The following is a 283,810-nucleotide window of genomic DNA, read 5'->3' as shown; positions in this document are numbered from 1 at the left end:
TAGTATGGTGGCCATATTTTGAAATCTATTTCTATGAAATTCCAATTACTTTTCTGGCTGTATTTTCTGTATTTCTCCAGTTCCTTACATATCAGCCCCACCAGTATCACTATCTGCAAACAGCATTGCATGTGAGGACATTCGAAAGTAAAAACCTTTTTTACAGTAACTTTAAAGAGACGCACTCAAAGTAGACATTGAGAGTCGTCCATTGATCCTGTGAATGACAGAAGCCTTTGTAAGGTGGGGATAACACAACTCAGTGGCCAATGTCAATGTGTGTGTGGGCTACTTCAATAACTCTCTGCAAACCTGCACTGCTATGGAGAAATAGGCTAGATTTTAAAGCCCCCCCCCCCCCTTTCCCAAGCTAGCAGGGGAAAAAAAGCATAATTCCCCGCCATAATTCTCTGCAGGCGCGGTGAGCATTCGGCTGGCGGGCGGAGGCGGTAACTGCTCGGGGAGGGTGGAGGTGTACCGCGGCGGGGCGTGGGGGACGGTGTGCGACGACGGCTGGGACCTCAGGGAGGCCGGGGTGGCGTGTCGGGAGCTGGGCTGCGGCCCGGCCCTCAGCGCCCCCGGGAGGGCCCGGTTTGGGCCGGGCGCGGGGATGCCCATCCTGCTGGACAACGTGCGGTGCTGCGGGACGGAGCGGTCCTTAGCGGACTGCGCCTCCCTGCCCGTGGGACGCCACAACTGCGGGCACCAGGAGGACGCGGGCGTGGTCTGCGGAGGTGAGCCCAGGCTGCCCCTGTTTCAAAAGGAGGCTTATGTAATATTCACTGAATGGATAATCATTTATTGTTACAGAAGCTGTTTCGACAGTCATAAAACGCGAGCTAACTCAGTTTTCTCTTTCTCGTGCTCCATTTCCTGTCCTCACAGAACCTGCAGCTTCAGCATCCTGTGAGTTATGTTGGAAAACACACACCATCACTAACCCGGTTTATCAATGACACATTAGCACTGACTATTAGTGATCCACATTATCAGTGGCACACATCATCGCAAACATACACCATTATTAACACACATTATCACTGACACACACTATTACTAACGCACACTATCACTGACACACACTATTACTAACACACATTATCACTGACATACACTATTACTAACACAAATTATCACTGACACACACTATTACTAGCACACATTATCACTGACACACACTATTACTAACACACATTATCACTGACACACACTATTACTAACACACATTATCACTGACATACACTATTACTAACACACATTATCACTGACACACACTATTACTAACACACATTATTATTGACCTACATTAATACATTTTTTAAATAATAAATATAAATAATAATAATAATAATAATAATAACAACTTAATTAATATAGCACCTTTCAGAACATGGTGCTCAAAATTCTTTCCAAAGCAATAAAAAAGGATAAAATAAACCAAAATAGCACATTAAGGTAAAATTACACCAAACAATAAAACAACAAAACACACCATTGAAAAGGACAAGACAATATTGAAATACACAATAAAGTAAGATTGGAAAGAACAAACATGAAAATATAATTAAACAAAATGCTAATCTAAAAAAAGAGCCTTAAACTGACGACTGTCTCTGCCTTTATAATGTTAACAGGGTGTGGATTCCCAGAGCTTGGTAGCCCTAAAAGCTCAGAAACATAGGCAGGGTTCAGGCCATGCAAAGATTTAAAAGTAATTAATAAAATGTTTTAATCAATTCTAAAAATGAAAGGAAGCCAGTGTGGCAGAGATCGGTGTGATATGTGTTTACTGCTCTTAAATATAACTGTTGCTGCTGAATTATGAACAACCAAGAGAGTGAAAGACTGCTGAGGTCGGCATATAGATAGTTGCAGTAATCAACTTGAGATAAAAGCGTGAATTACTCTCTCAGTGTTGAAAAAAGATAAACATGGCCTACTCTTACCTATACGCTTCTGAACCGATGGTAGCACGATGGCACTACCTTTTTAACGTGACGCTCAAAATTTAGGTGAGAATCAAAAATAACCCTTAGGTTCTGCGAGGCATTCTTCACATTCAGTCTGAGAGATTTTAGATTATGGGATATAAATTCTGACTCAAGCTTGGAACCAATAATTAAAACCACCATCTCTGCGGAAAACATTGGGCATCCAGCAAGTGACGTTGTAAAAACAGTCAAGAAGAGCAAGCCACGTCATTTGGCTTAACAGAGAGGTAAAGCTGTGTGTTATCAGCATACAAATGAAAAGATATAATATGTTTATAGCTAATAAAGCCAAGTGGGAGCATATAAAAGAAAAGAAAACTGGCCTCGGAATAGACCCCTGCGGGACGCCACATGTAATGGATACAAACTCACCAATGGAGACCGAGAACTGTCTTTGATGACAGTCATGTAATTGGATGACGATGTCTTTTAACATTGTCACTGACACACACACTAAATCTCTGACCCACAGTATAACCGGTACACATCGTCACTGACACACACTAAATCTCTGACCCACAGTATAACCGGTACACATCGTCACTGACACACACACTAAATCTCTGACCCACAGTATAGCCGGTACACATCGTCACCGGCCCACATGCTAACTATCTTTGGGCTGAGGGAGTGAACAGCGCCTGTGGGTTTACGCAGCACGTGCTGTGTTTCTGTAGCTGGCCCCAGTCTCCGTTTGGTCGGCGGGCCCAATGAGTGCTCTGGGCGGGTGGAGGTGAACTACGCAGGGCAGTGGGGCACGGTGTGTGACGACAGGTGGGACCTGGCCGACGCCCAGGTGGTCTGCAGGGAGCTGGGCTGTGGGGATGCATTGAGTGCTCCTGGGGAAGCCTGGTTCGGCCAGGGTGCCGGTCCAATTACCCTGGACGACGTGGACTGCAGCGGCCAGGAGGGGGCGCTACAGGAGTGCCATTGGAGAGGGCCAGGAGAACACAACTGCGCACACTTTGAGGACGCGGGTGTGGTCTGTGCTGGTGAGAGGGGTGAGGGGAGTGAGGGGGGGGGGGGTAGTGGTGGGTAGAGGCAGAAAGGTGGGAGGGAAAGCTGGAGCCAAAACCGGTCACTCAAGAAAGAGAAAACCAGTTCAGACAAAAGGTGTTCTGAATTACATCACAGAGATTTAAAGTGTTGTCTTATTGCTTCCTAAGGGCGTTCTATTTAATCTTTCTTTGTCTTCATTCATAGGCACCACTTCCAGGAACCAGAATACGTTGTCTGGAGTTTCCAACAGTGAGTAAATGCAGTGCTCATTATGGGGAATTATGGGATAGCTTATTTTTCATTTAAGTTTGTATTTAAGTAATTATTAAACACTATCCAGACCAGAATTAATTGTTATTCAACAGAATAGGTTCTCTCCTAAAGCAGCAGGTGTTCTGAAACCTGCTCTTATCACTGATGTTTAATTTTGAGCCCAGTTGTATTTGTGAGCCAGTGCCATTAATATTAGTCAAGTAGAGAAGGCATTTCACTATACCCCGCCCATTTGGAGCTAGAAAAGCCTATAGTGTCAATGGACCTAGCCCAAGGATGTGTCTAAGGAGGTTTAGGGTTCACAAACTTGCATCGACTAGAACACTGCCCTGTAGCTGCTCCAAATGGGAGGGGCCTAGCTCCAAAGGGATGTGTCTAAAGAGGAGGGTTAGGGTTTCACTAAACTCTGCCCATTTGGTGCTAGAGCACTGGCCTGGAGCCTCAAGGGGTCTAAGGGTTGTTTCCAAATTGCCATTGAAGCTAGAACACTGCCCTGGAGCTGCTCCAAAGGGGTGTGTCTAAAGAGGAGGGTTAGGGTTTCACTAAACTCCGCCCATTTGGTGCTAGAGCACTGGCCTGGAGCAGCTCCAAAGGGGTGTGTCTAAAGAGGAGGGTTAGGGTTTCACTAAACTCCGCCCATTTGAAGCTAGAACACTGCCCTGGAGCTGCTCCAAAGGGGTGTGTCTAAAGAGGAGGGTTAGGGTTTCATTAAACCATTTGGTGCTAGAGCACTGGCCTGGAGCAGCTCCAGGGGCCAGAGATACCCTTCTTGAAAATATCATAGTACATTAAGGTGTTCATAAAGGATGATGAAACTCATATATTTGGGCTGTGGTAATTGAAGGTGCAGTGAATGTTTTGCTATGTGCAGTAGTATGAAAGCTGTTGTATGGTCTCTTTTCATGGTGTTCGCTCTCTAATGTGTGTCCACTGCAGACAGCTCCTTCTCACTGCGCTTGGTTGATGGGCCTGACCGCTGCTCTGGAAGGGTGGAGGTGTACTACGCAGGACAGTGGGGGACAGTGTGTGATGACGAGTGGGATCTAAATGATGCCCGCGTGGTCTGCAGACAGCTAGATTGTGGGACGCCAGTAAACTTTTTTGGATGGGCCTGGTTTGGAGAAGGTAGTGGCCCGATCACTCTGGATGACCTCAGGTGCGCTGGTTCTGAAGGGTCTCTGGACCAGTGTAGCCACAGTGGGTTTGGGATCCACAACTGCGGACACCATGAAGATGCCGGGGTCACCTGCTCTGGTAGGGATCTCCGCACACATATGTTACAAGCAGGGCTGTCATTTTAATGTTTATTCATTTCCATGAATGTATTCACATTCAGCTGAAAATATTATTGCATTATTTACCATTTCCTGCATTTTTAGTTCATTAATTTTCCTTTCCTGCAGCGTTGTTTTCGTTTATGTAAGTGTAATTCTACTTTCCGATGGAAAGGGAACCAATCTACCCAAAACTTATATGTTATCAGAAACAGCTATACCGGTTTCACCTGGTTTTAAATAGGTTGTGACATTTTATCTTATGACCAAATGCATACTGACTGAAAGAGATTCTCCCAGTTGTAAACTAAGACAACAAATTGAAGGGATTTCATGAGCCCAGACAATCTTCAGGACAGAAAAAGGTTCCTATCTGTGCAATTTCAATGGGGGGGGGAAACATTTTCATATCACTTTCATTGAGTGCCCTTAGACCTCTCAGCCACTTCTGAAACTCTTAATCCATGAATTCGGGCTCGAATGAATAATGGTGACCAATGTAGCTGAAGCGCTCTTCTGTTGGACATAATCATATCTTAAATTAAAAGCTTTAAAGTAGGCTCCCTACTATTAGGCATACAAGAGCATACAAGAAAGTATACCTCTCTGGTTCTTAATCTTGGGAGATCCGAGTTTGTGCAGTGCATGTTTAAACTCTACATTTAACTAAGTAAAGTGAGCTCTTGCCTATGGAGCCCCCAAAGGAACATGAGTAGGAAAACAGAAATACCTTCGCAAGATCTCGCAAAATCTTTGTGTTCTCTCACAAAACTTTTAAGAGATCTCACAACACATTTGCATCCTCTCTTGCGTGGTCTCGCAAAACATTTGCATTCTCCCCAAAAATAAACATGTACAAATTACACCACAGTAGTTCTGGGTCATTGTCACGACAGCAAACATGGAGCAGCTGCATATTTTAGTGATCTATCTCATCAGCTAGCGAGAGAGAGAGATATAAATTGGGCTACCTGTTGCTATTGCTAACTAGTGTAGCGTCCATAAATTCTCCAGTTGTAATCTGAAAACACGGAAGTGACGATTGCAGCTGCATCTAACACAGAAAACAACAATGGTACGGTAAAGTAGCATGAACTTCACTCCAGGCGGTTCTTTGACTTGAACAGATGGAAGGAAGCCACTTTAGTTTATTTAGTGCTGCAAAATAAGAAAAGGCTTGTTGCAGCATTTGGTTTAAACAGTGGCACGTGGTGCGTATGCCTGCACAGATGTAGCCACTCCACCAATACTGTTTTATTAAATAAAAAGTAAAAGTTAAAAAAATAATAAAAATGCATCAGCGGAGTCTTAACATTGACATTATTAAATTAATATAACCACAATCTATTCACATAATGCTCAATACCATCAGATATAGCCAATTCTCCTCTGCTGAAGGCGAGTAATAAAATAATTTTTATTTATATCGCAAAATTGTGCACATTTTATCAACATTATTTTAAAATTGTGGATACATGTACTCTTTGTTCTCTGCACTGACACTTGGAGAATATTCAACAAACGATAAAAGAATTTTGCCTCAACAGGTGTTTGTATAGTACTGCCTAAACTTACAGTTGACTGCACAAATGCAATGCTGAAGCAACTATTCATGCTGTTACGTGGGGATCTCAGTCATCTTTATAAATTACCAATGAGACTTGCCATACACTGTTGAAAAGCTTATACTGTCCTCTACTGGATAAAACAGCATTCAATCAAACCATTGAAAACTGAAAAGAGTTACAATGGCATAAAAGGCAAGTGGGGTTTTGCGCATGGCTGTGGTAAATACCTACCCCAACTTTCTATTTGTTTGTTTATTTCTCAAATGGCTTGTGCAAGACAACAAATGTGTACTGAATCTTGAAAGGGACATATTTACATGTAAAACCAATGGTAAGATTGTATATTTATTCCATATTTAGTCATAGATATTTATAGTACAATGACGTGGTATAATTACACAAGCATTCCTCTTGTTTACGTCACTATTCAGTGAATAGTTTATGTAGTTTGGGACGCTCTTGATGACATGGCCATTTACTTCTATACCTGGTATAAACATTAACTAGTACACAAGTATTCAATCTGAGACACAGCCATTGACCCACTAATTCATTACAAACTACCTGTGAACTTCTTCCATCCAGAACCGGACCATCCATTGTCCGGTCAGTAGCGCGAACCGGACCTGTACAAATAATTTGAAAAAACTTGCCATTCCAGTCAAAAACCATACATCTGGCTACCCTATTAGCATACGAAGTGGCTATGTCAGAATCGCAAGCTGAATAATTAATGAAAATTTAATAATATGTTTCAGTGCTGGATCCAAAAATGATGCTTTCATTTGCGAGTGGCTAGTTAAAACTAGCTTTCTAGCTTCTGTCAGTGCTCCAGGAGACAGCCATGAAGACGGTTCATCCACTCGAAGTGCAGGAGGGATGGCTAGCAGTTTGAGGGAACGAATGTTGTCATGACCAATCAGTGCAAATCTAGCCATTACGGGCAAATTTATTAAGTTATTAAGTTATATCAAGTTATTAAGTGCCATTCTGAAAGCTTACAGCTGTTTATTCCTTGAAAGAATGCAAAAATTTTGCAAGATGTTCTCACCCATGTCCCCTTAGGGGCATCATAGTTGCCGGTTAAATCAATGCATGAATTTATTTTTCCTGATTGCATCCATGTGGAATTCAACTGAATATGTTCTCAGCTGAAATTGAAGATGCATGCTCCATTCGTTCACACATAGGAAAAAGTTAGGTAAATCAGTTTTTTGAGCCAATATATTTTAAAAAGGAAGTGCATGAATATAGGGCATGTGTTACGGCTGCATATTAGCCACCTTAAACATGTGAAGCCGGTGCCATGTTTGAGGAAAAGAAAAAGGGTTTTATAACGGGAACTAGGGCGCATACAAACAAGCTGCAGCCCAACGGGTGAGCGCAAAACAAACAGAGAAAGTAGAGAGGAGAGGGAGCCCAGGAACTTCTCCTGAGGAAGTCTTTACCAGGGCCTCCAACAGGTGTGCAGGAATCTGTAATTAGTAATATGACACCCCTGCAGGCCAGTGCCACCCTCCTCCCCCCACTGAGTGCAGAGGGCTGTAACAGCATTTAATGATTAATAGCAGTTAATTTCAGTGATTGAAATGCAGTATAAAATGTGCTTAATATTCATCCTGTTTCATACATCTTTGGTCTGAACTGATAAAAAATGTTTAAAGGAATTTTAAATTTTTTAAATTTGGGTTGTGGTAATTGTAGGTGCAGTGAATGTTTTGCTATGTGCAGTAGTATGAAAGCTGTTGTATGGTCTCTTTTCATGGTGTTTGCTCTCTAATGTGTGTCCACTGCAGACAGCTCCTTCTCACTGCGCTTGGTTGATGGGCCTGACCGCTGCTCTGGAAGGGTGGAGGTGTACTACGCAGGACAGTGGGGGACAGTGTGTGATGACGGGTGGGATCTAAGTGATGCCCACGTGGTCTGCAGACAGCTAGATTGTGGGGAGGCAGTAGATGCTCCTGGAACAGCCCATTTTGGAGAAGGTAGCGGCCAAATCACGCTGGATGACCTGGGATGTTCTGGTACTGAAGTGTCTCTGGACCTGTGTAGCCACAGTGGGTTGGGGATCCACAACTGCAGACACCATGAAGATGCTGGGGTCACCTGCTCTGGTAGGAATCTGCACAATTACCTTACAAAGATATCTGCCATTTTGTTGATTTCTATAAATTTATTTACATTCTACGGAAAACATCATTGCATCATTTTCCATTCTCTGCATACATTTATAACGATATTAAAAAATTGCTGTTATACATTGGAGAGCTGAGCAATAAAAATATACGTGCCTTCAGCCTGCAACTGCCATGCTCAAGGATAGCAATGACACAGCTTCTGGTGTGAATAGTACTAAACGCTAGAGAAGGATCTCTAAGCAGAAGCCAATCTACAAGGATAGACAGAGGTTTATTTTTGGGCAAGTCCTACTTGTAGGGAAAATGATGATAAGAACATCTTCATAATAGTTTTACGAACCACCCTCAGACAGTCCAGATCTAATGAAAGTGTGGGTAGTCATCCACAAGAGATGTCAGCATGTCTGTTTACCTTCCATCTTTGACCTCTCAGCCTCTGCTGCAACTCTTAATCCATAAATTCTAGCTCGAAAGAATAATGGCGGCCAAGCTTAAACTCTATTTTGATTCAAAGTTGGACCTAATCATAGCTTCAGTTTGTATTTTTAAGTAGCCTCTCTACTGTTAGGCATACAAGACCAGGCAGCATGGTTCCTACCCCTTGGCCAGTCCAGCTACATCTGAAGTATAAACTCTCTAGTCCATAATTTTGGGAGAGAACAGTTTGTTCCGCTTATGAAATATGAAGGAACGTAGGACTGATATGAAATTAAAATGTATTTCTATGCTCAAAATGGTAATTTAGGGCTATAATATGTCCATGTTTAAAGCCTCTGGAAGCATAATGTCAGTATAGAAGCTGCCTGGAGGTATTTGAAGTGTATTTTATTGCTTACAGCCATGAATCTGTTGATGCCCCTGAACATGGTATAGCTAGAACCATGGTAAAGCTAGAAGGTCTACGGAAACTTCTATAAGTGTCTAGAATATACTTCATTGCACACAAATCTGACTGTCAATCAAAAACAGTAAAGAAAAATGGAATGGTGATCTCTGTCTCTTTCCTTCACAGGCAGCTCTACCACATCCAACAGTGAGTCAATGCTTCATTACAGGGTTTGGGGGGGGTGCATTTTAAACTGTAATTTTATCTGAAATTAAAGTGAGATTTAAAGATCTTGCCAGTTCAAATCAATCCTTGAACGTATTCATCCTAGAATGAAACTGTTTTTCTGACGGTGTGTTGTCTTAACCCTTTTGGTCTGAACTGATAACAATATTTAAAGGAGTTCATAAAGGATGTTGAATCTCATATATTTGGTTTGTGGTCATTGAAGATGCAGTGAATGTTTTGCTATGTGCAGTAGTATGAAAGCTGTTGTATGGTCTCTTTTGATGGTGTTTGCTCTCTAATGTGTGTCCACTGCAGACAGTTCCTTCTCACTGCGCTTGGTTGATGGCCCTGACGGCTGCTCTGGAAGGGTGGAGGTGTACTACGCAGGACAGTGGGGGACAGTGTGTGATGATGGGTGGGATCTAAATGATGCCCACGTGGTCTGCAGACAGCTAGATTGTGGGGAGGCAGTAGGTGCTCCTGGAATAGCCCATTTTGGGCAAGGTACCGGCCAAATCACGCTGGATGACCTGGGATGTTCTGGTACAGAAGGGTCTCTGCACCAGTGTAGCCACCGTGGATTTGGGATGCACAACTGCGGACACCATGAAGATGCCGGAGTCACCTGCTCTGGTAGGGATCTGATATGTTACAAAGATATCTGCAGTTTTAATATTTGTTGATTTCCACGAATTCATTCACATTATACTGAAAACATTGCATCATTGTTCATTTTCTGCATACCTTTAGAACGATGGAATTAAACTATTAAAACTTGGTGAAGCAAGCCTGTTTCATAAGTTAGCACTGTGTCTCCTCATTTTAAGTCTCTGGACATCATCAAAATGTTGCATTTTGAGGTCTCATTAAAATGTAAGAAAATCTACAGCGATGAAAGTAGTAGTGAAACCTATGTCTCAAAATGACCGTCAGAATGAGTGGTGTTGTCGGGATTCATTGGATTTAAATTGAGTTATGTTTAAGCAAAAGAAAATTAAGTACATTTTTTATTCTAGGTTTTAAGGGGTATCCACAACGTAGTAATGGTGTAACTTAGCTATACACTAAGTTACACCCTTACGATGTTGGTGTAACTTAGCAAGTCCATAACGATTGTAGTCCACCTGTGAAATGGAATTGCGATATCGGTGGAGATATCGAGGTTCAAAAAATGCTGATTTACAGTGGAGAGCTGTCCAATAAAAATTTACATGCATTCAGCCTGCAATTGCCACGCTCAAGGATAGCAATGACAAAGCTTCTGGTGTGAATAGTACTACACACTAGAGAAGGATCTCAAAGCAGAAGCCAAGCTACAAGAATAGACAGAGGTTTCTTTTTGGTAAAGTCCTACTTGTAGGGAAAATGATGATAAAAACATCTTCATAATAGTTTCAGGAACTACCCTCAGACAGTCCAGATCTAATGATAGTGTGGGTAGTCATCTCTAAATGAGATGTCAGCATCTAGACAAGGATCTCAAAGCAGAAGCCAATCTACAAGGACAGACAGAGGTTTCTTTTTGGGCAAGTCCTACTTGTAGGGAAAATGATGATAAGAAAATCTTCATAATAGTTTCAGGAACTACCCTCAGACAGTCCAGATCTAATGAAAGTGTGGGTAGTCATCCACAAAAGAGATGTCAGCATGTCTGTTTACCTTCCATCTTTGACCTCTCAGCCACTGCTGCAACTCTCAATCCATAAATTCTAGCTCGAATGAATAATGGCGGCCAAGCTTAAACTCTATTCTGATTCAAAGTTGGACCTAATCGTAGCTTCAGTTTGTATTTTTAAGTAGCCTCTCTACTGTTAGGCATACAAGACCAGGCAGCATGGTTCGTACCCCTTGGCCAGTCTAGCTACATCTGAAGTATAAACTCTCTGGTCCATAATTTTGGGAGAGAACAGTTTGTTCCGCTCATGAAATATGAAGGAACGTAGGACTGATATGAAATTAAAATCTATTTCTATGCTCAAAATGGTAATTTAGGGCTATAATATGTCCATGTTTAAAGCCTCTGGGAGCATAATGTCAGTATAGAAGCTGCCTGGAGGTATTTGAAGTGTATTTTATTGCTTACAGCCATGAATCTGTTGATGCCCCTGAACATGGTATAGCTAGAACCATGGCAAAGCTAGAAGGTCTACGGAAACTTCTATAAGTGTCTAGAATATACTTAATTGCACACAAATCTGACTGTCAATCAAAAACAGTAAAGAAAAATGGAATGATGATCTCTCTCTCTTTCCTTCACAGGCAGCTCTACCACATCCAACAGTGAGTCAATGCTTCATTACAGGGTTTGGGGGGGAGTGCATATTAAACTGTAATTTTATCTCAAATTAAAGTGAGATTTAAAGATCTTGCCAGTTCAAATCAATCCTTGAACGTATTCATCCTAGAATGAAACTGTTTGTCTGACAGTGTGTTGTCTTAATCCTTTTGGTCTGAACTGATGAAAAGTATTTAAAGGAGTTCATGAAGTATGATGAAACTCATATATTTGGGCTGTGACAATTGAAGTTGCAGTGAATGTTTTGCTATGTGCAGTAGTATGAAAGCTGTTGTATGGTCTCTTTTTATGGTGTTCGCTCTCTAATGTGTGTCCACTGCAGACAGCTCCTTCTCACTGCGCTTGGTTGATGGCCCTGACCGCTGCTCTGGAAGGGTGGAGGTGTACTACGCAGGACAGTGGGGGACAGTGTGTGATGACGGGTGGGATCTAAGTGATGCCCACGTGGTCTGCAGACAGCTGGATTGTGGGGAGGCAGTAGATGCTCCTGGAATAGCCCATTTTGGGCAAGGTGGTGGCCAAATCACGCTGGATGACCTGGGATGTTCTGGTACTGAAGAGTCTCTGCACCAGTGTAGCCACAGTGGGTTGGGGATCCACAACTGCGGACACCATGAAGATGCCGGAGTCACCTGCTCTGGTAGGGATCTGCACAATTATGTTACAAAGAGATCTGCAGTTTTAATATTTGTTGATTTCCATGAATTTATTCACATTCTACTGAAAACATTGCATCATTGTTCATTCTCTGCATACCTTTAGAACGATGGAATTAAACTATTAAAACTTGGTGAAGCAAGCCTGTTTCATAAGTTAGCACTGTGTCTCCTCATTTTAAGTCTCTGGACATCATCAAAATGTTGCATTTTGAGGTCTCATTAAAATGTAAGAAAATCTACAGCGATGAAAGTAGTAGTGAAACCTATGTCTCAAAATGACCGTCAGAATGAGTGGTGTTGTCGGGATTCATTGGATTTAAATTGAGTTATGTTTAAGCAAAAGAAAATTAAGTACATTTTTTATTCTAGGTTTTAAGGGGTATCCACAACGTAGTAATGGTGTAACTTAGCTATACACTAAGTTACACCCTTACGATGTTGGTGTAACTTAGCAAGTCCATAACGATTGTAGTTCACCTGTGAAATGGAATTGCGATATCGGTGGAGATATCGAGGTTCAAAAAATGCTGATTTACAGTGGAGAGCTGTCCAATAAAAATTTACATGCATTCAGCCTGCAATTGCCACGCTCAAGGATAGCAATGACAAAGCTTCTGGTGTGAATAGTACTACACACTAGAGAAGGATCTCAAAGCAGAAGCCAAGCTACAAGAATAGACAGAGGTTTCTTTTTGGTCAAGTCCTACTTGTAGGGAAAATGATGATAAAAACATCTTCATAATAGTTTCAGGAACTACCCTCAGACAGTCCAGATCTAATGATAGTGTGGGTAGTCATCTCTAAATGAGATGTCAGCATCTAGACAAGGATCTCAAAGCAGAAGCCAATCTACAAGGACAGACAGTGGTTTCTTTTTGGGCAAGTCCTACTTGTAGGGAAAATGATGATAAGAAAATTTTCTTAATAGTTTCGGGAACTACCCTCAGACAGTCCAGATCTAATGAAAGTGTGGGTAGTCATCCACAAAAGAGATGTCAAGCATGTCTGTTCACCTTCCATCTTTGACCTCTCAGCCTCTGCTGCAACTCTTAATCCATAAATTCTAGCTCGAAAGAATAATGGCGGCCAAGAATACACTCTATTCTGATTCAAAGTTGGACCTAATCGTAGCTTCAGTTTGTATTTTTAAGTAGCCTCTCTACTGTTAGGCATACAAGACCAGGCAGCATGGTCCCTACCCCTTGGCCAGTCCAGCTACATCTGAAGTATAAACTCTCTGGTCCATAATTTTTGGAGAGAAGAGTTTGTTCTGCTCATGAAATATGAAGGAACGTAGGACTGATATGAAATTTAAATGTATTTCTCTGCTCAAAATGATAATTTAGGGCTATAATATGTCCATGTTTAAAGCCGCTGGAAGCATAATGTCACTGTAGAAGCTGCCTGGAGGTATTTGAAGTGTATTTTATTGCTTACAGCCATGAATCTGTTGATGCCCCTGGACATGGTATAGCTAGAACCATGGTAAAGCTAGAAGGTCTACAGAAGCTTCTACGAGTGTCTAGAATATGCTTCATTGCACACAAATCTGACTGTCAATCAAAAACAGTAAAGAAAAATGGAATGATGATCTCTCTCTCTTTCCTTCACAGGCAGCTCTACCACATCCAACAGTGAGTCAATGCTTCATTACAGGGTTTGGGGGGGAGTGCATATTAAACTGTAATTTTATCTCAAATTAAAGTGAGATTTAAAGATCTTGCCAGTTCAAATCAATCCTTGAACGTATTCATCCTAGAATGAAACTGTTTGTCTGACAGTGTGTTGTCTTAATCCTTTTGGTCTGAACTGATGAAAAGTATTTAAAGGAGTTCATGAAGTATGTTGAATCTCATATATTTGGTTTGTGGTCATTGAAGTTGCAGTGAATGTTTTGCTATGTGCAGTAGTATGAAAGCTGTTGTATGGTCTCTTTTTATGGTGTTCGCTCTCTAATGTGTGTCCACTGCAGACAGCTCCTTCTCACTGCGCTTGGTTGATGGCCCTGACCGCTGCTCTGGAAGGGTGGAGGTGTACTACGCAGGACAGTGGGGGACAGTGTGTGATGACGGGTGGGATCTAAGTGATGCCCACGTGGTCTGCAGACAGCTGGATTGTGGGGAGGCAGTAGATGCTCCTGGAACAGCCCATTTTGGGCAAGGTGGTGGCCAAATCACGCTGGATGACCTGGGATGTTCTGGTACTGAAGAGTCTCTGCACCAGTGTAGCCACAGTGGGTTGGGGATCCACAACTGCGGACACCATGAAGATGCCGGAGTCACCTGCTCTGGTAGGGATCTGCACAATTATGTTACAAAGTGATCTGCAGTTTTAATATTTGTTGATTTCCATGAATTTATTCACATTCTACTGAAAACATTGCATCATTGTTCATTCTCTGCATACCTTTAGAACGATGGAATTAAACTATTAAAACTTGGTGAAGCAAGCCTGTTTTATAAGTTAGCACTGTGTCTCCTCATGTTAAATCTCTGGACATCATCAAAATGTTGCATTTTGAGGACTCATTAAAATGTTAGACAATCTGCAGCGATGGAAAAAAAAAAAAAATGCACCTGTCTCAAAAGGATAGTCAGAATGAGTGGGGTTGTTGGGGTCCGTTGGATTTAAATTGAGATATGTTTACGCAAAAGAAAATTAAGCACATTTTTAATTCTAGGTTTTAAGGGGTATATCCACAACGTAGTAATGGTGTAACTTAGTTACCCTAAGTTACACCATTACTACGTTGGTGTAACTTAGCAAGCCCATAGCGATTGTAGTCCACCTATGAAATGGCATTGAGATATCGGTGGAGATATCGAGGTTCAAAAATTGCTGATATACATTGGAGAGCTGTCCAATAAAAATTTACATGCCTTCAGCCTGCAATTGCCACGCTCAAGGATAGCAATGACACAGCTTCTGGTGTGAATAGTACTAAACGCTAGAGAAGGATCTCTAAGCAGAAGCCAAACTACAAGAATAGACAGAGGTTTCTTTTTGGTAAAGTCCTACTTGTAGGGAAAATGATGATAAAAACATCTTCATAATAGTTTCAGGAACTACCCTCAGATAGTCCAGATCTAATGATAGTGTGGGTAGTCATCTCTAAATGAGATGTCAGCATCTAGACAAGGATCTCAAAGCAGAAGCCAATCTACAAGGACAGACAGAGGTTTCTTTTTGGGCAAGTCCTACTTGTAGGGAAAATGATGATAAGAAAATCTTCATAATAGTTTCGGGAACTACCCTCAGACAGTCCAGATCTAATGAAAGTGTGGGTAGTCATCCACAAAAGAGATGTCAAGCATGTCTGTTCACCTTCCATCTTTGACCTCTCAGCCTCTGCTGCAACACTTAATCCATAAATTCTAGCTCGATTGAATAATGGCGGCCAAGCTTAAACTCTATTCTGATTCAAAGTTGGACCTAATCGTAGCTTCAGTTTGTATTTTGAAGTCGCATCTCTACTGTTAGGCATACAAGACCAGGCAGCGTGGTCCCTACCCCTTGGCCAGTCCAGCTACATCTGAAGTATAAACACTCTGGTTCATAATTTTGGGAGAGAACAGTTTGTTCCACACATGAACTATGAAGGAACGTAGGACTGATATGAAATGAAAATGTATTTCTATGCTCAAAATGGTAATTTAGGGCTATAATATGTCCATGTTTAAAGCCTCTGGAAGCATAATGTCACTGTAGAAGCTGCCTGGAGGTATTTGAAGTGTATTTTATTGCTTACAGCCATGAATCTGTTGATGCCCCTGGACATGGTATAGCTAGAACCATGGTAAAGCTAGAAGGTCTACGGAAGCTTCTACGAGTGTCTAGAATATGCTTCATTGCACACAAATCTGACTGCGTCAATCAAAAACAGTGAGGAAAAATGAAATGATGATCTCTGTCTCTTCCCTTCACAGGCAGCTCTACCTCATCTAACAGTGAGTCAATGCTTCATTACAGGGTTTGGGGGGGAGTGCATATTAAACTGTAATTTTATCTCAAATTAAAGTGAGATTTAAAGGTCTTGCCAGTTCAAATCAATCCTTGAACGTATTCATCCTAGAATGAAACTGTTTGTCTGACAGTGTGTTGTCTTAATCCTTTTGGTCTGAACTGATGAAAAGTATTTAAAGGAGTTCATGAAGTATGATGAAACTCATATATTTGGCTTGTGGTAATTGACGGTGCAGTGAATGTTTTGGTATGTGCAGTAGTATGAAAGCTGTTTTATGGTCTCTTTTCATGGTGTTTGCTCTCTAATGTGTGTCCACTGCAGACGGCTCCTTCTCACTGCGCTTGGTTGATGGCCCTGACCGCTGCTCTGGAAGGGTGGAGGTGTACTACGCAGGACAGTGGGGGACAGTGTGTGATGACGGGTGGGATCTAAGTGATGCCCGCGTGGTCTGCAGACAGCTAGATTGTGGGGAGGCAGTAGATGCTCCTGGAATAGCCCATTTTGGGCAAGGTAGCGGCCAAATCACACTGGATGACCTGGGATGTTCTGGTACAGAAGGGTCTCTGCACCAGTGTAGCCACAGTGGGTTGGGGATCCACAACTGCGGACACCATGAAGATGCTGGGGTCACCTGCTCTGGTAGGAATCTGCACAATTACGTTACAAAGATGTCTGCAGTTTTAATGTTCATTGATTTCCATGAATTTATTCACATTCAATTGAAAATGTCATTGTATCATTCACCATACTCTGCATTGATGAGTTCATGTTTGTCTTACTGCAAGATCCCTTTAATTTCATGAAAAATCTTTATTTCCTGCCATTTAGTTTGAATAAATTAGAGAATAATGGGAAAATGGGATCTTTTTTGTATCTGAAATTGTCTCCACCAGGGGGCACTCTAATGAACTCTGTCTGATCCTTCACAGACAGCTCAGCCAACAATCAATCTACAGCATCTTCCTCCTCTAACAGTGAGTCAATGCAGTCTTCACGACTGGGCTGGGAGGGGATAGTGCTTTCTTAAACTCTACATTTAATTATAAAAGTGAGGTATAAAGCTCTTCTAAGGCCGAATCGATATGTGAATGTCTTTTTCCCAATTCCATCCATGTGCAGTCAAACAATATTTTCTCATCTCAAGTTGACCATGCATGTTCAATTCATAGACAGACAGTTGAAAGTCAGGTGAATCAGTTATGATGTTCACGAACAACTTTTAAAAGATAAATGCATGAATATTCTTCACAACAATTAAATTCCATGATTGAGATTCAGAATAAAATGTCTTTTATATTCCTCCAGTTTCAGGTTACAATTGATCCTAGAATGAAACTGGGAAGAGTTTTTGTTTTAGAGAGTTTGTGGTTGGAACCATCTTTGCCAGAACTGATAAAATATATTTAAGGTACAGTGAATGTTTTGTTATGTGCAGTAATATGAAAGCTGTTGTATGGTCTCTTTTCATGGTGTTCGCTCTCTAATGTGTGTCCACTGCAGACAGCTCCTTCTCACTGCGCTTGGTTGATGGCCCTGACCGCTGCTCTGGAAGGGTGGAGGTGTACTACGCAGGACAGTGGGGGACAGTGTGTGATGACGGGTGGGATCTAAGTGATGCCCACGTGGTCTGCAGACAGCTAGATTGTGGGGAGGCAGTAGATGCTCCTGGAACAGCCCATTTTGGGGCAGGTAGCGGCCAAATCACACTGGATGACCTGGGATGTTCTGGTACTGAAGAGTCTCTGGACCTGTGTAGCCACAGTGGGTTGGGGATCCACAACTGCGGACACCATGAAGATGCCGGAGTCACCTGCTCTGGTATGAATCTCTGCACAATTACATTACAAAGACATCTTCAGTTTTAATGTTCATTCATTTCCATGAATGTGTTAGCATTCAGCTGAAAATATAATTGCAGCATTCACCATATTCTGCATTAAGAGTTCATGTTTGTCTTACTCCAATATCCCTTTATTTTCATAACTTGAATAAATTAGAGAATAATGGGAAAATTGGATCTTTTTTGTATCTGAAATTGTCTCCACCAGGGAACACTCTAATAAACTTTGTCTGATCCTTCACAGACAGTTCAGTCAACAATCAATCTACAGCATCTTCCTCATCTAACAGTGAGTCAATGCAGTCTTCACGACAGGGCTGGGAGAGGATAGTGCATTCTTAAACTCTGCATTTAATTATAAAAGTGAAGTGAGGTATAAAGCTCTTCTCAGGCCAAATCGATATGTGAATGTCTTGTTCCCCATTCCATCCATGTCTAGTCAAACAATATTTTCTCATCTCAAGTTGACCATGCACGTTCAATTCATGCAGAGATAGTAGAAAGTCCGGTGAATCAGTTCTGAAATTGACAAACAACTTTTAAAAGATAAATTCATGAATATTCTTCTCAACAGTTTAATTCTATGACTGAGATTTTGAATTGAAATTTGTTTAATATTCCTCTAATTTTACACTTTGGGGGTACCATTGATCCTAGAATGAAACAGCGAAGAGTTTTTGTTTTAGAAAGTTTGTTGTTGGAACTATCTTAGCTTGAACTGATGAAAAATATTTAAAGGAGTTCATAAAGGATGATGAAACTCATATATTTGGCTTGTGGTAATTGAAGGTGCAGTGAATGTTTTGCTATGTGCAGTAGTATGAAAACTGTTTTATGGTCTCTTTTCATGGTGTTCGCTCTCTAATGTGTGTCCACTGCAGACAGCTCCTTCTCACTGCGCTTGGTTGATGGGCCTGACCGCTGCTCTGGAAGGGTGGAGGTGTACTACGCAGGACAGTGGGGGACAGTGTGTGATGACGGGTGGGATCTAAGTGATGCCAACGTGGTCTGCAGACAGCTAGATTGTGGGGAGGCAGTAGATGCTCCTGGAACAGCCCATTTTGGGCCAGGTAGCGGCCAAATCACACTGGATGACCTGGGATGTTCTGGTACTGAAGTGTCTCTGGACCAGTGTAGCCACAGTGGGTTGGGGATCCACAACTGCGGACACCATGAAGATGCTGGAGTCACCTGCTCTGGTAGGAATCTCCACACAATTATGTTACAAAGACATTTGCAGTTATAATGTTCGTTGATTTCCATGAATGTATTAGCATTCAATGGACAATGTCATTGTATCATTTGCCATACTCTGCATTAATGAGTTCATGTTTGTCTTACTCCAAGATCCCTTTAATTTCATGAAAAATCTTTATTTCCTGCCATTTAACTTGAATAAATTAGAGAATAATGGGAAAATTGGATCTTTTTTGTATCTGAAATTGTCTCCACCAGGGAACACTCTAATAAACTTTGTCTGATCCTTCACAGACAGTTCAGTCAACAATCAATCTACAGCATCTTCCTCATCTAACAGTGAGTCAATGCAGTCTTCACGACAGGGCTGGGAGAGGATAGTGCATTCTTAAACTCTACATTTAATTATAAAAGTGAAGTGAGGTATAAAGCTCTACTCAGGCCAAATTGATATGTGAATGTCTTGCTCCCGATCCCATCCATGTGCAGTGAAACAATGTTTTCTCATCTCAAGTTGACCATGTGTGTTCAATTCTCGCACAGACGTTATAAAGTCAGGTGAATCGGTTCTGAAGTTGACGAACAACTTTTAACAGATAAATTCATGAATATTCTTCTCAACAGTTTAATTCTTTGACTGAGATTCGTAATTGAAATTTGTTTAATATTCCTCCAATTTTACACTTTAAGGTTACCATTGATCCTAGAATGAAACTGGGAAGAGTTTTGTGTTTAGAGTTTGTTGTTGGAACTATCTTAGCTTGAACTGATGAAAAATATTTAAAGGAGTTCATAAAGGATGATGAAACTCATATATTTGGGTTGTGGTAATTGAAGGTGCAGTGAATGTTTTGCTATGTGCAGTAGTATGAAAGCTGTTGTTTGGACTCTTTATATGGTGTTTGCTCTCTAATTTGTATCCACTGCAGACAGCTCCTTCTCACTGCGCTTGGTTGATGGGCCTGACCGCTGCTCTGGAAGGGTGGAGGTGTACTACGCAGGACAGTGGGGGACAGTGTGTGATGACGGGTGGGATCTAAGTGATGCCAACGTGGTCTGCAGACAGCTAGATTGTGGGGAGGCAGTAGATGCTCCTGGAACAGCTCATTTTGGGCCAGGTAGCGGCCAAATCACACTGGATGACCTGGGATGTTCTGGTACTGAAGAGTCTCTGGACCAGTGTAGCCACAGTGGGTTGGGGATCCACAACTGCGGACACCATGAAGATGCTGGAGTCACCTGCTCTGGTAGGAATCTCCACACAATTATGTTACAAAGACATTTTCAGTTTTAATGTTCGTTGATTTCCATGAATGTATTAGCATTCAATGGACAATGTCATTGTATCATTCACCATACTCTGCATTAATGAGTTCATGTTTGTCTTACTCCAAGATCCCTTTAATTTCATGAAAAATCTTTATTTCCTGCCATTTAACTTGAATAAATTAGAGAATAATGGGAAAATTGGATCTTTTTTGTATCTGAAATTGTCTCCACCAGGGGGCACTCTAATAACTTTGTTTGATCCTAAACAGAGCGTTCAGTCAACTATCAATCTACAGCGTCTCCCTCATCCAACAGTGAGTCAATGCAGTCTTCACGACAGGGCTGGGAGGGGATAGTGCATTCTTAAACTCTACATTTAATTATAAAAGTGAAGTGAGGTATAAAGCTCTTCTCAGGCCAAATTGATATGTGAATGTCTTGTTCCCGATTCCATCCATGTGTAGTGAAACAATGTTTTCTCATCTCAAGTTGACCATGCATGTTCAATTCATGCAGAGACAGTAGAAAGTCAGGTGAATCAGTTCTGATATTGACAAACAACTTTTAAAAGATAAATTCATGAATATTCTTCTCAACAGTTTAATTCTATGACTGAGATTTTGAATTGAAATTTGTTTAATATTCCTCAAATTTTACACTTTGAGGGTACCATTGATCCTAGAATGAAACAGCGAAGAGTTTTTGTTTTAGAAAGTTTGTTGTTGGAACTATCTTAGCTTGAACTGATAAAAAATATTGAAAGGAATTGATAAAGGATGATGAAACTCACATATTTGGGTTGTGGTAATTGAAGGTGCAGTGAATGTTTTGCTATGTGCAGTAATATGAAAGCTGTTGTTTGGTCTCTTTTCATGGTGTTTGCTCTCTAATGTGTGTCCACTGCAGACAGCTCCTTCTCACTGCGCTTGGTTGATGGCCCTGACCGCTGCTCTGGAAGGGTGGAGGTGTACTACGCAGGACAGTGGGGGACAGTGTGTGATGACTGGTGGGAACTAAATGATGCCCACGTGGTCTGCAGACAGCTAGATTGTGGGGAGGCAGTAGATGCTCCTGGAACAGCTCATTTTGGGCCAGGTAGCGGCCAAATCACACTGGATGACCTGGGATGTTCTGGTACTGAAGAGTCTCTGGACCAGTGTAGCCACAGTGGGTTGGGGATCCACAACTGCGGACACCATGAAGATGCTGGAGTCACCTGCTCTGGTAGGAATCTCAGGAATATGTACAAGACAATCTGCAGTTCGTTAATGTTTTAATGTTTGGATTTCATGAATGTATTAGCATTCAATGGACAATGTCATTGTACATTCACCATACTCTGCATTAATGAGTTTCATGTGTTGTCTTACTGCCAAGATCCCTTTAATTTCATGAAAATCTTTATTTCTGCCATAACTTGAATGAATTAGAGAATAATGGGAAAATTGGATCTTTTTTGTATCTGAAATTGTCTCCACCAGGGGGCACTCTAATGAACTTTGTCTGATCCTTCACAGACAGTTCAGTCAACAATCAATCTACAGCATCTTCCTCATCTAACAGTGAGTCAATGCAGTCTTCACGACAGGGCTGGGAGAGGATAGTGCATTCTTAAACTCTACATTTAATTATAAAAGTGAAGTGAGGTATAAAGCTCTACTCAGGCCAAATTGATATGTGAATGTCTTGCTCCCGATTCCATCCATGTGCAGTGAAACAATGTTTTCTCATCTCAAGTTGACCATGTGTGTTCAATTCTTGCACAGACGGTATAAAGTCAGGTGAATCGGTTCTGAAGTCGACGAACAACCCTTTTAAAGATGAATGCATGAATATTTTTCTCAACAATTCAATTCCGTGGTTGAGATTCAAAATAAAATGTCGTTCATATTCCTCCAGTTTCAGGTTACAATTGATCCCAGAATGAAACTGGGAAGAGTTTTTGTTTTAGGGAGTTTGTTGTTGGAACTATCTTTGCCAGAACTGATAAAAAATATTTAAAGGAATTCATAAAGGATGATGAAACTCATATATTTGGGTTGTGGTAATTGAAGGTGCAGTGAATGTTTTGCTATGTTCAGTAGTATGAAAGCTGTTGTTTGGACTCTTTATATGGTGTTTGCTCTCTAATGTGTGTCCACTGCAGACAGCTCCTTCTCACTGCGCTTGGTTGATGGCCCTGACCGCTGCTCTGGAAGGGTGGAGGTGTACTACGCAGGACAGTGGGGGACAGTGTGTGATGACGGGTGGGATCTAAGTGATGCCCACGTGGTCTGCAGACAGCTAGATTGTGGGGAGGCAGTAGATGCTCCTGGAATAGCCCATTTTGGGCAAGGTAGCGGCCAAATCACGCTGGATGACCTGGGATGTTCTGGTACTGAAGAGTCTCTGGACCAGTGTAGCCACAGTGGGTTGGGGATCCACAACTGCGCTCATTCTGAAGATGCTGGAGTCACCTGCTCTGGTAGGAATCTCCACAGAATTATGTTACAAAGACATCTGCAGTTTTAATGTTTGTTGATTTCCATGAATGTATTAGCATTCAATGGACAATGTCATTGTATCATTTGCCATACTCTGCATTAATGAGTTCATGTTTGTCTTACTCCAAGATCCCTTTAATTTCATGAAAAATCTTATTTCCTGCCATTTCACTTGAATAAATTAGAGAATAATGGGAAAATTGGTTCTTTTTTTATCTGAAATTGTCTCCACCAGGGGGCACTCTAATGAACTTTGTCTGATCCTTCACAGACAGTTCAGCCAACTATCAATCTACAGCATCTCCCTCATCCAACAGTGAGTCAATGCAGTCTTCACGACAGGGCTGGGAGGGGATAGTGCATTCTTAAACTCTACATTTAATTATAAAAGTGAAGTAAGGTATAAAGCTCTACTCAGGCCAAATTGATATGTGAATGTCTTGCTCCCGATCCCATCCATGTGCAGTGAAACAATGTTTTCTCATCTCAAGTTGACCATGTGTGTTCAATTTATGCAGAAACAGTAGAAAGTCAGGTGAATCAGTTCTGAAGTGACAAAAACTTTTAAAGATAATGCATGAATATTTTCTCAACATTTCAATTCCTGCTGAGATTCGAAATAAATGTGTTTATATTCCTCCAATTTCCAAGGTTAAATTGATCCTAGAATGAAACTGGGAAGAGTTGGTGTTTCAGAGAATTTGTTGCTGGAACTATGATAGCCTCAACGGATAAAAAATTTTCAACAAATTCATAAAGGATGATGAATCTCATATATTTGCTTTGTGGTCATTGAAGGTGTAGTTAACCTTTTGGTATGTGCAGTAATATGAAAGCTGTTGTATGGTCTCTTTTCATGGTGTTCGCTCTCTAATATGTGTCCACTGCAGACAGCTCCTTCTCACTGCGCTTGGTTGATGGCCCTGACCGCTGCTCTGGAAGGGTGGAGGTGTACTACGCAGGACAGTGGGGGACAGTGTGTGATGACGGGTGGGATCTAAGTGATGCCCACGTGGTCTGCAGACAGCTAGATTGTGGGGAGGCAGTAGATGCTCCTGGAACAGCCCATTTTGGAGAAGGTAGCGGCCAAATCACGCTGGATGACCTGGGATGTTCTGGTACTGAAGAGTCTCTGGACCAGTGTAGCCACAGTGGGTTGGGGATCCACAACTGCGCTCATTCTGAAGATGCTGGAGTCACCTGCTCTGGTAGGAATCTCCACAGAATTATGTTACAAAGACATCTGCAGTTTTAATGTTTGTTGATTTTCATGAATGTATTAGCATTCAATGGACAATGTCATTGTATCATTCACCATACTCTGCATTAATGAGTTCATGTTTGTCTTACTCCAAGATCCCTTTAATTTCATGAAAAATCTTTATTTCCTGCCATTTAACTTGAATAAATTAGAGAATAATGGGAAAATTGGATCTTTTTTGTATCTGAAATTGTCTCCACCTGGGGGCACTCTAATAACTTTGTCTGATCCTTCACAGACAGTTCAGTCAACTATCAATCTACAGCATCTCCCTCATCCAACAGTGAGTCAATGCAGTCTTCAGACAGGGCTGGGAGGGGATAGTGCATTCTTAAACTCTACATTTAATTATAAAAGTGAAGTGAGGTATAAAGCTCTTCTCAGGCCAAATTGATATGTGAATGTCTTGTTCCCGATTCCATCCATGTGTAGTGAAACAATGTTTTCTCATCTCAAGTTGACCATGTGTGTTCAATTTATGCAGAAACAGTAGAAAGTCAGGTGAATCAGTTCTGTAACTGACAAACAACTTTTAACAGATAAATTCATGAATATTCTTCTCAACAGTTTAATTCTTTGACTGAGATTCGTAATTGAAATTTGTTTAATATTCCTCCAATTTTACACTTTAAGGTTACCATTGATCCTAGAATGAAACTGGGAAGAGTTGTGTTTTATGGAGTTTGTTGTTGGAACTTCTTAGCTGAACTGATGAAAAATTTTAAAGAGTTCATAAAGGATGATGAAATCTCATATATTTGCTTTGTGGAATTGAAGGTGTAGTGAATTTTGGCTATGTGCAGTAGTATGAAAGCTGTTGTATGGTCTCTTTTCATGGTGTTTGCTCTCTAATGTGTGTCCACTGCAGACAGCTCCTTCTCACTGCGCATGGTTGATGGGCCTGACCGCTGCTCTGGAAGGGTGGAGGTGTACTACGCAGGACAGTGGGGGACAGTGTGTGATGACGGGTGGGATCTAAGTGATGCCCACGTGGTCTGCAGACAGATAGATTGTGGGGAGGCAGTAGAGGCTCCTGGATCCGCCCATTTTGGGGAAGGTACCGGCCAAATCACGCTGGATGACCTGGGATGTTCTGGTACTGAAGAGTCTCTGGACCAGTGTAGCCACAGTGGGTTGGGGATCCACAACTGCGGACACCATGAAGATGCTGGAGTCACCTGCTCTGGTAGGAATCTCCACACAATTATGTTACAAAGACATCTGCAGTTTTAATGTTCGTATCTCACAGAATATTGTGGTATCTCTCAGAGTCCTTACGATATTCAGGGAGATATCAGCACAATGCCATCAGCTGGAAAGCTTAAAAATTCCTTTGTGTTAATAGTTGTCACGCTAAATTCATTTGTGCATTTTTTACACTGCTTTTTGAAGTAAAACACGTCGAGTTTCAGGCATAATTTTGACCCTTTAGGCTATCCATACATTGCCACCAGTCTCTCATGCAAGTCCCTTGATGGCTACGTGCGTATAGGCTGGGCTTTATTCTTAGTCAGGGAATCTAGACCTGGTACTTTTCACCCACCATACCTTTTTTGAGAATGCATCACGTCTGAGAAAGACAGCCATGTTTTTGTGGCTGCCAACGGTCTTGCATGGGGGTCATTCCTATTTTCCCAGGGTCCTGTGTTCCCCAGCTCTAACAATCAAATAAAATGATAAGCATTGGTTTTTGTTGTGTTCATATAGCTGTTTTGAAGCCTTGTTCCAATAATAAAAAAAAAACGAAATAATATTTATGAAATATTTTTACTTGAAATGGGTCAAATTTGACCCGAACACAATAGGAGGGTTAATGTGTGTTGACAGAATATTGAACTGGGGAACATAGGACCCTGGGAACATAGATACGCTCCCCTCGCATGTGTTTGCTGTGCACCATGATAATGGCCTCGCATTGCTGGCTTGGCCTCACACGTCTCCCAGATGGCCCTTGACATCATATTCCGTAATGAATACTGGCTAAAGCACTGATAGAGGAATTTTCCCTCAGGTGTAAGATAAGCTTTACACTTTTTCTCTTCCTGTGCATTTCAAGTTCGTATTGTGAACAGGAATTTAAACGGAAAGTTCACTTTCTGGATTTTTTAAAATGTGCTTTCATTTTCTTGTGTTTTTTTTAATTGAACCAGAGCATTGTTGTGTGCAATGAAAGATATTTTAGAAGCCTTCAGGCTTTTCTCACTACCAGAGAGCTGCATAATGTCTGGTATCGTATTCTATATGCAAATGAATTAGTACAGCATAGCTGCACCTGGCTCATGAAGCTCGAATCGAACTGTCAGACTAGCCAAGGCAGCTCAGATATGAGTCAGGATTCAGCAATTACATGGCCTAATTCTTGCTTCAAATGTTTTCATAAACATATTTGTGGGCAGCAACAATTTTCTGGCTGGATATCTTGATTGATACCTATATGACATAGCAGTACCTCGAAAGAGGTACTCCGATATCACGATTGGGGGGAGGGGGGGGGGGCAGAGTGGAATGCAGAAATGATTGTTCAAACGTTAGAGGGCAGCAGCAAGTTCTTTTACAAGTTTTTTCTGTCGAATGTTATTATTTCAGAAATGTTTAAATAATGGCATGGATTAAAATGTTTCATTATGAAGTAGGCATACAAACACGTTTACAGCTCTGGTGAAGAGGTTGCACCGATTAAAAACTGAGAAGGAAAGAACTACCAACATGGAATAGAATTCAGTTTTTCCTTTATAACTGTGATGAAAGGCTATTAAATTGGCCTGTTCGTCTGTAAACCCTCTGGTAGTACAACATTGCTGTACAAGTTACTTGCAGCTTTTAAGTGCATTTTCACAATTACAAACATGAGCCCATCGGTGCTCTGGCAGGTTGTCTTAAAATTTTGTAAGTATCTAAAATATTCTTCATTGTACACAAAACTGTCAGACCCAATCAGAAACATTCACTAAAAATTAAATATTCTTAGAACTGGAGTAAGTGAGACATTCCAACTGATCTCCACCAGGGGGTGCTCTGTTGCTTTCCTTCATGGACAATTCAACAGAATATTTTTATGCCTCCGTGGCCAGAGGCATTATGTTTTCGGGTTGTCCGTCTGTCCGTCCGTCCGTCCGTCCTTCCGTTTGTCCCGATTCTCGTGAACGAGATATCTCAGGAACGCCTTGAGGGAATTTCTTCAAATTTGGCACAAATGTCCACTTGGACTTAAGGATGAACTGATTAGATTTTGGTGGTCAAAGGTCAAGGTCACTGTGACCTCACAAAACACGTTTTTGGCCATAACTCAAGAATTCATACACTAATTATGACAAAGTTTCACACAAATGTCTTATAGGATAAAATGAAGACGTGATGATATTTTATATCCAAACTGACTACTGGTTGGCGGAGGCATACAACCGCGACGCGAGTATTTCTAGTTTCACCTGAAGTTTAAGGTGCATGCTCCGTTCATTCACAGACATATTGGGCTGAACAGTGAATTTCATTAACTTCAATTCAGAAAAAAGTGCTCATGCTCCCCTTCAAGGTTAAAATTCATCCTAGAAAAAAACTGGAGAGTTTGTTTTTGAGTGTGTTCCACACGCTGAACCTGATTGGTTAGAATTTTTTAAAAATATTTTTAAAAATATATATTAATGAAGGTTGATGATAACGCATATCTGAACTGTGGTGTGAAATGAAGGTCCAGTGAATGTTCTGGGTTGTTCAGTAGCAGCAGGAAAACTGCTTAACGTTGTCTTAACGCTGACATTTTCCTTTCATAGCAACGACACGTGAGCATGGCCACAAGGCTGATATCTAGTGTTTAGGTCATCAGTGCGCTAGGTTCAATTTAGTCAGGAAATGTTGTTATGTTATGTCATAATACTTCCACAGCATGGCTGGGAAATAGTGTGGAGCATATTTTCACATACTGCCCCTCGCACACTAAAACATACACACTAAGCAGTAAGCAGCATGCTTAACAGAAAGTACATATTTTGAGGACAGCTGTTAGGAGGCAGATTCAGACACAGCACTTTGATAGGCTACAGCAACACGTACACACACACTTGCACGTGTGGACATGCACACGCAGGTACACGCAGCTACCAGTCCGTCGCAAATGAGCAGTGTTGGCTACATTTCTTTGCTAGCTGCTTGCTGGATTGGCCCAACGTTACCCGTTACTTTTTAGTGTGGACCTAATTAACAAATGTTAGCTGGTCAGCTATCTCGGTTTCTTGCGGTAGCAGCCACTTGAGAGGGACGGTGGACACAAAATGTTAAGACGAAGCTGAAATGGAACCCAAATTTAGGCATCCAAAAAAAGAATCTAAAAGTGAAGAAGGTACAGTAGTCAACTAGAAAATCACACTATTTAACCTACCGTTTAATCATCTAACATCGGTATGATTTCTGTTTTCAGGTTCCGTCTCGGGAGGTGCATAACAGGACTGCGATATCTGAGCACGCCTGTTCATCCTGCCCACCTGTGGAAACCTTGCACATTTTTAACCCACCCAAAGGATCAAATCTCCCTCCTTTTTCACTTTTTTGCCCGACCTCCTGTTCCAATGTCCTGCCTGCGTGTGCACTGGGGTCATCTGCGGTTCATTATTTGCTGGGTGTTAATCTGTCAGTGACAGGAGTGAAACATAGTGCCTCGTTTGAGTGTTAGGGGGTGGTGCTTTAGAGAGCTGGGAGGTGTCTGTGAAAATAAATAGATTTGCAAGCTTTAATTTGTGTGGAGCTTCCTCTTCTTCTCCGTGTGCAAATTTACCACAGAAAACAGACCAGAGCCACATCCCTCCAAACTGTGAAAATGGGAGGATTTCTGTCAAAATACCAAGCAGCCAGGTAAAAAAAAAAAAAAAAAAAAAAGACTTTGCAAACAAAATAATGATCACTGGTGTGCAGGCAGACAGACAGGCAGACAGACGTGTTGTAATCGTATTGAAGAGCGCTCTGATTTTAGATCGGAGGACTGCAACCCCCGATGGGGTTTTAACTGGAGCCAGAGATTATTTCACAATTGGGACTGTGGCCACTGTGTTGACCCGATCTGCTTTCAAAACACAGTTCCTGTCAGGTAATGCCAAAGAAGAGAACTCTGGCAGTTCCATTTGCTGCCACAAGAGGGATCAGTGTTGACTGCACTTGGTTCATTATGGTAATGCATGGCTTTAAAGCAGCGTTTCCCAACCGGTGTGCTGTCAGGTGTGCCATGTGAAAAATCCTTGTAATGTAATGTTCAAATGAATTAAAAAAAACTTAAATGAACAAATCCCATTCACAAAAGCCAAAATGAATGTCATTACATTGCATATCGCTTAATGAAAACCCCAAAAGAACATTTAGGCCTACTGTTGGCACGTCAAATCAACGTCAATACGTCGCTCGCGGTTTTTTTCTTTTGAGTGTGGTGTGCCATGAGATTCTGTAAATTTGGCAAGTGTGCTGCGGAAGGAAAAAGGTTGGGAAACGCTGCCTTAAAGGACTGCTCATTTTCTGGGGTTTTCTAATATTATTAGTAGTGCATGTTTACACTGACCCCGTTCCTGTTCAGATCAGAAGATTTTTGATTTTCTTGTCTTCAGCAGGTGAAACGCAAGTTCAGTTAGATTCAGATCTGGTGATTAACTTATACAGTAAAGACACTTATTAGCCCTGAGAGACTCCTTGGTTGCTTTAGCAGTGTGTTCGGGGGTCAGTGTCCTGCTGCAAGGTGAAGCACTGTCCAGTGAGATTTTTAGGCATTTGGTTGGATCTAGGCAGATCAGATGTTTCTGTTCACTTCAGTATTGATCCTGCAGCTGCCATCAGCAGCCACATCACCAAAGAAGATAAGTGAGCCAGTTCCAGTGGCAACCATACATGCCCAAGCCATAACACTACCACCTCCATGTTTCAGATCAGGTCGCATGCCTTGGATCATGGGCAGTTCCTTTCTTTCTGCACACTTTCCTCTTTCCATCACTTTGGCACAGGTTAATACTCATCTCATCTGTCCATGAGACTTCGTTGCAGAACTCTGAGTTTTTTTAATGCTCTTTTTAGCAAACACCGATCTCACCCTTCTGTTCTTGAGGCTTACCAGTGGTCTGTGTTTTGCAGAGAATGCTCTGAGCTTATGCTGGGGCATCTTTGGTCCTCATGTTGAGAGACAACAGAAACTGTTTATTCTCATTTTCAGTTGGGACTATTGGATGACACATTAACTAAATCTCCTGATCGGATGGGACATCAAGTTAGAGCCTTTGATTGGTTGGGGCATTGTATCACCTGTTTACTGGTTCCTGTAACCCCCAGGACCATGGATCTCCTGAATCAAGAGTGGACACAATGCTCTAGAGTGATTCCACACATTATATCAGGCATGGTAAGAGCCCTCGACTAGACATGGAAATCAATACTGTAATTCCTGTAACATTGGATGGTTTCCATTTATTTCAGACACCACTGCACATGCATCAATATTCTGTCTCTCCTCAATGTAGAACATTTAAGAGTCATGTTACTTTATTCACATGGGAACACGTGACATTCTTATGAATCACAAATTGTTCATATAGTTAGTATGTTGACTTCATGTAGTCGGAATCCCAGACTGTTTTCACAAAAACATATTTAGTCAAATGGCTACAGGATACGTGCCCACCCTGTTTTTGTCTGCTGGCTGAACAGGTCACAATAATCTAATAGCGTTTACTATTACTATGTAATGGTTATGATTGGGTTAAAAACTTGAAAGAAATATCAAGACAACAATCAATTGTTACTTTTGAAGAATATAACCACAATTTGAATCCAGTTTTCTGGTCCTTTAAGGATATGTATATACTTTGTTTCACCATGTTGAAATGACATTGGGCTTTTTATATATAGGCCCTCCATTTAGGGGCACCATAATGTTTGAGACATTATTGTTATGTAAATTAAAGTAGTCATGTTGAGTACTTTCTTGCATATCCTTTGCATGCATTGACTGCCTGAAGTCTATGACCCATTGCCATGACCAGGTGCTGATTATCTTTGATGATGCTCTGCTAGGCCTGTACCCAGGCCCATCTTCAGCCCCTGCTCGTTTTTGGGGCTAGTTGTGTTAAGTTTTCTCTTCAGCATATGAAATGTGTTCATGTTCAGTTTGACTCCGATCAAGTGAATGACTTGGTCAGTCAAGAATTTTCTAGTTTTTAGCTTTGAACAACTCCTTTGTTGCTTTAGCAATATGTTTGGAATCATTGTCTTACGGTAGGATGAAGCACTGTCCAATGAGTTTTGAGGAATTTAGTTGAACTTGAGCAGATAAGATACTTCAGTACACTTCAGAATCAATTCTGCTGCTGCTATCAGCAGTTACATCATCAACTCCAGACAAGTAGGCCAGCATCTGAGGCAGCCATACATCCCAACCATAACACCCCCCTCCCCCAGGTTTCACAGAAGAGGGGGGTCCTTCAGATCTTAGGCAGTATGTGTATGCATAGTTCATACAGTGAATATGCTGTACCAGTGCTTAGGGAAGTGCCCTTGCCTGCATATTGGACAAACACTCCAGCAGATAAAAAGCCTTTACTCTGCCATTGGACAGGTATCAGCATTCAATGGCTTTGATTCCATCCATATAGCACCAAAGGAACTAACCGCACTTTTGAGCTCCACACTTTGCTCTCGCCGTGTCTCTGCTTCAAGTGAATCTTGGTCTCATCTGGCCACAAGACCTTTTTCCAGAACGCTGTAGGCTCTTTTTGGCACTAAAACTGAAAGCTGGCTAACCTGCTTTTGTAGCTAACTAGCTTGCAGTGTAGCCTCTGTAGTTCTGTTCGTGATGTCTTCTGCAGACAGCAGTTACTGATGCATTCACACCTGCCTCCTGAAGAGTGTTCTTGTTCAGTCAGATCGGTTTTTGTTTCTTTATTATGGTGCGAATTCTTTGGCTATGATCTGTAGAGGACTTCATTGGCCTACCAGACCCTTTGCAATTACTGAGCCCAACTGTGCTCTTTCTTATTGATGTTCCAATGTCTCTGACTATTTTTTTCAACCTCATAATGGCTTCCTTGACTTTCATTAGCAGAACTTTCTCATGTTGACAAATGGCAACAACAGACTCTAAGCACAATGAAAAGCCGTGAATCAAGACACTAAATACTGAAAGCTCTTATACCTGAACTAAGGAAGAAGTTGAATACACCTGATTAGAAACACCTGTGAAGTCATTGGTCCAAAACATTATGGTGTCCTGAAATGGGAGGACGTGATGTGCACCCAGCTCAGAGAACATTACATTAGGTTTATTCGGCAGACGCTTTTATCCATAGTGGGGTACAATAACTGCATACCGAAGGTCATTGGACAACTACAAAACACAGGTCCAATAAGGTACAATACTACTTATGTAACAGTTATTCATAGTCATGAACACATTAAGTCCGAAAGTTACGGCAAGTGAAACTAGAAGGCATGACGATGAGCTACAACATCAAGATTATGATACAAGTGCAATGTAAGTGCTGGATGGAGATGGGTGTAACATGAATGTGCTACAGGAACAAAGTAGAAGGATACAAGTGATAATACTGATCCTAGATTGGGAGAGCCCCGCAGAGTGGTGATAGTTAGTCCAGGTACAGTCTGAAGAGATGCGTCTTCAGACCACAACAGGACACATGGCTCAGATGCAGAGACTATGGCTCAGATGCAGAGACTATGGTGCAGATGTAGAGGCTATGGCTCAGATGCAGAGATTATGGCTCAGATGCAGAGACTATGGTGCAGATGCAGAGGGTATGGCTCAGATGCAGAGACTATGGTGCAGATGTAGAGACTATGGCTCAGATGCAGAGATTATGGCTCAGATGCAGAGACTATGGTGCAGATGCAGAGGTATGGCCAGATGCAAGGCTAATTGCAGTCTGTGAGCTTAGGCTCAGATGCAGAGACTATGGTGCAGATGCAGAGCTATGACTCAGATTCAGAGACAGGCCTGCAGATGAAGAACTATGTGCAGATGCAGAGACTATGGCTCAGATGTAGAGACTATGGTGCAGATGCAGAGACTATGGTGCAGATGCAGAGACTATGGCTCAGATATAGAGACTATGGTGCAGATGCAGAGACTATGGTGCACATGCAGAGACTATGGAGTATGCAGGGCCATATCCTTTCAGTCTGCCCCTGCCCAACTTCCCAGTAATGCACACAGCCATGGCACGAGGTTTTATTAATGGGGCAGGAGCTGGCTGTCCTCACTCGCTTCATAATTAATGCCCACCAGCATTAGAGAACAGCCTAGCCGGAGAGAGGGAAGAACTGAAGAGCAGCACAGATAAAGTAATGGGAGAGAAGAGGAGAGTGAGAAAGAGAGAGACGAGAACGAGCTCTAGCCTTTCCGCCATCCTTGGTGAGATTGTGGACCACCAGGGTGGAGGAAGAATGTGATTTCAGGCCGGGTGGGCGTGAAACTGTGATCACGGACCAGGAGCTGGGGGGTGCGGGATATTGTGATTGCAGACCGGGGGGAAATTATCATTTTCCCTTCATTTGGTGCCCCCCCCCCCCAGACTGATTGCACCTCAGGTGACCGCCTATACTGCCTGGGCCTAGCACTGAACATGAGAGAGAGAAACAGTTTGTGAGAAAAAGAGGGAGGGGTAGAGACAGGAAGAACGGGATGTGAATGATGCCATGTATGTGTGTGTGTGTGTGTGTGTGTGTGTGAGAGAGAGAGAAAGAGAAAGAGAGTGAGTGTGTGTGTTTTTGTACTCAGGCCACATGACACTGAAGTCAAATCCCTGCTCTATGCAGATGACCTGGTCCTGTTGAACTATGCGGTTGTTCCCTGTACTGACGTACTTCAGGTTTCAGCAACGTTCTGGTTAGGTTATACACTTTGTTTACGTGTCTGATAGACGCTGCCAAATGCCTGTAATGTAATGTAATGTAATGTAATGTAATGTTGTCTCCCAGAGAAGGATTTCAGCAGAGTCAGCTCTGTTACAGTAGTACCCCTGCAGTATACATGACCACAATATTTGAGAGCAAAGTCTGACCCCCGATTATACTCACCTGGGTTTGACTATCGATTATACTCACCTGGATCTGACCCCCGATTATATTCACCTGGGTCTGACTATCGATTATACTCACCTGGGTCTGACTATCGATTATACTCACCTGGGTCTGACCCCCGATTATACTCACTTGGATCTGACCATCGATTATACTCACCTGGGTCTGACCATCGATTATACTCACCTGGGTCTGACTATCGATTATACTCACCTGGGTCTGACTATCGATTATACTCACTTGGATTTGACCATCGATTATACTCACCTGGATTTGACCATTGATTATACTCACCTGCGTCTGACCATCGATTATACTCACCTGGATCTGATCATCGATTATACTCGCCTGGATTTGACCATCAATTATACTCACCTGGGTCTGACCATCGATTATACTCACCTGGATCTGACCATCGATAATACTCACCTAGGACTGACTATTGATTATACTCACCTAGATTTGACCATCGATTATACTCACCTGGGTCTGACAATCGATTATACTCACCTGGGTCTGACCATCCGTGCCTCTAGGACATTTGACCTTACAGTAAAAGAAGGAGGGGTTTTCTCTGTACTTGTTAATATTCACCCAGACCTTGTCAATAGCCAACAGCCTTCCAATGTACAGCTATGATATATGGGGCGACATAGCTAAAAGACAATTTCTGCATCGATTGTTCATATGTCGAGCCTTAGCAAGAACCAACCTCAATGTCTGCAATGAGATCATGTATAGCGCATAAAGCTAATAATCACCATTCCACAAATGAAATATGGAAGAATTAAGTAATTCCAAAATTATATTCTTTAAAATATCTTAAGAATGCAATATCTTTAATCCAATACAAATGCTCGAGTAGGCATACAGAAATGAGCCTCGAGATACTGTGACCTCTTGTGACACTGACTTGTTCCAGCATAAAGCTCAGCTGTACCAAGAGCTGAAACCAGAAAAAGTTCACTGATCAAAGCAAATCCCCCATCAGGACAGCACTGCAACCACACTTCCAATTAGATTAAACCATTTTTACCAGCTCCTCAAAACCTCTATCCAGACCTGGGGGATGCAAAGATCTAAATATTTATTAAACATGCAGTTCTGTTGAGTTCTAATCAGAAAATACACTCTTGCCTGGTCATCATAAAACATATAAACTTGACAAACATACAGAATACGCCTGAAGCATAGAAATGTTCTGCCAGAGAGGGAACGGTCCATTGTTCAGACACATTGTATTTTATTGACTCGAACACTGTTTTTTATTTTGTTTTGCATCTGGCTGATGGTCTTTTGCTTTTCAATATCTGTTTTGAGCTCCAAAAACAGTTTACAGCGTCTTTACAGCCAGATTTCTTCTTTCTCTTGGTTTTTCTATCACACGGATCTCTTGACACCTTTCACCCCAGTTTAACATTATTGTTATGGCCTTAGAATGTTAATCATTTTTGTTGGTCAAGTTAAACAGAATTTTAATTGTGGATGGTCATTCAAATTATTAGGAATATAATCAATATTTATTTTGAACAGACAGTCTGGCCTCTCTGTATTTTTTACTTTATTCAGACAGGGGGAAAGCAAAGAGCTGTGGTGCTAGTGGTCACACTGCAAAGAGTGCCATGGAAAGAACCTTAATTACATGGAAAACACCTCGATTAAAACAACCAGACTCGAGATCCGTTTCAGCCTAAAAGCATCTACTTTCTGTTAAAACCAACATGATTTTCCAAGGCTACAGATTTGAACGGGCATTCAAATAATATCCATGCGGAACAGACCAAATGGAGACTAAATTGTGTTGCCTCTTTTAATTTGACCTTGAAATATGAAAATCGACAAGTCTCTTAGGGCCTAATGAGTATATTTTTTGTTAATACCACAGAAATACATTCGCAATTGTCCAAATGAGAAACCAGAAATCAGTGAACTACTTGGAGCCTCTGTGACCTTGCCCTTTGACCTTGAAACCAACCATTTTAATTGGAGATTCAGTGGACCCAAGAGGACAATGTCTTTGTCAAGTTTCATAAAAACCCCAGCATAACGATCCCAGTCAGAGACCACAAATCACTATCAAGCCGGAAGGACAGAAGGACACCCCAAAACACAATGTCCCCCGTTGTCCAGGAATCCATGCATTGAGACACAGAAATAAATAAACAATTGCAAACGATGGAAACAAATTATTCGAATTAGGAAATTCAGTGCACAGCCAGAACACTCCTACTGTCAAGTGTTTATTACAGAGGATGCAGTCTGCAGCCGATATATAACCAATTAGCTAAATGCTTTTTACCGGCAGAGACCCGAGTCTCCATGACAGCATAAATAACTAAAATGCTGTCTGTCAAGAGGTGTACAAGGACGCGCGCATCATTCCGCAGCCCTGTTTGAATTCTGTAATGTTTTCGGTCTTCCCTGTTTTCATTTTTCTGTTCACAAGAGGTCCGATGCATTATATTGTATTGTTCCTCAAACCGGTTATCTTCTGTCCCTGACTGCGTAGGGTATTTTAGACGAAGAGAGTTTATTCGATGCCGTCCTATAATGCCATTTTATAATGCCAAGTCTCTCTCGATTCCCCTCGTCTCCTTGGCCCGCGCTCCCTCTCCCGGGCTCGTTTTTTTCTGATCTGCGGTGTGTGCGGTGACGTGATTGTACAGTCACTGAAAGCGGAGGGTGGGGTTGCAGTGATATGGAGGTAGAGAAGGGGAGTGTCACGCGCGGAGGGTCCGTCCCCCTCTCTCCCCCCACCCCCCGGCACAAAGCTGCCGCTCGGATGCTGCGCTCCCCGTAAAACAGCGCACAGCGAGCGAGGGGTCTCCAACATGTAGATCCAAAATCTCGCATCAGCCAATGCTGTGGCACCTTCCACATATTTATTAACGGCAGCAACAATAAACAACCACAACAATAACAACAAATGCCGCTGGGTTTACACATTTATTTATTAATCGAAGCAGTCATTCTAATATGATCTCTCCATCGCTCAGTCTTTCCTCTGCATAAGCGGAACTCAGCGCGGGCGACTGCACTATTTTAGGGACCTGCATTTTTTATCAACTACCAACAAACGACAGATACCGTGCCGGGGACCCTTCATCGTTGGAACATCCAACTATTCAAATCCTGTTGTTTATTTTATTTTCATTTCAGATAAATAGGCTACTGGATTTTTTTTCTCGCCACCCCGATAACGTCCTTGGACCATGGCCTGGTAAGTCGACGGATGTCATCTTCGTACCTGATTGCACATTCATGTATCATAATGTTGATGGTTTTATTTTATTACTGCAAACATATTGTCCTGCCAGGCGCGTCTATGCGTGCGTTAGCATCCGAAAATACACGCGAGCATTTTTACTGTTTTAGAAGAAAATCTTCAAAAACCAATCATATACATTTTGAGCTTTTATCAGCACTAACTAATATATATCACAACTGTATTTGGGCAAAATACAGGCGCAAATAATTACAATCCAATTGTTGTACCTCGGTTTAATTTAGAAAATAGAAATCACTATAGACTACTTCGAATGGATATGCATTTTCCGTTGTGGCAGCATCGGCTCGTGCTGCTTCCATATTCATTAGTTTATTGATGTTATTTTAGTCGCTGCATGCAGAGGTTGCAGCGCCCGGGTTTCTGCGTCTAAATGAGCTATGTAGCCTACCAGTAAGCGCGTGAGAACAGGGCGATGAAGTGGGGGAAAGAGTGTGTACGCTGGAGCAGTACCGGCACATACACCGGTAACCTTGCGGAGGGCTTTGCGTGTACGCTGGCCGGGGTGCTGCACACTCGTACCATCTTACGTCTTCCACGGTTAAGCACTCGGCCGTGTCTATCCTCTGCTCAAGCGAACGCTGAGGTTTTTAAATATTAAACGCGCATGGTTTAAATGTTATTTTCTCTACGTATAATAAATGATAGAACACTATAAATTTAATAATAATAATAGTAATAATAATAATAATATACTGTTTTATCGCGCATGGGCGCTCGTGGGAGGGGTATGTAAAGATAACCTGGTTTTGCTGGGGCTAAGGTGAACAGTTAATCTGAAGGTGAAAAGTACAAGATGTTTTATCTTTTAAAACGCACACATCGAGCCGGGCGGTTACCACTAGCCGAGTATTTTATTGTTTTACTAATTCTCCCTAATCATCTTTTCCTCTGGCTCCGCATCTCGCACACGCGTACGTTCTCACATTGGTGCAATGCCATGTTTGGTTCGGCGACAGTGATGATTTTTTTTTCAGTCACCGCAGGGTAGGAGGGCTGTTGTGATCCCGTGCAGTCGAACTTGATAGCTGTGTGCGTCGCCGATTCTCGCGAGGGATTGGCCATTTTTACTTGATCGTGAAGCGAAGACCTTTATTGCTATTGGGATTTTACCTTTTTTTGTTGGTGAAGAGGGCGGTACAGAGGGGACAGCCTGGTTCAGGGGAGAGGGGTTTGATTGATCAGTGAAGGATGGTTTCTGAGAAATGCCTCAGAACAGGATGCTACCTTCTGGATGCCAGCCCAGTTACTATACTGTAGGCTACTCTCTACTGTTCGTGCTATTCCTCAGCAAAATTCCATTCATACCATCATTAGACAAATCCCCGATTAAATCACGAATGATCCTTTATACAAATGGGCTTATTTTTAAATACGTGGATTGACGTTCTTTCACTAGTCATTATATCCCGCTGACATTTGAGCGCAGATAAGCCTGATGAATTATCAGGTCATAGATATCTATTATAGTCGTGGTTTGGACCCAGCCTCCTCTTTTCCTCATACATGTTATTTTCAATGTCAAACAAACCAATTTCACCAGATATAATAACATATCATTTATATGTTATATGCACACACACACAGACGAGACAATACTGCAATGAAACCACAAAAAAATAATTTCAGACACTTATAATAATTTGTTGGTAAAACTTGTGTAGTTATTGGTCATGCTAATTGTGAATTTCAGTGAATTTGACAGCACACTGACTCATCTCGGCACAGAGTGAGAGTTTGACTTGTGTTTGCAGTCTAGAGCCCAAACAAAACTGTTTTCATCTTGAAGTTCAAGGTAAAACTATTTCCTGCTCGTGCTCCAAGGATGAAAGAATCCCCAGAATAGCACGCAGTCCAGCCACATCTGACTGATCAAACTAAAGCCTATTCTATTCCCGCAACATCGAATCCTATGACACAGCCCCATCTTCATGATACATAACACCTCATCATATGACGTCATGCTATGTGGCATCATACTACATGCTAGTATGGAATAAGGCATCACACCGAATGGTATAACGCTAAATGGGTGCACACTACAGGGCATCATGTGTAGTATAGCATTATATAGCATTACGCTGCAGAGTATCACAGTGCCCTTCATTATTAGAATCCCTCAATATGGTATTGTGCTACCTGACATCATGCGCTACAGTACCAAGCTACATATCACCATGCTACATAGCTATCAATATACCACATCAGGCTACATAGCAATCAGTATACTACAGCATGCTGCATAGTATCACTCAATACACCATAATGCTGCATAGCAACAATCTATACAGCATAATTCTACAGACATAGCATCACTCTATACAGCATAATTCTACAGACATAGCATCACTCTATACAGCACAATTCTACAGACATAGCATCACTCTGTACAGCATCATGCTACAGATATAGCACCACTCTATACAGCATCATGCTACAGACATAGCATCAGTGTATACAGCATCATGCTACAGACATAGCATCAGCCTATACAGCTTCATGCTACATAGCACCACTCTATACAGCTTCATACTACATAGCATCACTCTGTACAGCATCATGCTACAGATATAGCACCACTCTATACAGCATCATGATACATATATAGCACCACTCTATACAGCATCATGCTACAGACATAGCATCACTCTATACAGCATTATGCTACAGACATAGCACCACTCTATACAGCATTATGCTACAGACATAGCACCACTTTATACAGCATCATGCTACAGTCATAGCATCACTCTATACAGCATCATGCTACATATATAGCACCACTCTATACAGCATCATGCTACAGACATAGCATCACTCTATACAGCATTATGCTACAGACATAGCACCACTCTATATAGCATTATGCTACAGACATAGCACCACTTTATACAGCATCATGCTACAGTCATAGCATCACTCTATACAGCATCATGCTACAGACATAGCATCACTCTATACAGCATTATGCTACAGACATAGCATCACTCTGTACAGCATCATGCTACAGACATAGCATCACTCTGTACAGCATCATGCTACAGTCATAGCATCACTCTATACAGCATCATGCTACAGACATATTATCACTGTATACAGCATCATGCTACAGTCATAGCATCACTCTATACAGCATCATGCTACAGTCATAGCACCACTCTATACAGCTTCATTCTACATAGCATCACTCTATACAGCATCGTGCTACAGACATAGCACCACTCTATACAACATCATGCTACAGACATAGCATCACTCTATACAGCATCATGATACATAGCATCACTCTATACAGCTTCATGCTACATAGCATCACTCTATACAGCATCATACTACAAATATAGCATCACTCTATACAGCATCATGCTACATACATAGCATCACTCTATACAGCATCATGCTACATAGCATCACTCTATACAGCATCATGCTACATAGCATCACTCTATACAGCATCATGCTACAGACATATCATCACTCTATACAGCATCATGCTACATACATAGCATCACTCTATACAGCATCATGCTACATACATAGCATCACTCTATACAGCATCATGCTACATACATAGCATCACTCTGTACAGCATTATGCTACAGACATAGCATCACTCTATACAGCATCATGTTACATACATAGCACCACTCTATACAGCATCATGCTACATACATAGCATCACTCTATACAGCATCATGCTACATACATAGCATCACTCTATACAGCATCATGCTACAGATATAGCACCACTTTATACAGCATCGTGCTACAGACATAGCATCACTCTATACAGCATCATGCTACAGATATAGCACCACTCTATACAGCATCATGCTACATACATAGCATCACTCTATACAGCATTATGCTACAGACATAGCACCACTCTATACAGCATCATGCTACAGTCATAGCATCACTCTATACAGCATCATGCTACAGACGTAGCATCACTTTATACAGCATCATGCTACATAGCATCACTCTGTACAGCTTCATGCTACAGACATAGCACCACTCTATACAGCATCGTGCTACAGACATAGCACCACTTTATACAGCATCATGCTACAGATATAGCACCACTCTATACAGCATCATGATACATATATAGCACCACTCTATAGAGCATCATGCTACATACATAGCACCACTCTATACAGCATCATGCTACAGACATAGCATCACTCTGTACAGCATCATGCTACAGATATAGCATCACTCTATACAGCATCATGATACATATATAGCACCACTCTATAGAGCATCATGCTACAGACATAGCATCACTCTGTACAGCATTATGCTACAGACATAGCACCACTCTATACAGCATCATGCTACAGACGTAGCATCACTTTATACAGCATCATGCTACATAGCATCACTCTGTACAGCATCGTGCTACAGACATAGCACCACTTTATACAGCATCATGCTACAGATATAGCACCACTCTATACAGCATCATGATACATATATAGCATCACTTTATACAGCATCATGCTACAGACATAGCATCACTCTATACAGCATCATGCTACAGACATAGCATCACTCTATACAGCATCATGCTACAGACATAGCATCACTCTATACAGCATCGTGCTACAGACATAGCACCACTTTATACAGCATCATGCTACAGATATAGCATCTGTAGCATGATGCATGATGCCTGACTCTACTTACTGCACAACAGAATGCTGCCTGGCATCGGGGTTCTACCGTGCAGTGAAGAAATAGGAGGCTGAAAAAGCCATTTTCCCATTTAATATCTTCAGACTACGGTGGTACAGATTTTTATAACCTGCAGAATTTATGTTTTTTCTTGTTATTCTGAAAACTACAGTGATGTCTACACACTTATTTAATGAGTGCTCCTTGCTGGACACCAGGCTGGGATCAGATGCATCTCAGAAGTGGTGTTATTGAAATAAAGTGCCGTCTTTCAAATTTCAGCATGAAGGAAAGCCTGCGGTTACAGAGAGGGAAAGGGCGGGAAAAAAAGAGTTGAAAAGATAGAGGAGCAAAATGAAAGAATGTACAGAATGTATATCATTAAATAGCGGCAGCCATGTCTGTTTATCACTCTGGGCTGTGACACACAGATGACACTGCAGTCAGGAAGCTCATGCAATTAAACCTTTGTATTGATCTGAGGATTTCACTGCATAAATTTGTGTTAATTTCAGTCCCTTTAACTGTCAAGAGATTCACAAATATATTACTACATTGTACAAATACTTATCTATATTAAAGGGCTCATCTACTGGAATAAACATTAACTTGGTATGTAGTTTATTGGTTAATGGTAATTTAAGCGTATCTCTTACTTGCTTCCCAATTCAAAATTGTTCACGATTTTGTTATTTACATTTAAAAAAACGGAGGCCTTCTGAATGCTATTACATTAATGCAAACTGTGACTACCACACCCTTGGATACTAAGGACAGACAGCAACCCTTCAGAAAGGGAGATGGTGTCCATCAAAGGCCACGGTATTTAAAAGTGAATTAAAACATGTATTTGAATTCTGAACCAAATTAGAAATGCTCTCAATTTCTTATTGTTTGCATTTATAGTTGATTTTTTTCAGTTCTCTTTAAATAAACATATGACTTATACAAGCACATTACTGTATTTTGCAAATATGACTGGACTATACACACATCACTATGTTGCACAAATAGACACACACACACACATATGTATATATATGTATATACATATCAGACCTGGGTCAAATACGTATTTGTTTGGGATTCAAATACTTTTCTACACTTTACCAAGTTTGTCTGGTGTATTGGAACTTATGACATTCTCTCAAAAAGTGCAAACCCCACCTTTTGGTTGCATCAGGCGAGATCAACAGAGCACAGAAAAATATCTGAAATCAAAACAAATACGTATTTGACCCAGGTCTGATACATACTGTATATAGATTATAATAAATTTGCCAGTCGGCCCTACGTGTAGTTGAGAATTGTCATAGAAAAACTGCTACCCGTCTTGCACTCCCAAAAACAATGACTTAACAAGCTGTACAACATCAAAAATAAAGAATATACGCGTATCCATTTTAGAGAAACTTCTGGAAAGCACTAGGTAGACAGAAACACAGGCCAGCATCAGTGAGCGAACATTGATAGGGGCCGATGTTGTTCAGCTGTTCAGCTATAGGGGTGTACAAAATGACTGTAGATCATTATATAGGTTTGTGAGACCGTTCGTGTCGAACACATCCAATTTCCAAATTCTGTCTGCAAGACAGACAATCCACAAATTCTGTTTCAAACAATCCACAATAATTATTTCGTATCATTAGCAATTGCCTGATGTTCAATTTAAGCAGCCGCCAAGTTTTAATTTTATTTAATAGGCCCCATCTTCGTTTTTTCAAACTCAGTTTTCAAATACTGACAAAGACATAATCGCTGTAAGTCAAGGCAAGCCAAGTAAAGTTGAAGCACTGAATCATACCTTTTTGCACGCGTTGACTGAAGACAGCGGGTCATCGTTTGGTCCAGGTGAGTAATAATCCGAAGCATTGCAGGCAAGCAGCATTCAAGGCAAAAAGCAACGTTCCATGCAAAGATATCGAAGCAAATCGAAGAAGAAATCAAAAGGGCACTTTTGACTCCAGCACTTAAAGATTCAAGGCGTGAAGGTAGTACTTTAAAGAACGTTATACGTAGTGCAGTGGTTGAAAACTGTAGGCCGGTGGTGTCTTACAAACTTCCCACATTTTGAACATGGCGTGAGCACTGAGATGCCATCTTTAAAGTTCCCCAACAGTATTTCAAAGTAAAAGTAAGTAAGTAAATAAATAAATAAATGACAGTCTTTCACACATAAATGGACTGCCATTATCCGTTATTTCTGTATCAAGATATCCAATAATTGTGGGCTCAAGAAATTGGATATATATTTCTACAAAAAACTTAAAAGTGGTTCCTACACTTTATCACCGTGGTACAGAAATATATTACTGCATTATACAAGCATAATATTTTATTTTCTGAACTCATTTCTGCATGATGCGAACATGTTATTTGATAACACATATACATAGCAGTATTTCAGGAACATAGATATTACCATTACTGTGTATTACCAACCTGTTACTTTATTGTACAAGTGTTCCCAGTTTGTAATACCCACTCATATTTGTCGGTCTTTCACGTTGTAATAACACCGTACGTCATTTTGGATCACAGAAACGCAAGCGATCCCTTCATTGCCCTGGAGTACACTGTGCACGCATTTGTCGCAGGCAAAATGCAGGTGCAAAATTAAGCAGAGGGATCACCGTTGCACACTGCAATGAGGATAACCCTGCTGACTGCTCCCCTCCCTCTATGGCCTCGGTGCACCACCCAGCCCTGTGTGAGCTATTTCGGGATTCTGAGATGATTCCGTCACAGTCCGGACGACCCATGGCATTTTGGTGTGGTCCCGCCTGCCTGCACCCCCTGCCAACTACTGCCCGCCACAGGCATTTTAAATGTCCCAAATCAATACACTCAAAATCAATAATCCTTTTATAAATGAATGCAGTGTCTCTTATCTCCGCCCCCTGAACTTTAGTGGCTGGGTTTAGCTCCAGATTAGGACCGACAGTGTAGCACATTTGCTGAAGTCCTTTGCACATGTGAAATTTAGATCCGGACCACCGCTGCTCTGAAGCAGTGAATTTCTGCCAGTCAGCGATTGCGGACCAGGAGTGGGTGTGTGAAAGGTGGCGTTTGTGGCCCGGGGTGGGGGGGTCGGGGGGGTGGGTGGGGCGGTTTCCTCTGACTGAAGTGGACGCAACGTGTGGTTTTTAGTTTTTTTCCCCCGCAGACGGGTGCCACCCTAGGTAACCGCCTTTGTCACCCGTGCCAGAGATTCTTTTATTAATGAGGCAATATGTCAACAGCGCAGATACAATGGATAGACTGTGTAGCATCATTCAGTAGTGCTAGCTTAGCATTTTACCACACCTGCTGCGCTTTATGGCTCACGTCCTAACCTGATAAGTTGAGATGCTAAATGTTTTGGCCTTCTGTCTTCTGTAAAACTGTTTCAGTGCCAAAAGGGCAAATTCATCTCAAAAATGCTCTTTTAGCTGGATAAATATTAGTGGTCATGCCTCATGATTCACCATACAGACAAGGCAGACAAGTTTTTTTAAATCATGCATGAAGAATAAAAAATGGGAAGAAAACATTTATAATTATTGTTATCAGGGTTTAAGTAGTGAACTTAATGACATTACCAGTTGGCTTCCATTAATTTTTTTCAGCTGGTGACAGACTGAGCGCTCTTTTGTACTAAAACTACCCACAATCCATACCACAGCCGTTCATTATGAATGGGAGATTTGCTAATTGTTGCTACCATTCATTTCCACGAGCATTATGGTGAATGCTAGCACCTGACCAATCTCTGCTAAAACTGTCCCTGCCTATGCCTAGAACTGGCCCTGCCTATGCCTAGAACTGGCCTTGCGTATGCCTAGAACTGGCCCTGCCTATGCCTAGAACTGGCCTTGCGTATGCCTAGAACTGACCCTGTCTATGCCTAGAACTGGTCCTGTCCCTGCCTAGAACTGGCCCTGCCTCTGCCTAGAACTGGCCCTGCCTAGAACTGCCCTGTCTATGCCTAGAACTGTCCCTGCCTATGCCTCGAAATGGCCCTGACTGTGCCTAGAACTGGCCCTGCCTATGCCTAGAACTTTCCCTGCCTCTGCCTGGAACTGACCCTGAGCTGTAATATGCCATTTTAACACCATGGCTGATGAAAGCAGTTTGGAAGCAGCCAACTGCCACTTCTGTATGATGTGGTGAGAATACCCTCCTGACGGAACCCCTCCCGCTCCAGGTTATGCCATGGCCAGTTTCACAGTGCCACATGAGACGCCTTGCCACAGTTGGCATTGGTATGGTCAGTTTGAATCGAGACCACATGACACATAATTGTACAGAGAGTCAGCTAAATATTTTGTCCAATGGTCTTATATTGATATATTCATGATCCACCCAAATGATGCTGGATTTAACTTGTGGTTATTATTCTTATTTTTATTATCACTTATTATTATTATTATTACAGTAGAATTTTTTCTGTATGTTCATTTGAACTCTGCTTTGGAATGTATCGGGAGAGATAAACAGTTTAACATGCTATACATGTAGACAGGCTGTGTTTGCAGTGTATCACCAGAGCAAGAAAGAATGGTTGTTGTCCTTCTAATATTTTTCTCCTTCTCTCTCACTTTTCTTCTCCAGGTTCCAGGTGATCGTAACACACAACTGTTCGAAACCCTGACCCCTGACCCCTGACCTCTGACCTGTGACCTCTTTCTCCCTGACCTGCCCCCCATCCCTCCTTCCAGTACCCGGATGTCAGCCGTTCTCCTTTTCTCTGCTCCTCCCCCCTCCTCTGTCCAGCTATCGATGGATTGGGACCACCCCCACACCTTTGTTTGATGTGTGGGGGGGGGGACAAGGGAAAGAAAAGTTCGATGAACAGTGAAAAGAGAAGGAAAGAGAGAGAAAGAGAAAGGAAAACTGGAGGAAGAAACAAAACCTAAACCCCAAAGAAACAGCGATACGGTCTGACCGAAGCCGGAAGAGTGGAGGAAGAGGAGGAAACAGAGAAGTTCAAAAAGATTCTCCTCCTGCCCCATGTCCCCAAGAAATAATGTAAAAAAAAACTCAACGGGAAACAAAATAGTTGTTGACAGAAAATAAGCTAAGAAACCAGGAGAGATTTCCACCATGGGGGATTTAACCAACAGTGCTGTGGAGTTCTGCCCCAAAAGCCAGAGAGGGGGCGGGGCTTCTGGTGCGGGGGCGGAGCCGAACCATGGGGCGGCGTTCGGGGTCACCCTGGATGAGCTGCGGGCGCTGATGGAGCAGAGGGGCTCAGAGGCGCTGCAGAAGATCCAGGAGACTTATGGCGACACGGCAGGGCTGTGCAGACACCTCCGGACTTCTCCCAGCGAGGGTGAGAGAAAGCGCAAATCACTCTCTCTCTCTCTCTCCCTCTCTCTCTCTCTCGGTGAACAGTGTGTGTGTGTGTGTGTGTGCGCACGTACATGTGTGTGTGTGTACAAGCTGTGTGTGCGTGTGCGTGTGTGAGAGAGTTCATGTGTGTGTGTGAGAGAGAGAGCTTGTGTGTGTGTGTGTGTGTGTGTGTGTGATCTCTCAACCTCTGTGGTGAGAGATCACATACATCTCTGTGTTGAGAATATCTGTTTCCCTGTCTCTCTCTGTCTTTGTGTGTGAGCTAACTCTTAGTCCTTCTCTGTCTGTTTGTGAACTGTCCCTCCCTCTCTTTTTCCTCTCCTCTGTCTGGCCAGATCTCTCTCAGTTCAATTCAGTCAAATTAAATTCAAGTTCAAGTTAAATTCGATTCAGTACATGTTCACTTTAAATTCAAATAGAACTCTTTTGGTAAATGGAACTGTAGATAATAGACTTCTCAATAACAAATATGCAGCTGAAGCATAGAAATAAACAAAATGGTAAGTTTTGAAGAGGATTTTTTGAATTTGATTCACTGAATGGAGAATGTTTGCCTTGGTTTATCTCCTTCCTCATAGCGCTCTCTCTGTGACTGGGCCTTTTGTGTTCACCTGTGCTTGCGAGCACCTGCGTTGTGTGTGTGGGGCGCTCCTGCTTTACTGAAGATTTGAGTTTGTTGCCTGTGCTCTTCTTAGTCTATTTGTGCTGATGTCGGGTCTCTATGTAAAACACAGCTTGTGATCACATGGTCAGATTTGATTCTGTGCGCCCAGACAGTGTAAGCTCACCGCAGATTTTATTAAGTGAACTTACCTGCATGAGCAGACTGATCACCAGATCCCCACAGTGGCCTGTTTACCCAACTAAAACAGGTCAGGATTAAACAAAATCTTCCTCCCTCCCTCTCGCTCTCTCACACGTGCACGCACACACACAGGCGCACACGCACATGCACACACGCACGCACACACACACACACACACGTGTACACACACACACACACGTGCACACGCACATGCACAAACACACACACGTGTACACACACACACACACACACACACATATGCACATGCACGCACACACACATGCGCACACGCACATGCACACACACACACACACACACACACACGTGTACACACACACACACACACACACACATATGCACATGCACGCACACACACATGCGCACACGCACATGCACACACACTCACTCACACACACACTACGCTAAACTTGCTGCAGTATTGCTGCTCTCCTCCTACCTGCTCGCATACCCTTGTTCCCTCACATCAGCTCCCATAATGCATTGCTCATGCTTTGTCTGTCCCATTGTTGAAGCCGAAAACAATGAAGCTTATGAAACCGATCCCTTAACCTCACAGGTCTTATTGATCAGATAAGCTCAATTTACCAGGTGTGCCTTACACCCCTTTTTCCTGTGTCTCCCTCTGCAGCCACGCCCCTTTTGTCTGTGACTCCACGGGGTCAAAAATGACCTGGCCTCGCCACCACTTTTTTGATCAACCCTTTTTAAACCCAAAATCTATTTTGCATGTAGAAACAACCTGTCACTCATCAACAAATTGTTTAATAACTGTGTTCTCCTACTTCACAGTCCAGAGACCCTGTATTTATTCTGTCTACACTCATTTTTAGTGCAAAAAAAAAAAATCATAATTGATTTTTTTGCTGTAAGGGATGGGTGGCATTTAGCTTGGATTATAAATTCTAATTCATAACTGCAAGGACAAAAAAGGCCCATAAGAGAGTCGTGTTGCCCTGATGGTGTACCGCTTTTATAACGATATAAAATAGGAAATATTCAGCTTTTTCTAAAGGTAGGATCATTCCAGGAAAAGTCATCAAATGTCCTGCTGAAAAATGTTAAATTATGGAGATTTCACTGCTGTTTTTTTCTTTTTTTTCCTGGCAACACAAAGGTTAAAAATACATCCATTCTGGCTATTTAATACAACCATTCTCTCCTTTAAACGAAGCGTCTTTTTTTCTTTCCTTCAGTAACCACTCCACTTCTGTCTGTAACTCCCTTAATAAACACGTCCCTTCTCTCTGACTCCCTCAGTGAGCACTTCCCATAGCTCTGTGACTCTGTCAGTAAACAGCCCAAATCTGTGACTCTGTCAGTAAACAGCCCAATTCTGTGACTCAACCAGAGAACACACCCCCTTTGTGTGTCCGCACCAGAAACCATATGTCATGCCAACCTTAAGCCCAGCAGAGAAAGAGTTCAAGTATTTTTATTTTTTGACATAATACTTGATGTGAAAGTGAAAGTATTTTCAAAAATAGGATGTATTTTATCGGTATTGAATGTCTATTGTAGTGTGGGTTTCAGCATAGTAGAATATAGGGTTCCAGAGGCCTGAGACTCATGTCATCTATAGGGGGCAAAAATTTATTAATATAAGGATATGAGGCTTTATTCTTCAAAGAAAATAAGAGAAAGAAGTCAGTATTTCACCAGTACAGAAACCAAATACTGCTGACAAAGAGCAGGATGGGGAGAGAGAGAGAGAGAGAGAGAGGGAGGGAGAGAGAGAGAGAGAGAGAGAGAGAGAGAGAGGGAGAGAGAGATTGCCGCATTGTCAAGGACACACCAAGGGGAGAAGGAGAGAGAGAATGAGAGAACTCTAGAGATAGGAGAGAGAGAGCAAGAAATAACATTACAGAGGCAGAGCAATGGGGAGGGAAAGACAGAGAGAGAGAGAGAGAGAGGGGGGGGAGAGAGAGAGCTCTGAGGGAAGTGATCGAGCACAGTGTTGGGTCTTTCAGTCCTTTTTCCTACAGAGAGGCACCTGCCGATGGTAGGATTCCCCTCCCCCCCACCACCGCTCCTGTTTCCTGTTACACAAGCCCGAAAACTCTGCCGGGCGTGAGCGTTCGGGCTGCCTCCGCTGGAAAGATCACGTTGAGTCCTAGATTCGCCCGCGGACTCTGGGAGCGCGGCGCGTGACGCAGGCCCGGGCGTAGTAGCGGCGATGTCTCTGTTTCAGCATCTCGCCCTCCGTGTGCGTGCGACTCCTCTCCACTCCCCAGATCCCTCTCTGCGATTTCAGCAGCGTCCAATCGGCGCGACCAATCAGCGCGGGCCGCGTGGTACCGGTGACATATTTCAGCGAGTAAAAAAACGACAGGAAGTTGAGTTTAACACTCATTGTGCTTGACTCCTTCATCGCCATGGCAACTGCAAGCTTGCAAGCTGACACAATGAGGACCAGGCTGCTGTTCTTTTATTTTTTTTCTTTTTTCTTTTCTGTTCGGAAATATTTCTGCTTTCATCCTTCATTTCCTCCTCTTCCTCTTCCTCTTCTTTAAAACGCAGACTCTCCACCTTTTGACAGAAATCACTAGAAACCTATTTTTGGCTGTACATTGAAATGCTAATACAGTGCAGTATTAAAATTCATCAGCAGTAATGATTGCACAGAATGTGTCATAATGCTGAGGCATTCTATGATATGAAAGAGATGTGAAATGACGGATTGAGACGATGCATCGGAGGGGATGGAGCGATGTGGGCACTTATCTGGGCAAGCAGTAAAAGGAAGAAACAGAAACGAAAACAAAGAATGGACAACAAGAAATAAATGCCCAGCAGAGGACGGAGAGTGAGAAGGGTGGAGATGGATAGAGGGAGAAGGAAGAATGAAAGACAGAGAGAGAGAAAAAGCGAATGAGATGCAGAGAAAGTGTTGTCGGTGACAGCAGGTGAAGTTTGGCAGGAGGACGTGTGGAGTGTGTGACAGTCTGGTTGAGTTTCAGTGCCAGAGCTGTGGCCCCACAGAGAGATAGACACATACTGATGCAGCCATCTGCACACACACACACACACACACCCACACACACACACACACTCAGATACACACACACACATGCACAAACACACACTCACACACACAAGCGCACACACATGTACACACACATACAGACACAAACACACACACACACAGACACGCACAGACACACACACGCACACACACACACACTTACATACACACACACGTACACACACATACAGACACACACACACACACACACACTTACATACACACACACGTACACACACATACAGACATACACACACACAGACACGCACACACACACAGACACACACACACACACACACTCACACACACACATATGCACAAACACACACTCACACACACACGCACACACACACACATGCACAAACACACACTCACACACACACGCGCACACACATGTACACACATACAGACACACACAGACACGCACAGACACACACACGCACACACACTCACGTACACATACATACACACACAGTCACAAACACAAACACACACACACTCACATACACACACACATGCACACATGCATGCAGACACATGCACACATACATACACACACACACACAACACACATACACAAGCATGCACACATGCACACACACACACACACACACACACACACAAATTCATGCACGCCAGGGGCCTAAGCGTATCCAGGTGGATCACAGGCCTACCCAATCAAATGGCAATAATGAAATATGCCTTTTTGTTTGTTTTAATTTGCATCTTTTAAGATAATGAATTTGATTGGTTTTCGGTGCCTGTCATCATTGTATTGTGGGCAGTTAAAACTGTGGGATATTGAGAAAGTTCCTGCACATGGTTAGAATGAGGAGTGGCGTAGTTGTCTTCTGAGTAAATAAGAGCATTCCGAATTAGTTTGAGATATGTTACCTCCTCCGCAGCAAGACGTCAACGGTAGGCCAGAATTATGTAGCTGCAGTTTTCATGCCTGCTGAGGCAATCTTACTGTGACGTGGTCTCTGAAGGGGCTGTCTCATACGTTGGCAGGGCGTTTATGTTCCCCACTAGAGATGTTGTCAGTGAAAAATCTAGTATGTTTACAAAGATTGTCGGCCTTTAAAAGTTGCATGGCTGACGACTTTCTGGCTGTGGCAGGGCACGCTACGTTCGAGGGTTTTTAAGTTTGCTGGTCTTGTTTTCCCCGTTTACTTTGTCGTGTATGTCCCAGCCATTAGATTTTAATTTGGTTATTTCCTCTTAATCAGGGTTAATACGTTGTGCCTGTCGCAAGCGGACACAGCTTTTTTGGGGGGGGGGGGGGCGTCTATGTGAAGCCTGGGCTCTCCTTGTCGCAAACTTGGTCTTGCTGTAATATTGATTTTAAAACGAAAAACACATTTCCATAATCGTTTTTTGTACTACCATAAGGCAGTAGAGTTGGAATAGTTGGGACGATGACCACAATACCTTTAGGAATACATGTCACATGATAGCTCCAAAAAACGCTGTGGAAAGGTTATGCAAGCCTGCCCAAAATGTCTTTTTTTGCCTACGCCACTACGCACACATGTACACACACACAGATACACACCTCACACAAACACATATTCACGCACACACACATGCACACACATGCGCATACACGCACACACACACATGTACATGCACACACACACACATACACGTGCGCACATACACGTACACGCACAAGCACGCACACATGCACACACACACACACACCTCACACACACACACATACACACACACGTGCGCATACACGCACACACACACACACACACACACATTTCAGCATTGTTCCCATCACTCACACTGTGTCCATCCATACATCTGTCAGTCATGCTCAAATGTGCCGAATGTGCCAGTTGTTGGAGCAGTTGTTTGCAGTAGATGGTGCCTTATATTAGTATTTTTAATTAAATGAAATTATTATGACAACTACTTTAGCACACATTCCTATCCCTGAATCATACTGATTTTTTATCAATTTATGCAATTCAGACGAAGTAGCTCACTTAAGAGAACCACAGCTGTGGCACAGCTGGGATTTAAACCTCCAGCCTCTGTAGAAACCAACAGTGCACTGGCCTGAGATGTAGTTTGCTTCAAGAACACTGGTATGGGATGTAATGGTCGCTATGGGAGCCCTGGTGTGAGATGCAGTGGTCGCTATGGGAACCCTGGTGTGAGATGCAGTGGCTGCTATGGGAACCATGGTGTGAGATGCAGTGGTCACTATGGGAACCCTGGTGTGAGATGCAGTGGTCGCTATGGGAACCCTGGTGTGAGATGCAGTGGTCGCTATGGGAACCCTGGTGTGAGATGCAGTGATTGCTATGGGAACCCTGGTATGAGATGCAGTGGTCGCTATGGGAACCCTGGTGTGACATGCAGTGGTCACTATGGGAAACCCTGGTGTGGGATGTAGTGGTCACTATGAGAACCCTGGTGTGAGATGCAGTGGCCGCTATGGGAACCCTGGTGTGAGATGCAGTGGTCTCTATGGGAACCCTGGTGTGAGATGCAGTGGTCGCAATGGGAACCCTGGTGTGATATGCAGTGGTCGCTATGGGAACCCTGGTGTGAGATGCAGTGGTTGCAATCAGAACCCTAGTGGGGAATGCAGTGGTCGCTGTGGGAACCCTAGTGTGACATGCTGTGATCACTATGGGAACCCTGGTGTGGGATGTAGTGGTCGCTATGGGAACCCTGGTGTGAGATGCAGTGGCCGCTATGGGAACCCTGGTGTGGGATGTAGTGGTCGCTGTGGGAACCCTGGTGTGAGATGCAGTGATTGCTATGGGAACCCTGGTGTGAGATGCAGTGGTCGCTATGGGAACCCTGGTGTGACATGCAGTGGTCACTATGGGAACCCTGGTGTGGGATGTAGTGGTCGCTATGGGAACCCTGGTGTGAGATGCAGTGGCCGCTATGGGAACCCTGGTGTGACATGCAGTGGTCACTATGGGAAACCCTGGTGTGGGATGTAGTGGTCGCTATGGGAACCCTGGTGTGAGATGCAGTGGTCGCTATGGGAACGGTGATTCAGATGGGTCGCTCTCCCTCGGCAGGTCTGTCCGATAACCCAGCAGACCTGGAGAAGCGGGGGGAGGTGTTTGGGCAGAACTTCATCCCCCCGAAGCAGCCCAAGACCTTCCTGCAGCTGGTGTGGGAAGCCCTGCAGGACGTAACGCTCATCATCCTGGAGATCGCTGCCATCATCTCCCTCGGGCTGTCCTTCTACCAGCCCCCAGGGGAGGAGAGCGAAGGTGAGGAGAGAGGGAGGGAGGGAGGGAGGGAGGGAGGGAGGGATCGCGATTTGGGAGAGAGGGAAGAATAGAGACGTGGAGGGAGGGAAAGATTGGGAGGGAGAGACAGACAGTGTCAGCTTACTCTTTTTATGATCAAATGTTTTGTTACTATTTATCTCATATTTGATGTACTACAAAATATGTTGGGTAGTGTTTAGTGAATTTGCATGTGCATAATGTAACTGAACTGAGCTGCACAGAAAGGGAGAGAGAACGATAAGTTGAGTGGCCTGCCAGGTCGTGTAGTGGAAGGCCTCAACTCTGGGAATTTTAAAGACCAGGCTTGATACGGTACTGGATCCTATCTAGTTTGCAGGTAAACGGTGAGCACTAGGTACCCTTTAGTGGTAGGAAAATGGCAAGCATTGTTGGGCTGAATGGCCTGTTCTCCTTCTCATGTTATTTTATGTTATGTCAGGAAAATGAGAGAAATCAATCACCGCTGGAATATACATTCCTCTGCTGTGAAAACTCTCTCTGGACCTGCCACCCCAAAATTCTCCTTTCCTCTCTTTCTGGTCCCTGTTCAACCTGTCAACCTGTCAACCTGTCAACCTGTCGACCTTCCAAACCCGTTCTGAACCCGTCGCCCCCTGCCCACCCCCCCCCCCCCCCGCCCGACCCCCAGGCTGTGGGAAAGGAAGTGCAGGAGCCGAGGACGAGGGCGAGGCCGAGGCGGGGTGGATCGAGGGCGCGGCCATCCTGCTGTCCGTCATCTGCGTCGTCCTGGTGACGGCCTTCAACGACTGGAGCAAGGAGAAGCAGTTCCGCGGGCTGCAGAGCCGCATCGAGCAGGAGCAGCGCTTCACCGTGGTGCGCAACGGCAGCGTCATCCAGATCCCCGTGGCCGAGATCGTGGTGGGAGACGTGGCGCAGGTCAAATACGGTCAGCACCCCCCCCCACTGCCTTCCTTTACCGCACGGCACTAACCCTGACCCTAACCCTAACTCTCACCGCACCCGCGCCGGCCGGAACTCATCCTGCTCTCCTCCCCGACCAGGCGACCTCCTGCCAGCAGATGGCATACTGATCCAGGGAAACGACCTGAAGATCGACGAGAGCTCGCTGACCGGAGAGTCTGACCACGTGCGCAAGTCTGCCGACAAGGACCCCATGCTGCTGTCCGGTGAGCAGGGGCACCACCGGGGGGAGAGGGGAGGAGGTGGGCGGTTAAGATGATTTTAAGGGCCCTGACGGACAGGGGCCCTCAAAAAGATATGAGAATGTAGGATTTTCTGGGGTAGTGGGGCCCAATGTGAGATCTTTTTATGGGACCCAATCTCTGGTGTCACCAGTGTGCGTGTGTGTGTGTGAGCGCCTGTCTGCGTGTGTGTGTGTGTGTGTGTCGGTGAGCATGTCGGCGTGTGCGAGTGCATTATGGGAAAGTGAGGCTCTGTGTGTGTAACCTCTCTCTCTCTATTTGTCTCTCTGTCTCTCTCTCTCTGTCTCTCTCTTTCCAGGCACGCACGTGATGGAGGGGTCAGGGAAGATGCTGGTCACTGCTGTAGGAGTGAACTCTCAGACCGGAATCATCTTCACCCTGCTGGGAGCCGGAGAGGGAGAAGAGGAGAAGAAGGAAAAGAAAGGTAAGAGACAAGGCAGAGGAAGGCAGAAAGCCGGGGAGCAGAGGGAGAGAGGGAGATAGAGAGGGAGAAAGAGAGAGTAAGAGAAGGAGGGTGAGAGAAACACAAGAAGGACAGAGAAAAGCTTGGTCTTGTTCTAATGTTCAACACTGAGACATACAGAGAGACACTGTCCCCCAGACCACAGTACCTGCAGAGATGTTTACTTCAGTTCCATGCATGGACTGGTGGTGTGGTGTGGGGTGTGTCCTGTGTGGGGTGCATGTGTGTGCATGTGTGTGTGTGTGTGTGTGTGTGAGAGAGTTGTGCGTATGTGTATGTGGGTGAGTGTGTGTGTCCCTACGCGTGTGTGCATGTGTGTGTGTGTGTGAGAGTTGTGCGTATGTGTATGTGGGTGAGTGTGTGTGTACTACGCGTGTGTGCAGTGTGTGGTGTGTGTGGGTTGAGATGTGTGTGTGTTTATTGTTGTGTGTGTGTATGTGTGCTGCGTGCGGGAGCTATGTAACTGTAATAAGAGGGTTAAAGATTGAGTGTTCAGCACCTCGGATGCACCCGCTGACGAACTATGAAAGGAGGTCTGGTGACACACACACACCACGCACACTACACCACACACACACACATGCCACACAAGCCCACCACACACACTCACGCACTCACACACACACACACAAACATGCACGGACGCTTACACACACACACGCACGCGCACACGCACACACACACACACACACACACACACACGCACGCACAAGCACACACACACTCACGCACTCACACACACACAAACATGCACGGACGCTTACACACACACACGCACGCACGCACACACACACACACACACATGAACGCACAAGCACACACGCACTCACACACATACACACAAACATGCACGGACGCTTACACACACATGCACGCACGCACTCACGCACACGCTCACACACACACAGAGTTCACACACACACACGCATACAGTTCCCACACATGCACACACACACACACACACACACACACGCATACAGTTCACACATGTCCACACGCATCCACACACACACACACACACACAAATTCACATACACAACCACCCAAACACACACACGCAGCCACACACACATATAAATACACACACACAACCACCCAAACACACCCCAACACTCACACACCCACACACACACACACACACAACCTCCCAAAAACACACACGTATCCACACACACAAATTCATATACACAACCACCCAAACACACGCACGTATCCACACACGCATACACACACACACACAACCTCCCAAACACACAGACACACACACATACAAATACACACACACAACCACCTGACACACCCCAACACTCACACACCCACACACACACACACACACAACCTCCCAAACACACACACACACACACACACAGCCACCCAAACACACACACACACATCCCAATACTCACACACCCACACACACACACACACATCCCAACACTCACAGACCCACACACACACACACACACACATCCCAACACTCACAGACCCACACACACACACACACATACAAATACACAGGAGTTGTGTGAGAAAGCTTAGAGCAGGAGCCCTGCGTGAGTGCGGACCCCACACCATACTGGAGACGCAGGAGCGGAACACACAACCCCTCGCTCATGACTTATTCAGCTCTTTTTCTGTGCCTGGAAGAGCCGTCGCTGTGCAGTGTTTTAGCCCACAGGCGAGTCTGCAGAGAGACATTCATTATTAATGGGAGAGAGAGCTGGGGGCAGCGGGGAGGGCATCTGACGACTGTATGACAGTTACAGGAATATGCACGTGCCTGTGCTTGTGTGTGTGTGTGTGTGTGCGTGCGTGTGAGTGTGTGTGTGTATGTGTGTGTGTGTGTGCGTGTGCGTTTATGTGTGTGTGTGTATGTGTGTGCGTGCGTGTGTGTGTGAGAGTGTGTGTGAGTGTGTGTGTGTATGTGTGTGTGTGTGCGTTTATGTGTGTGTGTGTGTGTGCGTGTCTGTACGTCTGCGTGTGTGCATGCATGAGCGTGTGTGTGGGGATAGCCAGGAAGTGTAAGAGAGACAGAAACAGGCCGTCTTTCACACTCATTCCTGCTCAGGCCTCCCAATAGGTGTGTTAAACTTCCGCTCACTTAAACTGCAGGATCCTTTCCAGGGTATTTAAAACTCCCATTTAAAACTGGCCTTGCTGAAAATAAGCATCCCATATCTATGCTTACTGGAGAAGTGAATCTGTGGTGATAAATCTGACCACCGGATCGCTTGGTCTGCCCTTAAAAACTCAGCTTTGGTGCGCTTTTCGAAACCTCACTTTCATTCTTCGGTTTGATGTTTTTTCTTTGTTTGTTTCTGATATTCTTTCTGTTTCCTTTTTTTGTCTCACCCCCTTTTTTCTTAAATATCCATTATTGCCCCTGCTTCCAACCCCCAACCCCCATTTTCTCTGAAACATCCCTTATTGCCCCTGCCCCTGACCCCCAACCCTCCAATAGAGGGCAGTAGTATCACTTCTGCCCTTCCAGCTCCTGCAATTGAGACAAAACAGAGACACGTCACCAATGGTAGGTGCACCCCCTCTCCTCACACAGAGCCCCTACCTGCCTCCAGGGTGGTTGTCATGGCTCACTGACTGCTAACTGATGGTAACGAGACTGTCATCTCAGGCTGACTGACTGGCATTAACCTGAGATTGATTACACTCTGATGGACTGATAACCTGAGACTGGCATACTGAGACTGGCATTAACCTGGGACTGGCATTAATCTGAGACTGGCATTAACCTGAGACTAGCATTAAACTGAGACTGGCATTAGCCCGAGACTGGCATTAATATGAGACTGGCATTAATCTGACTTTAGCATTAACCTGAGATTGGCATGAATCTGAGACTGGCATTAGCCTGAGACTGGCATTAGCCTTAGACTGGCATTAATCTGAGACTGGCATTAACCTGAGACTGGAATTAACCTGAGTTTAGCATTAACCTGAGACTGGCATTGACCTGAGACTGGCATTAACCTGAGACTGGCATTAGCCTGAGACTGGCATGAACCTGAGACTGGAATTAATCTGAGACTGACATTAGCCTTAGACTGGCATTAATTTGAGACTGGCATTAATCTGAGACTAGCATTAACCTGAGACTGGCATTAACCTGAGACTGGCATTAACCTGAGACTGGCATTAACCTGAGACTGGCATTAACCTGAGACTGGCATTAACCTGAGACTGGCATTAACCTGAGACTGGCATTAACCTGAGACTGGCATTAATCTGAGACTGGCATTGACCTGAGGCTGGCAATAATCTGAGACTGGCATTAATCTGAGACTGGCATTGACCTGAGACTGGCATTAATCTGAGGCACCAGTTTTCCGGTGCCTTTCGGTTCCAGCCACGCAACACTGCTGAGGTACTGCTGGGAACGGAACCAAACCAGATCCAAAAGGACAGATATGGTGACACAAGGTCAATGGCAGTGATAGTTACTGTTATGATTGTTATGGTTTTAGTCACACAGTACGACGTGTGTGATCTGCGTTATATGGACACTGCGGCCTCTCGGGATTGTAACGGGCAGTTTGCGCATATTCATTTACTTTCACGCCATTAGTGCTGTGTCCTTGGGCTCTTTCACACATTCTTTATTTTTCTCTCTCTTTCTCTCTCTCCCTTTCTTTTTCTCTCTCCCTCTCTTTCACTCTCCCCCTCTTTTTCTCTCTCCCTCTCTCTCTCCCTCTCTTTTTCTCTCTCTCTCTCTCTCTCTCTCTCTCACTTTCTCTTGCTCTCCCTCTCTCTCCCTCACACACCCCCACAGGAAAGCAGCAGGATGGATCAGTGGAAAACAGCCAGAACAAAGGTAAGAGCTAAGAGAGGAGAGGTAGATGCGCTGTAATGACGTTAAATGATTAAATGATGGAGTGAGGGAAAGGAAGTGGACAGAAAGAGAGAGCTAGAGAGAGAGAGGAAGAAAGGAAATGTTGTTTGTGAGTTGAGCACTAGGAAGGGTGTGGGTCTCTGACTTGTACACACAACCACACGGATTTGTTCGTGCATATACATCATGCATACAGTGTGTGTGTACTTGAGATGTGCTGTCTGTTAAACGTTTCTCCTTATAGAAATTAAAGAAGAAAATGGCTGCATATTTTTTTGGAGGGCTGCATTTTTTACAGTCTGTACAACCATCATAGTGCCTCCAGTCTCTCATCGGCATACTGCTATTCAAAAACAAACGATGTGACAGTATTATTGACTATATGTATCCCCAAACTCTTTCCTGTCTTTCGTGGTTTTACCGTTCTGACTGACCTCCCCTCGGGGCCTACCCCCCAGCCAAGAAGCAGGACGGGGCGGTTGCCATGGAGATGCAGCCGCTGAAGAGTGCAGAAGGTGGAGAGGTGGAGGAGAGAGAGAAGAAGAAAACAAACGTGCCCAAAAAGGAGAAGTCTGTGCTGCAGGGCAAACTCACCAAACTGGCCGTTCAGATCGGGAAAGCAGGTTAGACTGTGAGTGTGTGAGTATGAGTGTGTGTCTGTGTGTGGAGTGTGCGCGAGTGTGTGTGTGTGTGTCTCTGTGCGTTGGTGTGTGTGTGTCTGTGTGTATGTGCGTGAGTGCATGCGTGAGTGTGTGTGTGTGAGTGAGTGTGTGTGTGGTATGCCTCTGTGAGTGAGTGTGTGTGTGTTTGAGTGAGTGTGTGTGTGTGTGTGCGTGTATATGTGTGTGTGTGTGTGTGTGTGTGTGTGTGTGCCTCTGTGAGTGCGTCTGTGTGTATGCCTCTGTGTGTGTGTTTGTGTGTGTGTGTGTGTTTTGGTGTTGTAGTGAGTGTGTGTGTATGCCTCTGTGTGTGTGTATGCCTGTGTGTGTGTGTTTGAGTGAGTGTGTGTGCCTCTGTGTGTGTGTGTGTGTGTGTGTGTGTGTGTGTGTGTGTGTGTGTGCCTCTGTGAGTGAGTGTGTGTGTATGCCTCTGTGTGTGTGTTTGTGTGTGTGTGTGCCTCTGTGTGTGTGAGTGTGTGTGTATGCCTCTGTGTGTGTGTTTGTGTGTGTGTGTGTGCCTCTGTGAGTGAGTGTGTGTGTATGCCTCTGTGTGTGTGTTTGTGTGTGTGTGTGTGCCTCTGTGTGTGTGAGTGTGTGTGACTATGTCCCTACTGTTCTGCAGGTCTGGTGATGTCGGCCATCACAGTGATTATCCTGGTGCTGTATTTCGTGATTGAGACCTTCGTGATTGAAGGGCGTGTTTGGCTGACAGAGTGCACACCTGTGTATGTGCAGTATTTCGTCAAGTTCTTCATCATCGGTGTCACCGTGCTGGTGGTGGCTGTCCCTGAAGGTCTTCCTCTGGCAGTTACCATCTCTCTGGCCTACTCTGTAAAGGTGAGCAGAGCTTTGAGAAAGAGAGCACAACTTCGCGAAGGTTGGTAGAGTTACAAAGGTGAGCAAACATTTCCGAAGGCCAGCCAAACTTTATAAAGGTGAGCAGAGCTCTATATATGTTAGAGCTTTATAAAGGTGAGCAGAGCTTTATACGTGTTAGAGCTTTATAAAGGTGAGCAGAGCTTTATACAGGTTAGAGCTTTATAAAGGTGAGCAGAGTTTTATACTGTACATGTTAGAGCTTTATAAAGGTGAGCAGAGTTTTATACTGTACATGTTAGAGCTTTATAAAGGTGAGCAGAGCTTTATACTGTACATGTTAGAGCTTTATAAAGGTGAGCAGAGCTTTATACTGTACATGTTAGAGCTTTATAAAGGTGAGCAGAGCTTTATACTGGTTAGAGCTTTATAAAGATGAGCAGAGCTTTATACAGGTTAAAGCTTTATAAAGGTGAGCAGAGCTTTATACTGTACATGTTAGAGCTTTATAAAGGTGAGCAGAGCTTTATACAGGTTAGAGCTTTATAAAGGTGAGCAGAGCTTTATACTGTATATGTTAGAGCTTTATAAAGGTGGGCAGAGCTTTATACTGTATATGTTAAAGCTTTATAAAGATGAGCAGAGCTTTATACAGGTTAGAGCTTTATAAAGGTGAGCAGAGCTTTATACAGGTTAGAGCTTTATAAAGGTGAGCAGAGCTTTATACTGGTTAGAGCTTTATAAAGATGAGCAGAGCTTTATACTGGTTAGAGCTTTATAAAGATGAGCAGAGCTTTATACTGGTTAGAGCTTTATAAAGATGAGCAGAGCTTTATACTGGTTAGAGCTTTATAAAGGTGAGCAGAGCTTTATACTGTACATGTTAGAGCTTTATAAAGGTGAGCAGAGTTTTATACTGTACATGTTAGAGCTTTATAAAGGTGAGCAGAGCTTTATACATGTTAGAGCTTTATAAAGGTGAGCAGAGTTTTATACTGTACATGTTAGAGCTTTATAAAGGTGAGCAGAGCTTTATACTGTACATGTTAGAGCTTTATAAAGGTGAGCAGAGTTTTATACTGTACATGTTAGAGCTTTATAAAGGTGAGCAGAGCTTTATACAGGTTAGAGCTTTATGAAGGTGAGCAGAGCTTTATACTGTACATGTTAGAGCTTTATAAAGGTGAGCAGAGTTTTATACAGGTTAGAGCTTTATAAAGGTGAGCAGAGCTTTATACAGGTTAGAGCTTTATAAAGGTGAGCAGAGTTTTATACATGTTAGAGCTTTATAAAGGTGAGCAGAGCTTTATACTGTACATGTTAGAGCTTTATAAAGGTGAGCAGAGCTTTATACTGTACATGTTAGAGCTTTATAAAGGTGAGCAGAGTTTTATACATGTTAGAGCTTTATAAAGGTGAGCAGAGCTTTATACTGTACATGTTAGAGCTTTATAGAGGTGAGCAGAGCTTTATACTGTACATGTTAGAGCTTTATAAAGATGAGCAGAGCTTTGTACAGGTTAGAGATGTATAAAGGTGAGCAGAGCTTTATACAGGTTAGAGCTTTATAAAGGTGAGCAGAGTTTTATACATGTTAGAGCTTTATAAAGGTGAGCAGAGCTTTATACTGTACATGTTAGAGCTTTATAAAGGTGAGCAGAGCTTTATACATGTTAGAGCTTTATAAAGGTGAGCAGAGCTTTATACATGTTAGAGCTTTATAAAGGTGAGCAGAGCTTTATACAAGTTAGAGCTTTATAAAGGTGAGCAGAGCTTTATACTGTACATGTTAAAGCTTTATAAAGGTGAGCAGAGCTTTATACTGTACATGTTAGAGCTTTATAAAGATGAGCAGAGCTTTGTACAGGTTAGAGATGTATAAAGGTGAGCAGAGCTTTATACAGGTTAGAGCTTTATGAAGGTGAGCAGAGCTTTATACGTTAGAGCTTTATAAGGGTGAGCAGAGTTTCATAAAGATGTTTTAGGTGAGGAACTCATCTCGTTCAGCTATCTGTTCATTCAGCGCTAAAGTTATCAGGTCTGACGAGCCATGGATATCATTAATGATCGCATTTGCGATCGTGATCGTAATCATAATCGTGTATAACAGCAATAACGACGGTAGTGCAGAGCCCCCAGATCACCCGCTCGTCGTCGCTCCTCTTCTTCAGAAAATGATGAAGGACAACAACCTGGTGAGGCACCTGGACGCCTGCGAGACCATGGGCAACGCCACGGCCATCTGCTCCGACAAGACGGGCACCCTCACCACCAACCGCATGACGGTGGTGCAGACGTACCTGGGCGACCAGCACTTCCGCGAGGTGCCCGACGCCGGCCAGGTCAACGCCAAGATCCTGGAGCTGCTCGTCAGCGCCATCGCCGTCAACAGCGCCTACACCTCCAAGATCATGGTGCGTTCCCCCGCGGCGCTCGGCAGTCCCCCTGCCCGTCCCCGCCCAGCCTCCTCCGGCTCTCTCCGCGGCGTTCTGCGGGGGCGTTAGCACGCGTCTGAAACGGGTCCCCGCCGTGGGGGTGGTGGTGGTGGTGCTTGTGGTTTTAGTTGAGGTTTCCCAAAAACTAAAAAAAATGTCAAAATCTGTGCCCTCTTACAACTTCAGGCCTACAGGTTTGAGGCAGGATGTAGAGTTATAAAACTATGTCTGATAGGGATGCACAGTGATATCAGGGCTGTATTGTATCAGCCAATTACAGCGTTAAGCGAACCCGTCGGCGTCGCCCCGATGCCATTATGGCGTAAAGCAAACCCGTCGGCGTCGCCCCGATGCCATTATGGCGTAAAGCGAACCCGTCGGCGACGCCCCGATGCCATTATGGCGTAAAGCAAACCCGTCGGCGTCGCCCCGATGCCATTATGGCGTAAAGCGAACCCGTCGGCGTCGCCCCGATGCCATTATGGCGTAAAGCGAACCCGTCGGCGTCGCCCCGATGCCATTATGGCGTAAAGCGAACCCGTCGGCGTCGCCCCGATGCCATTATGGCGTAAAGCGAACCCGTCGGCGTCGCCCCGATGCCATTATGGCGTAAAGCGAACCCGTCGGCGTCGCCCCGATGCCATTATGGCGTAAAGCGAACCCGTCGGCGTCGCCCCGATGCCATTATGGCGTAAAGCGAACCCGTCGGCGTCGCCCCGATGCCATTATGGCGTAAAGCGAACCCGTCGGCGTCGCCCGATGCCATTATGGCGTAAAGCGAACCCGTCGGCGTCGCCCGATGCCATTATGGCGTAAAGCAAACCCGTCGGCGTCGCCCCGATGCCATTATGGCGTAAAGCGAACCCGTCGGCGTCGCCCCGATGCCATTATGGCGTAAAGCGAACCCGTCGGCGTCGCCCCGATGCCATTACGGGGCGAAGCAGCGTGTGCCCCAGCGTCGGCCCGTTTCATGCGCCCAGCGATGCTGCAGATTCAGGGGAAATGTCACGCTCTAAAATTAGCCTAATCATAATCATCTGAGCATCTTTTATTTATTATTTATTTTTAATGCATCATTTTTACCGGTCAGACTCATGAGCTGAGCTATGCAGGGTCTGAGTAGCTCTCTGGGCTCTGCTTCATAATAAAGTCAGCATGTGGAAATGTTCTGTTTTTTTTAATAATAATAAATAAAAAAAATGTGTTAAATTTTTTCTTTATAAGTTGACATCTGTGCTGATCTGCCTCTCCCATGGATGTGGAAGCTTGGTTTCAATTTGCATTTGTGCTGTAAAACAGGGCAGCATCTGCATAGCTCAATATTGACAGACAAATGTTGGCACTGATGTTGGCCCAGAATGTCCAGATTGCGCATCCCTAATGTCTGAATTGAGTTGCTTTAAATGGGTTTGCTGAAAAACTTGGTGCTTTTTGATTTGCAGCATGAGCATAGTTCAGCAGAGTACACTGACCGCTGATATTGAGATGTCCCTCCCGTTGGCTAATTAGCAGGCTAACTTTGAAGTACTGAAGCTGTATAAGCCTGTATAGCAAAGGTTAGCTTATTTACTGTTCCTGAAACGGGGCGACATAGCTCAGGAGGTAAGAGTGGTTGTCTGGCAGTCGGAGGGTTGCCGGTTCGATCCGCGCCCTGGGCGTGTCGAAGTGTCCCTGAGCAAGACACCTAACCCCTAACTGCTCTGGTGAATGAGAGGCATCAATTGTAAAGCGCTTTGGATAAATGTGGTCCATTTGAAACAGACCCAGTATAAAAAAATAAATTGTGTGTCAGCTAATGTTAACATCACAGCCGGTGACCACTGTATTTTCAATAAGGGTTAGAAAGACTTCAAATCAGCTTTGTGGCTAAGTTAGCTACCAAGCTAGCAAATTTTATCTGATGGATTTATCTAGTCACATGATAAGACAGCTTGCTAGCCAACTATGGAAGAGATTAGCTACTTTGGTAGCTTGCTTTAAGCTGTGAAACAATAGGGAATGCTTAAAGGCTAGACATTAACATTACACAGCTAGAGTTCATCGTCCAGCAACAGGACAGAGCTCATGTTCCTGCATTCTGCAATATCTACAACAAAACATATATAAATATAACAAAGGGCTTCCTGTATGAGACCAGTACAGTACTGGCTGGTAGCTCCGTAGGGCAATGCACAGTTGGTGATTGCGTTACCCAGGGTATGGGAAGGTCTGCCGAATGTAAGGCACAAAAACAGTGGACTCAAAAAATCTTCTGAAATACTTTAGATGACCAAAAGTATCTGGACACCCCTTGGTCTGAGCCTGTTTTTCATAGTTTGGACTCGGCCCCTTAATTCCAGTGAAGGCAAATTCTAATGCACTGACATTCCAACTTTATGGCAATAGTTTGGGAAAGGCCCTTTCTTGTTTCAGCATGACAATGCATCCAGGCATACGGTGAGATCCACTTAGAAATGGTTTTGTTGAGATTGCACAGAGCCCTGACCTCAACCCCATCCAACACCTTTGGGATCAATTGGAAAGCCAACTGTGAGCCAAGCCTAATCTCCCAATCAGTTTCCTGACCTCACTAATGCCCTTCTGGCTGAATGGAAGCAAATCCCTGCAGCAATACCCCAACATCTAGTATAAAACCTTCCCAGGAGAGTGGAGGTTGTTATAGCAGCAAAGAGTGGATCAACTCCATATTAATGGCCATAGTTTTGGACGAGGTGTTGGATGTCTGGTGTCCACACACTTTTGGCCACGTAGTGAATCTGTATACACGATCTGCTGGTGCTGAAGGGAAATCAATAATGTTACCGAGTCCCAACAAAAAGTACAGAGTCTCTGAATTAGAAGGCCTGTAAAATGAGAACGGGAGGCGGCTTTGCAGCTTCGACAAACAGTTTGTTGTGGGAAAAACAGTCTCCAGACATCCCTTTGCGAACACTCACAGCGATAGCTAAACCTTGCTGAACTTTGACCTGCTGGGTTTTCATTAGAATTCCCTCCTCCTGTGGAAAAAAAGCAGGAGGATGCCTGTGTCTGCCTCTTTGTTGGAACGGAGCCTTATGAAGTGCGCTGTTCCGTAGGCAGTGAGCTGTTCGGCTGCACGTCCTGCAATGGGAGATAATGGGCTGCAGTGCTGCACAGTGGAGTCACCTTGGCTGAATCTGTCTTACAGGACGGATCAGAGCCGAACGCTTCTGCGGCGCTACTTCCATGTGCTGCTATGCACAAGCCATGCAGAGCATTCAGTCAACTTGTTTTCTGTAACTCCTCTTATTGATTGTTCATTTTTCTCTTTGCTTCCTCTGAAGGTGGACATGTACTCATCACTCCTTTCAAATGAACTTAGATAGAAAAAATAGAAGAAAAGAAACCCTCACAATTCTCATTGTCTTCCTCTCTCATCTCATTCCCCTTCTCCTCTTATTGTGGTTGGTTTTTGCCCGGTCCCGCCCCTCTTCCTGGCCTCCAGCCCCCGGAGAAAGAGGGCGGTTTGCCCAAGCAGGTGGGCAACAAGACGGAGTGTTCCCTGCTGGGCTTCGTGCTCGACCTGGGGAGGGACTACGCGACCGTCAGGGAGCAGATCCCCGAGGAGAAGCTGTACAAGGTCTACACCTTCAACTCCGTCCGCAAGTCCATGAGCACCGTGCTGCAGCTGCCCGACCGGTCCTTCCGCCTCTACAGCAAGGGCGCCTCTGAGATCCTGCTGAAGAAGTGAGCGTGTGTGTGTGTGTGTGTGTGTGTGTGAGTGTGTGTGTGTGTGTGTGTGCGTGTGTGTGTGTGCGTGTGTGTGTGTGCATGTGTGTGCATGTGTGTGTGTGCGCGTGTGTGCGCGTGTGTGTGTGTGTGTGTGAGCATGTGTGGTGTGTGTGGTGCGTGTGTGTGTGTGTGTGCATGTTGGGATGGAAGATCTGTTAAGCTTCCTTATTTGATTCTTCAAACACGGTGGTTGAAATCTGAGAGCAGCATCAGGGTGTGGGTGTATTACTGTGGTGATGAGTGTGCACGTTCCCGCCCCCCCCCCCTGCTCTCAGGTGCTCCTCCATCTTGGCATCCGGCGGCGAGCCTCGTGGCTTCCGGAACCGGGACCGAGAGGAGATGGTGAAGAAGGTGATCGAGCCCATGGCGTGCGACGGCCTGCGGACCATCTGCATCGCGTACCGCGACCTCCCCGCCTGCCCCGAGCCCGACTGGGAAAACGAGGCCGAGATCGTCAGCGACCTCATCTGCATCACCGTGGTCGGCATAGAGGACCCCGTTCGGCCAGAGGTGCGAGGGAGGAGCGCTCCCGGGGGCGGGGACGGGGTCTGGGACAGGGGTCTGGGGTTCAAATGCGCTTACACACGGTGGCCAGGGTGTGCTTTATGGAGTGCCAGCACAGCTGAAGAATGCGTTTATGAGCGAGCAGGATGTTGTGGGGGGGTGGGCGTGTACTGTGTACTGCGGGATGGGGTGTGCGGTATGTGAGGAGGACTCAGGACAGCCTGTATAGGCACGTGAACAGGCCGCTCTGCTGCCCCCTAGGTCCCGGAGGCCATTCGGAAATGCCAACGGGCAGGAATCACCGTGCGCATGGTCACAGGGGACAACATCAACACGGCACGCGCCATCGCCGCCAAGTGCGGCATCATACAGCCGGGAGACGACTTCCTGTGTCTGGAGGGGAAGGACTTCAACCGACGAATCAGGAACGAGAAGGGAGAGGTGTGTTTCAGATGCGATGTACCCGTGAAACGACAGTAGCTTTCTGTATTGCCCAACTGACACTTCTGTCACATTACGCTAATGCATAATCACATTTAAAAGCAGAACTATTTTCTTTGCTAGATTTTTGCCAGAAACAAACATTTTCAAAACTCCAAGCCAAAATCAATTGAAAGTTAATGTGCCCAATAGAATGCTGTATTTAATAGAATATTGTTTTTGATAGTATGTTGTGTTTACTAGAATGTTGTGTTTAATAGAATGCTGTGTTTAATAGAATGCTGTTTAATAGAAAATTGTTTTTGATAGTATGTTGTGTTTACTACATTACATTACATTACAGGCATTTAGCAGACACTCTTATCCAGAGCGACTTACACAACTTTTTACATAGCATTTTACATTGTATCCATTTATACAGCTGGATATATACTGAAGCAATTTCGGTTAAGTACCTTGCTCAAGGGTACAACGGCAGTGTCCTACCCGGGAATCGAACCTGCGACCTTTCGGTTACAAGTCTAGTTCCCTACCCACTGTGCTACACTCCGTCCTTACAGTCCGTACACTAGTACACTCCGTTTACTAGAATGTTGTGTTTAATAGAATGTTGTGTTTAATGGAATGTTGTGTTTAATAGAATGTTGTGTTTAATGGAATGTTGTGTTTAATATAATAGTGTGTTTAATAGAATGTTGTGTTTAATAGAATTCTGTTTAATAGAAAATTGTGTTTGGTAGAATGTTGTGTTTAATTGCTTGATAAAGTGTGTGACGGCAGTGTGATCTTCCCTGACAGATCGAGCAGGAGAGGATCGATAAGATCTGGCCCAAACTGCGAGTCCTGGCCCGATCCTCCCCCACAGACAAGCACACCCTGGTGAAAGGTGAGTCATGTGATGTGCTCACAGACAGGCACACCCTGGTGAATGGTGGCAGTGTGCTCAGGTAACGCTAGCTGTGCAGGTGGCAGTGTGCTCAGGTAACGCTGGCCATGCAGGTAGCAGTGTGCTCAGGTAACGCTGGCTGTGCAGGTGGCAGTGTGCTCAGGTAATGCTGGCTGTGCAGGTGGCAGTGTGCTCAGGTAATCGTGCTCAGTAACCTGGCTTGCAGGTGGCAGTGTGCTCAGGTAACGCTGGCTGTGCAGGTGGCAGTGTGCTCAGGTAAGCTGGCTGTGCAGGTGGCAGTGTGCTCAGGTAACGCTGGCTGTGCAGGTGGCAGCGTGCTCAGGTAACGCTGGCTGTGCAGGTGGCAGCGTGCTCAGGTAACGCTGGCTGTGCAGGTGGCAGTGTGCTCAGGTAACGCTGGCCGTGCAGGTGGCAGTGTGCTCAGGTAACGCTGGCCGTGCAGGTGGCAGTGTGCTCAGGTAACGCTGGCCGTGCAGGTGGCAGTGTGCTCAGGTAACGCTGGCCGTGCAGGTGGCAGTGTGCTCAGGTAACGCTGGCCGTGCAGGTGGCTAGGTACGTGCTCAGGTAACACTGGCCGTGCAGGTGGCAGTGTGCTCAGGTGACGCTGGCCGTGCAGGTGGCAGTGTGCTCAGGTAACGCTGGCTGTGCAGGTGGCAGTGTGCTCAGGTAATGCCCGCTGTGCCCTCCCTAGGCATCATCGACAGCACCATCGTGGAGCAGCGCCAGGTGGTGGCAGTGACGGGAGACGGGACCAACGACGGACCGGCGTTGAAGAAGGCCGATGTCGGCTTTGCCATGGTGAGCGTCGCCTTCCGCTTATTACTCCTGCAAATAAAACCAAGCCTGTGATTCATTCGTATTAATACTTCGGTTCATTCTCGCTCTGTAATTAATGGATGCCCTTAATGCTAATATTTCTATGCTAACAGTGCAATTGGCACTAACGCTGTAATTTAAAATGATTAATTATTTAATTAGTACGAATACCACTACGACAATGAGGATGAGATGATGATAAAGATGATGATGATGATGATGATTGCTTTGTTAGCATTGGTGGTAATTATTGTGGTGCCAACACACAATAAGTATCAATTGATAAACATTGCCCTGTAATTCTTATGAGCCTGATTAACCCTTTGAAGAACAGGCTTTTTGGAATGTTTTTTCAAAAGTTTTAAATCAGTGTTCTAGAACTCCATTGCTGTCAGTCACCAGTAATGATTGTTACATCAACACTAGAATATTCCATTCAACATTCTAACCACATATTTGTGATTTTACACCTTAAAGGGGTTAAATAGAAAATTAATGATTGACTGAGATTGTTGCCACAATTAATTGAATAATTGTTTCACTTTGAAATAGTAGCACCCCCAACTCTTTGGTGGTGGATGGGTGCGATATGTACGAGAGAGCAACCTGAGATTTTCTCCCTGTCTTTAAGAATGATTTTAATTGTGACAATTGTGCTGACGATGATGATGGTGATGGCAGTGATGATGGTAGGGAGGATGGCGGTGAGGATGAGCGTGAGGATGATGATGATCGCTTGTTTGTTCTTTTCAGGGCATTGCAGGCACAGATGTAGCGAAGGAGGCGTCTGACATCATCCTGACAGATGATAATTTCTCCAGCATCGTGAAGGCGGTGATGTGGGGGAGGAACGTGTACGACAGCATCTCCAAGTTCCTGCAGTTCCAGCTCACAGTCAACGTGGTGGCCGTGATCGTGGCCTTCACCGGAGCCTGCATCACGCAGGTCAGACTCTGAGCCAACCCTAACCCTAACCGCACACAGGTCAGACTCTGAGCTAACCCTAACCCTAACCTCACACAGGACTCTGAGCTAACCCTAACCGCACACAGGTCAGACTCTGAGCCAACCCTAACCCTAACTGCACACAGGTCAGACTCTGAGCCAACCCTAACCCTAACCGCACACAGGTCAGAATCTGAGCCAACCCTAACCCTAACCACATGCAGGTCAGACTCTGAGCTAACCCTAACCCTAACCGCACACAGGTCAGACTCTAAACAACCCTAACCCTAACCGCACACAGGTCAGACTCTGAGCCAACCCTAACCCTAACCACACACAGGTCAGACTCTGAGCCAACCCTAACCCTAACCACACGCAGGTCAGACTCTGAGCTAACCCTAACCTTAACCGCACACAGGTCAGGGAGGGGGATGGGCAGAGCACGCAGTAAAATGACAGTTGGCCGTACGTCACTTAGACTTTTGAAACAAAAGGCAATGAATGCAAAGTATAGTGTGTTGCTTACAGAAATGAACAGCTAACGCAGACTCACGGTGTTCCAAGCAAACTATGGGGAGGCGACTGCTTCATGCAGGAGCTGGCGTTCCTTCAATGGCAGTTTCTTGCCTGATAAACAAGGTTTATGATTGTGGTTATTTATTGGCTCTCACAAACTTTTAAAACATTCGATTTCTGTCAACTGGGCCAATAATTATTGAGAAAAGGACGAAAGCAACTCTGCTGTCTCTCTGTGTTCGGAAAACCATATTATCTTGCAGTGTTATCAACACCCCATACTTCGTTAAATACAAAAAAATCTTTTGGGGCAAGGGCAAATATATTTGGGCAGACCGCTCAAATAAAGTAAATGTATGGGAACGCTGTAATGTATATAGTGTGTATGATGTATATTATAATGTCTCTGTGCAGGACTCCCATCTGAAGTGTGTACAGTGTGTAATATAGTGTGTATGATGTATATTATAATGTCTCTGTGCAGGACTCCATCTGAAGTGTGTACAGTGTGTAATATAGTGTGTATGATGTATATTATAATGTCTCTGTGCAGGACTCCCATCTGAAGTGTGTACAGTGTGTAATATAGTGTGTATGATGTATATTATAATGTCTCTGTGCAGGACTCCCATCTGAAGTGTGTACAGTGTGTAATATAGTGTGTATGATGTATATTATAATGTCTCTCTGTGCAGGACTCCCCTCTGAAGGCGGTGCAGATGCTGTGGGTATATACAGAGTGTATAGTGTATAATATAGTTTGTATGATATATATTATAATGTCTCTGTACAGGACTCCCCTCTGAAGGCGGTGCAGATGCTATGGGTGAACCTGATCATGGACACCTTCGCCTCTCTGGCTCTGGCCACAGAGCCGCCCACAGAGTCTCTGCTGCTGAGGAAGCCCTACGGCCGCAACAACCCCCTCATCTCCCTCACCATGATGAAGAACATCCTGGGCCACGCCGTCTACCAGCTCATCATCATCTTCACCCTGCTGTTCGTGGGTACGCTGCAGGGTGGGGGGCCTGCGGGGCCTCACACATGGGTTCCCGGGGTGGGTGGAAGGGGCGGGGCATTCCCACAGGGCATTTGACTGACAGGATGTTTGTGCATCCCCCCCCCTCCGTCTGTCCGCCCTCCGTCGCAGGAGAGAAGATCTTCGACATCGACAGCGGACGCAACGCCCCTCTTCACTCCCCGCCCTCCGAGCACTACACCATCATCTTCAACACCTTCGTCCTCATGCAGCTCTTCAACGAGATCAACGCCCGCAAGATCCACGGCGAGCGCAACGTCTTCGACGGGATCTTCTCCAACCCCATATTCTGCTCCATAGTGCTGGGGACCCTGATTGTGCAGGTGAGCCCGGGTGGAAGCGGCGCTCCTGTCCTCCCACCATTGCGCTCCCTTTCACCTCGCTGTGCTGCTGTGTCAAAGAGAAAGGAGGAGGGCTCATTTAAAAAATTGTATATTCAGAACTCCTGCCGAAGGAAGTGTGACCAACTTTCAGTTTTCACTTCCCTGTAAAAATGATTCATCAGAAAATAATGTAATCACCTGCCACATTTAGTTATGATGTACACTTTTGCAATAAGGCTGCCTTAGCTAAGTGAGTGCTGTAGGCCGGTCCCTCTTCTTTTGGTCGGGCATTATAAATGTGTGCACAGACTAAAAGCTCTGAGAGCAGTTCTGTCTGCCAGCCTGATGCATTTCCTGTTGGCTGGTGCTGGAGTTGAGGGGGAGGGTGTGGATCAGGTTTATACTGTGTCTGTGTGATACGCCTGAGTCCTTGAAGCATTTTGTATCTTTATGTAGACTCTGACCCTCCATCTAGCAGGAACCTGCTGAAGCTAATGATCAGTTAGGATGCCAATAATACTTTATCTTTATGCTGTCTTTAGAGCCAGAGATACTGTTCCACACTGTTAGATTTAGAATTGCAACCTGTCATTGGCTTCTTCATCTCTCTCTTCCTCTCCCCTTCCCTCTGTCCTTTACTCTTCTTCATCTCTCTCTTCCTCTCCCCTTCCCTCTGTCCTTTACTCTTCATCTCTCTCTTCCTCTCCCCTTCCCTCTCTCCTATACTCTTCTTCTTCTCTCTCTCTTCCTCTCCCCTTCCCTCTGTCCTTTACTCTTCTTCATCTCTCTCTTTTCCTCTCCCCTTCCCTCTCTCTTTTACTCTTCTTCATCTCCCTCTCTTCCTCTCCTCATTCCTCTCTCCTTTACTCTTCCGCATCTCTCTTCCTCTCCCCTTCCCTCTCTCCTTTACACTTCTTCATCTCTCTCTCTTCCTCTCCCCTTCCCTCTCTCCTTTACTCTTCTTCATCTTTCTCTCTTCCTATCCCCTTCCCTCTCTCACTACTCTTCTTCGTCTCTCTCTCTTCCTCTTCCCTTCCCTCTCTCCTCCTGAGTAGATTGTGATTGTCCAGTTTGGAGGGAAGCCTTTCAGCTGTGCTCCTCTCAGTATGGCTCAGTGGCTCTGGTGTTTGTTTGTGGCCGTGGGAGAGCTGTTGTGGGGACAGGTAAGAAAAGCGCCATCCATCACTCCTGTAGCATAGCCCCTCCCCCAGAATGGGCATCATCACTCCTGTAGCATAGCCCCTCCTCCAGAATGGACATCATCACTCCTGTAGCCAAGCCCCTCCCCCAGAATGGGCATCATCACTCCTGTAGCCTAGCCTCTCCCCCAAAATGGGCATCATCACCCCTGTAGCATAGCCCCTCCCCCAGAATGGGCATCATCACTCCTGTAGCTTAGCCCCTCCCCCAGAATGGGCATCATCACTCCTGTAGTTTAGCCCCTCCCCCAGAATGGGCATCATCACTCCTGTAGCATAGCCCCTCTCCCAGAATGAGTGTCATTACTCCTGTAGCATAGCCCCTCCCTCAGAATGGGCATCATCACGTCTATAGCTTAGCCCCTCCCCAGAATAGGTATCATCACGTCTATGCTGAGCCCCTCCCCAGAATAGGCATCATCACGTCTATAGCTTAGCCCTCCCCCAGAATAGGCATCATCACATCTATAGCTTAGCCCCTCCCCCAGAATAGGGATCATCACGTCTATAGCTTAGCCCTCCCCCAGAATAGGCATCATCACGTCTGTAGCCTAGCCCCTCCTCCAGAATAGGCATCATCACTCCTGTAGCCTAGCCCCTCCTCCAGAATAGGCATCATCACTCCTGTAGCCTAGCCCCTCCTCCAGAATAGGCATCATCACTCCTATTGCTTAGCCCCTCCCTCAGAATGAGCATCTACTGTACATCTACTGCTCTAGAGTCAGCGCCATCACAGATTCTGCTCCTCAGGTGTGAATTTAATATAGATCATGATCTATTTCAGGACTTGGATCCACTGTAGGAATAATTTCTGTTGAATTTCTGCTGTCCTTACAATCTATTTATGATGTCCCTGCACACACACACACACACACACCACTCACATACACACTCACACGTACACACACGCACACACACACACCACTCACATACACACTCACACACACACCACTCACACGCACACACACACACACACCACTCACGCACACACACACACACACACACACACACACACACACACTGCTCTTCTCTTGGCCACAGGTGATCTCCACGGTGCCTACCAGCCACCTGAAATGCCTGAAGGAGGCGGGGCATGGGCCGGGCACGGACGTGATGACGGACGAGGAGATGGCTGAGGATGAGGAGGAAATCGACCACGCTGAGAGGGAGCTTCGCCGGGGCCAGATTCTCTGGTTCAGGGGCCTCAACCGCATCCAGACGCAGGTACGGTTTAGCGGGGCTGCTCCCCCCCCCCCCCACCCCTCACCCCAATCCTCACGCTCTAACCCTAATCCTACAGCTCTGCTCATCCAGGCAGTCACTGACCTCTGGCCTCCCTACAGCCACAGGTCACCAGAGAGATAGAGAAAACTACCCCCCCCCCCACCCCCAGGTCTGTTATGCGTCTGTCAGATCATTTCAAATCTAACATCCACTCTCAGATTATATACCCCACCCATAGGAGGTAATCAGCTTTGGGTTCTCTGCTCTGTACCCCTCACACTCTGCCTCTTTCTCTGTCCCCATCCCCCATACCTTTCGTTCTGTGACAGTCCCTCCTTCTGTTTCCCCCCTCTCCTTCTCCTTCTCTCTCTCTCTCTTTTTCTCTCTTTCTTTCGCTCTCTGTCTCTCTCTATGAGACATCACAGGAAGGAACTAAGCAGCCAATGGCTTTGACACTCTTCCGGGTTGCATTTTGCATTAAGTGAGGCTTTATAATGCCTCTATAAAGCTACATAGTACTGTCACCACTGTGCCCTTACTACTTTATAAAGCATCCACAAGCCAACCCGCCTGGAAATCACAATGCCTAGCACGGAACACCCACACCAAACTTCAGTGGCCGTCATAATTCACTTATGAATGCTTTATGAAGTAGAGAAATGTGTATATTTACGAAGACATTGTGAAGGGGCACTTGGAGCAAAGCATAACCCAGAGATATGATTGAGTGAATGAATGAATGAATGAATGAATGAGAGGGTCTGTATGACATCATCACGGTCCCCTAAGGCCCCCACCATCCTCCTCATTCTGCTCTGAACCGAGTCCTCAGAATCATTGGTTCTCACGGTTAACCTTTAACCTTTAACCTTTTGCTTACTGCAGACCGTGTTAAACCCCCTCTGTGTATACGGAGCAGTAGAGCCGCGACATGGCTACATGGCTCATACATGTGAATGGCGTGGGGGGGGGGGGGGGCTCTGGGCAAACACAGGGCCCAGCTACCGTCCCTGAGCTCAACTAACCAACCACTGTATGATTTCACCTGTGTTGTGTGCAGCTTTGGCCAGTTTCACAGAATGAAGTAGATTCTTTTTTTTTTTTTCTGGCAGCCATGCTGATAATGACTCCGTAGACAGTTTTTTTTTTTTTTTTTGGAATGTTTACTTGGTTGAAGTGCATTTGAAGCGCTTGGTCGAAGCGATTTACCCAGTTTACTTCCATGAGAAGGAAGGAGCACGACGGCTTGTTCGTGTTTGCCAGCCTTAAGTTGCTTTGAGGAGAATGTTGTATGGAATCACGCTCTTTCTCAGCTTTGATCGCAATAATTATAATCAAAGCACAAATATGGAAATCTGAAGACACTATTTGTGCTCTCTTTGGGGAAATAAATAATGCAAATTCAGAATATTAAATCTGAAAAGCATTGGGCATATATAATAATTATATTAATATGGATAGCCATCCATATCACGCATATCAGTTCACCCCAAAGTGCTGCAATAGCACTGATTTTAAAATAAGTTTAACATCAGGGCTGTTGTTGGTTTTATTTTTCTTTTTTTTTTTTGGAAAATACATTCTTTTAAAAATTCCTTTCCTTTTTTATCTCCAAATAATTGTTATTGAATTGTTAAGGGGTGAATTTATGATCATTGGGGAAGGTCAGTAGCTTATTCCCCATGTGTCAAAAATCCTAGCGTCGGTATTAATTCTTAGTTAAAGTTGGTGCGCTTAATTATTTCAGCCTACGGTACCGTTGAAAACGCACTGAAACATTAGTCTCTTAAATTTAGAGAGTTAGGGGGGTATTTAGTCATTAGTTTTATTTCTTCTCTTTGTTCGGCATTGCATTGTTTTATGTGTATTATAAGTAAGGCCTGGGATCAGGTAAACGCTCCTGTATGGAACTGGTTTGGGTCTTGACAGAAGCGGTCCTTCCTGAGCGCTGGTTAGCTGATCTGTGTTCAGGTGAAAGGTGAAAGGCAAGGTAAAAAAACTGCAGTTAACATCACTTTCTTTGCCAAAAAACTTTCTTCATGCGATAACCTTGCACAACATTCAGAGGGTTAATTCTGTCATAAACTGCGATACTGCTGATTGTGAAGGTTAAAGGAATACTATTATATCTATTTTCAATCTTGCTGTGACCCTGTGTTTATAATTTTAAAAATCCCCTTGGCACTTTTCATCCCCTTGGCAAACTTCAACTGATGCCACAGAGGAAAAGCAATTCCAAGGCTAACTCTAGTTCTTGAACGAGCTGTGTCGGCTTGTCTTTTTGCTTCACTGTATCTGGGCCGCGGCAGCAGCTAGCTAGCAACAACTAGCCTACTCCACTGAGCTCTGATCCCAAACCACAGGGTCTACAGCCACACCCACCCCTCCCCACACAGAAAAGAGCACCACCACCAGACACGTTTTAGAATAACAAATATGGGTGAAGGTGCGTAAAGACAGAGATTGCCGGTGCATCATAGATATGGCTCTGCACAGCTATTCTGTAATATTTTGGAGATATCATCCTGAATAGTATGCCTCTATGAACACAGGACTGCCATTGAGCGCGACCAGAAACCTGAATAGTGCAAACTGCAGAGTACAGAAGTATGACAGATTAGTATTACATATTAGTATTTAAGTTGTTGTTTTACTTGGCAGCTAGGCAGACATATCATGTCCATCCATTCCTGAACTATACATAGAGATTAGTTTACTATAAAGTTTAAATTCAGCGTAAAATATGCATTCCTCACAATTACTTACCCAGTGAAGTGTGCAGATCGAGTGAATTTGACCGGGTGAGATTGTAGCTGTGTGGACAAGCAGAACAGTACTCTACAGAATCAGGACCAGTAGCTGTATGAGTAAGGGGAACAGTACCCTGCAGAGTCAGGACCAGTATCTGTATGAGTAAGGGGAACAGCGCCCTGCAGTCAGGACCAGTAGCTGCATGAGTAAGGGAAACAGTACCCTGCAGAGTCAGGACCAGTATCTGTATGAATAAGGGGAACAGTACCCTGCAGAGTCAGGACCAGTAGCTGCATGAGTAAGGGGAACAGTACCCTGCAGAGTCAGGACCAGTAGCTGCATGAGTAAGGGGAACAGTACCCTGCAGAGTCAGGACCAGTAGCTGTATGAAGTAAGGGGAACAGTACTCTACAGAGTCAGGACCAGTAGCTGTATGAAGGGGAACAGCACCCTGTAGTCAGGACCAGTAGCTGCATGAGTAAGGGGAACAGTACTCTACAGAATCAGGACCAGTAGCTGTATGAAGGGGAACAGCACCCTGTAGTCAGGACCAGTAGCTGCATGAGTAAGGGGAACAGTACTCTACAGAGTCAGGACCAGTAGCTGCATGAGTAAGGGGAACAGTACTCTACAGAGTCAGGACCAGTAGCTGCATGAGTAAGGGGAACAGTACTCTACAGAGTCAGGACCAGTAGCTGCATGAGTAAGGGGAACAGTACCCTGCAGAGTCAGGACCAGTATCTGTATGAGTAAGGGGAACAGCGCCCTGCAGTCAGGACCAGTAGCTGCATGAGTACGGGGAACAGTACTCTACAGAGTCAGGACCAGTAGCTGCATGAAGTAAGGGGAACAGTACCCTGCTGTCAGGACCAGTAGCTGCATGAAGTAAGGGGAACAGTACCCTGCAGTCAGGACCAGTAGCTGCATGAGTAAGGGGAACAGTACTCTACAGAGTCAGGACCAGTAGCTGCATGAGTAAGGGGAACAGTACCCTGCAGAGTCAGGACCAGTAGCTGTATGAAGTAAGGGGAACAGAGTTGGGACTGACTTGTGCGTTTTGGTATGAGCATAGAACTGTGCTGTGGGTAAAAGTGTCTGTGTTCACCAGTAGGGCGAGAGGGGAATGGCTTTAATATGTGAGACATGATCTAGCCCTCTTAAGCGCGGACAGCAAGCGTAAGCAGAAAAAGGAAGGTGTAGACTGCATTACCTAATCAATACACTCCCGATGCCCATCCCTCTTTACCCTAAAAGGCTCACCAACGGGTAAAGAGCCTTAAGAGCTCCAGACCGACTTCGCTGCGCCACACTGCATTACCGACGGCGGATAATGGCGGAAAGAGCGAGCTGCACTTTACTGCGGAATGTTACGGAGGTGGCGGAAACGTGCGTCAGGCTCCTGACTGCATGTCGATAGAGGCCATTACCGAGAGCGGCCCCCCAGACCCCGGGCTCCCCCCCTGGAAAGTGAGCAGGAGAGGCCTCTAGACCACGCCCGTTTTCCTCCTGCTTCCTGTCGTGTCGTACGTGGTCCGCAGTGGCACACTCCGAGGCAGGGGTTCACTGGGGCGCAGAGAGTTACTTCATGTTGTCGTATTTCATACGTTATATACAGCACTTTATACTTACTTTAAAATATTAAACTGGTTTATAAAGAGTGGTTTACATGTGCTTAGTAATTGGACTTTTCATCTTTTGATGCATATTTATAGAAAGGTATTTTGTGGACCGGAGGGTGGCCATTTTAAGTGGTTGTCAGATTTTTTAAAAAGCTTGGGAACCCCCTGATATAGGAAACATGATGCGTTTGGACCAAAGGCCTGTGGCATTAGCCCCATGCTGACTCTTAGCTCTGCTTGAGAGCTCTGCTGTCCACGGACGGTCTGGTTTTGCCACTTAATGGGCCTGGCTTCTCTGCTGGTGATGCTGTGAATGGTTTTATTTGACAACCGTGCCAAACTGTTAACATCTTCATAGGATTCTGTTTATTAATCTTTTGAAAAGTATGTTCTGTTCTGTAGCCTTCCTTTGGCTAATTTTGGCTAATGGTAGAGCTTGCTAGATGGTTGTGCTAAGCAGAACTAAGCCCTCACATTAAATATCAAGACTGTGTTTTAGCAGGCTAGCTAGCTACCTAGCTGGCCAGTATCACTGTCATTAGCTAACATATAGCATAAATAGCTTGCTAATGCTTGTGGCTTGAGGCAGACTGAAGCTATGGAGCCATACTGTTTCGCCAAAGCAGCTAACGGTTTCTTGGCTGTGGTTAAGATTTATAACTGTAACTAACTTAGTTGAACATTGAAGCTGGTTTATACAGTTCATCCTCAAACTGGACACCGTAGATTACTGCTGTCAACACTCAAAAAAAATGATTGATGTTCACAAACACAGTTTAACAGTCTGAACTGTAGTATGCCTACATTTGCCTGCCAATGAAACACAATCTGTTCTTTTTATTTGTCTTAATAGCGTAAAGTAACCTTTTGGAAAACCGTTGAGTGGCTCACTTTAACGCTATGCTACAGTGTAATTTGTGGTATTAAAAGGATCGTTCGCTTCTTTTAGACCCAGGTCTGCTGAGCTACTCGCCTTGAATTATGTGATAAATTGGGGATGTATTGGGCTCAAGCCCTCCTTCCCCAGGTACGCGTTGCTCACTCTCTGTTAGCCCTTTAGCTTTGTTAGCCAAATTAGATTGATTTAATGGAGGCTGAGAATCTCTTACAACATGAGGAGCTAAATCATAGTGCATTCCCACCCAATAATATTGGGTCAGCTACGCCCAAGCTGCATTTACAGAATTCCTGATTACCATACTGAAATTGTTTTGAAATCCAGAATTCCTGCAATTCCAAACTGGATGCGTTTGCAACTGCTACCAAAGCCTGTGCTGTTGTAAGTGAAATGCTGTCGCGTGCAGATTAAAGTTTGTTGACAGTTTTTTTTTTGGAAGCCCTTTTTTTCCGTGCGTGCCACAGCCTGTGCGTCCTCAGTGCGCCTCGCAGCAGCGGCCGAAGCCTTTCAGCTCGCCGCTCTTCCCTGGCTGCCGCTGCCCGCTGCCGGCCGGTCAGCTCTGGCTTTAGTGAGAAAGTGCCTACCGTCTCTGTGCCTTGAAACGGTCTGTCCTGGGTCAGCTGGGGGAGGCCTGTCCCAGGTCAGCTGAAACGGTCTGTCCCGGGTAAACTGGGGGAGGCCTGTCCCGGGTCAGCTGGGGGAGGCCTGTCCCGGGTCTGCTGGGCCTGTCCCGGGTCAGCTCCGGGCCTGTCCCGGGTCAGCTCCAGGCCTGTCCCAGGTCAGCTGGGGGAGGCAGTAGTCCGGACTGAGCGCTCGCACTTTCATCCGCCGCAAGGAATGCTGGTCGCTGCCCTTTTCTTTCGCTGCTGCTACAAATTCTCCCGTCCCAAATTTGACCTTTTTCCCCCCCCCCCTCCCTCACCCCCCTTTTTAACTTGCCTCCTACTGCCCCTCCCCCTCTCTCCCTCCCCCCTTCTCCCCTCTCCCCCCTCTGGTCTGGCTAATGTAGTTTCTGTGTAATGTGCTTCTCTCTCTCTCCTGCAGATGGAGGTAGTGAGTACCTTCAAGAGAAGCGGTTCGTTTCAGGGTGCCGTGCGTCGCCGCTCCTCGCTTCTCAGCCAGATCCATGACGTAACCAATATTTCCACCCCCACTCACGTATCTCTCTCCACTACCAATGCGAGCTGCGCTCCCGGGAGTGAGTGTTCTGCTCTCCTCAAACTGCACAAACACCACCACACCGCGCGAGCAACACACACACGCGCGTGCTCGCGAGACCACGGCACGCACCTGCACACGCTCACGCGCGCTCACACACACACGCTCACACGCACGCTCACACGCTCACACACACGCTCACACGCACGCTCACACGCGCTTACACACGCTCACGCGTGCTTACACGCGCTTACACGCGCTCACACACACGCTCACACGCGCTCACACACACTCACACACGCCACGCGCTCCAGCCTGCATACGCATGCACTTATCACAGAGGTGTGTGGGGGAGGGGGGGGGGGGGGGGTGTGTGCGTGGGAGGGCGGGGCCCGCGAGGTGCCAGTCTCCTTTTTGTCTTTGGTTTGTGTTTTTGTTTTTTTCTTCTTCTTCTTCATTTTGGCCGTTGTTTGTGTTCTCTGATGCTCGTTGTTCTGTCGGCTCGTTGGGGTTGTTCTTCGTTTTTATGTTCGCCTCCTCCTGCCTCTCCGTCTCTCCGTCTGGTCTTACGCTTACTCCACCGGTGGGTCCCCCTCTTCTGTTCTTGTCTGAAAGTGTCTGGAGCGGACCACCCATACTCTCTCTGCGGCTCCCATTGGCTGTGACAGTCCCAGAATCTAACCTATAGGAAACCTCAGGTCTCAGGGCCCCTATTTTAAAAGCAGTCATCCAGACTGATCCTGACTGCTTTTAAAGAGGGGTTATTCATTGGCAGCGCTCCCCATCTTATTCTGTCACCGTCCTGTGGCTGTGATGGTTTGAGTGCGGCTACTTGTGTTCTGGGGTAGACGGGTTTATTTCTCATCGGTTTCTCAAAACCGTGTTCATATTTAGGCCGCAGCTGTGTTTCTCAGAAATGAACGCACACTTACAGTACGTTTGCATTTTGACACGGTCAGCAGAAACTCTGAAATCACACCTCTTACCACACGGCTACACCGAAGGTTTTTATTTACTGTTATTGATTTATTCGCTTGGCAGGCAAGCTTATTGTCACTGCCAGCGATTACACAGAGTGTTATTATTACATTTTACAGAAAGACAGACGTCTGCTACACGAGCCACAATGGCCGCTTCACCTTTCACATACAAATGATCTCCTGGTCTGGTGCCAGTGTACACCAGTCCTCCCCTTCTCCTCCAGCAAGTCTGAACAGGCACACCTGCAAGTCCTGGATCAGTGTGAGACAGTCACGCAGCATTTATCTGAAGTGACTCACTGTCGGTCACATTTTGAACTCATACTCCCGTCACGATGCACGATGTCGAATGGCTATTGGATTTGCCATTTTCTGTGAGGAAAAAAAAGACATTTAATGCCGTTTCTTCAGCGAAGCGGTCAACATGAAACAATGCTCTGTCTTTGCCTCGTGAAACAAAGCAATACAACCAAATTAAATATAGCAAGCTTTGTAGATCCTTCTCATTGCCAATCTTCCATTTTGTACCTAAAAACATCACTGTGGCTGTGGTCACTGATAGGCCGAAATAACACAAGTCTCCTAGGATACTGTCGTTAGGCAAGGGGGTGTGGCCTGAGCTCACCTGGAAACCACACCTGTGACAGGACTCTAAACCATCAAACAAACACCTCAGGTAGAAGAAAAACAGAACACACGCTGAACAAATCTCGAGAGAATATGGTGGTATTTTTTTTAAATTTTGTTTTGGGCTTTTATAATGCGTGGCTGCTGACAAAAACTCGAAAACAAACAAAACAAGAAGGACAGTAAAGCAGAAATTGGGGTGCGTTGGTGCGCTACTCCTTGCTGTGAAGGTTGAAAAAGTGCACGGGTGTAAACCTTTGAGTATAAGCCCCTGAAGGTCATGGACTGCATGTCACCAACAAGATTTTCTCTCTCCCTACAGATTGGCATGGAGATTTATTCTGTAATTCAGTTCAGGGATTGTTTGCATGTATTTTTCCCCCCACAGATCCCATGTGCTGTGTTCTTTCTCTCTCTCTCCCTCTCCCTCTCCCCCTCTCTCTCTCTCTCTCTCTTTCTCTCTCTCTCTCTCTGTAGGGACTAAGCTCAGAGACTTTAGGACTTTAGATACATCTGGATTGTCATATTTAATTAATGGGTGTATTTGTCTGTGTCTCTGATTGGACTTTCTTTCAACTGAGGAGAATGACTGTTTGCAACCTTGGGTTTTTTTCAAGTAAATATAGTAACATGCATTATTTTGCATTAAAATGCTCTTTCAGTTCAATAACAATGAATATATTTTAGCTGCAGTAATATGTTTGGCGTTCTTTACTGGGTATTTCGTTTTCAATATTCAATTTGAATTTAAAGTTTTTAATATAAAAGAATGGTGATCAGTTTATTTTTAATTCTACTGCCCGGTACATTGATAATTTGTTTTTTTCCACACCTGGAGCAGCGTATAGTGCTTATTTTGATACATGTGGTCTGTTGGTTCAGCCGTGTTTGTGAGGTAAGCTTCGACAGCGACCTCTCAGCTCAGGACTCGAACCCACAGTGGCCTCTTAGCCCGGGACTCGAACCCACAGCGCTGCTCTTTATCTCTCTCCTTCCATCCCTTTTTTTTCCCAGCGGTCTGTGCTGTGTGTAGACGGCGGGAATTCGGCAGGTTTTCTCCTCCTCTGCGATCTGGCGCACCAGTACTCTGTGGTCATCAGTTCTGTACATCCCCCCTCCCCCCCCCCCCACCCATTTCGTACCTTCTGTGGAGTTCCGTTTAATTTCCCCTGCATTCCCATCTCTGTTTCCCATAATGCACTCCCGTCCTTCTCTCAGTGCTGCTGTATCCAGCCTAAGTGCATAATATGCAGAATATTCAACTACTGACACACCAGCATGCCCTGTACATGTAGTATGATTACACCATATTTTGTATGCATAGATAAGATTGTAGATGTCTGCTGCAAATGTCTCATTGTAATACCTCGCTGTAATTAAAGGCATGTTTAATGAATTTGCTGATTTTACCATGCAGCAACACTAACTTTGAAAGGGTAGGGTGTTAGTCTTCCACGATACCAAGCAACATGTAAATGCAAATTTCAGGGGGTAGGAGGGGGTCGTGGATGGGAGAGGGGCCTTAAATGCTTCTCCTGTGTCCTTAGAATGTTTCTGTATGCAGTCAGCAGTACTGAGGGTGCGTGTGTGGTTTGGGGTGTGGATTATAGTCTGTGTGGAGTTTGTGTATGTGCTTTATAGTTTTGGGGTGTGTCTTATTGTCCTTGGTGTTTGGTGGTGTGGTTTATAGTTTATGTGGGGTTTGGGGGTATTGTTCATAGTTTTTTGGGGGGTGTGGTTTACAGTCTGTAGTGTTTGGGGTGTGGTTTATAGTTTATGTGGGGTTTGGTGGTGTGGTTTGTAGTTTATGTGGGGTTTGGTTGTGTGGCTTATAGTTTATGTTGTGTTTGGTGGTGTGGTTTGTAGTTTATGTGGGGTTTGGTGGTGTGGTTTGTAGTTTATATGGGGTTTGGTTGTGTGGTTTATAGTTTATGTTGTGTTTGGTGGTGTGGATTGTAGTTTATGGGGTTTGTGGGTGGTTTGTAGTTTATATGGGGTTTGGTTGTGTGGTTTATAGTTTATGTTGTGTTTGGTGGTGTGGTTTGTAGTTTATGTGGGGTTTGGTGGTGTGGTTTGTAGTTTATATGGGGTTTGGTTGTGTGGTTTATAGTTTATGTTGTGTTTGGTGATGTGGATTGTAGTTTATGTGGGGTTTGGTGGTGTGGGTTGTAGTTTATATGGGGTTTGGTTGTGTGATTTATAGTTTATGTTGTGTTTGGTGGTGTGGTTTGTAGTTTATGTGGGGTTTGGTGGTGTGGTTTGTAGTTTATATGGGGTTTAGTTGTGTGGTTTATAGTTTATGTTGGGTTTGGTGGTGTGGTTTACTAACTGTGTGTGTGGGGTTTGGGGGTGTGGTCTTAGTCTGGGGTTTTGGGTGATGGAATCATTAACATACATTTCCATTTCTAACCTCCCCTCCTGCATATCCTCCTCTCTGCTTAAATTATTCATTTAATATTAAGTTTTTTTTGCTAAGGTGGCAGTAAAGGTGGACGCAACTTTCTTTTCCAATGACAACCCATTTAATTATGTTTTTCCATCAAGCTTTTACAAAAAGTCAAATAGCAAAGAAGCAAAAACACGCCTAATTATTAATGTCCAGGGTATTTTTTTTTCAGTTCAGTTTGTTTTGCTGTAATGACAATGGTGGGCATTATACTCGAAAGTTTACAGTTTCCATGGAAACAATAAAAAAAATAACGAATCAAATGTGACTAATTTCAAATGATGCAACAAAAATCGGCTCTTTGGAAAAACAAAAAGCGCGCACAACCCAAACGCTCGGACTGTTTCTTCTCGTTTGTTTGTTTTCCTTTTTTGGGGTTCATTGTGCTTGTTTTGGGGGGAGACGGAGAGGCAGCTTTGTGCTCTTTCCGAGTCGGGGCGCTCGGGAGGGAATGTGGTCGTCGAATGTTTGTACCGAATGCGTCATTTCTCTTTCATTTGGCTCTCTAGCATGAGTGTTGCTGCCACGCTCGCTTTCTCAAGGTAAAGGAGTCGCTTTCAGTCCATCACCTCATTTGGCTTTGTTTCCTTTTTTTCCTCATCAGCAAAAACGGAAGCTAGTTTCACCATCAGCTCACAGACTGCTCTCTCCCATCCAAGTTCACACTGCTGCATGCCGATGGACATCCCCCCCACCCCCACCCCCACCCCCCACCCCCACACACTCCGCCAGGAATACCCCAGGCTCCCATCTCTTTATTTTTGTGGAGGGGGGGGTAAGATGTGTCTCTTTAGGTTTTTCTGACGGAGGACAGCCATTGGCTGTGTTGTCCCAATTGCAGTTGCTGTTTTATGAATGTGAAATAAGGGGAAACAGCACTATGACGTCATGCTTAATGAGTTCATTTTCAGATTATCTAGTCTGTAGTTTTAGTTCACTAGTAACATTTTCTTTCCTTTTCCAACTGTAGGGCTAGAACCAGGCTGGCTCATTATAGCCCTTTCCCACAGTAGAGCTGGAACCAGGCTGGCTCATTATATAATTTCCCACTATAAATGAACCAGTATTGTTCCATAATTACATTGGGAATGGGGTATAGCAGTGTCATTTTGTAGATGTTCTTTTAGTTATAACACCATTATTGTGCTTTCAGACATTTCTTAAAAAACAAGGACTTTAAAACCATAATTTAACTGAACAAGAGGAATAGACTAGTTAATAATAAACACTATAAAAATGTATTTACTACAATATGGACCATAATACACATACAAAGAGTAGGTATATTTAAGAAGGACCAACACATCTGTGCTTTCTGTGTTTTCTCTCTGCTGGCTGAACCATGCATGCTGATCTGCTATGTTCTGCTTCCTTTTTATATTAATAATTTACAAACACCAGCCAATCATCTGCAATGATTCCCAAGCCGCAACCAATCATTCACAATGATTCCCTAACACCAGCCAATCACCACTAATGATTGCCAAACGACAGCCAATCATTCCCAATGATTCCAGCCATATGCTTTTCCTGTCCTAGCCGTGGGAGTCCATCGCCTCGCTTGTTCTTACCAAATCACGCGTGTGTGTGATTTTTTTTTTTTTTTTTGTAGGAGATTCAAAGAAACATCTTTGATCAGTTTCTATATTCCGTCTGCATGTGAATGTTTATATCATTCTGTCTGCATCTGTATTCTTTCTTTTAATTTACACACATGTGCACACACACACAGACACACACACACACACAGAACACACACACGGTTTTTGATGCCGTCTACATTTATTATTCCACACAGCTGATGTGTGGAATATATGGTTTGTATGTCTGTATGGTTTTGGTGTGATGTGCATGGAGTATGTCTGTATGGTTTTGGTGTGATGTGCATCGAGTGTGTCTGTATGGTTTTGGTGTGATGTGCATCAAGTGTGTCTGTATGGTTTTGGTGTGATGCACATGGAGTGTGTCTGTATGGTTTTGGTGTGATGTGCATGGAGTGTGTCTGTATGGTTTTGGTGTGATGCACATGGAGTGTGCCTGTATGGTTTTGGTGTGATGTGCATGGAGTGTGCCTGTATGGTTTTGGTTTGACTGGCTGTACATTCATGTGTGTGTCTTCACTGTTCCACTGGTCTTTTTTCTGTTGAACTGATGACCGTTACATTTTGGTTTTTCAATTATTTTCTTTTCTTTTGCCTCCCTTTGATCCAGCATGTGGAGGCACCAAATGGTTTCTCATCCCTGTGGAGAAAGACAATTGGACTGGAAACAGATATTGGGACAGGGAATGCAGAGTTTCAGATGGAAACAGCGATTTGGACAGGAAACAGAGATAAGGACAGGGACCACAGCGATTTGGACAGGAAACAGATTAGGACAGGGACCAGAGATTTGGACAGGAAACACAGAGGTATAGACAGGAAACAGAGGTAAGGACAGGGACCACAGCGATTTGGTCAGGAAACAGATTAGGACAGGGACCAGAGATTTGGACAGGAAACAGAGATAAGGACAGGGACCACAGCGATTTGGACAGGAAACAGATTAGGACAGGGTCCAGAGATTTGGACAGGAAACAGAGAGATATGAACAGGAAACAGATTGGGAAAGGTAGCACATAGATTTGGACAAGGACCAAAGAGATTTGTACAAGAAACAGAGATTAGGACAGGGACCACAGTGATTTAGACAGAAAACATAAATGAGGGCAGGGACCACAGAGATTTTGACAGGAAACAGATATTAGGACAAGAGATTTGGACAGGAAACAGGGATTAGAAGAGGGACTACAGAGATATGGACAAGAAACAGGGATTAGAAGAGGGAACACAGAGATTTGGACTGGAAACATAAAGATTTGGGCAGGACACTTAGATATTAGGAAAGGTAGCACATAGATGTGGACAAGGAACACCGGGATTTGTACAGGAAACAGATATTAGGACAGGGACCGCAGATTTGGACAGGAAACACGGATTTGGACAGGAAACACAGAGATAAGGACAGGGTCCACAGAGATTTGGACAGGAAACTGAGATTAGGAGAGGGACCACAGAGATTTGGACAGGAAATACAGATATTAGTAAAGGGACCACAAAGATTTTTGGACCAGAAACAAAAAATTAGGACAAGAACCACAGAGACTTGGACATGAAACAAGAGTAAGACAGGGACCCCAGAGATTTGGATGGAAAAAGGGAAGAGGACAAGGACTACAGAGATTTGGACAGGAAACACAATGATTAGGAGAGGGACCACAGAGATTTGGACAGGAAACACAATGATTAGGAGAGGGACCACAGAGATTTGGACAGGAAACACAATGATTAGGAGAGGGACCACAGAGATTTGGATACATAACTGAAATTAGGAGAGGGACCACAGAGATTTGGACACGAAACACAGATTTTAACAGAGAACACAGAGATTTGGACACGAAACACAGAGATTAGGATGGGGACTACAGAGATTTGGACAGGAAACCAAAGCAGAACTGGGACCACAGAGATTTGGACAGGACACAGTGATTATGACAGGGTCCACAGTGATTTCGACAGGAAACAGAGATTAGGACAGGTACCACACAGATTTGGTCAGGAAACAGAACACAAGCCAAGTGTCACAGACATTTGGGGAGGTAGCACATAGATTAAGACAGAGACCACAGTTATTTGGACAGGAAACAGAGATTTGGATAGAAAAGACGGAGATTAAGATCGGGACCACAGAGATTAGGACAGGGATTTTGACAGGAAATAGAGATTAGGACAGAGAACACAGATTTGGGAGGGAATACAGATTTGGACAAGGACAAAAGGATTTGGACAGGAAACAAATTAGGACAGGGACCACAGATATTTGGACAGGAAACACAGAGATTTGGACAGGAAACACAGAGATTTGACAGGGAAATATGGCGATTAGGACAGGGACCACAGAGATTAGGACTGGAAACAGAGATTAGGACTGGAAACAGAGATTAGGACAGGGTCCACGGAGATTTGGACAGGAAATAGAGGGCTCATTCCAAATGCTTATTTTTTCCTTTACTTGTCTCCCCGGTTCTTGTGTGACTCAGAAATTGATCCACCGTCAGAAGTTCGCCATCTTCAAGGACATACTCACCCGTTAAATGCTAAATGCTAAGAGGGAGGAGCAAGGAGGCTCCCGAAGGATACTTGAGCAAGGAAGGACAAGTGCATCCTTTGCGGAAGTATTTTTTTCAGAACGCGCAACGTTTAATGATCAACCTTTGGATCTTCTTCTCCCAATCCGACACGTCTGTAATTGACGTGGCTTCAAACTGACGCTTGACTGAACGAGGACGTTCCGATTGCCTAATATGTTTCCTGGAATACTCCGCACCCTGTCCTTTCCTTGCTTCCTTTCCTTGCGCGTCTCATGGGAGGGGCTGAGGAGCAAGGAACGGACACGAGGGAAAAGGTGCGAGGAGGTAAAAATAAGTGATTGGAATGAGCCCAGAGATTAGGACAGAGACCACAGAGATTTGGCCAGGAAACAAATGCCAATCCGCCAGTACATCCCTGGCAGTAACTCATGGGAGATTTTCATCATTGTAGCCCCCTCTATTAGGAAAAGGGCAGTGTTTGATTAACTGAGTATTAGAATAATTTAGAAATATTGCTAATTCAGCGTAGTAGCAGTTTGGCAGTTTCCGACATGGCCCTCTGCCTCAAAGGGTGTAGACTAGGTAAATTATATTCATGTGATGGAATGATCTTCATTTTTATTTTTATTTCTGAACTAATGCGACGCAGGTGACTGCAACAGCTTGAGCAGTTCTGTGCTTTCACAGCGCGATACAGGAGCAGGCTGTTCCCCCACAGGCCATTAATCTCTTCTTCAACTCTCTCTCTCTCTCTCTCTCTCTCTCTCTCTCTCTCTCTCCGCCTGTTTGTCTCTCTCTGTCTGTCTCGCCCCACCTGTCTTCTCTCTCCTCCCGCCCTCTCTCTCTCTCTCTCTCTCTCTCCCGCCCTCTCTCTCTCTCTCTCTCTCTCTCACTCTCTGTCCGTTTCCTCCTCTATTCTCTCCCTTCCCCTGCCCCTTCATCTCTCCCCCACCTGTCTCTCTCTGTCTGTCTCTCTCTCTCTCTCTCTCTCCGCCTGTTTGTCTCTCTCTGTCTGTCTCGCCCCACCTGTCTCTCTCTCTCTTCCCCGCCTCTCTCTCTCTCTCTCTCTCTGTCGTTGCTCTGTTGCAGATGCGGGTGGTGAAAGCCTTCCGTAGCTCTCTGTACGACGGCATGGAGAAGCCCGAATCCAAGAACTCCATCCACGACTTCATGGCGTACCCCGAGTTTCTCATCAACGACATCATTCACAACATCCCCCTGATCGACGACACCGATGTGGACGAGGAATCGGAACTGTCCAAGCACAACCACATCCACCTCGCCCTCCGCCACCCCCCGCACCCCCAGCCCCAGCCCCCGCCACCACAGCCCCCGCAGCCCTCGCAGCGCACTCGAGCCCCGCCCCGCCCGTACCGCCAGTACAGCCTTCCCCTCACCCCCAACCGCAACAACAACGCCATCGACAGTGGCGTGTTCCTCACTCCTACAGACACCAGTAAGTCCCCTTCCTCCAGCCCCGGTACCCCAGTCCACAGCCTGGAGACCTCTCTATAACTGCGCTGACCTGCGCATGCGCAGCCTGGAGACCTCTCTATGACTGCCCATGCACAGCCTGCAGACCTCTCTATGACTGCCCATGCACAGCCTGCAGACCTCTCTATGACTGCCCATGCACAGCCTGGAGACCTCTCTGTGACTGTGCAGACCTGCGCATGCACAGCCTGGAAACCTCTCTGACTGCGCAGACCTGCGCATGCACAGCCTGAAGACCTCTCTGTGACTGCGCAGACCTGCGTACGCACAGCCTGGAGACCTCTCTGTTACTGCGCAGATCTGCACATGAACAGCCTGGAGACCTGTCTATGACTGCTCAGACCTGCATATGCGCAGCCTGGAGACCTCTCTGTGACTGCGCAGATCTGCGCATGCACAGCCTGGAGACCTCTCTGTGACTGTGCAGACCTGTGCATGCAGAGCCTGGAGACCTCTCTGTGAATGGGCAGACCTGTGCATGCAGAGCCTGGAGACCTCTCTGTGACTGCGGAGACCTGCGCATGCACAGCCTGGAGACCTCTATGACTGTGCATACCTGCGCATGCACAGCCTGGGGACCACTATGACTGCGCAGACCTGCGCATGCACAGCCTGGAGACCTCTATGACTGCGCAGACCTGTGCATGCACAGCCTGGAGATCTGTCTATGACTGCGCAGACCTGCGCATGCACAGCCTGCAGAGCTCTCTATGACTGTGCACACACAGATTATATAACTGCGCGTATGTAGAATAGAGAACTCTATGACTGCACATGCACAGAACAGGAACCCTTCTGTAATGGACGTTACACACCATGGACATCTTGAACTGCAATTGAACACCATTTTGAGGCACCAGTCTGTGTATGAGGGCACTTGGAGACCTCCCTGTAAGTGTAAACACCAGGCACATAGGGACCTCTCTATGACTGATTCCACCAAGCGGAGCTCTCTTTTCAGCTGCAATGCCACATGGCAGTGCCCTCTCGAACCGGTGCCACTCATTCCAGAGGCTTCTCTGTAACTTTGGGGTGGGGGTGGGGGGGGGTTGAAGTGTGGGTGGAGCACAAAGGACATGGATGTACCGGAGAATGACATGGAAGAGGAGAAAGAAAAGAAAGGGAGGGGGGAGAAAGAGCTGAAGATGAAGAAGAAGAAACAGCTCCAGTTGGTGACTTCGTCTGAAGCCTCAAACAATCTTCCCCCTTCCACCCCCTCGCCCATCAGCACCACTCTACTCCCCTCCCCGTTCTTCAGCCGCATGGCCATACAACCCCACCTTCAGCCCCCCCCCCCTCTACGAGAGACTGCTCTGGCCCTTGATGGGGGCTTAATCTGACATGGTGAACTTTTGGATGAGCAACACAGAGCAGCGTTTAAAGAAAAAGCAGGAATGGACTAGAATTGGACCGAATTTGGACTGGATTTGGACTTCTGACTTCAATAATGACAGACCTGGTAGATATATAATGGGGTCAATTCATTCTGCTATTTATTGATATTATTATTCATATTATTATTATTCTCGTTGTTGTTCAGATTATTATTACGGTTATTCCTGCTATATTTACTGCGACAACTATAACTATATTGCAGTTACCAATGCTTTAAGGATAAGCTTAATCTGTCCACTTTTTTCATTTCTGAATTTGTTTTTTCCGTTATTTCTGGTATTTCTCTGTTTCCACGTCCTTTCCTCTCTCTTTCTGTGTGTTCGTCTTTGTGTATGTCCTGAAAAACAGACAAAAAGAAACAAAAAAAACGTACAGTAAAAAAACGAACAAGGAAACAATAAAATTAAATATAATAGTAATAATATAGTGTGTCAGCTAAAACCAATTTTATTTAAAAAAGAAAAATAATTAAACAGACATCACCGTTCAGCTTACTGCTTTAATCCAGCTTTCCATCTCATTGACTCATTTGGTCATTTGTTTTTACCTCTTGTAAGTTTGGCCGGAAAAGCAGTAATCATTTAGGGTTACGTTGAAGCCAATGTCATTCAGAAATATTCATTGAAGTGCTGTTCCTACGTCTGAAAAATGTACTTGTATATATATAATTTTAATTAATTAATTAATTGGTTGATTAATTGATTGATTGATTAATTAATTAATTACAATTATTTATTTATTTATTTATTTATTTATTTATTTATTTATTTATAAGAATGGAAAAGGTTTAAACAATGTAAGCAACTCGTCCCTGTCGATCACTGTGTAGAACTCAGATGTATAAAAGCCAGTGCTTTGCACTTCTAACATGGATACAACCATCTCTCAGCAAGTTTACTGCAGCCTGCACAGAACCAAACATTTAAACGAAGGGAAGCCAATGGTTCACTACGAAATGCCAAGAGGCTGAGGCTGAGGTTGGAGGACGATGAGGTTTTGTTCTGTTTTTTTTTTTCAGATTGTGTAAGCTTATCTGTGTTTTTCTTCAGCATGTGCTCAGAATCCCAGACTCACATTCGAACCCGTGTTCCTACGTGTAAAAACAAGCTGCCGCCCAACATCAGGAGATAGCAAAAAACAGCAGTTTACAGATGTTTTTTTAGGAATGTTGGGAAAGGCTATTGGCTGCGACTGCAGCCAACAGCACGTTACACCTATCACTGCATTACAGGACTACTACCCACAAGGCCGTGCTACGATCTGCCATGTGAAATAGACTTTAAATGTACATATAACATACGCTCTCTCTTTGTCTGTTGTAAAATACTTCCCCTGGTTTTATGGTAAGTTCCTGTAAATCAAGACATTGAAGGAGAATAATTCAGGTCCTGGCTGGATTTATTATAATACTGCACTATTTAATGCTAAGCGAAGCATGCGTTTATTAACATTCAGCTCCATGATAGCATTGCTTGACATATCCTTGTCTACGGATAGTTCGGTGTCACTTTCTCTCTCTTAACATAAGCAGTAGAGATTTTTACCCTCCACATATTAGCACTGTGTATTGTATTGTTGTATGTCAATGTTTCTGTCACCATCATATCCACTTCCAGAGCTTGTATTATCCCCACTACCGCGTCTCCACCCCCCCCCCGGAGTCCTGCTGTAGCCCACCTCGCCACTCCCCCCGTAGAGCGCTCAGTCTGTGGCCGCAGAAGCACAGCGTCCTTCGCTTCCGGTTACCGGCTCGATCGGGCGCTTCGTTTCGCTATTCCCGCACGGCGGTTCGAGTTCGTTTCCGGCGACTGCTGAGCTCGTCAGAATGCGTAAGGATAAAAAACGAAATAAAATTAAAAAAAACAGTGACACCTGCTTAAGCTTGTTTACTGAAGTCGAGGACACTGCGCTCATGGTGGTTAGACTGAATGCCCCTCCCCCTCAGTTTGATATTTTCACTGGAAAATGTTTTGTGTGTTTCAAGACTATAATCCTCATATGCGTAAACGATGCAGACAATCCTGTTACTGATTGATTTGTGAAATGTTGCTTTCACACATATTTCACTGATTTCAGCAGACACATTTGAATAAAGGCTGATACTGAATCCAGACCGACTGCAGTGCTGCTTTATCACAGCCTCTAGGGGGCGCTCCTGTGTGCTCACTGCTCTCTGTGTCCACCTGCTAACCCACGACTCACAACCTACGATACAAAACAATCAGAGGTGGAAAATCGAGGTTCAGAAAGGAAAAGTCCTCCCCAGTATTTTTTTTTTTCTGATCACCTGAATTTGCTAATTAGCACAATTCTTCAGGAGGTAGAACTAATTAGTGAAATCGGCTGGCTGAGTTCATGGGTGGAGGAACCACATGGCAGGACGTTTACTTACTGACCCCTGAATTTACACCCCCAAAAAAAATTCAGCAGAAATTTTTGCTCTTGCTGGAACAAAATAATTATGTGAAATGGCACATTATATGTAGGCACGTGGTGCAGTGGGTAGCTCTGTAGCCTCCCTGCTAGAAGGTCTGTGGAGTTTGCTTGTTCTCCCCGTGTCTGCATGGGTTTCCTCCGGGTACTCCGGTTTCCTCCCACAGTCCATAGACACGCAGGTAGGCTAATTGGACACTCTAAATTGCCCATAGGTACGAATGTGCGAGTGCATGGTGTGTGTGTCCTGTGATAGATTGACAGCTTGTCCAGGGTGTATTCCTGCCTCTCGCCCAATGCACGCTGGGATAGGCTCCAGCACCCCCCGCAACCCTGCCCAGGATAAGTCGGTATAGATAATGGATGGATGGTACATTTTATATGCTTTTACCAAGGTACATGATGTGTAAGATTTCAGTTGGCAGTGTATTTGTGCCTAAATGTGCATTGTTATTTCAGATGTTTTCATTAAAGTTTTCAGCTAAGTCTTAAGATTGTGGAAAAATGCAACTGCAGTACTACTACTCCATTTTTTAAAATCATTACTGTTGATACTATGTAATATCAAATTACAGTTGTATACAGTTTTGCCTTTAGTCATCAAAGATGGCAACAGCATCAAGAGAAGAAGAGAAGGGACCTGAAAGCTGTCAGGTGCATGCAGTTTATCCACCTGTCACTTTAAGCACAGAAAACCACACACAATATGAGAGAGAGAATCTGGGCTCGGGGCTGGAGTAAGAAAGGAAGGACAATTGTGGGTTCTGTTGTCTGTGTCACAGCGTTTGTGCCACTGTTTAACCCAGAGAACCCATCCCCCCATCCCCCCCATCCCCCCCCCCCGTCCCCCAAAGGTCCTTGGAAGAGTCCCCAGAGGGCCTGAGCAACATAGTTTACAGGATTTTTGTTCATGTTTTAACCACATTTGGTGGCATGTTATGTTTTTACCTGGACCGCAACAGCGGGGCCAGCCCTACAAACGCGAATGTCTGTGACTGACTGACTGAGTGATGAAGTTACACCATTGGTCGGCCGAGTTATGAAGTTACACCATTGGTCGGCCGGATCACGTGTGTTACGTCCAGCCATATACTAGGTTTTAACCGGTCATGTTTTTTTATATGTTAGAGGAGAGCATACTGTCAGCTTTCCTGGCATGTTTTTGGGCTTTGTTCAGATGGAGAGAGAGCAGAGAGGGTAGCGGACAGAGAAGGGATCAGAGCTCAGAAGGCGTCATGGCGGATGATGAGCTCCACCATGGGGGGGGGGGGGGGGTGTGGTCGGGTGGGTGGGGGCCATGACTTGAGATGCTAGTACTCTCTGTGCCACACGCCTTACCGTTGCCTTGCTTTCAATCCTCATGGAAGTGCTCAGTCTGCCTGCTCCCCAACAACATGCTCTGGTATTAAACTAATGGCTGTGGTGCCGTGAATGTTAATAGTCTACGCATCAGTTTTGTAGCAATGTCCACGATTTTATATGTAGCATCTGTACAGCACTTTCATTTTTTAAAAAAATGTTTTAATCATAATGCTATTATGGACCATGGATTTCAGTTAATGATTTTATTTTTTATGGCAGTATATTCACATTTTTATTCACAGAGTTTAACACAATATTTTATTTAAGCTGGCATAAAAACAAATATGAATATCTTTCAGCACTGCAAAGGATAACAAAAGAGAGAGAGAGAAGGGCAGAAATTCAGGCTCTCCTAAATGGCACAGGGGCGCGTGGTTTTCAGTTGGGCCCAGGCGAAGGCACTTCCAAATCCGGCACAGGTTATTTACCTCAGCACAGTGGAGCACAACACTGTACACAGTAAAGTCAACACTACACGTCTGCGTGTAACGTACAAGCGTTCGCCGTTTTGTACTGCTGCCACTTCAGCTCTGATCCATTTTAGGTGAGTTGCAAGTAAAAAAATAAAAATAAAAATAAAATGAATTCAAATGAATTGCACAAAGTTTAAGACAAGGCTTCACAGCTGAGCCTGAATACAACCCCCTCTCCTCCACCACCACAGTTCACTCATAGAAAGGCAGGACTGGAGAGGGAAAGACAGCCTTGAAGGTGTATAGTCTTTGTGCAGGTCTGGTTCCAGAGTCGTACAGGGTTAGCTGCCCTTCACTGAAGTCCAGCAAGATGCCCACACGTTTAGGTTGGCTGCTGGGGGTGATGGGAAAAGGGGGGTGGAGCCAGGCACGGTATCCTTTGCCAGGGCTGCAGGAGAGGGACCATACCCCCATCTCAGGGAAGGAGTCCCTACTCAACACTGCCTCCTTCTTCTTCACTCCCACCCTCCACTCGCTGGGGTCCCTCAGGGGCACCTCCCAGTAGTGGTTTCCTGAGGAGAGCTCTGGCCCTACGGAGCCTGGTGTCAAGAGGAAGATTTCTGGGAAGAGGAACACAGAGATGGAACAAAATAGAGGTGAACAGGAACACAGAGATGGAAAATGAACAGAGAGGGAACAGGGACAGGGGTCAAACAGGAATACAGGGGGTGAAATTTGAACAGAAATGAAACAGGAACACAGATGGAAAATGAATAGAGGTGAACAGAAACACGGGTGGAACAGGAACAGAGATGTAAAATAAACAGATGGGGAACAGTAATGTAGAGATGGAAAAGGTAGAGGTGGAACAAGACCACAGGTGGAAAAGGAACAGGTGGAACAGGGACAGGAGTGGAACAGGAACACAGGTGGAAAAGGAAGAGGTGGAACAGGGACAGAAGTGGAACAGGAACACAGGTGGAAAAGGAACAGGTAGAACAGGGACAGGAGTGGAACAGGAACACAGGTGGAACAGGGACAGAAGTGGAACATGAACACAGGTGGAAAAGGAACAGGTAGAACAGGGACAGGAGTGGAACAGGAACACAGGTGGAACAGGGACAGGAGTGGAACAGGAACACAGGGTAAAATCTGAACAGAGGTGGAACAAGAACATAAGGGGTGGAAAAGGAACACAAAATGGAATAGGAACAGATATAGAACAGGATGGGAAGTCTGAGACACAAATAACTATGTAACTGTACCCACTGGTCAGTAATATGGATTTAAACATGTCGCTCTGTCTCTTATGAAATAAGAATAAGGAACTGAGAATGGAGATGAGTCACTCACTTTTTCTTTTGCTCAGAACTCTTTTCCATTCTATATTTCCAGGAGAGAAACCACAATGTTACACGCAGAATACCATTTTATCAATGAACGTTTCCATGTCTTTTGTTACTTCACTGCCATTGAGTGAATGGGCTTATGCAAAGCAAACGCAAGTGCAACAACTGATTTTAAATATAGTCATATTTTAGTCATATATAGACACAGTTCATGAAATGAGTCCAGCCAAAGCTATGTTAAAATAAAAATTAAATCCAAAAAAATCAGCAGATAGACTGTTTTATGAAATACTGTCTAATGTTTTGGGATGTTTTTGACAGGAAATACACCAGGAGGTGAAACCAGCACTTGTGAGACTTGTGGAATCATCACGAGAGGGCAGGTTAGTATATGACCCCGTGTCGGAGGCCTGCTTCCTGTATGGTTGTCATCTTCATACAATTAAACTATCTCTCCGTCTCTCTCTGTGGTTGATCAGCAAGTGTCTTACATTTAAATTCAAAACACAATAATGCAAAACCTTACGGGGAAAAGCTGCCGTCGCAGAAACTTAATTGCCGCGAGCTTTTAGCGCAGAAGGCGGAGCGGACAGAGTAACGAGGGCCAATCGGAGGACTGGCGCCGTGGGGACGGAAACGGGCGTGTCTGAGAGCGGTCTCTGGGCAGCTTTAGTGCGCACGTTACCTGAACTGATGACCGCTCGGGCTCCAGCTGTGAGAACAAACGGAGTGCGTTAACACTGACATGAGCAAATAGTGACGCGTGAACGTTAAACGTGTTCTAATACTGACATCTGTGGCAGACAACCTGAACCATTTAAAGCCCGCGTTCTGTCCCTGATTCAGAAGCCTGCCTCAGCCATTTGCAGTTTGAACGTGAATCTAAAACACACAGCCTATGTATTCTCCTTTAGCCAGGAGCTTACCATGTGACCAGCACTCAATCCCAACTGACCAATCAGCACATGACTAACATTCGCTTGGATCTAATATTTTCGAAGTTTGAAGTCTGAAGTTTACTTCAGAAGCCTGGACAAATATTCACGATTTTTAAAATCTATTTCACTCCATGGGGTGCACACTTTCCCCATCTACAGCGACCCCCGCAGGCCAAAAAGGGATAATGCAGTTACAGAAACAAAAGAAACAGGTGAGGCTCTGTACTTACACAGTTCTTTCTTTAGCTCTGCAAAATCTTGGGGGAGGGGTGGGGGGGAGGAGACAAATTTTTTTCAAGCTGTTTTCACACACATTTCAAACTTACAGGTACTTTGTACTTTTCTATTTCTTACTTCTTTAATTTAATTCTTTCGACATTTGAATCCTTCGCTTTTGGTGTTTCCCTTCTTGTTGCAACCCCTCATTCGGGTTGTAACAGTCTTTTAATCATACTAATGAATTTTGTAGAAATTAATTTTACAGAGCAACGCTAAGTTGAATGCACGGACAGGCAATATCCATGTGAATTAATAACGGCACAATCTCTGATTGATGTATGTTCTGTAGATGAGAATTTGGTGTCATGATCAATAATTCATATTTTACATGCTTGTCTGACCCTCGACAAAGTCGAAACAATACAATGTCACAAACTGAAGACTTAGAACAATCCCTTCAATGTAAACAACAAATAATTGATAAAATGTTAACAGATCAACAATACATACCGTCCTCGTTCATAAGAGGCTCACACTCTGTGATGATAAAATATTAACAAGAGTTATTACAATACAATGAAAATAGCAAAGATAACTTTTCATAATAAGACATGAAGTAGGCAGTGTACAGGAGTCATTATGAGCGACAGGTCCCTGCACTACAGAGGCCTACAACTCACCAGCTTCCCGAGCTCGCCGCTCTGCGTCTGCATGGGCAGAGAGAGGCCGTTAGAATGTGCCACAGAGCCCCGATTCACTGTGCAGCCATTCGAATCGGGCCATTTGAATCAGTGCAGCCATTCGAATCGGGCCATTTGAATCAGTGCAGCCATTCGAATCGGGCCATTTGAATCAGTGCAGCCATTCGAATCGGGCCATTTGAATCAGTGCAGCCATTCGAATCGGTGCAGCCATTTGAATCAGTGCAGCCATTCGAATCGGTGCAGCCATTTGAATCGGGCCATTTGAATCAGTGCAGCCATTCGAATCGGGCCATTTGAATCACTGCAGCCATTCAAATTGGGCCATTCGAATCGGTGCGGCCATTCGAATCGGGCCATTCGAATCGGTGCAGCCATTCGAATCGGTGCAGCCATTCGAATCGGGCCAATTGAATCGGCGCAGCCATTCAAATTGAGCCATTCGAATCGGTGCAGCCATTTGAATCGGGCCATTTGAATCGGTGCAGCCATTCGAATCAGTGCAGCCATTCGAATCGGGCCATTTGAATCGGTGCAGCCATTCGAATCGAGCCATTCGAAGCGGCGCAGTGTGTCGCGGTATAGTTTGATCAAGTACAGCACAGAATGCAAAGCAGAGTAGAGAACTCAAGTGAACAGAATGGCTAACTGAGTGGTTATTATTACTGATTTGGTCATATTAATTGCACAGGACACCATGCAGAGTGAAATGCTACTGTATGCCAGATGCTAACGGTATAGCTACACACGGATGATGGTTTATGGCATATGATGTCATAGATACTACAGGAAGAGAACAAAAAGCTGCGCATGATCTGCATCCATCTGCACACACACAGACTGGAAAAGGCAAAGGGAAAGTGGCGAGAATCATAAAGCTCATGTTTCACTGACTAAAGGAGCCGAACCGAACAGGAGCCTGGCTGCGCCGGTACCTTTGATGGAATCTCTCTTGCGCTTGAAGAAGTAGCCCATAATTCCGGCTGCCATGGCAACCAGCGGGGAAACCGCCCAGAAAGCGAGCAGCCAACGAGACGCGTCCGGCGGAAAGTCACCTGAGAATCAGACAGATTCGTGATTCTGGCCTGCGCTGTAAACACACGGATATGCACCTAGTGCTTTCACAGCGTCCGATAAGACCTGGAGCAGGGTGCAGGTGTGGATCGAAGGTGTGGTGCGTGCTCTTGATGTTGGACCCGCATTGCTACATTTCATTGTGTTCATCTGCGTGCTTACGGCAGCAGGGATATGGACTGTGTGTCCACTGTGTCCACTGTGCCTGTCAGGGTGTAATGTGCAGTCAATAAAATACATACACTGATGATTAGAGCTTATCCTTACCTGGTTCCCTCTCAGTGTTCGAGCTAAGCCTAGACAGCCCTGAGTGAGTCCTCATATCTCATCATGACTGTGACTGTGAGCATGACTGCGATTGTGAGCGTGACTGTGACTGCACTGACCTGTGATTGTGAAAATGAGCGAGTGTGTGACTGTGTTTGACTGTGACTGTGACTGCAACTGCGCACTGGCCTGTTATTTTGAGAATGAGTGTGGCTGTGAACGTGACAGTGACTGTGTTTGACTGTGACTGTGACTGTAACTGCGCACTGACCTGTGATTTTGAGAATGAGTGTGACTGTGAGAGTGACTGTTTTTGACTGTGACTGTGAGCGTGACTGTGTATGACTGTGCAAGAGCGTGACTGCGACTGTGAATGGACCTGTGATTGTGAACATGAGTGTGTGACTGTGAGCGTGACTGTGTGAGCGTGACTGTGAGAGTGACTGTGTGAGCGTGACTGTGAGAGTGACTGTGAGCGTGACTGTGAGAGTGACTGTGTGAGTGTGACTGTGAGAGTGACTGTGAGCGCGACTGTGAGCGTGACTGTGTGAGAGTGACTGTGTGAGCGTGACTGTGAGCGTGACTGTGAGAGTGACTGAGTGAGCGTGACTGTGTGAGCGTGACTGTGAGCGTGACTGTGAGAGTGACTGAGTGAGCGTGACTGTGAGAGTGACTGTGTGAGCGTGACTGTGAGCGTGACTGTGAGAGTGACTGAGTGAGCGTGACTGTGAGAGTGACTGTGTGAGTGTGACTGTGAGAGTGACTGTGTGAGTGTGACTGTGAGAGTGACTGTGTGAGCGTGACTGTGTGAGAGTGACTGTGAGCGTGACTGTGAGCGTGACTGTGAGAGTGACTGAGTGAGCGTGACTGTGAGCGTGACTGTGAGAGTGACTGAGTGAGCGTGACTGTGTGAGCGTGACTGTGAGCGTGACTGTGAGAGTGACTGAGTGAGCGTGACTGTGTGAGAGTGACTGTGTGAGCGTGACTGTGAGCGTGACTGTGAGAGTGACTGAGTGAGCGTGACTGTGTGAGCGTGACTGTGAGCGTGACTGTGAGAGTGACTGAGTGAGCGTGACTGTGAGAGTGACTGTTTGAGCGTGACTGTGAGCGTGACTGTGAGAGTGACTGAGTGAGCGTGACTGTGAGAGTGACTGTGTGAGTGTGACTGTGAGAGTGACTGTGTGAGAGTGACTGTGTGAGAGTGACTGTGTGTGTGTGACTGTGAGCGTGACTGTGAGAGTGACTGCGTGAGCGTGACTGTGAGAGTGACTGTGAGCGTGACTGTGAGAGTGACTGTGTGAGCGTGACTGTGAGAGTGACTGTGAGCGTGACTGTGAGCGTGACTGTGAGCGTGACTGTGAGCGTGACTGTGTGACTGTGACTGAGACTGCGCACTGACCTGTGATCGTCAGCACTTCCTCAGACTGGGCCCGCAGGACAGGGTTCAGCACGGCGCAGGTGACATTTAACCCGTCCCGCACAGTTAGCGTCACGCCGTCCCTAACGTCCGTCAGCACGGAGCTCCCCCGATCCGCAGCGTCCAGCGGCGCCCCCGCCAGAGCCTGTCCATCGCTGCGCATCCAGGAGACGACAGGGACGGGGTACCAGCCCCGGGACACGCAGGACAGGGACAGCGAACGGCCTGACCTAAACCTGTCCACCAGCAACCGGGGGCGGGAGCCCAGGCCTGCACCAACCAGAGAGCGGGAAAGATATTAAACAAGCACCTACTGGGGGGCCTCCAGTGGCGTAGCCCGTAGAGCGCTTTCCACACGCTCATTGCAAGCCATGACGTCAGCGGTTCGAGTCCGACCGCCGACCTTTGTCACACGTCTCTCCCTCTCTCTCCTCCTAGTTTCTCCTGTCTCTCTACGCTATCCTGTCTAACAAAGCTGAAAAATGCCCCAAAAAACAAACAAACAAACACATACTGACCTGACCCTTTTTTACAAACTGTGATTTTGCTTTAACCCTTCTTTACATCAAACACTGTCGACTCCTTCGCATTCTGTTCTTTAACAGTTCTGTTAGGACGTGTCTCTGTTGAATTTTGATAGCGTTATGATTTTTTTCTTAAATGGAAGAGAGATTTGCTGAATGGCTTTGGATCGATGATAAGAACAATTCATATTGATGAGCAATTATTATGTACGATACTTCTGGTTTCATGCCTCTGTTCAGTTGGCCAGTGAGTTTAAAAGTGAGTTTTGAGTGTATTCACATTTTATTTTCCTGTATATTACATTTCCAGCCTTTTAATATTAAATGTGTCTTTCTCACCCAATATTTCACTTTTGTATGTTACTAATGAGAATTGTTTTCCTTTGTTTAACTTTATACAGTGTGATATCATGTGGTATTCAATTATGTGACAGTGCATTTTGTTATTTGTACACGTGTTTGTCATGGCAGTAAAGTGAAGTTACATTTTTAAGGGAGGGAGAGAGGGGAGGGTGGAAAAATAAGACAGAAAAGGGAGAATCAAGGGGCGAAGAATGCTAGAGAGAGAGCAGCACTCTCAATCATACACTTACACACTTTCTCTCAATCACATGCACACACACTTCACATTAACACCCACACCACTCCCTCAATCACATGCCCTCATCACTATTACACACCACACACACCTTCCCTTTTCTCAATCACATGCACACACTCACCACTATACACACACACACACACTCACTCCTCCCCTCCTTCTCTCAATCACATGCACAAACACTCACTCACTTATTCACACATACACACACACACTCTCTCTCTCTCTCAATCACATGCACACACAAACAAACACACTATCTCTCTCTCGCAATCACACACACACACACACTCACAAACACACTCGCACTTCACACACGGTTAGCACACCACTGAACCCACCCCTGAACAGGTTAGGTTAGAGTCGAGCCAGACTCCGCCCGTCACACACTGCACTCACGGCCAAGTCTGAGCTCCACCCTGCCCGAGGCCCTCTCCACCTGGCAGGTGTAGTTCCCCTCGTCCCCGGCGGAGCTGTTCGACAGCAGCAGGCTCACGTCTCCAGCGGCCAGCTGCGATTGGTCCAGGCTCGTCCTCCTTCGGAAGCCTGCAGCCGCACCCTCCTCGCCAGCTCGGTGGGGGTACACGGCCACGCCCTGGTCTTTGGTCCACACAACGGTCAGCGCTGGGGCCGAGTGCCCTCCAACGATCCGACACGGAAGCAAAACTCTTTCACCCAGGGAGCTGCGGACTATCGGACTGGTCTGCAGCTGGATATCTGTGTCAGAGGATGGGGGGGGGGGGGGGGGGGGTTGGGGCACGGGGAGAGGATATGTAACACTTACCTATGAGAAATCTGAATTATTGCATTAGGCACAACTAAGCTGTCTGTCTGTTGTGCAGAAATGTGTATTGTACTAGAAAGCTGCTTGTCCTCAACACTGACACAACACAAAAGGTACAGGCAATACAAATAAAACAATCTTTGCAAGACAGATGGTGGAGGCATGACCTGCTACGTGTACCACACACTTCAAAAATGACAAAAGTTGCAGTTATTGAACATTACACCCAGCTACTGCTACAAGTCCAGTTTTTGTACATGGTAAAATAAGAAAGGCTTTAGAAACACTTAAATACAGTATAGTCAGCAAAAGGTTTGTCACTGAATTTAAAAAAAAACTGAATAATCACCTTGTCGTGAAGATGAGAAAGCCACAAACAACACAAACAATACAATCTTCATTGTTCCTGTGAGAGAGATTAGTTTACCTGCAAACAAAAATATTCCTCAATTTTTTCACAGTGCGATTAGATTAAGTCGTTTATTTACTAGGCATGCCTCACCAATGACCTGCACTACGACGTGATTTTGCTAGAAACTAGAATTCACGAATAGAAAAAAGCCCAAACAAGCATAGGCTACATTACACAGAACGTGAGCACCTGTACATGACGCTATTGCGCACCAGCTGTTAAAACCGGATATTCTGACTACTAGTCTCGTATAGCCAGACCTACCTCCGCACTTCGTTGACTAAACAACAAAATTAGCGTTGAATACCTCATTTGACTAATTAGCCTACTCCTCAAAGCGGAAATACTATAAAGTAAAAAGTTCTCTTTTCATGAAGTCAACAGAAAAAAGACAACATTTACCTGAAACAAATGAAAGTAAAAAATTCGGACTTTAACTTGTTTTCCCCCTCCTTTTTCAAGTGTCCAGAGTACTACAGCCTAACATTACGCATCTGGAACTCACTGTAACTTCAACCCAATCTGAGGAACAATGTTAGAAAAAATGTCACATAAATTGTAACATAAAATAAGAACGCTTCAAATGAAATTTACAGAACAATTCTGACCCGTACGTTACAGCCGAAAGTTGGCTGGCATATAGTAATCATGAATTAATTTGTTAATGTCGGGTTTACAGATCTGTTGGTTTGAAGCGCGTGGAGCTGCTTATTACCACGGACAGTCGGCGTTAAACCGAATGTTAACTCCTCCCTCCCAGCCCTCAATATAATTGACGCCATTAGACGACGAATACCTTGAACCTATGATAAAATGTTTTAAAGCTAAATTTTACATAGGTAAAATGTAACCAAATGTAACTTTATGTAAAAACTTGTGTATTTTTAATGTCACTGTTATTTTGTACTTTGTACTAACGTTGTAATAGAAAAATACAACTGTGTCACACCATTATCAAGATGCCAGAGAGTAAAAACACAATACAGTACTTAATGTGTAAATATAGCCTATACAAAATATGGAATGATTTCAAGAACTATTTGGCGCTCTCTAAATTGTGTAAGTCCACAGTCGGGGTACTAGATGGCAGTAATGGGCTTATGTGGTGGTATCTCCTTTTGAAATACATTCGAGGCAGACCAACCCTTTTTTTCCCGTTCATCGATTGGCCCAGCCTTGGTACGTCACTTTTAAGGACAATCCATAACAGGATCCGACTGACGGTACTGACATATCCAAATCTGTTGTGTTGTGTTATTTAGATAGCTTTGAGTGTCGCTGCTTCGCTATAGGTCGGTATAGTTGACTGGTGCCGTGCAAACAGAATAAACTAGTGTCGAGTTGGGTGAGTATTTTTAACTTCTTGAGCAACTTTTCGAACCACAGTATTGAGGTCTCACCTTCATCTTACCAGTCTTGGCATTGTGTTTTGAAACGGGTAAACTACTATTCGCATTAGCTGGGTAGCTGTAGTTGTAAGCTACTGTGGCTCTGTTTAAAGCGAACTGCATTTTAAAAATGAAGTTAACTGTATATTCTGCACTTAGTCTGGCGCGAGCACATTTTAAATAATTCGGTTCACGTGCGTGCATTAGCTAAGTAGCCAAGTAACTGAAAGACTCCAATAAGCTACGGATATCTCACCTGTTTTCATGTATGGAGATCCACCAAGACAGCAAATTAGTTCAGTCAGTGATGGTTTGAAGGTATTGCGTAACTGTCTTTACGTAAATAGGTTACGCACTGTTTACAGCGTTTGGGCTGATGTGTGACTTCACGTAACCCTGGTGAGATCCAAGTCAGGAGCCAAACTGTCATATTTTCTCAGGATGCTGACTGACGTCCTCATTCTGACGCTGGGTGAGTTATTACTTTACTTCTTATTGAACATGTAATTTGTTAAACTCTTCCACTTGGTGAGATGGATAAAGTCCCCCTCCTCTGTGTGTACCTCTTCCAGGCATTACCCTGGCCTTTGGAAATACGGTCAATATGTCCGGTAAGTACACACGAGCTGACTAGCGGAATATGAGTAAAAGCAGTCAGACAACCAGGTACACACCCAGATTGTCCAAAAAGAAAACTAAGAGGAAGTAGTCTGGCTCACTGATGACACAGCTAATTGGTTCCAGGTGCTGCTTATATGTTTAGTCTTCGTATTTTGCCATTTCTGAAAATGTACAGAGAGAAGGTTGTGGAATTTGAATCTGCAGGGTGTAAGGTATTATACTTGGATTTATCACGACAAAAACCACACTGACCCTCCTTGGTTATCTGTTGTTGTTAGAGATTCAATTGGGTTTTTTTTTCTACATGGAAAGACATTTCCGAACAGAACAGACAGTATTATTTGCTGCATACTCCCCTTGAAAGTGTACAGCAGAACTTTGTTTTGCTTCAAATAATAATATTAATTAAAAATAATAATAATAATAATAATAATAATAAAACCAATGAGAGTTCACAGGCTTAGAGTGTTTCACATTAGCAGACATTAAGCCTTAAGCTCCCAATTTTCTTCTCAAATCATAGACCAGGCTTTAAAATCTGAAATATCTGCCCTGTATCTTAGCACTTGAAGAATTGTTTGTTCCTCCCTGCATATCCTTCTCTTTAGCGTTCCTCTTTTTCCGACTGTAATAAAAGCAATCTGAAATGTGCAGTGCTGTGACGTTCCCCAGAGATGCCTGGTGGCACTCTATGGCGAATTTGAAGGACATCCAACTGAGACTAGGGCTGTGTCCGAATAGTCAAAAAAATTACGTCCTATGTCTTTTCCTAACCACTTTTCCTTGACCTTGATGGAAAACGTCACAAGGTCAAGGAAAGATGTGAAGGAGAATTCATATGGACTTAGGAAAAGAGAACCGCGGTGCTAAGAGAATCTGACTGCACTTACACTAGGCTGCGTAATTATGCGACGGCCGTTGTTATTGACATGGTTCTGCCGTGGTAAAACTACAATGTTCCGAAGATGGACTACTAAAAGCGCATCTTAGATACTTTGCCCCGTGCGTTCTTACCATGTTGTTTCATGCAGGCTATATAAACGTGGACAACCCGGTGAAAAATATTACTTCATTACCATGGTTGGAATTGAAATAAAAAAGGAATATTACATTACATTACATTTATTTGGCAGACGCTTTTATCCAAAGCGACGTACAAAAAGTGCATTTCATGGTCATAGACAACTGCTAAACACAGGTTCAGTAAGGTACAATACTTATTTTGTTCAGCTATTTCTAGCCAAGAACCCTGTTTAGTTCACACAGTGAACACTATTCAGACCTAACCTCTGCAAAGCCAACTAGGCAGAAGAATAAGCTATAGTATTAGGACAAATACAAATTACCAAAATATAGGCTTTTAAAAAAAATTTTATTACCTGAATATAGGCTACCAGTCACAAAAGTGAAACGAAATGGTTGTCACATTGAGAATGGTTTCTCACATTCACCCTCCTGTCCACTCATATCCGCTCGACATGAATCCCAATCAGTATGATATGATCAGTATGACTGTATGAAAAAAATTCATTAAATTTAATGCAAGATAGGCATAACATGTTAGGCCTACACATTTACTACTGTACATATCATCATTCATAAATTTCAAACACGTTGAATTAAAAACATAATCTGGCTAAAAACGTCTCATATCCCTTTTTCTTGAAAGACAGACTTCTGTGTTATGGTTAATATGCTGATTATGATCTGATTATAAGCCTATGCATATAGCTCAAGAACCACCACAAAACTCAGTCATGTTGATCGTTTGTTTTCGTGAACGGCCGAATGGTGCTTCGCATTAAATGTTGCTGCCGTAAGGAATTGTGGGACGTCATTATCTCCTTTCCTTTTGTAAAGGACGGTCCAGTGTGCCCTATGCTAAGGGAGATAAGATAGGAAGCATTGAAGCACCTCTCCTTGGCTTTTTGGAGAATTCGAACAGCTCTTATCATGGCTGCCACTTAGATACTTCCGGGTCATTTCACTCAGTTAGGAACCTTCCTAAGCAAAAAAGACTATTCGGATGCAGCCTAGATCCAGATTCGCAGAGGGTGACAGTGGTTTAGCTTGCGGTGCGCCCTCTTGTGGTTCAGTGCGGCATTGTCCAGTCATCTATGCTTAAGGTTTTCGGAGATTCCTTCTGCATGACAGAAGTGCAGGCCATGAGTATTTGGACAGTGACACATTTTTAGATGTTTTGGCTCTGTACTCCAGCACAGTGGACTTGAAATACAATACTGAATATGAGGTTAAAATGCAGAATGTGCTTTAATTTGAGGGCATTTATATTGGGTGATCCGTGTAGTATATCACACCTATTTTAGGGGACCAAAAGTAATTGGACACATTAACTTAATCTTAAGCAAAGTCGTCATATTTAGTATTGGTTGCAAGTGCTTTGCATTCATTGCTGACTGAAATCTGCACCCCACAGACGTCACCAGATGCTGGATTTACCTGTATCTCTCCTGTTGGCTCTTAGATCCTGTGTGTGGGGTTTCAGGTCACTTCTAGCAAAAAGTCATGGTAATAATATTCGCGCTATTGGCGTAAGTGCGTCGAGAAAATCCCACTTTGGCCTGAATCCTTATGTTCAGCAGTTAACATGTGGCAAACGTTAAAGATTTTTTTAATGCATTTATGCAATTGGAGTAACATTCAATCAAAGATGTAACCTTGATTGGCTGTTGCCAGTGGTGTCGAAAGGAATGCAGCTGGCTAGAGGCATGGCTGTAGTCCCCTAATGGGGACGTATGGAACATTAAGGCTGTAATCCTACAAAGGTCCTAATATGGTTGAATTCACCTGCGAAATTAAAGTGACCCGTCTGCACTTTAACCTCATATAAATTGTTTCGTGACGAATCACGTACGGTGGGGTACAGAGTCAAGTCTACATAAACAGTGTCACTGTCAAAATACTTACAGACCGCACTTTGTGCAGATAAGAATGTCTGTACGGCTATCCCAGGTTTGCCTCGTAGTGCTTATATTTCTTTCCCACTCATAGTTTGCATAGGGCAGCTAACAATGAGTGGCACAAACACGTTAATGAATTCGTTTATAAGTGCATATTAACGAACCGTATTTTGGTGCTAATTATGAAAATGTAAAGACGGAGTGGTGTGAAGGAGCGCTTGATGGAGGCTCTGTAGTGTAATGGATCGGGAGCTTGGCCTGTACCCTGAAGGTCGCAGGTTTGATTCACGGGTAGGACACTGCACTTGTGCCCTTGAGCACGGCACTTCACCTGCATTGCTTCAGTATGTATCCAGCTGTATATAAAAATGCTGTGTAGGTTACTGGTGTGAGTTGCTCTGGATAAGAGCGTCTGCTAAATGGCTGCGAAGTGATGACTGATTTTTACTTTTCGGTGTGGATATTATTCCCTTAGGCTCACTTCCCGTGAGGCTGGTGGACGGGGGGATGTGCTCCGGAAGGGTGGAGGTGTACCGCGACCACCAGTGGGGGGCGGTGTGCGGGCACGGCTGGGGCCTGCGGGAGGCCGGCGTGGTGTGCCGGGAGCTGGGGTGCGGCTCGGCCACGGGGGCGAGCCACGGCGCCGCGCCGGGGGGGCGCCGCGGGGTCGTCTGGCACGCCGACGTCCAGTGCTCGGGCCAGGAGGAGGAGCTGGCCCAGTGCCGCGTCCTCGGCTTCTGGAGAGCGGCGGAGGACGGCGGCTGCGCTTACCGCCACACCGCGGCGGCCAGGTGCTCAGGTAGGTGCGCTCCGGTCCGCTTCGTTCAGTGAGCTCGCGGGGTCAGTTAACACAGGGGGTCCTCAAACTCATCCAGAAAGGGCCGGTGTGCATGCAGGCTTCTGTCTCAACCAAGCAGTAACACACCTGATTCTGCTAATCGAGGTCCTTGGCAAAGACTCTAGTGGTTGATTAGTAGGAGCAGGTGTGTTAATGCTTGGTTGGAGCAAAAGTCTGCACCCACACCGGCCCTTTCTGGATAAGATTGAGGACCCCTGGGTTAAACTGGCACTCACACGGCTCTGTGTGACGGGATCTTCAGATGCGTCAGGCGCTCAGTCAGTCAGTAGGTAGTAACTGGAAGCATTCTGTGTTTGACCGAAGCTGGTGGAAATCAGATATAAAGTAGCTGTGGGAGGAGTCACGCCCTCTTAAAGTGGCCAATCACAATTGCTATCACTGTGGGTGAGTCATACCCTGCTATACAGCCAGCAGCCATTAGCATAGCTGTGGGTTAGCGGCATCAGCCTTCCTTGCACCAACCGGTCCGGAGCTGCACCGGCGGGGAGTTTCACTCTTAGCGTTGCCACGGGCACCACACGAGTCACATGACTCAGCCCACCTTAACCAGCTTCTGCAAGTTTTTGCACGCAGCTTGTTATTTTCCCTGACGCGGTCTTTCGCATCGCCCCTGGCTGTTTCTAAGACAACAGAAATGCAGCAGGAACTGCCTTCTGCAGCGGCACGCTAATGAAAGGGTTTTAAGTGCTCATTTATTCGCTTAGCAGCCCCTTTGTATCCAGGGTAACGGGCACAGCTTTGGCTGCTTTGCTGCATTACGGTCTGAGCGAAGGTTTGACCCCTCCCCCTCCACAGAGGAGCTGCACACGCCTGAAATCTGGTACAACGTGTCCGTGGCGGCGCCGCCGTCCCGCGTGGTGCGGGGCCACGGCTTCAACGTGACGTGCTCCGTCCCGCACCGGTACGCCGGCAGCTCCGTCCAGCTGCGGCTGGTCCGCTCCAACGGCACGGTGCGCCAGGAGGTGCCCGCCCGCGGCCCGTCCGTCACCTTCGCCTTCGCCAGCGCGCAGGCCTCCCACGAGGGCTACTACTACTGCCTGTACCGCGTCCGCCTCGGGGGGCAGGTCTTCGCCTCCCGCGAGAGCCAGCCCCTCCCCCTCATCCTGGCAGGTGAGTGCGCCGTCGCCCGCCCCACCCCTCCCCTCCCCTCCCCTCCCCTCCGCCCCTCCCGTCGGCCGTCCTGCGGTCATGTGACCCGCGTCTCTGACCCGTCCGGCTGCAGAGCCGGAGCCGTTGCTGAGCGCCATGGAGCTGAGCTGGCTGGTGTCTGCGGTCATCTTCGTGGTGGCGGTGCTGGCGATCGTGGCGGTGGCGTGCAGTCTGCGGAAGAGGAGGCGGCACCGCAGCGAGCTGGAGAGACGCAGCAGGACCTGTGAGTAGCAGCCACGCCCCCCTCGCCCCCCCCCCCCCCCGCCACGCCCGGACGTGCCTCTCAGTTCCCCTGGGTGCTCACCCACCTGTTCCTTGTCCGTAGGTGTGGAGAACACGTACACGGCCTTGCCAGTGAAGTAAGGGAAGGACCAGGCAGGCAGAAGCTCCACAGGTAAATCTACCTGTAAATCTACCTGCACACAGTGCAGTCACTCCCTTAACACAGCACTATCCCATTTCTACCATAGCACAGCACTCTCCCATTTCTACCTTAACAGTGCTATCTCGTTTCTACCTCCACCCAGCATTATACCACCAACATGTTACCGTCCTGTGACCCTGGGTTCAGTAAGTATGGTGACTGTGAGTTCACCAAATGTGTAGAAACACTCATGGCATGCCTGTGTGTGACTGTTCCACCATAGATCCCAGTCTGGTGTGAGGACCAATGAGGCTGCAGGGTTGTGTGATCCCGTAACCCATACTGAACTGTTAGCGGGCCAGGATGGAAGAGGACTACAATTCCCATAATGCACCTCTCTCCGCCTAGGATGGAAAGAGGAACAGAACGTCCTCACATTGGAAATGACTATGGATGGACAAGGAAGAAAGAAAGTCCATTGTTACCAGTGCTAAAAGGCTGCACCGATCACTGAGCACAAAGCACAGTTTTGTCAGTGACTTCGGTTTTTCCGAGAAGAAACGGAAAGCTCGTTGCACTCCCGCCAGCCACTCGGCCCGGTATTAGCCCAGCACAGCGGCTAACCCGGGACAATAAAGGACTGCGGCTCCGCTGCGGCACCACGTTAGGACGCAGAAGCACTCCTAGTGACGGGTGCTCCGCTGCGGACGTTTGCCCCAACAACACTCCTCCCTGGGACGGGATCTTTAAACCCTGGGTCCGCACACCGGCGAAGACCGAAACCATCGTTCTTATTTGTTTTATTAAACAGTGTGACAAACCTTTTCATCATTACACTTCATGAACTTTTTATGCATGGGTAAATGTGTGTGTTTTGTGTGCTTAACTTCAGACCTGAGGCGTATTGGGCCATACAGTTCTTTCTTTCAAGTGCTACGTGGTCTCTGAGCTCTTTGGATTTTGTTTTAATCTAGTTTTTTGAACACCAGTGAACAGATTAATTTGAAAACAGTCCAAATGTAACAGTCTTCAGTTTTGTGCAGAGATAACCTTATTATCTTGTTACTAAAATGTTTTATTTTCAATTTTAAAAATCTGAAATTTTCTTTCCATTCACTGAGCATATGTCCATATCCAAGAAAATCTGCATACTGTTACCTAGGTCTGAACAACCTACACTCCTGGGCATTTTGGGTCGTGCCCAAAATGGCAAAATATTAAGCTTGTAATGGTCTTAACAACAAATCATTGGAAAATTAGCAAGAATTAAGCAAATGCACTCCTGAGACCTCTTGTGCCACCATTTGCTCGTTTACTTTAGCTGCAGTGAACTGTTTGGGGAAAAGCTGGAAACAGGGAAATTCACTTATATAGTCTTCTTGTACGCAAAGGTAAAATCATGATAATGATTAAAATGTTTGATGTAAAATTCAAACTAACACATGTCTGGGTGTACAACATTTTCCAAAAATATCTTCCGGGATGTTTTTCTTCATAAAAGATTAGTCATTATTTGGTTATCTGCCACACCTGATGCAGCCATCAAGGGCCTGATAACAAGCTCATAAATGGAACCAGGATTGATAGAGCAGGGACAGATCTACAGTATGCAGTATGTGAGTCCCACGGTAAAAAAAAAAAAAAAAGAAGCTAAATATGCAAGGGTTGCTGTCAGAAACCACATCGCTGGTCTTCATCAGGCCGACTGTAGCTATTATGAAATTTGCAAGACCCTAAAGGCAGAGGAAATCCCTATTTCTCTATTAGCTATTAAGAGAATAGGTCAACGCTTCGAAACAACAGGTAATGTTGCCAGAAAGAAAGGATCTGGAAGGCCCAAAGCCTGATCATGCAGGGACGACCACCTGCTGAAATTTACAGTTCTCAAAGACAGGAAAAAAAAAAGCCTACAAAAACTGTCAGCAGAATTCAAGACCTCAGAAAACAAGACTCTTTTGAGAAGAACAATAACCAGAAGGTCATCTAATGCAGGTTTTGTGTCTAGAAGATGTGTTAAAAAGCCATTTCTGTCTCAGAAAAACATCAAAGACAGAATTAAGTTTTTGGCAGAATATGGAAAGTTCGATTCAGAGTGGTTCAGCAGAGTTGTGTGGAGTGATGAATCATGATTTGAATTGCATGGTGATGCTCCAGATAGGTGTCTTTGAAGATCTGGTGAAAAATACAATAGTGAATGCATCTCTACCACAGTTAAGCATGGAGGAAGAGGTGTTATGGTGTAGGGAGCCTTTTCAGCTGCTGGTACTGGTGAGCTGCTTCACTGTGAAAAGTCAATTAATGCTTTGGAATGCAGGAGAATATTGCAGAAAGGCTTGCTTCCCACAATTGAAAAGTTGTTTTCTAAAGAGGAACGATCAGATGGTATTTTTCAACAGGACAATGCTCCTGCCCACACTGCAAAGACCACCAAAAAGTGGCTTGAGAACAAGTCCATCAGGCTCATGTTTTGGCCTGGTCAGAGTCCAGATTTGAACCCTATAGAGAATATTTTGTCTCACATTAAACACAAACTAACCGGGAAACATTTTTCAACTACTCATCAACTGTTTGAAGCCATCAACATTGAATGGAACAACATTGACTCTTCTTTCTGTAAAAAGCTGCCCACAAGTTTACCCACAAAACTTAAACTAGAAAGCAAAGGGAAAAGCTATCCCATACTAAGTTACTTTATCTACTTGTTTAATTCTTGCTAATTTCCTGACCAATGATTTGTTGTTAAGACCATTAAAAGCTTAATATTTTGCCAGTTTGGGCTTGGCCCATTTTTTTTTTGCCCAGGAGTGTACACCTGGATGTTTGTCAAAGCAGCATGGGTACCCAACAGTGCCACAGGATGCATAGGCTGGGACACAATTTCAATTTGAGTACCGCAACTCCAAAAAGAATTTGTGACAGATTTTTTTTCAATTCAAACCGCCTTAACTATGAGGGTTCCTGGCTGCCCGCGACAACCGTCATAACTGAGGGCATGTAGTAGGAAAACGTGAACGTGTTAAAAGTGCTTGTCCCCTTGGGATCATTATATGCAGGGCCGTGCACAGACATTTTGGAGGGCAACCTCCACCCCCCACGCACCATGCCCACTATTTTCATCCTGATATTGCCGCACGACACTGCGTTCATAATCACACACTATGTTCATAATATGGGCCCTGTTTTGGGTCTTCTGGAACATAATTCCTTAAAGTGATACATCATTCATTTTTGGACCCAGTAAACTTATCCAGACATGTTCATGCTCTACAGATATCCCCCACAACACTACAACAGCATTTCACAAAGATATCACATACTGTTTAGACTTCAATGTTGTTACCTTTATTCCAGGAACAGGAATAAGTAAACACAAAACACTGTCACAAAGCACATGCAATATTATAAACAAATAAATAAAATAAATAAACATTAATAAATAAATATCAGACCTAATGGTAAACTTAATAAAACTCAGGGCTGCCTGCTGTAGCTCCCTTTCTTTCTTTCTTCTTAATCTCTCTTTTCTTGGCATTGCTCTGCAACCAGCAGATGAGCAAAATGTATTACTTGCATGTTCACCATTAACCGGACCAAAACAGCAGCAAAGTATAAAATTTATTGACATGCATAGTGACCTGGAAGCAGTTTTACCTGTTTGGCTCACTATGAATACAACTTATATTAAAAAGTAGACCAATGTTGTTTTTTGTCTTTGTTTACATTTTATAAACTTCAAAATGAAAGCAAGTTAATGAAAGTGCACTGTTCTGACCCGGAGCACAAAAAGAGTAGGCTAAAAATGAATGGTGCACGTGCCTGATTATATGGCAGGGATATTTTTCATTCTTACGGAAAAAAACCCCAAGGATTTGTAGTACGAGAATATAAACTATACCCAGACGTCGGACACCGTACCATATTCCTAGTTAGCATAGTCCCCCTTCCAGTAACCAGCAGTAATCCGCATGTAATTTGGGCATATCGGAGCGTGTAGGGTTTATAAATACCAACCTATATTTAATCATGAACTTGAGTTTGCAAACACTGCATTGGCCAGTGGGGTCTTACGACCAGGCTCATCAGCAAACTTGAACTCCACCCGGAGGCGGATATATTATATGCTAAATTTTTTAATTGTTGGGGTTTAGCTGAAATAACTTCTGTTAACATTCAATGTCAGCGCGGTCATATCTAAATTATTAACGGGAAGAAATTATTCGCTCTCCTTCCAGGCAATAATGCTCACAGACGTGACCAAAACACTGCATGAAGAAAGACACGTAGGATATTGCAGAAAATGTGAATTTGTAACAATGTGTTGCATGAACTGAATCACTACCACGTGTCCTGTCCTATTTAGCTGTGGTATAGCTTTAATTTTACGCGAAATGAAAATCCACGAATAATTCTTCCAGGAAGGTAGGAGAAGAAAGGAAAGACTTTCGGGAAATGGTCCCTCCCTCTTTTTTTGTTTGAGAGCCAACTCTACAATTATGTCTGAGAGCCTGTATTAAGGAAATACCAACTAACCCCAGTCATAGGGTCTATGACTGGGGTTAGTTGGTGTGACATAGACCCCAATTCACGTTTTATTGGACCACTAAATCCCTAACTCCCGTAGATCGCTGTGTGCGAACTGTCAAATGCCCATGACGTGTCATTAGGAGAGAGAAAAACACCATGTGTAGAATGGCCAAAATAATTTAGTTTGTGTTACGCGTAAACTTTCTGTGTCGGCATTGTTGCTTCCATCGAACGGACTGTAGTAGTTTGTAACCCTTTCTTCTTCAAAACAATCTAATGTGTAAAATGTGGGACGGATTTCCGGAGCTAGCTGCTCGCTGTTGGAGAGAGACGTGACACACAGCTCGGCTCTACAGGGAAACTGGCTCAACTGAATGCGGCGCTGGAGAGGCCGGTACGTTTTCAAGTACTTAACCAGAGGACGGTTCAGCAACCGAGAATCAATTTTGATTTTCAAGCTAATAAAAAAAAAACTCTGGCACGGAGTAAACTAAAACCAGTTAAGGACTAAGGCAAGAGTGTGGATGAACAGCAATGACCCAAGTCACTTAAAACCCTTTAAGGTTTAAGGTTACAAATATGTGATTAGAATGCTGAAGTAAAAATAACTACTGGTAACTGAGAGCTCTTGAGTTCTAGAACACTGACTTAAAATTTTGGAGGGAAAAAAACCCTACTCTTCAAAGGGTTAACGTGCTTTCACAATTTCACCTTCACACAGTTCGCTATAACATTTTTAGCGCAATATATTTAAGCAATGTTATACTGGCATCCTTGATTCATTGCTATTGCTGTGTACATGTAGTTGCTGACTGCAGATTTCAGAGAAAGTGAAGGTAACCTTGTGAACACAATGTCGTGATATGAAGTATATGGATTGGATTTTGAGCGTTGCGCTTCATGGATGAGTTTCGTTTTTGGGTGTCTGTTGCTTGAGTTTCCACACGGGGGCAGCATATATTCAGATGCCCCAGACGGTCTCCAGAAGACAAAGCGTAATGTCAGATGCCACCATGGGTAATGCGTAATAGCGAGCTTCCGGACGCGTACAGTTATTCATTGGAGGAACGGGATGTGTGTGAGGACGGTGAAAAGTGCTTTTCTCCGTAAAATGCTCGTTTTGGTGGTGTGTACGACAGGAAGGCAGTCTCGTGTGCCCGTCATTAACACTGCTCTCTGTGTCACAGCTGAAGAAGCTTTTGCCTGTGATGTCCGAAACTCTGTCGAAAGCTCTTCTGATTTTCACTCTGAGTGAGTGTAGGTAACTGGGCGAGGGAGGGGTGGGTGGGTGTTTGGCAGGAACCTGTGGAATGTGACTATTTTAGTCTTTAGGTAAAAATCAAACATCTGTGCATTGAGACCTTGGGAGCAGCAGTTGATTTCACACTTTTTCACACTGATTTCACACCTTACCCACTGTGCTATGGACGGAGTGCTGCACAGTGGGTAAGGAACTGGACTTGTAACCGAAAGGTCGCAGGTTCGATTCCCGGATAGGACACTGTCGTTGTACCCTTGAGCAAGGTACTTAACCTGAGTTGCTTCAGTATATATCCAGCTGTATAAATGGATACAATGTAAAATGCTATGTAAAAAAGTTGTGTAAGTTGCTCTGGATAAGAGCGTCTGCTAAATGCCTGTAGTGTAATGTAATGTTTAAATGAATAGACATGCATACCTCCCCGGAACCCCCCCCCCCCGCACTGTGGCCCCAAGTATCTCATGCATCTCGTCCCTGTCTCATCACAGGCTCAATGTTCGTCGCCGCAGGCACTGGTGAGCGCTTAAGATTTGATTATTGTTTCTGTTCTCTGAGGTTTATTGTTCATCGTACCGTGGGACGGCAGTCCTGTGTTCTCACCTCCCTGTGCGCCCCCCCCCCCCAGACAGTGCAGCGGCGGTGCGGCTGGTGGGGGGGCCTGGCCCCTGCTCCGGCCGGGTGGAGGTGCTCCACCTGGGCCAGTGGGGGACGGTGTGTGATGACACCTGGGACCTGGAGCACGCCCAGGTGGTGTGCCACGAGCTGGGCTGTGGCCGGGCAGTGGCGGCCCTGAATTGGGCGCACTACGGCAAGGGAGACGGCGCCATCTGGATGCTGGAGGCCCAGTGTCGGAAGAGCAACAAGTCCCTGGCGGACTGTATATACACACCCCCGCCCCCCGGGCACATCATCTGCAGACACGAGGAGGATGCTGGCGTGGACTGTGTCCAAGGCTCCACTGGTAGGCATTGTTTTTGTTAACATTTTTTTTAAGGAAAACCCTGAAGGGTCATTCTGGGGGAGGGAGATGGGCCCTTTTTATCCTTGAGCTCTCTGTGTTGCAGAGGGGGGCAGTGTTGTCCCACGCTGGCTGGTGGCTTTGCTGGTGATGCTGGTGCTGGTAATGGCGGTGTTGGGAACATCCTGCTTGTTTTACAGACGCTACAAAATCCACCAACTCCAGAGCGGCCGAAGAGAGTGTGAGCTCCTGAGTTACTGTGTGTGTGTGTGTGTGTGTCTGGAAGAGTGTCTGCAGTTCTGAGTTACTGTGTGTCTGTGTATGAGTGTGTCTGTGTGTGTGTGTGTCTCTGTGTCTCTGTGTGTCTGTGTGTGTGTGTGTGCGTGTGTGTGTGTGTGTCTGTGTGTCTCTGGAAGTATGTCTGCCGTTCTGGTACTGGGTGGTGTGTGTGTGTGTCGAGTGTCTCATTCTGAGTTACTGTGTGTGTGTGTGTGTCTCGAGTGTGTCGCCTCGAGTATGTGTGTGTGTGTGTGTGTTGTGTTGAGTGTGTCTGCCTCTGAGTTATGTGTGTTGTGTCTCTGGTGTCCGTTCTGAGTTACTGTGTGTGTGTGTGTGTGTGTGTGTGTGTCTCTGGAAGTGTGTCTGCCGTTCTGAGTTACTGTGTGTGTGTGTGTGTGTCTCTGGAAGTGTGTCTGCCGTTCTGAGTTACTGTGTGTGTGTGTGTGTGTGTGTGTGTGTGTGCTTGTGTGCTGCATCCAGAGGCGGGGCTAACTTCTAACCTGTCCTTTCACTCCAGGTGAAGCCAACGTCTACGTCGATATGACGGTGCAGTAGGTGGAGGAATGCCACATACGGGGTGGCAGGGGAGAGCCGGCCCACTGCACCCCCCACCGCCCCTTCCCCAAATCTGCAGAACTGGAGTCCACTCTGAGACCCCCCCCCCCCCAAGCCATGAGACGTAACTAGTATGGGACAGACAGGCAGGCAGGCAGACGGACAGGCAGACAGGCAGGCAGACGGACAGGCAGGCACAAACCACGTCCGCTTTCGAAATGTACTGTGGAGTTAGTTAGGCACTGCCAGTCATACACCTTGCCTTGGATTAGCTCCTGTAATTCCACTTCTGTTCTGATCTAAAAGTAAAAGTCCCCTTTACTCCTGAAGTCTTCTGAATGTGAAAGCTGCCAAGCAGCATTAGGCCTTGCTGTGTGACGCCGGCGTACGTCACACACTGGAACTGCGTTATGGCACCACGTCTACGAATGTCGTGTTAATACATCGAGCTGGGCTGCGGCCGGGCGGCGTCAGCCCTGTAGAGGGCGCTCGTCGGCCAGGGAGACGGCGCCCTCTGGTTTCGGGGGGGGCGGAGTGTCGGAAGAATGACGAGTCCCTGGCAGACAGTATATACACACCCCCTCCGGGCACATCGGCTGCAAACCAGGGGCGTAGGACCCATCATATCTGAGGGGGACGTGTCCCCCCCCCCCACTTTTCAAAAATGCTTATTTTGTCCCCCTTGATTTTGGTGGTTGTTTTCAAATGTCACCTTTCATTGTGCGCTAACAGACGTGATGTGGTTGCTAGCAAGGTTCAGTTGTTTACGTGTGTAGGAAAGGCCACGATAGGGACAAGACACTGTCAGTATTCTAAGTCCCGCCCTGGAGAGTTTATGCCGCAAAGAATGTTGGGCAACCCCTTCAGTGCCCACAAGACGAGAAGAAGGTGGCAATCAGTATCCACTAGGCTAACATAGCTAGCTAGCTCCTCCACTCAAAGGGCCTTCCTGACATAAGCACCTATAAGATTTTATTATGTTGTTTTGATGGAGTGATACTACTAATTATAGTTTAGGAGCCATATGATGCTGGCTCTTGTGCTATCTAATGCTACTTTATAGCTACCTGTACATATATTACTGATTTCTCAGTGAATGCGAAGGTTTTGTTACTTACTGGTCCATATTACAGTTGAATCAATATGTGTATGCTGTATCATTTACGTTGTCACTTGGAGCTGCTATTTGGCACATTTTAATTCCTCCATCTTCTTTATTCTCATCTCCTTGTGTTTTCAGTCATTGCATGACTTGACTTAAAATAATGCAGCAAGTGAAAAGGAAGGGCCCAGACATTAGGCAAGTTGCAGGAGCTATCAGCATCATTCAGTTTATGATAAAATAATTCTAGCTCATAGGGGAATTGTTTTTGTTATTGACTTATCAATGATAGCATTGTTAAGGCAATTATTACATGTTTAGTGTTGTTTGTTGACTTTGTAATAAAATCACTGCATGAAAGATATGTTTGCTGCGACTTACACCACTTTCCTACAGTACACTGGAAAACTGAACCATATCAATTCTTGATAATAATACAGATAGCGCCATGCCCTTTTTAACCTGGAGGTGTCCTGTGCAATAGCACTCTGGTCAGGACAATGTGGGTGCATTCCAACCGCGTATTTTTTCTCCTTTGCTTTGTCTCCTTTCCAAGTACGGGAGGCCAAATGGGTCAAAAATATGTGAAATTGACATCTGGAATCACGCTGCGTCAACGTCGGCTCATTCCGTTTGCTTGTTTTATCTTCTTGCTTCCTTTCATTGCTCCTAGCTCCACCCCTCGGAGGACACAAGGAAAGGAAGCAAGGAGCGGATGCGGGAAGGGAGGGATCAAGGAAACGTGTGTAAGGCAATAGGGACATCCTCGCTGTTTCTGAAAACACGCATTCTGAAAAAATACGTCCGCAGAGGATACACTCCTAAGGGAAAGTCCACTGTTCTATGTTCTGTGATGCATTCATACTGAGATTATTATTACAATTATTACTCATACTTTTGATACTTGGGTGATCTCGCTATCTCAAGAATTATATGATGAGTCTTCCATGTCTTTCCTGTGAGTGTAGTAGAAATTCATTGAACTTGCTCCAGCACAAATTATGTGGCAAAAGCTCACATTGTGGTAATCAATAGAAGCAGGCAATAACATTTAACATTTTTCCTGGATCCCAAAATTTTCTAGGTTGAAAAAATATGACCAATGTACTGGTGGTCCTGAACTACACTAAATCAATCAGTCGCACGGATATACGTCACAACCACGTGTGCTTGTAAGTCTTCCTTGCTAACTAGCTTGATAGGCAGGCAAGTAGCTTCCTTGCTAACTAGCTTGATAGCTAGGCGGGTAGTTTTGACATCTTAAGTTATTCATAATGTCTGTTGTCAGAGTAATTGTAGTTTCCGATAAAATGTTAGTTACAACCCCAGTGCATTGCTGGACTACCGGCTTGGCCTTTGCGCTAGGCCTACCATACAGGCCTTTCAAAAGGGCTTTCTACATATCTCTTGCTTTAGCTAACTACTTAGCTTAGAATAAGCACATATTTTTCTTCAAAAATCTGGAGTCTCCTGTGTGTCTGTGCCTAGTTTTTTGTTGTTGCTTGTTACCATTCTCTGCAGCATCAGAAACTCCCAGATTACTTAGTCCTGAGTAGGAAATGACATTCATGCACGGCTGGCATAGCATCTGGTGGGACTCACGTTTTTTTGGAGGTGAAATCGGATCTAAAACTTGAGAACAACATGCATTCTACGCTACTGCAGTCTGTATTGCATGCTTCTGACACCCATTCATTCTGACGAGGCAAAATTTCATCATCTCAATCATCTGAGCAGTAGTTTTGAAACACTTTAGATTCTGTGTTTTACGGTCTCTGAATTGGCGACAGTTTAGTTGTCACCACTTTTGTGGTTTAAAAACACTTTAACAGTGCAAAACATGCTAGTAGCAGATTGCATTGTACAGTACTGTATGTTACCTGGACATCGCATAGCAAACTGCCATGAACACGCGTGTAACACAACATGTAAAGAGCTGCCATGAACACACGTGTAACACAACATGTAAAGAGCTGCCATGAACACACGTGTAACACAACATGTAAAGAGCTGCCATGAACACGCGTGTAACACAACATGTAAAGAGCTGCCATGAACACGCGTGTAACACAACATGTAAAGAGTAATATGGTAAGGCCTCAGCATGTAGCTGACCGCAGAAAGAGTTGCGCAAGTCACTTCTGGGAACACTGGCAGAACAGGAAGTAAAGCAAGACCGTCAGGAATGATTAAAACCTTCATTATAACCATGAACTATGTGCTTGTTTTTGGTCCTTTTGGGTGTGTTATCACATATTAGACACATGCAACCACAGTCTCGTTCTTCATACCTGCAAACAAAGCGTTAACTATCATTTGCCATTGGAACCTATGATTTGTTATGGCTGTGAGTTTTTTTCCTGAGCACATGACATGGGAAACATTTAACTTGTATTTCAGGGCTCATCCTCAAGAACTGATTGCAGGGACTCTGATAACTATAATCAGTGGTAAGCAGTCAAAGGAATGCAAGAAAAGACACAAGATGGACCGACCAACGGTACAGTGATGCAGGCGGGTAACCCAAGCTGATGAGATCAAGCTTATCTAAAAAGTGTTGTGGTGGGTGCAGGTTTGTACTATATCCAAGTATTGATACAGGGATTCTCAACACTGTAGTCGTGCTGGTTTTCATTCTTACCCTCTAATCAGGACTGATTTGAAGCTGGGACACCAAGTGAGTTAAATTTACGGCCAATTAGCGGCATTAATATTGGATCAATTAACTATCAGGTAGAAAACAAAACAAGCACTACTGGGCCAGATTTGAATATCCCTACACGAATGCGTGTAATTCAGCGAATCAAGCTCTTGATTAAAGAGTACGATCTGTTTATTAATCAGACATAGTTTTTATATATATTTTTTTTCAGACGTTGTAGCGCTTGGCTAGAACAAAAGTTGCACCCGCACAAACCCTTCTCCAAAAAAGACTGGCCATCGCCGTGGCAACTGAACGATTAAATGAGACTACTGCGGTACCACAGTGCGTTGGGCTTCAGAAAGTCCTGTAGCAAACTCACATTGTTGGAGGATGGAGCTACAGGTTAACAAACGAACCAGGCAGAATGTATGGCCTTTCCTGCACTGTATGGGCCTTCCTGCACCTCCATAAGTGAACACAGTTATGGCCGTGCTCACTTATGGAACTTGCTGCAAGGGAAGTGATGCTATAGATGCTTGACAAACTCCCCCCGGATAAATTGGGCACCTGCAGCCTGCTTGCAGAAGCTGCCTCAGCTGCGCAGTCTGGAGTGACAGCAGCGCAGCTGGCTGCACGCATTTCGCACACGATAACTGTGTCCGCCACAACTCACAGTACAGGACACTGCCACAGCTCACACACCTGACATGGCTCTCTAAATCCTGAAAACTGTAAAAGCCTATGTGAACATAATTATACAAACGGGCAATAATAGAAAATAATTCCTGACTGTTCAGATTCAGTAGATGATGCAATTCTGTGGAATTTGGCAGTTACAGATGGTTACACAGAAATGTTTGTAACGTCTTTTTCATTGTAATTTTGAGTATCGTTATGTAGTTGTTTCACAATAACATTTGAGCAGTTTCATGAAATGTTTTACAATTTCTGTCCAAAAAGGAAATATTCTACACATGGTATCTCTGCGTAATATATAAGAATGCATGCATGTAATATTCAAACACTAAAATTGACATTTAGTTTTGTGCAAGGTCTTAGTGGCTTGTGGTTTTGAGATGTGCTGAGAGGTCCTGCATTTCCTATTATGGTCATTTAGCTTTGAGTTCTGCTTTAAAACACACTCCACATTTCATGTGACAGAACATAATTTTCTAGAATGCAGTGGTTTGCAGTGTTGTCATCATTGGTGCTGCTGTGCTCACTAGTTCGTAAGTATCCTTCAGTAAATTTATATTTATATGTTTTTATTTTGCCATAGAACAAAATTATTATACATAATGTGCCAGATAACAGATAATTAGCAAAAGTAACAAAAAAATCAATAGTTGAATAATTCATAACTGGTTACATTAAGAAAATAAAGCGTACTGGAACATCAGCTATGTATAATTTTAAGCCTCTTAGATTAGTAGAATTTAAATCAAAGAAGTGTTGTTAACATTTACTGTAAGGAGGGATTTTCCACAATTTTTACACTTGTATGCTATTTGAAATGGATTACATTGTTCAAACAATTATCTATTGATTCAAATCAATGTTTTAGTTAAAAATAAAAAATAAAAAAACGGAATAGAAACATTCTTTCCTCCGGGTTTGTTCCAAGCAGAACTACGCATTTTATTTCTGTTTCATGGTTCCCCGCAGCGTTCGTAAATCCAGTACAGTAACACCTAATCACACAGCCAGTTTGGAAACATTATCACTTCGGACACGCACCTTTCCTTACAAATGTTTCAAAATAAATAAAATCGTGTCATAAATTGATTCTACATACCCATTACTCCACTTAACGCTCCACAAACGCAATACTCCACTTAACGCTGTGCTGTATTAATGAAGAATTTGATGAGATAAGGAAACATTTGAATACATCAGAAATATTTCCGTAGTTTGTGCTGCAGAACGTGGTCTCAGCCAATCAGCATCTGGGATGGAAACAACCTTTTTTATAAAGAAGTTTTAAAAAGGAATATCCTCTTGATTCTGACAACATGTTAGCTAAACCGCTGACAGTGGGATTAATTGTTGATTTATTTATTTTGGGTTACAATATTCCATTTAGTAAATTAGGATGGCAGGTGTGCATCCTGATCCGTTGACTGATGATTACGAAATTAAGGTTTTTTTTTAGCGGATATCATGCAAATGGTAGGCTACATGTACTGTAGCTTTCACCTGGTCAAAGAGGCAGTTCACCCAAAAATAAACTTAAAGTATGTTTCCGCTTACCTAGAACAGTACAATGGACGGATTTTATAAGTGTAAAGGAAATTAAGTTTAAGGAACACTCATTTTAGATAAAGATTTAATTAAGTTAATGGGGTTTGTTGTTGTCATAGTGATGTTAACTCAGAGCCTGCACATGCTCACACTGATGCGATGTGTTGCCATGGACACAGTTGGACCAAGTGGGGTTTCTCACAGTCGGACCCAGCTCTGTGTGTGTGTGTGTGTGTGTGCGTGCTTACATGTGAGGGTGAGTGAGTTCAACGTCATTCCTATGTGCTTACAGTGTGTTTTTTTTTGTGTGTGTGCACGCATGCGTGTGTGCGTACGTGTGTGTGAATGTGTGTGTGTGTGCGTGCGTGTGCGAGCACGTGCATGTGTGTGTGTGCGTGTGTGTGCATGTGTGTGTGTGCGTGTGTGTGCATGTGTGTGTGTGCGTGTGCGAGCGTGTGTGTGTGTGTGTTACTCTGTCAGGCAGCAGGCAGCTGCGTCTGGTTGGCGGCTGGCGGAGAGGTGGCTGCTCGGGGCTGGTGGAGGTGCGTGACGGCGGCAGGTGGGGGCGGCTCTGCTTTGACCGCAGGAACCCGATTGTGGCCCGGCTGGTGTGCCTGGACGCCGGGTGCGGGGAGCTGGACTTCTTGCGCCCCAGGAGAGGAGACAGAGCTACGTCTGGGGTGCAGCTACTCTGTGAGGGCCAGGAGACCACCCTGCGAGACTGTCTCTGGAGAAGCCAAGACACGCCCTGTGACACCGAGCTAGACATGGTCTGCACAGGTGGGGGACAGGTGCTGGCCCGTCCCGGTCGCCATGCCAACTGATCAAACTACCTGCACTCTATACAGCCAATCTTCATCATCATCATCATCATCATCATTATTATTATTATTATTATTATTGTTGTTGTTGTTTTTATTGCATGCACATTAAGAAGCAGAGAATTTTGAAGTGTGAATAAAAAATATGAAGTTTCCATTTTAAATAATTCAGCCGTATGAAATGCTGTTTGTGTGCCATCACTTCAGCCTTAACATACAGGCCAAAAGGACCGTGGTTACTCTTCAGTGTTGTTTTCACCATGGGCCTGTATCACAAAGCAGGATTACTGATGACCAGATGGATGACTGCGCTGAGTAAAACCCGGAACAGCTCTTTTTAGTGCAGTCCATGTTCCAGATCTGGGAGGGTTCCGGGTTTTACTCAGTGCAGCTATCCAGCTAAGTCAGTAATCCTGGCAATTCAGGCACCCATGATGACTCAAGGGGTTGTTGGTTCTCATGCTGAATTCCCTGGTGGTGGTATGTTCTTCTCAAGATGGTGTCCCGTCTGAGCCAGTGAGCACCAGCGACACACCTAGACAACAGCAACGCACACCTTCACTCACCTCTTCCAGTGAGTATGATCTCCTTTGGACCATTACGGCAGACTTTTGGGCAGAGTCCGTGTGTATGAGAACCTAGCCACGGCTGTGGTGCACCTTCTCCTTGTGGTGACTGTGCGTATGCTGCTTTGTCCCTCTCGCCCCCAGGCCTTCCGTGTTCCTTCGCCGCTGCCCCACCCTCAGGGCAGCTCTTCTCTGTGCTGTACGCGTCTCTGGTGCTCTGTGGCTTGGCCGTCATGGTGGCTGCCGTCCTGACCGTGGAAGTGTTGGCAAGGAGACGCAGATCGGCCCGGTTGGAGGTTAGATCGGCCCGGCTCACGTGTGGCCCGCGTTCATGTTGATCTAGTTCTAAATGATTATTTCGTGGTATGGCTACTGCTGTGGTCAGTGAACGTGTTTTTAGCTGAGGAGTCTGGAAAGAGGCCGTGGATGCAGGACTTACAGTGAAACTCAACTCTGATCATCTCTTCAGCTCTGTGGTCCTGAGCTATTGCAGTGCCTTTGCCACCATACACCACAGGTCAAGTGCCCCCTGTTGCACTGGAGGAGGAACTGCATCCAAGTGTTTTTTTTATTTTTATGTTTGTTTTATAATTATTGTTTAATATGATGTGCATGGGGAAATTTCAAATCATAGACCAGAAGCTAAGCATTGAGAATGTGAATCGTGTATAATTCCATATTAAGATTCTCAGTGGTTACCAGGATCAAATATTTGAGTGATCAAATTAAATTCTTCCTCTTGGACTTCTGGATCTTTCTGTGTGGTGTACTGTTATTCACAAATTCAGACTAAAATATCAGGGAATGCTTTTTTTACTCATAGACTTTGTACATATCTATTTGGAGAAAATGTAATCATTATTTTTAAGAAGAGAAGTAATGGTCCAAGTGACCAATTAGTAATATAATAGTTGAATATCAGAAATATTGAATATTTAAATGTTTTATTTTTCTATGAGGTATTTATCTGACTATAACCTTGAAATAATGGATAATTATCCTGCAGCTTGTAACAATTGAATGTTGACTCTTAATAGAATAAATATGTTCTTTAATAGAATCTCCACTGCATTCCAATTTCAGATAAATAGTTTTCAGAGTTTCTCAGTGTCTTAGCTTTGTTCTAATTGTGCTCAGCATCTGCCTTGATTAAAATCATTACTGTTGCCTTTCCATTTTCTTTTTTTGGTTTGTTTTTGTTTTTCTGATGAGAGTGAATTTGTGTATGTGTGTGTGTGTCAAAATGTCCAGCCACTTTCCCATTTCAAAGCTGATAGCTTTCTCTTAGACAGCATTGTTTACAAGAATTTAGCAGACACTCTTATCCAGAGCGAATTACACAACTTTTTACATTTTTTAACATTTCTACTATTTACATCTAATGTCATTTTTAAAATATATTAACTGTGAATGCTGTTTATTGATCATTAAATGAATTAAAACACATTTTCGCGCCATGCCTCAAAAGAGAAACTCTTCATCTACTGCTAACACATTTCTGTTAAGCCTTGTTCGTGCAGTACCTAGAGAATTTATAATGTGCTTTCACCCCACAGTGTTAAAGTCATCTCCACACAGAGTGCTCATTCTGGACTAGAGTGCGTGCTGTTGGTAGTAAGCCATGGATTCTCAAATCTGGCCCTCAAATCTGAATCCGGCCCTGGTTTTCTTTTCTTCCAGGTAATTGACTTGACAATTAGTGCTACTGATTGGCCAGACTGGATTCACACCTGACTCCCAGGTTAAGGGAGGTTGGAAAACCAGCAGCTTGAGGTCTGTGATTTGAGTAAGTGGGTTGTGAAGCAGTGAGTCTGAGGTCTACGGTCAGTCAGCGAGTCAGTCGCTCAGAGTGTATTTCTGTTCGGGCTGCTGGGTGGCTCATCGTGTGAAAGCGCTGTTGTAGCGTCTGCTCGGGCTGCTGGGTGGCTCATCGTGTGAAAGTGCTGTTGTAGCGCCTGGCTTTTGGCCCCACGGTCTGATATGTGACCAAGCGATGGGACGGATTCAGCCGGCCGGGATGACTCTGCCTCATCGCACACCAGCGACCTTCATTTGCACCGCTCACCTATTCACCTGGTGAAGTGCACAAGAAAGGTCCTCCTTGGACTCCCCCCATCTGTGCAATCCGCAGTGTGTTAAGAAGTGGCAGGTGACATGGCAGCGTATGCAATGCTGGGGAAGAGAAAGGGGAAAAACATTTTTGAAAGTATTTCCACATTTATACAATTGTTTGTTTGTTTTTGTTTTTTTGGTAAAAGATTTGTAGAACAGCCATGCTGATTGTTCTTTGTTTCAAACTTCCTTTTTCTTTCCTGTCATTTTAATTTCACATCCATTTATTTTGTTACTCTACATTTAGTGATGACAAAGGACCATCGTTCCTACAATGGACCATCCTGAAAAAACAAACAAACAAAAAAAACAAAATGGGATTTTTGTGAACAGGAGTCTTAGTGTCACCATTTCTTCCTGAATATATGTCTATGTTATACGATGCTGCGCTTTTGTGCTTTCTTAAAATGCAGAAGCAAACTTAATCCACAATTCCAGCTTTGTTTTGTTCCCCCCTTCCCTGTATATTTTTGATATAACAACCATCAATGAATATACCAAGTGAGAAGTTACCGTTCTCCTTCAGAGTGGAATTTTCTTGAAATGTTCAGCACCGGAATACATTGGACGACATTTAACAATCTTATTTAATCCTTGCCTTTGGTTTTGGACCTATTTTAAACATTCAGCAAAAGAAGAATGATACTTTTGAGAGATGTATTTCATAACCAGTGACTACACCACTGTAAATGTGTTTCTTGTTTTGAGTGCTTCATTAAATATGAATAATCCACTACACTAATAATCCACCTTTTTAAAACAGGCTTTATACCCCCCTCATCATAGTGGATTGATATGAATCACAGCTTTGCCAGAAAATATGCTTGCTTTAGGTACAGTGCCGTGATCTTCCCGATATCTTATTATTGCATACTTTTGCACATTAAATGGTTTCAGATTTTTAGACAAAATGCAATATTTAACGGAAAATTAATAGGGATATTATAAGGGAACCTGAATAAACATCAAACACATTTTTAAAATTATTATTTCATGAAAAAAGCTTTATATTCAGAATCTTTTGTATTTATACTAAATTAATATTTATATTACATGTATATTTTTGCATTTTTCGCTTGAAAATCCAAATAATATCCTGGGTATACCGGAATATTCTACATACCTGTAAAATATTTTTAAAAAGCTGTGTGTGTTCCATATTGATAGCAAAATTGTTACAATTACAACTAAACTTTCATGAATGTGTACCCCAGAAACAAAATAGATATGTTTTTGTGATGTCTGTATCATCCAATGACAATAGGATGTATCTTAATAGCCTAAACATGGTTTTACTGCCTTATTATGGATTAAATGTGCAATTATTATTATTATTATTATTAATAATAATAACAACAACAACAACAACAACAACAACAACAACAACAACAACAACAACAACAACAACAACAACAACAATAATAATAATAATAATAAAATGTTAAACATTCCACAGAGGGAGAAAAGGAGAGAAAGCATACAGAAAAGTTTTTTATTTTTTATTTTGGCCACCGAAAGCATACTGCATAATCAATTGTATCAGACTTCTGGTTATTATCAGCTAGCAAGTGAACAACACATTTTAAAGCTATCAAGAGGCAAAATGTTGTCATTATAGTTCTTTAAGGTGTACATCTCTTGTCAAAAAGATAATTTTTTTTGTTGTGTGTGTTGCAGTTGGCTATTATGGGCAAGAACAGATACTGCGATTAATCAGTGTGGGTTTGGTCGAAGTAGACATTGACCAGAATGAATAACTGCAGGACTGGACACAGGAAAATAAAGGAGATGAAGAGAAAGACTAAATAAACCAGGTTTGTATCTGTGCCTCAGAGTGCTAAAAAGGGCCCAATTCTCAGCACTAGGAATGGGGAACTAGTCTGCCATCTTACTGGTGATATTTCAGTGTCTCTTATTTGAAACCTGTGTGTAGGACTGTGTGAGCTTACAGAATGCCCCGTTTATGAATGCATAATGGTCAGGTGATGGAATGGGACAGTTCCCGCTTGTTTTGAGGAAGTTCACGAGGGGAAATGACGGGAGTAAGGATGGAATGGCTGTGCGTGGAAGAGAAGAGTGTCAGGGAGAGCAGAGGGAGGGACGGAGGAGGAGAGGAGGGGAGGATGTGAGTCTGTGTGTCAGGTGAGGCATACAGGCATCACCACAAGAACAACATCCAAAGTTTTTTTTTTTTTTTTTTGATGAGGCAGATTAATATCCTTCAGTGTTCAATGCAGGCTTTCATTAACCAGTAGCCCTGCCCCTCTGACCGATCACAGTACAAATAGGCTCCTGGATTCTCGGTGCTGTCACATTAACGCGGATGCAGGGGTGCCTACGTTACTCCCTGAAACATGAGGCTCCTCCTGGCCATCGTCGCCTTCACCCTGCAATTCCACACCAGTGAGTACCGCTCCCCTCCTGCACAGAGACAGTGCCGACCAAGGGCCACCTCCTTTCAAACCATAACATTCTGCTCGCTGCTAAACTGATTTAGTTCAAACTGCCTAGTTTTGTCTCTCAGATATTTTTCCCTCGCTATGAAGTTATCCATGTGAAGTTGAACTCGTGTCACCACCAGATTTTAATAATTGTTAAGTGACTTGTTTATTATCTCAAGAGTTTATAATGAGAGCGTTCTATTTGAATGATCTGACATAGGAATGCTTTTAGTTGTGCCCTTCCCTCTACAGCATCTGAAATTTAAGGTGCGCAGATTAAATGTTTTAACATTTAACATTAAATGTAAACATTTGTGCATGGTAGAACAGATACAATAAAAACAATGTTGGGATACAGGACTTGAAAAGGGTAGGGAGATATTCCAGTGTTAAATGATTGTAATGTTTGAACACAGAAAAATTTGACTGCATTTGTATCCCCTTGTATTTGTGTCCCCTTGTGTTTGTGTATTTGTGTCCCTTTGTGTTTGTGAATTTGTGTCCCCTTGTGTTGGTGTTCTTCTGTGTTTGCGTATTTGTGTCCCCTTGTGTTTGAGGTGTTCTGTACTTGCATCCCCTTGTGTTTGTGTTTGAATTTTTCTGTGTTTGTGTATTTCTGGTTTCCTGCTACATTGTTCATGGTTTATATTTCTGTTCTTGGGGCCTGTTATGGATGTAGTCTGAATGTGTTTGTTAGCTTGCTTAGCATTGTTAAAATGCACTGGTGTTTTAGTGACGTTGCTTCTCCCCCTGCTGGTGTGGAGATGCTGTTAGCCAAATCTAGCACTGTCGCTCATATTAATCAGGTGTTCTGTATCACTTACGTTTCACCTATATAAGTTGTTCAGGATGAGATCATCTGATAAGAGAATGTAAATATAATGTTTGCCTCTGTGTTTGTATGTTTGTTTTCTTTTGTCCAGGCAACAGCCAGAACTCTGTGGCCAGTTACAGTGAGTATTTCATGTTCGCTTTCCACTGATGAATCTCTCAAGCATCTCCATCGTTCAAATGGTAAAAAGCATGAAGATTATAGTGTTAAAATCAATTCACAATATTTATAGGGGAATCATAATAATGATTCCACTCTGTGGCGCAAGCTAGACCTTGTACTATTCAGTGAGTGAGTTAGCTTAATAAAGATAGATGGTGATTTGGTTTGCACCTTGAGAAGTCTCCGTTACAGTACATCATACTGTGTTTTGTGAGAGCTTCAGCCTCCTCTACTGAAATGATTTGGGTGTGTTTAATGTGAAAGTGACATATGGTCACAATGATGATTTCTAAAATAATTTAAAACCTCCATGTTTATACAAAGTCAACAATCATACCATCTCCCACTTCCGTGCAATGGTTAAAGCTAAGCAGGTGTGGGATTGGTTAATACTTGGATGGGGATCTTCTGGCAAAAATAAGCTTCTGCTGGAAGTGTTGTTGATGGACTAATAGAGGATGACCGGCGCAAGCGAACACCAGTGCCCCGGTTCCGTGATGGGGACACTGCGTTGTAGGAAGCGCTGCCTTTGGAATGGAACGTTAGACGGAGACCCTGAATCAAAATCCCAAGGTGCTTATCATGAAGAGTAGAGGGTTCCCTGGTGTCCTGGCAGGATTCTCCAAACTGCCTTTCACAACCTGGACACCAGTTTAACTGGCTCAATCATTTCCTCCCACTCCAATGATGTGTAATGTGTAATGTGTTGTGAGCGTTCTGACACAAAATGGTAGCCTTGCGATCACCCTGGCAGGCGCTGCACATTGGTGGTGATTCAGCTGAGTTTCTCTCCTTCTCTGTGAAGCTGCTATTATTATTATAATATGATAATATCTTTAGTTTAGGCTGACTGGATGCGGAGGCTGGGTGTGTTAACAGTCGTTACCTGTCTGTAACTTTATCTCTCCCCTACAGCAGGCCCAAGCGTGCGCCTGTCCAGTGGTCCCAACAACTGCACCGGACGAGTGGAGGTGTACCTGTCGGGGTACTGGGGCACGGTGTGCGATTACGGCTGGAACCTTCCGGACGCGCAGGTGGTGTGCAGGGAGCTGGGATGCGGGCATGCACAGTCCGCCAGTCTCCCCTGGTACTGGTACTGGTACTGGTACCTGATAGGTTCCGGAGCTCCGGTGTTAATGAATGGAGTGGCCTGCATGGGAAATGAAACTTCTCTCCACGACTGCCCCAGGGCCACCCCGCCGTCCCAGTGGTGGTGCTCACAGCTGTACCCCCCTGCTGTTGAATGCACCGGTAAACAGCGACAGGTCGCCGGATTTGACATTCCTGCTGATTCCCAAGGATGGCATATTTGATAGGATGAATGAAATCAGGTCCAAATATAGATGAACATGACTTATTGCTGTCATAAGCAATGGTTGCAATGAAACAGATGTTTCAAATTTGCGTATATTAATAATAATAATAATAATAATAATAATAATGGTTAATTTTGGAAATCAATCAATGTACGATAAGGCATTTGTTCATTATATATTTTAACTGTAAAATAACTATATTTTACCCACATACCCATTGTAATTAGCCCATTTGGTTGTCACCAGTAATTTTATTTGCAATCAATTTTCTCTTCATCTATTTCTCGGGACTCTCAATCAGGTCGGGATCGAAGGCAAAGCGAGCTGCTCTTTGCGCTGCCTAATGAGGAAACAAAGATACTAACACCTCTATTCAATCAACTTTGGTCTTTAACTTTGCCTTAGGCTACAAATAAACTGTCACTTTACTTTTTTCAGTTTAGCGAGTTAGTTTTAGCGATCACTAAAATTGGCTAACTGTTCGTGAAGACGAAAAAATACCTTTTTAATCATTAGTCGAAGTGAAGAACAGCCGTTTATCGAATCCTGACTGTTCCACTTCAGCTGTATTCTCTTTCCTGCTATGCAGTTGACAGTGTCCTGTGGCAAGCCCGTCGCGAATTATATTATATGAAATTAAATTAATAAAGAATGCATTGTTAAAATAAAGAATACTGATGCGCCGTTCTCCTGTTTCCGCAGGACCGGGATCAAGTGCAGAACTAAGTGAGTTCACGAAAATAACCACCTATTACTGATGCCAAAAATGTGGAAAAAAGTAACAGAAAGTTTCAGATGTTAACGTTTAAAAATGTTCACGGTTTAAATTGCCTATGACGCGCTTGTTCTCCCGGCAGATGTGACGATGGCGAGAGTAGTGGGCGGGAGCAGTAACTGCGCGGGGAGGCTGGAGGTGTACAAGGGTGGCCAATGGGGCGCGGTGTGTGGGGACTACTGGGACCTGAACGATGCCGTGGTGGCGTGTCGGCAGTTGGGCTGCGCGGCTCCCGACCCAGGAATGCCCGCCTCGATCTTCGGTAACGGCTACGGCGTGATTCTCCTGGACGACGTGCAATGCACTGGCAACGAGTCGTCTCTCTTCGACTGCCCATCTCGAGGGTTGGGCGTACACAACTGTGATCACACCAATGACGTCAGCGTTTCCTGCACAGGTAATACAAATAATAAGACTTGTGGCTTGTATAGTTGAACTTCAGGGATACTGAAGCATTTACAGATTTGTACAACCTATATATATTAGCTACATTACATTACATTACAGGCATTTAGCAGACGCTCTTATCCAGAGCGACGTACAACAAGTGTATCAGTTCAAGGTGCAGAGGTGCAGAAAAAACACACTAGAGTGAAGTAAAGATCGTAGTGCCAGAAGTGACCACACAGATCAGGACTCCAACCCTGTAGGGTAACCTGTTCAGCAAACAAACAAACAATCCTGCCAAGTACAAACTAGCACTGAAATCACATTTGCCTAATCAGAATCAGACAAAAAAAAAAAAAAAAAAAAAAAAAAATATATATATATATATATATATATATATATATATACTGCATATCATAAATGGCATCAATGAGGAATGGCTTCTGATTACCTCACTGGACTTGCACTGTTTCTACCACTGTTTATCAATACATCTGTCGGTGTGCCAAACAACAAATGAAAATTTTGTACACAAGGCAATACAATTGCTTTCTATTGCTGTATACTGTTTCCTTGGAAACCTTCTCCCATAGATTATGTATTGGTTAATAAGGATATTGATCATGCATAATCGTTTTATATGCTGCTTCTGAGTTCATACCATGTTTGGTTGACCATTGATTCCCTAAATCTGAGATTCACATCACAGAGGTGGTAGTATATCATGTGATGTTGTTGTTGAAATCTACAGATATTAGTTTCAGTTTTTATTGTGGAGATCAGATAATCAGGGTGGCTTAACCAACGAACATGTTTTTCTGTTTACGGTGACTAAGTATTTCACAAGCAGAAATCAGAGCAATTCTTTTTCCTCTCTTTCCGACAGGTTCAAACCCAGATGAATACAGTAAGTCCAAAAAGAGATGAGCGAATGGAAATCCAATTCCAGTCATTGTATCGCAGCCTGGTTGCTGACCTCTGACCTTTCGCTCCACGCCAGATGGAACTCGCGTCAGATTGGTAGACGGGGCGGACCAGTGTCAAGGCCGGGTGGAGGTGTACCAGGCGGGACACTGGGGAACAGTATGTCAGGATAACTGGGACATGGTAGACGCTACGGTGGTCTGCAGAGAGCTGGGCTGTGGGGTGCCTCTGGGTGCTATGCTGTACGCTCACTTTGGCCAGGGCACCGGATTCATCTTCCTGGATGACGTGCACTGCACTGGGAGTGAGCAGTCACTGCTCGACTGTCCGTCTAACGGACTGGGCTCCCACAACTGTTACCACTATTTAGATGCTGGGGTCGTATGTGCAGGTAAGATGGCCATTACTATGGCTGAACTGTGAGGAATGTAACCACTAACTTCACAGAAAGAGTATTCTTTTGGACACTGTTTTGCAATTTTTAACCTCATTTCCATGATTTATACCACTAGGCCACCTTTTTTTTTTTTTTACTATTCAACTATAAAACAAACGTCTCTTTTGTCTCCCACAGGTGTGAACACAACAGAATACAGTAAGTTCACGCAGAAAGCAAAAAAATGTAAAATTAGTTTAATTACACATGCGATCTCATGATGTCATGTCAAAAAGAATTTGATATGACATCATGGTGTGACATCATGTAACTAGTGCAGAAGCTGGGAACAGAGCAGAGATAGGGTACAGAAGAGGTTCCGTCTCTTTACACCAACATCATCTGTCTCCATCCTATTCTGATGACCCGTGTCTTAGAAACTAGCCCGAGGTATTGGATTCATTCAGGCAGGTGAGCATTGTTAGAGATCAGATTGCCTTTTCAGATCAGGAATATACAATGCATAAAAACGCTATATAAATGCAGTCCATTTACCAGATGTTGGCTTATTTTCGCTTGAATAAATAATGGTAGTAAGTACAATCTGTTATGTGTTATTTGTCTCGTGAGGCTAGATTTATCTACTGTTAGGACTTGGTGAGGATTAGATGAGGGCTAGTTATGTCCTAATATGTAAAACCATAGAATATTAAAGAGGGTGCACTTGCTTTTGCACATCACTGTACGCATCTATTGCTGTGAAAAGTGATTTAATAGAGCGTGTGATGGTATACGCTGCAACATCTCTAGGGCCTGGCTAGGTGTTCATTTCATCAAACTATTTTACAAGATATTAATGGATAGTCCTAATACTAAATGCTTTTGTCTAGGCAATGCTAAATGGATAGTCGTAATACTAAATGCTTTTGTCTAGACAATGCTAAATAGATAGTTAATTATTATTGCTATCCTAGCTTGCCTTTTTTTTTTTTTTACAGTAATATGCCTGTATATCTAGAGCAGAAATACTCCCTCAGTAATTATATTGGGCTTTTCCCAGCATACATAGTGTCATTGTTTTTGTCTGACCATTGACTGAGTTCCTTAGCAGCACACTAATTGACCTCACCTCTGACCCCTGACCTCTGACCTTTTCCCCTCTCTCCCAGACGGCACTCGCGTGAGGCTGGTGGACGGGGCGAACGAGTGTCAAGGTCGGGTGGAGGTGGAGTACGCAGGACACTGGGGGACGGTGTGCGATGATTCCTGGGATATGGCAGATGCTACGGTGGTCTGCAGAGAGCTGGGCTGTGGGGTGGCTCTGGGTGCCTTGATGTACGCTCAGTTTGGTCAGGGCACCGGACTCATCTTCCTGGATGACCTGCACTGCACTGGGAGTGAGCAGTCACTGCTCGACTGTCAGTCTAATGGACTGGGCTCCCACAACTGCGTTCACTATGAAGATGCCGCCGTCATATGTGCAGGTAAGATGGCCATTACTATGGCTGAACTGCGAGGAATGTAACCACTAACTTCACAGAAAGAGTATTCTTTTGGACACTGTTTTGCAATTTTGAACCTCATTTCCATGATTTATACCACTAGGCTACTTTTCTTTTTTCTTTTTTTTTACTATTCAACTATAAAACAAACGTCTCTTTTCTCTCCCACAGGTGTGAACACAACAGAATACAGTAAGTTCACGCAGAAAGCAAAAAAATGTAAAATTAGTTTAAGTATGCATGCGATCTCATGATGTCATGTCAAAAAGAATTTGATATGACATCATGGTGTGACATCATGTAACTAGTGCAGAAGCTGGGGACAGAGCAGAGATAGGGTACAGAAGAGGTTCCGTCTGTTTACACTAACAACATCTGTCTCCATCCTATTCTGATGACCCGTGTCTTAGAAACTAGCCTGAGGTATTGTATTCATTCAGGCAGGTGAGCATTGTTAAAGATCAGATTGCCTTTTTAGATCAGGAATATACAATGCATTCTCAGTACAATATAACACTTGCCACCACTTTTCAAAAGGAAAGCCAGCTTAGCTTGTGTTTCATTGGCTGGCACAGGATGCTTTGCATGATGTGCTCAGTTTATGAGTCTGACGTGATGAATTTGATGACATAACCCGGTGGCTGCTGCTCTGCTGAGGTGGTGAGCGTAAAGGACAGAGGAAGGACCAGAAAACCTGACAGGGCATTAGCTCATTGTTAGCTGAATATAGGTTTGAGGCAGCCAGCTGGCTTTAGATTTAGTTTTCACGAGGTTAGCTTTAAATCTTTAAATGTTGTTAGCTAGCTGTAATAATGTTTACTCTATCTGGCTAAATGTACAGATGTAACCTGACATGTATGCCGTATCTAGATATTATGGCTCTACTGGGCTGCAACATCTGCGGACACCATTTCAATAGCTACGACATGGCTGGGAAATGGAGAAAATGCTCATGCTGCAAAGCGATTAAGTCTAATGCGTATGATATTAAGGTGACCGTACATCAGTGGAAGTAGTAAGGCCAGATGTGGGGGCGACATAGCTCAGGAGGTTAGAGCAGTTGTCTGGCAGTCGGAGGGTTGCCAGTTCGATCCCCCGCCCTGGGCGTGTCGAAGTGACCCTGAGCAAGACACCTAACCCCTAATTGCTCCCACCGAGCTGATTGGTACCTTGCATGGCAGCCTTTCACCGTTGGTGTGTAAGTATGTGTGTGTGAATGGGTGAATGAGAGGCATCAATTGTAAAGCGCTTTGGATAAAAACGCTATATAAATGCAGTCCATTTAGCAGATGTTGGCTTATTTTTGCTTGAATAAATAATGGTAGTAAGTACAATCTGTTATGTGTTATTTGTCACGTGAAGTTAGATTTATCTACTGTTAGGACTTGGTGAGGATTAGATGAGGGTTAGTTATGTCCTAATATGTAAAACCATAGAATATTAAAGAGGGTGCACTTGCTTTTGCACATCACTGTACGCATCTATTGCTGTGAAAAGTGATTTAATAGAGCGTGTGGTGGTATACGCTGCAACATCTCTAGGGCCTGGCTAGGTGTTCATTTCATCAAACTATTTTACAAGATGTTAATGGATAGTCCTAATACTAAATGCTTTTGTCTAGACAATGCTAAATAGATAGTTAATTATTATTGCTATCCTAGCTTGTTTTTTAAATTTTTTTTTACAGTAATATGCCTGTATATCTAGAGCAGAAATACTCCCTCACTAATTATATTGGGCTTTTCCCAGCACACATACTGTCATTGTTTTTGTCTGACCATTGACTGATTTCCTTAGCAGCACACTAATTGACCTCACCCCTGACCCCTGACCTCTGACCTTTCCCCCTCTCTCCCAGACGGCACTCGCGTGAGGCTGGTGGACGGGGCGAACGAGTGTCAAGGTCGGGTGGAGGTGGAGTACGCAGGACACTGGGGGACGGTGTGCGATGATTCCTGGGATATGGCAGATGCTACGGTGGTCTGCAGAGAGCTGGGCTGTGGGGTGGCTCTGGGTGCCTTGATGTACGCTCAGTTTGGTCAGGGCACCGGCTTCATCTTCCTGGATGACCTGCGCTGCACTGGGAGTGAGCAGTCACTGCTCGACTGTCAGTCTAACGGAGTGGGCTCCCACAACTGCGCTCACTATGAAGATGCCGCCGTCATATGTGCAGGTAAGATGGCCATTACTATGGCTGAACTGTGAGGAATGTAACCACTAACTTAACAGAAAGAGTATTCTTTTGAACACCGTTTTGTATTTGTAATCTCATTTCTATGATTTATCCACTGAAGCCACATTAGTGTCTTACGGTTTTATCTTTTTCTGCTCTAACATGTGTAACTGATTTGCACTATAAAATAAACGTCTCTTTTCTGTCCCCACAGGTGTAAACACAACAGAATACAGTAAGTTCACACAGAGGGCAAAACACATGCTTATGAATCAAAATACAAATAATCTGTGTAAGATTTGCTTTAATTATGATACATGTGATCTTTGTCAATTAGAATTTAACAGTGGCTCAGGTACAAGTGGTATGACATCATAGAACAGTTACATGGAGTTAGATGATGTCACACGATGTTACATGAGCAGACTAAATCAGATAGGGCTAAGAAGAGGTCTGTAAGTTTACACCACCAAAATCCATCTCAACCCTATTTAAAGTTTATTTTGTTAAAGTACACATAAGTACATTGTTTATTTTTAAAGTATATTTTTAAGTGCTTAACACTTAAGTGTCCTATTAATGTACACTTTCTGCTAAATTGGCCCATTTTAAGTAAACTTAAAGTATTTCTTGGAACTATTAGTATACCATTCACAAACTACTTCTTGTACTTGTAGTCTATTTTTGTGTACTGAAAAAAAACTTACATTCTACTCTCAATTCACTTTTCAAAGGCTAAAAAAGTACTCAATTGTTTACCTTTTTGGTCACGTATATGATTTACATGATTTTAAACATTTTAGTATACCAAGTTTTACTGTCAGTTAATACAAGTACAGTATCTGCTGTGGGAAAACTTAGTATGAACTACTTAATTGTTGCATGTGAGGGACACCTGACATGTTTGTATACTTAAGTTTGTATGCTGATGCTTAAAGTTTCTCCAGCTTATTCTAGTTCTCTTTTTTAAAGACTTGAGGCACTAAATGTTATACATGCTACAACAGTGTCACAATCCACCACCCTCCACACACACACACACACACACACACACACCCAAAATAAAAACATTACTGCATTAATAAAAACATTTTTAAGTCTATGTGTGGTTAAACTGCAGAACAAGCAAATCTACCTTTTCTAAGTCTGGTCATACATATATTTTTAACTTAACACAGGTTCACTTTGCTGTGGCGCAGCCTAATGCTATATCCACGGGTGACCCGTTTGCACCATGGATCACGACTATTGAACTTTATTGAAAATGAATATTAAAAATGTATTTAAACTATTTATTTATTTGCAGCAATGGACCAGTCCAATCTTCAGGCCACTATCAAGGGCTATGTGTTGGTTCTATCAATTTTTTTTCAGGAATATTGTATTTATGGATAGTTTAATACTGAATGTTATTCCCTAGAAGATGCTTAATGGATAATGAGTAATTAGTGCTATCCTAGCTTGTTTCGTTTTGCAGTAATATAGCTGATCTATCTGTCTATAGCAGGAAGGACTCCCTCTCAAATAATATTGGGCTTTCCCAGCTCACTCACTGTCCTTGTTTTTGTTTTCTTATTTGACCATAAATGAGAGTTCTCTGATTTCCTGAACAGTTGACCTGACCCCTGACCTCTGACCTTTCCCCCTCTCTCCCAGACGGCACTCGCGTGAGGGTGGTGGACGGAGCTCACTACTGTGAGGGTCGGGTGGAGGTCCACTACGCAGGATACTGGGGGACGGTGTGCGATGATTCCTGGGACATGGCCGATGCTCAGGTGGTCTGCAGAGAGCTGGGCTGTGGAGCTGCTGTATCTGCTTTGCAATTCGCTCAGTTTGGCCAGGGCACCGGACTCATCTTCCTGGATGACCTGCGCTGCACTGGGAGTGAGCAGTCACTGCTCGACTGTCCGTCTAACGGACTGGGCTCCCACAACTGCGCTCACTATGAAGATGCCGGCGTCATATGTGCAGGTAAGATGGATTTTCAGCGGAGCTGTGCTATATGCAGCCCCTAATGACCCATATTGATATTACCTATAAAGTGGCAAACAGCTTCAGTCCACGAGAAGCTTACAGTTTGTTTTTTGTCTTTCTTTTTGTGCATTTCCAACCATTCTCCATGCCTGGCATTAAGATCCAAACAGTGAGTACCCATATTTCTGCACGATTATGATTCCCAGTGATCACAGTCATGCATGTTAACGTTCTTTTTCTGCCATGACGGACAGGTAGTGCCCAGGAGTCTGTGGTTGAAGCAGAAGCTTTACGTGGCTAATTAGCTTAGCGATTTTTCAATACACTGTTTGTGTGAAAAGGAAGCCCACGTGTTGCAAGTTTTCTGTTAGCCGTAACACACCAGGACAGTCTTATAAAGCGTGTGTGTAATTGCTTTTTAAAAAAACTGGCACTTTCCCGCGGTTTGGATGTTAAAGTCCTCCGATCTCTCCCCATGGCCAGTGGGTCCGAAGGTGCGTCTGGTGTCGGGGCGGAACAGGTGTGCGGGGCGGGTGGAGTTCCGTTACTATGGCAGCTGGGGGACGGTGTGCGACGACGGCTGGGACCTGGACGACGGTCACGTGGTGTGCAGAGAGCTGGGGTGCGGCCGCGCCCTGTCCGCCCTGGGGGGTGCGGCCTTTGGCCCGGGCCGGGGGCCCATTCTGCTGCACGACCTCCATTGCTATGGCAACGAGAGCACGCTGCAGGGCTGCGAGCCGGAGATCGGAATGGCCAGTCACTGCCACCACGACCAGGACGCTAGTGTCGTCTGCTCAGGTACAGGTGTCCTGCTGCTCCTCCTGCTGCTCCTGTAGCTGCTCCTGCTGCTCCTCCTTCTGTCGCTCCTGCTACTCCTCCTGCTGCTCCTCCTGTGGCTCCTGCTACTCCTCCTGCTGCTCCTCCTGTGGCTCCTGCTACTCTTCCTGCTGCTCCTCCTGTGGCTCCTGTTGCCGCTCCTCCTGCTTCTCCTGCTGCTGTTCCTCCTGCTGCTCCTCCTGGGGCTCCTGCTACTCCTCTTGCTGCTCCTCCTGTGGCTCCTGCTACTCCTCCTGCTGCTCCTCCCGCTTCTCCTGCTGCTCCTCCTGCTGCTCCTGCTGCTGCTCCTCCTTCGCGCAGATGAACCACAGCACAGTTAATGACACGTTTGCACGCGTTTGTCTCAGAGGGTTCCACGGTCCAGCTGGTAAACGGGCCTCACCGCTGCGCGGGACGAGTGGAGGTGCGTGTGGGGGACAGGTGGGGCACCGTGTGCGACGACTACTGGGACATGCGCGACGCCCACGTGGTGTGCCGGGAGCTGGGGTGCGGGTACCCGCTGTTCGCCCCGCTCTGGGCCGCTTTCGGACAGGGCGCAGGGTTCATAGCCCTGGACGACGTGGCGTGCCTGGGGTCGGAGACGTCGCTGCTGAGTTGCGGGCACCCGGGGCTCGGCCAGCACAACTGCTTCCACTACGAGGACGCCAGCGTAGTCTGCTCAGGTGAGGAGCTCAGCGTTCCCGCTCTGGGTCCAGACGAAGCTCCTGTGACCGGGAACCATAAATTCCAAAAAACCACAATATGACAGATCACTGCAGAACTATAGTGGGGCAGAATCATAACATCACGGAACTTTAATGCTTTACAACCATAACAAAGCGGAACCATAACCATAGAGCCTCAGAACTGTATACAAAACCATATAAACGTTCAGAACTGTAATGTTGCAGAACCATAATGGGACAGAACCAAACCACTACAGAAACCTAACACTGCAGGAATGTACAGGAACGCTACAGAACCATAATACTATAGAACAGAACGCTGCAGAATCATAATGCTGTGGAACCATAGCGCTACAGAACATAAACACTACAGAACCATAGTGTCAGGATCCGGGGTAGGACTCAAAAGCAGACCAAAAAGTCCAGTGAAAAATGTGGCGATTTATTTCCACAAACAGGGTACAGAATCAGCAACAGTCTCGTAATCAGTATACAGGCGCAGGTCGAAAATCCAGAAATCCAAAACACAATCAGGCAAAGGTACAGATCGGGAGCAGAGACCAGGTCAAGGGAAACAGGCAGGAGTCGAAAACCAGAAGCTAAACACAGAGCAGGCAGGCTAAATACGTAGTCGGACAAACAGGCAAAATTTGAAAACCGGGAAACACAGAGATACAGAGTTTAAGGCTCGAACAGCAACTGAGAAAAACAGAGGCACGATCTGGCACAGGCTAATGGGCTAACAGAAAATAGCAACAGAAATGAGTGGAAGATGAGACGCAGGTGGAGATGGCTGCCGAGGCTTGATTGAATGATGAGGTAAACAGGCAGGACTGGGGCGGAGCGTGGGCGGGAACCAGGAACCTAAGGAAAAAACCAAAGCACACCCCATGCACTCACACACACACACAAAAAGCAAACACGCAAATATAAAATAAAAATAAACGGATAAAAAAAAATAAATGAAACAAAACAAGAGAAACAGGAACACATAGGAGACTCAGACAGACCTCCTGACACATAGTAGCATAGATCCATAACACTGCAGAACATAACAGTGGCAGAACTGAAATGCTACAGAACCATAATGGAGCATAACCACATGCTACAGAACCTAACATTTCACAACCTTAATGCCTCATAACCCTGAAGCTGCAGAACCATAGCGCTACAGAACCATAGCACTGCAGAATCCTAATACAACAGAATCACAATACAACAGAATCAGTACACTGTAGAACCATAATATTATAGAACTATGACACTGCAGAACTGCAATCTTACAGAACCATAACTCTGCAGAACCCTAATACAACAGAATCACAATATAACAGAACCAGTACACTGTAGAACCATAATATTATAGAACTATGACACTGCAGAACTGCAATCCTACAGAACCATAACTCTGCAGAACCCTAATTCAACCGAATCGTAATGCTGAAAAACTGTAATGCTTCGGAACCTGAATGTTTGTTTCTGTTGGTTAAAACTGTAGGGGATACCCATGTGCACGGCTGCATGTTTGCGTGTGTTTCAGAGCTGTTGTGTGAGCTGTGGCTGATCACATTCTCTTCTGTTTCTCAGAGGCAGCAGAGGAACCTGAAGTCTACAGTAAGTAAAGCGCAGAAAAGCCTCTTTCCCATGTGGGCATTCGGACTGTGCTCACGACTATAGACGTGTGTACAGTGAGGTTTGTGTTTGCATGTGAGGTTTGCGTCATCGGGTATATGTTCCTGTGAATGCACGTGTTAGGGTGACATGTCCTAATGTATGGGGTGGGCAATTCTGGTGCTGGAGGGCCGGTGTGTATGCAGGTTTTTGTGTCCACCCTACCCTGACTTAATGAGCTAATTGGCTGTGTACACAAACGCAGGTTTTATGTAGGGACACAATAGAGCGCTACAGTGATGACGTCTTTTTGTTGGCCAACCCGGACGTTTCTTCCGCCGTGGGTTCCCTCGGCAGATTTCCAATGCTTTTCTCCCCATAGGGATTTAGTTCTCTGCCAAAAATAAGGTCTGTGGGTAACGTATGCCTAAGACGTTTCACGTTTTGTTCTACGAGATAAATTACACCCATTAATACCTCAACCGTGAACATTGAAACCATTATGCGCTTCAAAATAGTAAGTTGCTAACAAGTTGCTATGTTGAAACTACAGCGGTTGCCATGTGCAGACCGGGCTAGTATGACAACTAGTGGCGGTTACACAAATGCGACCATTGTTGTAGTTCCGAGGAACCCATGGCTCAAAAATGCGAACTTACTTCCGGGTTTTATGACTACAAACTGTAACACTCAGACATGGATGTGGCTCTCGTTGCCCACCCCTGTTCTAATGACAGTCTGAAGCTCACTTTATCGGGGCTTGCTAATGGGGTCGATCGTTAGCGCTGTTCATTCGCATTCTGTACGCGCCGTGTGTGTGTGTGTGTTCGTACCCCTGTAACGCCCCCCATCTCCCCCCCCCCCCGCCAGTGGGCCCCCGCGTGCGTCTGGCCGGTGGGCAGGACGACTGCTCCGGGCGGGTGGAGGTGTACTATTCGGGAATGTGGGGGACGGTGTGCGACCACGACTGGGACCTGAACGATGCCATGGTGGTGTGCCAGGAGCTGGGCTGCGGGCGCGCCCGCCGGGCCCTCCCCTTCCACTACTTCGGAATGGGGGAGGGGCTCATCCTGCTGGACCACGTGAGTTGCCTGGGCAACGAGACGTCGCTGCTGTCCTGCTCGGCCGCGCAGATGGGGCTCCACGACTGCCACCACCTGGAGGACGCCAGCGTCATCTGCTCCGGTACGCACGCATACGCCCTGACCAGTCAGAGCTCATCGGCGTACGCTCGGACAAATCAGAGCTCATCCGCGTACACTCTGACCTATCAGAGCTCACCTGCTACACTCTGGCCAATCAGAGCTCATCCGCGTACGCTCTGGCCAATCAGAGCTCATCCGCGTACCTGCTGACCAATCAGAGCTCATCCGTGTACCTCCTGACCAATCAGAGCTCATCCGTGTTCGCTCTGACCAATCAGAGCTCTCCCGTACTCTGCCATCGAGCTCATCCATCCTCTCCATCCGCTCTCTGCTGCCCTCCTTCTCTCTCCCTCTCTCTCTCCTCTCTCCCTCCCTCTCTCTCCCTCTTTCTCCCTCCTCTCTCTCCTCTCCCTCTTTCTCTCCCCCTCTCTCTCTCCCCCTGCAGGCCGGACCTCGGTGCGCTTGGTCGGTGGCGGCAGCCAGTGTGCGGGGCGTGTGGAGGTGCACCACAACGGAACGTGGGGCACGGTGTGTGACCACGGCTGGGGCCTGGCCAACGCCGGCGTGGTGTGCCGGGAGCTGGGCTGCGGGCGGGCGCGCATAGCGCCCGGCGGCGCCATCTTCGGGCCGGGCGCGGGCCCGATCTGGCTGGACGACGTGTCCTGCGCCGGCACCGAGCGGCACCTGACCGACTGCGCCAACCGGGGCTTCGGGAACCACAACTGCAACCACGGCAACGACGCGTCGGTGGTCTGCTCCGGGTACGAAACCCCCCCCCCCCCCCCCACACACACACACACAACTGCAACCACGGCAACAGCGCTCTGGGTACGCACACACCCCCCCCACCCCTAATTTCGCCTGTGTGAAATGAACACGCTCATGGTGTTTGTACATGTGCGGGGACGCTAATTCTGCCTAATGAAAGCGCTCGCAAAACTCTTATATGCATGCGGGAGTTTCACTGCCTTGGAGGAATATGATTCGCACACTTCGTGCAGTGCTCCAAAATTTTAGTTTTTATCCAACAGTTGTGTCAAGGATTAAAACTGGAGCATCATTATTCTTCCGTAGTGTTTTTGACTATAAAGCCACATTTACCCACAATGCCCGCACTTAAAAAAGAGCTCTGGGTTAGTTAAAGGCGGTGGCCTTTACATTTTGTTGGCCGTATATTTTGTTGCTTGATAATGTAGCTTGTGAAAGCAGTTTGAGTATCAGGACCATCCTGAGGTGACTCCATTTTGTTTTTCAGGTAAGACAAATGAAAGATCTTCACAGTCATTTTCCTCCTAATCAGTAAGTACCTTACAGGACACACAATTCATACCTGCATAGTTGGAACGAGAACTTAAAACGTCTGCTTCGTGTCCATGAAGCCTTTTTCGGTCTGAAATGCATCTCTGAACGTTTCCAACAAACGCAGCGTCCTTTATGCTTGCTTCGTCAGGTGGAGAGAGGGAGACGCCGGTCCCATGCCCTCCCGACGCTGCGGTGCTGGTGCCAATACCCCGTCCTCGCTGCATTTAATCAAGAGCCAGCTGTCTATCAAAGTCTCTCACTCTTTAATTATGCATGTAAGCAAACTGTCTGAAAGCCTCATAAAGAATCATCCTGTCTCAGCCCTGTCTTCATAAGCGACCCGTGTGTGATTTGCACTTCCCGCGATTAAATTACCACTGCGTGTGGAACAATCTGGTGAACTGTTTGGCTCTCATTTCAACCCCAGAAGGAAGGGACCCTTCTCCTCTGCAAACCACAGGGCGAACAGTCAATTCTGTCAATTTCTTTAACCCCTATGATTAGTTTTTTTGTCTTTCAAAATTCTAAGTCAGTGTTCTAGAGCAGTGGTTTTCAAACTACATCCTTGGGGACCCCTGTGTATGCTGGCTTTTGTTTTCAACTACAGTTGCAGTCCTAGAATTTTAACAAGTCGGTAATTTTTAAATAAGTCATTTATCCTCTTAAGCTGCACTATGTTAGAAATAGCTATGCATGCCAAAAAGAACAATAGTCCTATATTCCTTACTGTGCCAGATTGCAAATGAGATTACAGAGATGCATTTTTTTAAATCTGATCATATTAAATACAGATGAATTAACAGACTCTTAACTGGTCACTTGTGTGGACGTAGCCACTAAAAGTAGCCATTTGTTTTATAATTCAGAATTCAATTTTTAAAAATTTTACAGAATGTGTAAAACTGTGTGTTCTGTGACAGGACAGGAATTGCCAATAGATTCACTGTGTAAAACACTCTTGAGTCACTCGCACACAAACCATTCTTAAGCCAAAGCCAGGCCGCATCTAAAGAGCATCCCAGAGTCTTTAGGCCGACGTTCAGGAAGAGGAATTCTAGGAGTAAAATTTAATCAGAATTTATTCGGGTGAAATACATATCACAATCAGCACCACAAAATTTTTTTTTTTTTTTTTCCTGTCAAATGCTTTCTAGAAAAGAAAATTCAGGATTATCACCCAATGCGTCAACATGAATACATCTGAAAAGCAAAGCATTCATATTCAGAGACGTTACATATACAGCAGAGAGTAGTGAGCAGTGCGGCACAGAGAAAAGCATGAAAATAAAACCAATATCATTGACCCCATTTTGGCCTCTAATTTAGCCAGGCGAATTTATTCTCCTTTCTGCAAAATAACAAGCAACATGGTTAGATCGCTGCAGACCAAGGGTAACGTGTGTTGAAGTACTTTAACACTTTGGATACCGGGAAAAATTTGAAAACAATCCGACTAAATATAGATGTTTCTTTTAAGTTGTCAGTCATCTGTGGGAATTTTAGCGGTGAAAGTACCCAGGTCTGGATGGGAACTGACCACAAAGCACTGTAATGGACTGCATTTATATAGTATTTATATAGCATTTATTACAGTTACTGTAAAAAAACGGCTGTGGAATTCGGGGACAAAGACCCTAAGGTGTCATTACAGCAAAGATGTAAAGATGTAAATCTAATGCTGAAACAGAGAATTCGCAGAATACTACCTGCACCCAGAGAAACAAAAAGGACATATGCATACAAAATGGGAAAAAAACATATATAATCCAGGATAACGCTCAAGCATAATACATTACTACCAAAGACAAACGGCGCCATACTAAGAACATAGACGATGGCTGCCCATCCGTTTTTTAAGACAAAGCAGCCTAAAGGCTAAGGCACAACCTTAAGAAGCTGTGGGAAGGGGGGGGGAGGGGGGTAATCTGGGGCCCAGAGAGCCACTGTTCCTGGATCAGTTTGGGAGACAAGAGGCCCCGGGTCAACACCTTCTCGACATTAACGAGAGACAGATCCAGGTCCATGACAGGATGGGGTTTAGATTTTTTTTTTTTAAAGCCTCGGAGACTGACAGTGACATCAGAAAGTGCCTGAGAGCTAGCGGCCGATAAGCACGTGATGTCATCTACCGCGTAGAGTTAGCATTCCAAAACACCGCCAGCGTTGCGCTGCGAGCACCCAATCCCATCACTTACAAATAAAGTGAACAATGTCAGTTGTAATAAAATATCAAAATATAATTCATACACAGCGGCCTTAAAATTCATGTTTCAGCACACCCATTAAAATCCTGTACAGGCGCTGCGCAGTCAGACTGACCGTCTCACGGCAGTTAAAAACTTTACAATGGAAAGGACTTATCGACTCATTGCAACACCGGCTGCCACGGGGGAAAGAGTCTGCTTTGAATGTTCCGAGTATAAAAACTTGTTTAAAAACATATCAAAGAAACAAGAATGCCAGGGGGGGGCAAAAAAATAAAAGCAAAAATAAAAAGCGCTCATTCGACTCCTTTGAAGGGGTTGTTCTCGGGGGCCTCCATACTGGTGAAGACGTAATACAGGAACGCCGCCACCACCAGGAAGACCAGGAACTGCAGCCAGAGCGGGATGAGGCGGCCGGAGCGAGAGCCGCTCCCCTTCTGGGGCGTGGCAGCGAGGGCGGACCTCGCGAGCGGCGGCTGGGACTGCGAGACGTAGCGGCGGGACGCCTCGGACTGCGAGACGTACCGCTGGGGCGCCTCGGACCGGTACACGCTGGGCCTGGGGGGCGGGGAGAGGTATGAACACAAACTCTGACTACAGGCACAACATTCAGGTGCGGTGGAAATGCAGTGAGGACATCGAGGGGAGGCAACCAGATGGTTGCAGGTTCAAATCCCAAATGGGACACTGTTGTTATTCTCTTGAGAGTGGTACTTAACCTGAACGGCCCTTGTGAAATGAAAGTCCGGCTGCACAAATAGTTCATGTAAACACGAACATGTGAAAACATGCAACTGTATACACTCATGTAAACCTGTAACAAGCAAGCACCCAGCTCTACTGTGTAAAATCAGAATGCTGTGCACTCTGGATCAGGGTCTCCAACCCTGGTCCTGGAGAGCTACAGGGTCTGCTGGTTTTCATAGTGATCTGCACTTCATGAATCAATTAGAGCAGTTGATTACACAGTTAACTCAACTCACCATGGTGTCTTGGGTCTCAACTGGGTGTTGATTTTATGGTAAAAACAAAAACCAGCAGACCCTGTAGCTCTCCAGGACCAGGGTTGGAGACCACTGAACTAGAGGCAATTTACCAATTCTGGCTTTGTCCAACCAAGCACTCTCTCATGGGTGTATCCCTCCCCCCCCCCCCCCCACAGAGAGTGAAAACACAGATCGTACAGACAGCACTTACTGATCTCCACTTTCATCTTCAGGCTCCCTGTAGTTAGCTGTGTTTGTATAATAGGACCTCCCACTGGCACAAAGAAAAGCAGCGCAACGTTAGCGCAATGTTCACACAAGGTTAGCACACCCTTAGCACAACGTTAAAACCACACTGTGGGTACAAATGAAAAGCAGGAGGTACGTACCTATCCATAACCAACTCGCTTCTCAGCTGAAACAGGACAGAGAAAACGCAGGCATGAGGGACACTGCCATTGTGGGGTCCGCTATGACATCATCAACCGCACAATTAACCCCTCGTCAGACAAGTGACATCACCCGCATAATTAACCGCCCCCCTTGAGACAAAACACAGCAAAGGACACGACAATACGATACTTACTGGGACACGACGATGAACATAAGTTATTTCCTCCTCTAGGAAAACAGAAGAAAAGAAAAAAGTATACAAAATTAATTTCATATTGTCAATGAGTTTCAGAATTGACTAATGTCTGCATAAAATGATTACCCAAGTTGTCTAGGTATCCCTTCACATACACGACATGACCAAAAGTACGTGGACAATCCTTGGTCTGGGGCTGTTTTTCGTGGTTTGGGCTAGGCCCCTTAGTTCCAGTGAAGGTAAATCTAGACAGTCTAGATGATTCTGTGTTTCCAACTTTGTGGCAACAGTTTGGGGAAGGCCCTTTCCTGTTTCAGCATGACAATGCCCCCAGGCACACAGCGAGATTCATACAGAAATGGTTGACGAGATCAGTGTGGAAGAACTTGACTGGCCTGCACAGAGCCATGACCTCAACCCCATTCAACACCTTGGGGATAAATTAGAAAGCCAACTGTAAGCCAGGCCTAATCGCCCAATGACTGCACGACCAAACTCATGCTCTTCTGGCTGAACGGAAACAAATCCCAGCAGCAATGCTCCAGCATCTAGTGCACAGCCTTTCTAGAAGAATGGAGGTTGTTATAGCAGCAAAAGGTGGATCAACTCCATATTAATGCCCATAATTTTTGATTAGACGTTGGACGTCAGGCGTCCACATACTTTTGGTCACATAGTGCAGGTGACGTGAGTGTGCAGTGCAGTGCCTCTGACTCACCCTCATCTCTGTAGTAAGTCTTATCAGATAATGGCTTTGCAGGTGTGTCCGCAGGTGAAGAGCGTGTGCAGTGCAGGTGTAGAACGTGTGCAGTGCAGTGCAGGTGAAGAGCGTGTGCAGTGCAGTGCAGGTGAAGAGCGTGTGCAGTGCAGGTATGGAGCGTGTGCAGTGCAGGTGAAGAATGTGTGCAGTGCAGGTTTAGAGTGTGTGCAGTGCAGTGCACGTGTGGAGCGTGTGCATGCAGTGATTGTAGTGTCAGTGGCAGGTGGACGTGCAGGGTATGGAGCGTGTGCGTGCGTAAAGAAGGGTGCAGTGCAGTTAGAGTGGTGCAGTGCATGCAGTGTGAGCAGTGCAGGTAGAAGTGCAGTCAGGTAAAGGCATGTGCAGTGCAGGTTAAGTGTGTGCCGGCATGGCAGAGCGTGTGCAGTGCAGGGTGAAGAGGTGTGCAGTGCAGTATGGAGTGTGGCAGTAGTTTAGAGTGCGTGCAGTGCAGGTTGGAGTGTGTGAGTGCAGTTACGCTTGCAGGCTATGTAGAGCTGTGCAGTGCAGTGCAGTGTAGACTGCAGTGCAGGTGTGGAGTGTGCGTGCAGGTTAGCGCTGTGCAGTGCAGTGCAGGTGTAGAGCGTGTGCAGTGCAGTGCAGGTGTGGAGCGTGTGCAGTGCAGTGCAGGTGTGGAGCGTGTGCAGTGCAGTGCAGGTGTGGAGCGTGTGCAGTGCAGGGCTCTCTGACTCACCCTCCTCTCTGTAGTAGGTCTTATCAGATAATGGCTTTGCCGGACTGTCCGCAGCCATGGCTGCCTTCAGCTTCTTCTCATAAAGTGGTTTTAACGGTCTCTCCTCTTCAAAATAATTTGAAAAACATTGAGGAAACCAAGCAGTTCTAGACAGTTCTAGACAGGGCGACATAGCTCAGGAGGTAAGAGCGGTTGTCTGGCAGTCGGAGGGTTGCCGGTTCTAACCCTGCCCTGGGCGTGTCGAAGTGTCCCTGAGCAAGACACCTAACCCCTAACTGCTCTGGTGAATGAGATACATCAATTGTAAAGCGCTTTGGATAAAAGCGCTATATAAATGCAGTCCATTTACAGTGCAGGTGAAGAGCATGTGCAGCGCAGGTGTAGAGCGTATGCAGTGCAGTGCAGGTGTAGAGCGTTTGCAGTGCAGGTGTAGAGCGTGTGCAGTGCAGTGCAGGTGTAGAGAGTGTGCAGTGCAGCGCAGGTGTAGAGCGTGTGCAGTGCAGGTGAAGAACGTGTGCAGTGCATGTGTAGAGCGTGTGCAGTGCAGTACAGGTGTGGAGTGTGTGCAGTGCAGTTGTAGAGCATGTGCAGTGCAGTGCAGGTGTGGAGCATGTGCAGTGCAGTGCATGTGTAGAGCGTGTGCAGTGCAGTGCAGTTGTAGAGCTTGTGCAGTGCAGGTGTGGAGCATGTGCAGTGCAGTTGTAGAGCGTGTGCAGTGCAGTGCAGGTGTGGAGCGTGTGCAGTGCAGTGCAGGTGTGGAGCGTGTGCAGTGCGTATGGTGTGCAGTTGAGAGTGTGTGAGTGCAGTGCAGGTGCTTGAGCGTTGTGCAGTCAGTGCAGGTGTGGGCGTGTGCAGCCGAGTGCAGCGTGGCGCTGTGCAGTGCAGTTGTAAGCGTGTGCAGGCAGCAGGCGTGGACGTGTGCAGCAGATTGTAGAGCGTGTGCATCAGCATGTGACGTCGTGCAATGTAAGCTTGCATCAGGCAGTGGAGCGGGCATGCAGCTTAAGCGGTGCAGTGCATGCAGGTGTGGAGCGTGTGCAGTGCAGTTGTAGAGCGAGTGCAGTGCAGTGCAGTGCAGTGCAGGTGTGGAGCGTGTGCAGTGCAGGGCTCTCTGACTCACCCTCCTCTCTGTAGTAGGTCTTCTCAGATAATGGCTTCGCCGGAGTGTCCGCAGCCATGGCCGCCTTCAGTTTCTTCTCATAAAGGCCACGGGTGGAATCTGCACAGAAAGAGACACGGTGCTCTCAACACAAATGACAAGATTGTCAATATAAGCTCACAGTGGAAGGAGCAAAACAGCATAAACGGATTTATATGCGCATAACATACAACATTATTACTCCCAAAACAGCCTTCTCTGAAAGTGAAGTTAAACGCCCCAATTGTAATTAGAATATTTTTTTTGAAATGTTTACTTGGGACTACCACAGCCTTATAATTTTTTTAACAGGCTCTCACTTTGCAGTTATAAATTAACTCTAGAAATGAATTACCAATAATCAAACAAGTGCTAAGCTAGATTTTATTAGAACATTGACTTGGCAAAAGATACAACACAATAATACGCAATATTATAGCAGCCTGTCTATAGGCTGTTATGACCACCCAGCTCAATTCAATTTAAACTGCTTTAAGAAGAGTTAATGAATTTGTCAGTCTGCTGACAAATTTAAAACATGCATTTTAATGCACAGCTGGCAGCTGGGCAGCCCATACAGATGTTTGTTTGACGCTATTATTGCCTGATGCAGATATGATCCAGATATCGCCGTCCATCCCCAGAATCCATGTACTGCAAAATAAGGAGCTTAAAGGAGGAGGAACTGCTTTTGCTACTTCAGTGTTCACAGCATTCATGATAATAAATTTTGCCTGTCCCCATGTCACACCCTGCTTGGCTGACCAGTCAATCAGTAACTCTTAGGATTTCAGCACCAAGATTATACTGTGCATAGAGTCCGTTCATTTAAAACTCTCCTCCCAGTTCATCCACTGTGGAGAGCTTGCTTTTCCTAAACTCCAGAATTAAATTACACTGTGCATCAAGAACAACCAATTAACATATAGGGCACTTCAGCTACAGTATTGCCATCTACATGCAGTATGACGTTTATGTTACTTCAGTTCTCAACCTGGTAACACTTTACACAACTTCTTATTTAAGATTAATGATTCTGGAGCTGGAGGAGCCTCTTAACTCGCAAAAATACATTAAGAAATATGTGCTGTGGCCACTTGAGCCTAGTGACTTAACTTTCTCAGGGGGTGGGCAAATTAAGTAATCCGTTATTAATATATCCACTTCCTGGTCGTTTCTCTCTCTCACAAGCACACACACACACACAGTGAGAAGGGCGTCAAAGACTCACCGACAATAGGGCCGTGTTTAATGCCATAGTCGTCCAGTAAATCGCTGATTTCTTGAGCTGACTTGCTACTCAGGGCTGCCATGGTTGCAGCTAAGCGGATCTACAAAACGAACAGGGAAAGAGACGGGTTAGCGCGGCGGTCCCTTTCTTCTAACTCCAGTTAACGGAGAGTACATTGATTTCAAGACATAAATTAGCTGACGTTAGCGCAGAAGTTGTTGGTTTGGTTAACATCAACACTAGCAACGAAAATGAGCTGAGCGAAAACTTTCCAGAGGCAGAGCATTAACTAAAACACTTATTGATACAGCTGAACGGACATGCTAACTAGACTAAATCTATTGTTTACGATAAGATCACACAAAATGAAGATAGGATGATAATATCTGATTCTAGCTAGACTACCTGCCAAACCAGCTTTCGCTAGCTCTAGCTAAAATTACATTACAGGCATTTGTCAGACGCTCATATCCAGAGCGACGTACAACAAAGTGTATAACCGTAACGAGGGACAAGCGTGTTGAAAACCCTAGGGAAGTACAGTTCCAAGTGCAGGAAGCGACGGCGTAGTATAACTTGGATAGATTGATGTTGGCTAGAGTAGCGCGCCAACTTGGCATTTGTAAACTGGCCGATTAAAAAAGAACACTGCTTTTTATGTTAACGTTACAGGTTCAACAGCAGGGTGACTCACTAAACTAACTGAACTTCCAAATCAACTTGTTCAGCGCTAGTGATTAACTAATAAAATGCTAAAATCTGAATTAGTCAATGCTGTAGTGAGCACCGATCTAGGTTAGTAGGCTAAGCTAACTTTCGTTATTTTGGCTAGCTAGTAAGTTAGCTTAGAAAACTGGACTACTGCTAAATTGGTCTAGCTTGCTAACACAATGAAATCTACAGAATAGCGTTAGACTAGCCAGCTACGTTGGCTGTGGATAGATCCAATGCAATACTAATGCTAATGTTATCTACCTAAACTAACTTATTCGGTACAATATCATACTACAGTTGTGATGCTATCGTTAGCTATATTATTGCCAACAAATATCAACCGGATGTTAATTCGCAGCTATCGATAAGTAGCTAGTCTACCGTCATTAAGCCACAGAGCTCGCTGGCTAGCTTTAGAACTTAATGACGGTAGCCATTTAGCTATGAATTAACATCAGGTTGATATTTGCTAGCAGTAATCTAAACTAGCTAACGGTAGCATCATAACTAGTATGATATTGTATCGAAGAAGTTAGTTTAGCTAACATTAGCGGATCCAAATCCAAATGAAACGGTTAGTTAAGCTAGCTAGACCAACGTTAGCAATTTTCACTTACCTTTAGTTAGAAATGACTACCAAGTCTTTAAAATGGGCCTCGGGGATTTTGGCGGTTCAGCTACTTGGCAAACTACATTGAGCTGATAAAATCCCTATTTTTGGACCAACCCCTTTCTGTTTTGTAGTTAGCTAGCAGCTAACTGTAACTGTAAGTAAGTTACGTAGACTAGCTAACGCGCAAGTACGCGTCTTAGTTTTTCACTTACCGTCCAAGCAAGGAGGGAAACGTTCCGGTTGGTATGAAGCTTCAAAGGGAGCACGGAAGTTCCTGCGAGTATGGAGCTTTCATTTAATCACGTAAATGGCCAATTTTGAAATAAAGTAACGTTTGATATCTTTGTTTGATTTTAAAATTTGTTACTTCTCTAATTTAACAGCAACCACGTGACTAAAAACAAATCCCAGGGCGTGGCTGCAGAGCAGAACGAGCCATTGGAGCGGAGAGCAAACACAGATTGATCCGGTCTGCGCCGCCTGCAGGTTACGGCGTGCGGTAAAGCTGGCCTTCACCGAATATGGGAAAATAGCATTTTTTTTAAAAACGTATGGAATGATTCAGAGCGTAACAATGAGAGTGGGCGTTAGCTTCTTGTTTTGGTCAAAGGTACGTATTTCATGACTCCAGCCGCTCCACATGCAAAGTCATTGAATTCATCGAATGTGGACTATGACCGTCAGATTTAACCACCTCCACCTGAAACTACAATTGAAAATCTGCAATCAATAAATATTTAACAGATTTATTGGCGTCTTTATTCACCGTGGAAATGTCTACAGTATAGAAATGTCCTCGAATGATTCATTTGTTGCCCATTCTGTTATACTAGGCCAACACACTCACACCCCCATCGCTAACTCATTATTTTAATATGCTTCATTTTTCTAACGTGCTTCATTTTTAATGTGCCAGTTTTTCGGTCTCATTACCAAGAGTTGATTTCTGCGTTCGCATTACTGTAACGTGGTGGGAAATGTATATTTATTACCACAATGAAATGATCCATACCAGAAGAGCAATACACGCCCCATAGTTATACATTCAAATTCTGCACGTCCCTTTAGATTGGAAAGATTGCATGCCATTTTTGAATCAAATAAATTGTTCGTTCAGTTTCAATTTTAGACCAGAATAATGACAAATGGGTAAACTGTAGCTTCCAAAGGCGACTTTCTGCTACAAAATACTGGTTCCATGTTTGATGACATCATAATTTTTCTGTTGAGGAAGCAGCCAGCAATGCAAGTCTGAAAATCTGAGCCTGTATTCATAAAGTATCTCAGAACAGGACCAGGCTTCCACTGTCCATATGGTGACCAACTGCACACAAGGAGCCAAAATCCATTTCCCCCATTTTCCTTCATAAGCACTGTACAAATATGGACCTTGAATTACAGCACAAGGAAAAGTGTATAAAAAAGGAAGAAAAAAAAAAACATTTCAAGCCGCAAATGGTATACATTTAGACAGGTTTATTGTGCATCAACATACTCCAATGGCTTAGCAGTTTAAGAACCCATCTCATAAAACATACATTTTTGCTTTTATTTTGACAGTCATTAAACAGTTACATTAAAAGGACATAAAAAGAAGGGGTGGTGACTTCCTGCAAAATCAGAATTCTAATAACCTTACCATGCTTAAATTAAACCCATCGTAGTTTACAAACAAATCTCACCCTAATGTGATGTCCAATTTTACGATAAGTTTTCTTCTGTTAATTGCTACAATTCACCAGTTAGCCGATAATTGTCCCTTCCTCATTCATCTATTGAATTTTAACAGAGATGAGAAGTGCAGGAAATAAACTTGTATTTTTAGAAACTTTTTCTCATGGTCAGTGACATTCGCAACTTGAACCTTTAGCTAAAAATCACAGTTTGATCTGAGAAAGTGCATACTTGTCCCACCTCGCTCTCCTGTTATAGGTCTGGTAACGGAATATCAGTGTGAAACAACCTTTCAGATGCGCTGAACACACACACGTTAAAATTCGACATGCTTTTCTAATGCTAGGGAGAAACTGAGCCATGCCCTAGCAGGCCATAACCAGCAAAATCTACATTAGCGTGTTAGTGAGTCCCTTTGGCCTAAATAAAGTGGTTTTAACAGTCTTCTCCTCTTCAAAACAATTTGAAAAACGTTGAGGAAACCAAGTAGTTCTAGACAGTGCAGCAGATATTCAGTGAAAATGCACCTCCTCTCTCTCTCTCTCTGGTGAGTGAAATGAAAGGAAGGGTGAGATAAGGAGGGAAGGGGAAAAGGAAAGAGAGAGAGGGGTGTGGGGCTCCCGTGTGCAGGGTCACACGGTGATGTGGAAGGGGCTCCCGGGGATGTGGTCGTCACCCCACTTCACCACCAGCGTGTATTCGCCCTTCTGCACCAGCTGGTACGTCACGTTGTACAGACGACTCCCCAGGTGTCTGATCACCACCTCCTCGCAGGGCACAGAGGGGCCCTCCACGCCCACCAGCAGCATGCCACGCCCTGAAAGCAGGAACAGGGGGCGGGGAGGACGCAGTCAGTCATTCGGTCTGGAAGGACACTACTGAGATTCTCATGCACAATCATATAGATCAGTGGCCTCCAACCCTGGTCCTGGAGAGCTACAGGGTCTGCTGGTTTTTGTTTTCACCTTAATATCAGCACCCAGTTGAGACCCAAGACACCAGGTAAGTTGAGTTAACCGTGTAATCAACTGCTCTAATTGATTCATGAAGTGCAGATCACTATGAAAACCAGCAGACCCTGTAGCTCTCCAGGACCAGGGCTGGAGACCACTGATATAGATGAACCCCACTCATACAGTCAGTGGGCCTGCCAGGGTTTTCGAATATCTATGAATGATCTGGACCAGTGTGTGAGGTTAACTAAAAACCCACAGCTTTTATCTCATTGGGAACTGTAAAATCCACAATAATGCAAGGACTTGAGGAAAAAAAAAAAAAAATACTCCAAGTATACTCCAAGACAACTGATACTCCAAGACAACAGCAAAGAACACTGTGGTTAGATGATCTGGCCCTGGTCGCTGGCCATCCATACTGTGCAGGTTCAGTTTAAGGGATCTCAGGCGCCCCCTGTTGTACATTACCCGCTTTGCTGCAGTCGACACTGAAGCTGTTCTTTTGGCCTGTGGAGGCCTTTGACAGGCCCAACCCCTTGGCCACAGCACAGCTGGCATCGGAGGATGGCCACGCTGACCCCTGCTGGCGCGCGGCGGTACTGCGCGAGACGGCATCCACCAGCACTGAGGTAGTCTCATGCGTGCTCAGGCTGCTGACCAATCGGGAACCTGAAAGCGCAAATGGGCAGGTGGCTGATGATGCATTAACACACGGATTACCAGCAGTTCCGAAATGCAAGAAGATAAAGGAACCTTAAATTTACCTTTGGACAGCCATTAGTGTCATTATTAAACACTTGGTTGTGAATGGCTGGGTAGTGCAGTGTACAGGTGTATTGGAGACAAGCGGTATATTGCAGCCACTGTTCCGCCCAGTCACAGTGTCATTACAGGCATTTAGCAGACGCTCTTATCCAGAGTGACTTACACAACATTTTACATAGCATTTACATTGTATCCAATTATACAGCTGGATATATACTGAAGTAATGCCGGCTATGTACCTTGCTCAAGGGTACAACGGCAGTGACCTTTAGGTTACAAGACAAACTCCTTACCCATTATACTACACTGCCACCCTGTCTTTGATCCAGCAGAGCTCTACCTACAGGCCTCTCCAAACTCAGCCCCTTCACGACCCTCACCAGTGACCTTGGCCTTGAAAGGGCTCCCCGCGATGTGGTAGGGCCCCCCGTATTTAATGGAGATCAGGTAGTTCCCGGGGGCCATGGGGGTGTAGGTGACCCTGTAGCCCTCCGGACACTCCTGGCAGTCCATCTTCACCTTGGAGGGGCCGTCGATGGTCACAGCCAGGGTGCCACGCCCAGCCGAGCCGGTGTTTATGGTGAACTCGCAGGGAGAGCCTGAGACGAGAACACTGGGGTTAGAGCTGCCCCCCCAGGGGGGAAATGTGCCTGCTCCCCGCAGGGCAGGAACGTGGCTGCTCCCCAAGCAAAGACACACCCAGCAGGGCTTAAAGGCCATGGACAATAACATGGTGGTTCCCACGCTCGGTCCAGGGGGGCCTCTGTATGTGCTGGTTTTCATTCCAACCACAGCAGCACTTTCCTTAATTAGGTGTCTTTCATGTTTAGAGGGATTATTTACCCGCTTAAGCCACATTGTGTCAGATAAAGATATGTATGCCATGAAGACCAAGTCCATTGTTCACATTGTGCTATATCGCAAACAATTATCTAAAATAGGCAACGGGATTTAAACTGATCAAATTAGACCAAGGTGGATCAGCAGGCTTATAAATGGTGAACGTATGGACACGTGGCTATGAAAATTATCTACCAAATAGTTAAGGATTCAAAGACAAAGCAAAATGATATTGAGCCACGTCTGCTTTGTTTTAATGAACTTAAGGAAAAATTGAGTCGATAAGTTCTAAAAAAAAAGATTAAGAAATTAACAGCTTGCTAAAATTCTGGGATTGCCATTGTGGTTGGAACGAAAACCAGCAGACACATTTTGGGAAACAGTGCACCGACATAAACACCCTGGGTAACGGAACATATCCTAAAAATAACACACCTGTAGTACCGCCCTCGAGCCCCGCCCCGTAGGCGGACACCAAGCCCGGGTCCCCAGCCTGGCTGGCGTCGCCCACGCGGATCTTGAAGGGGCTGCCCGGGACATGGGAGCCGTTAAACTTCACGTCGACGGCGTGGACTCCGTTCTCCCGCGGGAGGAAGCGCACCGTGTGCTTGTCTGGAAAAGGGAGGAAAACATCGTCTAGAACCCTGGCCTGAGCGGGTACACGACTGAGATCGTCTACTGCAGCCCTACTCCATCCTTACTCCAGGCCTACTCCAGGCCTACTCCAGCCCTACCCCAGTCCTACTCCAGCCCTGAAAATACAGTCTTCATTTAAGTGCGACTGCAAAGCAAAATGTCAAAATGTACTTTTCACAAAAGAACACCTAAGCATTAGACCTGTAGGTGTATGTTTGAGGTTCAAGCTAACCAGGAAATGTACCAGAACAACAATGCACCAATTTGGTTGGTTACCCATCAACAATAAAATCAAATTGCATCAAAGAGAGCATTCTTCCTCTGTTGTATTAATTACCAAGTTACTGTATGCCCAGAAGACCCTACCCCACCTTGTCCCACTCACCCTCATCGATCTGGGTGACACAGCAGTCCTCCAGGGCTCCCGAGGGGCTGCGGACTTTAGCATCTATGGTGCCTCTGGCACCGTTCAGACTCACTGAGAAGGAGGCCGGCTGGTTCACCTTCAGGCCCGACTCCTACAGGGAATAACAGCTCAGTGACAACAGCTCAAACCCCACCCCTTCCCCTCCAAACTCCGCCCCGGAGGTCGGTGGGTCACATTCAGGCCCGACACCTACAGGGAATAACAGCTCAGTGACAACAGCTCAAACCCAACCCCTTCCCCTCCAAACCCCACCCCTTCTCCTCCAAACTCCGCCCTGGAGGTCAGTGGTTCACCTTCAGGTCCAGCTCCTACAGGGAATAACAGCTCAGTGACAAACCCCGCCCCTTCCCCTCCAAAGTGCGCCCCCAGGGGTCAGAGAGTAAAAGTCCTGCCATGTGTTTCTTCCACCCGTGAACTCAACCAGCTGATTTCACTGATTAGATCTACCTCCTGAAGAGTTGTGCTAATTAGCAAATCCTGATGACTGGAAGAAAATACTGGGGAGGAGTTTTACTTTCTGAACCTGGATTTTCCTCCTCCTGAAGATAAGATAAGTGCATGCGTGCACTTCCCAGTCATGTTTCCTATCTGTCCTGGCGCCACCCAGCTTTCCACTGCAGTCAGAACAGCAGGATCTATTACAGACTAAAGTAACCACCTGTCCAGAATCCACCATAGCTTCACTGCAGCCTTTGAATTTTGTAATTGTTTTGGGTTAGTAGTGTCATAATGCTAATGCTATGGCTATATACAGATGCATTAGCTGTGCAGTGGGTTTTTAAAATAATAATAATGGTTGGTTTGTTCAGCTAACTTCATTATTGATTGATTATAAATGGGCCTTCCGTGCCGCCTCTGTGATTCAGCACTTTCGTTTTCCTGAGACTAATGCCGCTGTTCACTACTTTTGGAAGTCATGCTAAGTAAGAGCATCAGCTAAGTGATTATAATGTAATGTAAATGTAATGGGCCAAAAATCTCATTAGTTTGGGATTAAATGAAGGATTGTTTACAAGGCCATCTCCAGACTGACCACGCAAAGACCTCAGAAACCCCCCCCCCCCTCCCCTTTAACTGCCTATTTCCCCAAACGCAGGGGCAGCCTGGCTTTCCTCCGTCCCCATCTGTCCAAGGGTTGTGGTTTCCTGACGGGAGCCTTTAGGATGAGACACGCGTCCACGGGTCCTGACCCGCCCGGCCTGCGAGGGCCAGGGCTCGCTGTGCTGTGGGCGGAGCCACGCTGTGGGAGGAGCCACACTGTGGGCGGGCCGTGCTGTGGGAGGAGCCACACTGTGGGCAGGGCCGTGCTGTGGGAGGAGCCACACTGTGGGCAGGGCCGTGCTGTGGGAGGAGCCACACTGTGGGCAGGGCCGTGCTGTGGGAGGAGCCACATTGTGGGCAGGGCCGTGCTGTGGGAGGAGCCACACTGTGGGCAGGGCCGTGCTGTGGGAGGAGCCACTGTGGGCAGAGCCACACTGTGGGCAGGGCCGTGCTGTGGGCGGAGCCACACTGTGGGCAGGGCCGTGCTGTGGGAGGAGCCACACTGTGGGCAGGGCCGTGCTGTGGGAGGAGCCACACTGTGGGCAGGGCCATGCTGTGGGTGGAGTCACACTGTGGGCAGGGCCATGCTGTGGGTGGAGTCACACTGTGGGCAGGGCCGTGCTGTGGGTGGAGCCACACTGTGGGCAGGGCCGTGCTGTGGGTGGAGCCACACTGTGGGCAGGGCCGTGCTGTGGGTGGAGCCACACTGTGGGCAGGGCCGTGCTGTGGGAGGAGCCACACTGTGGGCAGGGCCATGCTGTGGGAGGAGCCACACTGTGGGCAGGGCCGTGCTGTGGGAGGAGCCACACTGTGGGCAGGGCCGTGCTGTGGGTGGAGCCACACTGTGGGCAGGGCCGTGCTGTGGGTGGAGCCACACTGTGGGCAGGGCCGTGCTGTGGGTGGAGCCACACTGTGGGCAGGGCCGTGCTGTGGGTGGAGCCACACCGCACAAGCCTTTCCTGACGCCTCACCTGAAGGCTGGCGACTGTGAGGCGGCGGGCGTCCTCCGAGGGCAGGGTCACGGGCACCAGGAAGGGGCTGTCGGGAATCTGCTCCTCGTTGAACTTGACCGACACCTTGTAGTCTCCTGAGGGAGAGAGAGGAAACCGAACACATCTGGGTCCCCCGCCTGGAAAGAGTCGCTCAGCCAGTCTGTCCACAGGCGGGGATTCCTGCACCAGCATGAGTTTCTCTCAAACACATATCTGCATTTTCAAAGCTTTGTCGAACGCTGGCCGTGGTTATCCCACACACACAATGGCATTAGGACACCGCAGTTATCCCACACACACAACGGCATTAAGACACCGCAGTTATCCCACACAGACAACGGCATTAGTACACCACAGTTATCCCACACACCCCATACACAGAACGGCATTAGGGCACCGCGTCAGCATCAGATCTAGGTCAAACACACATTTCTATTCGATTCAAATACTTTTCTGTGCTTTATTGGTCTTGCCTGATACAACCGAGCCTTGCCAAGAGCACCACAAGTTGGGATTTGTATTTTTTGAGACCATTTCATTGGTCCCAGTACACCACACATGCTGAGTAGAGTACAGAAAAGTATTTTAATCCAAAACAAATACGTATTGGACCCAGGTCTGTTCAGCATGCTGTACCAGGTTTCTCTGCATTACTTGCACTGCCTGCATCTTCTGTGTCACCTGTCGCCTGTGTTACATGTGTTGCCCGTGTTACATGTGTTGCCCGTGTTACTTGTGTTGCCTGTGTCACTTGTGTTGCCTGTGTCACTTGTGTTGCCTGTGTCACTTGTGTTGCCTGTGTCACCTGTGTCGCCTCGTCACCTGTGTTGCCTGTGTCACCTGTGTCACTTGTGTTACCTGTGTCACCTGTGTTACTTGTGTAGACTGTCACCTGTATTGCCTGTGTCACCTGTGTCACCTGTGTTTCCTGTGTTGCCCAGCACGCGCAGGTCTTACCTGGTTCCTGCACCACGTACGACACGCCGCTGGACCCATCCTGGCGCTCTTGGAAGGCGATGTCCGCTTTGCCAGGTCCTTCCACTGAGATGGCCAGGCCCCCAGCCCCCGCCTCCCTGGTCCAAACGCTGAACTCCGCTGGGGGGAGGGGCACATGGGGTCAGGTGTCAAATAGTAACCACACACACGCACACACACAGATGTGCACGTGCGCACACACACATACGCATACACACACGCACACACACAGATGTGCACGTGCGCACACACACATACGCATACACACACACGTACACACACACACACACACACCGTTGCTGTTTACGGGCTTTCAGTACCTGGTGTTCCAGCCTCTGCCCTCTCTAGCCCGGGGCCCCCAGCTCGAACCTTGTGGGCCCCGCCCTCCCCCAGGGGCCCCACGGTGAACTGGAAGGGGCTCCCCGGCACGTGGAGGTCCTGGTACTTGACGCTGACGGAGTGCGTGCCCATCTCCGTGGGAACAAAGCGGATGCTGTGGGTGTGGTCATCCCTTTCTATGATCTCTGCTTTCTGGACCTTCCCTGAAGGCCCGGTCACCTGGGCAACCATGTCGGCCATGTTCATCTCTAGAGGGATTCAATAAATCAGACCCAAGTGATGTAAAAATGATGTCATGATAAACAAAAGATGAAAAAAGAATGAATACATTAACTGCTGTATGTATAAAAAAGATGTTAGTATAGATATATAGTATATATTTTGGTATAAATATTCAATGTACATTTTTTACTGTAGCAGTGTGTGAGAACCCTAGACTGTAGAAAAAGCATGGACAAACTGACTGATGTCACCCATTGACTTCCATGGGCTTGTGAAAAGCCTTTAGGAATCGCAGAAGTGCAGCTGTCCTACTGCACCGGCACGTGGGGAGACGCCTAAAAGAACGCCTAATTCCAACTGCATGTCCTTGTGTGATTGACTTTCTGACTGCACTGGTACCAGTGAGGCTTACATTGAAACGGGTGGCTGAAAGACCTATACAGGAGCCAACGGCACTGGCGCTAGAGAGCAGCGACTCGCAACAGGACCAGGAAATGAGTGTTTCTGGCCGCTCGGTCAGAGCCCGCAGCCTGGTTTCTGCTTTAGATGGTGCAGTAACACTGATGTCCTGTGGGGGTGCTGTGCTACCTGGGATCTTGAGGCTGAGGTCACACGGGCTGCCCACGTTGGCCACCGCGGCGGCGCTCCTGAGCCTGGTGATGCTCTCCGTGGTTCTGCCCTCGCCGGTCACCTTGGCCGTGAACGGGCTTCCTGCAGGGAAACACCCAACGCTCAGGACTCCTGGGGTGCTTTGAGGGACACAGTGGAACCCTGTGCTGTGGGGGTTAGAGGCGCAGTGGAACCCTGTGCTGTGGGGGTTTGAGGCACAGTGGAACCCTGTGCTGTGGGGGTTAGGGGACAGTGGGACCCTGTGCTGTGGGGGTTTGAGGCACAGTGGAACCCTGTGCTGTGGGGGTTAGAGGCGCAGTGGAACCCTGTGCTGTGGGGGTTAGGGGACAGTGGAACCCTGTGCTGTGGGGGTTAGAGGCGCAGTGGAACCCTGTGCTGTGGGGGTTAGGGGACAGTGGGATCCTGTGCTGTGGGGGTTAGAGGCGCAGTGGAACCCTGTGCTGTGGGGGTTAGGGGACAGTGGAACCCTGTGCTGTGGGGGTTAGGGGACAGTGGAACCCTGTGCTGTGGGAGTTAGAGGACAGTGGAACCCTGTGCTTTGAGGGTTAGGGGCGCAGTGGAACCCTGTGCTGTGGAGCTTTGGAGCACAGTGGGACCCTGTGCTGTGGGGGTTAGAGGCACAGTGGAACCCTATGCTGAGGGGGTTTGAGGCGCAGTGGAACCCTGTGCTGTGGGGGTTAGGAGACAGTGGGACCCTGTGCTGTGGGGGTTAGAGGACAGTGGGACCCTGTGCTGTGGGGGTTAGGGGACAGTGGGACCGTGTGCTGTGGGGGTTAGAGGACAGTGGAACCCTGTGCTGTGGGGTTAGGGGACAGTGGGACCCTGTGCTGTGGGGTTAGAGGACAGTGGGTACCTGTGCTGTGGGGGTTAGAGGACAGTGGGTACCTGTGCTGTGGGGGTTAGAGGACAGTGGGTACCTGTGCTGTGGGGGTTAGAGGACAGTGGGTACCTGTGCTGTGGGGGTTAGAGGACAGTGGGACCCTGTGCTGTGGGGGTTAGAGGCACAGTAGAACCCTGTGTTGTGGGGGTTAGAAGGGCAGTGGGTACCTGGAACATGCTGGTCAGCAAACTTGACGGTGATGATGTAATTCCCTGGCTTGGTGGCGCAGTAGGTGACCTTGCACACCCCGTCCTCCTGGTCCTCCGTGTGGATGTCCACTTTACTGGGGCCTTCGATGGACAGACTGAGGCCTCCGTAGCCTGGAGCGGACAGACAGACAGACAGACAGACACTGACGCACACAGCTCACGTGTTCTACAGAACTCCCTTAAAGTCATGCAACCTTTCTCCGATTCTCCCCCCGGCCTCCTCCCGTTCTTCCTCCTCTTCCCACCTCGGCCCGCCCCCGCCCCATCTCACCAGCCCGGGACGTGTCGATGGTGAATTCGGCGGGCTCGCACGTGCGCCCCGCGCTCAGTCCCCGCCCCGACACCTCCACCCGGCCCGCCTCGCCGAACTCGGACTGGCTGATGGTCACGGTGACGGGGCTCCGCGGGACGTGGCTGCCGTCCCTCTTTATGTTGACCAGGTGGTCCCCGATCTCCCGGGGGACAAAGGACACCCCTGGGAGGACAGAGAGGCGCGGGGTCATGGGTCAAGGAATATGCCCAAAAACCGGGGTGTGTATGTGTGCACCATTCTGAACTGGTGACAGCCATCGCCGTCGCCGGTTCCATGGATTCCTACAGGAGCTGCTCAATGGCGCATGAAGCCAATTCACGGAGGCAGCCATGTTTGACTATGGGGCTTTTGGCTCCAGAGCGTGCGCACTGGGCACCTAAAGGTGAAGGATCACACAGTGCGGGTATGGAGCCAGGGGCCTTACAGAACTGCAATACCTCCAGTAACCACTGGAGTTCGCGAGCTTCAGGGGGAAACACGGTTCTCACCCATTTTAGGAAGTCAGTTTCCAGGACTTATCAAGGACAATTTCCATGATTTAGACTTACAGACATGAAACATGGACAACGGTAGCCCATTCTCAGCTCTAAATATACTGTTCAATAGCTTGACTTATAGCCTAGCCTGCAATTTACCAGGACCTCACAAATATTTCCAGGACATTTTGTAAATTTTCTCATTTGCCAGGTGTTTTCCATGTCTGGATATCGATAAATTTCCAGGTTTTCAAGGTTTTCCAGGACGAGTGGGAACCCTGGGGGAAGTTGAGCTCTGGTGCGCTGGCCTGCGTGCGTGCATCCGCGCGTCTCACCCATGTGACCGTTGCGCAGCAGCTTGAAGGCGCAGGGCTCCTCGCGGCCGGAGGGCGTGGTCAGGGACACGGTCAGCTGGCTCGGGTCCAGCTCGCCGATGTCCAGCGGGATGTCCGCCGCGGAACCGACGGTCCTGCGCATGGAGCCCTCCCCTGCGGGGAGAGAGAGAGGGGAACAGCACCGGGTTCAGCTCCACTGCTACACAGAACAACAGATCAGCGCCAAAACAATCATTTATACAAACCATTCTTTTATGAGGAAGACTTTACTGACATGCCTTTCTTGTCTGGGCATGACTTGTCCTGTCCTTTTGTGTGTGCACGCTTGTACGTGTATGTGTGCACACTTGTGCGCATGTGTGTGTGTGTGCGCGTGCGTGTGTGTGAGCATGTATGTGTGTGTGAGTGTGCGTGTATGTGCGTGTGCGTGTGCATGTATGTGTGTGTGTGTGAGTGTGTGAGTGTGTGTGTGCGCGTGTCCTCCTTCACAGAGCACAGGGCCTGGGTCCGCGGGACTGACCGGTGATCTGGGCCCTGAAGGGGCTTCCAGGGACGTGCTGCTCGTTGTATTTGACGATGATGCTGTACGGTCCAGGTGTGACGGGCAGGTAGGACACGGTGCAGGTGCCGTCCTCGTTATCCACACAGCTGATGTCGGCTTTGGATGGGCCCTCGATGGCCAGAGACAGGCCGCCTGGGAGAGCAAAGATCACAGGAGTCACAGGAGAGATACTTCAGTGCAGTCAGTCAGACTCACATATCTTGGTGATGTATGTATGGGCAACTGGTTCAGATTCAGATTCAGATTCAGATTTATTGATCCCAAGAAGGGCAATTAATTAAAAAACAAAAAGACAATTAAAAAACAATTAAACAGGACCGGTAGGCTATTCAGTATAATCAATAAGAACAGAAGCCTGCAATCACATGACTGCTGTCAATTGAGTGGTCTTGGGGGCGGAGTCCCAAGGGCGGAGGGGCGGGGCCTCGTCTCCGGGGGACGGAGCCCACGGTGAAAAGCAGCTCTACCTTCTCCTGCTTCTTTGGTGTCGACGGTGAATACGGCAGGCTTGCCGACCGTGCCGTGGATCAGCCCCGGGCCGTAAGCGGTCACGTGACCGCTGTCCACATAGTCCACGTAGAACTGGAGGGGACTTCCTGTGCGCAGAGGAAGACAGATAGGGCTCACGCATGCACAGATGCTCCACCCATGGCAACCATGACAAACATCCCCACAGTATGAAATCACACCGCTACAGCAATATGGCTGTGCTGGGGCACAGTATCGGCAGGGTAGAGCAGCCTGTGTTTGATGTCTGGGTGTCCTGTTATGAGACCTGTGCTGTGCTGCGTTCACTCTGTGTGCTGTGCTATCGGTGTGCTGTGTTCTGTGTTCTCTCTGTGCTGTGCACTCAGCAGCGCATTGCAGTGACACAGTGATCTCTGTACACAGTTCCGTGCTGTGCCATGCTACGTTGCCGGGGCGTGGCGCAGTCACCTGGGATGTGGCTGTCGTTGGATCTGATGTCCATGTGGTGCAGACCCAGCTCAGAGGGGGCGTACCGGACGGTCAGCGTGCCGTCTGCATTATCCACCATGTCCGGCCTGGACACCTGCCCCGACGGCATTCTCACCTCACCTGGAGAGTTTACATCACACTCAACATTCAACACTGTGAGAGACTGTCATACTGAAATCGCTCAACACTGTGAGGGTCTGTCATACTGAAATCACTCAACACTCAACACTGAGGGTCTGTCATACTGAAATCACTCAACACTCAACACTGAGGGTCTGTCACACTGAAATCACTCAACATTCAACACTGTGAGAGCCTTTCATACTGAAATCACTCAACACTGAGGGTCTGTCAGACTGAAATCACTCAACACTGAGAGTCTGTCAGACTGAAATCACCAAACACTGTGAGAGCCTGTCATACTGAAATCACCCAACACTGTGAGGGTCAGTCAGACTGAAATCACTCAACACTGAGGGCCTGTCACACTGAAATCACTCAACACTGAGGGTCAGTCAGACTGAAATCACTCAACACTGAGGGTCAGTCAGACTGAAATCACTCAACACTGAGGGTCTGTCAGACTGAAATCACTCAACACTGTGAGGGCCTGTCAGACTGAAATCACTCAACACTGTGAGGGCCTGTCATACTCAATTCAGCAGTTACGTACAAGTACAGCCAATCATTGCTAATGAGTTTTTTTCTTTTAATAATAATTTATGAAATTATTATTAAAAATAGATTTCATGCGCAGCGGTGGGAAATGATAGAAATAACATGAGCAACTAGTAACAATAACAAGTAACAGCTCGAAGTTAAAAAAATAAAAAATAAAAAATCCAGTTGCCAGCTGCTAGGGACAAATAGCCAACGAGTAAAGCACATTGATAGGCTGGTGCATTTAATCACTTAATTCAGTCCATCGCAAGAAAGAAGGAGCATGATTTTTTACCTTTAATTTTACAGAACATTGTTCAAAATAGAGCATGATCCAACTGCATAACTAAAATAAAACATGGTTACCGTGTGTCCATTTTCATTTCTTTAAAGTTTGTTTTGGCCCAATATGTTGCACATTGCGAGGACTGGGTCTTTGATGGACGCCTGTTGTCACCGTGTTACGGTAACGGGGGAAGGAGCGCTGGGCATCAGCACTACTGACAGGGCCATCAAAATCTGACCGTAATAGCTGAAAAGAATGGGAATCCTTATCCCAGAAAATCCCACAATCTGTATTCACATCGTCACACTTTGTTTCTACCAGTATTTGGCAACAGGCTATTGTTAAAATGTATAGGCCTACACAAATAACACCGTAGGCTACATTAAGGGGGACACAGTTACCATCCAAAACAGCAAAGCAAAAAAAAAAAATCATAAAGAAATTTTTAAAATGGGGGGAAAGTCACGGAATTGCCTAAAAAAGACATTCTGTGACACCTGTGCTTCTGTGACAAACACCCAGCCTTCATCATTGCCTTGCCTCTGAATGGTCACCATTTTACGTTACTGATGCAGTTCTCTTTGCAGCTGAACACACACTATGCTTCAGAAGCACTGAGCTCTGTCGGGCTGCCGGGGGGGGGGGGGGTGGTTTACCAGACAGCTCTCCTTCCTGGGGGGCCAGAGGAACGACCAGGTCGAAGGGCCGGAGTCCGGACGCGTCCATCCCGTTCACTCCGGCCGGCCTATCCACAGCCTACAAGCACAGGGTGAAAGGTCACCAAACCCGCGGGCCAATGGGCGAACGCGCTGGGCGGGCGGGCGGGCGGGCAGGCGGGTACTCACGGTGACGTGGAAGGGGCTGTTGGGGATGTGCTGGCCCCCGAACCGCACGCACACCGCGTAGTTTCCGGGCTGCTGCGCGGTGTAGCAGACGTCGAAGGTCCCGTCGCCGTTGTCCACCACGTCCACGTCCACCTCGGCGCCGTCCGGCGTGCGCACGCTGCAGGTCACCTGACCCGGCCCGGCCGCCCGCGCGTCCACCGTTATCACCGCCTGCTCGCCGATCTGGATGGTGGGGCCCACCCCCGCACCTGCAGCCACAGGAGGGGTCTGTCAGTTTCACCAAACACAGGCTTGCTCACACACACACATATACTCACAATCCCACACACCCACCCAGCACACACACACCCCGGTACACACACAACAGCCACAACAAATACCTTCACACACCAAACTACTCACAATCCACACACCACCAGCACCACAACCCTACACACAAACACAAATACCTTCACACACTCATTTGACCCCCTCCCCACACACACACACACACACACACACACACACACAAAACGAACACACACCCTCACACCCACGCACTTAAATGAGTTACATGTTATCAGAGCTGCTTATGAACCACAACAAACACAGGACAAGAGGAGTTGAGGAAAACATTTTTAAAACCATTTTAATCGAAACGGGGCGAAGGTGCAAACTGACGGTCGGAACATGGAGAGCAGCCGGTGTCTGAGGGACCTCTGGAGTGTCACAGGGGTGCAGCCAGGAGACTCTCTGCCACAGTGTGGAATGTGGAGTAAATAACTGTGTGGGCGTGTCAGTTTCCCAATCCTGGCTCCAGTATTAGTATTGTTTCCATAAACTCTACACAAATACGTACAATGTTTCCTCAAACACGTATAAGGGCCACTGTTGTAGGACACAGCACAGAGGGCTGTAATTACTCTTTACACCACAGAACAGCTCTGAGGGAGGGGTCTGTACCAAGCACCCATGCTGCAGCCCAACACTGCTCCAATGGATTTATCCAATTACGTCACCGGTGTTAAGCTTTAGAAAAAAATGAAGCGAATGTTGGAGGCGAGATGACAAACCACACTTTCAAAAACAAATCGTTTGGCGGAAAATAAATATAACCAAAACGAAACAAAAGCAGGTAGTGTAATTAATACTGCACATGAAAGCAGTTACGTCACCTGTAAGTTTGGATGAGCCATGAAGGGAAGATGCAATGTTAGGCACGCGAAAGGATGTTAAGCGGGAGAAACGCTCCTTCATGCGAAATAAGAGACTCCAAGGCCGTGTCCAAACCAGCTTACTACTGAGCATACAAGTTGAGTACACTGGATGGGAAAGCTAAGTAGGAAGTAGTAAATTTTCTCTAAATGCAGTGTACTTAAAGCCCCCAGATGGTATACTTATTTCCAGGGGGTTTTGCTGAATGTATTTGGGAGCACACTTTTCAGGAGGTAAACCATACTTTTTAGGAAGTTCCCAGAGAGAGGAAGAGGGTCCCATAAATCAGAGAGGAAGAGGGGGGGGGCTTTTTGCTACAAGGGCAGGATGTCTAACAACATTTCCGCAGTACCGTTGGAAAAATAGTACGGAAGATATTTTTCGCATACTACCCATTGTCTGCTAAAAAATAGGCACTAGACAGTGCATGTTTAGTATACAGTGCATATTTTGAGGACACAGTAGTTAGGAGGGCATTTTGGACACGGCCCAACACTCCCATCCCATCTCCCATGCTTACCCAGACCACGTCCACCAATGGAGACTGAGAAGTCAAGCACACAAGGCCAAAACGTGAGATTTTCCTAATAATAATAATAATAATAATAAAAATAATAGCAGCAATAAAGCAAAGGAAGGCAAGCTGTGATCAGAGTATATTGTACTGCTAACTGGAGCCTGTTTCAGGAAGCAGGATTACAGAGTTAGCTGGATAACTGCACCCCGAAACCCTCCTAAATCTGGAACATGGACTGCAGTAAAAAGAGCTGTTCCGGGTTTAACTCAGCGCAGTCATCCAGCTAACCCAGCATTCCTGCGTTGTGACACAGGCCCCAGGTGTGTGCGAGTGCGAGTGCAGGGTCTGAAAACAGTGTTTATAGCGCATCACAACAGCACACAAGCGTGATGATCTGCGTGTCAACAGCAGGTTTACGTTCAGGCCAAAAAGCAGTTTAACCTGCGTGCGTGTGTGTGTGTGTGTGTGTGTACACGGGCAGAGAGAGTACCATATCCCTACTGTGTGTTACGCTCCTGCAGTGAACACTGAACACACACATCCACCCTCTATCCACCCTCACAGGCCTGTGAACGCTCGCTCTCTATCCCACCCTCACAGGCCTGTGAACGCTGGCTCTCTATCCCACCCTCACAGGCCTGTGAACGCTCGCTCTCTATCCCATCCTCACAGGCCTGTGAACGCTGGCTCTCTATCCCACCCTCACAGGCCTGTGAACGCTGCCTCTCTATCCCACCCTCACAGGCCTGTGAACGCTCGCTCTCTATCCCACCCTTACAGGCCTGTGAACGCTCGCCTCTATCCCACCCTCACAGGCCTGTGAACGCGTGCCCGTCTCTATGCACCCTGACAGGCCTGTGAAGCTCGCTCTCTATCACCCTCACAGGCACTGTGACGCCGCTCTCTATCCCACCCTCACAGGCCTGTGAACGCTCGGTCTCTATCCCACCCTCACAGGCCTTGAACGCTGGCTCTCTATCCCACCTCACAGGCCTGTGAATGCTGGCTCTCTATCCACCCTCACAGGCCTGTGAGACGCTGCAGTCTCTATCCCACCCTCACAGGCCTGTGAACGCTGCCTCTCTATCCCACCCTCACAGGCCTGTGAACGCTGCCTCTCTATCCCACCCTCACAGGCCTGTGAACGCTCGCTCTCTATCCCACCCTCACAGGCCTGTGAACGCTGCCTCTCTATCCCACCCTCACAGGCCTGTGAAACTGAAATCTTTCACAGTTCGGCCCCACACCAGGCCAGCACCCTCCTCGACTCCAGCGCCTTGTAAAAAGCGGGTGGGTGCCTGCAGTACCTGTGACTGTACACTTGGTGGCGTCCCCCGTGGGCAGGGCCCGGATGCGGTACGGCGAGCAGGGGGTGACGTCCCCCCCGTATTTGAGGACGATGGTGTAGCGGCCCGTCGCGTCGGGCACGTAGGAGACCAGGAACGTCCCGTCGTGGTTGTCCTGAACGTTGGTCTTTTTGGGTTTGCCCTCTGAATCCTGGGAGGACAGAAGATTGCTTAACTCAAAATATTCTACTTCCCAAAAAACTAAATGGGCATCATAAATATGGACACCATACGTTTGGTTTTTCTATTTTTAATTTTTTTTTTTTTTTTAAAGAACCATGCTTGCAGGGACATCCATAGTGAGCAGACTGGTGGGTATACAGGGGATCTTTGGCCACTCCTCCATACAGAACATTGCAAGATCCTTCAGATCTTGTTCTTTGACTGCTCTTAGATTCCAACCAGAAATGTTCCTAATTGGGTTCAAGTCTGGAGACTGAGATGTGAGGGTGAGGTGAGAGAGGGGTTCATAAAAACGGTGGGAGGAGTTTCCATGCCGTCAACTGCCGACTCACTTGAACCAATCAAAGGACTGCTCGCCACAGGAAAACACTATGATTGGGTCATTGATAAACCCTGAAGGTTCCTCCCATCAGAGAGACGGACACATTGGCCAGCCGTACGGCCGCACTCGTGGCTCAACCTCAACCCCTCCCGTGGCCACCCCCTCACACCCGGCTCACCCTAACACCCTCCTCACACCCCGTGGCTCCGCCCCTCACACCCTCCTCACAACCCGTGGCTCCGCCCCTCACACCCTCCTCACAACCCGTGGCTCCGCCCCTCACACCCTCCTCACAACCCGTGGCTCTGCCCCTCATACCCCGTGGCTCCGCCCCTCACACCTGTGGCTCCGCCCCTAACGCCTGTGACTCCGCCCCTCACACCCACCGTGATCTGAACGGCCAGCAGTCCTTGGCCAGCGTCTGTGGCGTCGATGGTGAACTCCACAGGCAGGCTGGCCGGCACCCCCCCCGCGTCCAGGCCGGGGCCACTGGCCCGCACTTTACTGGCATCGTGTGTGGGCAGCGCCATCACGCTGTACGGGCTAGGAGGAGAGGGGGAAGAGGGGGAGGAGGGAGGAGGGGGGAAGAGGGGGAGGAGGGAGGAGGGGGGGAGAGGGGGAGGGGGGAGGAGAGGGGGAGAGTGAATCAGAGTGAACTTTCTGTTCAGCAGATAGAACATCTGAAAGTAGCGCTGAGCTCCTGCCCTGTGGTCTGTGATTATGGCTAGCCGCATCATTATTCCATACGAACACTCGGGCCAGTGCTCAGAGAGATGCCCTCCGATTCTGAGGGAGAGAATGTTCTGGAAGCTGACCTGTGAGGGACGGCCTGGTCGCCGTACAGCACGCTGATGGAGTAGGGTCCCTCCCTGGAGGGGACGTAGCGGACAGCGTGCGTCTGGTCCCCGCTGTCCATCACCTCTACCGGCTCCTGCACCCCTACAGCGGAGAGAAGGGTTCCTCCTGCAGTTACTGCCTTCACCCACCTCCTGGCCCCGCCCCCGCCATCAGACCACACCCATCACACTGACCCCACCCCCACCCTCAGACCACACCCCTCACACTGACCCCACCCTCACCCTCAGACCACACCCCTCACACTGACCCCACCCCCACCCCAACCCTCAGACCACACCCCTCATGCACCCTACCCCACCCCTCGACCCACCCCACCTCACCCAACCCTCAGACCACACCCCTCATACTGACCACACCCACTCCACCCTCAGACCACACCCCTCACACTGACCCCACCCCCACCCCAACCCTCAGACCACACCCCCCACACTGAACCCGCCCTCACCTTTGGGCCCCTGCACGGCCACCTGCAGGGGAGCCACTCCCCCGGCCCTGCTGGTATCCACGGTGAAGCTCTGGGGGACGTTGGCCCTGACTCCGGGGCCCAGGCCCGGCCCCTCACAGCGGACCTTGGAGGAGTCCACCGCGTCGTACACCGGAACGGCGAAAGGGCTTCCTGTGGAGGGAAGGGGACAGGGCGTGAGCCACAGCACTCACTGAGCATGCTCTGTCTGGCCCTCTGAGTCACACGGTAAGCTGTAAGCAACCTGTTTGGCTAACAATAGCAGGCTAGCTGGTCAGATGGCTTGCTTGGTAGCTAGCAAGCTAACATGACTAACAAACAAGAAAACTAGCAATAAAAATCCCCTGACGTATGCCCAGTTTGTTTGCATTGTTGTTTTCAGCAAAGCAATAAACACGAGCCAGGTCCACGAAAGCAGCTCGTTCCTGAAGCGCTCAAATGTAATGCTGCGGAGAGTGAGTTGTATGTTTTCTGTATGAACGAAGGGGCGTTAATGTATGTTTGTGAACTTTTGGCGAATGCTTTGCGAGGAAAGACAAACAGACACCGGGCCCAGACTGACCGGTGATGGGCTGGCCTCCGTAGGTGATGTTGAGGTTGTAGGTTCCAGGCTGGAAGGGGACGTACTCCACACTGCAGCTGCCATCTTTGTTGTCGACGCAGGACATCTTCGCTTCAGAAGGACCTTCCACCGCCAGACCCAGACCCCCTGTCCCTGCACCCCTGTGGAGAGAGACACCTGCAGTGTGAGGACCGCACACACTCACACACTCACTCATACACACTCATACACACTCACACACCCTCCCCAGGGGCCCACCCCCTCTCACCGCGTTTCCACGGTGAACTTGTTTGGCATGTTGGTGATTCCCGACCGCAGCCCGGGGCCGTGGACTCGGACGCGTGTCGGATCGCAGCCCTCCGTCACCGGCACGCGGAACGGGCTGCCGGTCACAGGTGCACCGCCATACGCCACCGCCACACCGTGCACACCTAGAGGGGCACAACACACACACACACACACACCAGCGCATGAGAGCCAGATTGATCAGCTCAAAGTGCATCAGAGCCAGATTGATCAGCTCAAAGCGCATCAGATCCAGATTGATCATCTCAAAGAGCATCAGATCCAGATTGATCAGCTCAAAGCACATTGGATCCAGACTGATCAGCCCAAAGCACATCAGAGCCAGATTGATCAGCTCAAAGTGCATCAGATCCAGATTGATCAGCTCAAAGCGCATCAGAGCCAGACCACTGGAGGAACTCACCCTCCTCGTATGGTGTGTATTCCACCTGGTAGGTGCCATCCCCGAGGTCCCGAATCAGGCCGTCTGTGAGGCTGCCCGACGGGCTGCTGATGTGGGTCCTGACGTGCCCCCCACCACGGGGGCTCAGAGCGCGCGCGTCCACCGTGAACTCTGTGGTGGCCTCACAAAACACACCTGCAGGGAGGAACCACAGCAGCGCACACATAAACATTCCCCAAACATTCCCCACTGCAGACATAAACATTCCCCACTGCAGACAAACATTTCCCACTGCAGACATAAACATTCCCCACTGCAGACATAAACATTCCCTACTGCAGACATAAACATTCCCTACTGCAGACATAAACATTCCCCACTGCACACATAAACATTCCCCACTGCAGACATAAACATTCCCACTGCAACATAAACATTCCCCACTGCAGACATAAACATTCCCTACTGCAGACATAAACATTCCCTACTGCAGACATAAACATTCCCCACTGCACACATAAACATTCCCCACTGCAGACATAAACATTCCCCACTGCAGACATAAACATTCCCCACTGCAGACATAAACATTCCCTACTGCAGACATAAACATTCCCCACTGCAGACATAAACATTCCCCACTGCACACATAAACATTCCCTACTGCAGACATAAACATTCCCCACTGCAGACATAAACATTCCCCACTGCAGACATAAACATTCCCCACTGCAGACATAAACATTCCCCACTGCACACATAAACATTCCCTACTGCACACATAAACATTCCCCACTGCAGACATAAACATTCCGTAGCTCTGGGGGACGTTGCTCTGGGGAGCGTTCCCTACTGCACAGATAAACATTCCCTACTGCAACATAAACATTCCCTACTGCACACATAAACATTCCCTACTGCAAGGGCTGTCTCAGATTTAGGGCTAGTGTGCGCACACACGCACGCACAGACAGACAGACAAACAGACAGAGACAGACAGGCAGTCAGATGCAGACAGACACAGACACAGACAGACTCACACACAGGGAGACACAGACACACACACAGGCAGACACCGAGAGACACAGACAGACAGACAGACAGACAGATAGATAGAGACAGACACAGAGAGACACATAAACAGACAGACAGACAGAGAGACAGGCACACACAGACAGACACAGAGAGACACAGACACATAGACGGACAGACAGACAGAGAGACAGACACACACAGACAGACACAGAGAGACACAGACACATAGACGGAAAGACAGACACACACACACACAAGCAGACACAAAGAGACACAGACAGACAGACAGACAGACAGACACACTTCATACCCTTGCCTTCCACTCCAGGCCCAAACACCTGGACCCCGCTGGAGTCTCCCGCAGGATCCACGTTGAGAGTAGTGGGGAAGTTTGGCACATCCTGGCCCCCGTAGCGGATGGTGAGGGTGTAGGCCCCGGGGTAGAGGGGGGTGTAGGTGATGGAGAAGGTGCCGTCGCCGTTGTCCTGAATGTGGACCTCCGCCTCCGTGCCGTTCTCGGAGATGATCTCTATGGTGAGCTCGGCCGGGCCGGCGCTGGTGCAGTCCACCACGAACTCGCCCGTCTCGCCCACCCTGGCCCGCGCCAAACCGGGGCCCGAGCACCGCACCTGCAGGAGGCGGGGCTAGTTACCACCGTCCCCGTCCCACACCGCCTCGACTCTCACAGCAGGTGGAAACGAGCCTCACAGTCTAACCCAGGGCCGCCCAACCCTGGTCCTGAAGACCTGCCGGCGAGGAGGGTTTCATTTCAACCCTAATCTGGCACACCTGGTTCTACTAATAACTCAACGACATCTCTAGCTGTTGAGTGAGGTGTGATTTGTTAGGGTTGGAGTGAAAACCTACAGGATGGTAGATCTGCAGGAACAGGGTTGGGCAGCCCTGCTCTAGCTGTTGAGTGAGGTGTGATTTGTTAGGGTTGGAGTGAAAACCTACAGGATGGTAGATCTGCAGGAACAGGGTTGGGCAGCCCTGCTCTAGCTGTTGAATGAGCTGTGCTTTGTTAGGGTTGGTGTGAAAACCTACAGGATGGTAGATATCCAGGTTGAGCAGCCCTGATCTAATCTATGTGGATTTAATGCAAATCAACAAATCAAGTTTTTTAATCTCGCACTAATTTCTCTGGAAATGCATCCCGGACACCCCCCGCCCCCCCCACTCACCTTGGAAGGGTCTGGGGGGGGGACGGCGCGCGCGTGGAAGGGGGTGCCGGGGATGGGGGCGGAGTCGTAGGTCAGATCCACTTGGTAGGGGCCGGGCTCCCGGGGAATGAAGCGGACCCGGCTGGTCTCGGGGTCCGGACCCCGCTCCACCGAGCTCGCTACGGGCCGGCCGCTTGGACCCATCACCTGGGCCTCCACTTTGCCCTGACCTCCAGCCCCGGCACTCTTCACCACAACCTCCGTATCTTTACCCACCGCCATCTCTGTGGAGAACGCCAACAGAGAGGTCAGCAACACATAATCAACATCCCCTGTCCCCCTGTAGAGCTGAACCAAGCTGGCTCATTATAGGCCTTTCCCCCATAGAGCTGAACCAGGCTGGCTCATTATAGCCCTTTCCCACTGTAGAGCTGAACCAAGCTGGCTCATTATAGCCCTTTCCCACTATAGAGCTGGAACCAGGCTGGCTCATTATAGCCCTTTCCCACTGTAGAGCTGGAACCAGGCTGGCTCATTATAGCCCTTTCCCACTGTAGAGCTGAACCAGGCTGGCTCATTATAGCCCTTTCCCACTGTAGAGCTGGAACCAGGCTGGCTCATTATAGCCCTTTCCCCCATAGAGCTAAACCAGGCTGGCTCATTATAGCCCTTTCCCACTGTAGAGCTGGAACCAGGCTGGCTCATTATAGCCCTTTCCCACAGTAGAGCTGAACCAGGCTGGCTCATTATAGGCCTTTCCCACTGTAGAGCTGGAACCAAGCTGGCTCATTATAGCCCTTTCCCACTGTAGAGCTGAAACCAGGCTGGCTCATTATAGCCCTTTCCTACTGGAGAGCTGAACCAGGCTGGCTCATTATAGCCCTTTCCCACTGTAGAGCTGAACCAGGCTGGCTCATTATAGCCCTTTCCCACTGTAGAGCTGGAACCAGGCTGGCTCATTATAGCCCTTTCCCCCATAGAGCTGAACCAGGCTGGCTCATTATAGCCCTTTCCCACTGTAGAGCTGGAACCAGGCTGGCTCATTATAGCCCTTTCCCACTGTAGAGCTGAACCAGGCTGGCTCATTATAGCTCTTTCCCACTGTAGAGCTGAACCAGGCTGGCTCATTATAGCCCTTTCCCACAGTAGAGCTGGAACCAAGCTGGCTCATTATAGGCCTTTCCCACTGTAGAGCTGAACCAGGCTGGCTCATTATAGCCCTTTCCCACTGTAGAGCTGGAACCAAGATGGCTCATTATAGCCCTTTCCCACTGTAGAGCTGAACCAGGCTGGCTCATTATAGCCCTTTCCCACTGTAGAGCTGGACCAGGCTGGCTCATTATAGGCCTTTCCCACTGTAGAGCTGAAACCAGGCTGGCTCATTATAGCCCTTTCCCACTGTAGAGCTGAACCAGGCTGGCTCATTATAGCCCTTTCCCACTGTAGAGCTGAACCAGGCTGGCTCATTATAGCCCTTTCCCACTGTAGAGCTGAACCAGGCTGGCTCATTATAGCCCTTTCCCACAGTAGAGCTGAACCAGGCTGGCTCATTATAGGCCTTTCCCACTGTAGAGCTGGAACCAAGCTGGCTCATTAAAGCCCTTTCCCACTGTAGAGCTGAACCAGGCTGGCTCATTATAGCCCTTTCCCCCATAGAGCTGAACCAGGCTGGCTCATTATAGCCCTTTCCCACTGTAGAGCTGGAACCAGGCTGGCTCATTATAGCCCTTTCCCACTGTAGAGCTGAACCAGGCTGGCTCATTATAGGCCTTTCCCACTGTAGAGCTGGAACCAAGCTGGCTCATTATAGGCCTTTCCCACTGTAGAGCTGGAACCAAGCTGGCTCATTATAGCCCTTTCCCCCATAGAGCTGTGACCAGGCTGGCTCATTATAGCCCTTTCCCACTGTAGAGCTGAACCAGGCTGGCTCATTATAGCCCTTTCCCACTGTAGAGCTGAACCAGGCTGGCTCACACAAAGGCGAAATGGCGGGTTAGAGCACTCACCATTTCTGAGGCCAGACACCTGGATCTTACTCAGGTCCAGTGAAGGGGCCACCGGGACAGAGAAGGGGCTTCTGGGAATGGAATCTCCCCCATAGGTCACATTCACGCCCATGTTACCCTGACAGGAGAAAAAAAGATTGCCTTATCCAATCAAATCACATTTATTTGCATGGGGTTTTTCTACAGAAAGCTGTCGCACTGACACTTTCTAGAGTAACAAAGGGGGGGGAACCAGCCCCTCCTCCACTGATCATGCTGGTGTAAAGGCAGACTTTTTATCCAATCAGAAGTTTCCCCCACCGTACCATGACCCTGCACTCACCTTCTGCACGGGCGTGTATTTCACGGTGTATGTGTTGTCATGGTTACTGATGATGTCAAAGTCGCGGACGGCGTCGCCTTTGGCGGCTGCGCTGAACTGGACGTCCAGGTCGGCCTTGCCAGCGCCCCTGGTGGACACGGTGAAGTGGGTGGGGGTGTTCTGCTCCACACCTGTGAGCGGGAAGGGGAGGGGGGGGGTGAGTCAGGGGTGGGGGAGGGACATAGGCCATCAGCATTCATACCTTACGCCAACCACCTGATTAAATCACAAAAGAACTGACAGGAAATGTCTTTTTAATGAACACCAAGTGACTCTCTTTTTTTCTTTAACCCTATATCTCTTATGTTCTATTATGTCTGTCCACCGGTCTTTCTGTTTGTGTTATGTGTCAGCTGTTACACACTGTGCATTGTTGATTTGCCCCGTGAGGAACTGCCCCACGGTGGTGCAGTGGGTAGCCCTGTCACCTCACAGGTTTGAATCCTGGCCAGGGCCTTTGTGTGTGGAGTTCATGCTCTCCCCGTGGATTTCCTCCCACAGTCCAAAGACATGCAGGTTAGGTTAATTGGAGACTCTAAATTGCCCATAGGTATGAGTGTGTGAGTGAATGGTGTGTGTGCCCTGTGATAGTTTGGTGGCCTGTCCAGGGTGTATTCATGCCTCTTGCCCAATGCATGCTGGGATAGTCTCCAGCACCCCCCGCAACCCTGCCCAGGATAAGCGGATATAGATAATGGATGGACCCTGTCCAGGATAAGCGGGTATAAATAATGGATGGACCCTGCCCAGGACAAGCGGGTATAAATAATGGATGGACCCTGCCCAGGATAAACGGGTATAAATAATGGATGGACCCTGCCCAGGATAAACAGGTATGGATAATGGATGGACCCTGCCCAGGATAAGCGGGGATAGATAATGGATGGATGGAACTGCCCCAAAGGGATAAATAAAGTTGTACCGTGCTGTATATGTATGTGGTTTGCGCTCACTCACTCTCTCCACATTAGAGCGCTGACTGCTGAAATGCCAGTGACTCGCAGGGAGAAACAGTGCAATGGCAGGTCTACCAGGCGGTTCCAGGGAAAGAGACCTTTCTGAATGAGCACAGAGAGCAGCTGAGAAGTTTATTTACCCCTCCTGCTCAGACCCGGACCCTCGGCCGTCACCCGGCTGGCATCGTGAGAGGGATCCACCCTGATCCGGATGGGCGACATGGGAACAGCCTGGAAAAGAAACCAATCAGCACAGTGCTTTCACACGCACGCACACACCTATGCACCTAACAGTCACGACATGGTAACTTGCACCGCTGACATTACAAACATCTGCGACGTCCAACCAATCACTTTCCCTGGGGTTGTCAGTCTGATCTTAGGCTAGCCATTTAGAAGCTTTTCATGAGCGGTCCAGTGTCTGGGTAACGTCTGGCTAGAATCCGCCCACTTGTGTGGTAAATGTCGGCTAACTATCCGCCCCAGTTGTCTGATGGGTAAATGGTCTTGTGGAAAGCACAGGCTCCGCCCCCTCACCTGATCGGCGAACAGCACCATGATGGTGTAGCTGCCGGCCCCCGGGGGCGTGTACTTGACGGTGAAGGTGTCGTTGTCGTTCCGAATGATGTCAAAGTCGATGTCGGCCTCGGCTGGCCCCACCACGCCGGGGGCGCATTTTATCCCAATGCTGATGTCCCCTGCAGAGGCACAGCCGCAGTTATCCCACAGTGCAATGCTCTCACCCAGACCACAGAACCTGAGTGGCATGAAATGGGTCTATAATGCTCCCCATCATTGGGCCAGGGTTAATTTAGCCCATTTTAATGGAGTTGATTTAGTCCATTTCGCACTGGCACATGCCAAAGACTCCTCTACGCAGGAAACGTCCTGGATGAGCGGTTACCCGACCTTCGAAATAATGGATTGGCAAAATGCCAGGGACCGCATCATAACTAAAGCAGCACACGGTCCTGTAACTGGCGGATATTTTAACGCTGAGGTGGGCTAGGAGGGCCGTATCAGGCTAGCTAATCTGCTCTAACATTTACACCATCTCACAATTTAGCAACATTTCCTGTATAAGTGTGTCAATGACAGTGAAGGCTGCTCTTGTTTCTGCAAAGGAAATGTTTTACTGTGATGTAATCTACAAACAAACCAGGGTTTAGCTCGTTAGCTCATTTAGCCTGGGTAACTGGTCGAAAACAAAAACATGCGCGCACACACCGGCCCTCCGGGACCGGAAATGCCCACCCTTGCTTTAAGGGACATAGAACAGTTAACCGATTCCTCAAAAATGAATCCCATTGGCTCAAATCTCTCTGTGTGTGGTACCTTGGCCCGCCTCCGTGCAGTCCACGGTGAAGTAAGTAGGTTCAAAGGCTTTCAGTCCAGTCTTGGATACCCCGGGACCAAAAACCTTCACCTTGCTGGGGCGACACCCGGCTCCAAACTTCACCTGTAAAAGCAAACAGTCACAGAATTCAAAAGGCTGGTTTAGACACCCTCCTGTGGGCAACGAGGGGCGGATCCGTTTCTGGTCTTCATGCCAATTCTGGCGAATACCTAATCGCCTATTAACCACTGACATTTTCGCTGCTTCTTTATGGTCCATAATGAAGCCAAGACTGTTTTCTGTGATTAATCTGAGTGAACAGGCTAGGCACAGACACCGTGAACCCCAGTAAGACTGTGCAACATCATCGGTAACCATTAGACTGGGGCGTTTCTGCTCCCGAGCGTGACAGTGGCACATGTTTCTAGTGCTGGATCGTGTCAAGACACGCGACCGTACAATGCATCGTGATTCGCTGATACACATGGGAGGCGAAATGCATTTCATTATTCCCTCAGTCTAAAGGGTTATTATCCGGGTAACTGGTGGAAAGAAAGCCTGCACGCATGCCTCAGAACGAATGGACATCAGCCTGAACTGGGGATGCTGCAGGTGACACTGGCACGTTCTAGGCGTTCGTCGGCACTGACGCGCCATGCGAACTTCATACCACTTATTCTCAGAAGGGGCTGTCAGGGATACTCACCCTGTAGGGGATTGTCAGGGATACTCGCCCTGTAGAAGGTTGTCAGGGATACTCGCCCTGTAGAAGGTTGTCAGGGATACTCACCCTGTAGGGGGTTGTCAGGGATACTCACCCTGTAGCGGGTTGTCAGAGATACTCACCCTGTAGGGGGTTATCAGGGATATTCACCCTGTAGGGGATTGTCAGGGATACTCACCCTGTTAGGGGTTGTCAGGGATACTCACCCTGTTAGGGGCTATCAGGGATACTCACAGTGTAGGGGGTTGTCAGGGATACTCACCCTGTAGGGGCTGTCAGGTATGTTGACCCCGCCCCAGGACACCAGGACCGTGTGTTTGAGTGGCTTGTGGGGGGTGTAGCTGCAGCTGTACGTTCCGTTCCCATTATCCTTCACCTGCACATCCACCGGCCCCCCCTCGCCATCCTGGGGGGGGTCACAGATAACAGAACACAGGCTTTCCTCAGATAACAGTCAAAAAGACAGACTTCACCGCAGATAACAGGCTAAAACAAAGGCTTCACCCAAACAGCCGAGACCGGGCTGTGTTTCTGAAGCTCACTTCCTGGTCCTGTTGAGAGACGTTGCTCACAAGTGCCACTGTAGCTGGCCCCAGTATAGGCGTTTCAGCCACCCGTGGCAGTACCAGTCAATGGTAACAATACAAAAAAATGCAGTCAAAATATGAAGTCAATCATTTTTTCCCCCATGCGCTGATTTGTTAAGTTGTTGTGTCGTTTGGACAAAATGGCGGCGAGCCAGGGACAGTTTGCGTCACTACCGAGTCACTGCATCTCACACTTAGCAGACGACTGGACTTCATGCCCATATAAGGGTCCCCCTTTTCCCTATTGCGCAGTCTCTGGCTCCAATGGTTACAACACGGCGGTGCTCACAAACTGCACTTCCTGGGCTTCAAAATCCTCTTCACCAAGCCCAAGGAGAGTCAATAGGTGACATCATAGTGCCTTGGTCCATATTTTTTCTACAGTCTATGGCTTCACTGCAGATAACAGTCAAAAACACATGCTTCAACCTCAGTGAACGCAAAGAGAACACGGTTGCCATGGGAGACCCTGAATGCACCTCTCTCCCGTACCTGCACTTGTATCTTCAGGGGAGCCGTGCCTCCCTGTGTGGCATCCACGGTGAACTCAGTGGGTCTGTTCACCGCCACCCCACTGGCCTGCACCCCGGGACCATACGCCTTCACCTGGGGGGGGGAGATTTTGATTTTTAAAAGCCCTTTTATTGAGGCATTGTTCCAACACAAAAAAAACAGGACTTCAAATACATAAAACAACCCAGACAACAAAAAACAAACCCATGCACCCAGCACAGGCATAGAGCGAGAGAGAGAGCGAGAGACAGAGACAGAGACAGAGACAGAGAGAGAGAGATGAAACAGACCAAAATCACTTATCTGGAATATTGGGATAATGTAACCAAAACACAAAACAAACTAGATTGCTATCGGACCCTAAAAAGAGACTACAAATTGGCTGAGTATCTCTTCTCTGTCAGAGATACAAAGCAGAGGCAGATCCTGACCAAGTACAGGCTGAGTGACCACACACTTGCAATTGAAAAAGGCAGACACCGGAATGCATGGTTACCAAAAGAACAACGTATATGTGGTCAGACAGGAGAGGTGGAAACAGAGATGCACTTTCTCCTACATTGTGAAAAATATTCAGAAATTAGGACACATTACTTCAACAAATTTTCTCTAATTATAAAGGACTTCCTTTCCCAAACAACTGAGAAAAAAATGCTAATCCTGCTAGGAGAAAGGCCAACAGCTCCACTAGCAGCAAAGTACATCTCGGCCTGCCATAATCTGAGAGACACTGGTTGACCACCACAAATATATTTATTTTAATTATTTATTAATTTCTATCTTTTTTCCCCCTCATTTTCTATATAGCCTACTCGCTGTGGCCATTACCACACTGTTAATTGCATTGTATCTTACCACAATTTGTTTGTATTCATGTTTTTTATTCCTATTCGGTTCCCGTGTGCGCTTTGAGCAATAAGTAAATGTATTTCATACCATAAAGCATTTTGATTTAGAGAGAGAGAGAGAGAGAGAGAGAGAGAGAGAGAGAGAGAGAGGGACACTGAGACCACACCTCTTTTCAGCTGCTTTAAACAACAAACCATAAAACAACGTAAAACATAACATCTAACGAAGGAGGACATACCACTCAGCCCAACACTGCTCACCAGGTTCCGACCACAACGGGGTACCTAGTGCTCACTGTTGACCTACAAACTAGACGGCATCCTGCTCCGTATCAACCCTAGTCCTGAAAACCCCCCAGAGTTTCTGCCTCTGCTAGATTCGAAAGTCCTGCTGGGCCGTGGGATTCACCTTCTCTGGGTGGAAGTCGGCGGGGGCCGGCTGGACGTCCGCCATGAAGGGACTGTGCAGGATGTCCTGGCCGTTGCAGAGGACGTGCACCGCGTACTCCCCCGATTCGGTCGGCCAGTACCGCACGTCACATGACCCGTCGCCCTTGTCGTCGCACTCAATTTTGGCCTGAGAGGGACCTTCCACGGAGAAGCCTGGGGAACAGCGAGGGGGACGGTCAGGCTGTGTGTGTGAGTGTGCGTGTGTGTGTGCGTATGTGCGTGTGTGTGCATGTGTGTGTGTGCGTGTGTCTGTTTCTGTGCGTGTCCGTTTCTGAGACTGAGGGCTCACCCAGAGTGCCGACATTTTCCCCGATGGCCTCCACCACAAAGTCAGCTGACCTGCCCACCACCCCGCTCTCCAGACCTGCACCCCACACTCGCACTTTCTGGGGCCCCGCCTCCGTCCCCACCTTCACCTCAAACGGGCTGAGCCCAGGAGAACGCCAGAAATGGAAGGATGGAAAGAGGAGAGAGGAGGAGGAATGAGAGAGAGAGAGAGAGAGAGAGAGAAAGAGAATGAGTGTAATGTTCAGAACATCAGACAGGTAAAATACTAAAAGAACTGTACTAACCACCATCTGGCTAAGTAAGAACAGAAGGTGCTTGTGCACCACAGGGCTGTCCATCTGAATGGACGAAGCGCTTTTACCTGCGATGCGCCTGCTCTTACCTGCGCGGTATGGGCTGTCCACCCCAGGTGATGGAGATGCTGTAGTTCCCAGGTGTGGTGGGGTAATAGTCAAAGCCGTACACCCCATCGCCAAGATCTGCCCTCTTACAGGGTTCCTCCAGACCCTCTGGGACAGAAGAGAGGCAATTATAGCAGAGTGCTAACAGGAGAGGCTAACATAACACTTACAGTAACAGGAGAGAGGTGCTAACAGGCTACAGACCAGGAGAGAGGCTAACTGAGCACTTAGACAGAATGAAGAGGCAACCAGCATTATAGGGAGGTCGCTAACAGGAGAGGCTAACGGTAGCACTTGTACGGAGTCTAACAGGAAGGCAACACACACTGTCTGATGGCTAACGGAGTCGGTTCACATGGGAACACGGAGAATCGCAGCTTACAACTTGGCTACAGGCCACTTTCACGGGGGCAACACTTCAGGCATGTGATAACGCCATTACTCAGTCATTATAGTTGGACGGTCCGTTAGCAGGAGGCTGCAGGGTAGCGCTGTTAGCGGATCATATATATGAGGTCATTAAGAGCAAACATCACTCACTTGGTCCTTTGATGGTGACCTTGAGTTCCCCGGTTCCAGCCCCATTGGTGAACACCCTGAAATCGGCAGTCTCTCGCACCCGGACACCTTTGGGCTGCAGGCCCCTCCCCTTGGCCCGGCAGACACCGGGGTTACAGGCTGTGGGACAGGGACCAAGAGCAGGGGCGTAACTCACCTGTTCACCAGAGCCTCACCTGTGCTAGGGAAAGCCCCAAGAGCAAGACCACAAGCGCACACCACCCCGAGGGGGCGGAGCCTGCGGTGGATGTGGGAAAATAACTGCCTTGCCCAGTATGTCCATGCAGCAATAATGACCAGGAAACCAGTTCAGCAGAAAGGTGCAAATGTTTACAGAGGCGTTTACACGTGGTGAGTAAACTCATTCCTAACCACCCACCTGGCCCAAAGCAACGAACACTCATATAGTCCGTAACTCTGCTCCGCAAGCCACCCATTTCAGGAGCTCCACCACAAACAGCAGGCGTAATACAGCAGTGTTGTAATGAACCTTTGAAATTTGAATATGAACTTCTGCTTCATCGAAGTTTTATTAAAAATGACTGAAAAACACAGAATGGGGCTGCTGGGTAGCTCGTCCTGTTGAGGCACGGCCCCAGTACGAGGTTGGGCCCCACGGTCGGGTTCTGAATTGGGCGGCCCCAGTACAAGGTTGGGTCCCACGGTCGGGTTCTAAACCTGGCGGCCCCAGTACGAGGTTTGGCCCCACGGTCAGGTTCAGAACCGGGGCGGCCCCAGTACAAGGTTGGGCCCCACAGTCGGGTTCAGAACCAGGCAGCCCCAGTACAAGGGTGGGCCCCACGGTCGGGTTCAGAATTGGGCCGTGTCAGTGCCGAATGGGCTGACACTGGGAGGATTTTAGTTGGACGGTGCCTATCTTGCCCTGAAGCGACCCCCGCTGGTCGAAGTCTGCACGTGTAACTGCACACAAAATGTCATCCAACTCATGTGTGTGAGAACTGGACTCGCGAATTGCAGTGGGATAAGAAGCAGCAGTGGACATCACACGCTTCTGAGGAGCACATGGGCCTGTCTGCAGTCTCCAGAATCTACAGTGAAAGTTGCAGCAATGAGAGTGGATATACATATGTATATCTGAGTATTACAAATTGTATACTCCAGAAAGAAAGTGAATAAGAATAACAACATACAGAGGAAACACATAGGAGGTACACATAGGTGCCATAGGTAAGGTGCACAAGAGAAACCAGATGACAGGAAATGACATCAAAAGGAGAGAACCTGATCCAAAGACACAGGATGTGACCTCAGGTGGAGGACAGGCCACCTGGCTAGCAGGAAGAGAGGGAGAAGTGGTTCAGGCCCAGAAAGGGAGCAGGCAGCCGAGACGAAGATAAAAACAGAGTGACATACGGCACAGTGACAAAGTCAGAGACCAAAAGCAACCAACAGGAACAGTACATCTGAAAGGCTTGTGAGGACCACACTGTGCGGACCACACTGTGAGGAATGGACTGCATTTATATAGCACTTTTATCCAAAGCGCTTTACAATTGATGCCTCTCATTCACCCATTCACACACCAACAGTGAAAGGCTGCCATGCAAGGTACCAATCAGCTCACACTGTGAGGAACACACTGTGCGGCCATTTTAACAACTGATATGCTGATTCAGGGGCCCTAAACATCTCTGGGCCAAAGGCATTCTTGTACTAAAGCACTTAGTCCTCACATTAGGAGCTTATCAATATTGCCTCTCCTCTTATCCTATGCCAAATGCCCCAGGCTAACCTCGTACCCCACATCAACAGCCCTGCCACGCCCATTTTGTTCTTAAGATGCCCCATGCCCCGCCCCTTACCTTCTCCCACAGTGACGGTATAGGGGCTCTTGGGAATCGGTGCCCCTGAGAAGGTGATGTAAATGGTGTGCGCCCCCTCCTGGGTGGGCCTGTAGGTGCAGCGGAAGCTGCTGCCGCCCTTGTCCTCCAGCTGGGACACCACTGTGTCCGTCCTCCCCCGGGGGTCTGTGATCTGCACCTGCACCTCGCCCTCCCCCGCACCTGCAGGAGGACACCGCCATTACCCACAATCCCCACACCACCTGCGATGTAGGTGTAGTACCTGCGGTGTAGATGTGGTGTAGGTGGTGTAGTACCTGTGGTGTAGATGTGGTGTAGGTGTATTACCTGCGGTGTAAATGTGGTGTAGGAGGTGTAGTACCTGCGTTATTGATGTGATGTAGGTGTAGTACCTGCAGCGTAGATGTGGTGTAGGTGGTTTAGTACCTGCGGTATAGATGTGGTGTAGGTGTAGTACCTGCAGCGTAGATGTGGTGTAGGTGGTGTAGTACCTGCGGTATAGATGTGGTGTAGGTGTAGTACCTGCAGCGTAGATTCTGCGTGTGGTAGGTGTGTACCTCTGATAGATGTCAACGTGTGTTTGTTGCGTGATTCCTGCGGGCTCAAGGCCGGACCCGGAAGCGTCTCCTTGCTGTGCCTCCCTGAGACACCCAACTCACCAGAGGGCTCTTGAGATGTGCACCTGCAAACGACCGCAGGAGGAGACATGGAGGAGGCAGGGAGGAGGCGAGGAGGAAGCATGGAGGAGGGATGGATGAGTCATGGAGGAGATGGGGAGGAGGGATGGAGGAGGAAGCATGAAGGAGGCCAGGAGGCGGCGTGGAGGAGATGGGGAGGAGGCAGAGAGGAGGTGGGGAGGAGGCATGGATAATCCCCATTTAGTTGCAATAATTCATAATTAAACATAATTCAACTTACAATACACATCATCTGCTCACAGGAGAGCAAAACAGTTATTTGCAGCAAAGAAATAATATTTACAATAACCACATCCCAGTGAGTTGTGATGCATTACCTTGTGGGGCCCAGTGACTTTAGGGACGTAGAACACCGAGTAGGTGCGGTTCTTGTCATTGTTGGCCGTGACTTTAGCCTGAGGACAGATCGAGAGAGAGGTGAATTTTCAAAGGCACGGCACGTGACAATGACCTCTATTCAACTCATCAGTGGGGATTCAAAACCTCAAGATTAAGATCTGCAATCCTTTAACTGCATGACGAGTACATTCACTCATGGCCAAATATCATAAACTTTGCAAGATATGCAAGCGGAAACTGCTACTAACCCTCCCTCCCTGCTAACCCTCCTGACTAACCTGCCCTACTAACCCTCCCTGCTAACCCTCCTGACTAACCTGCCCTGAGACAGACAGTTCGATTAACCAATAGGGTAGCTGCCGCTGGCTCCCAGCAGCAGAGGCTCCTCCCTTTTGCCCCAGAAAGTGCATGCGTTCGTCCAGACTAAACCCGCCCTATTAACTCTCCTGACTAAAACCCCATTACTAAACCCCCACTACTAAACCTCCAAAGGCTGACACTTTCCCCCTCCAAAGGAGATTGGTCAGCTCAGTTTAAGTAAGCTCTGCCATTGTTGTGATTTAATGATGGATTCAAGCGTCATAAGTTTTCTTTTATTTGAGCAACAGTTGATTTCATTGCTGTGAACAGCATCATTGGCATTGTTATGATCTTCTCTAGTTTTATTTTGGTTAATGAAACCCCCCCCCCCCCCACAGCCTCAGCCTCACCTCCTCACGGTGCCCAGCAGGGTCCTCCACGTACACCAGCACCTCCCCGTTCCCAGCACTGACCGTCTCCACGGTGAACACAGCCTTCTTCATCACCATATTACCAGTGGGCTCAATGCCTGGAGAGAACATCAGCATCATCATCATCACTACCCATACAAATATGAACAAGCACACAGAAGCAACACAAATATGAACAAGCACACAGAAGCAACACAAATATGAGCACAGTGTAATCCTCGCAGGGGATTGTGCAAGCACGAGTGGGTCCTGTACGTGTACGGATTTGCGTGTGCATGTATGGAAGCACGTTTAAATGTCCAGGGGGGTTTGGGGGGTTACCTGGGCCATAGGCTCGGGCCTTTTTGGGGTTGAGTTTGGGGCGCAGCGGGGCCCCAGGCTTCAGCTTGGCCTTGGGGAACTGGGACAGGTAGGTCATCACAGAGTGCTCGTCCACGTTGGGGTCCACGATCTCCGCCGGTGCGATGACCTGCAAGCGGGGCGAGAGGGGTCGGACCCGGCGACGCTCTGAAGCCATTTTAAACTCTCAGCGCCCCTGTCAGCGTGTTCCTGAGAGCCTCACAATGACAGCACAATCCTTCTGTCTTTGTTTTTTTATTATTATGTTATTATTTATGTTATTTTTTGTTTTTTTTTCAGCTTTATTAGACAGGATAGCGTAGAGAGACAGGAAGAACTAGGAGGAGAGAGAGGGAGAGACGTGTGACAAAGGTCGGCGGTCGGACTCGACGTCGCGGCTCGTAATGAGCATGTGGAAAGCGCCCCACAATCCTTCCTTCTTGCTTCACCAAACACAGCGGCCATGAACAGCCTTGTTCACTGCACGCACGCACGCACCTTTTCACCCACAGCCAGGGTACACAGTGTGTGAAGTAGGGCTGCACGATATCAAATCACAGTTTTTCACAGTGTAATAAGACGTGGGGCGTGGGGCGTATAGGCGATCTTTTGTCTTTCCCCCCCCCCCCCCCTTTAATCATACCTGGTCCGGTAGTAATCAACCAAGAGTCGAAGGTCATGTGAAATGCTTTTGTGGGAAAAAAAAAAAAAAAAAAAAACATCACCACCGATATATATTGACTGATACATATTGGGTGTCGATAAGACAGCCAATCAGCAGCAAGGTCACACAGCATCTATGTGATCATGTGATTTGCTTTTTCAATCACATGGAAGCTGCGAGGCCTCGCTGCTGATTGGCCGTCTTACCAGAACCCAATAGACATCAGTGATGTTTTATTTTCCCCGAAAGCATTTCACAAGGCCTGTGATGTTTCATTGTTTACGACCGCGCCAGGTATGATTAAAGAAAGAAAGAAAAGAAAAGGACAAAAGATTATTTATACATATGCCACATGGCGGTAGTTGTTCTTACTACACTTTAATAAAAACGGATTCTATACATCATGCTGACCTAGTGCGCACTGTTGATTTTTTCTGAATTTTCACAGCTGATGAGATTTTCCTCATTCAGAGATGTCCTGTGTAGGGGACATGGCTGCACAGCTAGGACCTGGGCAGTGAATAGTTTTGAGGGGACTCAAACTGGGGGCTTTGCGGTGCACTTTCTAGAAAACCGGTGCGTCTGTGTAATTAACAGAGCGGTGATGTCATCGGGCGGGGCGGTACCTGTGGGATTCCCAGCCAATCGTCCGCTTGCTGCATGGCCTCGCGGGCGTTGTCCACTGGTTTCTCCTTGTCCCAGGAGTCCCAGTCCGGACACAGCCCTGGGGGGGGGGGGCACATCACACTCAATATGCAGCGCTGAACTCATTACACACTCTCACAAGGGGGCTCCGCTGTAACCACTGACTCAGATTTCACCACTGCACCTCAGCCCCAGTCAGTCCTCAGCCCCAGTGTTGCACACAAACAGAACAAACAGCCACCCCAGAACCTGCCCCAGCCATGCACACAAACAGTCCCGACAGAGTCACCCCCAGTCATGCACACACAGATTTCACTCTCAGTCAGCCCCAGTCGTGCACATAGACAGACAGGGGCACCACTCACCTGGGGCACAGCTGTCCACGAGAGCGCCCAGGGCCTGGCCTGTCTGCCAGTCACGGCTGAAGTTGGCGATGGGCAGGTCTGGCACTTTGTTCTGGATCCATCCCAGCAGCCTCTGCTTTGGCGTCTTCTGCTTGCCCTCGTCCTCCTCCTGTTCCTCGTCCCACATGGGCATGGAGATGGAGTAGTGCAGGATCAGCGTCCATATCAGCCCCAGAATCAGCTTCAGATTCCCGTCAACGATTGCCTTCGAGTCTGAGAGAGAGACAGAGAGAGATTATCTGGATTCTACAGAACATTAAACAATGTTCAAAAATAGATCACAAGGCTGTCAGATCTGCATCTTGCTAAAGGACTGGTTCCCGCTTAAGTGGCAGACCTCTCAGTCTGATGTAGAATCCTGTCTCCTCCTGTGCTGGCAGTGAGTTGTGTTGGTACTGAGCGGTGCTGGTAGTGGTCTGTGCTGGTAGTAAGCTGTGCTGGCAGTGAGGTCAGCAGCACAGCTGTGCTGGTAGTGAGCTGTGCTGGTACTGTGCTGGTAGTGAGCTGTGCTGGTAGTGCGGGTGCTGCAGCACAGCAGGACAGTTCAGGACGGGCCACAGCATCTCCCAGGGAGGGAGGGAGGGAGGGCGGTGATTGGCCGGATTCTCCCCGGATAATTCTGAAAACGAACCTCCCCAGTCAGCCTGTGAATGAAGTACATGTGCTTGCGGTGCAGCTGAGCCAGTGGGCAGCCGGGTGAAGGGAAGGGGTGACCGGTCATACACGCTCACGCACGTGACCTTCTGTGCCCTTCTGAACCGTGGGAGGACACCGCAGAACGGAAACAGGCCCAAAAATGTGATCGGGCATTCCAAATTTGAAGAGTGAAAGGAATTGTGGGAAAGAACTAAGTTTAAACAAAACAGTACCTCAGAGGACTAATAAAACAGAATGTAAATCCACACACACACACACACACACAAAAAGAAAACAAGACAACATCCGAAAAATGCGCAGCTCTACCTCCCACAAGCTGAAGCCCCGCTGCACTCCCACTCTGAGCCCCTCACAGCCGGACAGGGCTCCGTGGGATACAGCCCTCTGAGGGACAACTGCTGGAAAGTCCCCGTTGTCTGGGGTTTTGGGACTCCTCAGAAAGCATGGCAGGAAAACAAGAGGCCTGAGGGATACCCTGACTGGCACCGGCGACAGCCAATGGCGTTCCCCGACTCAGTCCCGCCCACACGGTTCACAAGAGGCAGCCCATCTGCAAATAGAGCCAGTGCAGTGCTGCTTTTAGCTGCCCAAACACACGCTCAGTTCTCACACACCTCACACAGACCCTCACACACACGCTCAGCTCTCACACACACACACACTCAACTCACACAACTTGCACACAGTGCAACACCCCCCCCCCCCCAGGTTAACAGGTCCCTTCCTGGTGGGATATAGGATATAGTCTCTAGTTGTCATATAAAATGTAAATGTCATCAGTGCACAATTTAACTTTACAGCTCACATCACATGAACAATTGGACCGACTGCTTACACGCAGACGTTGGCCCTGTGGAAGACTGTGTATGCTTAAGGGAACATTTTTAAACAATCACACGTGTGTGTGTGTGTGTGTGTGTGTGTGTCTGTTTGTTCATTAGCAACTGAATAAAGTACTTTTGCCCAGCTGCTCTTTGCTTAAGAGCTGATTCAGCAGGAACTAGAAGAATATGTACATGGCTGGATCAATGTGGAATGTGATTAGTATATAGCTTTGCATTAAAACGCAGAGTGCTTTTTTTCTAGAGAGCATTGCACTGATGAACTGTGAATTCTCCACACTGTGTGTAAGAGAGAGAGTTATCACAGTGGCCATGAATTCAGAGTGTATTATTTTTCCCCAAACTCGACAGCCCAAACTCCAGGAACAGATATGGCTGATATAGCATTAGCTCCAGTAACCACACCACTCTGGGAAAGTGGGAGGATAACCACCCTCCACCAATCACACCCCACCCCCTGAGATCATCCATTTTCACAAAAGACCAAAACAATATTTGTGCATCAATTAACCCTTCCACCCGAAATCCCCCACAGAAAAAAGGAAGAGTCTACAGCATGTAATTATGACCAAAAACATAATAAACCTACAGCACGTAATTATGACCAAAAACATAATAAACCTACAGCACATAATTATGACAAAGCCGCACAACTGCAAGTCAGAAAGTGATGCAAACTGTTGGACTGCACGCGAGCAAAAGCTCGGTCCTGTGAGAAGCCCTTTCCCCCAAAGGGGGGCCAGCTCCACAGACACAATGATCACTGACAGAGTTTGGTGCTGATACAACACCGACGACGTCTCTCCCATGGCAGGGCGGAAATTATTATATCCATATACTATTACCAGGCATTATTATACCCATACACTACCAGCCATTATTATACCCATATACTATTATCAGCCATTATTACACCCATACACTACCAGCCATTATTATACCCATATACTATTATCAGCCATTATTACACCCATATACTACGAGCCATTATTATACCCATATACTATTATCAGCCATTATTACACCCATACACTACCAGCCATTATTATACCCATATACTATTATCAGCCATTATTACACCCATACACTACCAGCCATTATTATACCCATATACTATTATCAGCCATTATTACACCCATATACTACGAGCCATTATTATACCCATATACTATTATCAGCCATTATTACACCCATACACTACCAGCCATTATTATACCCATATACTATTATCAGCCATTATTACACCCATATACTACGAGCCATTATTATACCCATATACTATTATCAGCCATTATTACACCCATATATACGAGCCATTATTATACCCATATATTAGGCCTACCAGACATTATTATACCCATATACTATTACCAGCCATTATTATACCCATATACTACCAGCTGTTATTATACCCAGTTATTGTACAGAATATAGTTTACCAAAATGATTGAAAAAAAATGAATGACAGCAACAATAATACAAATTTATTATGTTGTTTAACCAAATGGAAGGGGCACATTGGGTATTTGGGGCAGAAGGGGCAAGTGCGTCGCTGGAGCCCCCACCCCTGCACCTGCATCCTACATGCCTGTTCCGCAGTAACAAAGAGGAGAGGAGGTGGAGACGGAGAGAAACAAAGCGACAGACAGCGGCGGAGACAGACAGGGCGTGGCCCGGCCCACGCCGGAGACGGGCGCGCGAGAGAGCCCTCCCGCCAGGCGACGCCTTCGTCGGCCGGGCGCGCGGAAAAGGGCGGGGGGGCGCACAAAGGCGCTCTCTGACACTCGGGCACAAAGACGCGACTGTCGGAACCGGGGCGGCCCGCTCTGACCCGCAGTGAGCATGTGCAGCGGGGCGACCGCGCATTCCTGCTAAAGGTCACCGGCCCCAGTGGAAACACTTGCTCATCGGTCACGTGACAGATTCTGACATCACAAGCCACAGCCGGGCAGTGTGAGCACGATGGGGCATTCTGGATTAGGGACAAACAGAGCAATTTCCGTCATCTGCGTTCTCTGATTACATGTCCTTCAATCTGAATTGGCTACCTGAACACAGTGTGTTGGTAACTGTCTTAACAAGGGGTGAATCACAGAAAACACATCTACTCCTGAAGTGAGTCATGGGCGACGTTTGGGAACCTCTGGGGCACATGAAACAGAATGCCTCCCCACACAGAGTTACCCCGCTGGTCTTTGTCCAGAAAACAGCGCCCTCTGGTGGAACTGGAGTGTGCAGTAAGGACATGCACCCATTCCTTTAGGCGTAATGATGTCAATCACACCATTTCCAAGGCAACGTGAACGTAGATGTGAACAATGGAGGCCAATATATCCTTAGGAGAACCATCATCATCATCATCATATTCTTACCATCTCAATCACCATCAACATTGGTACCATCATCATCATCCTCCACCTCCTCATTGTTTCATTGGCATGTTCATTTGCAATACTGATAACTCATGCAATACAAGCCATGTCCTGCTCTGAGACTGTAACCAGGGCTTATAAAGTCAGCATATCAATATCAGATTTTGACACACGCACACGCGCACGCGCACGCACACACACTCGCGCACACATGACAGGAACCCAAAAGCATTCCATTATAGGCATCCCACAGGAAACATCCAGTCAGACCCTCTCTGAGCTTAAATGCATTGCACTCCTCCAACAGTTTCAAGAGAAATTCCCAAGACTTGGTTCCGGTCTGTGAGAAACATGGAAACAAGAGAGCCGTCAACCCCCCCACCCCCCAACCCCCCCAACCAACTCCATTCCATTCCACTCCACCCCACCCCCCTCGGACACTCCTCACCCCTCGCTCATTGCAGTTCGCTGGGGGGTGGAGGGGGGGGGTTGAATGCCGAACGCAGCCAGTAGTTCAGCCAAATAAGACCAAACCACTCAAGCCGGACCTGACCCAAAGCACTGTCATTCACTCCCACTGACTGACATTTTCACACCAAAAGAAAGCAAACATCACAGTCCAGACCACTGCTAAATGACAACAAATGTCAGATTTTTTTCCACCCAGCACCAAAACTCATAAAACAGGAATTCTCTCATTTGGTACCAATAGAATCATGCAACAGCCGAACACAGGAAATGCAGCTGAAACTGATCCCAGGACAGGAAACAACATCCTGCCAGACATTCCGGCTCTAACAGCCTGGGTCTTGCCAGACATTTCGGCTCTAACGGCCTGGGTCCTGCCGGACATTTGGGCTCTAATGGCCTGGGTCCTGCCAGACATTTCGGCTCTAATGGCCTGGGTCCTGCCAGACATTTCGTCTCTAATGGCCTGGGTCCTGCCAGACATTTCGTCTCTAATGGCCTGGGTCCTGCCAGACATTTCGGCTCGAACAGCCTGGGTCCAGCAATGCCAGCCACTTGATCCGCTTTAATTGGATTAATTAATAGAGCATTTCACACAGACTGCAGATAATATCCGATGAATGCTATAAACAGCTTTAGTAAAAGCAACTGATTTATACTTAATCACTAGGCAAGACTTGATCCTAGAGGTCACATGTAAAGCATAAACATATTACTAATGTTTACTTGATGTCTCTCTTGCACACCAGAACCAGCTATCTTTGCATATTACACACCTGCACATACACTAAATGAGAAAAACTGGAAAAAAATGTGGACACCCCTTCTAATTGGTGGGTTTGGCTAGTTTACATTGCATTTATTTGGCAAACGCTTTTGTCCAAAGTGACATACAGTAAATGCATACCCAAGGTCATGAGAACAACTACAAAACACAGGTCCGATTAGGTACAATAGGCATTATGTAACCGTTATCCATTAAGCCAAACTAGAAGGAGACATGACGGCAAGCTACAAAATCGGCAATACAAGTACAATACAAGTGCTGGATGGAGATACGCGTGTAACATGAAAATGCTACAGGAACAAGCTGGAGATCTACCATCCTGTAGGTTTTCATTTCAACCCTAATTTGGCACACCTGACTCTACTAATTAGCAGCTCAACAAGATATCTAGCCGTTGAATAAGGTGTGCTGCTTTGTTAGGTTTAGAATGAAAAACCTACAGGACGGTAGATCTCCAGGAACAGGGTTGGTTACCACTGGTCTAAAGAGATGCATCTTCAGAGCGCGGCGGAAAATGGGCGGGGCCAGAGTGGCTCAGAGAGGAATGGGGAGTGTGTTCCACCACTGAGGAGCTGAAAGCTCTGTGGTCGGGACGCGAGAGAGCCATTCACCCTGATGGTAGGAGGTGCAAGTCGCCCTGCTGCAGCAGCCACACCCATTGCTAACAGGTGCGTAAAATCAAGCATACAGCCGTGCAATCTCCATAGACAAACATTGGCAGTAGAACAGGTCGTACTGAAGAGATCAGTGACTTTTAACGTGGCGCTGCCATAGGATGCCACATTCCCAACGATTTCTGCTCTGCTAGAGCTGCCCCCGGTCAACTGTAAGTGCTGTTATTGTGAAGTGGAAACGTACAGGAGCAACAACAGCTCAGCCGCAAAGCGGTAGGCCACACAAGCTCACAGAACGGGACCGCTACGTGCCGGAGCACGTAAAAATCAAATGTCCTCAGTTGCAACACTCACTACCAAGTTCCAGACTGCCTTTGGAAGCAAAGTCAGCACAAGAACTGTTTGTCGGGAGCTTCATGAAATGAGTTTCCATGGTTGAGCAGCAGTACACAAGCCATGCACGATGTTAAGCGTCAGCTGGAGTGGTGCAAAGCACACCTCCATTGGACTCTGGAGCAGTGGAAACATGTTCTCTGGTGTGATGAATCATAGTTAACTATCTGGCAGTCTGACGAAAGAATCTGGGTTTGGCGATTGCCAGAACGCTACCTGCCTGAATGCATGGTGCCATCTGTAAACTTTGGAGGAGGACGAGTAATGTGTGCTTGCAACCTTGGCAACGGTTTGGGGAAGGCCCTTTCCTATTTCAGCATGACAGTGCCCCAGTGCACAAAGCAAGGTCCATACAGAAATGGTTTGCCGAGTTTGGTGAGGAAGAACTTAACAGGCCTGCACAGAGCCCTGACCTCAACCCCATCATATACCTTTGGGGATGAATTGGAACACTGACTGCGAGCCAGGCCTTATCGACCAACATCGGTGCCCAGCCTCACTAATGCTCTTGTGGCTGAATGGAAGCGAATCCCCGCAGCCATTTTCCAAAATCTACTGGAAAGCTTTGCCAGAAGAGTGGAGGCTGTTACATCAGCAAAGGAGGGACCAACTCCATATTAATGCCCATGACCTTTGGAACGAGATGTTCAACAAGCACATATGGGCGTGATGTTCGGGTGTCCAAATACTTTTGGCCATGTAGTGTACCATTCAATGCCCATTTACAAAATTTTCATATCAGCAGATTGTATATTTGGCCATAGATTAAATGCCGATTACATTCTCCCACTATGTAAGGAGGTGCCTGTTGACCAAACCACTACTTTTAGGCTGTTTAATACTTAGTGTTTCATACTTTATTTTAATATCTTATTATATGACCTGTGCGCTTGATTCTGTTACCATATATTGTCTTGAAATGGTGTAAAACACTTAACCCCGGGGATCAGTAAAGTTTTAATATATCCATCGACCAATCAGATGCCAGTGCATACTGATCAGTGATGAGCAATTCATGCAAACACTATAATGACATTACCAGTGGCATCTAATGCTAATGACATCATAGCCGACATCAAACAGCAATGACATCACCGTTGACATCAGCCACAGATTCGTCTCCGTCAAGCCAAGTTTTTACAGCAGCTGCTTTGAAATCACATCGGAACCAATCGCAGGCCTCTCTCCCCCAGGGGCGTGGCCCGTGTATGAATATTAGCTGTGATGACTGTTAGCCAGATGGTGTTTATCAGCTAGAACCGATTCAGCGGAGCGAGCCAACCCGAATCACGCAGCAGGACAGCTGTGGAGCGCCACGGAGCACATCGCACCAGCACACAGACCCGCCCCCTCGCCTCCCCCCCCCCACCCCCAGTACGCAGAAGAGCAGCCATACATGCAGCCACCGCGTGTGAAACGGGTGGTTCTGCGCGGTTCTGCCACCGCGGCTAACAAACTGAGGGGAAGTACTGTTCTCGCCCCCGCGGCCCCCACTCCCAGCACCCTCGGTACCGCTGCAGTCGTTCCGCACGGGGGGGGAACGACAGGCTCCATTTCAGCCGCTTTTCGATGTGGACGTTACTGCACAGGAAAGACATAATAACAGGAAACGTGAGCATCACAGAGGTCTTGGGTCAACCACCCAACCACAGGAAGTGAGATAATACAGCAAATCTCCTGGGATTGGAGGGAGGCAAAGCTCTGCCATTGCTGGGACTACCACCCACCAACCACCCCACACCCTCCCCCCACCCCTCCACAAAAACCCAACACAAAGAAACAATACTCTAAAAACAATGATCTTCGTCACCAAGACCAAATAGGTCAGACTCCACATTGCTGGCTGTTGCCATCTCAAACTGCCCCACAGAACAGCACTGGCTAAAGACTGCAGTGTAAATGAAATGACCTCATCTTCCTCAGGGTGTCTCTCCAGCAGTCAGACACAGATCAGAGCACTGCTACTATCAGGCTGTGTGGAAGCTTCCAGCACGTGGCTGTCGGTCTCGGAGAAAGACAGAAACGAAAAGAAGTGCAAGCAGACAAACGTTTGTTGGCGCGGCAGCTTCTGGACATTACCACCGAGGCACTCGAACACATTACAGGCCCAAAAGTACGTGGACACCTGAGCGCCACACCCATGAGTGCCTGTTGAGCATCTCAATCCAAAACCACGGGCATTAATATGGAGTTGGTCGCTCCTTTGCCGCTCTAACAGCCTCCACTCTTCTGGGAAAGCTTTCCAGTAGATTTTGGAACATGGCTGCAGGAACTGGTTTCCATTCGGCCACAAGAGCATTAGTGAGGCTGGGCACCGATGTTGGGCGTAAGGCCTGGCTCATGCTGAAGCAGGAAAGGGTCTTCCCCAAACCACTGCCACAAAGATGCAAGCACATAGCTCTCCAGGAATGTGATTGTATGCTGTAGCATTAATATTTCCCTTTACTGGAACTTAAGGGGCCTAGCTCAAACCATGAAAAACCATCCGAGACCATTAATCCTGCTCCACCAAACTTTAGTTGGCACTATGCATTCGGGCAGGTAGCGTTCTCCTGGCATTCGCCAAACCCAGACTCGTCTGTCAGACTGCCAGATAGTGAAGTGCGACTCCAGAGAACGTGTTTATCCTGCTCCGGAGTCCAATGTCAGTGTGCTTCACACCATTCCAGAGCACGCTTAGCATTGCGCATGGTGGTCTTAGGCTTGTGCGTGGCTGCTCAACCATGAAAACTAATTTAATGACGCTCCCGATGAACAGTTGTTGTGCTGACGTTGCTTCCACAGGCAGTCTGGAACTCGGTAGTGAGCGTTGTAACCGAGGACAGATGATTTTTGCACGCTACGTGCTTCAGCACTCAGAGGTCCCATTCTGTGAGCTTGTGTGGCCTACCGTTGCTGCTCCTATACTTTTCCACTTCACAATAACAGCACTCACAGTTGACTGGAGCAGCTCTAGAAGAGCAGAAATTTGACAAACTGACTTGCTGGAAAGGTGGCATCCTATGACAGTGCCACGTTTAATGTCACTGAGCTCTTCAGTACGACCTATTCTAAGGCCGATGTTTGTCAATGGAGATTGCATGGCTGCACACTTGATTTTATGCACCTGTGTGGGTGTGGCTGAAGTAGCTGAACCCACTCTTTTGAAGGGGTATCCACATACTTTCGACCATGTAGTGTATTTCAGAACAAAGGAAACTCCTCTCCTCCCCCCCCCCCCCCCCCCCCCCCCCCCACCAACAAAAACAAAAAGGAAAAAAAAGACCCTAACTCCTTAAATTCTATAGCCCCTTAATTTTACAAAACCCTTAATACTCTAAACCTAAAAACACAACAGCCTATATGTCAACACCCGAAACCTTTTCAACCTGTCCTCCATCCAAGGCCTCTCTCCACATGGCAAACGATCTCCAATATCAAAATGAGAGATAAAACAAGGATATTAACATATCCATGATTCAAATTTTATTTTGCATAACACATCACAAATAGACTAACACGATACGGATAATGTAGCGACAATGCGCATTAGCACATGTATAAGCATAAATATACAATAACGCTGGTGTCAGAGTATTTGAATGGTTTGGTTTACACTTGTTTTAGTTCGATGCTTCATGACTGATGTGTAGCTAGTTATTATGCACTGATCTTGCGATTCCTACGACCTACACTGTGTGAAAAACTGCGAAAACCTTTCATTCTCAGCGTAAGACACGTCGCCTATCTGCCTAATGTTCCCATCATTTCGTATTCACTCCACAAAACATAAAAAAACTCAATTCTTTGACAAAGCTTCAATTTAAATCATACTCAAAACATAAATGCAAACACTTGCTTAACTTTTTCCAGCTGAAAACTATTCCAAAGCAGAATGAAAAGTAGGGTAAACACATGCAATCAGCTGTACACAAAGCAAGCAGACAAACGGGACTTTAATATAATTTCACATCAAACCAAAATCGAACAGCTACATTAAGACAAAAAAAACCGAGAAGATTTACAAATATACCACAACACAGCGTGAAATGCAGTCAAATATAATCAAACACTACTTCTGAAATATAATTGTAAAACTACTCACCGATTGAAACGAGTTTGATATTCTCTTTCTCCAGGAATTCGAGCGCCACCGAGACGTTCTCCAGCTGCATCTGTCGGAAGGTCGGGCGCTGGTTGTACTTTCGGAACATCTTCCTCTGACTCAGTACTTCGATGAGCCCGATCAGCCGCAGCCCATCGCTCAGGTCCGTCTGCAGGTTGGCGATCCGCTTGTTGATGCATTTCAGGTGCTCGTTACACCAGCGAGTGAAGGTGTTCTGCTGAATCTTCTTCCAAGGAGCGTCTTCTGCAAGGTCCTTCTCCGTGGCCGGCATTTCTGCGTCCTTGTCCGGGTCGAGAGAGGAACTGGAGACTGGAGACGCGGCGGCAGCGCCTGACTGATTGAATTGTGGGTGTGGATAACTCATTTTGACCCTGCTTCCTCGCGCACGGTCTAGTTTTCAGGGTGGGGTCAACAACACGGGTTTTTATTGTTCCACGGGTCACCTCTTCCTTGGTATGATACTTTTGTCTGGAAACAAGAAAAATAATAAATATTTGAATAAAAATAGAATCTCATTAAGGAATTACATTTTATTATCAGATGAACGGGAATTTTATTTCAAACAGATAATGGTCAGCACGTGACCGTCTGGGCGGTCCATACCTGAGTTTGGTTTGCTTTTTTGTGAATGGGGAAGTCGTTTCAAAAGATGTAATTGATCTCATCTATATATTTTTAACCCAATCCAATACAAAATGTCTCACAATGTTTCTGAAATGTTTTGTCGATGTTATAACACTGGCAGTACGTGGCAGCAACATTTTGGGAACATTTTGTTTGAGCTGGGATGCGTTTGTCATGCTAGATGCAAACTTGGGATACTAGAGATTTTGCACCAGACATTGTTGAAGTTGGTAAGAGGCGCTGTTCCTGCACTTTCCATCCTCGGCCACAAGCCACGTCCAAGCAACACAGAATCTAGTGTGACATACACAGCAAGTCCACATCAGGGTTCATAAGCTCAGCTCTCAGTTACATCTGTAATCTGTCTGCCAAAGAAGCACAATAATGTGATGTCACTCACCTAACACAATAACCACTGCCCTCAATGGCACGCATTCTTGAAAAATCCAAAAAATTACTATCAACAGGCTTCTAACGACAAGCTATCCATTAAAGAGTTACTCCCCTTTCACTGAAGGATTCAAACACACCCACCACCCAGAAATCACATTACCATATACTCTCCAAGTTCCCACAGTCCGCCATCTTGGTCCCACGGTACTAGTCTCAGATTGGTGTTTCTTTAATGAACATCCTGACCTAATTCTGAACACCTGGTAGAGTGGTCTGTCAGCTCAACTGGAGTAATGATATTATCAAAGTATAATACTTTTTAAAATTATTATTGCTCACAGAGAAATAATAATTGCTTATGAAACAGAAAGTGCTGGTGTGACACAATGCAAAATTAAGCTCAGTTTGCCCCTGCCACAAGATAGCCTGTACAGTGAGGTACTCCTCTGGTCATGTGACTATCACCATGACAGCCTGTACAGTGTGATATTCCTCTGGTCATGTGACTATCACCATGACAGCTTGTACAGTGTGATATTCCTCTGGTCATGTGACTATCGCCATGACAGCCTGTACAGTGTGATATTCCTCTGGTCATGTGACTATTACCATGACAGCCTGTACAGTGTGACATTCCTCTGGTCATGTGACCATTACCATGACAGCCTGTACAGTGTGATATTCCTCTGGTCATGTGGCTATCACCATGACAGCCTGTACAGTGTGATATTCCTCTGGCCATGTGACTATCACCATGACAGCCTGTACAGTGTGATATTCCTCTGGTCATGTGACTATCACCATGACAGCCTGTACAGCGTGATATTCCTTTGGTCATGTGACTATCACCAGGACTGCCTGTACAGCGTGATATTCCTCTGGTCATGTGACTATCACCATGACAGCCTGTACAGTGTGATATTCCTCTGGTCATGTGACTATGACCATGACAGCCTGTACAGTGTGATATTCCTCTGGTCATGTGACTATCACCATGACAGCTTGTACAGTGTGATATTCCTCTGGTCATGTGACTATCGCCATGACAGCCTGTACAGTGTGATATTCCTCTGGTCATGTGACTATTACCATGACAGCCTGTACAGTGTGACATTCCTCTGGTCATGTGACCATTACCATGACAGCCTGTACAGTGTCATATTCCTCTGGTCATGTGGCTATCACCATGACAGCCTGTACAGTGTGATATTCCTCTGGCCATGTGACTATCACCATGACAGCCTGTACAGTGTGATATTCCTTTGGTCATGTGACTATCACCAGGACTGCCTGTACAGCGTGATATTCCTCTGGTCATGTGACTATCACCATGACAGCCTGTACAGTGTGATATTCCTCTGGTCATGTGACTATGACCATGGCAGCCTGTACAGGGTGAAATTCCTCTGGTCATGTGGCCCCGGCACGAAGGAAACCTTTGAAGTATGATATACCCTATTTTTCCACTATGATATACCTCTGGTTGGAGCTGTCTCCTGTGGAGCATGTGCCTCACAGTTAGTGACTCTTATTGGCTGCTGCTGTAGCTAATCAGCAAACAGGGACACATTACAAATGTAGTTGTATGAAGTGTATGCAGCTGCAAACACACAATATGAACTATTTTTTTAGTTGACATTGACAAAACACAGCTTTTGGAACCTGTCCCTGTTAGTAGGTTCACGGGATAAAGATATGGAAATTATAATTGAAATACAGTCATCCCAAAACAGCTCACCATAATAATTTTACTTTATAGTAAAATTAAAAATTTAATTGACACATCTTTGCATATCAACAACTTTTCTGTTGCTATACACCTCACGGCAGTACAATTTTCAGTCTAAACAATACACAATTAAAACTGCACAACAAGTGTAATTTTGTGGAACTATCAATTTGCTGTTGAGGTATTTTTGCCGTAAAGGTCACCAATCTGTAGAATGGAGTCACGGATCTGTGAATCCATTCTACAGATTTGTGACTTTTACAACAAAATACTTAAATATTGTCGTGGAAGAGATTCATTTTTCAGTCACAAAATCTAACGGAACCATATATAGTAGGCAGCAGAGTCAGCGATGGGCCTGGGCCTTACAGGGATTAACCCCGACTGCACTCGACATCCAAAACCAGCTGTCAGGACACAGATAATTTTTATTTCGGGATTTATAGATTCGTTACGGAGTCCGGGTTCAGGTCTTCGTCCATCTCGGCTATACGTGCAGCGCTGTGAACAGTAAGCTATCCAGTAAACGCTGACCTCGTCCAATAAGAGCTCACAAGAGCCACTTTCACTGAAAATAAGTCATGAATAAGAATTAAATGAAATTAAACAAAATTCTATTCAATGCAAACTGTCATTATTATTGACTACAAGTTATATCAATGTAAAGTTGCGCAAATACTCAATGCCATAGCTGTGCGACTAGCGTTCTTTCCTGTGTTTCACAACGAAATAGCAAGGCTGCTAAATGTAGCCTGGTCTCAATTTTTACAGAAGAAAAATACACACAATAAGTTACTGTTCTATATACGTCATGGACCAAAAAAACAAACATATTTTTGTAAATGTTACCTCAACATCTCCACACAGTCCACAACTTTTACATAGGCAATACGTGCCCTCTCAGATTTGACTCGATCGTTGATTGACTGGTCGCCTAAAGCGCCTAACGACGTAACATTCGCTTATAACCGACACGAACAATGAAGCATGCAAAATACTCAATGACACAAATATGGAAATATATGTGAAACGAACTCGCATTTACACAAAATATTTCGTTTCAATTAAACCATAACACATCTTACATCCGTCCAATAGGGAACACGTCCTTTATCCAAGTAGCCTACAACGTATTCATCAATATTTATTCACCACTCACCAACCAGAAATATAGGCTATTTCGCTTTACGCGTTGAGTATGTATGCGTTAAATATTACACGAACCTGACAACTGATTAATCTTTTTCCAAAACTTTTTGCAGTGGTTCCGCTGATACAAGACGGGTCCGTTATTCTGAGGTAGCTATCGATTCCTCACACCGTACTGTCCATTGACCTCTAATCAGTTTATAACAGGTATGAAAAGAGTTCCAAACTTACTTCGTTATGAAGCCCACTTTGTTTCTATAGTGTTTTTTATAGGGACTCGCGGACACCAAATCCTCCGTCTGTCTCCAGCATAAAGCCCAAGTACAGAAAACAAACTTCGAGTGTGTCTATGACACTGCACCACCCACCCGGCGCGTTCTGCCTCTGGGGGAAGCCCTTACGCACCAGAGAAGGAAGAGAGTACCGTGACAGCAGCTGATCTCTGTGCTCGGCCTTAATTGGTCAGACAGATACACACTGAGCAAAGGGGCTTTACTCCCATGAAATATGTTTCAGAAAACAAATGTTGACGCAATATAGGTTACCACGCCTTCAGATTTTTAAGTATGATGTCACCCTCTCCAGCTCGCAATCACATCCATGAGCTCCAAGATTCGGTCCTGAGGGGGGTCAGTTTTAATACTTATGTTTTTGTTTTCTTTTTTCTTTCTTTACAATGTTTTATTTACACCCCCCCCCCCCCCCCCAAAAAAAAAAAAAAACACATTGTGTGCATGTGCAGTCTACTCTCGATCAATAATTTGCAATACATAGTTCTTTAAACACAAGGAAATTTCTGCAATTAGAAGATTAGCTTTTCTCGTGTCATACGCATTCAAATTTTGTAAAATTAATAACCTGGATCAGTGTTATCATTTTTGGAATTCAGGCTCAGGGGGAATCATTAAAATGTTCAGACTGCATTTGCACAAAGATGTATGATGCACTGCATCATTAAAATGTTCAGACTGCATTTGCAAAAAGATGTATGATGCACAGAGTACTGTACTGTACACATGTTTAATGTTCACAAATGGACTGCATTTATATAGCGCTTTACAATTGATGCCTCTCATTCACCCATTCACACACACACATAAACCAACGGTGAAAGACTGCCGTGCAAGGTAACAATCAGCTCATTGGGAGTAATTAGGGGTTAGATGTCTTGATCAGGGATACTTCGACATGCCAGGGCGGGGGATCGAACCAACAACCCTCCGACTGCCAGACAACCGCTCTTACCTCCTGAGCTATGTCGCCCCACACGAAAAACAAGTCAAAAGAATTTGAGTATAATTTAGTTGATTAATACAATTTTTTATTTATCCAAATGTTTACCATTGTTTTACTACAGTTACGTAACATTACATGACTGTGATAAATGACACAAACTACGTGTTAACACACTACACCAAAAAGCAATATTGAGAAGCAAAATGAGTGAAGGAAAGATTAAAGGACAGCTTTGACTCTGAATAAAAATGCGCATGTTTAGTTGTTTAGAAAATACTGCAGATACGCTGTATACAAGAAATCTTTACGTATTTGTCTGATTTTGTGTGTGTGTGTCGTATGTGAATGTATGAGCGTGCCCGTGTGAGTGTACCTACTGGAGTGGGTGAGTGTGAGTGTGTGCATCTGTATATATTAAAGTGTGTGAGTGTATGCGAGTGTGCATATTTGAGTCTGTCACTGTGTGTGTGTGTGTGTGTGTGTGGGTTTGTGTGTGACAGAACTATCAGCTATGGTCAGTAGTTGTGCCTATCCCTACCCCAGAGTGGTACCATTTTATATCCTTAATTATGAATAATTAAAGAATTATGAATTATTATGCAACAAAATTTCAAGAAAATTAATGGCATCCATATGTCTATATCAGTAGGCATTGTAAAGTATTTTGTAATACGTTATTAAAATGTAAATGCAATAAGTACAAACATATATCTCTTTTTCTTTTTTTTTAAAAATACGACGGTATAAAAATATATGATTTGAAAACATTAAAATATAAATGGAAGAAAAAGGCAGGCTCACAAGAAAATGTGATGCCACGTTTGTGGCTCAAAATGGGCGTACGGTTTACCTGTGCTCTTACGAACGTAATTAATATTCTCACGCTCTTATCTTTGGCACAGAGCCCGCTTCCCCCCAGTCCCCACGCTGCTGCCTGAGGACACGCGAGAGCGTGAGGCCAGAGTGAGAGGGTGTGATCAGGTGTTCCAGTCCGGCCCGGTCCAGTCCAGCTGGCCGGTCGCCCACCAGAACATGGCGACTCCGAGCACAGACACCAGGCTCATTTTCAGGGCGGACCTCAGCACGCGGAGCACCTACGGACAGGCGGGAAGAACACGGGAAGGTCACGCGTGCGCTGAGTCACAGCTGAGCTGAGCAGTGTTTACCTGGGGCCATCTTTAGAGTACAGAGGGGAAACATGGCATTTACCTGGGGCCATCTTTAGAGTACAGAGGAGAAACATGGTGTTTACATTACATTACAGGCATTTAGCAGACGCTCTTATCCAGAGCGACTTACACAACTTTTACATAGCATTTTACATTGTATCCATTTATACAGCTGGATATATACTGAAGCAATTCCGGTTAAGTACCTTGCTCAAGGGTACAACAGCAGTGTCCTTACCTGGGAATCGAACCTGTGACCTTTCAGTTACAAGCCCAGTTCCTTACCCACTGTGCTACACTCCGTTTACCTGGGGCCATCTTTAGAGTACAGAGGAGAAACATGGTGTTTACCTGGGGCCATCTTTAGAGTACAGAGGAGAAACATGGCGTTTACCTGGGGCCATCTTTAGAGTACAGAGGAGAAACATGGTGTTTACCTGGGGCCATCCTTAGAGTACAGAGGAGAAACATGGCGTTTACCTGGGGCCATCTTTAGAGGACAGAGGGGAAACATGGCGTTTACCTGGGGCCATCTTTAGAGTACAGAGGGGAAGTCCCTCAAACCCTAAAACAAATGCTACTTACGGAAATGTAACGGAGAATGTCATTAATTAAGATTTTCATATCAAATCAAATTTTTATTGATTGATTGATTGATTATTCTGGGCAGAAAAATGCCTTTTTACAAGACATTTTAGAAGATATGAAATGGGGGTATGCCAGTGGTGGAATAACACAAAAAAAAAATGTTGTTAAATTACAAAGATGTGAGCGTATGAAAAAGGTTGAGAGAAGCTGCAGTTGAGATCGGATCCAGAGTTTAACTGAGCTAGACAGCAGGGCTGAGGGCTGCGTATTAATCACAGACCGCGGTAAACAGGAACTTGCGAGCAGTAAGGAAATGTCCTTAACGCTGTTATTTTGATGAATACTCGTAGTTACTCTGACACGGGGCTAACCCAAACAGCCGAAGGGAAATGCAAACAGGATGAGAAGAGAACGAGAGAATGGAGTAGATGAAAAGAGGACAGACGAAGGAGGACAGAAGAGAGAGAGAGAGAGAAGGGAAATGTTTGTCCTAGAGAGCGGTGGAGTGGGGCGGCTCTGGTCTGCTCTGCTGTCTGTTTCCGCAGGATGCTGTGTGGGCAGATGGGGGGCTGTGGAGTGACCACAACAGCGCTGAGGAGTGCCCGTCCTGAAGAGCAGCGGACTGGAGTGAACACTACGGAGGAACAGCACTGAGAACAGTGTTCATCCTGAAGAGCAGCGGACTGGAATGATCACTATGGAGGAACAGCCCTGAGAAGTGCTCATCCTGAAGAGCAGCGGACTGGGATGAACACTACGGAGGAACAGCACTGAGAACAGTGTTCATCCTGAAGAGCAGCGGACTGGAGTGAACACTACAGAGGAACAGCGCTGAGGAGTGCTCATCCTGAAGAGCAGCGGACTGGAGTGAACACTACGGAGGAACAGCGCTGAGGAGTGCTCATCCTGAAGTGCAGCGGACTGGAGTGAACACTACGGAGGAACAGCGCTGAGGAGTGCTCATCCCGAAGAGCAGCGGACTGGAGTGAACACTACGGAGGAACAGCGCTGAGGAGTGCTCATCCCGAAGAGCAGCGGACTGGAATGAACACTAGGGAGGAACAGCGCTGAGGAGTGCTCATCCCGAAGAGCAGCGGACTGGAGTGAACACTACAGAGGAACAGCGCTGAGAACAGTGTTCATCCTGAAGAGCAGCGGACTGGAGTGAACACTACAGAGGAACAGCGCTGAGGAGTGCTCATCCTGAAGAGCAGCGGACTGGAGTGAACACTACGGAGGAACAGCGCTGAGGAGTGCTCATCCTGAAGAGCAGCGGACTGGAATGAACACTAGGGAGGAACAGCGCTGAGGAGTGCTCATCCTGAAGAGCAGCGGACTGGGATGAACACTAGGGAGGAACAGCGCTGAGAACAGTGCTCGTCCTGAAGAGCAGCGGACTGGAATGAACACTACAGAGGAACAGCGCTGAGAACAGTGTTCATCCTGAAGAGCAGCGGACTGGAATGATCACTACAGAGGAACAGCGCTGAGAACAGCGTTCATCCTGAAGAGCAGCGGACTGGAATGATCACTACGGAGGAACAGCGCTGAGGAGTGCTCATTCTGAAGAGCAGCGGACTGGGATGAACACTACGGAGGAACAGCGCTGAGGAGTGCTCATCCTGAAGAGCAGCGGACTGGAGTGAACACTACGGAGGAACAGCGCTGAGGAGTGCTCATCCTGAAGAGCAGCGGACTGGAATGAACACTAGGGAGGAACAGCGCTGAGGAGTGCTCATCCTGAAGAGCAGCGGACTGGGATGAACACTAGGGAGGAACAGCGCTGAGAACAGTGCTCGTCCTGAAGAGCAGCGGACTGGAATGAACACTACAGAGGAACAGCGCTGAGAACAGTGTTTATCCTGAAGAGCAGCGAACTGGAATGAACACTACAGCGGAACAGCGCTGAGAACAGTGTTTATCCTGAAGAGCAGCGAACTGGAATGAACACTACAAAGAAACAGCGCTGAGAACCCAACACGTGTGTGTGTGCACGCGTGTGTATGTGCATGTGTGTGAGCGTGTTAGTGTGATGTGTAGTGTGTATGTGTGTATGTCTGTGTGTGTGCGTGTATGTGTGGTGTGTAGTGTGTATGTGTGTATGTGCGTGTTACTGTGATGTGTAGTGTGTGGGTGTGTGTGTGTGTGTGTGTGTGTGCGAGTATGTGTGGTGTGTAGTGTGTGAGTGTATGTATGTGTGTGTGCGCGTGTGCGTGTGGGGTATGTGTGTACATACCTCACGTGCCTCTGTTCTCATTTGCTATCTCTTGCTATACCTTTACTCTCCCTTTTCCCCTTCTCTTCTTTATTTCATCTTCTCTCCCTCCCTTTCCTCCCTCTCCTCCCACCCTCTCTTCTCCTCCCTCCCTCCCTCCCTGTCTTGCCCTGGCCTTCATGTGTCAGCAGGAGCTTGTGTCCTCTTTAGGAAATTCGGCTGAAGACAGATGGGGTACCGAGAGTGAGGTCTCCGTTCTCATGGGAGCGTGTCTGGCTGGGATTCGGAAACCCCAGCCAGTGGTAGATGTGTGGCAGTCGGGGGGAGGACAAGAAATGGAGGGACAGGAAGTGAAGGAGGAAGAGGAGGTGGTGGTGGGTGGAGCATGACAGTGAGGTTCCAGGTCAAAGATTTCAGGACAGTACCAGAGGTTAGGGGTTAAAGGGGAGGGGCCTGTTTGAAATAAACAGCCAGTTGCTATGGTTCCTTTCATTCAGTAATCAATCCTTCCTGTAATATACAGGCTCACAATGTCTGAAATATCTGACCCTCGCAGGTTAGACTCATATAGGGCGGGACTTTGTGTTATGGCACAGGTCCTGCCAACAGTAACTGGCTTCAAAATGGCTGTCAACATTGTGTAAGAAAATATTATTTTCATTTTTCATTCAAAATCAAAAATGTTAAATTGATTGTGAGAGTAAAGGCATCGCCAGGGACATTGCTGTCTTTAGTGCCACTCTCTCTCTCTCTCACACACACACATACACACACACACACACACATTCACTCACACACACACATTCACATACTCACACACACTCAGACACACACACACATGCACTCAAACACATGCTCACTCATACACACTCACACACACACACATGCACACACTCACACACGCACACATGCACACACTCACACACGCACACACACACACACACACACACGCACACAGACATACCGCACTTCATTAAACACATAACCTAGAACAGGCAGTGTGAAAAGAAGTGGAACCACCACAAGGACAGATGTGTGGAAACACGTTCCCACGGGCACTCAACACTTGAGGGCGGCAGACATTTTGTCCAGGTACTGAATCACACCCACACCTGAGAACCTAATTTCTCCTAATGCATCTTCCCATAATGCACTTCCCATGGCTACCTCTCCCTTCCTCTGTCTTTCCAAAGTTAGAGAGGATTTACAGACGCTCCCCTGTGCCTTCAGTGCAACCCGGACCAAGCCATTTAAGGCAAAGCTTGTGTGCCACTATGTCTCAGCCTGTTCCAAGGACACAAGCAGGCATTCCCACTGAAGACTGCAGGACAAAATTACAGCAGAATACCACATTTATCCTGCGGGTATCAGAAAATGTGTGCTATTTGTGCATTCACAGAGAGATACTGCAATCCCTTGAGTCTGTATGTTACAGTGGGCTATAGTGCTGCAGCGTGCTACAGTGTATTATGTGGTCCTGCAATGTGTTATAGTTTGTTAGGTTGCATTACCCTGTGCTACAGTCTGTTAGCGTGCATTACACGGTGTTACAGTGTGTTACAGTCTGTTAGCGTGCATTACACGGTGTTACAGTGTGTTACAGTCTGTTAGGGTGCATTACGCTGTGCTACAGTCTGTTAGCGTGTATTACACGGTGTTACAGTGTGTTACAGTCTGTTAGGGTGCATTACGCTGTGCTACAGTCTGTTAGGGTGCATTACACGTTGTTACAGTGTGTTACAGTCTGTTAGGGTGCATTACGCTGTGCTACAGTCTGTTAGCGTGTATTACACGGTGTTACAGTGTGTTACAGTCTGTTAGGGTGTGGTCCTTACCCTGCTTCCCTGGTGTTGGGCCTTCAGCTCGACACTCAGCTTCTTCAGCTCCGCTTGTGTGACCTGACTCTCCTGCAGAAGGAGAGAGAGCTTCTCCCGACAGCTCTCACTATTACCATCCTGAAACACACAAACGCACACGCACACACGCACGCGCATGCACACACACACACACACATACACACACGCACACACGCACACAATCACGCACGCACGCACGCACACACACACACGCACATACATTTATTCATACTGGTTTACATATTGATTTATTCCTGCTGTGGTCATTGTAGTTGTTCTGCCTGGGGCCAAGACTACCTACCTCTGTTCTCATTGGCATCCAGGTCCCTGCACCAGGTACCTCACCGGCTACCTCACCGGCTACCTCACCGGCTACCTCACCGGCTACCTCACCGGCTACGTCACCGGCTACTGAACCGGTCCCTGTGCTGGTCACTGTGCTGGGCACTGCGCTGGTCACTGCGCTGGTCACTGTGCTGGGTACTGCGCTGGGTACTGCGCTGGGTACTGCGCGGGGTACTGCGCTGGGTACTGCGCTGGGTACTGCGCTGGGTACTGTGCTGGGTACTGCGCTGGGTACTGCGCTGGTCACTGTGCTGGGTACTGCACTGGGTACTGTGGAGTCTGAGTCCTCTGCACCCCCTGAGGAGCTGCTATCCCTGTCCGTGTCACTGCTGGAAAGATGAAAGACAGCACAGACACAGATCATGTCCAGCAGTCTGACGCCCCCCCCCCCCCCGTCTCTCTCTGTGACATACAGGCCAGAGTATTAGCCAGAGGACAGCAGCCTAACCCCCCCCCCCACTGTAACACACACTGTCAGAACACTAGCATACTGCAACACACACTGTCAGTACACTAGCATACTGTAACACAGAGTGTCAGTATATTAACAGACTCTAACATACACTGTCAGTACACTAGCATACTGTAACATACACTGTCAGTACACTAGCATACTGTAACACACACTGTCAGTGTATTAATACAAACTAACACACACTGTCAGTGCATTATCATACTTTATCACAAACTGTCAGTATAATAACTCACTCAGATACGGTCAGTGCATTAATATACTGTAAAACACCGTCAATAAACCCGTATGCTGTCAGTACACAGTGTAATAAAAACTGTCACTTAATAAGACTCCGTTGGTAGAGAAATTGACAAATGACCAAAGACAATCTGGACAAGGTCTCATAAGTAAAGCAGAAGTATTTGACACATCACACCAGCAATGAGGAGAAAACAGTCCTTTTCTGTCCTCAATTAAAGATGAGGCATTGTTATTGCTACCATATTTGAGGTGGTGTCTCACCCACATGTGCACATTTCAGTGACGGACATGGAAATGTGAACAAAAAAAACATAATTCAGACTGTGGCATTCCCTGCCAACATGTGGAACAATCAGCCCCTGACAAACAATGTCTCAGCACAGATGTGACCCCATGAGAGATTAAGATAACAAACTGCGAGGTGTTGTTCTGTTAACAGGAAAGGTTACCACGGAGAACATGAGAGGTTCTGTCATGGTATATAAACTTGTCTGCATATTTACACCAGACCTGACAGTGTGTGTGTGTGTGCGTGTGTGTGTGTGTGTGTGCGTGTCTTTTAGTCTTTTGGAATACACAGAATGCAGTGGCATATCACAAGCTTGTTAAAACAGTGACGAGAAAAATGTCAACTGGCATATGAAAGTCACAACACTGTCTGGGCTCATTCACTAAAAATTATTTAAACACATAAATGATGACATCACACAAGACCCAAGCATGTTGGCCATCAGTCTGTTCTAACTAAAACAAGGCAATGAGCACTTGTGTCTGAAACCATGCCCGTCACATTCCAAAGATTTCTCCAAAACAAAAAAAATTGGTTCTGTTCACTGAAACACAAACAGTGAGACAATACGGTAAAGATACGGTGAGAGATGGAATGAGAGAGTGTGTTATTTGTTCTGTATTATGGATATTTCAGATATTTAAATGGCTTATTTCCTTGGAAAATGATTTCATACCTTTCAAGAGTAATGAAAATGTCAGTTGTGGTATCGTGCTTAACTTCACTTATTTGTTTTTAAAGCTTGGAAATAGTATTGACTTCCAGAAAAGCATCTGAACTTGAAAGTTGTGAAATTTATACTGATCGAGAAAAGACGGAGGGGAGAGAGTGGGGGAGGGCAAGAAAGAAAACAGGGAGAGAGAGAGAAAGAGAAAGAGTGAGGAGGGGGTTTCCCCCAGTGACAGGATATCCTAACCCTGGACCATCTAATCCCTTCTGTAAACCTACTTGTGTCTGAACTCAGATAACCTTCACAGAAAAAACCGAGCCAAAAAATAATTTGCCTCTGGCTCTAGTCTGAACCCTGGTTGAGGTCTTTTGTTTTGCTTGTTTTTGAATGTTCTCGGATGCTCATGTTTTGGAAGCAAATTCCAACTATTTTCTAAAATACATGCTCAAAAACGGTGCGTATGGGAGGGTGTGGTATGGGGTGTGTGAGGGTGTCATTGGGGGTGTGTCAGGGTGTGGTTAGTCGTGTGTGAGGGTGTGGTTAAATGTGTGAGGGTGTCATTGGGGGTGTGTCAGGGTGTGGTTAGTCGTGTGTCAGGGTGTGGTTAGCCATGTGTGGGGTGTGGTTAAGTGTGTGAGGGTGTCGTTGGGGTGTATGAGGGCGTGGTTAAGTGTGTGAGGGTGTCGTTAGGGGTGTGTGAGAGTGTCATTGGGGGTGTGTCAGGGTGTGGTTAGTCATGTGTGAGGGTGTGGTTAGCCATGTGTGAGGGTGTGGATAAGTGTGTGAGAGTGTCGTTGGGGGTGTGTGAGGGTGTGGTTGAGGTGTGTGAGGTGTGGTTAAGTGTGTGAGGGTGTGGTTGAGGTGTGTTTAAGTGTGTGAGGGTGTGCTTAGGCATGTGTGAGAGTGTGGTTGGGAGTGTGTGAGAGTGTGGATAAGTGTGTGAGGGTGTCATTGGGGGTGTGTGAGGATGTGGTTAAGTTTGTGTGAGGGTTTGGTTGGGGGTGTGTGAGGTGTGGTTAAGTGTGTGAGGGTGTGATTAGCAGTGTCTGAGGGAGTGGTTAAGTGTGTGAGGGTGTGGTTAGGGGTGTGAGGGTGTGGTTAGGCATGTGTGAGGGTATAGTTGGGGTGTATGAGGATGTGGTTAAGTGTGTGAGGGTGTCGTTAGGGGTGTGTGAGAGTGTCATTGGGGGTGTGTCAGGGTGTGGTTAGTCATGTGTGAGGGTGTGGTTAGCCATGTGTGAGGGTGTGGATAAGTGTGTGAGAGTGTCGTTGGGGGTGTGTGAGGGTGTGGTTGAGGTGTGTGAGGTGTGGTTAAGTGTGTGAGGGTGTGGTTGAGGTGTGTTTAAGTGTGTGAGGGTGTGCTTAGGCATGTGTGAGAGTGTGGTTGGGGGTATGTGAGAGTGTGGTTAAGTGTGTGAGGGTGTGGTTAGGGGTGCATGAGGGTGTGGTTGAGGTGTGGTTAAGTGTGTGAGGGTGTGGTTGGGGGTATGTGAGAGTGTGGTTAAGTGTGTGAGGGTATGCTTACACATGTGTGAGGGTGTGGTTGGGGGTATGTGAGAGTGTGGTTAGACATGTGTGAGGGTGTGGTTAGGGGTGTGTGAGGGTGTAGTTGGGGGTGTATGAGGGTGTGGTTGAGGTGTGTGAGGTGGGGTTAAGTGTGTGAGGGTGTGGTTGGGGGTATATGAGAGTGTGGTTAAGTGCGTGAGGGTGTGGTTAGGCTTGTGTGAGGGTGTGGTTGGGCATGAGTGAGGGTGTGATAAAGTGTGTGAGGGTATTGTTGGGCGCATGTGAGGGTGTGGTTAAGTGTGTTAGGGTATGGGATGGAGGAGGGGTCAGAGATTGTGAATGGGACTTGCCTGTCGGAGTCTCGATGGATAGGGAGAGAGTCCAGGCAGAACCGAACCATGTGCTTCCTGCTGGAGTGTTCCTGACCTGAGAAAACAGGGTCAAAGGATTTACTTCCTGCTGGACTGCCCCTGACCTGAGAAAACAGGGGGCTTTATTGTTTACCGTTGAAAGGGTTAACCTCTGGGTATGTCTGCAGATGTTCAGTGGGTAATGCACTGGATGTTCGTCAGTGCCAGGGGGGAATTTATTATTTTAGTACTTTTTCACGAGGCACTATAAACGTAAACATCACTGTTTCTGAAACAGTCAGTGAGAGTCAATAAGACTGGCCATCCAGCACAGGGGATTTAGGAATCAGACACACAATAACAGTTGCAGGTTTCACTTCTGTATGCCAAGCAGCAGTTACGTGCACTTGAACCTGATCGATCAGTTACCGGACATCTGTCTAGCTGTTTAAATATACATTGAAATGTAAAGTGCATTTTGAATAAAATATATACAAGTAGAAATAATTTACAGTAAAGCAAGTGGTAATATGAGGTTTAACAGAAACTGTAATGATAAAATGTACAATACTATAAAACAATGCATGTTGCAATATCAAGTGAGTCACAATTAGACATAGTTGTGTTCAGTTGTAGTAGTAGTATTAGTAAGCTGTAGTAGTAGTAGCAGCAGCCGCAGTAGTAGTCGTAATAGAAGTCATAGTAGCAGTAAGTTGTACAAACAATTCAGCATTTGTATTGACATTTGCACTCTGGCCTTTTCATTCTCACTCTCTTCTCCCCTCATTCTCTCTCTCTTTTCTTCATTCTCCCTCCCTACCTCTCTCATTCTATTTCCCCCATTCTCTCTCCATCTTACTCATCCTCTCCCTAAAAGGTAAAAGATGGGCTTAGCACTCGAGAAAGTGACACGTGAGCTCATGGGATTACCCACAGAGCCTCCTCATTCAAAACAGCGTCTGTCTCTCTAGCTTTTCACAAATTTCCTGATTTGCAACCTTTCCAGTTAAACTGGATCCTGGGCCAGAGTGTGCTGAGGCTCGGGCTGCTGCGTTAGCTTGTTGACAGCCGTCTCCATGGCAACACTGAGTTTCAGGAGCACGACAGAACCAGTTTTTCAAAAACTCGGCAAAAGCATGTCGCTTTCAGGACTAGCTGCTGTGGATCCGACTGAAATAGCACACTGCCGAGCATTACAGTGCAGAACCTTGCAGTATAGAACCTGGCACTGCAGAACCTCGCAGTACAGAATCTTGTAGTACAGGATCTTGCAGTACAGAGCATTACAGTGCAGAACCTTGCAGTGCAGAGTCTTGCAGTACAGAATCTCGCAGTACAGAACCTGGCACTGTAGAACCTGGAAGTGCATAGTTGCAGTACAGAATCTTGCACTGCAGAACCTTGCAGTACAGAATCTTGCAGTACAGGGCATTTCAGTGCAGAACCTGGCAGTGCATAACTTGCAGTGTAGAACCTTAACGTACAGAAACTTGCAGTGCAGTCTTGTAGTACAGAACCTAGCTGTACAGAACCTTGCAGTGCATAATCTTGTAGTGCAGAACCTGGCCGTGCATAATCTTGCAGTGTAGAACCTTGCATTTGTTTGTTTGTTCAGTTGGATCCCCATTAGCTGATGCAACTTGCACAAGCAGCAGCTACTATGCAAGTGTATGTATCTGTGTGTGAGTGTATGTACGTTTGAAACAGAATTTTCCTTTCCAAGCATGTGTATGAAAACCTGGCTGAGAGTGCATATGTACATGTTTTGGAAGGTGCGTAGATGCATATGTGTATATGTGTTTTTTTATATGGGCCTGCATTTATACATATACTCTTTTATTTGTATGCATTTGCGTGTGTGTTTCTCCTGGTTGCCGAGATACAGTGCGTTGGCTGAGAGAATGAGGGTGTAAACACACAGTCTAAAAGAATCTCAAGCAGCTTCACAAACGTAAACACTGTCAGAGAAACAGAGGACTAGAAAAATGACCCAGAGCTTAATAAATCTATTATTTTCCCTTTCTCCTTCTTCCCTCTCTCCTTGTTTCTCTCCCTCCCCTCTCTCCATTCCTGTCCCACTCTCAGCACCCTTCCGTCTGTCATTCTTCCTCCTTCTCGGTTTGAGTGACAGGCTCAGCTCAGCCGGCCGTTCTGACTTCCTGTCCTGGAGTTCTGCACCACAGGGCTGAATATTCACTTTCACAGTCACGCTCTTCCTCTGAAAGCAGCTTCCTAACGTCGCGCACTACTCACCCCCTCGCCTCGCGTCGTAGTCTTCCTCTTCATCATCATAGTAGCGGTAGAATGCCTGAATCCTCGCTTTCTCTTGCTCCCAGTTCCCCTCACCCTCCTCGTCCTCGTCCTCCTCGTCCTCCTCGTCCTCCACCTCTTCCTCGTTGGCAAACTCTGCTGCCTCTGGCCTGGGGACTCTGTGAGCATGAGCGGCTGAGGGGAGCTCGGTGGCGCCCCCTGCCTGTGACTGTGACCCTGCCTGCAGGGGTCCAGTGCTCGGGCCCCTGGGGGTTGGAGGGTGCCCAGTGCAGGGAGGCGAGGGCTCTGAATCGCTGGAGCTGCTGCTGCAGTCTGAGGCTGAAGGGGACAGAGGGGCCGGTCCTGGAACCCAGCCTCCCCAAACATCGCCAGGGCAACCTGCACGACTCGCTCCAGAGCCTCCATCCACCCTTCCTTCCTCATTTTCCACAAGGCAGACATCCTCTTCATCGACAGGCCCCAGTGCGAGAACAGAAAATGCTTTCTCTTCACCCTTACTGGGCTGATCCAGTGTGAGGACAGATAGAGCTTTCTCTTCACCCTTACTGGTCTGATCCAGTGTGAGGACAGATAGAGCTTTCTCTTCACCCTTACTGGTCTGATCCAGTGTGAGGACAGACAGAGCTTTCTCTCCATCCTTACTGCTCTGCGCTGGTGTGATGCTGTGAATGAAGCCCTCTTCATCAGAAGATGACTCCTCCTGTCTGACATCATCTTCTCTCCCAGAGTCCCACTCTTCTCCAGTCCATTTCATTTCGCGTGTAATTTCATCATAGCCGTCATCGTCTGCCTTTCCTTCACTGAAAGGGTAACCTGCGTCAGTCCCCAGATCTTCCATCCAGTTCAGACTACTTTTCCCATGAGCACCCTCCAACCCAGGCTTGCTGCTATTATTCTGCACTTCAGAATCTCCCTCAGAAGAATCGGAAACCTCCATTTCCTCCTCTTGATCCAAACCCACATCATCCCTCTCTTTATGGCCTCCTTTCCTCCCGTCCTCCTCTCTTCCTCTCTCCGAGCCCTCTCCTTTCCTCCCGTCCTCCTCTCCCGCTCCCTGTAAGCCCTCTCCTTCCTCGACCCCTCCCTCCATCAGCTCCCACTCAGACAGTTCTGCTCCGGTTTGGGGGATCCAGGTCCCCGAGAGCTGCCCCGACCCCCTCCCGGACTTCTCCTCTTCGTCCTTGCGCTCCTCCTCCTCGTCAGATGGGTATTCCGCGTACCCCTCTCCGGTGGACCCACAGTCTGCCTCCGAGAACTCCTTCAGCTCGCCACTGAAGGAGTCCGTGGGAACCTGCAGGAAGTCCTCCAGCGATTCCTCCCTCGCCGAGTGACAGCGCTCTTCTGTGAACCCGCCGACCCGCTCGTCAGCGTCTGCGTCCGCAACCGAACCTGCAGCCGAACCTGCAGCCTCCTCTGCACCCGGAGCCATGTCTGTCACCATGTCTGTCACCATGTCTCTGTCTGCCACAGCGTCTACGTCTGCATCTGCTTCTCCATCTGAATCTGTGTCTGAATCTGTATTTCCGTAGCCTGGGCATTCCTCTTCTCCTGCCTCTTTTTTGAATGAAGGGAGTTCAGACAAACTCCTTCCATCCGTCAGGCCTATCAGAACCTCTTCCTCTTCCTCGCTCCCTGAATCCGATCCTGAGAGTGGACCATCTCCTCGAGGGCATTCCACTGCCCATTGGGCTGACGACTCATTCTCCTTCCCCAGGTCTCGGGTTCGTTCCCCACTTCCTGCAGTCTCTCCACTCCCTGGCTGATCGCCTTCCAAACATCCTCTTCTCACACCGATCATCTCTGACATGTCAGGCGAGGAGCTCAATTCTCCTGCATCCTCGTCATCTACTAAAGCCTCGTCCTCAGCACCAATCTTGTACTTGTCCTCCGCTTCCTGTTCCCGGAGGTCAACGATGTCACCCCAGTCCCCGCCCTGAGGAAACCCAGACCTGCTGCAGCGTGGTTCCTTCTCTGACGTGCCCACGGACACACACCTTGTGTCTTCGTCCTCCTCTGGGTCATCATCCTCATCTACCTCAGTGAGTGCTGGCAGCCGCTCAAACTCCTCAGTGCTGTTCCCATTCCCATCATCCTCCTGCAGATTCAGAGACTCAAAGTCCAGTTCTCCCTCCTGATAACATGGTAGAGACACATCTGGAAAAACAAAAATTTTTTTTTTTTTTTTAACCCTCCACTATGGTTTTGAAGTCTGTGCCCTGCTTTGTACAAACAGGTGCATTGTGTAATAGTGAAACTATGTAACATCAACGACCAACTGAATAAGAGAAATCTAAATCTTTATGAAACAATTCAGAAAAATAGAAAAGACATGTTATGATATTGCATTTCAACTGCAATGACAAAATACTATAGCCTAAAACACTTCACGTCAAGAGCCTCATGTTTATGTTTTCTATGTGTGCTTTTGGTAAATTGCTATGGTTACAGCTGAAGAGAGAATAAACACCGAGACATGAAAAGAGACAACAGGAAGTGAATGATTCAGTGTTGGGTTCATTTTTGTTATCCAGATTTTTTTTCAGAAACACACGCAGCACCTTTTTTCACTGTTCCTGAATACACAAAGAGTCATGAGAAGAGCAATTCTACGGAGGCTTCTATGGAGTGTGTTATTTTTAGATTGTGTGTGATGTTATCATCTACCTTCAGTGAAGCTCACTCTGTGAGTGAATATCTTTCAAAAGTATACAGTCTTTCTTTCCATTGTGTATTCATGCTGGTGGGGCATATTATCTTCGCCATTTTTGGACTTTGGATCAGACTGAAAGTAATTTTTGTGGTACTTTTATGATTTCCCCCAGTGTAGTATAATGAATTTTAATAAAATGGTTAGGGGACTTCCTGCCTCTCACCCAATGTACATTGAGATAGGCTCCAGCACCCCCTCGACCCTGACCAGGAATAATCGGGTATAGAGAATTGATGGATGGGTGGATAGTTAGGGGACCGGGCTTGCAACCTAAAGGTTGCAGGTTTGAATCTCAGGACGGACACTGGCATTGTACCATATTTAACCTTAACTGTCTATGCATGTATCCAGCTGTATAAATGGATACTATGTAAAAATGCTAAGTTGTGTAAGTTGATCTTGTTAAAAGTGTCTACTCAATGCCAGTAATGTGAACGGATCAAAAACTGAATAACTGAATGAATTAAAAATAGAACTTGCACATAAATTAATTCCTTCATAAAAATTCTGGCCCCAGCTTGTGCACATTAAAGGTGGTCAGGATACAATCTTTAAAAACGTTTCTTCTCTATAAAAAGGCCAGACATAACACAAAACTACTGACTACCAACCCATGATGACCTAAGCATGGTAATATGTGAGGTTTAACCCGTTTCAAGGTCTTTATTTGGAAAATGAAATTAAAAGTGGCCATGACTCATGACTGGCATCAAGTTTTGTTTTGGTTCACTGAGTTAAGGAAATCTTTGCTGATAAATACTTGAAACAAACATTGTTTAATAATTATGTTCCCTATGCAAAATTGTCCATCCATTTAATATAAATGTACAAATGCACGTTAAATATTTTCCCCGGTGTTAGAGAATGTCAGTTCGGACCACAGCATGATTCATGTAATACAAATACTTCTCCCTTTTAAGAACATTGTCTTCTTGAAATTAGGCCTTGAAACTGAAAGCATAGGAATTCCTGTCACATTGTAGGTCTAATGCAGGAGAGAGCTGCAGCTGCAGCAGCTAAGAACCTTAACCAGTGAATTGTACTCAACTTGAAACACCCTCCTCCGCTCTACGTGACAGCAGAAGTACAAAATCCAAGCGCCCGTAACACAAAAAAAAAAAAAAAATGCTGACTTTAATGTTGTTTGCGAAAGTACTGCCTTTGCAGTTGCTCGTAAATATAGCCATACAGTTCCATATCTTTCCAGAATGAAATCGATTTGCGGGAATGCGGGGCCCGGACCACGTGCACATCTTGATAAAGACCGTTAAGTATCTGCAGCAAGTCTGGATCATGATGATGGATTCCTGAAATTCCAATATAACTCCTCTGCATAATGTATTTGTTCTGCATTATCTTATGAGGAGAGGTGATAATGCAGACCGAAAATGTACAATCATACAATGTACTTTTTAAAGAATACACAGCGCCGTCTTGAGTTTGTGTTACGTATCGCAACATAAGCGAGTTGATGCGTCGAACAATGTTATGACTTCAACACGGAGCAGTGTGGCGATCTGCTCCGCGCAACGTAAGAAGCGTTCGTGCTGATGTTAGTCCAAGACGAGGGGAAAGAAATATGACGAGAAGCAAGCGAAACTTACCTGAAAATGCATCAGTTAATAAGTCTGCAAAACTGTGTTCCATTTTCTGAATTCAGGAGAAAAATGAAAGAAAGAAAAAACAGGCATAGTCAAATTACACCCGTTTATCATATAATTTCAGAAAACTTCTTTTATACACTCTCTTTGACATTTTATGGTTTCAAAAGCCATGTTTTTTTTCAACAAAAATGCGAAAATACACACAATAAATAGGTTCAAGTAAATTTTGTACAATTGTTCATTCAGTGAATGTAGCTAATTTGCTGCATACCTACCCTCTCAGCAAAATGTAAACAACATAGACGTGATTGGAGATGACAGGCCAGAAACACTCTGACACAGAAAAACCACCTCCAGAGAAGCCTGCTGAGATAAAGCCTGGATTACTGTAAACATTCAGACTGTTTATCTGACAGGTAGACAAATTCGGTGCTGCTTCCAGAGCCCTGCTTAGTGAAGTAAGTCATTCCACGCCCTACGTCTCCTGCATGCACCGTTCTCTTCAGAGTGAGAGGAACAGAGAGGCTTCCTACCTGTGCTGCTGCTTGTGGTCGCTTCCTGTCAAACTGGAGCACAGAAAATTTGTTTTTTTTTTAAATTAAGCGCTAAAAAGATTGACGGTCCGGCCCAGAAGTCTTCCAGAACGGCTGATAAAGAGAGAGGGTAAAAACACAGCACTCAAAACAAACTTCTGATTTGTTTCCAGTTGCACTTTAATTGTTGAAAGAGAAAAAAAATGGCTCTTTGTTGATGCACTTAGGTAGAGACGCAAAAGACATCACCCGCGGTGCGGTTTTTGGTTCCTCCACCCCTCCCCCTCAACGTCTCTTGCTTTCATGCACTTTCAAATGAGCGCCTCTCCAGGCACTGCATGGCCTATCAGTGCATGTCAGCGTTAGTTAATTTGCTGCTGCATGTTTTGAACATTTCGCCCCCCCCCCCACTACAAACGAGCAGTCGGCACAGTGCTAGAGCAGAGAACCCATGAGTGGATGCTTCCTTCCTGGTTTCAGAGCATGTAGAATGCAGTGCGGAACCCTAAGAGAACATTCTGTCAACATTGAAGGTTCTTTTCGCGGAGTTCTTCTGCACGCGTGTACCACTGAACTCTGATAAACTACTGAACTAAACACGGGACTATTTATGTAACAAAATAAAGTGAATCATTTCAAAAGATGGAGTCTTTTTTTGCAATCGAATGCTTTTTTTGTGTCTTCACAAAAAGCGAATTAATTCAAATGACGAAAAGTGTAACTAGCAACATTTCTGTAGCTTTACAGATTAGGTAAATAAGAGACAAAGGTTTATATACGATAGAGATCATATCAGTGCATCACACATTTGGCAGCTTCTAGAAGTTTTGCACCAGACATTAAAACATCCCCTATGGCAAGAAGAGAACAGCGACAAACTGTTGAGTAAAACATTGAATAAAAAGCAAAACTAAAAAGCTGAAATCTGTTGTTCTGGTTTTTACTTCCCCAATGCAAGGCCATCTTCCTTGTTTTTATTGCCGTGGTTTGAGCTGAATAGCACAGATAACACAGCATTTCCCAGGACCCCCAGCTGCGTATCTATTTCTATTTAGAAATGGAACATTTAGTGGCTCTATTTTCCAGTAGTTACATTTATGGGTTTTGACTGCCCTGGTTGTTCTTTTTTTGGAACCCAGTTAGACACGGAACACAATGACAAAATATGCGTTGTGTGAAACCGGGATCAACAAAACTGGAAACTGGAATTTCTAGAAGCTACCGAAGGTGTTAAGTCATGCACTGATCATTTTCAATATGCTGCTTCTAAAAAGTTTTGTCCTTTTTTTGGCTCCCAATTTGGCACAGAACATGGCAACAAAATAAGTGTACATTAAGTTAAAGGAGTTTATTAGCCATGTGGTGATACCTCTCTCCTTCGGTCTCCCTGGCCTTATTCCCAGACGACGGTTTAGATGAATTCCTCATGCAGATGTACACAGATGCATGTATATTGCTTCATGGTAGCAGATGCTGCAGACGCAGTTCCAAATGGAATATATAATATACTCAAGAATGGATACTACACATAAATATGTTCAGTGTTAACTCAACTATGAGAGTTCACAGCCCACAAGTCCCATGGGATCACAGATGCTATATCAGAGAAAAATTGTACTGTAACGCTTAATATTCTACTGCATACACTGACCCACTGTGTATCTTAAACAATATAACTTGTAACACGAGTCTACTTCAGTAAGCAGTGAAATATCGTTAAATGAGTTAAATTAAATGAGTCTCAGGGCTCTGCAGACCAATCAACAGTGCCATACACTGCACAAAAATCCAGATTTAAGAAAACGGATGCAATGCAAATTTAAGTAAGATATTTTGGGGTACACAAGCACCTGACAGCACTGGGCACCAGCTGCCCAGCGCACCGCAAACACATAGGTTACCTTATGAAAGATCGGAACGTAAAAGTTTTATTAAGGATGCTTAAATGCATCTATTTTATTTTGACTTTATAAAATACTTTATAAAACCAAATTGGTCCATTTTAAGTTGGCCTATACTTACCTGGAACTACTGTATACCTGAATTGGTAGACCTCCGGTATTTTAAATCATGATTTAAGTTTAACTCTGATAAAGTAATGTGTAATCGCATTTTAAGTATACTACGTGGCTTTTAGTTTAGTACAGTTGTTCCCTAACTCGGTTCTGGAGCCCCCAGAGCAGTGGTGTCAAACTCGTGCCATGGAGGGCCGTGTGTATGCAGGTTTTCATTCCAGCCTCAGATCTTGATTATATAATTAGTTAAATTATTTGCTGATTAGGATGCAGTTTGTGCACATGGTGACCGACGTCTATGGTGACCCCATTGTCTAAATAAAAATTTTCTTATATTCTGCGCTTATGCAGTTAACGCATATGGCTAATGATAATTGGACTCAATTAAGGCAGCATTAATTGTTGGAATGAAACCTGCATAACACCCTCCATGCACGAGTTGCACCACTGCCCCAGAGTATGTTGGTATTCATTCCAACCAGTCGCAATCCCAGAACGTTAACAAGCTGTTACACTTTCTTAACTAGGCATTTTCACATTTAGAGGGATTACTAACCCTCTTAAGCCACATTATGTCAGAAGCAACTATGAATGCCATAAAGAATAACATTCCCATGTTCATATTGTGCTTATTGTGTTATATTGCAAACAACTGCACAAAGAGGTAAAACTTCAAATTAAAGACTGAGGTGAATCAATAGGCTCCTAATTGATGAAAGGGTGGACACCTGGCCACTAAAACTAACCATCTGGAAGATAATTAAGAATCCAAAGACAAAGAAAATGAGAATGAATCAAACCTGCATTGTGTTAATAAGTTTAAAGAACAAATATGAAAGAAATGAAACGCATGCCAAACAACCTCAATGGGAGCCAATTGATTTGCCTTGTCTTTCATTTGATCAAAAAACATCTTTTGTAATTGTTTGTTTGCAGTGTAGCACAATAAGGCCAATATAGCACAATATCAACATGGGAAATGTATTCTTTGTGGAATGCAAAGATATTTCAGACATAAAAGAGGTTAAATAATCCCTCTAAACCTGAAAAGCACCTAATTATGAAATATTTGCAGTTTGTTAAATTTATGGGATTGTGATTTGGATTGGAACAAAAACCAGCATACACAGAGGGGCCCAGACCTGAGTTTGGGAACCATTGGCTTAAAAAAGTATACTTAAGGCATGTAAGGGTGCAAATTTGATGCTTTGTTCTGTTGTACAAACAGTCTACAGTTATACAGCTATGTATAATTAATGGGGCTAATATATTTGCCTTTTTATGTTGGCATATATGATATGCTTTTTACCTTAATCAAGGCACTGTACTGCTAGCAAAAACAAAACAAAATTATTTGTTTTTAAGACATGCGTGACAGGAAATTATACAAACTAAGATGCAGATGGAACAATTCCATCTTTAATCAGAATCCCTCTTTTCCGCTGGATACATAAGGGACCAGTCAGGAAACAAATTACACCCCCACAGAACTCTATTGCACCCATCGCTTTAGTCAAACTTTGACACTTTGGAATATTGGGTTGTTTTTCACTTTTCAAAAACTTTATCGACATAATGCTCATATTACAGATGAACATGCGGTAAACATTCAGCACAGCCAGGGGGAGAAAAAAATTTAAAAAACGGAAAGCGGCTCAAATATATTTACACAAAAATATTCTGTTAACAGAATAAATAGCTATGTCTTTTATGCAGCTTTTTTGTTATATGATGAGGAGATTAGCCTTCATATAGAAGAGGCCATGGAGTTAAAGACACAAGGCACGGATTTTGATTCGTAAACTTACACTTGTGTAAAAATATATTTGCCCTGTAGGATAAAAGGGTGAATTAAAAAGTAGTATCTTTACAATAGTCGTGAATTCCAAAAATCAAGTGTAAAATTATTCCCAGTCAGAAATTAAATTTCTAAAGGTGAAACCACATACATCCTCACAGAAGGCACAACTGGTATTGTCAAAGCTCTTAAATTCTCCAAGGAAACATTTAGTGGGGTAACATTTATGAATTATATTGTAAGACTAATGTTTTACCTAGTTGTTGGAGAAAAAGTTCATTCCAATACCAGATAACATTAGAAACAGAAACATATCTTTGAAACAAAGTGCAAATATTCTTAGCTTTAGTCTCTTCGGTTTTCCATATAATGTCTCAGTCAATTAACTTTAAAGATGTTATTAAGAGTATGATTATCTAGGAAGTTAACTCCAGCCTGATCATAACCGCTAATCACAACAGGGATCGCTTTTCACTCGGCAAGTGACTGGAATTATAATGCCACACGTGTGGACCAATCAACTGCAAGTATATTTGTGCGCGAAGAGAAAATGTACTCACTCTCATTAAGAGTCTTTCCAAATAAAAGTACATACATTTTAATTGTACGTTTTCTATCACATTGTTAACATAACAAACGAAAGACAAATAAACACATAATGAATATAATTCCGTTACATTTTCGGTATTTGAGATCAGAGGAAGTGACGTAACGCAGCGGAAGCAGCGTTCGTTCTCTTTCTACCATTAGGTGAGTGCGTGTGCGGAATGCCGCTGTTGGTGCTCCGCTGGGAAGTCAGATTTTATACCAGAAATTGTTAGTTTAATACATACAGATTTTCACATTTTGTCACTTAACGTTTCCATTTGTGTGTTGTTATAGATTTCAACCATGGGGCGCCGACCAGCGCGTTGGTAAGTCATTTTGCCTGGGTGTTGCTGGAGCAAGTTAGCAAGGTCTGAAAATGGCCGCCAGCACGCCAGCAAGTGTTCTTTCCACAGGACCATGTGCAGTACCATTTGTATGTAAAATCGATGCAGTATAAGTGTCAATCTATTGTAACAGCAAGTAACTTGGTGATGATACTAAAATAATAAATAAATGTATATGTTTAAAATTTCTCAGATTACTAGCTATCAATCCCGTTAACGTTTGACGTTAGGTAGCTAGGCTATCCGTAGTTAACGTAGGCCTAATAGGGTAAGTGAACGTTAAAGAGTAAGAGTGATTACAAGGCGAAGCTTGCTAACTTACCTGAAGACTTATGCGACGTTAGCTGTAATACAGGTGGTTTGCGTCATTACTGGTTAGGGAATGTCCGGTCTATTAGCAGGTTTTACGCCTACACCGGCTATTTCGAACAACCTCTTTGCAGTATTTTAGCAATTTGCGGGGCTTCTGTGGTGATGGTTAGATATTAGTGTACAACTGGGTCGGGATCACTTTGTGTACGAACTGAAGTGGCTAAATCCTCCGCCAGCGCCGGCAAAATCTTACCGGCGGCAGTGTGCTTCTTCTCCGGCCTTACGTCTCTATTCGTGTCAACATAGACCTTATATTCTGCATTTCTGAACACGTGCAGTCCAATAAGCTGACCAGACGGGGTGTTGTACTGCTCTGGTGTGCAATGGCTGCTGACAGTGACGTCTCTGGTTGTGTATGCGCGTGGCTGGCGGTGCAACGTGCTCTAAGGGACCTCTGAGACATTTCATTAATATTTCGGTAGCCACTGGTGCGTGTGTATCGTTACTTTTAAGATGCAGATTGATACCGGTGAAAATAGTCTCCAATTATTTTGCTAGTTCGCTAGTCACGTACAAAGTCACCAGGACTCTCTGCAGCCTGGTAGTTGACAGGGAAATGCTAGCGCTGACCATTATGGATGGCGATCTGAATTGGTTGATATTAAGGGTCCTCACTCAACCTTGGTCATGGAGAGCCACAGGGCTCATCTTAAAACCAGACACTTTGGGGCCAAGAAACCAGATGAGGTGACTTCAGTGTCATTAACTGTTTTCATTGGTCAGTTAAGCTCTGAGCAGCGAGTGAACTACAGACCCTGTGGCTCTCCAGTCCCAAGTGTTGGGCACTCTATATTTGAGTTTAACTGACTAGTCTGTTTTTAAATGTAAAACAGTCGTGTTTAGCCCACTTGCATCTAACGTTTGGTACAGCTAATCAAAGACTGCAGATCTATCACTTTAGTAGCCAGGATGTTGCTGGTAGATTTCTGTCTGTACTATGCAGCTTTTAATGAGAACTGTCTGTGTTCAGTTACAGATACTGTAAGAACAAGCCTTACCCCAAGTCCAGGTTCTGTCGTGGTGTGCCCGGTGAGTCTAATCTTCCCAGCCTGCATTCGAATAGGGCTGTATGAAGTGTAAGTGCTTGCTCCAGTCGCTCATTCCCCCCCCCCCGCGTCTCTTCCTTGCGTCCTTTCCTCACTCCTCAACTCCTCCCAGCAGAGGACGCGAGAACGGAGGTATCTAGGCAAGGTGTATTAGTCAAATGGAACATCCTTGCTCAGTCAGGCATCAGTTTGAAGCCACGTCAATTACAGATGTCATGCGTGGAGAGGCGGATCTTCAGGTCGGTCATTTATCCGACCTGCGTTCTGAAAAGCTTGCGCGAAGGATGCGTCCGTGTGTCCTTGCTGAAGCATCCTCCAGAAGCCTCCTCGCTCCTCCAGGGAGCATTTTTTAGCGGGTTGGAATGTCCTTAAAGGCGGCGGCCCGCGCTCAGTTTCCAGGTCCGGCGGGGACCGAGGATTCTGGGACTGATAAAATAAGCGATTGTAATGAGCCCTGAGTCTATATGAACCCCTCCCCTCCTGTGGAGCGCTGCAGGGAACCACTGCTCCAGTGCTGGCCTTAGACCCACACGTGCTATGTGTCACACTGAGGGAAAACTCTAAATTACAGGCATTTAGCAGACGCTCTTATCCAGAGCGACTTACACAACTTTTTGCATAACATCCATTTATACAGCTGGATATATACTGAAGGTTAAGTACCTTGCTCAAGGGTACAACGGCAGTGTCCTGTCCAGGAATCGAACCTATGACCTTTCGGCTACAAGCCCGGTTCCTTGCCCAATGTGTTACACTGCCGCTAGATGATGTGTCTGTGTAATGCAGTTAAGTGTGAGGAGTCTCCTGGCTCTGTGTTAGTTTGGAGCATCACTAGCGGGATGGCTGGCTGTTCTTCATTACAGCCTCCCTGAGGTCTACAGGCAGTGGGGTAAAATGCCGACTCATGTTTTTCCGCTCTCCGTGTTCCAGACCCCAAGATCAGGATCTTCGACCTGGGCAGGAAGAAGGCCAAGGTGGACGAGTTCCCGCTATGCGGTCACATGGTGTCTGACGAGTACGAGCAGCTGTCCTCCGAAGGTGAGGCCCCCCCCCCCCCACCCCTATTTCGGTGGAGTGCTTTGCGTCCCCCCCCCCCCCTTGTTTATCTGAGCGCGTGCAGTCCAATAAGCTGACCAGGCGGGGGCGCTGTACTGCCCTGGTGTGCAATGGCTGCTGACAGTGACGTCTCTGGTTGTGTATGCGCGTGGCTGGGCAGTGCGGCGTGCTCTAAGGGACCTCTGAGACATTTCCAATCTGGGCAGCGCGCTGACGTTTGCGCGTCGCGCTCCTGAGTGCGTCCTGCCCCTCGTGCATGCCAGTGAGATCTTCGTATTTAATATGTCTGGACTGCAGCAGTCATTTGGGACCTGAGTTTCTGTGGGCTCTGTTCAGTGGGTGGGGTGGGGGGGGGGGGGGGTGTTGTGATTTGGGGGAGGGGCCACAGTCACGTGACTCTCTCTCTCTCTGCAGCCCTGGAGGCCGCTCGTATTTGCGCCAACAAGTACATGGTGAAGACGTGCGGGAAGGACGGCTTCCACATCCGCGTGCGGCTGCACCCCTTCCACGTCATCCGCATCAACAAGATGTTGTCCTGCGCTGGGGCTGATAGGTCAGTTTTCCCCCGGCACGCCGATTCCGACCCCCCGCTGCAGCAGTGGGGCTGGCTTGACTTCACGACTGGACTTTCCCATTTTGGGGAAAATTAGAACATGTGGACAAAGTTGTTTCCCGAATCTCCCCCCTCCACAGAACACTGAATGGTGTTAGGCCACCATTTCTTACACTATGGGTCGGGACCGTGTAACAGGGTGGGTCCTGGAATGAGTCTGTAGTCCACTAGGCTGTTCTCTTTGAGAGGTCCCTGAAAGGTACTGTATTTGGGTCCCGACATAAAGTTAAGAGCCAGTGGGTGTAGGCTATGTTGAATTTGTGACCTCACAGGGTATGACATCACATGCTGTGCTTTACTCCTGCCACCTGTTGTGACGTCACAGGGGTATCCCAGCAACCGTATGTATGTAAATGAGGCGACGCGTGACCCCGCCCCCTGTGCTCTCTCCCCCTTGCAGGCTCCAGACGGGGATGCGCGGCGCTTTCGGGAAGCCCCAGGGCACCGTGGCGCGCGTCCACATCGGCCAGGTGATCATGTCCGTGCGCACCAAGGCCCAGAACAAGGAGCACGTGGTGGAGGCTCTGCGCCGAGCCAAGTTCAAGTTCCCCGGCCGTCAGAAGGTACGGCCCCCCCCGTCGGTCCATTCCCGCTGTCCCCGCCCCGCGCAGGGTCGGCAGGCCCCTGTTCTGGCCGCGCGCTTGGGGGCAGGGAATCGTATTGCGTGCCTATTGGCCAACAAGCCAGCTTTCAGCTTCTACTGCGGTTATCTGAGCGCGTGCAGTCCAATAAGCTGACCAGGCGGGGGCGCTGTACTGCCCTGGTGTGCAATGGCTGCTGACAGTGACGTCTCTGGTTGTGTATGCGCGTGGCTGGGCAGTGCGGCGTGCTCTAAGGGACCTCTGAGACATTTCATTAATATTTCGGTAGCCACTGGTGCGTGTGTATCGTTACTTTTAAGGTGCAGATTGATACCGGTGAAAATAGTGTCCAATTATTTTGCTAGTTCGCTAGTCACGTACAAAGTCACCAGGACTCTCTGCAGCCTGGTAGTTCACCGGTTTAAACCGGCTCAAGCGGGTGTGTGAATCCTTTGCCGGGTTGTAACTGGTTTGGTTTGTAAGCCATGTTCCGCGTAGCCGTCGGCCCTGAATTTGGCGCATGTTTTTAGAGTGACGTGAACGTGACCCTCTCTTGCCCCGCCCCCTCAGATCCACATCTCCAAGAAGTACGGCTTCACCAAGTTCAACGCCACCGACTTCGACGACATGATGCAGGAGAAGCGGCTGATCCCGGACGGCTGCGGGGTGAAGTACATCCCCAACCGTGGGCCGCTGGCCCGCTGGAGGGCTCTGCACGCTGCATAGGCTCTGCTGTAACCAGGGCAACGTTTAATAAACGTTTCAGTAATAAACCGTCACGCCCGTGTGTGCTGTTATTGTGTGTGAGAGATCATGTCCTTGTGTGTGTGTGTGTGAGAAACCACGCCCCTGTGTGCTGTGTGTGTGTGTGTGTGTGTGTGAGATCATATCCCTGTGTGTGTGAGAAACCACGCCCCTGTGTGCTGTTATTGTGTGTGAGAGATCATGTCCCTATGTGTGTGAGAAACCACGCCCCTGTGTGCTGTTATTGTGCGTGTGAGAGATCATATCCCTGTGTGTGTGCGTGAGAAATCATGCTCCTGTGTGCTGTTACTGCACGTGTGTGAGAAATCTTGCTCCTGTGTGGTGGTTGTGTGTGTACACTCAGTGGCCACTTTTAGGTACACTTGCTCATTAATGCAAATAGCCTGCTCTAAATTGCGATTCATGTGGTTGCAACTCAAAATATAATTCAAAACACCTTGCGTCTGGCAATTAATTCCTCACCTTTAATTGATCGTTCCTATCAAATTGTTCATAAAGCTAATGCAAAATTCACCACAGGCTTGGACGCATATGCGTCCCAAACTGCAATACCCCTACATAACAAGCAGGAAAATCACTTGCGTCAAGCCTAGACTTTGAGTAGAGATAATTTCCACGTCAAAGTAAGGTTTTATAAATAACTACTTAAACGTGATTTTCTGCGTAAGTCAATCAACTCAATACTTAAGATCAAAATTGATCGTACGTCCGTTCTGTAAATGAGGCCCCTGGTGCTGTCAGATACAAGAATTTGGTAAAGAAATTGGGTTATTTTTCCAGTCCCTAAAATCCTAAAAATGTGAGGGGTAAGATTTTGATCTCAATGAGAATCTTTATGAATAAAGGATAAAGGAAAAAGTGGAACTTGGCATAAAATCCTAAATTGGTTATGCTCTTCTGTCCTGGTGTAATGTAGACATGGTGTTAGGCTTTTGTCTGATCTGTGGTGTACTGTCCTGTTCAGCACGCATCTGACCAGTATTCAATCAGTATTTGTTTAAAACTCACTATTGTTGATACTCTGTTCACAAACTGTTTGGTGAGATCTGGCGATTGCTGAACTTGTTTTGTCAGTTTTTGTTAGATCCCAGTTACTGACTCAGTAACTTAATTTATTCAGGTTGACGAGTTGTACATATATTTCCTTAGATCAGACTGGCCAATCATGTTCCTGGAGATCTACTGTCCTATAGGTTTTCATTTCAATCCGAATTTGGCACACCCGATTCTACTAATTAGCAGCTCAATGAGATCACTAGCTGTTGAATGTGCTTCGTTAGGGTTGGAGGGGAAACCTGCAGGACAGTAGATGTCCAGAAACAGGATCGGGCAGTCCTGCCTTGTATCGACACGACAATTGCCTTTGCGATCCGATTAGCATTTTAGGTTTCACATTTCAACTCTGTACAGTGTCATTTGAATTCAAGAAACTGAAAATGGTGGTCCAACTGACCAAGTCAAAGGGCGGTACTAAGTTTTAAGAGTGCCAAATGGGTGCATCATGGTTTATTGAATTAAAAAATAATAACTTTTATAAAATTCATCAGTCCAGATTGGAGGTCCATCCTGCGGAATTGGGCCGGGGGTCAGAGTTCATGGCGCAGGAGGTACCGGTGGCTGGGTTTCAGGTCCACTTCCACTGGGTAATGATCGCTGACCGCCAGAGCCTGAGCACAGTTTGGCAGAGTTCAAAATGGCGAACGCAGCGCCCGATACATCCATTCTCATACGTCAGGTAGTTTTTTTACCTCCTCTTCGGTGAGCTGGTACTCTCTTTTGAAGTTGAAGGGCCGGGCGGAGTTCGACACGATCCCCGACAGGAGCTCTTTCCCGTGGACCACGATCCTGAGTTCAAGAGCGTGAGAAATATTTACATTCTGTGCGTGTCGTAGAATTTATTCCCAATAATACAAGCTATATTGCATTAGCAATAAGAACTTGTTTCATGTGTAGCACGAGCGGGTATCTTGCCTTGAGTTTTAGCAGGTACTTTACCAGTCGTAGGCACATAGCCTCAGCAGGTAGCTTGCTTGGCTCATGTATGTAGCTTCAATATTTCCCCCTACCTTATTTCCTCTGATAATGCATATATTTCACACTGCATGGTTGTGTAACGATGTGGAACTATTGCGCCAAATATGCAGTAATAGAGGACATCAGAAAGGGGGCAAAAACATTTTTACAGCACTGTAGCCTTGGCATCTTTGCCTCAGGCATGTAGCTTTAGCATGAAGCTTACCTGTAAGTTACGCAGTGTTATCAGGTATCTTACTTGTACGCACATAGCCTTAGCGGGTAGCTGATTTGCTGTAGCTTTATCATGAGGCTCACCTGTCACGTACACAAAGGGTTAGCGGGTATCTTACCTGTCGTAGGCGCAGTGTGTTTTCTCACGGACGGTGGTGTCTTCTTTGTCCCCGATCAGCCAGTGGAATTTGGGGTCACTCCTCAGTCGGACTGCACCCCAGCCTTTGATGGTAACGTACCCACAGGCTGCATTCAGGTCCCCCAGGAACATCACATTCTGGACACCCACAAACGCAGGGAAGAATCTGACATGGAGCTTAACCCCACCTCTACCTCACCTAGTACTGAACTACCACTACATCTACACCTCGTATATATGTAGGATAATGTATCACACCTACTACTTAAGTATCTCACCTGTTACCCAGGTACCACCCCTTACTACTAAACTACTATACCTACCGAAGGAGGAGGAATGGTTATCATTAGAGATTTTTTTCCAATTCTGTTGAATTTTATATCGATACAGATTAAACATCATACAATACAAATATCATCATGTGTCTCTGTACTGGAGTCCAGTTTATCTGCTGGGTTTAAGCTCCACCTACATCTAGAGCAGCTCACAGCTTGCACTGTGTACGCAGTGCACTGTGAGATTTCAAATCACATTAAACTGGAGTCTTCGATCAGACGGGGAGATTATATCTGAGTCATTGTACTGGACCTCAGTCTTCCAGGTCCTGCGGACGGCCTGGAACACCGTGTAGAGTTCGTCCATCTCCCGCATGGCGTTTTTGGGGCAGGTGTGCTGGCCCACCAAGACGAAATCCTTCACCACTGTCGCAGGTAGCCGCAGAGAAGAGGAGAGACAGGGTTGGTCACTTGGTACGTACGTGAGAGGAGATTCTGGCGTTTGGTGCTCGTGCCCAAACGGCACTCGTCAGCAGGATGGCTCTACTAGCTTAGTTTGTTTAGTGCTGCACGTTGAGGGCACTTCTGCAGAAGAATGAGACACTGCGGTTGGGTCGTGAGACTCACGGGTGTTGGGGGAGTGGAAACGCACGATGAAGGGTTCGCGGGAAAACACATCCGTGTCATTGGCCACGCCCTCAGCGGGCCGCTGGTATTCAAAGTGCTCCTGAACCTGCAGCATGTCTGTTCTGGGAACAGTGAGAAGGATCTGGAATAGTTTCTCGCGAAAATAAATAACTTTATAATTGTTTAGCATCATTCAACTACCCAAGGTAGCTTCACTGAGCACAGTAATGCACATATAGTTCAGTACAAACAAAGATTATACTTTAGCAACTGGAAAGTAGAAACATCACTGCACAGGGACATTGGCATTGTCAGCTCTGAAGAGTAGAGCGACCCCTGCTGGCCACCAACACTTCAAGCAGCAGCCTCTTTTTCCCAGGAGATGGTCTCTCATTTAAACATCAACCAAGCCTGGTCCTGCTTAGCTTCAGTACTAACCAAGCCTGGTCCTGCTTAGCTTCAGTACTAACCAAGCCTGGTCCTGCTTAGCTTCAGTACTGACCAAGCCCAGTCCTTAGCTTCAGTACTGACCAAGCCTGGTCCTGCTTAGCTTCAGTACTGACCAAGCCCAGTCCTTAGCTTCAGTACTGACCAAGCCTGGTCCTGCTTAGTTTCAGTACTAACCAAGCCCAGCCCTTAGCTTCAGTACTGACCAAGCCCAGCCCTGCTTAATTTCAGTAGTAATCAAGCCCATCCTTGCTTAGCTTCAGCGATAATAATAATATATGGAGGCTACCTGTATATGTAGACATACTGCTCCTTGTAGGTCTTCCTCCCTAGCCTCTTGCTGTCCACATGGGAGTAGGAATGCGATTTATCCAGGCTGAGATTAGATTGGAGAACAAAGGCCCGTTTTGGTAAGTGAGACAAGGGGGGAAGGTGGGGGTTGCACAACCATTTGATTCATTTGAAGAGTTGATGAGAAACAGAACAGGAACACTCAGAACAGATTTAAATCAAAAGCAAATCCCCCCCCAAAAAGTTTACATGCCCCCCAAACCAAAAAAGAAACAGCATTATCACCCGAGGCTTAAGCCCCAATAGCCCCCTTTACATTATGGGCCAAAAGCCTAGGAACCTTATCCTAGGAACTCAAGCCTGGAACCAAAGCACTAGGGCTGGAGTTCTCCTAGCATTTCCACTGGGATTCAGCCAGGCTGTGGTAGCCCAGCTGTAGCAATGGCTACCAAGCTAGGTACCTTGTTATGTTTTGTGTATTGAGACAGCTAGATAGCTAGATTTAAAAAATGGTTAAAAAGACAGCTGATGGGTTGTTTGAGCGTTAAAAAATGTTGAAGCAGAGCGCAATGACGCATGAGCACTAGGGCTTACAGCTGCAGCCCTGACCAATGGAGAGAGCTGGTAGCAGGGCTCAAGCTCCTGGATAAGGCCTGTCTAAGCCCAGCCCAATGCAGTGGAGGGTTGGTAGCAGGGCTCGAGTTCCCGGATAAGGCCTGTCTGAGCCTAGCCCAATGCAGTGGAGGGTTGGTGTGAGGGCTCGAGTTCCTGGATTAGCCCTGTCTAAGCCTAGCCCAATGCAGTGGATGGTTGGTAGCAGGGCTCGAGTTCCTGGATTAGGCCTGTCTAAGCCCAGCCCAACATTGTGGAAGGGCCGAGTCCGGATTAGTGACTAAGCTAAATGCATGGATGTTGGCCACAGTGCTCAGTTGGAGGCTGTGACCAGCAATGCATGTTGTGTACCTGTTTACCTGTTCAGTTCCCTCACCAGTGTTGGGATGGCTGTGCCCTTTGAGTTCCTGATTAGCCTGAACCAGCCAACATGTACAAGGGCGATGATCTGAACACGGGGCCACGTGCAGAGGCAGTGAACATCCTGTTCAGCCCGGTACCTGTTCAGTTCCTCAACAGTTGAGGCTCGTCCAGTCTCAGCACTTCCTGAACAAACACAGTCACAGTCATCATTCACACGTATCAAAGACAGAGACAGTCAAACATCACAGTCACTCAAAGACAGAGCTACAGTCACAGTCACTACAGTCACTCAGAGACAGAGATACAGTCACAGTCACTCAAAGACAGAGATACAGTCACAGTCACTCAGAGAGACCTGAGCTACTGTCACAGTCACTCATTCACAGTCACTCAGAAAGGCAGAGATGCAGTCACAGTCACTCAGAGACAGAGATACAGTCACAGTCACTCAGAAACAGAGATGCAGTCACAGTCACTCAGAAACAGAGATGCAGTCACAGTCACTCAGAGACAGAGATACAGTCACAAACTGCTGAAGTAATACAAACAGTAAACTCAATCTTAAACATAAATATAAAAGAAAATATAATCAGTGTGTGAAGTTTTAATTTCACATTTCAACTGTATGTACACGTACATTTAAACTGATCATTTCATGTAGTTAAATCAACAGAGAAGTGAAGAATCTGAACAGAATATCTGCAGTTCCGAGACATTTTTAGACAGAAGTGCTGTGTGGCTTTTGTTGGTTGTTGCCGTTAGATGCAGGTATTGCTGTGTGGCTTTTGTTGGTTGTTGCCGTTAGATGTAGGTGGTGTTGCGTTACCTGTATCAGCAGGGCCATGACTCTCCTGTTGCTGGCCTTGGCCTCTCCGAAGCTGCGGATGTTGAAGGCGCAGATTCTGAGGGACAGGGAGCTGGCCAGCAGACACAGTCCCAGCAGACCGAACAGGAGAAGAGGTGGCCTCATCTTGCTCTTCAGAACCGTCCCCTGAATTATTTCACTGTAATTAAAAAAAACAAAAATGAAAGTTCAGTACTCTTAAACACGACTACAGATACAGTCCCCATTTTAGCACCAACTGGACAGCCGCACCAGAGCCATCGGCAGCAGAACCGCTGCAAGGCTAGTAGGCTCCCGCCTAAATATGCAGTCCATATTCAGGAGACCATCAGAGGCATATTATTTATGTTCCTATAGGCCTAACATGGCTGGAAAATTCAGTATGATTTCTAATTCTTTCTTATTTTAGGAGTGCAGGATGTCCTTCAGGTGTAGTGTAAGTCCGTCCCTCACCCTTAGTGGCAGTGTGCCCGGAGCTCCATGTCCCAGATGAGAGGAGTCCTCTGTGGGGGGATTTTGGGGACAGACAGGTATTGAGAGAGAGCCAGGGGGTGGGGGTGGGGGTGGAGGGGACGGGAGGTGGGCCCTTTAAATGATTTGCTGTGTCAGTGTTCAGTCAGCATGGAGCTCCATCTAGAACGTAAAAGGACTGAACGCGCACGCACACAATGGGACCAGGCCATTCACAAACATGAACCTGGAGCTGCTCACACACATTCACACGCTAACACACACACACACTCTCACACACACACACACACACACATGCTCACACACACGCTCACTCTCACACAGGTGGACACAATCGTGGTCACGTGCGTGCACACATTCACACACACTCCGAACATGATCTCGCGCACACTCATTCTCTGACACACACTTACACATTCCCCCACAGACGCACATTAATAATCACATGTCCACACAACATCACGCGCACTCGCACACAAACAGAAAAGCACAGCTCAATGCTGACTAATGAGACATTAGGAGGACCCACCATAGAATAAACATCATTAAATATGCATGTTGACAAGACTGGAGCGGGTTCTACAGAGCCTAACAGACTCACTGGAAACCAAGCACACATTTTAACTCTTTTTACAATAGGGCTGGGCATGGAATCATTCCTACACAGAATAAAGAAAAGCCTGCTTATTAATCAGAGTTTAGGCTGGGATTCAATCAACATTTGTCCTTTGACTAACTAAAAGCACTAAAGCAGTATTTTTTTCTTCACCAAGCTTGGCGAATTCAGTAGCCGCTAAAACTAATTTATCAAAGTGAGCTACTGTCCAAATCAAAAGTTAAGGACAAATGTTGATTGAATCCAGCTGCAGATGGAGACGTGTACACTTTCTGACCGCATGAGTGTCTATACTCGTGCATGAGAATATAAGGGGTATACTATATGCTATAGCTGCTTATAATGGGTTTACTGCTATGTGCCAGTATATACCACTTCTGATTGCACGTGACTTGATGTTTTTACGTTTCAAAAGAACAAATACACTTCAGACCTTTGTGTTTCATGGACATATTTTATTTGAACTCGCAACATTATTTCAATTATCAACAGTCCCAGCATGTCTTGACACAAGCAACACAAAACAAGTTTAAACAGCATTAAAAAAATCTCAATAATTTAAATCTTGCTTTTTTTGCAATAGAATGTCTTAATTTCATTTGAAAACTAAAGTAATTACAACTTTTGACTCAAGGGTTTTTATCTATAGTTATCTTCAGAGTCATGTTTTTCCCATCATTAATGAGAGAGGAGTTAAAGGCCCTGTGGTAAAACATACTAGACTGTGCCGACGTGGAATCGGTTAAGATTCCCCCAGAGAGAGAGAGCAGCTCTACGAACAGCCTTGAGAAATACGCTCATCTTAATGCGCCTGGGACTGAGACGGATTTCCTCAGTTATCTTTCAAACGACAGTGTAAACCTGGCATAAGTCGTTGGCATTATGAACACCGCACAAAAAAATACAACCTGATTCAATGGCATTCTGAGTTTGGGGAGACGTATGTTTTTCGCGCGCACGCGTCAGACCAGCCCAGAGGAAGAAGGCTAATAAATACTATTTTATACGAGTGCTTCCGTCCTCATATATACAGAACGATCTCTGAGCATCGCAGCTCTCACACCAGCACACTGTACAGGCTCTAATTCTCACGCGCCCATCAGATTTGGAAACTGCTTTGGCTTGGGGGGTGAGGAGGTCAAAGCTCGTATGGCATTCAGCTGGGTTTCCCGATATTGGGGGGGGGGGGGGGGGCAATAAAGGAAATATTTCTCAAGTATTTAAAGTCTAAACAAGCTTCCCGTGTCTGTGGGAAACCCTTGCAAAGGCACGCGCACGCAGACACACTTTCCATTAGTAAAGTTTAAGGCAGTGGTAACCAACCCTGTTCCTGGAGATCTACTGTCCTGTAGGTTTTCACTCCAACCCCAGCAGAGCACACCCGATTCAACAGCTAGAGATCTCGTCAAGCTGCTAATTAGTTTGAATCAGGTGTGCCATATTAGGGTTGGAGTGAAAACCTACAGGATGGTAGATCTCCAGGAACTGGGTTGGGCGGCCCTGGTTTAAAGAATACAGGTGTGTAAGGAAGGACACGCGATGTAGGAGAGAACGCTGCCCCTTGTGGAGAGGCGGGGAATAAAACAGCAGTGCAGAGTGAACGGCACTACTATGTGCTGCCAATCAAAAGACAGTGGAGCACTATGATTGGTCAAATCAATGAGTCGATGATGTATGTAGGTCAGCTCAACCTGTTGCGATGTTTGTGAAGCCTCGTTTCCCCCATCACGACCACCCTGGGAGTGAATGGCTGCCCTTTGCGTCAGGAGCCAATCAACTCTGGCTTTTCCTCAGATGCCAATCAGCTCTGGCTTTTCCTCAGATGTCAATCAGCTCTGGCTTTTCCTCAGGAGCCAATAAGCTTTGGATCTGCCATGCTGCAGTGTTTGGGAGTCCACTCCCTCTCGGAAAAAAGGCCATAAACTTTGCAGAAGCGTGGAATGTACCGGTTGCTGTATAATGATTATTAATTTCTTTTTTTTTTCTTTTTTAAACACAAGGGGATAATGGAACACACATGCTGTTTGAAAATGAGAGACACAGACAGGGAAGTTCGGTGGAATGTAGCAGGTTCCAGTGAGCTAAGTGTTGGGGGCGGGGGGGAGCAGCATTGGGGGGGGGGGGGGGGGGGGTCACTCATTCAGGGGCACGGAGATGGCGGGCCCTTTGGGGTCGTCGAAGCGGTCCATGGTCCGGAGCTGCGTGATCATGTGCAGGCCGTAGGTCAGGATCAGCAGCATGAGCAGGGTTACGATCAGGCCCATCCAGATGCCCGGCGTGAAGAAGCTGGCGCAGTCGCTGGCGTAGCTGAACCTGGGGCCTGCTACGCTGAAGCCCTGGATCTGAGGGAGGGAGCACGGGGGGGGAGAGACAGAGAGGGAGAAATTAACGTGTGTGTGTGTGTGTGTGTGTGTGTGTGTGTGTGTGTGTGTGTGAATCCGTGAGTGAGTGAATGAATGTGTGTGAGAGTCTGAGATGTTGGTCGTGTTTGTATAATAAATATTTAAAAGGAGATCCGTGCGCTCCAGTGCCTTTCTCTGGGTAAGTGCTTTTAAATGAAGTTACCCAGAGTGCCTCTGCTAATGCCGAGATAATGTCTGGGAATGGACAGGTCGGGCTGTCAGTGCTGCTGGTGGTGCAGGTGAGGTAGTCACAGTGCTAATGGTGCGGGTGAGGTAGTCACAGTGCTAATGGTGCGGGTGAGGTAGTCACAGTGCTAATGGTGCGGGTGAGGTAGTCACAGTGATGGTGGGGCAGGTGAGGTAGTCACAGTGCTAATGGTGCGGGTGAGGCAGTCACAGTGCTAATGGTGCGGGTGAGGTAGTCACAGTGCTGGTGGGGCAGGTGAGGCAGTCACAGTGCCAATGGTGTGGGTGAGGCAGTCACAGTGCCAATGGTGCGGGTGAGAGGGTCACAGTGCTTGAGGTGCAGGTGAGGTAGTCACAGTGCTAATGGTGCGGGTGAGGTAGTCACAGTGATGGTGGGGCAGGTGAGGTAGTCACAGTGCTAATGGTGTGCGTGAGGCAGTCACAGTGCCAATGGTGCGGGTGAGGTAGTCACAGTGTGGGTGGGGCAGGTGAGGTAGTCACAGTGCTGGTGGTGCGGGTGAGGGAAGGGGCAGTACCTGGAAGTCAGTGAAACTCAACCGCCATTGGCCGCTCTCCGTGGGGTCGAAGGGCACCAGCAGCGCATGGCTGAAGCTGGTGACGGACGCGCAGTGGTAGGAGTACTCCGCGGGGGCGTTGAGGTCGCGGCTGCCGTTGAAGAACGCCGTCTGCCCGTCGTACTCCAGCTCCACTGCGTCCAGCGTGAACCACTCGCGCGCGGACACCGGGTAAAAGCGCCGGCTCATGGTGAAACTGCGGGCGGAGATGTTGGGAGCGTCAAGCTTTCAGAACGGCCAGAGACACAGACTGGGATTTAAAGGGCCAGAACCACACTGACACAGACTGGGATTTAAAGGGCCAGAACCGCACTGACACAGACTGGGATTTAAAGGCCCAGAACCACACTGACACAGACTGGGATTTAAAGGGCCAGAACCACACTGACACAGACTGGGATTTAAAGGGCCAGAACCGCACTGACACAGACTGGGATTTAAAGGGCCAGAACCGCACTGACACAGACTGGGATTTAAAGGGCCAGAACCACACTGACACAGACTGGGATTTAAAGGGCCAGAACAGCCGCAGACACAGACTGGGATTTAAAGGGCCAGAACCGCAGCCAGACAGATTAAGCAGAACCAGACAAGACTGGGATTTAAAGGGCCAGAACCGCACTGACACAGACTGGGATTTAAAGGGCCAGAACCGCACTGACACAGACTGGGATTTAAAGGGCCAGAACCGAACTGCGCCCTCACAGGGTTAGAGAATTGGCTGCAGCGTACGATCGTCAGCCAACTGGCAGCAAAAGGTCTCGTCCCAGAAGACGCCGTCTATCTGGCGTTGTGCACATGCTCTCCAGTTCAGATTTGTAGGAACGCGCACAGAGAAAGCAGACATTTTAACGTTTGAGGCGAGCTGCATAACTGTATGGTATAAAACGCAGGTATGGGGAGATGGCCGCACGAAGGAGGGGGGCTGTTAGTGATCTGCGCGGTACTCACGTCAGGCTGAATTTCCGGAAGCCCAGAATGTTCGCGTAATTGAGGACGAGCCTGTAAAACAAGAGGACAGAACAGCCAATCAGACAGCTTCTCACAACCACACCAGTCATTAAGGCCTATTAGGGTTCGTCTTACAAGGTTAATTCGGCAGGCAACATTAAATAGGCATCACTGGATAAACTGTGTAAATGCCCGAGGAAACAGGCAGAGAACTTAGCACAGTGACTAGCCATATTCTGCCAGGGTTTCATCGCTCAGAACGGCATTCCAAGATTTTTTGGCCAATCGCAGTCCTTCCCTGTGCCCCCCCCCTCACCGGGACTCCGCCTGTGTGGCACCGCAGGTTGAGTTGGCGAGCGTGACGTTGGGGTTGGTGACGTTGAGGCTGGTGCTGAAGGTCTCTGGTGCCAGATCGTAGGTCTGCCACGTCTTGTTAAACACGCTGACTTCCAGGCTCTCCGCCCACAGCAGGATGCAGGCCGTCCCATTCACAGAGTACTGTAGAGGAGCCAGAGTTCCCGCGGGGGCCTGCAGCAGGGAGCGGCCAACCGACTGCACGCCCTCGGACAGGTCCTCTGCCACCTGCTGTGGAGGGAGCAGAGAGATCAGCACAGCTACAGGAACACACAAGCAAAACTACAGGGCTACAGGAACACACAAGCAATGCTACAGGGCTACAGGAACACACAAGCAATGTTACAGAGCTACAGGAACACACAAATGCTACACAGCTACAGGAACACACTGCAGAGCTATAGGAACATGCTGCAGAGCTACAGGAACACACAAGCAATGCTACAGAGCTACAGGAACACACTGCAGATCTACAGGAACACACAAGCAATGCTACAGAGCTACAGAAACACATTGCAGATCTACAGGAACACATTGCAGATCTACAGGAACATACTGCAGAGCTACAGGAACACACAAGCAATGCTACAGATCTACAGGAACACACTGGAGAGCTACAGGAACACACAAGCAATGCTACAGATCTACACAAACACAATGCAGAGCTACAGGAACACACAAGCAATGCTACAGAGCTACAGGAATACACAATCAATGCTACAAAGCTACAGGAACACACTGCAGATCTATAGGAACACACACGCAATGCTACAGAGCTACAGAAACATATTGCAGAGCTACAGGAACACACTGCAGATCTACAGGAACATACTGCAGAGCTACAGGAACACACAAGCAATGCTACAGATCTACAGGAACACATTGCAGAGCTACAGGAACACACTGCAGATCTACAGGAACACACAAGCAATGCTACACAGAACACAGAAGGAGAAGCACAGCGACACATCACACAAAAACAAATGTATGCACACACTCTCCTACATGCACGCACACACACACACACACACGTACACGCACGCGCACACGCACGCACACAAACACGACTTACCCGTGAAGGTTTGAACGCCGTGTAGATGGCGGTGTATGGTACAGCCTGGGCCTTCATGATGTCCAGAACCTGACCAATCACCGCATCTGGAGCAGGAGAGGAGGCTCAATGTCACTTCCTGTATACTTCAGTTTCTCTGTACACACATCCTGTTCTTTTCTTACAAACCCTAGTGAATATGCGAATGTCTACACTGGAGTGAATTTGGGAAGAAGAAAAAAGCCAGTGACTGCGGTATAGCCCTGTGCTAAAGCCTCCTCCCGTCTCTGGGTTATTTGTGGTTTAAGGAAGTGAAACTGGCAGCTGAAGGAAGTTGAGATCAGCTGGGTTCAGCCCCTGCATTTCCCCTCACCGTTTCCACTGAGAGCGTCTCTGGAAGACTCCGGGCCAGAGCTGGGAAAGAACAAGAGAGAAAAACGCTTTAGAGTTTACAGCACCGCCGTACAGAAGCATCCTTATTCCCCACCATTACAGCCACACGTTACTCGCAGAGCTCCAATCAGAGCGAGGCGTACCAGAGCTCCAATCAGACGAGGCTGTTACCAAGCTCCAATCAGAGCGCGGGCTGTCACTCCAATCAGAGGCGGAAGCCAGGCTCAACAGAGCGACAGGCTGTAAACCACAGAGCTCCAATCAGAGCGACGGGCTGTACCAGGCTCAATCAGAGCGCGGTACAGAGCTCCAATCAGAGAGTGGGCTGTAAACCCCAGAGCTCCAATCAGAGCGACGGGCTGTTACCCCAGAGCTCCAATCAGAGCGACGGGCTGTAAGCCACAGAGCTCCAATCAGAGCGACAGGCTGTAAACCACAGAGCTCCAATCAGAGCGACGGGCTGTTACCCCAGAGCTCCAATCAGAGCGACGGGCTGTTACCCCAGAGCTCCAATCAGAGCGACGGGCTGTTACCCCAGAGCTCCAATCAGAGCGACGGGCTGTTACCCCAGAGCTCCAATCAGAGCGACGGGCTGTAAACCCCAGAGCTCCAATCAGAGCGACTGGCTGCCTTATCTCCCCACACCAGACAGAATGTAAATACCTCCCTCCCAGTGCACAAAGCATGGTTATTTTTCTACAATACTTAACAATGGTCAAGAAACAGCACATAAAATATTAGATTCCATATAGAGATTATAGGTTATGAAGTAGCCTACAAGAGAAACACAATGGACACTGATTACACATAGTAATAATAATAATAATGAAATTGATCATGCTATTATAATAGAGACACCACTACATTTAGCAGTACTGATGGTAATGTGTGAACATATGTGTTACCCAGCTTTGTAGGGCAGGCGAATGACCAACAGGGCGGCGACGGAGGCATTGAGGCGCAGATGGGTCAGGCTGGGGGGGTCCAGGTAGAGAGGGGGGGTGCCGAGGTGCTGCTGCAGCAGGGGCAGGACAGCGCTGGACCCCCCCCAGGACAGAGCCGGCAGCACCAGGGGGGACGAGGACGCCTTCAGTGCAGACTGGGGGAGAGAGACACAGTCAGCACAGAGCCAGGGAATGCACACACACGCACACGCACACACAACACATGCACACACACACACTACACACGCACACACACACACATACCACTCACCCACACCAAACACACACTCATACGTGCACACACACACACAAAGTGGTAAAGTTGACAACCAAGGACACTCAATCACCATGTTCAGCTCATTTGCACATAATGTTTGAAAATTAAGGGATGAGCCTGTCCACCCGCTGGCTACAGACAAACCCAGATATTGCAACATAGACAAGCACAGCATTGTGAATTCTACTGCAACTGTTGAACATGGCTACTCTCTAATGATTTGAGAAGAGCACGGAAAATTGTATCATTGCCGTGTTTTTGCATCACTTCGTTAGTTATAAAAATGAACCGAGATGTACAAGTTGGAATCTGTTTTACTCCACACTGAGAAAAGCGTGAGAATCTTTATAGTTACCTCACAAGTTACCGTGACGCAGGATTTTTTTTGTTTCAAATTCACTTTTAGCAAGATTACTGGGAACGATGATGATGAGATGCTTCGTAGAAGACAGGCCTGCCCATAATGAGTGTGTGAAAGGGGGTGGTTGGGCTGTTTGATTGGGATCCATAAGAACCACAGCTGACTTCAAATTATGAGTCAAATTATGGGTGTGTGTGTGTGTGGGGGGGGGGGGGGTTACCTCCAGGTGAGGGAACACGCTGTCCTCCTTGTTCCCAAAAACACCTCCGAAAACGGTGAAGTCATCCACGCTCAACTAAAAAAAATAAAATCACAGAAAAACAAATCTGAGTTTGCCGATTTCTGTTGTAGGTCCCATCGATTAAGGAACAGAAAAGCGTGAATTCCTTTGAAAGGAGAGAGGGAGAGAGAGAAGTGGCCGTTCGGGAGTCTGACCTCGTCCTGGAGGAAGAGTAGCGTGTTCCGTGGTGTGGCGGCCAGGACTGAGCTGAGGTAGGAGTCCAGCTCCGCTGCCGACACGACATGTCCCGCTGGAGGCGGAGTCTGCCGGGGAACAGGATGCCTGGACACGCAGGACACACACACACGCAGGACACGCGCGCAGGACACACGCGCGCAGGACACACACACACACGCAGGACACACACACACGCAGGACACACATGCAGAACACACACACGCAGGACACACACACACACGCAGGACACACACACACGCAGGACACACACACGCAGGACACACACATGCAGGACACACACACGCGCAGGACACACACACGCGCAGGACACACACACGCGCAGGACACACAGACACGCAGGACACACGCGCACAGGACACACACACACGCAGGACACACACACACGCAGGACACACACACACACGCAGGACACACACGCGCAGGACACACACAACAAGCATTTTAAAACTGATCAGATCATTCAGGAACTATGAGCTGTGTCATGTTACAAACAAGATATCCTCCTAACACCCGGCAATTCATTTTTGTCCCGTGTAAGGGGACATGAGTCTCTGGCATTAATCTCAAAGGCATATGCTATGCTGAAACCTACACTACAAGGGACAAGTAATATTTTTTAAAAATATTTTCAGTGCAACATGTATTTGTCATCCAAGACCTGTCAGGAGGATACGAGAGAACACTCATTTCTTGGGTATTTTATATATGTACATCCATCCGGGAAGGATTGAACACTTCTGTGGTCATATTCTGTGGTGATTCTTAGGTTTGTCAGGCGTCGCCAATTTTAGATTTCGTATCATCTCACTTCCCCTCTGGAATTCCTTGCTCAAAACGGTCGCCCTCAGTGTTGTTCACTCTTCCCCGTATGCAGCCACAGAATCTACAGGTTTTAAGCGACTCCAAGCTATACCAAAGATGGTATACCAAAATGAGCAAACTTAAGGTTGAACCAACAGACCAGCAGTAGACCACCTTAACCATTAATCCACCATTGATCACCGGCATTTTTTACACTAAAATTTAAGCTGGTTATATACCCAATAGCTATTCATAACCTCTTGGCATTGCGGTTTCTGCCAAAACCATCAGATTCAGCTGCGATGGTAACAAAAGCAGATAAAATGGCAGGCGTAACTCTCCATTTAACACTGGTGTGTCTGTTTCGCTTTGGTATGTCGCATCTCATTGTCATTTAATTAGACTGAAGATGGCAGCGCATTTCATAACTAATAAAAAGTAATCGAGAACACGAGATACATACTGAAGGCACACGGAGTCAGAGTGAATATCAGGTTATCAGATGCAATGGGGGGGTGATATTCCTTCTAAAGGTAAAAATGTGGTGTTGGAACGTAAGGTTTCGTTCTGCCGACTAACCAGTTATGCTAAATTTCTAGCTGCCAAGTAAAAGCTACACGCCTGACCCACTAGTCTAGGTAACTTAACGTAAGTTTAAAATAATAAACAAACAACACAAATTGATTTACCCTTCGCTGGACCACAGTACAAGTGGCACCTGGCCGCCGCAGCTCCCTGTCGACAGTATAGCAGATAAAAAGAGAAGAAATGCCATTACCACAGGAGCAGTTGACACACACGAAACGGCCATTTTGTGTTTTCACACAAGCGACGAGGTCACGTGGCTACCAATCAGCTGACAGTCATGTGAGCGGAGCACTTCCTCGAGCCAGAATGAGCAATGCAATTTAGCGCTGTAATTTCGGTATTTTTGCGGTGTTGCTAAACTGAGAAGTTTTTTTTCTACTGTGTTTCAGTTGTTTTCCTCTCATGTTGGCTGTTGTTGTGTCACATTCCCGTATCTTTACTTCAACTGGATTGCTCGCCGGGGCCATTAAATATATTGCCTACTTAAGTGCGTTTACTTCAATTCATCGTCCTTATACTTGGTTTATAGTTCCATGTATGCCGCACCAGGTGTGAGCAAGCGGTCATTCGAGTTGGACTTGGGCCTGTGCAGCACTGGGCGACTCCTGTATCTTCTATTCACGAAGAGAAGAGTGTAGAGAAATGTAAATAGGTTTCTTCCTATATAAATAAATAAATAAATAGGTCAATAATTGAGTACTTCTTTTCATTTTGAAATAATTAAGTAATTGACACCTCATGATTCTCCTTTTCGCAATAACGTGATCATATTTAATTTCATAATAAAGTTTTATTTTCTAATGCCTTTTTTTTCATTTTAAAATGGCACTTTTCCCAATTACTTGTTTCCAAAAGCTGTTTTTATTTCCGAACTCCCTTTTTTAATTTCATAATGAGACTCATGAGTTAAAACGAAATCTTTGAACGGGACACCTGAGGAATGCCACTTCACCACAGTCCGTCCAGTTGAGAATGTGAGTGCCCTGAGTTCTGCTGAAAGAGGAACTGGATTTAGAAGATTACGCCCTATGAGTTTATATCAACCTGAATTTATACAAGAAATTGCGATTACTAGAAATGAAACAATGTACACCTTTCTTCTTTGCATTTGTACTTTATTTACAAGGTTGCTCCATTGAAATAAATGATCTATATTACAAAAGACAATGACAGCAGCACAAGTTTACGGTTTCAGAGAATATGCAACAAAAAATGTATAGCATGACTGCACAATTACAATATTTACAAAATAATATTCCCAAACCTAAAGGTCTGATGTTTACACTGTCAGATGCTTAATACCAAATCGGCAGAAGTTATAGATTTACAAGTATCTGTGCAAAACATTTTGCCTAAAGAGGAAAAGGTGTGGATCATATTGCCTGGTTGCGAACAGAAATGAATAGGGTTCCCATACAGTCTATGGTTTCCACATAATGAATGAATAACAGTGGAGGAGTGCATGAAACTGAAGAGCCACTAGAGGACACCACTGGGCATGAGGACAAAATCTGTTGCGCGCAACAGTACAGGGTAACTATTAGTTCAAATGCATCCACTGCTGGTGTAAAGGTAGAAGTGGGCTTTTCTGAAAGCCAAGGCCGTGGCTTTAGAGAAGAAACTCTTCATATGAGAGTCCCCACTGAGAACAAGGAGGGAAAAGCGAGCAAGGTGCAAATATGCACAGCTGGATTTTACCAAAGGACCGCTCGTGTTTTGCAAAAGCAGAATAACATAACAAAAATTTTGGGAAAACAACAAGAACATATAGTGCTCAGTGATGAGCGAGGATCCTATTCAATACACGGAGGGTAAATCAGACATGGTGCAAGGTAGGCCTTACTATATATTGCACCATACAAGTGGACAGGAAAGGGGACCACTTGTTAGAGGATGCTAGCATATGGACTAAGCAAGTGTATTGAGAGAGGAAGGTGACAGCTTGCATGGTATGTTGGTAAAGAAATGGAAACGGTCCTGCACTGCACTGAGCTCCTCCGATCAGATGTATGTCTGTGAGGTCCAGAGCCCTGAAGCACAGTGTTTGCAGGCTCACAGTACTCACAATTTGGTTCTCCCACAAAAAACAGGATCTCCATTCCACTCTGGATGGCAGAGGGCCAGAGGGTACGGACACTTCCCTGCCAGTGCAAGGGAGCAGTGGGGTCAGGGGTCAAAGGTCAAGCGTCTTTGATGGAAAATGCATTCTTTTTCCATACTGGGGGCATTTTCCAGCATGTTCCCTGTAGTATAGTGACTACTCCAGAATGGGTGATGTTTATATTTCAATATGTGTAGTGTAATGCACTTACCTTGAGTTTAGTAGTCCCCACCAAAGAGGGCGCTGTGGGTGCTTCCTTTCCTCAGTACTCCGGAACTAACCTGCAGAAGCAGAGATGTAGCATTTGACTGTTCGTAGCACTGTAGCTTAGCGAAGGCACAGTTGGGTATTCCTGTCATGTCTATGTTCACAATTAAAGTGCAATATATGTAATAAGACTCGGACATCTCATTTCAAGTTATAACATTACCCACGTTTGGGCCTTCAAGCAGAGGACTCACCGGAAGAGCTGGTCATTGTGAATGGATCCCCCGTGGGGTACGTGGTTGAGTGCTGGCACTAAATGGTCCCTGGTGTGAAGACTGTCTGGTGTCATTTGTAAGATTTGTATTTGTATTAGGCTCATTTTGTTTATATAGCACTGTGCATTAAAATGGGCGTAGATTGTATGCAATGTAAATAGTAGTTATAGTATGATTATGTATTTTAGACTGTGGTAAGAATCTTTGTATGTCGCGTTGTTCTTTTGAAGCCTGGTATTATCTTGCTATGGCTGATGGAACATCAAGGACCACGATGGAAATAAGACCAGGACTTTTTCGTGTTGTCCTTGACAATTTCTTCACATGCAAGTCTTTTGATACATGTGTTTTAATTTTGTCAAATAAACTAAACTGAACTAAAGATCTCATCCCATCGTAACTGGTGTGGCTGCAGGGGCCCCACTTTTACCAGCTGGTGAATAAAGGTGCCCTTATTTTCTTAGACAGTAGCGTTCCTCTCGATAGGACTTCCGCTCAACCATCAAGAGCTGCTGCTACTCTCCTGCACACACACAGCGGTGTCTTCTGTGGACCGGACAAGGAACAGCCCTGTAGGTTTAAATATTTCCTTGCTGCCCATTACCACATTGCATCTGCAATCCACAAACCATGCTTTTCTGAGTCATGAGTACCATTAGCAGAAGGGTGAGACCATGACTCAGGTTACCTGGTCACTGATTTCTTCAGATAATCTTGACCTGAAAGGCAATCTGCTATACATGAGCTCTAAAGACATGTGGCTATGCACCTTAATCCTCCATTCATATAAACAAATAACTGTTCTGCCATCACCCCATTAAACATATTTATCATCCAACCTGACGGATGGTCTTAGTCCTGCCTGTGAACGTGTCGGATGGTCTTAGGCCCCTGCTCACGTCTCCTTCAGAGCCAGTTACTCTGGAACAGACAGTGGGTCCTTTTTGCTATTTTTCACAAACAACCAGACATGGGTGCTGAGACAAAGGAGGACAACATTTTTCTTTTACATTTTTCTGAGATTTCTTTTGAAGGGAATGAGTCATTTTTTCTAGGCAGTTTGGACTGGAAATGAACACAAACGGGTGGGAGAGATGGTGACAGAAAGAGGAGGTGGCTCCACACATAATTAAGCAGTGCCTTTCAGCACACCCTGTTCACTCACGGGACGCGGTCCGTTTGCACAGCTGATAAAAAACATTCATTTGTACTTGGGTCATGAAAAATATTGTTTAAACTATTTTTAACTGCGACCGCAGCTCTATAGCTCTGTCTGTCGGTTGGTCGGTTGGTCGGTTGGTTAGTCGGTTGGTCCACAAAAGTGTCCCACCCCGTAGCTGAAATTTGGCATGGAGGTTGGTCATGACCGAAGGTAGAGCTGAGTAACTTTCAGGCCGATTGACAAAATCACAGAAAGGCACATAACTCCCGAATGGATTCACAGATTTGCACATGATTTTGTGGAAAGGTTGGCCATGAGCCAAAGAAGAGGTCACGTGTTTGTGTGAGGGTGTGTGTGTGGATGCATGCACACATGAATGCATGCGCGTGTGCGGTCACAGCTATTGCAGATTCGCGCTTGTTGAAACGTGTCTTAATATTGCCTCCAAACACGCCACATAAGCACTCATTAAAAGGGAGTCAATTACCACAAAAATAAAGGCTGTGTTATATCACCACTGATCCAGTAAGTGACACATTATATGTTTGCAGTCAATGACAAAACCATATATAAAGTCTTATGACATAATTACGTGGGTCTTGTGGATCATAGAGGGTTATTCCAATCAGATACTTTCTATTCACTGAGGTCAGCTAGGCTGACACATTGTTTAGCTTTTGCTGTTTTACAAAATATTGTTAGACAGAGGCGACCACTCACATTCCATGTAACACCTAATTTTGTCCCCTTACTGGATGATTTAAGGAACAAAGACACTGTGATTGAAACTGTCCAAAAAAAAAACACAAAAAAACAAACAAAAAAAAAAAACAATAAACCCACTGTCAAGGCAACACGGTGTGTTATGAAATGTACACAAAACAGCTTTTTCTACTGGTATAGTACAGCTCACTGTTGCTAAGAAGATTTATAAAACTTGTTGAATCCCTGTCATGTTTTATTTTCCTTGCTATGTACAGACATTACTATAATAACTGAAAATGGAAAATATTAATTTCCCTGCTGTGCAAAACGCTGCTCTATTAGTCTATGTTATTTACGTTTTAATTAATTAATTATTTAATTAATTATAAGTCCCAAAATGTATTGAATCCCTTCTGGGAGTCACTGCCACATGTGTGAGAATTATTTAAGCTTACCTGTGTTCCTCCAAGAGAACGAAGAATGCAAATGTGTATCCCATCACAGTCAGCAGTGAATGTAGCAAAAGTAGGTTTTCTCAAGCTTGATAAGTTTTGACAGAACGATAATTTCTTTACCAAGAACAACAACGAATGAGCAATCTCCAGTATGTAGTTACATTTAAGTGCAACATACTTCATTGTTTAATAATAGCATAGAACACACAGTTGATTCGGAATCTATAGCCTACGTCATAGGTAAGTTAAGCATTCAATGTGCGACACAGACATTGTTCTGTGACGCTTTCTGGACAATATCAATGTCAAACAATAACAAACAATGCGCAAAAAAGTGTTTAAACAGTATTTTTATGAACTAATTTACAATAACATGTTTCTTCCCTGTTGATTCCAATGTAGTGGAGAGCGGGGAAATAACTAACGGTTTTCGTATTTGGCTCAATTCTGAAAATATTACTGGAGATAGGTTCATAATTTTTAGTAGGCCTTGACTAGTAAGAACGATAATTAAAAATATTACCAAATATATTTTGAAAGTCAAAATCATAGGTCAAAGTACATTTTAAGACATCTATAATGACGTCACAGATCGTCATTCGACTCGTCACACATACCGAATGATAATTACAGATATCTGTAATTCCGTTTGACTAGTCAAAAATATATTATTAGATATCTGAATTAGAATTAATCATAGTCAAATTAATCGTTCCACTGTTTGTTTTACAAAGTGCGTGGCGATTTCAATCCAGTTCAAAACACTCTGCAGTACTGCGTCCGACGGAAAATGAGACCGCACGCGCAGAAATGGTGGTCTCGGTTTTTGGGTCGCACACACGAAACAGTTTCAGGGTTCAGACACCTGTAGGACCCATGAAAGTTGGAAAAGTTTGGAGAGTTACTGTAAACTACTCAAGTCCCAACTGAGATGGTTGAGCCAACGGTTCTTCCTAAAAACTCAGTTATCGTAACCCGAACAATGCCCGGTATTTCCTAATCTGAAGAGAAATACGTTTTCAGCATACAAATGGTAAAATGAAAAAACATAGGGCCAAGTCACCTGAAATAATTTATAAAACATTGGGTAGCATTGCTTTGGAATACAGCTTGTTTAATTTGTGTGAGCTAAGATTGCCAATCTTGTTTTTTGTAACTTGGCATAATTTTGATATCAATAGGCTACTTTTTATGGCAGGCCTAAATTTTGCAAGTTTGAATTCATTATAGACAGTGCTTTGTATGTGTGAGTAATTTGGCATTTTTGTACATTGAAAACATTTTTTTTCTTCAGATATAATTTATTTGTGTACTGTGTTTGTTATGAGTAAGTAGTAATAGCAATGTATATAACTGTAGGCTATAAGAGACATGCATACACATAAATACATGCAAACACACATTCTTTCTAGCTGAAAGAAATGCATAAGCATGGATTCAGTCATTTTTCCTTTACCACGAATGACAAAGAAATTAAAGTGTTTGTCATATTTTTTAATGGAGGTGTTTTGATGGGGTAGTGTACATGATTGTGTGTATGTCAGTAGAGTATTTATTGGGCTAGCTAACATTAATTTAGAAATGTGGCTTTGGATGGTAGCTACAGTAGCCTAGTTAAAAAGTAATTACGAGTGCAGGCACAGAGTTGAATTTGACCATTATGACTTCAAGAAAATCGATGCACATGCCGTGAAGAAGTCATTATTCTGAGACGCTTTGGGAATTCTGTCTATTTACCTGAGGTCAGAAGGTACAGAAGTTAGTGTTCTTAAGGGCTGCAAGTACGTGGTCATTGTGATTATTTCTGTATGTAGGAAACCACGAAAAGTGTCGAACTCTCCGTGCTGTGGTATGGGGCATGACGCATCGCCAGTGTGTCACTTGGCAATGACATGCCTGCCATCCCAATTACGACAGGGAAACACACAGGGACCAATGCTGCTGTATTTGTTTTTCAGATTGGCAACCGTTCGTTGCACCATCGCCATTAGAGGGGAGTGTTGCGCTAAACTGGGCCTAAAGTGTTCACGTATCTGCACTGTAATGGCAGCTGGTTGACTGCGGAAGCGTAGTGGTGTATTTTCTCACAGATCTTTGCCACGCAGGAGCTTTTACTGCGAACGATATCAATCTACATTTAAGTAATTTTATTTTTAATCCACAAAAAGAAGCATGAACTAATTTAGGACAACGCTAAACCTCTATAGGCTAAGTCGGAAATAAACAACGGTGGGCCAATCAACTAATTATCATTATTTAATGTTATTTCTATATGCAACTGGAAACTATTATTTCAAATCATATTCATGAAACTATCCATTCATCAAATGTTCTTATTTAACGTGGGCCGTGTGTTTTAAATAGCCTAGCCTAGTTTAGCCAACAAGACTTCAGCCAGAACGAGGAAGTAAATGATGAACCAAATGGAACTATAGGTTACCTATTTGTTGCGGGCTCTGTCTATACAGTGATAATAACCATAATTACGCATATGTGCTGCATTATGAGCTGTTAGCTGTTCTTCAATAATCTGCATTATTTTCTATTTCCATTGGCCTAAATGTAGATCAATTGAACACAAATGTGTGGCGCCGGTCGTTCGCATTGTCTGCTATCGCTAATATCTCAGCTGGATGTCAAAACGAGATTTGTCCTGTTACGCACCAAATGTCACATTTGTAGTTTGTACCAAACCATGGCCACAGCTTCCCATGCGGGAGCCGAAGAACCCCGGGGATATGAAGAGGGTCATGTTGGCTAAGCTACCGGAAAACCGCGCCTTGCCGCATTTCTACATCCTTTCTGTTTCCACAAGCGACAGCGCCCAACTGCTTCACATTCACCGAAAAAAAGAGTCTCCAACCTTGTGCTATGTTTCTGTACTACTATGAAAGCCTGCTTGTCGGCTGCAGCAGTCATATCGTCTGCCACTGGCCGCCGCCTTGCAGCGCACATTTTTATTGCGCTCAACATTATTACAAGCACTGAGCACGTTTGCTTTCTCATCCACTCCACATAATGAAAGGTGACCATGACAACGATGGAGCAGCGATTTATTTCGAGAGCTATTGGGGCAACGCGCAGCAGCCTTGTTCGGCACCAAAAACTACGAGTCCCTCATTAACCCATAACTCGGCTGCTCTCCGTGGTGCTGGAAATCGAACCTGTGTACCCCGCCTGTGGTGCTATCCATGGTACTGTGGTCGAACCCTCTAGTTGGTTCTGCTGTGTATCTGGGAGTCTGAACGTGCAAATCCACCGGCCAGTTATTTTGACTGCTAACACTATACCCCCCCCCCCCCTCCCAGGAACAACCCGTTTTAATAAGTCATTCGCATGTCATTTTACGAAAATAAAAATATATTTTTCAGTTGTAGAGGGCGTCTATATGTTCACAAGATGCAGATGAAGCCATTTCAACCATTAAAATATAAATTATTGATGATGTGATTTAAGAGTTTTTGGTTCGTCGCTTGTGCCCGAGCATATTAATATTGTCTGGGGAGCCTATGCGTCTTTGCGTGCTGATAGCACTTTATCGTGCTACCGTCCGTCTCTCCGCGGCACCCGAACCATGGCCGTATCACTGAGGTATCGATTCCCGCACGGCGAGGAGCGACGCAGCCGGCGGAGGAATACTGCAGCCTCCGCACCAAGGTCACAGACTGCACCGTCTCCAGCAGTGGGGTTGTAGAATATAAAATTGCAATTGTGAAAATAATATAACAAAATTGTAAGGTGTGTTAAGCATTAAACCTAAATATGTAGGCTACGTGCATCACGGAACTACAAATTTTGGATTGTCCACGTACCGCCTTGGGGTGGGCGGGGATAGCGGAAATGTTGAATTATTCTATCGCAGGGAGGCGGGGTGGGGTGACGTTGGACGGGCAGGGAGGGGGCAGGACTATTTCCTGACGCGGACGTATCTGGGATGGGAGGAAGAGTTCCACGGACAGGGCCATCTTTGGTCGTTCTCGCCGGGTGCAATACTCACTCCTGGAATCGTTTTGAATACACGATTGTATAAGTAAAATTTAGCGACATTTCGTTTTCCACAATCAAGCGCAAGTGATCATCTGGTGAAATTAGTGCATTTACGTATTCGTTTCTATTCTGGTACATTTGCGTGCATTTCAAAAGGCAGTTGCAGGACCGGAGCAGCGGTGATACGACATGGATGAGGAATACGATGTGATCGTACTAGGCACCGGACTCACAGTGAGTATCTGGATGGGATCTGCAATAATGCAAATGTTTTGGGATGTTTCCCCGGATCATTATAGGATCCATGTCGGTCTCTAAAAAGGTGAAAAGAAAGACCATTTTAAAAGGCGGTTCCAGAAAGAATTACAGGGTGACAGGGTCGCGTTGTCTGTTTCACTGTCATCCGGCATCACTGGCGCTTTCAATACAGGAATTTGCAATAGTAGCCTACATTGCATGATAATGCAGCATTCAAGCTACAAGATACTTTAGCCAACCAAATGCTAACAATGCCTTTAAGAAGGGCCCGCATGCGTACTTATGCCATCGATTTGTATACACAGGGTGGATTATATTTCAAGAAGCATATTTATCCTAAGCGTCATTGTGGCAAAGGTGTCCCTTTTGAAAGATTATGACTCGCTCCCTCAGTTAATATGTGGCATTCAAATGCACTAGTCATGGACCTAGGCCTAGTGGGTACAGCGTATTCGGTTGAGACAGGCCCGAGGTCGACGTTGAGGAAAAAAAACGTTTTGAATTATTGATCGCGAGAGCGTTTCTGGTCGCCCCTGTATAATGTTCCGCCGAGGGTCTCCAGTTAACACGCCCTGTTGTGCGTCTGTCTTGAGGCAGAAAAAGGCACAGAGATTCTCTGTAGAATATCACTCTTTTTCACGATATTCCCATGTCTACGAGCCAAAATCATATAATCATGTGCAGATCAGTATAGGCTATTAAGATTACACTGGCGTTAACCGATGGTTACATACGAAATTTTCCTGATGTAGGCTACAGGTAATTTACCAGGGTTTCAGTCGCGTCAAAATAGTAGCCTAAAGCAAATTATTTCAGCATGTCAAATACGTAGGCGACGTAATTCGCAGACTGTTATTATTTACAGATTATTATTATTATTGTTGTTTTTGTTGTTGACTGCTGTTATCATCTAAAACAATAATAGCAAAATGATCATAACAATAGCCTAATACTACTACTACTACTACTATTAATACTACTACTAATAATAATAATAATATCACAACTAATTAGTAAGACCAGCATACACACATTTACACAACACATCACACAATGCTAGTGTTACATAACACTACAATACAGCATCCATGTGACGTCACAGACGTCCTGAGGCCTCTTAATATTGTAAAATCAAGACCATATTGGACAGCAATCGTTGAGTATCATATAATGTAACTACGAGAATCCGATTTAATATCAGTTTCATTGATTCTACGATTTTAGCGAACATGTCTTTCTTCCGAAGTACATATAAGTAAGTAGAGAAGAAATTATATATTTGTATTTTTTTCTGTATTTGCCACACATATTGAAATAACGGCTTGAATCTATTCGTTTCTCTATGTGTTCCCGAGTACCGGTCACTGCGAGTCGGTGCATAATAGCGCGTGCCATTTTTACTAGCTGCTGCAAACCGTGTGTGCATTGGGTGGGGTTTTGGAAGACCGGGATATCCCAGCGTGCCCTGCACTTCGGAGCAGTGGTAGAGGCTGCGAGGATGAATGATTCTGCGCAGACGGGATAAAGGAGAACAGTGCGGAGGGAGGGGGGAAATCAGTGATGTGTAAAAAAAAGGAACATATTGTTGGACGAAATGCAATGCGTGTTATTGCCCAAAAGCGACGGCTGACACTTAAATTGCAATCGAGGGAGTTTCAGTTCTGTAATTCCCCGGTCACTGTACATATAAACGGTAACAGTGTAACATTGCTGAATAACACTATTCGGGATGCAATGATGTGTTTTTCATTTTATGTCTTCCTTTGCGACGGCAAGTTAGTATTTATTTCCAATAAAACTAAACGATGAGAATGTCTGATTGTAAATTTCGCTGATTGTAAACTCCCAGGTGCACACGCTATACCATTTGAACGTGTTAAGCAAGCGGAACTGCAGAGGGTGTTAACACGGAAAGCCGGGTACAGTGCTAATGAAGCCACGCGTATTTAACACCTTTTCTAGTGCAGGTGTAACGAGTAAGTGCGGAAGACATTGATGCTGACGTTGATTATGTTCTATGGAGATTAACATTCACTCCGGCTCCTGCCATTATGTGTCTGTATTTCATCTTTCTTCTCTGCGTGAATAAACTAACATTGGTACACGCGCAGCATGTGGTCGTCTTTGCATCATAAGAATATGCGCGCATGTATTTATTTGTATAATGACTTTGTACTGTATAATAACCTGAACTAATTTATGGGCATTACATCGAGAAGGTTTCATTTGCTGCGCAGTGTTTAAAGTGTAAATGTAACTGTGCCTTCCGTGAGTTGGACTGTCTGTGTGTCTGTAGGAATGCATTCTGTCCGGGATCATGTCTGTCAACGGGAAAAAAGTGCTTCACATGGACCGGAACCCGTATTACGGTGGTGAAAGTTCCTCTATCACTCCACTGGAGGAGGTAAGGAGGCAGAGGACGCAAATCTCATAATGACACAGGATGGGTCATTTTTGACCATGTGGACATAGGGTGCATGCATAATATGAAGACATCACAAGGGTTAAATCCTCTGAAATCCCCTTTAAATTTTTTTCCACCATAAAATCACCTATCAGCAATCAACTTCTTTTGACTTCATGGTGTCCTAAAGTCACTGATTCATACAGTCAATGATGTTTTGTGCAATACTCAATATCTAGAAGTTCCTCCTGGTAAACATAAACTCTATTCAATTCTTTTTCATTTGGCAAGAGTTATATCTGAAGCTTTTTTTATTATGACAAAGAGGTTGTTGTATTTCATTTAAAACCCTTTTTTAGGAGGAAATTATGTGATTGTAAAATGCGGTACAGTAATGCGTCATCATGAGATGTAATTCAGTAATCATCTGCTAATGTCAGATCCTGGTGTAACTCACCAGAGTTTGTTGATTGTGTAAAGCTGGCTCAGGATGTTTGGTGACGTGAAGGTCAGTTCATTGGCTTTCCAACCTGTAGCTCTCTCTCTCTCTCTCTGAAATGATGTTCCTTCCTGCACTCCTCTCTTTCTCTTTCTCCTCCTTTTGGCTCTTCCAGCTGCTCTCTGCTTTCTCTTTGTCACTCTTCTTCACTCTGTGCTATTGTTCCGCTGAGGCGGCCGTGTTCGGACGGTTGTCATGTGAGGTCCTGTGTCACATGACCTCCTGTTGTGTTTCCTGTCTCAGCTCTACAAGCGCTTTGGCCTTCCTGACACCCCCCCAGAATCCATGGGCCGAGGGAGGGACTGGAATGTCGACCTCATTCCCAAATTTCTCATGGCCAACGGTTAGCACTCTCTGTCTCTCATTGTTTCCCATTGTTGTGTGTGTGTGCTTGTGTGTGTGTGCATGTATGTATGTATCCATGTGGGAGCTTGTGTGTCCAATTTGTGACACACATTGTATTTGTGTGTTTTCATATATGTATTTGTGTGTGTTTACATGTATGTACACCTCTTGGTGATGCTGGTTCTGTGTGGGTGTGGTTGGTGATAGCTGATTCTGTGTGGATCTGGTTGGTGATAGCTGATTCTGTGTGGGTGTGGTTGGTGATAGCTGATTCTGTGTGGGTGTGGTTGGTGATAGCTGATTCTGTGTGGGTGTGGTTGGTGATAGCTGATTCTGTGTGGGTGTGGTTGGTGATAGCTGATTCTGTGTGGGTGTGGTTGGTGATAGCTGATTCTGTGTGGGTGTGGTTGGTGATAGCTGATAATGTGTGGGTGTGGTTGGTGATAGCTGATTCTGTGTGGATCTGGTTGGTGATAGCTGATTCTGTGTGGGTGTGGTTGGTGATAGCTGATTCTGTGTGGGTGTGGTTGGTGATAGCTGATTCTGTGTGGGTGTGGTTGGTGATAGCTGATTCTGTGTGGGTGTGGTTGTAATGAGGAGCGTATCATGTGTGTTCTCCAGGCCAGCTGGTGAAGATGCTGCTGTACACAGAGGTGACCCGGTACCTGGACTTCAAGGTGGTGGAGGGCAGCTTTGTGTACAAGGGAGGGAAGATTTACAAAGTCCCCTCCACGGAGACCGAAGCGCTTGCCTCAAGTAAGGGAGCGTCTCACAAGTGCCGTACAAGCTTCTGAAGAGTGTACTGAAAGGATGTAGGTTGTGCCATACCTCCGTTACGTTTCTCTGCCTGTCAGGAGACCAGTAAGGCTGTGTTTTATGTGCAGGGGTAAAAATGGAGGGCCAGAAAGAGAGAGGGGCCCTCTTCAGAAAGAGTGCCCCGAGCAGACAAGATGACGACTGCGATAGAGTTACTAAACTGTCATGCCCCGGGCGGTGCACTCTGGTCCTGTTTGCCTGTGGTCATTGCATGTGGGTGGAGCCGTAGAGGAGAGCTGTGTTGCTGTTGTTTCAACCAAACAGGCCTATCCACATTTACCACCACGCCTTCAAATAAACTGAGACAATTCCAAGAGTCAGTTACAGTGACCACGCACTGGGAGCTCCTGCTTCCAGCGGTTGTTTATTTTATCACTGTTGGAGAAAGGAGTTCATGTTTATGTTACTTTCAATTCAATTTGGGGTTTTTTTTGTATAGTAGCTTCTGTACGGAGAACTGTCACAAAGACACTTTAGAGATTAGCAAGGCAAGAAGACAGAGAATAAAGAGCAAACACCAGGCGCCTGAACCTTTCAAGTAGCAAGAACGTGAGGTAAAAACTCCCAGTGGGGAGAAAACCCTCAAAATGGTGGCGAAGAGTCGTTCCCCTGATTCCTGCACTGCCATTTTAGATCTCATGGGGATGTTTGAGAAGAGGAGATTCAGGAAGTTCCTGGTGTTTGTGGCCAACTTTGACGAGAACGACCCGAAGACGTTTGAGGGCGTGGACCCCAAACTCACCACCATGAGGGATGTGTACAAGAAGTTTGACCTGGGCCAGGATGTCATCGACTTCACCGGTCATGCCCTGGCCCTCTACAGGACAGATGAGTAAGTGCAGGCATAGTTCTTCTGTTCCTCAGATCATTGACCTGAGGAAGACCCAAGCTTAAATACCTGATCTAAAAACGTTTACATTATTGTAGGACGAATAAACACAAAATTAAATCTAGATTTAAAAAAGATCCAGTTGTGTCTTTCACCCCCCATGCCATTTCCACTTTGTCTTTAATGTTTTTTTTTTGTTCAGTGTTACCTCTTAATGAGAAACAGTAATGATTTCAGAAAATGTGTTATTTTGCATCTGGATGAAATCAAAACAAAGACATGTTCACATATTCCCCTTTTTGCACTTTGAATCAAAGAGGCATTTATTCACATTTTCTGCATTGAAGCAAAGCTTCCCTCTTTTTCTCTCCATCTCTCTTTTCCCCTTTTTGTCTGTCTCTCTCTCCTTCCCCCCACTTTTTCTCTTGCTGTTTCGATTTGTTTGCCTGCCGTTTATGCAGAAGTGTTTCTAAAGCAGGAAACAGCAGCACTATACCAGTAGGAGGGAAATGTTTCGATATTACATTGGAGTGAATGATGAGAATAAGAACAACAACAAAAGTTAAATATAACATCTTTAGCTAAAGTTAAATATAAAAGTTAAACATAATATCTTTAACAGAAGTTAAGTGTAATGCCTTGTTTCTGCCTTTTCCCTCTGCTCAGTTACCTGGACCAGCCGTGCTTGGAGACGATTAACCGGATTAAGCTGTACAGCGAGTCCCTGGCTCGCTATGGGAAGAGTCCGTACCTGTACCCCCTGTACGGCCTGGGAGAGCTCCCCCAGGGGTTTGCCAGGTCCGCACGCTCACGCTCATACACACAGCCTCAGGGTGGCGCTGTAGAGCATGCTGATGTTGCTAGCCTCACTCTAGCTTTGTATATCTGTTTTGTTTGAATGCATGCATCTGCCTTTTTACATTGTACCAAGCTGAACAATTCTGAATACATTTTGTGTTTCTATTTTCCTCCCTCTCTCTCAGGTTAAGTGCTATATACGGAGGGACTTACATGCTGAACAAGCCCGTGGAGGAGATTGTGATGGAGGATGGTCATGTGGTCGGAGTGAAATCTGAGGGGGAGGTAAAAACACACAAATCAGGGGAAGCGCTCTCTTTCTGTTTCCCTGTTACTTGCGTTTGTTACAGTGTTTGTTGTGAGTTCTCTTTACAACACTTTTTAAGTTTCTCGTTAATGTACTGGTAAAGGCTCTAGTTAATGTGCTTGTTAAGGTTCTAGTTATGGTTCTCATTAATGTGCTTGTTAAGGTTCTCGTTATGGTTCTCATTAATGTGCTTGTTAAGGTTCTCGTTAATGTGCTCGTTAAGGTTCTCGTTAACGTGCTCGTTAAGGTTCTCGTTAATGTGCTCGTTAAGGTTCTCGTTAACGTGCTCGTTAAGGTGCTCGTTAAGGTTCTCATTAATGTGCTCCCTAAGGTTTTCATTTATGTGCTCATGAAGGTTCTCGTTAATGTGGTCGTTAAGGTTCTTGTTAAGGCCATCTCACTCACAGTTGTCCTCTAGGTTTCGCTGTGCGCTCATTGGACAGTTCTCCAACCGTGGTCGGAAGGTCGGGCCATGCATCACGTGTCATCGTGATCTCGCTGTAAGCACCATGATGCACCCGAGCTCACATCCAGAACCGGTCAAGCGCGAGTCAGTGCGTCTCTGCTTCAGTCATGCCACAGTAGAACACCAAGGATACAGTACTCCTGAGATCATAGTCCACCAGAAGCAGTCACGAATGTAGGCCTGCGTAGTCAGTTTTGGGTACTGAGGTAGGGATTAGTCACCAGAGGGCAGTACTAATGTAGCCTGGGATCAGTGAGAGCTGTACCGAGGTAGGGATTAGTCACCAGAGGGCAGTACTAATGTAGCCTGGGATAAGTGAGAGTTGTACTGAGGTAGGGATTAGTCACCAGAGGGCAGTACTAATGTAGCCTGGGATAAGTGAGAGCTGTACCGAGGTAGGGATTAGTCACCAGAGGGCAGTACTAATGTAGCCTGGGATAAGTGAGAGTTGTACTGAGGTAGGGATTAGTCACCAGAGGGCAGTACTAATGTAGCCTGGGATAAGTGAGAGCTGTACTGAGGTAGGGATTAGTCAGCAGCGGGCAGTACTAATTTAGCCTGGGATCAGTGAGAGCTGTACTGAGGTAGGGATTAGTCAGCAGCAGGCAGTACTAATGTAGCCTGGATTCAGCGAGAGCTGTACTGAGGTAGGGATTAGTCAGCAGCAGGCAGTATTAATGTAGCCTGGGATCAGTGAAAGCTGAAGTTGCTCCTTATTATTCGGATTTGGGGGAAAAAAGTCAGCTCCATGTCGAGTTCTCATAGCCTCTATCTAATGTTACACTGGCAGAGAGGGAGTATCTGGAACTTCAGCAGCTGCCTCGTGACGGTGAACCTATCATAAAGCAAGCTGGCATTCAAAACCCGTTTCAGAGGGTCTTAGTAAGACGTTATATCTACACTGCGTGACCACACCATTTAAAAAGCAAGACAGTGCTAGGGAGATGAATTTGATTGACTTATGGTTTCATGCAGTTTTATTAAATAATGTAATGACAAAAAATGAATGGTACATGGTATAAACTAATTGTATGGTGTAAAACAAGAAGGAACTATTTTTTCTTGATAGAATCATTGTTTTCATAGAATTAACTATCAGAGGTTTTTGCTTAACAACGGTGCAAATAGAACTACCAACCAGAGTTTTTGCATAACAACGGTCCAAATAGAACTACCAACTGAGTTTTGCTTGACAACGGTAAAATAATATGCCCAAATGCCCACAGGAGAATATTTCACTTTCAGCTGATTGAATCTATAAAAATCAATACATATAAAAGTAACCATATAGCTATAATCATTGTTGGTAACCCGTATAAGTGGAATAAACCTCTCCGGGCTGTCCCGTTATTGTAAAATAATGTGCTTTGCGGCATGGTTAAGCACATCACCACCCCTGTCGTACACGTAAAGAATAAACCACAACCGGCTGTCCCGTTATTGGAAAACCCTCTGAAACAGGTTTTGAATGCCAGCTAGCTTTATGATAGTGTGACGTCCGGGGGCTGTTCTGGCAGGCTGCACCGGCAGCTCCCAGAATGCACGGCGCGCTGACTTTTGTAAATAGTTTGTGTGGGACTGTAAATTGTAAATACGTGTAAAAAGTGAATTTATCGTGTGTAAATATGTGTTCTTGTGCTAGCTGAATTGTGTTTGTTGCTTTTAGTTTAGTTTAAAAAAACTAGGTGTTGGAATAAATATAAATAGCTATGTGTTACCCTGAGCGAACCTGTGGTGCTGTAGGCTACAGGGGGGCTTCTCTGCTGTTTGCTATGGCGAAGTCTGAATCTGAGGATTGTCTTACTTCCTATTTTGTTTCTCAATAAAGTTTCATTGAGCTTTGAACTGCCTGAGCAGCTTCCTGATAGATCATTGTTTCGCTACAACAGCTTCAGCCTCACTTGTTACCTATCCTATATTAAAATTTTTGGTTTTAGGTCAGAAAGGTCTCAAGGCATGCTTGCTGTCCCGGCTAGCTAGCTAGCTAGCTGAGTATTGAATTGTCTTCAAAACAGTGATTACTATAAATGCAATCGTTCTCAAAAATACGGATGAAAATGCGTCCCGTAGCCATGAGTTAAATCAATGCCTATTCTATTGTCAAAATAAGGGATGATTCCGATGTGTGGGATGCGTAAATAAAGCTAGCACCATTAACTAGAAATGTGATTCAACGTTGCCATCAATAGTGATATTGGATATTGAAAAGGGGAGGGGATGTAACAACAGTTCAATAGCGAAAGAATAATGTTGCTGTTTAAACTGCTTTAGAATGCTGGATTTTGTAGCGCATTGATTTTAGAACTGTTAAAAGGCCGAGGTGTCCCTTTACTGAGAAATAATGCCCACCCTTGGACCAATCAGAATCGAGTATTCATTTCCAATAACGGGACAGCCCGTCGTGTTTATTTCTTACATAACCTCGTTAACAAAAAAGACGTTAACAAATCACTGCAAGCGATGACATTCCGTTTTTATCAACATTAGAGATTACAAAAGGGCGCATGCCACTGCACCATCCAAAATGTAGAGCCAGGGCAAGATGAATTACCAGAGTTGCACGGAAAGGTAGCCTGCGTGTAACTGTTGTGAATGTCAAACGTTGCAAGGTAATGAAAAAGCATTGCGAGGGAACACAAAAGTAGCTAAAAAAAAAAAAGATCCCCACAATGAGCCTTAGGGGGCTCCATATTTTTTTCATCCAGTCCAGGTTTTTTTTCATCCAGTCCAGTTTTTTTTAAATTCCAGTCCAGGTTTTTTTTTCCTTCCAGTCCAGTTTTTTTTTTAAATTCCAGTCCTGGTTTTAAAAAAAAAATCCAGTCCAGTTTTTTTTAAATTCCAGTCCTGGTTTTTTTTTCTTCTTCCAGTCCAGTTTTTTTTTTTAATTCCAGTCCAGGTTTTTTTTAAAAAAAAATCCAGTCCAGTTTTTTTTTTAATTCCAGTCCAGGTTTTTAAAAAAAAAATCCAGTCCAGTTTTTTTAAAAAATTCCAGTCCAGGTTTTTTTTTAATCCAGTCCAGTTTTTTTTTAAATTCCAGTCCTGGTTTTTTTTTTCTTCCAGTCCAGTTTTTTTTTAAAATTCCAGTCCTGGTTTTTAAAAAAAATCCAGTCCAGTTTTTTAAAAATTCCAGTCCTTGTTTTTAAAAAAAATCCAGTCCAGTTTTTTTTAAATTCCAGTCCAGGTTTTTTTAAAATCCAGTCCAGTTTTTTTAAAATTCCAGTCCTGGTTTTTTAAAAATAAAAATCCAGTCCAGTTTTTTTTATAATTCCAGTCCAGGTTTTTTAAAAATCCAGTCCAGTTTTTTAAAAATTCCAGTCCTGTTTTTTTTCATAAAATGAGCTTATGATAGTATCTTTTATGATTAAATGCCTCTGCGGTTTTAAAACTGACCTGGTTGAATCATATATCGTTAAAAAGCTTGTTTCCTGGAGCGTACTGCTAGAATGACCATAGGTTCAGACAGTTCATAAAACTTTGTTTAGTTAAAAATAAAGAGAGAGATGAAAAGTACAGCATGAGGATGTGGAAATATATTTCATAATTATTTATATGCCAATATTAAATCAATTTGATGCTTTGAAGGCACAACAATTGCATTGCCAATGAATATTAGGTTAGAAAATACAATGTTTGCCCGATTTAATGGGACTTTCGTATAAACCACACCCACGTCCAGTCTTCTGTCCGAATACAGATACACAGACAGATAATTTTGTTGGTTGAACAGATACAGATACAGATAATGACGTCTCTGCACACCCCTACTGTCTAAATCACTATACTGCTGTCTATATCTCTATATGACTGTCTATATCACTATATAGCTGTCTAAATCACTGTCCTGGCCCTCACTTTTCGTTATCCAATGCTTATGGCTGTTTATTTATTTTTGGAATGCCTGATCATGCTCACGTATATCGCGTACATCGTACGTGTGCTCTCCTCCGAGGTCGAGCCCGATTGGCGGGTTGTTTGGCCGAGCTGACGAGGCTCCGCCCTCTCGCGCAGATATCTACGTGTGCATGATCTCGTACGCGCACAACGTGGCGGCGCAGGGGAAGTACATCGCCATCGTCAGCACCACGGTGGAGACCGCCGAGCCCGAGGCCGAGATCGAGCCCGCGCTGGAGCTGCTGGAGCCCATCGACCAGAAGTCAGTCCCCCCCCCCCCCCCATGTCTGCCTGTCTGTTCATCCGTCCGTCCGTCCGCAGCTACGGGTCTCGCCTCGCCTGATTCTACTGTGCTGTCTCGTACGCGCACACTGGCGGCCAAGTCTCGCCTCGTCAGCACCACGTGGGCCGCGCCGAGGCCGATCGCCCGCGCTGGCTGCTGCCCTCGCCAAAGTCGTCCCCCCCCCCTTTCTGCCTGTCTGTTCATCCGTCCGTCCGTCCGTCCGTCTGCCTGTCTGCCTGCCTGCCTGCTTGTCTGTCTGCCTGTCTGTCTGTCTGTCTGCCTGCCTGTCTGCCTGTCTGTCTGTCTGTCGGCTTGCCTGCCTGTCTGCCTGTCTGCCTGCCTGTCTGTCTGCCCGTTCGTCCGCCTGCCTGCCTATCTGTCTGTCTGTCTGTCTGCCTGCCTGCCTGTCGGTCTGTCTGTCTGTCTGTCTGCCTGTGTGCTGATGGTCCCATGCTCCTGGCAGAAAATTCCTTTTCGGGGCAGTGCAGGCCTGCCCCCTGGTGATGAGCTGTAATAGTGTGACCTGACGTAACTGTCTCCCTCTACAGGTTTGTGGCCATCAGTGACCTTTTTGAGCCCACTGATGATGGCACAGAGAGCCAGGTAACGCGCACACGCACACACACATACGCACAAACACACACACACATACGCACAAACACACACACACATACGCACAAACACACACACACACACACACACATACTGCACACAGACACATGCACACACTCACTTTCTCTCACACACACACTCTCTCAAACACAGAGATACTTGCTCACACTGACTCTCACACTCACCCACACACGCACACGCACGCACACACACAGACACACACATTTTCACACACAGACACACATACTCTCACACACACACACACACACATTCTCACACACACACAGACACACATACTCACACGCACACACATAGACACAGACACACACTCTCTCACACACACACACACAATCTCTCAGACAGACAGTGAAAGGTGTGAGGTTAATTGTGTAAAACGTAGTGAAGGGCTTTGATTGACGCGCGTGGTGTTGGCCGTCTGTGATGCGCAGATCTTCGCCTCCCGGGCGTACGATGCCACCACCCACTTCGAGACCACCTGCAACGACATCAAGGACATCTACAAGCGCATGACGGGCAGCGACTTCGACTTCGAGAACATGAAGCGCAAACAAAACGACGTGTTCGGAGAGGAGGAGCAGTGAGGCGGGCGGGGCTTCTGAGAGAGGGGGCGGGGCTGCTGGGAAAGGGCGGGACAGGCACGACCGGGATCGGGAGAGGGGCGGAGTTCAGGATGTACGGAGAGAGGGCGTGGATTTGGTCACAAGCTGATATTACCGCAAACATTATCATGCTTGCCCAACATCTCCCCCTCCCTCCAACTCCCCACACACACATGCACACACACACACACACACCACACGCCCATGCTTACCCACATCCCACACAAACGCTCACACATTCACACAGGCTCACACACATGTACGTACACATACGCGTGCACGCAAACACAAACACGCATGTGCGCACGCACACACGCACGCACACACACACACACACTCTCTCTCTTCATTACCCAGCAGCCTAAGCAGGGTTGACACTTCCGAAGGGTTTTTCATTCCATTATTAAAAGCATAATCTAAACGTTATTTCTGCCCGCTACTATCGCAAAGAGCACGTACTGTCGTGACATTTTCAACACTTGTGCAGGAACAGTTTGCGTTGATCTCCATGTGGTTCTATCTTTGTTTTGCTGCTCAGTGCTTTCTGTCGGTGTCTTTGAAGCTTTGCATTGCAATCTGCACAAACAGTCTGACCTACACACACTCATACACAGACACACACACGCACGTGCGCACACACACACACGTACAAACACACCACACACTCCTGAATTCTGAATCACCAACTGTACTTCATTTCAGTTCAGTATGTATTAACTGTTAAAGAAATATTAAGGCAACTGTTCAACCAAGGAAACTACCAACATTCCCTCTGTGACCCACGTTAGCAGCTATATGAGGAAAGTGAGAGGTTTAATTCAGCAGAAGTCAGAACTGTGTTAGAGTTGGAAACGCGCACAGTCTCATTAATGAGCATGCCTATCGCACACACTCAGTGTCACAGGCGTACTATGACAGTGTACTGCAGTGGGAGGGGCTAAATGGAGGGCCAATCAGAAGCCAGGATCATCCTCCCGTCACTGTGTTCTCTTAGCACGGCTTCTGTTGATCATGTATATGTCAACCCTGCTGATTTTCTCTCCCTCTCTCTCTATCTCCCACTCTCTCCCGCTCTCTCTCTCTGTCTCCCTCTCTCGTCTTCTTCTCCCTGTTATTTGAACATGTGCCCTGCTTCCTTTCTAAAAACAAAACTCTAGGCCAGTGGACACGGTGTAAAAAAAAGTTAAAATATAAATAGATTACGAGACTGCACCCTGGCCTCTCCCTCACCCCCCTTTCCCCTCCCCCTCCCCCTCAGCACCCACAAGCTAACTCTTCTCCCACAACCCTCTGCTTCTTCTGTTTGAGTGAGTTTGAGTGTTTCGCTTTTGTGCTATAATTTCAGGAAGTAGCGTATTCGTACTGCAGCAGGATGTGAGGGTGCAGATGAGATCATGTCCTTCACTCGCCAGGCTTATGAAGTTACCTGGAGGAGAACGGAAAGTAGCTTTGAGACTCTGAACGGACACTTTAAAGGGGACGGTGAAAGAGAGGAGAGGGTGAAAAAGAGGAAGAGGGTGAAAGAGGAGGGAGAGATTGTTGAGAGAGGGATAGGCGTGAGGGTGGCGGGCTGTTGGTTTCAAGGGGAGGAGTGATTTTGTCCGTGGAAGGAAGGGAGTTCAAGGGGAGAAAAGGGAGGAGTTTATGGTGCGACGAGGTCATGTGGTGATCATGTGCTTTAAGAGGAAGTTGGAAAAAAGTCTTTCATCGGGTTTTTCATCTTTGTAAAGAATGCAGACTGAGGTCTCAGCTGGTGAATAAGCGTGGCGTCGGGTTCGAGTCCTGTGTTACACCTGTGTCAGACTGACCAGCCACCGGTTACTAAAAACTTACTGTTTGGTTTCTCATGTTTTATATGTAGAACAGTGAGAGATAGGGTACAGTTAACTGCTGATCAGGAATTGAAGGATGGTAAAATTGTACGTTGTCCTTTGGAGAGTGGTTTCTGGAAGGTGACGACAGTGGCATTTAGCCGAAATGTGGTGCCTGTTCTGTAGGAGGGTGAACCAAATAATTACACCCCAGTTAACACTGCAATGAGGCCTTTGACCCAAAAAAATAAGGTGCCAATTTTTGAAGGCTTGCCATTCGCTGGTCACTGAGCGAGTCCAGGCCTTAGATTCCTCTTCACTTCCCCTGTTTTTAATTGCCCCTGCGCAAGGCGCCCCTTCAGGTAAAGCTTGGATGGAAATCCTTTCGCTCTGGAAAAAAAAACAAAAAAAAAAAAACTATGCGTCAAAATTCAAGTAATCTTGAGCTACAGATGGTTCCTGTGCAATATAGTTCAGTGGAATCCTGCTTCCTGAATGTGGGCGTGTCTCCTCCGATCCAGCCCTGGGCGGTATGTACGAATTAGCGCACTTGCCTACTATTGAGTATACACTATTGTATACTCAATAGTAGGCAAGTGTGTTGACTCAGACACAGCCCAGGTCTCTGAATCCTAAGTCCTGCCAACATCCTTACTCAACACCTCTCCCTCCTCCTGCACCGGAGACAAGAAGTGTCTGTCAAGATTCAGTTTGTTTATTGGTTAAAGACTGGACTATGAGGTGCTGTTTGATTGGTCAGAAAGACAAGATGGGCTCTGTAAATTTTAGTATGTTGACCAGATATTGTCTGGGAGTTGTAATTTGAATGGTCAGAAAGACAGGAAGTGCTCTGTCACGTGCAGTTTGATTGGCCAGGCACTTGTCCCTCAGCCCCTCCCCTCCAAACGGAGCCCAGGCATTGGCTGCCCCTCTTCTCGTCACTCTTGCCAGCTGTGTGGTGTGTCTTAAAGCTCTAATTTATTCCTGTTGTGCTGATTCAAATGTTTGGTGGAAGGGAGGGTAAAAGTGGAATGGACTCTGCTGTCATCTCTTATTTTGATTTAGTAAAGCTGAAACGCAGTCGGACCGATATTATACATGCAATCTGTAGTTAGTTTTTTTCATTTCATGGTTTTCCTAGCAAAGTGTACAGATGATTTCATTATTACTCGTGATTATGAGTTCTGATTAGACGTTCTCTATGCTAAAAGTCTAACATTAGCCTCGGCATAGTCTGAGAAATGTGTGGGTAGAACTGGACAGGGCAGTTGTAATGAAAGATGAAGTGAGCTAAAAGCTATTTTAGGAAAAGGATTTTAAGGTTGGCTCGAAAGACCTCTGCTCTTTGGTTTTTGCGTGTGTCTAAAATGAACTAATTATGTTTACATCGTTAGATTCCACATATTTACTGTGTCATCTCACAGGTCGCTCTTCTTGAAGGATAGGGGGCTCTGTAAGGGTGTGGGTTCAGGGTCATGACCCATCCAAAGACCAATAGTGACAGCAGTCAACGGACACTCAAGACAGTGTACCGAAGTGACAAGATGCTTCACTCCGCTGTGTCGCTGCATTGTGGAAGCTGAAAGGCTCATGATGATGTCCGGAGCCTGTGAGCTCGCGTACGAGTCTACTCAGTGCGGCTGTGTTTACAATCTTCCGCAATCATTCGCAACACTAATACATTCCAAATTTCACCTCCTTATGAATATTCATAGAGTGTGGCTATCGCCAGAACTGTGCAATCGGTAGAGCGGAACTCTTTGGCCGGGACAGGAAGGAGTGTAGAGTGTGGGATCTTGCCAGTGAATAACTGTCGTCATCACTGAGGAAGAGGCAGCCCCAGCCTCGGAAGCCCACCGTGATTCCCTAATTGGGTATCGTGGAGCTACTGTACCTGACCAGGCAAAAGACACAGTGAGAGTTCATCCAGATACACACAAGACGGAGTGGGAACCTGTCTCACCTTATCCACTTCCCTCCTGCACAGATACACACACCCACACCTGCCCACTCACACCACCACACACCTACCTGGACCAGGCCACCTTTGAATTGAAGCTCCTAGTTTTTGGTTCTCTGTTGGTCAGTGGAATAATTCTGAAGTGGCAGATCTGTACTGTACTGTGCAATTTTAATGTTTTCAGTGACTTGTGTGGGGCTCCTGCTGTGGGACTGGAGTAGTTATGCCTTTATTTAACGAGCAGAGCAAAGTTTTGGGATTGTCCTTCTTGTTCACTAACGTATCTTTTCCCTGATCACATTTATTTATTTGATTTTTTTTTTAAATATTTGTTTTTGTATTTTAGTATGATTTTATTTTTGCTCTTTTGAAGGATAATGCAGAAAACATCAACAACAGACGTATCTCTTTAAACTGTCGTAACTTATTATTCGGACTGACAAGTAGCTGGCTTGTGGTCAATTATTCCAACACTAGTATGTGAACAGTACCTAATGTCTTGTGCGAAAAAGAAATTTAAAAAAATGGAAAAAGAAATAAAAATGAAATAAAAAGGCACATGGCAAAAATGTCAAAGAGAGAGGACAGAGTTTGTGATGTGTGTGTGTGTGTGTGTGAGGCGTGTATGTGAATGTGTCTGTATGTACACTACACGGCCAAAAGTGTGTGAAGTATGTGGACACCTGACATCCAACAACTCATCCAAAATTATGGACATTAATGTGGGATCGGTCCACCCGTTGCTGCTATAACAACCTCCACTCTTCTGGGAAGGCTTTATGCCAGATGCTGGAGCATTGCTGCAGGGATTTGCTTCCATTCAGCCAGAAGAACATTAGTGAGGTTGGGAACTGATTGGGCGATAAGGCCTGGCTCACAGTTGGCATTCCAGTTGATCCCAAAGGTGCTGCATGGGGTCAGGGCTCTGTGAGTCGAATTCTTTCGCGCCAATCTCGACAAAACCATTTCTACACCGACCTCACTGCGTGCACTTTGGCATTGTCACGCTGAAGCAGGAAAGGCCCAAACTGTTGCCACGAAGTTGGCAACAAACCATGAAAAACAGCCCCAGACCAAGGGTTGACCTCGTACTTTTGGTCATCTAGTTTATGTTAGTATGTGTATGTGCACGTGAAGTGAGTTTGTGTACGTGCGTTTGTGCAAACACCGCTTCTCAAATGAGAAAATTTAAACTTTTTCACCGCCTGAAAGCAGATCTATCTTCTTCCGTTGTTCAAAAATGGAGATGTCTGGCAAAATTGCAATTTCCAATTAGGAAAGACAAACATTATTATTACTGAATACATTATAAACGTGACGCGGTGATGACCTCGGCGCAGATGTACAGCTCTGTGTCAACAATAAAGTTTGACGGCTCAAACACGCAACCTTTAGGAATGGCATACTAGGTTCTGAATGCATTTTCTGTTGTCATGAAGCGGCTTCTTGTGATCAAGCGTCTGCTCCTACACCAGAAGCTTCTTGGCTCGGTGCCCGGCTGAGTCATACCAGGCTTTGACAATGGCCCTCTTGTGTTCTGGGCCCAGTGAGGGCCGGGCAGGAGTAGCCTAGCGGCGTCACGCGGGGTTCTGCGGGATTGGGCACAGAGACAGCTCAGCTCACAGCTCAGCTCTCAGCTCAGCTCACAGCTCAGCTCTCAGTTCTGCTCAGTTCAGCTCTCAGCTCAGCTCACAGCTCAGCTCTGCTCACAGCTCAGCTCTCAGCTCAGTCAGCTCAGCTCAGGCTCAGCTCTCACGCTCGAGCTCTCAGTCTGCTCAGCTCTCAGCTCGCTCACGCCTCAGCTCAGCTCTCAGTTCAGCTCACAGTTCTGCTCAGTTCAGCTCTCAGCTCACAGTTCTGCTCAGTTCAGCTCTCAGCTCAGCTAGCTCAGTCGCTCAGTCTGCTCAGTTCAGCTCTCAGCTCAGCTGCAGCGTTCAGTCAGCTCAGCTCAGTCCTCTCAGCCAGCCTCAGTTCTGCTCAATCTGCTCAGCTCAGCTCTGCAGCTGCCTATCCTCACAGTCTCACTCTCAGCTTCAGTGTCGAGTTTGCATCAGTTCAGCATGTAGCTCCAAATTCACATAATTTGTGATATTTTATTAGAGCAGATTGATAAAAATGTCTTTATTAAGTAAAATACATATATACACTTTTACTCTACAATGTAAAATGTAACTGACAAAACAATGCAATAGCCTGGTTGGATTTTCTGAAGATAGCACATACCATTGTGAACGTCTTTTCACGACACACACCATGCTCATCTTTTACTTAAAAAAAAATCTTATTAAAAAATATACAAAAAAGTATAAAAATAAACGGAAACGGAAACGATTGGCGTATGCAGAGTGTGTAATCAAGGCCCACGTGTGCCAGAGAGAGCGAAACACACACACACACACAGTGCTGTCCAAATACAGGGTGTAACACTCGAGTGTATACTTAAGGCATTTGGACTTGAGATCAACAGATGAACATGAGACGAAGATACAGACAATCAGCTTTTATTTCACGGTGTTCGCATGTGTATATGTTTTACCTTTTTCACAGAAACAGTGGTTTTCGTGTTTTTTCTCCAGAGCTCTTAGGATATTTCTGACATCAGCTGCAGTTGTCTTCTTTGGCGACCGGTACAGTGTTCATTTCTCAGCCCACCAGTGGTTTCTTTCTTTTTCAAGTTTTTCCAAACTGCTGTACTTGATATACCCAGTTGCTGTGCTATCCTGTCTTCTATCCATGGATTCTTCTGACCTCGGTTTACAGATCAGTTGTTTTTCAGCCATTGTTAGTCCTCTGGTCTTCACGATTGAGTACGCCTCTGAATCCGCATGCAGTCTCCACAGATGAAAACAGAGGCTAAAACCACGACCAGATACTCAGCTGCTCTTTACGTGTGGACCATCCATGCAAAAGGAAACACCTGAGCAACACCTGTCCGTCATCCATTAACTCACTTTTGCACAGCTGAAAATGTGGGGACTCGACACAAATACAGCTGTTTCTGTAAAATGGTAGAACATATACTCATGAAAATACCACGAAATAAAAGCATATTTGCGTTTTGATCTTAAATCCAAGTGATTTAAGTGGAAAACAAAAATAACAAATTTCACTCTACTGTTAAAATACTTTTGGATATATATATATATATATGGGGAGCTATGCATAAAAGGTGCTGTGATTTCTACATGATGAAACCAAATTACCCCAAATAAAAGCTGAGCATCTGCACTTCAACCAAATTATTTGATAAAATTGTGGAGTACAGCAGCAAATTTTTTTTTTAAAAAGAGTCTTTGTCCCAAACATTATGGAGCTCACTGTATTTACATGTTAGATTTATACACTATATGACCAAAAGTATCTGGACACTCCATGGTCTGGGGCTGTTTTTTGTGGTTTGGGTTAGACCTCTTAGTTCCAGTGAAGGCAAATCTTAATGCTACAGCATACAATCACATTCTACACCATTCTGTGCTTCCCCAACAGTTTGGGGAAGGCCCTTTCCTGTTTCAGCACGACAGTGCACCCAAGCACACAGCAAGGTCCATATAGAAATGGTTTTGTCAAGAACAATGTAGAAGAACTTAACTGGCTTGCATTTCAAAATAACAGCATTTAAAGTTGACTGGGGCAGCTCTAGCAGGGCTGAAATTTGGCGTGCTGACTTGTTGGAAAGGTGGCATCCTATGACAGTGCCACGTTGAAAGTCACTGAGCTGTACAGTACGACCCATTCCACTGCCAATGTTTGTCAATGGCGATTGTTTATGCACCTGTTAACAATGGGTGTGGCTGAGAAGGCAGAGTAGAAGGGGTGTCCACATACTTTTGGAAATGTAATGTGTGTGTATATATATGTATATATATATATATATATATATATATATATAAGCAGGTTGTGGCTACTGCAGGGGAGTAGTCACATGTTCACATGTACAGAGGCAGGAGTGTAGTGACCCCAAATCACGCTGCCAGTTCCTCTCTCTCTCTTTCTCTCTCTCTCTCTCTCTCAGACATGATCCACCACATAGCTCTCGTAAGAGTGGCCCAGGATGGCCTCCACCTGTGCCTTGGGCACCACCCAGCAGGTGCCCAGGTGGCGCTTGTGCACACTGTTCTTCAGGTGCTTCTCCTGCAGGCTGACGGGCACGTGCGCTCTCCCGCGCACCCCCCCGATCCACAGCACACCCTCCGCCAGGTGCCTCCCCCCAGTGTCCTGGGCCGGGGGGGCCGAGCCCACAGAACGAACATTGGTGACCTCTATGTCAGCATGCTGGAACTGGCCTGAGGGTGGGGCAGGAAAGAACAGCATGAGGCATGCTGGGAAATGCAGTTTTTAACCTTGTGGAAACAATGTGGAAGGGGGATGAGTGGCTAGGAGATCACATTTAGAAAGCACTAGATTTGCTTAATTAGCATTACCGTAAATTATAATAAAAGTTTATTACTATAGAGAGGTTCAATAAATCATGATGGTGTGAGTGTAAATGGGTGGTCGGAATGCAGATTACCCAGAAGCCCCTGTGTGAGGGGGGACAGTCCCCGCCCATCGGCCACGTAGAAGCCCACGTGAGCGATCTGGAGGTAGGTGGGGTGCTTGTAGTGGTGGAAGAGGATGAGGAAACGCAGGCCCCAGCCCAGTTCCACCCAGCAGCGCAGGTGGTCGTCCACGGCAACCCTCAGGCCCTGCCTCGCTACTGAACCCGGCCTATCCGTGGGCAGCAGCTCCCGCCCCTCCCCCTCCAGCACCACGGAGTCGAGCGTCACCCTGACGACCACGCCCCCGCCTGTGGGGACGGAGATGGTGAGCTGGTCGAAGTAGGTGCGGCTCTGGTCCTCGAACCCGTGCTTCGAGGGCGCGTATGTCAGGTGGCCGTCCACGATAATGCCTGCAGAGAAAGCCAGGGTCAGTCACTCTCTCAGGAGCACTTCAGCCACCTAAGGCCCATTCGTGTGTGTACACAAACTGCACCACTCAGCAAAATGAGTTTGATGCTGATTGACGCTGCCATTGAAATAGCTAAAACATCCAGACTGTGAATAGGGCATGTGACAGCGCACTTCAGCTCAATGGCATTTTCTAACAATTAAATGCAAAAAGCAGCATTCCTTTCGTTTTTGCATCTTAACTTGCTTTCCTAAACGCCACAATTTCTGTGAAACACAAGATCAAGGCTCAGAATGATCCTTGCTGATCTTTTGCGTGTGTACACATAAAGCAAAAAACATACACAAAACATAAAATTTTGATTTTTGGGTTTTGAAACATAACCATCGGGCAAAACTATCGCAGATGTATTCAGGAGCACAACATACAGTAGTACGTACAGAATTTAAGAGCAGAAGTTGCATCAGGTCTGAAAGGCATGCTCATGCATGCACTACATGACATCACTGTGACGACATGACATCACTGGGACAGCATGACGTCACTGCGATATCACCTTTCTCTGGATCCTCCAGCAGGCGCAGCACGTCATTGGCTCGTCCGTCCACGGTGAAGCACAGGCTCTCATCCAATTGGGGGATCCAGACCACAAAGTGGGGGTCTCCATCCACTGAGAAACACAAGAGCAGATCATTCACACAGGGCTGGATTCACACATTCACATCTGAGCCATTTAGCAAACACGCGTATCCACAGTCACTGACAGTCACAACAGGGGCCCAGCAGGAACTCAAACCCACCTACGAGGAGTACTTCCCTAAACCTTATGCTACACAAACGCACGCTAACAACTGCACCAACCCATAATCAAAGGCGGACAGGCCTGACCACCTGATCACCCAGGAGGAGGCGAACACGGATCGCACAGAACT

At 46.1% G+C, this 283,810-nt stretch overlaps 15 protein-coding genes, 2 long non-coding RNA genes and 3 other non-coding genes across 49 annotated transcripts in view; 12 read left to right on the top strand and 8 right to left on the bottom strand.

Annotated features, from left to right (window-relative positions):
- The window catches only part of LOC135234786 (deleted in malignant brain tumors 1 protein-like), a 29,760-nt gene extending 767 nt beyond the window's left edge, over window positions 1-28,993 (top strand). Inside the window, exons 3-31 of one of the 7 annotated variants that reach the window (XM_064299708.1) lie at window positions 417-734; window positions 886-906; window positions 2,669-2,983; window positions 3,195-3,239; window positions 4,200-4,517; window positions 7,902-8,219; window positions 9,256-9,276; window positions 9,613-9,930; window positions 11,557-11,577; window positions 11,916-12,233; window positions 13,866-13,886; window positions 14,225-14,542; window positions 16,179-16,199; window positions 16,538-16,855; window positions 17,146-17,190; window positions 17,717-18,034; window positions 18,301-18,345; window positions 18,938-19,255; window positions 19,548-19,592; window positions 20,183-20,500; window positions 20,792-20,836; window positions 21,429-21,746; window positions 22,040-22,084; window positions 22,669-22,986; window positions 23,277-23,321; window positions 23,896-24,213; window positions 24,505-24,549; window positions 25,135-25,452; window positions 28,681-28,993. In XM_064299708.1, coding sequence (XP_064155778.1) covers window positions 417-734; window positions 886-906; window positions 2,669-2,983; window positions 3,195-3,239; window positions 4,200-4,517; window positions 7,902-8,219; window positions 9,256-9,276; window positions 9,613-9,930; window positions 11,557-11,577; window positions 11,916-12,233; window positions 13,866-13,886; window positions 14,225-14,542; window positions 16,179-16,199; window positions 16,538-16,855; window positions 17,146-17,190; window positions 17,717-18,034; window positions 18,301-18,345; window positions 18,938-19,255; window positions 19,548-19,592; window positions 20,183-20,500; window positions 20,792-20,836; window positions 21,429-21,746; window positions 22,040-22,084; window positions 22,669-22,986; window positions 23,277-23,321; window positions 23,896-24,213; window positions 24,505-24,549; window positions 25,135-25,452; window positions 28,681-28,703 — 5,255 coding nt within the window. In that variant the 3' untranslated portion in view covers window positions 28,704-28,993. Of the gene's footprint in view, window positions 1-416; window positions 735-885; window positions 907-2,668; window positions 2,984-3,194; window positions 3,240-4,199; window positions 4,518-7,901; window positions 8,220-9,255; window positions 9,277-9,612; window positions 9,931-11,556; window positions 11,578-11,915; window positions 12,234-13,865; window positions 13,887-14,224; window positions 14,543-16,178; window positions 16,200-16,537; window positions 16,856-17,145; window positions 17,191-17,716; window positions 18,035-18,300; window positions 18,346-18,937; window positions 19,278-19,547; window positions 19,593-20,182; window positions 20,501-20,791; window positions 20,837-21,428; window positions 21,747-22,039; window positions 22,085-22,668; window positions 22,987-23,276; window positions 23,322-23,895; window positions 24,214-24,504; window positions 24,550-25,134; window positions 25,453-28,680 lie in introns of all 7 variants that reach the window. The other 6 variants (XM_064299711.1, XM_064299712.1, XM_064299710.1 and 3 more) reach the window with 6 other exon arrangements.
- Window positions 4,863-7,588, bottom strand: LOC135234797 (uncharacterized). The gene is made up of 4 exons (XR_010324202.1): window positions 7,389-7,588; window positions 7,157-7,256; window positions 6,670-6,731; window positions 4,863-5,695 (listed from the first exon to the last, which is right to left on the bottom strand). It is a non-coding gene; the product is annotated as an uncharacterized LOC135234797 (long non-coding RNA).
- Window positions 28,994-37,081: 8,088 nt separating the features above from the next.
- On the top strand, window positions 37,082-95,421 carry LOC135234787 (plasma membrane calcium-transporting ATPase 3). 5 transcript variants are annotated; one of them, XM_064299721.1, is made up of 23 exons: window positions 37,082-37,545; window positions 46,885-47,605; window positions 54,527-54,724; window positions 55,395-55,652; window positions 55,768-55,893; window positions 56,228-56,353; window positions 58,854-58,922; window positions 60,180-60,221; window positions 60,698-60,862; window positions 61,521-61,735; window positions 63,886-64,128; window positions 67,613-67,854; window positions 68,175-68,409; window positions 68,665-68,844; window positions 69,643-69,730; window positions 70,443-70,549; window positions 71,321-71,512; window positions 72,822-73,035; window positions 73,179-73,390; window positions 74,446-74,553; window positions 75,631-75,813; window positions 82,126-82,212; window positions 91,511-95,421. In XM_064299721.1, exons 2-23 carry the CDS (start codon window positions 47,377-47,379, stop codon window positions 91,934-91,936), a joined length of 3,945 nt encoding a protein of 1,314 aa, XP_064155791.1. In that variant the 5' UTR covers window positions 37,082-37,545; window positions 46,885-47,376; the 3' UTR covers window positions 91,937-95,421. The 5 variants fall into 5 exon arrangements, with proteins under 5 accessions (XP_064155791.1, XP_064155786.1, XP_064155787.1 ...); XM_064299718.1 differs by having other exon boundaries at window positions 37,086-37,545; window positions 82,126-82,279; window positions 91,511-91,685; XM_064299716.1 differs by lacking the exon at window positions 82,126-82,212 and having other exon boundaries at window positions 37,083-37,545.
- Window positions 95,422-97,293: 1,872 nt separating this feature from the next.
- LOC135234789 (butyrophilin subfamily 3 member A3-like) lies at window positions 97,294-107,570 on the bottom strand. Of its 3 annotated transcripts, XM_064299728.1 has the most exons (11): window positions 106,207-106,525; window positions 105,742-105,819; window positions 105,008-105,325; window positions 103,466-103,753; window positions 101,661-101,780; window positions 100,705-100,731; window positions 100,535-100,561; window positions 100,036-100,062; window positions 99,553-99,579; window positions 98,872-98,901; window positions 97,294-98,138 (listed from the first exon to the last, which is right to left on the bottom strand). In XM_064299728.1, exons 2-11 carry the CDS (start codon window positions 105,791-105,793, stop codon window positions 97,771-97,773), a joined length of 1,284 nt encoding a protein of 427 aa, XP_064155798.1. In that variant the 5' UTR covers window positions 105,794-105,819; window positions 106,207-106,525; the 3' UTR covers window positions 97,294-97,770. The 3 variants fall into 3 exon arrangements, with proteins under 3 accessions (XP_064155798.1, XP_064155799.1, XP_064155797.1); XM_064299729.1 differs by lacking the exons at window positions 105,742-105,819; window positions 106,207-106,525 and adding an exon at window positions 107,449-107,570; XM_064299727.1 differs by lacking the exon at window positions 106,207-106,525 and having other exon boundaries at window positions 105,742-106,124.
- si:ch211-150o23.3 (deleted in malignant brain tumors 1 protein) lies at window positions 107,011-114,294 on the top strand. 2 transcript variants are annotated; one of them, XM_064299735.1, is made up of 8 exons: window positions 107,011-107,149; window positions 107,633-107,664; window positions 107,765-107,803; window positions 111,210-111,533; window positions 112,389-112,703; window positions 112,816-112,965; window positions 113,068-113,136; window positions 113,390-114,294. In XM_064299735.1, the coding sequence occupies exons 2-7, from the start codon at window positions 107,634-107,636 to the stop codon at window positions 113,103-113,105; spliced, it is 897 nt and encodes a 298-aa protein (XP_064155805.1). In that variant the 5' UTR covers window positions 107,011-107,149; window position 107,633; the 3' UTR covers window positions 113,106-113,136; window positions 113,390-114,294. The 2 variants fall into 2 exon arrangements, with proteins under 2 accessions (XP_064155805.1, XP_064155804.1); XM_064299734.1 differs by lacking the exon at window positions 107,011-107,149 and having other exon boundaries at window positions 107,554-107,664.
- Window positions 114,295-117,431: 3,137 nt separating this feature from the next.
- On the top strand, window positions 117,432-122,145 carry LOC135234795 (scavenger receptor cysteine-rich type 1 protein M130-like). 4 transcript variants are annotated; one of them, XM_064299738.1, is made up of 6 exons: window positions 117,432-118,024; window positions 118,818-118,887; window positions 119,380-119,406; window positions 119,517-119,852; window positions 119,956-120,090; window positions 120,646-122,145. In XM_064299738.1, exons 2-6 carry the CDS (start codon window positions 118,839-118,841, stop codon window positions 120,681-120,683), a joined length of 585 nt encoding a protein of 194 aa, XP_064155808.1. In that variant the 5' UTR covers window positions 117,432-118,024; window positions 118,818-118,838; the 3' UTR covers window positions 120,684-122,145. The 4 variants fall into 4 exon arrangements, with proteins under 4 accessions (XP_064155808.1, XP_064155810.1, XP_064155809.1 ...); XM_064299739.1 differs by having other exon boundaries at window positions 117,442-118,024; window positions 118,818-118,881; XM_064299740.1 differs by having other exon boundaries at window positions 117,439-118,881.
- Window positions 122,146-125,523: 3,378 nt separating this feature from the next.
- LOC135234794 (antigen WC1.1-like) lies at window positions 125,524-129,503 on the top strand. Of its 2 annotated transcripts, none has more exons than XM_064299737.1 (5): window positions 125,524-125,658; window positions 127,151-127,450; window positions 127,988-128,065; window positions 128,202-128,346; window positions 128,477-129,503. In XM_064299737.1, the coding sequence occupies exons 1-5, from the start codon at window positions 125,607-125,609 to the stop codon at window positions 128,499-128,501; spliced, it is 600 nt and encodes a 199-aa protein (XP_064155807.1). In that variant the 5' UTR covers window positions 125,524-125,606; the 3' UTR covers window positions 128,502-129,503. The 2 variants fall into 2 exon arrangements, 1 of the variants encoding a protein (XP_064155807.1); XR_010324201.1 differs by having other exon boundaries at window positions 125,534-125,658; window positions 127,123-127,450.
- Window positions 129,504-132,426: 2,923 nt separating this feature from the next.
- On the top strand, window positions 132,427-148,992 carry LOC135235084 (deleted in malignant brain tumors 1 protein-like). The gene is made up of 21 exons (XM_064300281.1): window positions 132,427-132,572; window positions 133,534-133,563; window positions 134,520-134,855; window positions 135,623-135,646; window positions 135,778-136,092; window positions 136,969-136,989; window positions 137,083-137,397; window positions 137,581-137,601; window positions 138,552-138,866; window positions 139,056-139,076; window positions 140,743-141,057; window positions 141,272-141,292; window positions 142,714-143,028; window positions 143,192-143,200; window positions 143,515-143,829; window positions 144,216-144,530; window positions 146,121-146,147; window positions 147,015-147,329; window positions 147,735-148,050; window positions 148,545-148,588; window positions 148,740-148,992. The coding sequence occupies exons 1-20, from the start codon at window positions 132,524-132,526 to the stop codon at window positions 148,546-148,548; spliced, it is 3,399 nt and encodes a 1,132-aa protein (XP_064156351.1). The 5' UTR covers window positions 132,427-132,523; the 3' UTR covers window positions 148,549-148,588; window positions 148,740-148,992.
- A 660-nt stretch (window positions 148,993-149,652) lies between these two features.
- emd (emerin) lies at window positions 149,653-156,797 on the bottom strand. Its single transcript, XM_064299736.1, has 8 exons — window positions 156,676-156,797; window positions 156,191-156,290; window positions 154,942-155,040; window positions 153,822-153,926; window positions 152,368-152,402; window positions 152,171-152,196; window positions 151,993-152,055; window positions 149,653-151,353 (listed from the first exon to the last, which is right to left on the bottom strand). Exons 2-8 carry the CDS (start codon window positions 156,270-156,272, stop codon window positions 151,092-151,094), a joined length of 672 nt encoding a protein of 223 aa, XP_064155806.1. The 5' UTR covers window positions 156,273-156,290; window positions 156,676-156,797; the 3' UTR covers window positions 149,653-151,091.
- On the top strand, window positions 154,448-155,053 carry LOC135234798 (uncharacterized). The gene is made up of 2 exons (XR_010324203.1): window positions 154,448-154,547; window positions 154,846-155,053. It is a non-coding gene; the product is annotated as an uncharacterized LOC135234798 (long non-coding RNA).
- A 2,176-nt stretch (window positions 156,798-158,973) lies between the features above and the next one.
- LOC135235083 (filamin-A-like) lies at window positions 158,974-210,084 on the bottom strand. Its single transcript, XM_064300280.1, has 48 exons — window positions 209,904-210,084; window positions 205,757-206,245; window positions 195,501-195,752; window positions 195,117-195,214; window positions 193,809-193,956; window positions 193,467-193,585; window positions 192,735-192,812; window positions 192,379-192,401; window positions 192,146-192,210; window positions 191,720-191,920; window positions 189,879-190,016; window positions 189,320-189,446; window positions 188,939-189,075; window positions 188,609-188,802; window positions 187,331-187,444; window positions 186,514-186,657; window positions 185,527-185,650; window positions 184,729-184,889; window positions 184,332-184,422; window positions 183,197-183,366; window positions 182,875-182,992; window positions 180,890-181,152; window positions 180,016-180,334; window positions 178,692-178,865; window positions 178,251-178,413; window positions 177,983-178,143; window positions 177,403-177,573; window positions 176,915-177,038; window positions 176,486-176,642; window positions 175,556-175,745; window positions 174,252-174,275; window positions 172,538-172,785; window positions 172,349-172,448; window positions 170,726-170,866; window positions 170,257-170,385; window positions 169,748-169,921; window positions 169,228-169,380; window positions 168,375-168,578; window positions 168,062-168,214; window positions 166,973-167,095; window positions 166,144-166,410; window positions 165,806-165,943; window positions 164,828-164,943; window positions 162,774-162,906; window positions 162,188-162,364; window positions 161,293-161,511; window positions 160,616-160,816; window positions 158,974-160,008 (listed from the first exon to the last, which is right to left on the bottom strand). Exons 2-48 carry the CDS (start codon window positions 206,139-206,141, stop codon window positions 159,824-159,826), a joined length of 7,494 nt encoding a protein of 2,497 aa, XP_064156350.1. The 5' UTR covers window positions 206,142-206,245; window positions 209,904-210,084; the 3' UTR covers window positions 158,974-159,823.
- Window positions 210,085-210,971: 887 nt separating this feature from the next.
- LOC135234783 (serine-aspartate repeat-containing protein F-like) lies at window positions 210,972-228,045 on the bottom strand. Of its 12 annotated transcripts, none has more exons than XM_064299695.1 (9): window positions 227,730-228,044; window positions 227,472-227,562; window positions 227,197-227,242; window positions 222,865-225,036; window positions 220,612-220,687; window positions 217,137-217,410; window positions 217,038-217,100; window positions 216,716-216,835; window positions 210,972-212,002 (listed from the first exon to the last, which is right to left on the bottom strand). In XM_064299695.1, the coding sequence occupies exons 3-9, from the start codon at window positions 227,237-227,239 to the stop codon at window positions 211,886-211,888; spliced, it is 2,865 nt and encodes a 954-aa protein (XP_064155765.1). In that variant the 5' UTR covers window positions 227,240-227,242; window positions 227,472-227,562; window positions 227,730-228,044; the 3' UTR covers window positions 210,972-211,885. The 12 variants fall into 12 exon arrangements, with proteins under 12 accessions (XP_064155765.1, XP_064155766.1, XP_064155770.1 ...); XM_064299696.1 differs by having other exon boundaries at window positions 217,038-217,112; window positions 217,149-217,410; XM_064299700.1 differs by having other exon boundaries at window positions 217,149-217,410.
- A 4,200-nt stretch (window positions 228,046-232,245) lies between these two features.
- rpl10 (ribosomal protein L10) lies at window positions 232,246-236,916 on the top strand. The gene is made up of 7 exons (XM_064299707.1): window positions 232,246-232,292; window positions 232,425-232,456; window positions 233,817-233,875; window positions 234,823-234,930; window positions 235,363-235,501; window positions 235,962-236,124; window positions 236,713-236,916. The coding sequence occupies exons 2-7, from the start codon at window positions 232,434-232,436 to the stop codon at window positions 236,866-236,868; spliced, it is 648 nt and encodes a 215-aa protein (XP_064155777.1). The 5' UTR covers window positions 232,246-232,292; window positions 232,425-232,433; the 3' UTR covers window positions 236,869-236,916.
- LOC135235405 (small nucleolar RNA SNORA70) lies at window positions 233,119-233,251 on the top strand. The gene has a single exon (XR_010324375.1). It is a non-coding gene; the product is annotated as a small nucleolar RNA SNORA70 (small nucleolar RNA).
- Window positions 235,007-235,141, top strand: LOC135235408 (small nucleolar RNA SNORA70). The gene has a single exon (XR_010324377.1). It is a non-coding gene; the product is annotated as a small nucleolar RNA SNORA70 (small nucleolar RNA).
- On the top strand, window positions 236,280-236,414 carry LOC135235407 (small nucleolar RNA SNORA70). The gene has a single exon (XR_010324376.1). It is a non-coding gene; the product is annotated as a small nucleolar RNA SNORA70 (small nucleolar RNA).
- A 1,462-nt stretch (window positions 236,917-238,378) lies between the features above and the next one.
- Window positions 238,379-244,158, bottom strand: dnase1l1l (deoxyribonuclease I-like 1-like). The gene is made up of 9 exons (XM_064299693.1): window positions 243,206-244,158; window positions 242,735-242,912; window positions 241,905-241,993; window positions 240,932-241,018; window positions 240,196-240,317; window positions 239,882-239,994; window positions 239,274-239,431; window positions 238,656-238,752; window positions 238,379-238,574 (listed from the first exon to the last, which is right to left on the bottom strand). Exons 2-9 carry the CDS (start codon window positions 242,876-242,878, stop codon window positions 238,494-238,496), a joined length of 891 nt encoding a protein of 296 aa, XP_064155763.1. The 5' UTR covers window positions 242,879-242,912; window positions 243,206-244,158; the 3' UTR covers window positions 238,379-238,493.
- Window positions 244,159-245,809: 1,651 nt separating this feature from the next.
- Window positions 245,810-253,471, bottom strand: LOC135234781 (V-type proton ATPase subunit S1-like). Of its 2 annotated transcripts, none has more exons than XM_064299692.1 (10): window positions 253,302-253,471; window positions 251,769-251,895; window positions 251,554-251,628; window positions 250,657-250,850; window positions 249,732-249,772; window positions 249,380-249,465; window positions 248,270-248,535; window positions 247,954-248,004; window positions 246,964-247,198; window positions 245,810-246,181 (listed from the first exon to the last, which is right to left on the bottom strand). In XM_064299692.1, the coding sequence occupies exons 1-10, from the start codon at window positions 253,421-253,423 to the stop codon at window positions 245,972-245,974; spliced, it is 1,407 nt and encodes a 468-aa protein (XP_064155762.1). In that variant the 5' UTR covers window positions 253,424-253,471; the 3' UTR covers window positions 245,810-245,971. The 2 variants fall into 2 exon arrangements, with proteins under 2 accessions (XP_064155762.1, XP_064155761.1); XM_064299691.1 differs by having other exon boundaries at window positions 248,270-248,538; window positions 253,302-253,470.
- Window positions 253,472-262,035: 8,564 nt separating this feature from the next.
- Window positions 262,036-278,567, top strand: LOC135235082 (rab GDP dissociation inhibitor alpha-like). Its single transcript, XM_064300279.1, has 10 exons — window positions 262,036-262,326; window positions 264,647-264,754; window positions 265,497-265,596; window positions 266,220-266,354; window positions 267,048-267,246; window positions 267,910-268,041; window positions 268,227-268,445; window positions 272,743-272,967; window positions 273,537-273,591; window positions 274,050-278,567. The coding sequence occupies exons 1-10, from the start codon at window positions 262,282-262,284 to the stop codon at window positions 274,200-274,202; spliced, it is 1,371 nt and encodes a 456-aa protein (XP_064156349.1). The 5' UTR covers window positions 262,036-262,281; the 3' UTR covers window positions 274,203-278,567.
- Window positions 278,568-280,097: 1,530 nt separating this feature from the next.
- itih6 (inter-alpha-trypsin inhibitor heavy chain family member 6) overlaps window positions 280,098-283,810 on the bottom strand; it is a 22,123-nt gene continuing 18,410 nt past the window's right edge. Inside the window, 3 exon segments of the mRNA XM_064299690.1 lie at window positions 280,098-282,274; window positions 282,502-282,879; window positions 283,435-283,548. Coding sequence (XP_064155760.1) covers window positions 282,000-282,274; window positions 282,502-282,879; window positions 283,435-283,548 — 767 coding nt within the window. The 3' untranslated portion in view covers window positions 280,098-281,999.

Source organism: Anguilla rostrata, chromosome 11 (genome assembly GCF_018555375.3).
Source record: "Anguilla rostrata isolate EN2019 chromosome 11, ASM1855537v3, whole genome shotgun sequence".
NCBI lineage: Eukaryota > Metazoa > Chordata > Actinopteri > Anguilliformes > Anguillidae > Anguilla > Anguilla rostrata.
This window is presented reverse-complemented; position numbering and strand designations above follow the sequence as displayed.

Excerpts from the sequence above, each read along its gene's own strand:
- LOC135234795 (XM_064299738.1), top strand. The coding sequence starts at position 118,839 with ATGTCCGAAACTCTGTCGAAAGCTCTTCTGATTTTCACTCTGAGTGAG. Across the intron at positions 119,407-119,516 it reads GTTCGTCGCCGCAGGCACTG|ACAGTGCAGCGGCGGTGCGG; the intron begins GTGAGCGCTTAA and ends CCCCCCCCCCAG. Across the intron at positions 119,853-119,955 it reads CTGTGTCCAAGGCTCCACTG|AGGGGGGCAGTGTTGTCCCA; the intron begins GTAGGCATTGTT and ends TCTGTGTTGCAG.
- LOC135234794 (XM_064299737.1), top strand. The coding sequence starts at position 125,607 with ATGCAGTGGTTTGCAGTGTTGTCATCATTGGTGCTGCTGTGCTCACTA. Across the intron at positions 125,659-127,150 it reads GCTGCTGTGCTCACTAGTTC|GCAGCAGGCAGCTGCGTCTG; the intron begins GTAAGTATCCTT and ends TTACTCTGTCAG. Across the intron at positions 128,066-128,201 it reads ACCTTCACTCACCTCTTCCA|GCCTTCCGTGTTCCTTCGCC; the intron begins GTGAGTATGATC and ends TCTCGCCCCCAG.
- LOC135235084 (XM_064300281.1), top strand. The coding sequence starts at position 132,524 with ATGAGGCTCCTCCTGGCCATCGTCGCCTTCACCCTGCAATTCCACACC. Across the intron at positions 135,647-135,777 it reads GGGATCAAGTGCAGAACTAA|ATGTGACGATGGCGAGAGTA; the intron begins GTGAGTTCACGA and ends TTCTCCCGGCAG. Across the intron at positions 141,058-141,271 it reads TGCCGCCGTCATATGTGCAG|GTGTAAACACAACAGAATAC; the intron begins GTAAGATGGCCA and ends CTGTCCCCACAG.
- LOC135234781 (XM_064299691.1), bottom strand. The coding sequence starts at position 253,423 with ATGGCCGTTTCGTGTGTGTCAACTGCTCCTGTGGTAATGGCATTTCTT. Across the intron at positions 251,896-253,301 it reads GTACTGTGGTCCAGCGAAGG|GCATCCTGTTCCCCGGCAGA; the intron begins GTAAATCAATTT and ends CTGCGTGTCCAG. Across the intron at positions 249,773-250,656 it reads CGCCTGCCCTACAAAGCTGG|CTCTGGCCCGGAGTCTTCCA; the intron begins GTAACACATATG and ends GTTCTTTCCCAG.
- si:ch211-150o23.3 (XM_064299735.1), top strand. The coding sequence starts at position 107,634 with ATGCTGACTGACGTCCTCATTCTGACGCTGG. Across the intron at positions 107,665-107,764 it reads CGTCCTCATTCTGACGCTGG|GCATTACCCTGGCCTTTGGA; the intron begins GTGAGTTATTAC and ends TACCTCTTCCAG. Across the intron at positions 112,704-112,815 it reads CCTCCCCCTCATCCTGGCAG|AGCCGGAGCCGTTGCTGAGC; the intron begins GTGAGTGCGCCG and ends GTCCGGCTGCAG.
- LOC135234783 (XM_064299698.1), bottom strand. The coding sequence starts at position 227,239 with ATGGAACACAGTTTTGCAGACTTATTAACTGATGCATTTTCAG. Across the intron at positions 225,037-227,196 it reads ATTAACTGATGCATTTTCAG|ATGTGTCTCTACCATGTTAT; the intron begins GTAAGTTTCGCT and ends TTGTTTTTCCAG. Across the intron at positions 217,101-217,136 it reads CCGGTTCAGTAGCCGGTGAC|GTAGCCGGTGAGGTAGCCGG; the intron begins GTAGCCGGTGAG and ends GTAGCCGGTGAG.
- LOC135234789 (XM_064299728.1), bottom strand. The coding sequence starts at position 105,793 with ATGAAGATTGTATTGTTTGTGTTGTTTGTGGCTTTCTCATCTTCACGA. Across the intron at positions 105,326-105,741 it reads TTTCTCATCTTCACGACAAG|ATATCCAGCTGCAGACCAGT; the intron begins GTGATTATTCAG and ends CCTCTGACACAG. Across the intron at positions 101,781-103,465 it reads GGAAGTGCTGACGATCACAG|GTGACTTTCCGCCGGACGCG; the intron begins GTCAGTGCGCAG and ends TCTGATTCTCAG.
- LOC135235083 (XM_064300280.1), bottom strand. The coding sequence starts at position 206,141 with ATGAGTTATCCACACCCACAATTCAATCAGTCAGGCGCTGCCGCCGCG. Across the intron at positions 175,746-176,485 it reads TGCTGGCCGTTCAGATCACG|GATTCAGAGGGCAAACCCAA; the intron begins GTGGGTGTGAGG and ends CTGTCCTCCCAG. Across the intron at positions 169,922-170,256 it reads CACCAAAGAAGCAGGAGAAG|GCGGCCTGTCTCTGGCCATC; the intron begins GTAGAGCTGCTT and ends TTGCTCTCCCAG.
- rpl10 (XM_064299707.1), top strand. The coding sequence starts at position 232,434 with ATGGGGCGCCGACCAGCGCGTTG. Across the intron at positions 234,931-235,362 it reads CGAGCAGCTGTCCTCCGAAG|CCCTGGAGGCCGCTCGTATT; the intron begins GTGAGGCCCCCC and ends CTCTCTCTGCAG. Across the intron at positions 235,502-235,961 it reads TCCTGCGCTGGGGCTGATAG|GCTCCAGACGGGGATGCGCG; the intron begins GTCAGTTTTCCC and ends TCCCCCTTGCAG.
- LOC135235082 (XM_064300279.1), top strand. The coding sequence starts at position 262,282 with ATGGATGAGGAATACGATGTGATCGTACTAGGCACCGGACTCACA. Across the intron at positions 272,968-273,536 it reads CTGGAGCCCATCGACCAGAA|GTTTGTGGCCATCAGTGACC; the intron begins GTCAGTCCCCCC and ends CTCCCTCTACAG. Across the intron at positions 273,592-274,049 it reads ATGATGGCACAGAGAGCCAG|ATCTTCGCCTCCCGGGCGTA; the intron begins GTAACGCGCACA and ends TGTGATGCGCAG.
- emd (XM_064299736.1), bottom strand. The coding sequence starts at position 156,272 with ATGGCAGCCCTGAGTAGCAAGTCAGCTCAAGAAATCAGCGATTTACTG. Across the intron at positions 152,403-153,821 it reads GACCTACTACAGAGAGGAGG|AGGAGGAAATAACTTATGTT; the intron begins GTGAGTCAGAGA and ends CTGTTTTCCTAG. Across the intron at positions 152,197-152,367 it reads ATGTTCATCGTCGTGTCCCA|CTGAGAAGCGAGTTGGTTAT; the intron begins GTAAGTATCGTA and ends GTCCTGTTTCAG.
- dnase1l1l (XM_064299693.1), bottom strand. The coding sequence starts at position 242,878 with ATGAGGCCACCTCTTCTCCTGTTCGGTCTGCTGGGACTGTGTCTGCTG. Across the intron at positions 240,318-240,931 it reads CAGTATGTCTACATATACAG|AACAGACATGCTGCAGGTTC; the intron begins GTAGCCTCCATA and ends CACTGTTCCCAG. Across the intron at positions 238,575-238,655 it reads ACCAGCTCACCGAAGAGGAG|GCTCTGGCGGTCAGCGATCA; the intron begins GTAAAAAAACTA and ends AACTGTGCTCAG.
- LOC135234787 (XM_064299721.1), top strand. The coding sequence starts at position 47,377 with ATGGGGGATTTAACCAACAGTGCTGTGGAGTTCTGCCCCAAAAGCCAG. Across the intron at positions 47,606-54,526 it reads CCGGACTTCTCCCAGCGAGG|GTCTGTCCGATAACCCAGCA; the intron begins GTGAGAGAAAGC and ends CTCCCTCGGCAG. Across the intron at positions 82,213-91,510 it reads TTCTCAGCCAGATCCATGAC|ATGCGGGTGGTGAAAGCCTT; the intron begins GTAACCAATATT and ends GCTCTGTTGCAG.